Consider the following 288,358-nt stretch of genomic DNA (forward strand, 5'->3'; position numbering starts at 1 on the left):
GTTCAAGTGAGAAGCTTTGCAGTAGGCATTTTAACAGTATGGAAAGAACAGTAAGCACAGTAATTTTCCCAGGCAGGAGCACTCAAGAGGTTTTGCCCTGTGGTTACATCTTTATGAAGGCCACAGTTGTGGCTAGAAAGGGTTTCCAAAAGCAGTTGCGGTCACATTACCTTTGTCCCTCAGGATATTTTTGGCAGTACCTTCGGGGCATAGATATCTATTTAACTTGCTACAGTGAAGAAGCCTTCCCTTGGGTCCAACGGTTTCTAATTTTGAACAGGTGGACCCATTAAAGTGAATGTGGCTTACTTGGGGAAACATATCTTGTAACATGAGGTCAGCAATCTGTGACGGGTGCAACCAATTTGGAAGAAGTTATCAATTTCCTGGAATAGGAGGGGCAGTCCTTAAACTAAAGATCTGACTATGCAGGGAGACGGATGGGCTCTTAACAGCACAGAGTACAAATTCACCCACCAGAAAAGGCTTCTGAGACTTATGTGGCTGCCAAATGTATAACTGCTTCTAGGCTGGAGGCACTTGACAGTTCAGTCCTCCATATTTGAAGCATTCTGGCAGTGAGATCGGCTTCTGAGCATATTGCATTCCTTATTCATAAGGGAGAAGTGGAGAAACTGTTGTATGCCTTGCATTAATGTATTACTAATGACACTTTGGGGAAAGGAGCACCAAGCACTGAGCAGTTACGAATGGAACCCTGTAGAATGCATGGATTATATAAAGCTTGTAAGGCAAGGCATAATGTTCTGTGAGGTTTTGTTCAATAACCCTACATGTTTCTGTGTACAAAAGTTACCCACCTTTTTCTAGGTTTCCTGTCCCCTGTGATTACATAGAAATTCTCTTTTTAAAAAAAGAGACAAAAGTGAAATGTCCTAAAAATACAGGTCTAAATAAAGGCAAATAATCATGTAATTGTACCTGGAAAGCCTCAAGACCTCTGCAAAAGCCACAGGATTTTAATCTAACTTGGACAATTTTTTTGCACTGGTAAAGGGACAATTATGTACTTGTATGTCTCCTATTGTGGTGCTGGTTTTTTAAAAGGTATTTTCCCTGAAGAAAATTAAATTCCCAAAGGCAAGTCCCCTTGTTAAGCCAAAGACAGCTGCTGTTATACAGCAACCCAGGAGAATAAAACATAGCCAGCCAGTTCAAACATTATTATAAACCATGGTTTATGTATGTAATCCAGCACCCTATTTTGCTTCCTGGATACCTCTCAGAAGTCCATATACAGGGTATAAACTTTATAAAAGCAACAGGGCTTTCCTGCTGCTGTTTTCTGTGGTAACTGTGCATAAAGGTAAAGGGACCCCTGACCGTTAGGTCCAGTTGCAGACGACTATGGGGTTGCAGTGCTCATCTCGCTTTACTGGCCGAGGGAGCCGGCGTACAGCTTCCAGGTCATGTGGCCAGCATGACTAAGCCGCTTCTGGCAAACAAGAGCAGCACACAGAAATGCTGTTTACCTTCCTGCCGGAGTGGTACCTATTTATCTACTTGCACTTCATGCTTTCAAATTGCTAGGTTGGCAGGAGCTGGGACCAAGCAACGGGATCTCACCCCGTCATGGGGATTCAAACCGCCGACCTTCTGATCAGCAAGCCCTAGGCTCTGTGGTTTAACCCACAGCATCACTCGCATCCCATTAACTGTGCATAGAAATGCACATATTGTTGAAAATGGCGTGCAAAATGCATTTGATGGGGGCAATGAGCTTTGCAAAAATGTGTATAAAGGAGAAATTCAAAATAAAATGCTGCTGGATACTCACAAGTTTATTGTTTGTTTCATGTTCTTTAAATGCACAAACTGATGGGGGGCCACCAGGTGGCGCGTTGGAAGATGGCTGACAATAACATCTCTCTGACCCATACGAGGTAATTAAGGGGCTGCTATGGGAAGTATGCAGCCTTCCCACCCCCCCAGGAGGTGGGGGGGAACTGTCTTGCCAGCGGTGTTCATAATGCACCCCCTGATCCGAGAGATGGGGGTGCCAAACACTTGGCACGAGCCCTCGGTGAAGTCAGATCTTCCTGACGCCGATTCCAATTAGCGCGTGCTGGTTGCTTCAGCTCGGAATTATAATTGGAAACATACGATTGGAAATGAAGCTGAAGCACATACATCAAGTAAAGTTCGACATATAAGACTGCTGATTAATGGATTTCTGTGACCGGGAGTGACAGATGGATAAGTAAATCTTCTGATGAATTACCACTAGGAGACTGTATGTTTGGAACGAAGGGGGGGTGGAGGAAAAAAGTCTTTTTTTCTTTGCACGATGTGATATTAATAACCCTTCACCCCAGAAAGAAATAAGATTGTCGCGTTTTTACTAATCATAAGCAGGATTTTAAGAACTGTGTGGGATGGATTACAACAGGAGAGAAGATTGGTGAATGGTGAGAAAGAGGAAAAATTTTATGACGCAGTTAAAAAATGGCGTCTCGCCAAGACAGGCTTGCCGGAGAAAGGACAGGGGGAGGAGAATCAGGATCGTTCGAAAGAGAAGGAATGTTGGAATGCAAGTTTGACCTGACAGAGCCCCCTGATTTATTTGATTTATTTGGCTAGCCTGAGAAAAAATAAAGGACAGACCGAAGATTAATTTTGTTTATGGAAGCGTTGAACAGAGGCTGTCCCTGAGCGATATGGTCTTTGAAGAGTACAAAACCCACACAGAGACGCCAGTTTTCAATCTGCTTGTGAAAATCATCAGAGATCGCAAAGAAAGGAATATATGATAACAACAAGAAGAGAAAGAAAGTAATAAAGGACTATCCGGATCGAACTGGATAGAACTGTCTAATTAAAGCAGTAAAATAAGTGATGCCTGGAGTTATCCGGAATTTTGGACTCGTGCAGAGCTTGATGTATGTGTACCCTCAACAAAATTTAAAATTTGGCTGTATAATGTGGAACTAATGTGATTTGAATAATGTGATGTGATTGGCCTGTTAATAAAAATTATTTTTTAAAAAATAAATAAATGCACAAACTGATGTGGAAATGTAGAGAACTACACTGAACCTAGCAATGGGAAAATAAACTGAGAGAATACAAAAGTGACAGATTTGCACACCCCTACACCATGATCAGCGTAACTTCTGCAGCTCCCCACACCGTGTAGAACCCTAAAAGTGATTAGGGTTTTATTGCCATGCACAGTGACAGGCAGACTGCAGTGCCTGAATGTGGCAGCAGTGTTAAGTGCATGGTCCTGCAGCCCTCACCAGTGGACCCATCCTATTCATGTAAGTACAGTGGTACCTCAGGTAACATACACTTCAGGTTACATATGCTTCAGGTTATAGACTCCGCTAACCCAGAAATAGTACCTTGGGTTAAGAACTTTGCTTCAGGATGAGAACAGAAATCGTGCTCTGGTGGTGCGGAGGCAGCAGGAGGCCCCATTAGCTAAAGTGGTGCTTCAGGTTAAGAACGGACCTCCGGAAGAAATTAAGTACTTAACCCAAGGTACCACTGTAATGTAATCACCAAATCCTCTGGCAACAAATACACTTTGTTACAAATTCTTCATTTTGTCATTCCCAAATCTCCTTCCTTTCAGCTTCAGTAGATGCCCCTGTGTTCTAGTATCATGAGAGATTTTCTGCACATTCTGCACCCACCTCCACCCTTCTTTCTCGCTTTCCCTCCTAAACTAAAAAATATTGTCAAAACCCAATTAGGGGAGTGGTCCCAACTTAAATCTGCTCTTTGTCTTTATATGTTTCCGCAGATGCCTGGCTGCTACTTTTACATGAGCTGATACAATGTGGCCAGCAATGTGTTAAAACCTTTATGACAAATATTGCGACTTAATGCAGTAGTCCAGAATTTTATATTCCCTTAATCTAAGGATCTCCTTTTCTGCTTCTGTAATCCTGCATTAATCCTTTCACAGCTAAAAGAAACACACTATTGTACTGCAGAGATCAGTGTCAGGCTCAGTTGCATTTAACATCTTTATTAATGAACTGGAAGAAAGTGTAAGCAGCACATCAACAGCAGTTGGAGACCATAATAAATTAGTTTACCGCAAAACACTACTAAAGACAAATAATGCTATTAATATAAGAAGACCTAGAAGGTAACAAACAGAAATTTAACCTGGAAAACAGGCTGTTATGCAAATAGGGGGGCATTCAGAAGAAAAATACCAGTGCTGCATTCCAAATATTCTCTTTTTGAATAGCCAGAATCAATGAGAAAGAGAACAATAGGAACCGAAGTGCTGTACCTTCTTACCCAAGAGTAAGCCCCATTTAGTGCAGTGGGATTTCTCAGTAGTTAGCTGTAGAGCTCCATTGGAAAGACACTTTTGATGCCTGTTTACTCAAAATCCTGTTTACCATGTCATTTAATGGGACTTTCTGCCATGAACAGGTGGGATGTAGAGAAATGGTGGGAGGAAGCAACTGAAGAACCACCAAGCAAAGTGTTAGAGAATGGTGAGATGATGATGAGAGAGAAGAGGAGGAGCAGGAGGTGTCAGAAGCTGAAGAGGCAACTGGGCTTCGTGAGCTGGGAAAGTCTGTGGCAGAGATCAGTCCAGAATCAGTGGCAGAAGCTGATGCAAGAGAGTGGGGTAAAGGAGACCAGGAGGCAGAGATGAGTCAGGCTGATGAAGAGTCCTGCTGTGACAATCTCCCCTTTCCCTGTCTCCCAGAACCAGAGGAGGCATAAAGAGGGTGGAGGAAAGGTTGGCATCACACAGGTGCAGTCTCCATTTGCTTGGGGGGAAACCCTGGAGAGGTGGGGACTTTCAGTCTTGGCAAAGCATCCACAGGGCAAGACCTACCAAGAATGAGCTGCTGGGCTCATTACGCCTGACACTCTGTGCGGGGTTACCTCCAACTTGAAGGGTGTGATTTACTGCGTCCTCGATTTTGTCACTTACATTCTAGTAGGCGAGTAGCAGTCTGAAAAGCATTTCCACCTGGCCAAGATCAGGCCTAGGAGGAACTATTGACACATGTATGCTGAAATATAGGGAAAGATGACTATTGAGCACTGCATACCAGACCACTCATAATCTGTTTGCAATTGTGTAATAGAATAATGTACTGCACATCTGGATTTTGACTGTGTAATATCAGTTGCTCAATAGCAGCCAACCTTATAGAACTACAAGGGCCACTACTGCTGATGTTGTGCTTCCTTTTATTGCCCTGCCTTTAATTTATTTTTGTTGATGTCATCAGTGGCACTAATGGCAGCCACACTCTTCTTCTTTCCCTCCCACTCTCGCTTGCAGGTAGAAGTGCCTTTCATGCTCTGCTGCTAGCTCTTGGTTCCTGGAGCTCCTTAGCAGTATGGATGTACTGCCCTCACATTAAGTTTTTTATATACAGTACACAACATAGCAAGAAAATAGCATTCAGTTCACAGCATCAATGATAAAGCATCATAACACATGGAAAGAACAGCTGACTCCTGTAAAGTTAATGAAGCCAGTCACATTCAGGTATCCCACTTGGACAAATATTTACTTGGAATCATCCACCATTCTTTTCATGCTTGCATAGTGGTTGGATGACAATACCTGTAACTCTGTACCTAGATATCCGTATTGGCTCCACATTAAATCACTTAATTGTCTCACCTCTCTCTGTCTTGGACCATTTGTGTGCAGGGAGGAAAAAGAAGATCCATACTAAAATTTCTCCTGAGTTTCTTACTGGACAGCAATTTGTGTGACCATTCTAGGTGTCTCCTTGATAATTTTCGGTTGCTTTGTTTACTGAGGTATCATCAGCATCTTTGCTTTCTACATTTCGGTCACCATCTTTCTCTAGTGTGTATCACTCTTCGTAAGTGATTTGTGAGTTCTGAGTTTAAATAATAATACTTAAGGCTATTTATTTTCTAATACCCAATGGCACATATGGCTTACAACATTGCATTATATTTCTATTTCATTGTGTTGACATAATTAACATTTTAATAACATTTCAATCAGGACAATCTGTCAGCGAAACACACGCTGATTTAATTTCTGCTGAATTTCTCTTAGGCTTGCTAATGTGTCATACCAGCAGTAAAACTCTGTAGTAGATTACAGGATTGTGTTATGACTGTGCTGCGGCAGAAATGACTGCATCCTTCAACTTAAGTGCAATTCTGAAAGCCTAATACTGGGGGTGGTGGGGGTAGTATGTGGGTATATATGTACACCCACACCCACACCCACCCTGATCCTCAGAACTTTTGTGTGGGTGTAAGTCCAATTTACCTCAGTGGAGCTTGCTTCTGAGTAAAAATGCATAGGAAGGCAAGTCTTCTTGAAATCAATAGGGCTTTTTGCCACACAAAAAATATGGCTTAGGTCATGGACCTAAGTGGATAGTGCATGAATCATTATGGCAGAACTCATAGCTTCAACCCTATGGCTTCCACAGCGTGCTGCGGGGGGGGGGGGGTTGACCTTTATGAAGTAGCAGATACAATCATTATCTGATACCCAAAGAAATGTCTCTCCCAATACCAGCCTGGCCATGGAGGAAGCTTTCCTTGTTGTCCTCTCACCAGGTGAAGTGCCTAGTGTGGTGACGTGTGAAAGGACCTTATCTGGGATGTAGGGATGGGCATATATGTCAATTTTGGTTTCTATCAGTTTCTCATTTTTCCAGTCTGAAATTCAGCTCTCCACATTTCCACAAGGTCATCATGAAAATGGTCAACATTTTAGTAGCAATTTTTCCTAATGTGCAGATTTCTAGCACGAAATCTTTTCCTGAGATAATGCATTTCTATATGCTGTTTTAACTAAAACAGGGCTTTTTTTCCAGCTGTAACTCACAGGGATTAAGTTCTGGCACCTCTCAGGTGGGCTCCATTGCTATTATAAGAGAACAAGGAAGGTGTTCATGGTGAGTTCTGGCACCTCTTTTTCTAGAAAAATAGCACTGCACTAAAATAGCACTGCACTAAAATATACATTTTAATGCACAACTTTACCCTGGGTAAAGCATGGTGTACACATTAGGCATTTGAAAAAAACCAAAAAAACAAAAGGACAGTTACTTTGATTCACTTCTTTCCCAGGCACCAGATAACAGACAAGTTTTCCCACAGATATTTGTGACATGAAGCTGGAAAGGAGAAATAAATTGCCAAATTTCCCCTCTGAGTTTTACTCAGAGAATTAAAGCACGAGCCACCATCACTTATGAATGCAATCAAATGCACATTTACCTATGGGGAAGTAATCCCCAGTGAGCACATTATAACTTACTTCTAAGTAAACATAATACCGACACATCCTGTCAAATTAAATGTAATTCGAAAGGTGAGCTGACAAAAAGAATAAATATAACCAAAAGAGTAAAACAAGGATGCGTCCTGGCACCTCACCTATTCAATCTATTCTTAAATCACCTGGCTCACTATCTCAAGGACGTAAATGGGCATCCTTCATCATTAGGTCACCATAAAATAAAACTGCTTCGGTACACGGATGATACTACAATCCTCTCTCAGACACAGGTCAGTCTCAGAAGTCTTTTGAAATTGTTCTCTTCCTTTGGCAGATCAACTCCCTGGGAATTAACTACGGAAAATCCAAAATCATGATTTTTTCCTCAAAGCCGTCAAATTGCCAAATGGAGACTAGACAATTACCCCATTGATCAGGTCAAATACTTCAAATACTTAGGAATATTCTACCAGCCAAATTTAAATTGGACAACACATAGATGCCAAATGATCATTCAAGCAAAATGTACCTCTTCTGCTATTCTTCATTTTTTCTTTCGTAGAGGCAACCAGCTGGAATAAAAATCTTTAATGCCAAGGCTCTCTCTCAGTTATTGTATGGCATTCCAATTTGGATACAGCCATTTAATAGAGAAGTTGAACAAATTCAAGCCACTTTACTTTGCAAGATCCTTGGTGCCCCTAAATGCATAAGCTATCTAACCTTATGCGTTGAAAGCAGCCAGCGCCTGGTGGAAACCAACACGTGGCTCATTACAATCAAGGCCTGGCTGAAAATACATTACAGAACAACATCAAATTCCTTTTTCAACTTCTATGCTTGAAGACCGTACATCAGCTGGATGGTATTATACAGTAGAGCAATTCAGGACAAAATGCACAGTTTGGGTATTGCTCTGGAGAACCTCGAAGTATGTGATGAGGGCTACATACTCTAAACAATCAAGCAGCAGCTTTATGACCATGAAAAACAGCATCTGTCTCCTTACACTCCAAGACACTGTTCTCTGGAGGCCCTAGGCATAACTACATCTTAAGGATTTTGTACCAATTACCTAAGGGACCTACTACTTCCTTCCCAATGAAGAGCTTCTATGTTCACAAGACTAAATGCTTTTCCCTCTGCAGTGATTACAGGTAGATACTTGCAAATTTTTATCAAGCCCGCCTGTGTGCCTGGAAACACGGAGTGCCAGATTCACTGGACCATATTCTTTTAGACTGCCCTTTGCACAGCAGACTGTACAACAGATGCTGAGCAAGATGCTGGACCTGCGACCCACGGCTCCGAGAGAAAGCCAAATGAGGTTCCTCCTAGCGGACAGGGACAAGGACGTTACTACCTCAGTGGCTTCCTTTTTAATCTCCATCTCACTCGAAAGGGTTCTTAATGAATCATCCCTGGAATAGACAGGGTGAAGCAGAACAAATGAGTGCCTTGTGACCCTCGACAACCTTACTCCTGTCCCTTTGAAATTTGTTCCACAGATTTGAAATGTCTTAACTTGTAATGCCAATAAAGGTATTTTTTTTTTTTTTGGTATTGTATTGTATTGTAAGTAAATATTCCTGCTACATGGTGAGTCTTTTAAAAGAGGCCCCGTGGAACATGTGTACTCTGTATCCACTCTGTATTGCATTGCTTATTTCATTGCGTTAAGTGGGACGTTATAGGTGCTTCTTCTTCTTTCTTTCTTTTTGCTTTTGAAAGGGACATCTAATGTGTTGCTCCAAAGATGTTGGACCCCCATCATATAATCCATCAGCCTAAATGGTCAGTAAAATAAGGAGGACACCATATTGACTTATGGTTATCAATGTGTTCAACCCAGGAATTTATGAACAGCAGCATTGCTAATATTCTCACTAAGGACCGAATATCATCTTCTCTCTATTTTTTCTAGAATGTCCGCCCACCTTCAAAAGTTGCATTTTGGCCTTTTCTGCTATGCACACATAGTCCCGGAGTCAAACAAGCTTATAAAAATGAAAAGAAAACCTTATGTGGGCTCTTGTCATTACTGTTGAGTCTCTAGTGCTGGAGGAAAGACATTACATAAGCACACGATTAATATTAAGGAGTTTATATTCAAATATTCTTATTTTTCTCCAAATGTTAGGTGTCATTAGTCCCCTAGAGAATTATACTTTTAGAACTCATCCTGTCTCTATTATCATCATTGCTAGTGCAAACAAGAAAAGATGCTGGTTTGTACCATTAAAGCAATTCTACTAAAATAAACAAACCATTTTGCTTTTATATAATGGTTGAGGGTAATGAGATGTCTGGGGAAAAATAATACTGACAATGAATCATAGAATCTCAGAATTATGCAGTTGGAAGGGACTCAATGGGTCATCTAGTCCAACCCCCTGCGATGCAGGAATCCTTTGCCCGATGCTGGGCTTAAACCCGCAACCCTGATATTAAGAGTCTCGTGCTCTACCAACTGAAGTGCATCTTTCATTTGGTTAATTTTGTAGAAGATAGGGAGGGGGCTACATTTTATTTATTCTGATAAATATTTCCCTTTATTCATTCAGAAAACTAAAATGTATGGCCTTGCAATTATGGAAGTCAGAGGAAATTGTATTTGCCAGCGGATATTTTGATTCATTAAACATGTCCAGTAATTAATGATTACTCTCTGGAGGGCTAACCTTTGAATGCATTCATTATTCCTTTCTTCCCATCTTTGCCTTTAGCTGTCCTAGCTTTTAGGATTGGATGTCCTTCAACTTTGGCTCCTCTGTTGCTTTCTCCCAAGAGGCTTTTCTGTAGTCGTGCTTTGATTTTCTCCAGCTCTTTAAGTCATCTGGCATATAACCCATCTATCCTTCTCCTTTTGTTCATCTGGGAACTGATGGCTCTCTACCAAAGTGTTGAATTCTCCAGAGAACCTTGCAGCCGCTCCTCTGTAAATAACTACAGTGTACAATGGTTTGCAGGCTTTTTAAAAAAAAATTCTAGAATAAGCTTGCAGTGAATTTTGTAAAGCATCTATAGGGTTTCATGCCTTCCCTAGAGTAGAAAGGCTGTAGTTGTTCAGTTGTTGTTGTTGTGTGGCTTTTTTCTGTTTTTTAATAGTAGTGTCTGACTTTCCCCAGTTGACCTTTAAAATTTATGTCAGTTTAAATAATCAACTTACATGGACTTGCTTCCGCATTGCTCTAGCTATTCAAAAGCTTGTACATGCATGCAATTTTCAAACAGAACAGATACTTTTACCACAACAGATGTGGTTTTGTTGTTGAACATGCAATTAAAAGTCTCTATCAGACAACAAATTCACACACTATGTTTGTGTGTTTTAGAGGAGGAGGGAAAAATTGGGTGTACATTTTGCTTTGTTAGAACCCTATTTTCTTATTGAATTTAGAAACTAATGAAACTTCATTAGAACACTAATAGAAACTGTCCATCTCTATTCCTGTGTGCTGGAGCATCTTCCTTGATGGTGATGCTATTCCCACACTGGTAGAGCTTTAGAACCGCTTATAGTGGAAGTCTCTGTTGTATTTTTCTTTTCAGGCAGCATTTGTTTTGTTTTATTTCTTAGGCTCTTTACTGCCTTAACATTACTATGGACTTCTCTGGATTGCACATTTTCCCTGCAGGAAATGGACTAATCTTTTCCCCTCTCAAGGTCAAATTTCTGAAGACTAACGGTGCACATTCAGAAAGGCTTTAAATTTACAAAGCGCTGCGTAAACCGTAACTAATCCTTGCCATGCCCAAGGGAGACGAGTAAATTTTCTGGAGCAGATGGTACCCATTCCTCATAGAAATGTTGATTAATAAGGAACAGGGCTTTTTGTTTTTTCTTTTGCAGAAATACCTGTAACTAGATATTTCTAACTTACCCACTTCACACCCCAGATTCAATACATGCCTACTTCTGAGGGAAATGCTACTGTTGTGGGACAAGCCCTCTGATCAACTGGAGTGAAATCACAGTTGACTGAAGATGCTGAAAGCACAGTGGGAGGAAATCGAAGGCACGGATGCTCTGAACTGCTCTCATGGCACAAAAATGTGCTGACTGTCGAAAGAAGGAATTGCTTGGTGTTGCATATTTTTCTCTGTTTTTGTGTGTGTGTCCAAAGCCTGAATCGGGTGCCTCGGGGTCTGGGACTAGCCTGATGAACTACTGTGAACTTTCTGGGCAACCCTCTCCAGGCAAGAAGGGACAAGGGATGTACAGCATTACCTTGCACATGACTAGAAGGGACTATGAAGCCTTTGCCCAGCCACCTGCTCAAATGCACTTCAGGCTCCAACTTAAGCTCAGGTCCCTCAGGCTAGAGTTGGTTATAGCTGCATGTGAACATAAGAATAAAGGAAACCGTCTCATACTGGGTTGATTGTTTGCTCTGATTGACAGCAGAACTTCATGGTCTCTAGGTGAGGTCTTTCCAATCACCTGCTACTTTCCAATCACAACTCTCCATGGAGGCGCGGACCAATTCTGTGTCCAGGGCAGCTGCCTACCAGTTGCATCTTGTACGCAAGCTGAGACCCTACCTGCCCATGGACTGTCTTGCCAGAGTGGTGCATGCTCTGGTTATCTCCCGCTTTGACTACTGCATGGGGCTACTACATGGACTACTACATGGACTACTACTGCATGGGGCTACTACATGAACTACTACATGGGGCTACCTTTGAAGGTGACTTGGAAACTACAGCTAATCCAGAATGCTGACTGGGAGTGGCTGCCGAGACCATATAATACCAGTCCTGAAAGACCTACATTAGCTCCCAGTACGTTTCCGAGCACAATTCAAAGTGTTGGTGCTGACCTTTAAAGCCCTAAACGGCCTTGGCCCAGTATACCTGAAGGAGTGTCTCCACCCCCATCGTTCAACCTGGACACTGAGGTCCAGCGCCAAGGGCCTTCTGGCGGTTCCCTCACTGCGAGAAGTGAGGTTACAGGGAACCAGGCAGAGGGCCTTCTTGGTAGTGGTGCCCGCCCTGTGGAATGCCCTCCCACCAGATGTCAAGGAAATAAACAACTATCTGACTTTTAGAAGACATCTGAAGTTAGCCCTGTTTAGGGAAGTTTTTAATGTTTGATGTTTTATTGGGTTTTTATATCTTGTTGGAAGCTGCCCAGAGTGGCTGGGGAGGCCCAGCCAGATGGGCAGGGTATAAGTAATAAATAATAATAATAATAATAATAATAATAATAATAATAATTTGATGCTTTTAACTGAAGATGCCATATCTGGGACCATCTGGAGGCAAAGCCAGTGCTTCTGTCGCTGAGCAACAGCCTCTCCTCACATCTCTCCCCAGTGTTCGCCCCAATGTTATACTTTTTACTCTGAAGAAGAAAAAGAGTGTTGTCATTAGATAAACATATCAAACTGTTATGTACTAAGCTTGGATCCTAGAACAATTGGCAAGTAGGATCCTAGAATGCAACAACTGATTGGCCTGCTGTAGCAGCCCAATCAGGCTCCAGGAAGGAAGCAGAATCAGCCAATCAGGTGGGACTCATTGTGTAAAGAATGTATATAAAAGCCTGAGGTTTGGGGGGAAACCAATCACTGTTTTACAAGCTGCAATAAACAGCATGAAATCATTGCAGGACTCTGAGTATATTTCACAAACCTTGTCAGCTAGAATGTCTAAGTCAAGAGTGGGAGACCTCAGGACCAGGATCCAAATGAGGCCCCTTAGAAGTCTCTCTCGACCACACCTCTCATTAGACCTGTTTTGCCTTTCTCTCAAGTGCCTTTGCCTGGCTGGAATGTGCCATTGAATTCTGATGGATGCCTCTTGCTTGTCTGGATTGAGAATAGAAAGAGAGAACAGGTCACCATCTCGTAGAATCCTCACCTGCTTCCACTTACATGTTCCCAATGCCTCTGGTCTATCACTACCAGACTTCCCTTTTCTTAGCTGACTCAAAATGAGAACAATCATTTTGATTCTGGTTCACATGCTACAAATTGGGTTGTTCCAATATACTGGCAGAATGGCCCCATGCTCCCAGCTGAATGTTCATCCTTTCCTCCCTGGACTAGCATCCCAGGACTCAGAAAGAACAGAATCAAGGACTGGTAAGAGTCCCCTTTCTCTTGAAATAATTTATAGAATCATAGAATTGTAGTTGGAAAGGATCCTGAGGATCGTCTAGTCAAACTCTTCGTTTCCATTCTCAGCTTTACTGTAAAAATGCCCCACGCCCTCCTCCCCTTCCTCAGAGGTTGTATTGTATTGTGCTACTGTGCCTCAACCCCTTCAACTTCTTCTCCCTCCACTTGTGGGAAGCCAGTGCTTAATCATTTAATTGCTATTTTGTTATTCTTTCATTAAAAAATTCTCAATTTCTCGAAAAAGAAATGGCAGGGTTTGAAATTGCCTTGTAAAAAACACAAAGCCACAGTATGTCATCCCATGCACCCTGCCTTTTAAACCATCTTTACACTGAGATTTCTCTCTCCCCTTCCTATAAAATCAGATTATTATTTTTTCGAAAAGCAAACACCAAAGATGCCTTATATGAAATCAGTCCCCAAGATTTATATAGTTTATAAGTTATCTCATGCTGTGCTGTTATTGTTTGTTGGCCTATCAGAGATTAACAGTGCAACCCTACGCATGTCTAATCAGAAGCAAACATCATTGAGACTTTCTCCCAAGTAAATGTGCTGATTTGAATTACTAGGACAATTTAACACATATTTCAGTTCCTTACCATCCCTAAGCAACACAAGATGCAGAATTAATCATGCGACTTCCAATATTCCCTGGTAAGCGTAGGGAGCGTTACTGGAGTGGGGAGGCCCAACTTCCCCAAGTGTTGAACATCTTCCTTTTGCACTCCCCCTGTTATAAATCTGATCAACAAAACAAAGTACTAGGTGATCACTGTGAGGTCAGCATGACTTCCCTGTGGCTTGAATAGGGTGATTGGGCTAAATCAGCTCATCCAGTGTGGTCATTAAAAACCTGTTAATAAAAGATCTGGGAACCTGCACCACAGACCTCTTCACATAATGTTGTTAAGTGCATAGGCTGCCATGTTTTTGTGTATACAAAAATTACCATGAGCCTAGCTGAAGAGAGAGTGCTGATGAAAATAATTAAGCCCATGCCTTTGATATTATCACGTTGCTTCAGGGTATTCAAATTATCTATGAATGCAAAGTATGAACCTTATTCCTTGGTGAAAATAGATTTCCTTGTCCCCAAGCTGTTGTGAAAACATCAGGACATTCTTATTTGGTGCTTGTGCAAGATGGCATGTAATAAAATAGTTTTGATGGAAGTGGAGTCAGCTCAGCCAGTAGCAAAGTACAGATCCTCCCACTATCACCAGAGCAATGCATCAGTTTGGATTGAAATATGCACAGCATCACTGCTCTCCTGAGTAATTAGAAGTACACTGTAATTGCCTATTCTGCTTTTTACAGAGTTATCAACCTGGCTCCTTAATAGAAGCTGCATAAATAATATTTCAGAAATAGCCAAAAGTGGTTCTGTGGGAAGGACTGCATATTTTGAAGATAACATGTTATGTTAGAAATTCTTCAAAGGCAGAAATTCCATCTTTCAGGAGGGCAACAATGGACATTGGTGGAACTGGAAAATTAATTATTCTACATTCCTTAAATACTGACTATGCAAGTGTTTATCTTCTGGTTCAAGTCAACGAGACCACTTTCCTTAAAAAAAATAAAAATACCACTGACTCCTACTTATTCGTACACACACACACACACACACACACACACACACCATTTTATTTGTATTCCACCTTCCCATAGTTAAAATCATTCTAAAGGTGGCTTACAACATGAAAAAATACATAATTACAAACAAAACAAAGGTAGATAAATAAAACATCAAAAAGTATGCAACCAGATTGAAACAATTTCCACATAAATCATAAGATCTAAAATAAATAACTAAATAATAATAATAATAATAATAATACTATCAAGAGCAGCAACAACCTCTCCAACAAGCCTACCCCCCCAAACAATATCCCAGCCCATGAGTCTGTTCATCAGCCTCAGCTTTTGTAGCTGGAGTCAGTCAAGGCCCCTTCCTCCTAGCCAAATTGAAAAAGTCCTACAAGGAAGGAAGCAGATCTTTCAGCCAAGGGAGGAATCCAGTGTCACATGCTTCTGATCATTCCACCAGCACAAGCATTTCTGCTTGCCAGATGAAATGATTTTCCCAAGCACCCTTCCTCACTGGATTTAGGGAGGCATGGGAAGGAGAGAGGGAAAGAGAGAGGGGCACCACATTACACTAAAGGGAGCCCTTCTGCTACTTTTCACTGTTAGTTGAATCCACTGTTATTTGACTGTCTTAACAAGTTAGTTGAATCCAGGCCTAAATAGATTTGATAAGGACTAAACCCCATTGAGCACAGTGGGATTTCCTTCCAGGTTTCTATGCATAGGGACTGTCCTGTGAAAAGCAGTAAGTGCCTGCATGCTTTTTGTGGGCCTGGTTCAGGCACTTATTTGACCTAGTGTTTCAACTGTCATAAGGGACGCAGGTGGCGCTGTGGGTTAAAGCCTCAGCGCCTAGGGCTTGCCGATCGAAAGGTCGGCGGTTCGAATCCCTGCGGCGGGGTGCGCTCCCGCTGCTCGGTCCCAGCGCCTGCCAACCTAGCAGTTCGAAAGCACCTCCGGGTGCAAGTAGATAAATAGGGACCGCTTACCAGCGGGAAGGTAAACGGCGTTTCCGTGTGCGGCTCTGGCTCTGGCTCTGGCCAGAGCAGCGATGTCACGCTGGCCACGTGACCCGGAAGTGTCTCTGGACAGCGCTGGCCCCTGGCCTCTTAAGTGAGATGGGCGCACAACCCCAGAGTCTGTCAAGACTGGCCCGTACGGGCAGGGGTACCTTTACCTTTACCTTTACCTTCAACTGTCATGCATAAAGCATCTACACAACACAGTAGCCCTCTTCTTACTCATAGAAGGTGGCTGTCTGAACTTGGGAGCCTCCTGTACTCATGGAACTTCTCCACACATTTTAGACCCTGATTTCTCAGGGTTCCAAAACAAGAACAGAAAGCTCTCTGCTTCGGATAGTTGTCTTCAACAAGCTGGAAGGCACCAGAAAATAAGATCAGAGGGTGGGGAGGAGAAGCTATCATGCCTTTTCCCACTATCCCCATCATCTGCTTATTTTGCAGTATTTGTGATGTCTGAAGACAACTAATATGCAGGTATTTCATATGGAAGCCTTATAGATAGGATGGCTAAGTATCAGTGCCTGAAGTGTTGGTTATTCTTACCTTTTTAATGAAGTCTGCTACATCTGTTTTATCACAACACAGAATGCAGAGGGTGGTCCAGAGGGAATCCCCCCCCCCCCCAGTGCATGCACAACAGTTTTCCAGTAAATAGTTTCTGAGAAAAACCTAAAGAAAACTGCAGCAGATACAAGAATGATTTATAGAAGTTTCTCTTTCATGAAGGATGAGCAGGTAGTTCGGAGAGCCATATCCTTGACTCAGAAGGAAACATGATTTCTCTTGGAGCAGAAATGATAGGTACGTAATGCCAGTTCATCACAGGACAAGCTTGTAGAGCCTTACTAATGCTGGGCCACCAGGATTTCAGAAAGCTGTTTGTATAACTGTTTAGTTAATTCTACTGTTTAATACAAAGCTTTGATTTATAAGTTCTTACTTGACACTCAAGATGAGTGTCAGTCAGGAACCGTTGCAATCCATGTTATAAACACTTACCTTAATTTAAGCAGGACTCCAGAAAACCCACAAGAACTCTCTCTAGTTCAGTAAGGAGGAAGCTATTTTTAAAAACACTTAAACACCTGTGTTTAGGTGAGCACTCTATGACTACTCTGTATCCATAAATCCAAGCATTAAAAACCACTTCTGGGAGTGAATTGTTTCCGTTCCAACTTGCTGTCTTTAACTGTACACAAACAGACCTAAGAACTCTTTAGTATGCAGTGTATTGTACATTACTACTTCCCAACTCTCAGCAGTTGGCTTCAGTGAAGACAGCAACTTTAGAGTCATTTACAGCTCTCTCGGGGACTGTTTTTAATCATGCTAGGTTGGAGTAATTTTTCGGCAATATTTCTCTTAAGCCAGTTTATCAGATGCTACGGAGAGGTGCTGCATCACTATTAGGCAGGTCATATTGTGGCAAGTGATTCCTATGGTTGGGTAGATTAAATGCTCTTTATGCTCTGAGCATAGCCTTCAATGATGAGGCAAGTGTATGAATGCATACAGATGATCCAGCTCTTCCAGGGTGATCTCTTTCATCCTACTGGAGGCCAGAAATGATTCTTGGGATGAGGTACAGATCCTTGTTGTTTACCCTAATAGCTTATATTCATAAAATCATGTAATTGTAGAGTTGGGAGGGATCCCAAGAGTCATATAGTTCAACCCCCTGAAATTCAGGAATCAGAGCCAAAGAATCCCTGACAGATGACCACTCAATCTCTGTCTAAAAACCTCCAGCGAAGGAGAGCCCACCACTTCCTGAAGGAGTCCATTCCACTATCAAACAGCTCTTAACATCAGAAAGTTCTTCCTAATGTTTGGTTGGAATCTCCTTTCATGTACAGTCATACCTTGTTTTGCGACCGGGATCCATTCTGGAGCCCTGGCTGTTAGCCGAAAAGGATGCAGGGCAAAACGTTACGTCTGCACATGTGAGCGGAGCGGTTTGCACTTCTGTTCATGCGTGAAATGTGATTAAGCGCTTCTGTGCATGTGCGAGCGGCAAAACTGGAAGTAACCCGTTCTGGTACTTCCGGGTTTGCCAAAGTGGACACTAGATGAGGCGGATGTTCGTGGAGGTATTACTGTAATTTGAATCTATTGGTGCTACCCTCTGGAGTAGCAGAAAACAAGTTTGTTCATCTTCCTTGTGACAACCCTTCAGATATTTGAATATAGCTATCCAATCCTTTCTCAGTCTCCTCTTTTCTAGGTTAAATATACCCAATGTTCCAGCTTGTCAATATCCTTATTAAACTATGGTGTCTAGAACTGGACACAGTACTCTAGGTAGGGTCTGACAAAGCAAAACAGAGTAGTCCTATTACTTCCCTTAATACGTCTGTTAATACAGCCTAGAACTGGTGCAAAAAGAAGATATATATGAATGTATATAAGAATGCATATATTATCCAAGAATTGTTTGCATTTTTTACAGAAATTCAGGAAAAAACTGGCTTCTTTTTTAAAATAAGGAGGAAAATGGGAATTAGAAAAAAATATCTGTGGATAAGCTTGACATCAAGATTTTAAGAAACTTCCAACCATATAACTTTGGATATATGAAGTAGCAACACAGATCCTTGAAGACTGAGCTGCACTTTACTGTCTCTTTTCTAGCTGGTGAAATTGTTGATGACCATTGTGATTGTAAAACCTTTTTATTGTTCTTTAGCTGTTCCAGATTATGTGGAAAAAAAGCAAAAAGTAGGGGAAAACACAACCCATTTCCCCCAGCTTTAAGTTGCATTCATCATGTTGGCAGTCAGAAAGTAAAATTTGACGCAAATTCATCATTCCTTTGGAAGCTGTGAAGAGAGGAGAGGAGTTTTAACACTGGAAAACAGGAATCTCCAAGGCACGATTCTTAAATTATTAGGCAGGGTGCTTCCTGTGGCTTCTACAGATTTGGGCCATATAGGATTAATACAGAAAACAAATAAACCTACAGTGGCTTTTAGTTCCAGTAATCACGACCAATAAGACAAAGAACTTGGTTATCTGCAGAAATATTTGTGAATTCTAAAATGGGCAGCTACAGCAGGAATTTAAATTGAATTAGTTAACAAGCTATAAAACCATAGAGTGTGAAGATACTTAGGAGCTCATATTGTCCAACTTATTGCTCAACCCAGTGTCTGAAATGCAAAATACAGTATACACAACTGCAGTATCCCTGGCAATTGACTTTCCAGGCAGAAAGTTTCCCATGAGAAAGTATAGCTCTTAGAGTCAAAAGCAAGGTTTGTCATGCAGCACTTAGACATTGAAAACCTTCAGATGACACCAGTGGAGACTTTTAAAAGCCAGATTGATCATGTTGTGTGGTTTTCATTGCATGATAATTGTAAACTGCTTTGCTATTTTTTAAAATGAAAGTGTGGTATACTTTATTTATTTATTTATTTATTTATTACCACCATCTCTTGAGGACCAAGGTAAAATCTGCAAAGATAATGTAAGAGTTGTTGGTCATGTCTGTTGGTTGGGCTTTTTTGTTAGACATAAGCTATTTATCTCTGTCCTTCCAATGCCTCACCACACCTTTTCAGTTGGAGGCTGTTGATCATTCAGACAAAACAAAAACCTATATCCTTAGCTTCCTGTCTGTTTTCTTTTCTTCCTTTGCATAGATTTTTGTAATAGCATTTGTGCTACTCATCCTTCAAGTCAATGAAGGCTAGTTTCACTTGACACAATCTCCTAGTAACAAAATTCAATATATTTTCTTACATTTTATTATTAGTTTTTAATGATTTCTTCTGTTTATGGTTACTAGTAAAACATACACGGGTCACCAAAACATGTTTAACTAACTGCTGTGAAACATTTACTTTGCTTCAAGAGTTAGGAGCTTTTACAATAAATTACTTTCAGAAGGGTCAATAAATCATTTATAAGGCAATAAACAACCTTTAAAATATCAAATGAGTTTGTAGTGGTCATTGACTGGTGAGAGCTGCTTAGTGAGCCATCCATGGGAAAATAAAATAAATGTCAACTTATATGCTGCATAAATATCAATTTTATGTTAATTCAATAATCTTTATAATTACAGATCCAATCCTGTAAGCATAATAGGGAAAAAAATTGTATATAGAGCTTTTTGATGTTTAAATGACCTATAGCTACAGTATTCCTATTTCTGCTATATCTTTAATTTGCAAATTCATTAGGAGCAGAGTTGTTATTTACTAGCAAAGCCTGGCTGCCATTAAACTTTGCTTTTTCCTCCAATTCATGTGCTTGCTTGGGCACACCATATGGATGCCTTTTCTAGCTGATTGGAATACTTAAAGTGGGACTTGTCCATTGGCTGTTAAAAAGTCGTTGATGCCTCATTCAGAGAGGGTGTTATTTCAGCAGCAGCAGCAGCAGCAGCAGCAGCAGCAGCAGCAAAGGCGGCTGCAAGTTGTCTACTCATCCCTAACGACTTTGTCAAGTCCTCAAAATTGTCTCTGAACCTAGGTTGGTCAGGATGAAGGCATACTCTGTACATCTATTGGACTCTCAGAACCTTCTCTATAAAATGCCATGTCTGGAGCTTTTGTTTTTCAGTTATGAAACTACATTTTCTGTTGCAAATCTACATTTGATGATTGCTGGCCATTTGCTGCACAAAAAATATACTATGAATTAGAAATTTGATAGCGTTCTTCCATCATTTTTGCTATAAACACAGTGATGCACAGCCTTTGTGTAAGCAAATGAACATGATTTAGCTTTTCCGCTTCTAAGGGCAAAAAATCATCAAGCAAAAATTTAGAAAACAAAGCACCATTACGTGTGCTCATCTAAATGATAATAGAGCTGACTGGAACATGTCCTTCCTTTTTTTTTTTTAAAAAAAAAAAAAGGTTTGCCTCAAATTGGATGCCAATTTCTATGGAACTATAAATAAACTAATGGGAGATTTGAGAGGGAGAAACAAACTTCCGATTGTGTATTGCTTTCTCTCTCTTTTTTTAAGGAGCAATGAGTTTTATTTCACATTTTCCTCAAAGAATGAATGACTGGTAGTGCTCTTCAGGTCTTATGCATCAAAATAACGTAAACAGGTTGTGGAGGGCAGTTGGGATAAGTATGCTGCTCTGCCCCTGTCACCATTCCAATCACCCTGAAAAGGTGCCTGAAAAGGCCTAGCATGCTTTGGTCAACCCAAGTTTGTTCCCACACCACGGTCAGGTACTCATAGGCATGGAGGAGAGATTTAAGTCCATGTGTGTTTCAAGCTGAATATCGTAAACCCACACTTTTTGAAACAATAGGCAAACCAAGACCCACCAATGTGTGAAAGGTGGGCCCAGGCGTTGAGGGGCCTGCCCAACGTGCTTGCTTTTGGTTTGATCAAGCTCACAGGCTGTTTGTCTTTCTTCAGAGGTAACATGCAGTACTGCTGGAATGCAGAAGATGTGGTGCTCTAGATGCTGGTCCTCTAGACTCTACCTATGAGCCTTGGCCAGCGTGGCCAAAGGTCAGGAAAGATGAGATCTGTAGTCCAGCAACATCTGGAGGACCACAGGTCCCCATACACTGCTAAATTGTGAGGAGTGACCCCCCCAAAAAAACCCGATCACTTAGCAGTGCTTTTTTTCTGAGGGAACGCATACCCCTAAACATTTTGTGAATGTAAGTTTGGCCTCATTGAGGGGCAGTATTTCAATATGAGTAGGAAAATGCGAGTAACCCTAAACATTTTTGTTAGAAAAAAAGGACTGCTTAATTGTGATTGTGAGGTCTGGGTAGATTGTTCTCATTGGATATTGCTTGTATTCATCTATCCAACCATCCATCCATCCATCCATCCATCCATCCATTCTTTTCTCTTTTTTGTATTTTTATAAACCCAGTCCAGTAGCTCAAGGGAGTACACAAAAATCAATCTACTTCATTAGTGCTATAAAATGGAATCATAAACGTGCGTAATAAAAGCAGGCTAAAACTAATTAAAACAGAATTAACAATAGAAACATCCCCCTTTAACTAGCCAGTAAAATCAAGTCCAAACCAAAATGTCTACCTGCTCACTGGTGCTTACACAATTGCTTCCTTGCCTGTTGTTGTTGTTGTTGTTGTTGTTGTTGTTGTTGTTGTTGTTTCTATACAGTCCTTCATCTGAAGATAACACAGCAGTTCACAAGATGTGAGCTGCTCATATGTTTAGTAACTCCATAGCTGACAAGCAGCCCCTTGGTAGATCGCTTCTGTAATAGAGAACTTGGTGGCTTCTACACAAGCAACTCATCATACTTACCTGAACTGTGTCACTCAAGATTGCTGGTGAGAGAGGCTTACTGTCTGGTTTAAAAGATACTACATATAGAAAAGACCAAAAAATCATGGAAGAGACTATTCATCTCACCTGTATTTGTAGCTGAAAAGATTTCTGGGTCGTCTGCACTCAGTCCCAGAGCCTTAAAAAAAGAAGAAGAGTGCAACAAGCAGAGTCACAAAAAAGAAGAGCTTGTTTTTGGAAGTTTTGCATTTTCATCAGGTAATGTGCATATTGGCCAGGTAATGTGCACAATTATGCTATTGTATGCGCATTTTCCCAAGTGTCTTGGGAATCTTTTGTTTAAAATTATTTAACAATCTACTCTTCACGGTTCACAATCATTAAGCGAGGGACAACAGTAACAGAAAATAAGGCTGTGTTTCATTGAAATTCAACTCAAACTAAAAACAGACAGTATGGTAAGAGCATATTATGCATAACCCCTGGAGAACATGCAAACCTCTGCCGAGATATCAACATTCCCCAAGGTTTGCTGGAAATAATGCACAATCCCTGGAGAATGTACAACAACCTGTTAACATATACAGAACTGTCTAAGTACCAGCGGCAGGGGAAAAGATTCTAAGCTTTCTCCCGCCTCCACAGGACTCACAATGCTGGAAACTGAATTGTGGCTCATAATATTGTCACCTATATTAGGAATGGGCTAAATTGGTTTGTTTTGTATTTTCATATGAACCTTGCTCATTCTTAAAAACAAACAAACATGTGAACTGAAATATAGCTGTCATTTTCAATGTACATTATTCTGAATTTTGTTTTGCTGTTCTCCAACTGAAACACGCATGCAAAAGAGCATATAATATGGGAAGATGTGCATTAAAATTAATGGCAAATGGAAAAAAATGCCCTATATTGGGCAGTATGGGCATACAAAAATCTCTCTATAATTTTTGAGAATTTTTGATGAATGGGTGAAGTCCCTGAAGATGATGGAGGATGGAGCAAGCTTGTTTTCTCCTGCTCCAGAGGCTAGTATCCAAACCAAAGTGACAAGAAAAGAGATTTTGACTAAGAGCTGGAAGAACTTTCTGACAGGAAGAGCTGTTTGACAGTGGAATTGACTCCCTTGGAAAGGGGGTGGACTCTCCTTCCTTGGAGGTTTTTGAGAAGAGGCTGGATGGCCCCGTTTCAGGGACGTTTTAGCTAAGATTCCTGCATTACCGGGGCTTGGGTTATATGACCCTCAAGGTACCTTCCAACTCTACAATTCTATGATTATATGAAATGTGCGCTCAAATTCTGAAATACTGTATATATATAGCATTATCACTTTTAAATAAATGAATAATTGATGCAGAAACTTCTAACTGGAAACTGAGAAACCAAAACTGCAGATTCATTTTCCATCATCTCTATCAGGGATGTCCAACTGGTTGACCTCGATCGACAAATTGATCCCCGAGTGCTAGTGGTCAATCACGGTCGATTGCGGGCTCATTTTCCTCCAGGGTGGGGGGAGAACATCCACCCCACCCCCTTGCAAAAAAAAAAGGAAGGCGGAGTTAACACTGTGTGGTTTATTGTTGGTGAGCGACCCCTAGCATGATGTTTCATGGTACTTCCTCTTTTCTGTTACCAAAGGGTTGTTTGGTGATCCCTATTCACCTAACCAAGCTACAGTGCTCAAAGTGGTTTAACAATCATTCTCTCTTCCTAGGGAGCTCAGGGAATGTAACTGTGTGAGGGATAGAGGGCCCACTTAACATGTCTCTGGACCCTTAAAACACTATACTTCCCAGGAAGCCATGACTGCTTAAAGTCGTATGATACTTCTTAAAATGTATTGTGCAAAGGGGGCATTAGGAAAGTGTCTCTGTCAGACAGAGATGCATTCTTTCAGATACTTGGGACGCTAACTGCATGCTTGAAAAAGCATGTTTCTCATTCATGCTTTATACATTTCCTGGAGAAAACACCTATGTGTTACCACAGTAGCTTCGGCAAAATGATTACGGCTTGAGGCAGCCTGCAGTAAGCCACGGCTGGAGGGAAAGAGTAACATTTCTTCTCCCACCTCCTTGGGTGCACACAATAAAACAACTTTGTCAAGATTAAATGCTATGTACAGAAATGGGAATGAATAGAAATGAAATGTCACAAAAATAATTTTTTGCTAGGAGGAAGGTAATTTTCTTAGGAAAGCTTTGACAAATGCAAAATACTAGCTCCAGTAGTTCATAAACAGTGCAAATGTCTTTATCGCACAAGTTATACATTGTGTTAGTTGTAAAGTTCCATTTATAGATATATCTTTAATCAATTCTTCTTTTACTAGACTTAAGTATATGACTTCCCGGAACAGATGTTTAGCTCAGTAACACCTCTGATTCTCTGCAGCCTCTTGTGCACTAATATTTTAGATAGCAAGAAAAGAAATAAATGGCTCATATCTATTCAGTTGCCAACATTGCTTCAGTCTACTGCCATTGTCCCTGTATTTTAATTCTTTAAAATCCCCCAAGTTTTTTCTCTTCGTATATTGCCTGCATACTGGAATTTGCTGTATACTTCACAGCACTGTGAAGTAGGTGAAAAGGGAGGGATCTTAGGACCAATCAATAACTCTTTTGAAAAAAGTCCTACTCAGCCCATTGGGATAGGGGATTAACAAGAACCCACACCACATATCAGGAGAGAGGGAGGGTGCAACAAAGTGATGTGCACAAGGCCTTCCCTCACCTTCACTCCAGGAGCCCTTCTCCTGAGTCATATTTGTAGAATGGGAAAGAGTAGAGGGAAATGTGCCTTTGCAACAAGAGTGGAAACACGTTTTGAAAAGCACTATGTGGCTTTCTCTGCAGCTTCCTGTCAGATGTAGGTTCCATAAGTTCTTGGGAACAAGGCCACATTTCATTGCAATGCCTCACTTCCAAGGCATTCTGGGAAGTGTGGAATTGGTGTGAGGGTCTCTCCGTCCTTTTACCTCAGCTGCTCTCCCCCAAGGCATACAGTTTTGGCCAGTGATTTCAAATAGTTGCGCCTCAAGGCCCCCCAAACCCACTCCCCAGAATAAAGACATGATGACACAGTAATTAAGGTTAATGTTAATGAACATAATTTAGGCCACAACTTTATTGATTATAGAATGTGAGCGATATTGGCTTAGGCATTGGTAAACAAGACTATATCTGACTTCCGGCCCGCTTTGCTGGAAGTCTGCTAAGGGTAAACCCCAAAGGGGGAGCCCTGCCGACGTGAACCGACTCAAGCTTCCCCTGGGTTCCCTGGGGTCATGGCATAGCCCTAGCCCATCCGGGGGCTTCGGACAAGATCCAGACCCCTGGATTCCTTTAACGGAATACCGTACAGCATGGAGGGGCAGGTGATGGCCGCACCTCCCCTCTCCCACACACCGCTATTCTGGCAAAAGGGAATGAAATGGCATCGCACCAGGGTTTAAATTATCCCAGCCACGCCCTCAAGCCTCCTGATTGGGTGCTCGGTGCTGTGACATGGCCAGGACACCTCGCCATGACATGGGACATTGTCCCACCCATGCCGATGTGGGTGGAGGTGTGCCAGGGAAGCCAGAGCACAACACGCCCCCGCTGTGAGGCGGAAGCGACTTGCCTTATACAGATAAAAATACACAGGAAAGGAAAATGGGGTGAACAATATGTTATGATTGATTTAGCATTTTCCATAGTCACAACCTGTAGTTCAATTTGATTTAATTCAGAAATATTCTTCAAGTGGGTTTTCCCATCTGAAATCTTCACAAAAGCATTCATGGAAGCATTTGTGAATATTTCTCCTCCTCCTCCTCCTCCTCCAGGTTTCCAGTGCTTCCACATATTCCAAGTTTAGTAAGCTTATCCCTGACGGAATTTTATTTTTAAAAGGACCTCAGGAAATGGCAGCACATTATGGTTTCATATCTCTCTCCACTCCATGCTCCCCATGTCCTCGCTTTTAGAAAAAATAATAATTCTAATGACTTTTTCTCCAGGATATTAGAAAAGCTTCATCTGTACTTCCTTTCTTTTTGTAATTCCATTTGAAGCCAGAAGACTTGCATTCATTTTGTAATGTCTTGAAATCATTGGTGTACTCCATTGCTTATCTGGGGGTCCCTGCCATAGCTTAATTGCTTTATTGGTTTACAGTCCCAAAGGAGACAATTCCCAGTTGTTCAATCCCAAATTTGTGTTTGCATAGAGAGATTTAATTTAAACTCGTTTTAATTGTTATGCCTATGAAGAGCTCTGCATGTTGCAAGATAAAACTCGCCAGTGCGTAAATATATGCCCATTTTGAACACATTGCCAAAAATGAAAAACAAAAAACAAAAAACTGTGTGTTTTGATAATAACCTCAAAATACAGTCAGGAGCAGCAAGCCCATTTTGGAAAAAAAAATGCTATTGACTTATGGGGGTGAGAAATCACTTTTATTATTAATGCTGTAATTGCTAACATTTCTCTTTTGTTAACAATTTGCAGATATATTGTCCTGCTCAAGGGAAGTCATAGTACCACTCTGTTCTGCCTTGGTCAGACCACACCTAAAGTATTGTGCCCAATTCTGCACAACACAATTTAAGAAGGATATTGACAAACTAGATCATGTGCAGAGGAGGGCAACCAAGATGAACAAGGGACTGAAAACCAAGCCTTATAAGGAATGGTTGAGGGAGTTGGGTATGTTTTCCCTGGATAAGAGAAGACAGAGAGGAGATAACCATCTTCAAATAGCTAAAGTGCTCTTGGTCCAGCATATGAAACCAAAAGAGTAAACTAGAATATAAGCTTTAACCCACTGCATAGATTGCACAGCACCTTCAAATACAGCTACTGTGAAGGCCCTTGTGTTCTCATTCTTTTCCCAGAATTCTTTATCAACAGGATTTATCTGACAGCCTGTTATCTGATGTAAACCCATGCAAACAATAAGCAATGGTGGCATATATACAGCATCAATGGCACTGTAGAGCCGAGGATGGTAAACAATGCCTGATATTGAGCAGAATGTCTGAGAAACAGTCTAGAGATTTCCATGCAGTGTTATACCTGCTTTCACTTCTTTCTCTTAATAAAATAAAAGGAGAAATCATTTATTTGATAGGGTGTGTCAGCTTTATTTCCCCAGATGTGTAAATGGAGTAGTTCCACCTCCCTCAGTCTTGGTTCCCAGATTTGTAGGAGTTTCATGTGCAATGTTTTTGACTGGCACGCAAGGTAGCGCTATACTGTGTACCCATTAGAGAAAGCCATGTGTGTGCTTCAAATATTTGATTCATGAGAAACAGAACATGGGGCCTGGATCCAACGAATCTGTGGCAGGACACTGCTCATATCATGCTGCAGAAGGGGTAAGACTATTATTTCTGCTTCTCGTTTCCCCCTGCAGGTTCCTGCACTCTGAATCTACTTCTTTTGGACCACCATGAAAGGTGGCATGGGGGGCATCAGAGGGAAGGAGGACCTGGCAAAAATACCACTCCCCTTCTTGCCTTTAGGATGCTCCACTAGCTCAATGAACTTTGTACAAATGGAAAGAGCCCTTCTGTTAAGAGAAAGCAAGTCTAGATCCAAGCCTAAATCTTTTAAAAGTTGCCAAAATCTGCATATAAGAAAATAAGAAATGGAAGTAAAAATGTGAGCATAATTAGGGACCAGATAGAGGAGAAACATAAAACTCAAGTGTCCAATGTGAAAATACAAAGTGAAAAGCTGAGTGTGACTGTTAGCTTACATGCACAAATGTGACTTGTGCAGGTATCTCATATTGAATGAAAAGCTAATTTTAATCACAAGATCTTTATTCAAAAAGTAAGGAAAAAATATTGGTTGAAAAATAGAAACAGGAGTCAATACCATGCAACATTACTATCAAAACTCAAATAAGCATTTATTGTATCTCCTCTTGACGTGAATAGAGGAAGCAAAAAAATCATCAAGGCAAAGCCTCCCAGAACAGTCTACATCATTCATCCTTCCTGTGAACCGGAACATGGACAGAATATTAAGAAGAAGAACACTGTCATTAATAAACAACAAGGAAAATGCATGTTTTCCAAGGCCTTTAACGCTCCCTGTTGTGCCATCAGGATACAAAGGCCGATGGGATGAGATTACATCAGAATCTATCTATGGATGCAGTGTGGAAATCATAACAGTGAACATCTGGAGGTAACTTTTCACTGTGTAACTGCTAAAGCCCTTCGGGGTGCTTTGAAAATGCACCTGCTATTAGCTAGCAAAGTGTTGAAGTGGGATTCTGGTATCACTTAAACCAAACTAGCATTGAGCACAAGCCTGTATGAATACAATGGCAATAGTATGGTAGAAACCACTTTACAGAGACCAGCTTCCATGCTGTTTGTAAACTGTATAATTGTAATTCAGCACAAGCCAATGATGCCAAGAGTTTTAAACTCGGGAACATCAATCCATAAATAAGTCTTTGGCTGGTGTTTGTTTTTAGGCCTCAAAAAGGCGAATAGTAGCTGGTGTTATGGGCAAAGTGTGTTAATTCAATTATTAATTTTACTTAGGCTGAGATGTGGTCCATTCTGACTTTACCAAAGGACAAAACTGTGTTGTTGTTGTTGTTGGTCTATCATGGGTCACCTTGCCCACAAGTCCCTCATAAAATGTTTCTCTGAAACCCTTTAGGGAAGGGAAGACTTACTTCAATGAGATTATCTGAATGGAGAATGGCTGAACCACATCCATGACTGTTTCTGACTTCTGATTATCTCCTCCCAGTTCCAAGGAGGTTAACGGAGAAGAGGTCTACAATTGCATGCAGCACATACCATTTGCATCCTTTTATTAATGGATAGGCCATGTATTTCCAATTCAATAACCCATTCCAGTGACACAGGAGAAACACAATGGCCACAAAAACAAGAGTACCTCTCATAGTTAAAGTTTGGACATGTTTTCACCAAAGTTTAATAGGCCATTGATTGTAATGATGATTTCAAGTTTGTCACTGAAACCAATATGGTGTATGAAAGTTTAACTTTGGCTGAATTGTAGTGTAATATTTTATATTTTGAAACAAATGTTTGTTGTTTCACAGTCCTCTAATGAAAATCCTTAGGGTTTTAAATATATCAGATTGATCATTGTTTAACAAAAGTATTTTCAAGAGCACTTTTGGGAAGAGCATTTTAAAAGATGCCTACATTTTCAACATCAAGATAGTTTAGGAGTGATTAACATAGTACCCACTAGAAGTTGCTGGAATCTCTGACCATTGATCATACAAGTTGGGATTGATGGAAGTTGTAATCCAATAAGACTATGTTGGCTATCTCTGATGTAGCCAGTATTCCTGTGTATTTCACATTTGTTGCTTCTTTCAGCAGCAGGGAATATAATTTCCCATTGCAATGTTGTTCAGTGTGATGTAACAAATTTAGAAAAAGCTCTGAACAGTGCTATAGTATGTTTGTATTGAAGAAATCAATGTTTTTTGGTAGAAAAGGTAATGTTTTGCTTAAGTCAACCTAAGAGACTCAGTCTTTCTGAGGATCACTGGTGAATGCTACCTCCCTCTATTCCACTCACCCAAGGGCAGGAATGCTAATAAAAAAGAAATTCAAAGAAATACATTGCAGCCTGCAGTCTTGAACATTGACAAAAGTGTTGGCTTGGAAATGCTAATATGGCACCTGATATGTTGTACTCAGAGGTTCTGAAGTAAATATACAGTTGTTTAATCAAAGCTCCAAATGTGCTCTGATGCACACAGAGAACTCTCCTGCCAAGAGGAACATTCTCATTGACTTCCTATCCTTTCACATGCACAGAACTTTACCCTTCATCCCAGTGGATAGAACAGCTGATCTTTAAGGAATCACTTGGTAGGAAGCATTTTAAGTGTTGTGAATAAGTATAAGAAAAAAATATCTCATAGACCCTGGATAGGCAAACTAAGGCCTGGGGCCGGATTCGGCCTAATCACCTTCTAAATCCAGCCCATGGACGGTCGGGGAATGAGCGTGTTTTTACATGAGTAGAATGTGTCCTTTTATTTAAAATGCATCTCTGGGTTATTTGTGGGGCATAGGAATTCATTCATTCCCCCCCAAAAAAAATATAGTCTGACCCCTCTCCCACCACAAGGTCTGAGGGACAGTGGACCAGCCCCCTGCTGAAAAAGTTTGCTGACCCCTGTCATAGACCAAATGGTAACAATCATGCTGCGAATAATTGCTGCATTGGCTGCACACTTCTGTACTATTTCCCCAAACTTGCAGTAGTTTTATTACTGCAAAACATGGCACAATACCCATTATAGCCATTGCCACACTTCTTGGCCAGTGACACAGAGCCATCCAGTTCAGAACCACCAGGTTGGATTTTGGGAAAGTTTGTATCCATTTGGGAGGCTTGAGGAGGCCTTCTACAAGGTCTTGTTTACAGTCCATTGCAGTGTTCAAATGCTTGGAATACTTCTAACTTATTTGTGGGTAAGCTAAAAACCTCATGCAGATGAGTGAATTTTTATCTTTTTCAGGATAGGTATGGAACATTCCTAAAAAGCTGTCTGGAGACCAGAGATAGAACCATCCTATGGTGATGGGAAGCAACCACAACAGCCATAGTCTTGCTGTAGCGACTGCAAGAGGCCTCTGCCTCTTCCCCTCCTCTGGAAGTTATTTTATTTCCTCCCTCCCATTGCAGCCAATGGGAATTACTTGTGCCAGGAATGGAGTAGTTTGGGACCCATTAGTGGATGTGCCATTTCAGCTGTTCCCTGCATGCCTATTACCTCTAGGACATCTGCACCCACAGTACTTTCTATGGGCACATTGGGAAAGATGACATGTGTGTTGTCCTGCTGGTGGACCTTCCACTCCAATGACAGAGTGAGCCTTGCACCACTTCCAGTGACCCTTTAGCTGGACTTTGGGTGGCATTGGAATTGTTCCCTCCATAATACATTAAGCAGCAGGTGCTTGTTCGAAATGGACACAGGATATGTGCATGGATTGAGAGGTTCAGTTCCTGGCCTGAAGCCTCCAGGGTGAAATCAATCACCTTCAGAGGAGTTGTAGCAATGAATGGTTTCACTTTCTCCTTTGTTTCCTTTCCTTTTCCCTTTTCATTCTATTTCTCTTTCACAATCCCAATCCCAATGTTTGATATGTTTGTATTCTAACCATGAGCCTTGTTCTGTAGAATAATTTGAGGCTATTATCTCTTATTTTGATACTTCTTAAACTATTGATCATGACCCAGCACCATGACCCTCTCATCTCAGATGTGTCATTATGAGAAATTGGAAAAGCACAGAAACTCCATCAATGACACACAATATGGGAAGTACTGGTTATGAGAAAATTGGCATGCGACTTACTAGATAAATGTAGCAACTCTTCTGCCACCTGGGCCCCATCTATTTCTCCCTTCTCATTTTTATAAGTTATTTTCACTGAACTGCCATCACATCTGCAACAATCCTAATTTCTTGAAATGCATTCGTAATGGAAATTCTCCATGGCTAGAGGGGAAAGGAGTATATATGGCTAGAAAAAATTATTATCAAAACAAACCTTGTGGCTGCCATTAAGGATTGCTAGTCTAGGGATGGGATGACTCAGAATTCCTCCAAGCCTGTGGCTTGGGGACAAGCTGGATACTTTAAGAGGCAGGGAGAGGCTGTTGCTTTAAGTTTGTTTCCTTTTACTTCCTTGTAGCATGCAACACATAACAATGCATGACCCCCTATCTCCTCGCATCCTGCCTTGCCAGCCACTGTGGGGCTCTGATTCAGTTGTTCCACAAAATGTGCTTTGAGATGAAAGACAAGCAACCCAAGTCAGAATTTCCTTCTCTTGCCCTGCCACCAACCAGATTTCACAGTTACCTAAAGGTCAGGAGAGAAGGGATTCTGAACAACACCTTGACAGTTATCTTCTGTTCCTTGGTTGTTTGGCAGGAAAATGGAAACTGTGCAAACAAATGCTCTGGGTGGCACAAGAGATCGTCTAGAGAGAAAGGATTTTTATTGTCAGAAATGAACAAATGAAAGAGAGATGTGCATAAAAGTGTGTATAATTCACGTTTACCCAAGGAAGATATCCACAAGCTAAATTCATTATACAATTCACTTGGTCTGCACTTGTAAACAATGAATCAGATCTGCTACATGTCAGGAATTATGCATTTTTTCATCCATTTATTAGAAATTGTTTTCATTTAATTTTTTAAAAAACAAATGTACATGGAAATCTGATCTTGCTGCAAGGAACAGCATATCCTTCTACTCTGGTGACAGAAGGGAGACAAAAGGCATTGGATGCCAGTGCTTAGAAGAAAAGCTACGGAGGCATTCTCCAGGTAAGATGTGTGATTTTGGAGGTAGAAGAGGGGTTGCTCAAGGACTTGGATTGCCTTTACTCAAGGACTAAGGATCTTTTGGAAGGGGTGACACTCAAGGACTTGTTGAGTTTTGCAGGAAGACTAAATACCTCTTCCTTGCACTATGCTTTTAGGTATAAACCAAATCATATTTTAAGTGTACAACAAAAAATGCAAAGCATGGATGGGATAAACAGATATTTACAAACATGCCTGTAATTGAAGAACGCTCGCTGTGCAATGTATGAAATAGCCTTAACTGCTCACCATCTTGGGGGGTTCACTTGCCATTCCCTCAGCTGTGTGGCTTGCCCATTGCAGCCATTTGCTTGGCCAACAAATCCTTGCAGTCCAGCTGCTCTCTGCCAGACTGCGTGGATCTGCAGAGGGCCTAATAGAGGTGGGGAAGGAGGGCATGTTTAGGCAAGGCTTCAGCCATGGCAATTTCAGGCTTGAAGTCGGCCCTGGGCAAGATACCCTGTGCAGAGGACTCAACCTGGGTCGCTGCACCACCCTGACTTTTCCACCACTGCTGCCTCACTTTCTTTCTCCTGGATGCCTTGCTATTATCCCAGTTTCTCTGCTCTCTCCCCACCAACTTACCAGGAAGTAGGCTCAACGGGAAGCACTTTCAACTAAGAAGGGGAGCCCTGTCATGAAGTAGTGATTCTGTAAGCAAGTATCACTGGGTGGGGCCCCTCAGGCAAGTGGTAACAATTAGTCCCCAAAGTGGCTGCCAGCATTCCCCAGCCCCTATAAATCTTCGAGTTAACCTGCTAAGGAAGGAGAGAACACGCTGTGTATGAGACAGATGTTTGATGTTCTGTAGCTGGTGCCAGAGATGACACAAATAAATCCTGATAACCCGTTTGGTGCCTGCGTGTGAGTGATTAGTAGCTTGGAGGGAGGACTCAGAAAGTGACCCCCTCCATGACAGGCCATTCCCATTTGGTCATCACCCTGGGCAGTCTACTCCCTCTCGGCACCTACTATATCAGGTGGCAGTGGGAAGCAGGCAGAAGGATGGACAAGTCACCTTGTGGGCAACTTTTTTTGGGGGTGCTTTCCACTGGTGGATGTAGCAGAAGTAGATGTGGCTACAGAAATCTCCACCCTCCATCCAAACAAGCAAGCAAGAGATAGCATCAAGGACATATTCCAGCCAGGTAAAATCATTAGAAGACAGTGAAGGTGTCCAGTGAGGACTTCAGTCTGGGAAGGAGACATGGCCTGGGCAGAGTCCCAGGGCAAAACTGAGGATTGGAGGGTCCCATTTGGCCCCCTGGGGTCTGGATTCCCAACATTCAAACCTGCAGTCTGGTCCCAGTGGGCCATCTGGGCTTAAGGGCTTTTGTCTCTTTTGGCTCCTGGCTCAGACCTCCTGTTGTCCTACATGGAGGTGATTCATTTTTATTTCAATTTTCTGTTAGTCTGATTTCTCCAGCCTTTCCCCTTTATATTTACTGGGTACAAGAAAACACAGTGCAGAAATCAACCAACTCCTCCTTTTGTAGCAGAACGCTATGGCTGTGATAGAGGGTCTCTATATCAATGGCCCATAAACTCTTCATTGGCGAAGTCGGGGGATGCAAATCAAGAGCTAAGACACCCAAGGTCCTGCCCTTGCTAGTGTAACAAACAGCATTCAATTAGCTTTCCTGGTTTGCTATTGGCAGCCTATGTGTTTTGCCTTATTTTAAATCCTGGACTCCCTTTACAGCAGGCATATTACTGCCACGGATCATAGTCACTGCTTGCTGTTCTCCTGGAAGAATTATACTTAAGCAGTGGTTTCAAATAAGCCACTTTCTGACTTAGATGGATTTATTCTATCAAAGCTATCCATTCTTCATCAGGGGGAGCCTCTTTTATGTCCACAAATGCTGGCAGCAAAGAAGGTCTAGAACTGCATTAAAGCTATGGGGATGTGGGCAAAGACAGCAGGAGTTTTGACAAAGGCAGCAATTCAGTTGGTTTGCTGCGGTTGAATCAATCAATTAGGGAGCAGCACACTCTCTCATCACTCCATATTACGGGAGAAGAACCAAAGAGCCTAATTCTTTTGAGGCCAACCTTCCAGAGTTGGGGGTGGGGGTGCATTCCTTTGGTAGGTATGGATGAGCTTATCTCCATTTCATATTTTTCCAACTGTCAATCTTCCACATTTCCAGATCATTTTACATTAGAAAAAGCAGTCTTCATGGGGGGGGGGAGCTACCACAATTCTATTGTGAACTTCTCCTGATATGCATATTTTTGCATGCAATTACACACACACACACACACACACACACACACATATATATAATATTCTGATGCACACTTTATCTAGCTAGCAGATGAATTTTTGTACACGTTGCTTGACTGGAGTACCTACTGCATTGAAAATTCAAAGAAGTGTGAATTTTGAAGGCTGTCTATTGCTTTGGATTGCATAGTATTTCAGAAAATGCAAATTAGGTAGGTTCACCTTTAAATGAAAATCACAGGTGCTGGGTTGACCTAAGGTTGAAGGGGCCCAGCTCATGCATGTGATGTCATATGTGTGGCATGTGACATCACACATATCTCCCAATGCTGCACAGGGTGGTGCAGCCTTCTGCTAGATGTGGGAAGGCCCAATGGGGCCCAACACAGGCCACAGAATATTGAAGGGGGCCTTCTCCTTGGAAATTGGGGGGGGGGGCTCAGCCCCCACCCCCATGGTGCCTCTGATGCAAACTGAGACTACATTTGTCCACAAAGCACTATGTTCTCACTTTAAACTGTCATGACTTCCCCCAAATAATGCTGGAAGCTGCAGTTTGGGTTAGGGTACTGAGAGTTGTTAGGAGACTCCCATTCCCCTCCCAGAGCTACCATTCCCAGAGTGGTTTAAGAATCAATCCCACCTCCCTGGCATTATAGCTGTTTAAGGACAACTGAAGACCAAGAAAAGCAATGGAGGAGAGTGTGCAGGAGAGGCTGCAAAGGTGTGTGGTCTGGGGAGAGTCCCAGGAGCTCGACAAAGTCCTGAAGGGCTGCATCCAGCTTCTGAGCCTGAAACTCTCCATTCCTGCTCTATGTTATTGATCTCAGAACAATATTTCATCCCTAGCACTTCCTTATAATTATTTCCACCACCACTTGCCTTCCCCTAAATCTCTAAAGCAGCTGCTAGGTTTTCTTCCTCCAGTCATCTCCTGTGCCTTCAGCACTTACATCAGCAGAGCACATAAGTCTTCCCTTTTGCATATCACAGTTGAATTTCTGCATGTATTTCAACTGCTGAAGGCACAGTAGTCCCGTGATTTCTTGCTAAAATCCTGTAACTTTTTATACCTCAAATGTTCTGGGTTATTTTTGTTGCACTTTAGCTCCTCCAGACATCGATGGTGTGGCAGCATTGGGGAAGCATTGCAGAAGAAACAAAAGCAGATAAACCCACCACTTACGCACTATTGTTGTTTCAAGAACATGTTGCAAAATACACGTGCAATAAAATAGCACTCTACAGGGGCCACTAATCCCTGGAGAATTATTCTTGGAATGCATTCTACATTGGATTCATGTGTTGTTCAAGATTCCCAGGGGAAATTCCCACTTTCATGCCTGCTAAACAGTTTAAAGGAAACCCTCGGTGTGTCACTTTTAAGCTGGGGTCATGAATATTGTGTGTAGTAGGTAAGGGTGTGAACTGTGAGCTAGCAGGTCCTATTCACAAATAGCCAGTATGATACTTGTAGCTGAAGTGGGGTGGGGTGGGGGGGACAATAATGGGATATATTCTGGCATCTGTATCTATTTGAATGCGTAGTGTGCATACAAACACACACACACACACACACACACACACACACACAAATGGATCTCCTGTTATCTAGTTTGGGAGGAAGAAATTACTTCACACACTGATAGTCTGCTGGCCTTGTGCGCTCATAAGAAAAACTGAACAGCAGCCACTTACATCGTGCACACACTAAACGATAGTACTTGTATTTCTCCAGATAAGAGCCTGGAGAACAAGTGGCCTGAAACCATTTGCCCTACTGAGAGGATAGCCCAATTAAGATAATGGCCAAGGTGCCCTTGCTCTGTGCTGTTTTCAATTATACATGAATAAAAAAATGTTAAATCAATATGCCAATCTGCTCTTCCAGTACCCTCTAATAATAAAAAGGCTTTGAAGGAGCCCCAAAATGTCAGTAACATGGGAGATGCATAAAATGCACTAGGGCACAATCTTGCATCCTCAGAGAGTGATGGTTGAGGCTCTATCTGGCCCCAGGATCATTTACAATGTTATTAAGACCTGTAGGGTCAATTCAAAGGGCCTTAGGAATAAGACTGCTAATATATCTAGATGATATCTTAATAGCAGCTCCATCAGAGGAACCTCCATTAGTTCACATAAAGGCCACAATTCATTTATTAAAAGCCTTGGGCTTTGTAATAAAGGAGTGGAAAAATCAATCTTTTCACTTCAAAAATCAATAGCCTACTTACATTTTTTGGGGGGTGGGGGTGGGGAAAACACTCGGACCATGACAATAATGATACCTTGGGAAAAGAAAAGAGTTAATACCAAAAGGAGGCGGGGGAGGGGGAGAGAGAAGTGTCTTCCGAGGTAAAAGACTTTCAGGTGCATTATGTGGTTAGACATTTTTCTGTCATCTCATTCCCTTTTCAACTATTTCCAGATTGTATAAAGAGCTTGTAGCTGAGCTGGCCTTCAAACGCCACACCTGTGCATTTGAGGCAGAGTGGAGGTGGCAGATTAGATTTCAGGAAGTTTAAAATATTCTGTAGTTGCATGGAAAGTGACCTAACATAATTAAAGTGAGTTCAGCATATCATGCTTCTGGGGAGGGGTCATAGCTGATGGAGCAGAGTCATAGTTGTGGATGTAGACAGTCTCAATTCAATCCCCAGTATCTCCTGGACAGCTGCTGCCAGTCATTGCAGACTACAGATAAACCAATGATCCGACTCACTATGATTTTATTATTTTATTATTTATACCTCGCCCATCTGGCTGGGTTTCCCCAGTCACTCTGGATAGCTTCCAAAACATATAAAGACAAAACAAACCGTCAAACATAAAAAACTTCCCGATACAGCGCTGCCTCTTCTACACATGTTCCAGCTTGTCAATATCCTTCTTAAATTGGGGTACCCAGAACTGGACACAGTTCTCCAGGTGTGGTTTGACCAAGGCAGAATACAATGAAACTGTTTCTTCCCTTGGCTGGGACAATTGACGTCTGTTGATACGTTTGTAAGGTAAATCTGTTTTGTCATATTCAAGTGGTGTTATCTTTTTACTTAGAATGACGAAAGCTAATTCTGGTGTTTTGAGTAGGTGTTTATCACCTATCATATGCACAAATCTACTTTCATTTGTATATGATTTGATTTAATGTGTTTCTCTGGTAACTGCATCTTCCTGATCCTTTTAAGTAACTTGAAGGTAATGAAGTGAGGGAGCCACTAGGAGGTATTGGGTGACTTCCAGTTATACTACAGAGAAAACTGAGGAAATCAAATTGCAGAATTCTATGCATAGTCATTGTATAATTCAATAACATTGCAGCAATCATTGCAACAAAGGTTTACAATGCTATGAATTATCCCCTGCTTTCTGTTGGCATTGCTTCCTAAGAATAACTTAGTTCAGGGTTTGGGCAATCTTTATCTAAGCTTTCCATAATTTATAGCTTTGTGGACCAGTTATGTCATCCTACCTTTGTAAAAACTTTGTGAATTATATATTGGTTTCAAGAATAACTGTGATATGTGATTTTTTTTTTTAAGGTTTCCCGATAATGACATTGAAGGAAAACTACTAATCTGCTAAATATTTTGAAAAGTGCTTTAGTCTGTCCATTTATTTCTTTGTTCTCTATACATTCGGACACCTCTCAAGAGATCATTGACAAACATGGTGTGAAAGTTTCATTGACATTCAGACACCATTTTGAATAAATATGGTGGACCAAAATGAGACTTTGCTCATTTTTTTGGCATAGGTTTGGCTGCCTCTTGAGATAATGTTCCTAAATATGGCATGAGAGTTCTTGAGGTGGGAGTGTTTGGACAATGGATGCCATTTTTAACAAAGGTGGCAGACTGAAACATGGCTTTCACGTGACTTTGCTATGTATGGTTTTTGGCATAGTTTTGGCCAGCTCTTAAGCTATTTCTACGAAACTTGGCAGAAGGATTCCTGAGATGGGATGAGAGTCTACTTCAATGTTTTGTTGCCAGACACCATTCTGAATCCAGATGGTGGACCAAAATGACTTTAGATTGATTTCAAGCAAATTTTAAAATATAGTTCTCCTCAAAAAGTGAGTTCTTGTCAAAAAACAATTTCACTCAGCTATTTCACATTAAACGCCCTAAACTCAGACATTTGCTATTGTCATCACAAATTATTATTTGGGGAACATGCTTATAAACATCAGATCATAACTTAAGAAGTATTAAGAGAGTCATCTGCCTTTTTGTTCAAAACTGATCAAGCTTCAGCTTGAAAACTGAAGTTTTTGCCCGCAGATGTATCTACGCCAAATTATAACTGACATTAAATGCATATTTGCATTTAATTTTTTGAAAACCACAGTTTTCAAAGATCATTGACCAACAGACAAGATAATCATGGTGGGGGGTCATGTAAGATGTGGAGGGAGTAACTTAACCCTTTAAATTCCTGCTATGATCCTTAGGTGAATCCGTCTTCTGAAGCTAGTACTATCTTCGGGGGATAAATCTCCCATTGCAAATCTCTCCCGAATGCAAATAACACTTTTAGAAGTTTTCCTAAAGATCATAGCAGTTTGCAGTTATTTTTGTGAATCAAGAAGGAGGGTTGGGAGAAGAAATGAGGGGTGGCTTCTCTGTGTTACGACTTTCCATATTTGTGTGTTATTGGAACTGTAGAGTTTGTGCATGTGTGCCTGGATTTGAGAGAAGTATTTGTCAGCTAGCCAGCTGCATGTGTTGCTGCACTTAGCAGAGAAACACTCCCGGCAGCCAGCCATAAATTCCTTTCTTTATTTCCTTCTGACAAGATTACATGCAGAATAAACAAAGCGACCTGTCTCTCATGGCGCATTGCTCTAACTACTTTCTCTTTTCCCTCTCCCTCGAGACCAACAGAGCCAACGGCTCAGCCCCTTTCCATTTTCCCCTGTGACGTGGATCCCCCTCTCTCTGAAGCACCCCTTCCTCCCCAGACTCACTATCCTCTTCTCTGTCTTCTGAGGAGGACTCAGTACTGAGCAGTGGAGATTGTTCCCTGTATCCTCTAATTCTTTCCTCCCTCACTGCCTGCAGTTCCCTGACAGTATTGAGGTTTTGCATTCCTGTTTTCCTTTAGGTTTCAACAATGCTGTGTGTGAGTTTGTGTGTTTTTGACTGCTGTGAGAACATGATGTTAGACTAAATGAGTCTTTGTTCTGATCCAGCAGGATATTCTACCTTGGTGATTATAGCATGGGCTTTCTATACAAGGATACCTGTTGTGGAATCATCTTATTAAATACAAGCAGAGGTTTCTCGTTGTTAAGGCAGATGCACTCAGTGCAGTCCCAAGCCATTTACTCCTGCTGCTTGTAGTTTCTAGTTATGTCTCCTCTGTGAGAGGAGGCTGTGGTTTGTGAGGAGAAGTTGGTGGCCCCAATAGCTAAACTCCTTAGGCTGCACCACACTTTGATTGCTAGAATATTGCCTGTGCATTTTCCTTCACAGCAAACCAATTGGCAAGAACATCCTTGTCTTCATACCTTATAAAAACAAGCACACCATAGGATCTGGAGACTTAAAAATCCTCCTCTCTATGCTTCCAACAGTGGAGGTAGAACTTAAGAGATCAGGGTTGGTAGTCATGAATGTGTTATGAATGTGTCCAATCCCTTTTGCTATATCAGCATATTAACCACTGGACTTTAGGTATTCGGTAACTAGGGTGGCGCTGTGGGTTAAACCACAGAGCCTAGGACTTGCTGATCAGAAGGTTGGCGGTTCAAAGCCCCACGACGGGGTGGGCTCCCGTTGCTCGGTCCCTGCTTCTGCCAACCTAGCAGTTCGAAAGCTTGTCAAAGTGCAAGTAGATAAATAGGTACCGCTCCGGTGGGAAGGTAAACGGTGTTTCCGTGCACTGCTCTGGTTCGCCAGAAGCGGCTTAGTCATGCTGGCCACATGACCCGGAAGCTGTACGCCAGCTTCCTCGGCCAATAAAGCGAGATGAGCGCCGCAACCCCAGAGTCAGCCACAACTAGACCTAATGGTCAGGGGTCCCTTTACCTTTAACTCCTTTTTAAACAGACATCATGCAATGTAAACATTTCCCCCCAATACAGAAGTTGTTACCTTAAATTACCAAGTGCAAAAGTCTAATTATTTGATGCCATGACAGTATTTGTCTGAGATGCATGACCTTTTGCAGAAGTTACTTCACTTCATGAGCAGGTATTACTGAGCTTATGGTAATGTACCTGTGAACACTCTATACTGTCAAGATTGTTGTTGCTGGTGACTCTGGGATAAGAACTCAGGATTAGGCATTAGAAACCATTTAAGGATGTACTAATCCACTTTGCAAATTGGAAAGTCAACATCTTATTTCTGACGAAGAGGCAGGCCAACTGTATCTTCTATTTCCTTGTGATTTCTGCACATTTAAAGCATTAACAACAACCTCGTATATTATATATTATAAAAAGGCACTAAGGTACAATGTCATCAATAGAATGTTGTATCAAATGTAAGGAGTGGGAGTTTTCAGTTGAATGTGTTTTGGTAAAAAGTGTCAGGCTGCAGAATTCTGTATTATGTGTGCAAAAAAACAGAGAATGACATTATCACATGAACTTTATCACAGAATGAGCTGACTTTTATTTGTCTTCTCTGAGTTTTAGAAAAATGCACGGTGCATTTGTTAGGAATGCCAAAGCTATTACACAGATTGAAAAATATAACAAATCCTCAATAAAAAAAAGGTCAGTTGTATTTGCTTCAAGGCTAAGAATAGCCAATGGAAGATGTTTATATGTCTACCCTGAGTTCCAGAAACATTTAGCAGAGGACGTCATAAAGAGCCATTCAGCATTTCCTAATTTCTCGTTGGAGGATATTTTGGCAGTGACATTTGAAAACATGGAAACTGTTAGTAGAATTCCAGTAGCAGTAATGACTGATTTATCTCTATAAATGTGTCCTATTTTATGCTTAAGATTAGGATGCTAAGACCCAAAGCAGATGTAGGAGAATAAACAACCACAATGATAATACTATGCAAACAGATGATAAATGTAGTTTATGAATTCTTTCTTCTTCAGGACATTAAGACAACAAGAAAAATGGGGGAACGATGGTGAAAGGGACTTTTTATCCAGATTCAGAGGCAGAATAATTCTGACTACTAGATGGTGGACCAATCCCAAGGAATGGCAATAACTTTCTTGCTCTGCTGTTAATTTCTCTAAATATCCAGGAAAAAAACACCGGACAAGGACTTTTCATACTCCCAAACAGATACCATCATATGACTGACCAGAAAACTGACTGCTGAGCACTAAAGAGCTCTGGGAGTTATTATTTTAAAAAATAAAATACAAGAGTGTATTGGAGAATGTTTTTAAAAATGAAAAGTTTCATTTAACTTACCAGTATTTAAAACACTGGAGAGGGAAATCCTCTGCTGCTGTCATTTAATTTGAGTGGGTGGAGAGATTTCTCAGAACTACAGTGATACCTCAGGTTACATACGCTTCAGGTTAGAGATTCTGCTAACCCAGAAATAGTGCTTCAGGTTAAGAACTTTGCTTCAGGATGAGAACAGAAATCGTGCAGAGATGGCGCAGCAGCAGTGGGAGGCCCCATTAGCTAAAGTGGTGCTTCAGGTTAAGAACAGTTTCAGGTTAAGTACAGACCTCCGGAACGAATTAAGTACTTAACCTGAGGTACCACTGTATTCAGGTTTCTGGTCAGCCATTCAGGCTTCTGGAAAACCTCATGAAGGTAATTTTGGAGTAGCCTTCTCTAAGCAGGCATTCTTTGAAAGAAGGAGACAGAGAAACTAGCTGAAAGTGACTGTAAATAATGGCTAAAAGCAGAAAGAGACACCACTCAGAAACTCCATAATGATTTTTTTTTGGGTAGGAACAAGAGCAAGGCCATCCCCATACACAAATGTTTCTTCGATAGTCTCCTGATGACCTTTACACAGGGATTCACCCCCCCCAGACATTCCCCCACATGAATGGTTGAGGGTGGGGAAACAGGCAAAAATATTAGCACATCGCTAATTCTGACCAGGTTGCATAAGGTATGTCTTATGAATGCCCAAGACACAACTAAAATTGTCTTAGTTCAATGCCTGAAATTGTCATCTCCACCTGTAGTTGAAAACATTAGACTTTCAACACTGGACAAAAAGGAAGGAGGTACCATTTGTAATTGTCAGACTGGAAATAAAAGACACAGGACAAAAAGTATGGAATTAAACAAGGCCACTAGCTACTACTTAAGTAAAAAAAAAGCTAAAGGACCCCTGGATAGTTATATCCAGTCCAAGGTGACTATGGGGTTGTGGCACTCATCTCGCTTTCAGGCTGAGGGAGCCAGCGTTTGTCCTCAGCCAGCTTTCCAGGTCATGAGGCCAGCATGATTAAACCGCTTCTGGCACAACAGAACACCGTAACGGAAGCCAGAGCGCACGGGAATGCTGTTTACCTTCCCACCACAGCGGTACATATTTATCTACTTCCACTGGCGTGCTTTTGAACTGCTAGGTTGGCAGAAGCTGGGACAGAGCAACAGGAGCTCACTCCGTCGTGGGGATTCGAACCGCTGACCTTCTGACTGACAAGCCCAAGAGGCTCAGTGGTTTAGACCATAGTGTCCCAGCTGTGTCCCAGCTACTACTTAAGAACCTCAAAACTCAAGAACTTACCAACTTATAAACTTGGTAGGAGAAATGAGACCAACTGTGGGAAATATGCAAATCCTTCGTCAGGCTCCTAAGCCTGGGTAAGGAAAGTTAGCTGGTTCTAATTCCAGCTCGCTCCCCTGATATTCATTAAGAGGAGAAAGGTGGTTTTACCCACTCAAAGCCCCACAACTCTTAGGTGACTGACAGAGGTTAACCTCAATTGTGAGCCAATTGCGACGCCCTCAAAGCAAATTTCTGGAATCTCAATTCAGCTGAAAAGTGCCTCTGAGTAATTAGAATTTCTGTTAGCATCTTCCCTTGCCTGCACACACCTGCCAAGTGATCAAGACCAATCAAGTCAATCAAATCAGTCTCATCATGCAACACCCACTACTAACTGCTCCTTTCCAGCAGTACAGTATGGAGCAGGTGAACAAAAATTTCTCCTGCCAGCCAAACATAGCAAGAGAAGAAAATAATTATTCTCAGCCCCAACTATGGTGACCTGTTCTATTTACACTGCATACTAGGAGGGAAGGCTGTGTGCCATATCTTGTGAAGGAGGAGGAAGCCAGCAGGAAGTCCTTCTGTATTCTCTGCCTGCTTCTCCTGTGTCTTGATCCTAGCATCCTTTTCAAACTGGAAGTGGCTTATTGCCATTCTTCTGGTTCCTCCACAAAGGTGCTCTTGAGTAGAATCCTTTCAGAGATGGAACAGGAGCTAAGTTGCCCCAGGAAATGGACAAACAAGATGGCTATTCCTTTTCCAGTGAAGGCTATTATTTATTCTGTTTTGGAATATACACTGTGACACCGAAAATTTGGATCACATTATATTAATATAAAACATCTTATATTAAAAACAACAACAACCAAGCAACCATCTGTGGCGATCACACAGGGTCCCCGGACGTTTCACGGTCTATTGACCCTGTGCCACCACTGCGGTTGCTTCCTTCGCTGCCACCACCCCGTTTCTCACGGGACACACGGAGTCCAGACAGTTGTTAACATAAACCATTAATCAAGTTTATTTTTAAATGCAGGAACAAGCGTATGGTTACAGTTTATTTTTCTCGTGTCAGTTTCCTAATCTTAGTTCCTAACAACTCCAAACTGATTATTCCAACTATCTATCTGACTCAACCTAACAATTTCTCTCACTCTCTCACAATATAACTCGACCAACCCCCTGCCTATTCCACCCTCTTCCTTCTCCAACACCCAAGCCTCATCTCCCAACTGACTAACCTCAACTCCCAACTCCCAAACCTCAACTGACTTTCAAAACCTCCCACTCTATCTTTTACTTCCCCCTTGCATTCTCACTGGCCAATCACATCACACCCATTTTAACCCTTTCCTTGTCCCATCCTAGGAGGCAATCGCCACACCATCTAAACAGAATTTCAGCAAAAGTTAGCTCCCAGAAACAAGTAAAATAGAGATCTCCATGCTTCAACATCATCCTTCAAACTTGTTGATGCATGGATTCCCATAAACTGAGTCTATAGCAAAAGAGAAATGATGGCAGTGGTGGTGTGAGTGGTGTGTTTGTAAGACATGGAGGTACCATTTCATTATTCCTTCTAACATACCAAATGCTGGACATAGTATCTTGTTAACCTGAGGTCGTCTCTCAGATTTCAGTTTCAGTAGGATTTGAATGAGGTTATTGAAAGCAGTCATTCTTAAAAGAGAAGGGCATTCCAAAATTAATCAAAAGATATGCACTCATTCTGTGTTATCGACATGTTTTTTCAGATACATTCTAATTTTAATTTTAACAGGGCCATTTCTTATTAAATGAGTTCTGTTTGGCATTGTTATATCAAAAGCAATTTCACAGGTGTTTATGCATAATATAACTTTACTGATTGAACCAATGTTAATAGCAGGGTTTCAGAAGTCTTCTGGTTTCCCTCCCAACATTCTTACCTTACTGAAAGGGAAACATAATGAACTACTTTAATAATAAAACCTTAAAATGAGGTGAACACATTAAAATTGAATTACAATAAGTACATAGGATTCACAGCCAGTCAATGAGCAACAGATCTCCAAAGGGATGATCTTACTTTCCTCTCCTTGGATCTCTGTACCTTTTAACTAATAAGGCTATATGTTTAGCAATTCGTTGTATTAGTTTTGAAAAAAACCTGTACAGGCTCTATGGGTTTTCTGAGGCATGACCTATGAACAGCAGTGTCCTTATTGCCTGGTAATCTAACATTTTCTAGCTGACTGCCCATTGCTGCATCGCTGCCTCTTACTATACATTAACAAGGGAAACGTTGCTGATTTCCACATAGTATTTATCACTCCCTGTACCTCTTAAAGCTATGTGTCTATGGACCATAGCTCCAATATTTCAAGAAATCAGAAAACTAGCATACCTGATCACATATTACCCCAAAATGGTAAAACGCTAGATTAGCAGAACACGTTCTCCCTAGATATAATCGTTGTTGAAATTTCATCCCACAAACAGATGTAGCCTTATTGCATCACCTCTATCTAATCATAGGGCTGTGACCTGAAAGCAACATTTTGGACTCATGGAGCTAATGGCAGAAGCAACAGTTTACATCTGTTGGATCCAGACTTAGTCATGCTCAGAGCAGAACATTTGAAATCAATGGGATTTAAGTCAGTCAGGACTTACAGAGCAATCATAACCATGTCTACTTAGAAGTCCTATTGAATTCAATGGGACTTACTCTTGGGTATGCTAAGTTAGGATTGCAGTCCCATTGATTGAAGAAGAAGAAGAAGAAGAAGAAGAAGAAGAAGAAGAAGAGGAGGAGGAGGAGGAGGAGGAGTTCGGATTTGATATCCTGCTTTATCACTACCCGAAGGAGTCTCAAAGTGGCTTCCTCCCCCACAACAAACACTCTGTGAGGTGAGTGGGGCTAAGAGACTTCAGAGAAGTGTGACTAGCCCAAAGTCACCCAGCAGCTGCATGTGGAGGAGTGGGGACGCGAACCCAGTTCCCCAGATTGCAAATCTACCGCTCTTAACCACTACACTACACTACACTACACTACACTACACTACACTACACTACACTACACTACACTTTACTTTAAGCATGACTAAATCTGGATGCAACCCTATGTGGGCTTCTACAATAAGAAACACTGAGTTCTGAGACTGCTTCAGCTGTGAGATCTAAATTGCCCCAATAAAATTTGACTAGAAAGCCAGGAGAAGCAGCCTCTGAATTGGCTTCCAAAGATTGTCTTCAGTTGTCGGTGGTAAAGAAGGCTATGGATGCCCTTCATTTATTTCAACAGTGCACTGCCCTGCCATCTTGAGGGCAACCTCCACCCACAATTATTAGCATGGATTGGTTTTTAATATATTTATGCCCTCAAGAGGGGCTGTAAATAAGGGTTATAAGAATCTGGTGTCAGAGGCAGTTTTAGGGAAGTGCAGTTCGGCTGCAGGGGGAACCACAACAGTGATATGGTGCAAGAGGCACAAGAGGCAGGGGGTGTTGAATTTTAGTGTTGCACCTAGTGCCGCTGAAATTTGAGATCCCAAAGTCTGCGAATGCTGGTGTTAGTGTAGGAGCACAAATATGATTTGCAGCATCCACACACTGCCTATCTCTGTAAATTGTGCTGGAGAGTTTCAAGAACACTGGTGCTTTGGGGACACCAGACTGTGGCAGAAGAACAAATGAAGGAACCTCATGTGCCATCAGTGGTCTTCTTAGGTAGCTAGCAGATGGCTGGACAGCTACCTTCTTTTCAGTATACATTGTCAATGTATTCCCATTTCTGGTATCCAGTCTAGTCACCTCATTTCACCTGCAGAAGGTGAGGTCATATTGATAAGAAACAGTTGCCCATTTCTAGATGAGAGCATATCCCTGGGCAATGAAAGCTAGTCCACTAGGTCTTTTCAGGCATTGCCTCACCAACCTCACAGCTCCACCTGCTTGTATTCTGACTTACAGGCAATCCAGGGGATATCACTGCAAGTCAGCTTCTGCTTCCTTAGTGTCAGTGTCATCCCTATAGAACTCAGGAAGGAAGAGTACAGGGACAAAAATAAAAATAGTTGACTCTGCCTTTGATGGCTTCTGCCTCCATTGGCTGTTGTTATCCCTGCCTTCTGCCCTCTCGGTGCCAATGGGCACCAGCTAACACTGTCCCTGGGTACCATGTTTTGACCCACCAGACCCAGCCACTGCCAGGCTCCTCTGTTGAGAGTTGGGTGGGCAGGAGTAGCTCCCATCCATGCATACTTTGAGACAACGTAGTCATATCTGAATGGAATATTTTTACTCTCCTATTCCAAGCAATGGGGGAAACCTTTAGTTCACCATATCCCAGCAGTGCACTGCCCTCTCCTCTAGGAATAAGAAGTTGATAGTTTACACAGAAATGTTGATTCTCTTACCTTTTCTTTTCCAAATACTTTTTATTGCTTTTTTGTAACAACAACAAATAAAACAAATACTCTTACATTCAAAAATCTGTATGTCTTCTTATTTACCCTGTGCCTTATTGATTCTCTTACTTTGAAGGAAGATACACCTTTGTGGTATTTTGTTAGTGAGTTATGCCTGTAGAGGAGCTTTGTATTTATGAAGAAATACAAAGTTTTCATGTTTTATTCTATATTATGTATATATTATGTTTCTATAGTGTCAAAAATGTAGTAAGATTTCCATTCTCACTTGGCACTAGTAACGCCAACCATACATTTGCTTCATAATCTTTTATTTTTTGTCTCAAGGAAAATAGTCTGAGGCTATGTACACCATATACCTGTAAAACACATTTGAATCACATTATTTCCCTCAAATGATAATGGGCACTACAGACCCTCCAAGTGTCCCTATTTTCCAGGGACGTCCCTCATTTAGAGAAGCCATCCCGGTTTCTGATTTGATCCCGGAATATCCCACTTTTCCTTAGGATGTCCCTATGTTCATTGGAGAAATGTTGGAAGGTATGGTAGGATGTCCCTATTTTCACTGGAAATATGTTGGAGGGTATGGAGTTATCTGACCCCCGAGACATCTGAAGGCAATGCTGTATAGGGAAGGATTTTTGCTGTTGTTTTTTTAAAAAAATGTTTACTGTTTTATTAACTTTATATATATGTTGGAAGCTGCCTACAGTGGCTGGGGCAACCCAGTAAGATGTGTGGAGGTATAAATAGTAAAACTATCATTATGGAACGGGACATCCCTATTTTCATTGAAAAAATGTTGGAGGTATGGTACTGTAGTTTATCCATCACAGAGTTACAATTACAGCAACCCCTAACAAACGCTAAATGCCCAAAATTTGCTGCAGGGGACCACGTGCTTCAGAAGTGCTTTAACACTTAAAACATATGCCACCTTATTCAAAGTGATCCACCTTATATATGACAGCCAGTGTGGTGTAGTGGTTAAGAGCAGTGGACTCATAATCTGGTGAACCGGGTTTGCGTCTCCGCTCCTCCACATGCAGCTGCTGGGTGACCTTGGGCTAGCCACACTTCTCTGAAGTCTCTCAGCTTCACTCACCTCATAGTGTTTGTTGTGGGGGAGGAAGGGAAAGGAGAATGTTAGCTGCTTTGAGACTCCTTCGGGTAGTGATAAAGCGGGATATCAAATCCAAACTCTTCTTCTTCTTATATGCCACCTTATTCAAAGTGATCTAAACATTGGATTAGAAATGGTGGTTCTTTCTTCTGTGACCTTATCAAATCACACCTCACTTCATACTCCCAAATATCTTCAGGGTACCACTGTGCCTAAGTTTCCTTGTGCTTTTCTTTTATCTAGGCCCAAAGACACCTTAAAGATCACTGCACTGAGATCACCAAGGAGCATAAACTGGATTAACAGGTGACTCTACTAGGAGCTAAGCACTTTCCTATAATAAAATACAATTCCTTACTTTCATGAAATGATTATATACTTCTAAATCTTTGGCATTATGGTTATTTCTGAGCCTCCCTATGTATCAAAAGTTGTGACATTACTTTGCAGAAGATAATGGAGATTCAATTACTTTCATAGTTTATCATCCTGAAAAAGAACATGGCCACATAGTAAAATGGATATTTTCTTTATATGTAAATCCTGCTGAATTACTTAAAATACGTAAGAAAAGTCAGGTGACTGCTCTTTTCATCTTTAAACAGAATGCCACATAATTCTTTCTCTCCTCTCCCTCTCTCTCTCTCCCCACTCCCTCCCTCTCTTTTTCATATGCTAGATTAACCCCGGTTTAATTTGGGGGGGGGAGGTGCAAATTGCAATTTGTGTATCTTTGCACGCACTGATGTACAGCACTTTTCAAATCGCATGAAAAATGCAGCACCTGCAGTTTGCTTGATAGAAAATATTTACAGTAACTATCTCTGGGGTAGAGAAGGGGAGCATAATTACACTACTGCAGATTCTCATGCTTAGTTTAGAGAAAATGCATAATATGTTAATGGAAGGGTTTTAAGTGAAGCAGAGTGAAATAACACAAATAAAAACACTTCCGTCAACTAATACCAAATGTTAATCAAGGGCATGAGCCTGCATGGGTGAAGGAAGCACTTTTGAGTCCTTTTTATTTTAATGGGAGTGAATTAGGTGCACACTTAGAAGTCCCGCTAATTTCAGTTGGAGACTTCAGTGTATCAGTTTAGCAGGATCAGGCTCAACCCAAAAGTACATAATGCATTTCAAAATCCTAACCATATGGGTAGCTATATTTCTTTCCACCAAGCCTAGTTTATCTCACAAGAGCTATGAAGTCCAGACACGATCAAGACAAAGTTAAGTCCCACTAATTTTCACTGAGTAAGGAATGTTGCAATCCTCACCGCTTATATGGTATGGGAGGAAGCCCCATTGAAGTAAAAGAGAGTAAATATGCATAGAACTGGGCAATAAAGCTCTTCTACTGAAATCAAAAAGCTAAATCATATCCATCCTTTTATATTTGATTCCTATGTTTATTTTGTAATTTAGACAACACTTAATATCACAGCTACTGCTGGAACCAACCATCCTTCCATAATTTCCTTTTTCTCTTATAGGATAGAAGTCAAGGGCTAGCAGTGTAAGACACAGGGTGGAATTCAAAATTGATATGGGTACTAGCCATAATATGGCTATAAGCCATGATGGTTTTGCTCTGCCTTGGTGGTCAGAGACAGTAAATGCTTCTGAATAGCAGTTGCTAGAAACCAACTGGAAGGAATTTGAGGTGATGGCTTGATTGCTGTCTTCCAATAGGCATCTAAGTGGCCACTGTGAGAACAGGATATGGGAAGAGATGGGCCATGGTCTGATCTAGCAGAGTTTTCTTATGCGAATACAGTTATTCCATCAGCACAAACATTCTTGTTTGTAAGACAGAGCGATCTCCCCTGTCCTCATTGCCCCCACTCATTGTTACATGGAAAACCATATATAACCAAATCAGTGCAGTTTAGAATATTTTGGTCTGCCATCTTGATTCAAATTGGTGTCCAACCATGCCCAAACATAAACAAAAAATGGTCCCGGAATCATCATACCAAATTAGGTGGTGGTATCTTCAGAAGTGTCCAAATGTAAAGAGAACAGACAGGAAGACAAAACACATTCCAACATACATTGTAGAAGTTATTGTTATTGTACCTCCCCAAGCGACAAAAGCCCCAAATAGCCTGTTTGAAATCAGATTGGTATTTGCGGTCTTTTCAGCTGCTCACACAATACGTCCTTTTTAATGTAGATGCTACAAAGCTTATAAACAAAAACTCCTTCCAGCTTAAATTGTCCTTATGAAGGAATGAAAGTAAAAGCACAGATAAACATGATTATGAATGACACCCGTTTATTTGCTGTATTTATAACAGAAATCCCATTATGCAGACACTTTGATGGATGTGATAAAAGAGAAGTTTCCTGAATACAGGCCGAAGGATTGTTTGTAAATCTGAACATTCTAAAACGTTTCTCTGTGTCTGTAGCCATTGAAATGCCTTTAACTTCAGATGAAATGGGAAAGAATAGATTTGAATCCTTTCAATGTGGTTCCTATTGAAACCAGACAGGCACTTACAATTTTGATATTTTTCTACCACTTGAAAACATTCCTGTTATGCCAAGTGTTTTCAGAAAATTAATTTGTTTCAGTGCGGATCATTTGTTCTGTATTTTACAAATTTATAATTTTGCGATGCCTTAATTATCTTATTGTACACTATCATGATATTTATTATTTATAAAAAGCCAACTCACAGAAAGTAAATAAATCTGCTATATATTTTGGAAAGTGGTTTGCCTGCCTGTTTTCTTTGCATCTGGATACCTCTTAAGAGATCATAACCAAATTTTGCATGATGGTTCCTGAGCAGATTTTTGTCTTATGTTTGGATACAATTGGATGCCATTTTGACTCAAGATACACTCTTTCAAAACTGCACTTGTTTTATCCACTGATTTCAAAACGACATGGACTTTCACCCTAAAAAATCCTGAACAACGCTGGGTACAAGGCTGCTAGTACTTTTATAAAATAAATAAAATGAATCATGCCACCAATGGGAGCAACAAACCTAGAGTGAGCAAGCACACTTTGCGTTGTTTGAAGCGTTTACCCCGCTTGTCTGTCTAAAACATCTTAATCACATAACATTGGAAACAAACCCCTGAACACCCAAGGCATGCCTTGAAGACACCTGATGAGGTAACCGTATTGAATTGAAGGATGAATCATATTAGTTCATCCCTGGAAATAAAGCACTAGAAAGACACTCCGGAAATCATGCTCATGCTAACCTGAGTACCATATATATATGCAAAGAAGAAACATCACAGATCATAAAGCAGCAAGAGCCAAAGCCAAATTAAGCAGGAAAAACCCAGAACCATGCCATAGATGCCCTGTTCCCCTTGCTCTCCTATGGTAGTGGTTAGTTAGGTGTCTCAAGCAGGGTGGTGTTCCTCACCTGCCTTCTCAATGATGAACATCACTTCCGGTACCCAAAAGGAGGAGGCGTGCAGTGCGGAGAGCTCCATGCAGCATGGATTCAATAGCAGAAGCATTGGATTGGCTCCGCCACTGCACCCATGCCATGCTGATCTCCCTGGGCCTCACCCCTCCCACTCTTGGAAACTGGCAGCAACACTCAGCATTGGAACAATGCACTGTACGACCAATCACTATTGTTTTCTGGAGTCAATGTCCGACGGGCAATGTGGTGGGTTTGGTACTTTTGAGTGGAGGCAGCTAAGCATCTTCAAGCAGCAGTGTCAATGTCTCCAGCCCACAGATACACCGTGGCCTTTCTCAAAGGAAGGTCCAGTGAAGAGAGTTGCACCATTGATTAATGATGATGATGATGCTCAAAGCATCTTCAAGTAGTTTTTGTCTTCTTTCTTCTTTGGTGATCAGTCGTAGCCGAGTAAGATTATCTTCCATAAACATGGTTTTAACAATGTGTCCATATGTGTTTGTAGCAGAGGTGGGGGGGTTTGTAGGGTTTTGTTTTTGTTGTTCTGGTTTTTATTATATATTTTGTGTTTTTATCTTGTATTTTTATTCCATGCACAGCCCTAAGATCTACGGGTGAAGGGCTGTATACAAATTTAATAATAATAATTGCAGTGTCCAGCACTTCCCCTTCCACATTTCCTTCTCCAGAACAGAAAAGCCTGAGGGAGAGTGCTAATTTTGAGATAACACAAGACCTTCTCCCCAGCTTTGGAGCTGCAGAGGCAGTAGTGATCACTGCATTGCTTCTGAGTAAATCTCTGCCCTCTGCCCACACTGCACTTTTGATATCAAGATGGATACACTATGACCTTTGATGTTGATTTAAGTGCTCTGATAATCACATATGTTCCAATGCCACACCATTTCATGCTTTAAAAGTCAGGTTCAGTTGCTTGTAAAGGGCCCAGACACAATTTCATGACCAGTATAGGTGGTATAGAGCAGTGTTTCCCAACCTTTTTTGGGCAAAGGCACACTTGTTTCATGAAAAAAATCTCGAGGCACACCACCATTAGAAAATGTTTAAAAAATTAACTCTGTGCCTATATTGACTATATATAAAGTAACTCTCTTTAATAGGAATCAAATAAACACAAAGAAAGTATTTTATAATTACTTTATTATGAAATAGTAAGTAAACAGAAATATGAAAAATTATAAAATACTTTATTCAGTGCGCAACCTGGGCCTTTTTGGCTGAACACAAAGCTGATATTCTGGCTGGAATCGAAGAAAGACACACACGTAGCTCTTCGTCAACAGCTCTCAGTCTCTCTCTGTATTTAGTTTTTATAGCAATCATGCTTGAAAAGCTCAACTCACAGAGATATGTAGTGGAAAATGGGAGCAATGTCAAAATAGCTTTATTTGCCAGAAGGGGGAACTCCTTGGCAGTTTCCAACCAAAAACTGTCCAAAGGTAGATCAGCAAATCTTAGCTTGAAACCACGATTTTGTCTCAGTTCAGTTAGTTCCTCCTGCTCCTGTAAAGTCATGTCCTTTCCACCAACTGATGCTGAGCTATAAGGGTCCCTAACCCAGTCAAGGCATTCAGTGGAGACTGAAGAGAAATAAAATGACAACTTCCCCTCGAGAGTTTTTAAATGTTTACCTATTATCTCACACAGTGCAGCAGTGTGAACACCTTGCCATTGCTTGGTGAGTGTGAACATTTCAACATTGCCACTTTCCACGTGTTGATGCCAGAGTTGCACCTTTGAACGGAATCCATTTATTTTATCTGTACTTGTAAGCAGGTTTTCATTTCGGCCTTGCATTTGTGTGTTCAGTTCATTCAGATGATGAAATATATCTGCCAGGTATGCCAGCCTTGCACACCACTCATCACTTGCAAGCAGCTTTGCGTAATCTGACCTCTTATTTGTCAGAAACACTTTAAGTTCCTCCCGCAGCTCATACACACGAACCAAGACCTTGCCACGCGACAACCACCGGACCTCCGTATGAAACAGCAAGGTTTTATGCTTCGCTCCCATCTCCTCACACAAAGCTGCAAATATGCGACTTTTCACGGGTCGTGACTTTACAAAGTTTACCATGCGCACAACATCATCCAACACATGAACTAGGTCTGCTGGTAAAGTCTTGGCTACGAGGGCCTCACGGTGCAAAAAACAATGCGTAACAATCACATCTGGATTTCTTTCCTTCACTCTGCTTACAAAGCCTTTGGTGTGCCCGACCATGGCTGCAGCTCCATCGGTGCAGACACTTGTGCAGTTTTCCCACTTAAGTCCTCCTTGTTCAAGGTATTCTGATGTGACCCGAAAAATTTCTTCTCCTGTTGCTTTTTCTGGCAATGCCTTGCAGAAAAAGAAGTTTTCTCTAATTGCATCACCATCAACAAAACGCACATTGGCCAAGAGTTGAGCATGTCCACTGATATCAGTAGACTCGTCAAGTTGTAATGCAAATTTCTCACTGCTATGGATCTTTTCCAAAACCACACTTTCAATGTCTGCAGACATGTCATTAATACGTCTGGAAATTGTGTTGTTTGAGAGAGGGACTTTGGCTATTTCCTTAGCTGCTTCAGGTCCGAGCATCTCCTCTACAATAGCTTTGCAGGCGGGAAGTATTAATGTCTCTGCCACAGTGTGCGACTTTTTTGACTTGGCTATAAGTTCAGCAACGTGATAGCTAGCTTTAAGACCTCTTTCATTTACCTTTGAGGTTTGTCTCATGAAAGTTGCCTGTTTCTCCGTGTTTTCACGCAGGCGAACAAAATAGTCCGCATTCTTGTTTTGAAGCAAAGGGTGTTTCGTTTGGAGATGGCGTTTAAGTTTGCTTGGGACCATAGCACTGTTAGCTAGCTTTTCACCACACACCACGCACAGTGGAGTTGGTTGGTTTGCATCTCCGGTGAAAGTAAATCCAAATGAAATATAGCTTTCGTTATATTGCCTTGTGCCAGAGAATTTGCTTGAGCTAACCATCTTTGCTTTCTTTTCATGCCCACTCATACTTGGGCTCTCATCTGGCTCCAAATTTTGTTCAGAGTCCAGTTCTTTTCTTTTCAAAAACTTTTCCATCACTGCAGTATCCGGCCATCCAATTGCCACTGACAAACGGATACAGACCCCTTTTTTTTACAGCACAGCTCGCACAAATGTACACGGAACACCCTTTTCGAATTAAAACACACAGTCTCACGAGAGCAAGGAGCAGCGATTTTATATTTTACGAAAAGAAGCCGCTAGTCCTCATGGTGACAGGGTGGAAAATATTTAAAAGCAGAACCACCTTGAGGAAGGTGGAGCCATATCACATCCGGGCAGGAGGCCTAAATTGGTGGAACGCTCAGGCCCCGCTTATTCAAAGAGGACACCAGGCAACGTCTCAGGGTATTAAGAACCCTGAGCTAGATTAATGTCCCCAAACGTCATGGTTTGTGCCAACCTACTGACACTCCACAAAGCTTCTTAACCATGTTCGTATGAAAAAAAGATGGGGTGCTGCGGCTCTCCCAACCCACTAACTACCAGCACGCTTCAACACAATGCCGCGCGCGGCAAGAGCCCAGGCTTTCTGATCCAAGCCGCTTTCCGTAGCGCTTCTGGGCAAAGCCGAGCACATGCTACGAAGCGCCCACACGTGTAGGAAAAGTCCTGGCTCAGCCGCGAGTTGGCGCAGGCAGATGCCGTCCTGGAGGCAAAAGCCGTCACGTGGCGTAGAGACCGGCGCGTAGCCTTGCGTGGGTGGGGCGATAAAGCGGCCAATGGCGAAGGAGGATAACCTGTACCCGATGTGGCTGAGGGGATTTTCTTCCTCCCTCCTTTAAATTTGGAACGTACGGCGCGCGCTCCCTTCACGCCTAGGGGGATTCCCCCCTCCCCTTCCCGCTCTCTCTCTCTCCCTCCCTCCTTTTCTCCACCCACACGCCTCCCTTTACGGCGCGCGCTCCCTTCACGCCTAGGGGGATTCCCCCCTCCCCTTCCCGCTCTCTCTCTCTCCCTCCCTCCTTTTCTCCACCCACACGCCTCCCTTTACGGCTGCTCTGCGCGTGCGCGTTGCTGCGACGCTCTTCCAGTCTTTCCCTGCACCGTGGGAGGTAAGTGCTGGCTCCTGACGCGGGTGCGTGCGGCGCCCCCTCCCCCCCCCGACCGCCTTCCTCCCACGGCACACCAGGCAACGTCTCGCAGCACACTAGTGTGCCGCGGAACACCGGTTGGGAAACACTGGTATAGAGTTGGGCCAATATATTTACCCCTCATCAGCAGTCTGATCCAGATGAAGTTCCAAAGCAGTTTCCAAAACCAGTCCAATATTGACAGCAATGCACTAATTCTGTCTGGAATTCAAAAGCATGAATTCCTTTGGTTGTGTTACTCTTGTCCAGAGAGAGAGAGACGCACTTGGCAGGCAAAGGGGGCAAAAAGCATGGCAAGCCACCAGCAGATCATCTAATTGCATCTCCCTCTGCCCACGATGGTATCAGAATATATATTTTTTAATCAAAAGCATCCTTAGAGCACTGGGCACAGCTATTGCATCTTTATGTAATTTGTATTGAGTTTTGTTGAGATGTAAACCTCTTACGAGATTCTTGAAATATAAAGCAGCATATAAGTTTATTAATAAATAAATATTGCAAAAAAGAGGAAAAGAATAGAGGGATTCATTCTGTTGTCTCCTAAATTTGGGCAACAAGGATTCTAGAAAAACTAAATGGCTTGGCTGCTGGCTTACTACATACTATTAATAATAATAATAATAATAATAATAATAATGATAAACTTCTTTAAAAACCTGCCTCTTTCCTTGTTCTGAAATGTGTTGTTTTGGATACGGAGCATAATCACCCTCTTTTTCTTTTTTTAATGTCCTAGAAATAAAAACAGCTAGCAACCCTGAGGAAAGTCTGCTTCACCTAGGATTGAATGAGTTTGTTGATTATAAATGGGAATGTATCAATAAATAATCCTGCCTGAAACATTGTGCCTCCTGCTTTTCAACTGTATTTGGGTAAGTTATCTCAGAAACGCAGCAGGTGCAGAGAGACTTTCTCATTTCTAGTGCTGTCATCACAAGCAGCAAATTTTATGGTTTTTGACGATTGACAAATGATGTTTTTTTATGGGATTGACGCTAAATAAGAATTTAATTTAGTGGGGCTGCCTTGTTGACTAGTGCACAGAGAGCCCAGCTCAAGGCCTGAGCTTATTTAGGACATTGTAACACACACAGAGAGAGATGTTGTAGTTTTTAAATTTATTTTTAAATGTATGTATTGTTTTCCCACATGTGCATAGTGAATATTACTGCATAGTACATATTGGGACACGGGTGGCGCTGTGGGTTAAACCGCAGAGCCTAGGGCTTGCCAATCAGAAGGTCGGTGGTTCGAATCCCCATGACGGGGTGAGCTCCCGTTGCTCAGTCCCTGCTCCTGCCAACCTAGCAGTTCGAAAGTATGTCAAAGTGCAAGTAGATAAATAGGTATCGCTCCGGCGGGAAGGTAAATGGCGTTTCCGTATGCTGCTCTGGTTCGCCAGAAGTGGCTTAGTCATGCTGGCAACATGACCCGGAAGCTGTACACCGGCTCCCTCGGCCAATAAAGCGAGTTAAGTGCTGCAACCCCAGAGTCATCCGCAACTGGACCTAGCGGTCAGGGGTCCCTTTACCTTTACAGAGTGAATGGCTATAGGGCAGAGCTGGAGTGCTCCACAGAGAGATTTCTCAAGTAACTATGTCTACCCACAATTCTCCTCCATCTAACTGTTCCACTTTGCTCATGGTTCCCCACTTCTTGCAGTTCGACAGTAACAAAAGAGTGAAAGGAGATTAAATGTGGTGGAATGTGGGACAGAGTTAGAGTGAGTGGCAGGTGGAGAGAGTTGAGAATGACAGTCTGAGAGAATGAGAGGGAATGAGGTGGAAGAGACAATGGTTGCATAGAAGAAAAGTTAACTGTTTAGGAGGTTAGGATATTGCCTCTCGGTCATGTTGATTTTTGCTTAGCCGAAGGACAGGACAAAGTTGGAATGAGCAACTGTTCAGTACGTCCTGAGGTAGCTTAGGGATGCATTCCTGAGTCCCTCCTGTAGAAGCACCCACCACTGGTGAGGAAGAGGAGTGCGGGGGGAGTGTGCCACCCCCGGCAGCACGATACTGGCAGGGTGCCATCACGGCTGCCCCACCCCTAGGACACGCACCAGACCCTGCCTGCTCTTTGCCCCCCGGTGCCGGAGCATGAAGCTCCGCCACTGGCACCCACAAGCCGCAAGTTGCAATACCAGTGTGGGAGAGCCAACTGCATATCATCTGAAAACAGAGAAGAATGAAGCAATGGTTTGGTTCAGTACAATGGTATCAATGCAAAGAGGAAACAAGGCCACTAATTTGGAAGGAGGATTTATCAAGTATAAGTGTTTTTTAAGGCATCATAATCCTAATAACTGCAGATGATTTTGGCTTTTACTTTGTTCTTATTGCCACAGCTCTCACAGATTTCATGTTGAAAGGCTTTCAATAAAAACTATACAACTTAAACAAACATATCCTCAGCCTAAATGAAGGTTAAAACCCTGTAAAAAATTTACAATTAGTGAAATGTTTTCCAAAGTTTAACAGTCATAATGTAAGTCCACCTGAGCATATAGATGATGATGATGATAACGATAACAACAACAACAACAACAACAACAACAACAACAACAACAACAACAATAATATTTGTACCCTGCCCACCTGACCGGGTTGACAAAACAGTTCATTGGTATCTGTCCTGGTAGGAAAAGGTGCAAAAGCTACACTCAGCCTTGTAACATATTCGAAGTGAGATCCTCTTTAATAGCTGAGGAGATAAATGAAACACATTTTATCACTGGATTCCGTACTCTCTATAAAATTGCCAATAAACATCCCCTCTCAGACTGAAGGTTTCGATAAAAGTGGTAGTGGGTTATTCTCAAGCTGATGTTAATATTTCCCTTCTCAATTGGGTATTGGCTGTTAGGGAAGAGATAGTAGAAGATTTCCAGTGCTCTCCAGTGCTGTCACTCTTCTTTGCCCCAAACCAAGTGATATTGGAGGATTTTTCTACATCAATATCTTTTTAACACCTTCATACCTTGTGTCTGCTGTCCTTAGCATTCACATCATGGGATATATGTATATATTTAAAATGTTTGCAAATATTGAGTGTTTGTGCCTGTTTAAAGATAAAGGCATTATGCACAGTCAGTACTGTCTGCCTTGGAAATAATCTATCTCTAATATAAGAGAGAAATGATGCAGGAATGTGTAATTAGCCTCTTCAGCAGCAGTGTGTGTTGTTGGCATCCATCTGTCTCAAGAGACAATGGAGTGTGCCTTTGAGGGTGAAATTAAGCTGCTGGAGAATCACAGGGCCGGTTGTGGCTGTAGGGACCGGTAACTCGTAACTGCTGCCTCCCACATCACATTTTTGCTTCCTTATTAACAAGTCTGGGCAGTGTGGATGGAGGTTCTGGGCTGCCCAGATAACAAGACCTCCCTCTCATCCACACTGATGTGGTCTAAAGGGAAGCAGAGCAATACATTTGGCACCAGTTTGGCTACAGGAATTGATGGAATTTGACCTACAAGAACTGGTCCAATGGTAAAAAACTTTACATTTTACATGATGTATTTGTTTTCATATTTTAATATTCTATTCTGCCTTAGGAGAAAGGTGGTATATAAATGCAAAAATTATATGTTTTAAAAGGATGACAGAACATCATTTTGAAGCCTATTTACCATTGCCAAGGTTGCCTCCACATTGTAAGCTGTTTTGTCTCTAATTGCAATTACTTGGGTGGAAGGAAGGGTGAGATCTGGCTCATCCGAGGATACAGCTGTAGTTATCTGGCAATGATTTCTGCAACCATGATAGCACCTTTTGAAGGTGGCATGTTCAGAAGAATTGTCTCTAGGTCACTTGCACTGTACCTAGGCATGTGCCAAGTCATACATATCCTCCATATTGTTTGCTATTACTCAAGAGATAATATGGCTAAATTTTTGACTATGTGAGTGACTTGCAGCAATGTGGTGGGAAATCATATGGCCCATGTGAATTTCCAGATCCATTTGACATCAGATATTGAAATGTCATTATCTATTTTATTTAACCAGAAATTCAGAATCTATCTCTGCCTAAGCTGACAACTACTTCTGGCTAGCCTTCTCTGCTTTAAAAGTAGAAAGGAGTGAAGCTTTTTCTATCAATAAAATTATTGGGAAAAGCTTCAGTATATGACATTCTCCTTCTCATTCAGTTCTTAAAGCCCAGATTTCTGAAAGACTCCTTTAATCAACGCTAGCAAGAGGAACAAAGACTTCTGATTTTAAGAATCGTTAGTGAAGTGGGTATTGACATTTTAGTATTTTGATGTGAAATGTATCCATACTCCACCTTTGTTTTGCTATTTCATATGCTTTGATTTGCTTTTGCAGGCCTGCCTGATATTGTTTCCTCCCAAACTAAAAAGCATGAAGGTTTTTTGAAAAGGTCTTCCTGCTTCCCAAAGAAACCAGCTTTTTCAAGGTTTGCTTTTCCTTTTTTCCAGAATATGGCTTCAACTGTGTTTCAGGCCAGCTTTTGGATTAATAAACAGCAGTGCTGATGTCAAAGAGCAAACAAAATGAGTGATTCAACCAAGGCTCAATGGAAGTGGAGTAATTGAGATAGAGACTTGCTTCTCTCTGTCCTTCCTAATGTCAGGAAGCCTGATAAAACAAAACATCAAACATTAAAAACTTCCCTATAGAAGGCTACCTTCAGATGTCTTCTAAAAGTTGTATAGTTATTTATCTCCTTGACATGTGATGGGAGGGAGTTCCACAGGATGGGTGCCACTGCTGAGAAGGCCCTCTGCCTGGTTCCCTGTAAATGTTGGTGAGCCACTCCCAATGAGTGTAGACAGTGCTGATGGTTCAGGCTCTGTGTAAGACAGCTCCCTGTATTCCTGTGTCATTGGCTGTCCTTCTCCTTCTCAACTCAGCGAGCACCAAGCACCAACAACCTGAACTCTAACTCCAGCACCCCTCTCTGATGCCTGGACCTATCATGCCTACACTTCTATTGGCCCCTGTAGTCCAGCTGCAGCCAATCATACTGTCTAACTGAAAAATCCAAACCTGCACCCACCAGTAGAAATATGCATATCTTTTTACCTTTCTTTTGCATGTTGAGAATTCTAACACCAACCCTGTCAGTTAAGGCCCCAAGTGACAGTCAAACTAACTTTCACCAGACCAGACAGAAAACTTCCCACATCAAACACATTACTATGTACGTTGCAATACAAATGTCAGAATGCATTACACAATGCCCATTAAACCTTAATTCAAATAAACAGGTTTTCTTCACAATGTTATTTGTACATTTAACTCTGGAAGGTTGTAGATGCCACATATCAGAGAGAAACCAGTGTCTACAAGACTGGATCAGAAAGTCATGGGTTCAAACGTTGTCTCTGCCATGACCTCATTATGTGGCCTTAGGCAAGGTACCCTTCTCCATTCTCAGTTCCCCAGTCTGCAGTACGGAGATACAGTCTTACCTCATGCTACGGACGCTTCAGGTTATGTGCTTTGGGGTTGCTGACTGTGGAAAACCTGGAAGTACCGGAATAGGTTACTTCCGGGTTTCGCCGCTTGCACATGAGCAGAAGCACCAAATCGCGCTCGTGCCTGCGCAGGTGCGACGGTTGCAGTCGTGCCTCCATCATGGATTATGTCCGCAACCTGAGATTCCACTGTAATAATACTGACTTACCATATTGGGGTTGTTGCTGTTGTCAAACGCTTTTATAGACTGCTTCACGGCATAAGGCCTTTGAAGTGGTGTACAAGATAACAAGAGAATGAAACACAAAGTCTAAAAAATAACAAAACCATCCCTCCAGACTTCCCAAACCACAAAACAATGTCCTCAGATATGAAACCATAAGTGACTGGGTTACAGTGTGGAACGTGACTGTTGATGCTGCCATTGCTGCAACACTGGTAAGAGAACGCCTGAAGTCTTGCACCCATGTGGCTTGCTCTGAGGTTCTGGCTGCAACCTCTCAAGCAACTTGGTTGCTAACCATGATGTCACAGCAAACAACAAATGTGGAAGATTTTAGTGATTTTCTTCCCTCTGTGGGAGCTACGATGCTGCTAACAGTATGTAGGAGGAGGTTTGGTTGGAGAAAGAAGTGAAAAGGCTTCAGGGCTTCCAGTGCCAAAGAGCAGACCTAAGCAATGGTGATGTGGTGCAAGAGTTGGGGAGAGGAGTGAGGATGTCATATGCCAGAGACCAGAGTAGTTGAAAGACCTTCCCGTGAATGAGGTGATAATGAGACTTTCAAGATTTATTGTTGTTTGTGACAGATTAGCATAGAGGAAGTCAAAGAATTAGGAATATAAGCATAGGAATGAAGATTCTTTCCTTGGATGGAGTCCCTACTTCATTAGCAGTTTAAATGTTAACACTCTTTCCTGGATTGTTTGCATTTCTAATTAAGGGCACCTCAGCTGGCTGATGATTTTGTGTTAAACATCTATGTGTTGAACCTATGCAATCAAAAGTAAGCACCCCAAGTTCAACAGAGTTTATTTGTTTAATTCCAGGCATAGGATTGCAGTTACGCCACATGGCTGATCAGCGATGTGAACCCAGGTATCCTCAGCCAAGTTCTAACATGTTACCACTGCACCCTCCTTTGCCAGATCCCTATTCTATGCCTGTCAGCTGACAACATCTATTGCAGCTGTTCTTTGGAAGTATCTCTCTATACTATATCTGCACTAGTCTGTCATCACACTATTTTCATTGGCTTTTAAAGGTAAAGGTGGCGATGAGGAAGGATGGTGCAGGAAGAAAAAGGAAAGGACTCTTAAGAGAAGGCCTTGGTGGAGGGAAGAAGGGTCTTTCTCTGTGTGGCAGTTTTAGTCCTCTGATAACAAGTGGAACAGAAAGAAGAAATTATGGAAGGGACAGATGGAAGTGGATGGGTTTAGAGACATTTGCAGTGCTGTGGAGGAGCAATAGGGGGCATTGTTAAAAAGAAAGGGGTTATGTCAGGGTCCTTCCCTTCTCGATGTACTCAAACATCTTGATATTTCATTCTTCTGCTGCCTCACATGAGAGACATAAAGAATGTGGAACCATCAAATATTCCATAATAGTTTCACACAATGTCTTTAATTCCTGGTACCATATGTGGTCTTCAACATGAAGTTCCAGATTCAGTGTACAGTGATAGCCTGGGTTACATATGCTTCAGGTTACATACGCTTCAGGTTACAGACTCTGCTAACCCAGAAATAGTACCTCGGGTTAAGAACTTTCCTTCAGGATGAGAACAGAAATCTTGCTCCGGTGGCGTGGCAGCAGCAGGAGGCCCCGTTAGCTAAAGTGGTGCTTCAGGTTAAGAACAGTTTCAGGTTAAGAACGGACCTCAGGAACGAATTAAGTACTTAACCCGAGGTACCACTGTAGTTATTTAGAGCAGCTATTTCATTGATGAGCAACATCCATTAATTGAACTTGCTCTTGAACACACAGTACCATATGTCATCATGGTGCATACATGCAAAGGGGGCTACAAAAGAGGGAGGCATGGAAATGAGGGTGAAGATAAAAGTGGGAGTACAAAAGGGGCTGCAAAACATGAGGGGATGGTGGCTTTGTAATTGGGCAGAAGGTGATAGTGTTGTAATATGTGGGAGGACAAAGAGGATGCTATCGTGGGGGTGATGTATGAGCATGAGAGGGTTTCAGAAAAGTAAGGGGAGATATAGGGTGAAGGTGAAACTTGGTGTTGCAAAACAGAAGAGAAAAGTGGCTTCAGAAATAGGGTTGGGAAGATGGAAAGGGGGTTTAGTAGTTGCATAGTGTGTGAAAGGGTCAATGGGGGAGAAGGGATTGCTGTGTGTAGCAAGAAGGTGGCAGGGCTCCCTTAGTATGCGTATGTACATACAGCATCCTGAACCTTTGGATTCTCCTTGGGGATGGAGCTAGATGGCTGTCCTGATGAGTAGACATATCAGGATTTGGCACAAATGAGTGGTCTTAAATCCATCTACAGTGGTACCTTGGGTTAAGTACTTAATTCATTCCGGAGGTCCATTCTTAACCTCAAACTGTTCTTAACCTGAAGCACCACTTTAGCTACTGGGGCCTCCCACTGCAGCAGCGCTGCCGGAGCACGATTTCTGTTCTCATCCTGAAACAAAGTTCTGAACCTGAAGCACTATTTCTGGGTTAGCAGAGTCTGTAACCTGAAGCGTATGTAACCTGAAGCGTATGTAACCCGAGGTACCACTGTACTCAGAATAACCCTCCCACCTGTGGTTTGATGGTCTATTGAAGTAAATCGGGTTCAAATAACCCTGATCCCAGTCCTTACTGCGACCTATCATAACCCGAGTCTTAGTTTTGATACATCATTATTATCAAAAGTATTTATATCCCACCTTTTACCTAAAGAACTCAAGGTGGCACACATGGTTCTCCCCCCGTTTAAACTCCACAACAACCCTGTGAGATAGGTTGGTTTGATATTCAAATTCAAACCAAACGTGGAGCCATTATATTGTACTAGAAAAGGCATCTGCAACTCGTATGAGGTGTGTGTGAGAGAGTGATACTCATGTGTCCATCACAGCATTTCTCAGTCATCCTATCAGGTGCAGCAATTTCCTATGATTTGTTACTATTGGAACAAGTTTGCAGGCGTTCACTGCTGGCAGTGGAAACACCATTTCAGCAGGCATTTCAGCAGGCAGTGGAAACACCATTTCAGCAGGCATGGTGGCACGAAAGGGTTAAGAGCGTGCACTGAGTAAAAGAGAAGCTAGACCAAAAAGAAGGCAGGGACTCAAGAGAGGAGGAGGAGTCTTTCTTTCTAGATACCCCCGCTTTTTTCTTTTCTTTTTTTATTCCTACATGTGTAAAATGCCCACCTGTTCAACCACTACAGCCACCCTTGATCCTTCTGTTCCAGCTGGTTCGCACTAGGCTTCGATGCTCTTTGCATGCGGTTGTAGATGTAGGTATGCTTCCTGTAGCGATGGGGCCGGCTGCGGAGATCTATTGGCTGCCGGCTTTGTAAATTCCATTCAGTTTGGTCCAATCGCGGGAGGAGACAGCCTGGCACAGCCTGGACCGCTCGCTCGCTCTTCAATCTCGCTCTGCCTCGCCGATCAGTCTCGCTCTCCCTCTCGCTGTCGCTTGTCTCCCTGCAATAGGCAAGCGGAGCTCCCACTCCCAGATCCAACGCGCTTTCTTCTTCTTCTTCCGCTGCTGCTGCCGCCGCCGCCGCCGCCGCCGATTGCAATGCATTTGCCGCTTGAATGTAGGTCATTTACAACAGAAAGCGCCGGGTTCTTTCAAACCTAGTGCTGTTGTGGTTGCTGCCGGTTTGGGGTTGTTTGTTTGTTTGTTTGGTCGCTCTCCACCACCAAGATTTTCTGCTCTCTTTTTTTTTTGCGAGGGGCTGTTGCATTCCTCTGGACTAAAGGGGGGAAAAACAACCCAAAACAAAACCGTGTTGGATTTCACACGCACACCACGCGAGCTAGCGGGTGGGGGGAGGAAAAGAAGCTGGACCCCGGCGAAGCCTGCTGTGTGCTGCGATTCTGCTGGAAGTCGCCTGGGAAGAAACAGGCTGCCAACGACCCCTAAAACACAGAGGCAGCTTCCTCCGCCGAGGTAGGTACAAACCAGAGCTCTGTCCTTTTTGCCTTTTTCTTCCCAAATTCCCCCCCCCCCACCTCTTCGTTTGCAGCTGGTACTCCAGAGGGGGGACTGGTTTGCTGCAGTCGTCTCTGCACTGTTTTCGGGGGGGGGGGGAGCATTGCCACCCTCTTATTGGGAAAAAGAGAATACTTCCCGTTTCTCAGCACTGGAGATGATTTCCTTGTCTCATGTATGTAATGCATCTCTAGATCTCTTTGCCCAGGCAGCCTCCCATGTCCCTGGACCACCGCTCTTAAGTGATGGGGGGCACTTTGCTGCAGTCAGCTCTTTAGGAAGGCTCCGGGGCTCTGTGTGAGATGTTTACAAAGTAGCTCTGCCTTTACAGGCAAATAAACAGAAGAGTGTGGCGGAGAGGGAACGGGGGGGGGGCGGCGGCTCATATCTGCAGTACACAGAGAGAGATAGAGAGAGCATTGCTACAGTTTCAGCAAACGGGGGAAGGCAGAGCTTGGGAAAGGAAACAGCACCCCGGTGCCCTGTTCTTTGCAGCGGGGGGGGGGGGGGTGTTGAGAGAGGCACGCTAAGCTTTGATTTAACCTCTCTCTCTCCCCCCCTCCATGTCTTTCCCTAAGAAGGAACGATTTTGGAGGCTCTCTGGAGGCATTAAGCAAGTCCTTTTCTTTTTCTTCATCTGCCGGAGATTGCCTGTTGTTTTTTAAACCCACGTGATTGATTTCCAGGGTGGCATTTGGGTGGGTTCTTCTCTCTTCCCCCCCCCCGCCTCTATCGGCCCTCTTTATTATTTGTTTGTATGGTGGAGGTGGGGGTATAAAGAGGGTAACATAAATCGCTTATTGTACAAAGAAGCGGGATAGGACTCCCGGGGAGGGGTGGGGGTGGGAATGAAGAGAGCAGGATTGCAGGCACGGGAGGGGATTTGTCTGTCCAGAGATTTCTGCACCTTCCTGGAAACTGGCTTGGGGGGGGGGGAGAAGCGGACGCTGCTTCATCTCTTGCCTTGAATGGTTTATCAAAGCTGCCTACTCTTGACTTTCTAGTGGAAAGTTAAGAAGCCTAGGACTGATCCTCTCCCCCCACACCCACTTCTGCCTAAATGCCCAGAATCCAGGGGCTGCCTCTGCTCATTGCTGCCTCCCCCTCCTTCTCTGCACTGCAGCTGCTTTCATTTTCCGACCCCCCCCCTCCCCGCGCGTGCTTTTCACTCTGCAGGGCGCTGTGAATGATGCTCTGTCCCTTCTGCAGCCACCCATGAAGGGGGTCAGAAGAGCGGCCGCATAACTTGTTACCCTCTCCTCTCCCCCACACCTTTTGCTTAAGCGGTTTCCTTATCCTCACCCCCACACAACCCCCCCCCCTTTCCCAGCCTGCGTGGTGGGACCTCTGTGACGTGTTTAAGATTACAAGAAAGGAAGACCCTAATTGTGGGACGAGAAGCAGAGCTTTCCTCGCATCCACCCCCTGTCAAACCACTGCAGACACGTCCAAGTCCCTGATGCAGACAGGTCTCCTCCATCTGCTGTCCCTCTTTGGCACCAAAAGGGTTCAGCTACACACACACACACACACACACACACATCCACTTTCAGCCTGTCAGGCTAACCCATCGAGTTTCTCTAACCATGAGGGATGCCAGACAGTTTTGGACATCCTCTTGCTTTCCTCTCAGTGACCAACTTTGCCGCCTCTTGGTTTGCCAGACCCATTTTTGTGGGGTTTGTTTTTTCAGGTTAACTTGCCTATCCCATTGCTTCCACAAGTTTCCCAGCCATTTGCCAGGTGATCACGGCTGCCACTGCTGCAGCCAGCCCCCAAGGGTAAAGTGAAGTGAAGTCACCAACCATGCAGGCAACCCCCCACCATCTTGCAGCAACAGTTAGCGATCCTGTTTGATAGGATCTGTGCCTCAGGGTTGACAAGAACCAGGTACAAGAAAGGAAATCCTAGAGGTCAAGAATACCCACCTAGGGGGTATATTCTCTGCTTTGAGTATCCTGTAAGTAGCTACGGTAAGAGATGGAAGAAGGAAAGTGGATTTCCTAGTCTGGCCATCATGCTCCCTAGCTGGCTTTCCGGTTAGTGGAGATTTACAGGTTGTGGTTTCCTGGTTTCCATTTTGAGTTCAGAGAGGGATGCATTGGAAAGTGGCTGCATTCAGTGACTGGTTAATTATGATCCTTACAGTTCAAAGCTATGACAGTGAGTTATTTCAAGGGAAGGAGATGGTGGTGGTAGAAATAAAGCAAAGCTAATTGTCTCAGTAGAACATTTTCCATTCTGAAAACCAGCAAGACAACCATCTCTATCAGTCCTTTTGCTTTCCATACAGGATAAAGAGAAGAAGAATAATATAACTTTATTTCTTTTCTTCTTGCGCCTTTTTTCTTTTTTTGGTAGAAAGAAGCAGGTGTTGCTCTTGCGAGAAGATTCCACAAGGTGGTGGTGTGGACACTTCTTAATGATGTGTATTTTATTTATTTTTTGAAAGAGGTTTGGTCAATTGCTTGAATGGCTTTGCTTCCATGCACTTCTCTCTGTATCTTAAAAAGACTCATTGTGTGTCTGTTTTGCAAATGACAAAAGCAGGATTGTTGTACAAATCATGGGATATATTCAGCCGGGCCTACTCTCCTTTCCGTTCATAGTATCTTCTTGGGAAAGAGAAGGGCTTAATGAGATCTCGAAGTTATATCTATTTTTATATATATGAGAATTTCAATAAGGGCAGGAACTGGTTGTGTTTGCGATGAGATGTAGCAATGGTATTAAATGATATGCAATAGAATAAACTCTCTTCAATTCTTGGTTGTGTTCAATAAATCAAGTGTTCTGGATTAAACTGTAACAGGTCTGGTGATTCAGTAACCAGAGGCAAAGACTTGATGTGGCTATTGAATCCATTACACTAGCTGTCTTTGATTTTGCTGCCAAGTTCTTGCTTTGGTGTGTGTGCGTGTGTGTGTTGTGGAGAGCATTGTGGTCCCTGAGATGTAAACAATTTCTCTTCTTGAGATACATTATTTTATTTTATTTTTAATGGAGTAAAAGAAGCAAGGAGAGAAGATATACCCTTGCTGTAACTTTCACTGAGGGAAGAGGGGAAAGGTCTTCCTCTAAGCTAAAAAAATATTTTGAATCTGTATGTTTAAGGTGGGGCATATAGGACAATATAGAGATAGTGTGGCTTGAAAGGAAAGGGCAAAAGGGCGTAGCAATTTGGCAGCATTTTCATGTGGACATAACTTGGATTGCTACTTTCTTATCGTTTTTAGGAATCTCTGCAATATGGAGCTTAGTGCAAATTTGAAACTCAGATTTATGGAAGGCCAGAAGTATTTTTCTTACGTAATACAGAGAGATATTGAGACATAAATGGTTTCCTTGCTATTTTGGGAACAGGATATGGTTGATGGTATCATTCTGTTTTATTCACTGGATGGAAACCTTTCCTTCCTATTTGAATTTATTGGTTTATAGATTATTGTTTCCAGTGACAGAGTGGCCCTTGATCTGGTATAGGAGTGTATCTTACTGGTTTTAATCATGTAAAACTCTTCATATATAAAAGTGCTGTCTATAATTACCTATCAATAATTTACACAAGCATAAGCATTTTGGTGGTATACCAATGAAATTAAAAACCAAAGAAGTTATTTAATGTTAAAATTTATTCTGAAATGATTCAGTAAAAAAATGCCTTTCCTTTCTTCATAACTATGGGGAATAAATGCAAATGTAATTTCATTTGTTCCTTGGATCATAATTGCATTGGGTCTCTCATGCTGTTTCTTTCTAGTAGTTTCTCATTAATTCTATAATACTTCCAGGCCCTAATATAGTCTAGACATATGAGGAAAATGGCTGGTTTATTACCCTACAAATACAGTTACCTTTAAATCTATGTGTTGCATGCGTCAGAATATTTCATTTCCAGAGTGAATAGGAAATGTGTTGGCAAATAAGAATAATAATTAAACTAAACTAGTGCAAATAAAAACTGACTGCCATATATGATAGGTAAAATGAAAGTAATTCCTTTTGTACATTGCGTCTATTGTCATATCAGCAGAATTAACTATTATTATTGAATTTTGACTGTATTATGAACTAAAAAAACCCCAAACCAACTCCATGTGTCCCACTTCGCTGCACAAATGCTCTCTTGAATCTGTTCACTGAACTTCATGTTCTTTAACAGCCAGTTTGTCTCCAAAAGAACAATGATAAAAGGTTTGTCAAAAATGGCTGTCTTAATACGAGGATGCCAAGCTGAGGTTCATCAGTAGTCAGCGAGATGAAGCTGTGAATCACAAGGAAGAGGCACTTGCTTGCAGTCTCCAAATGGAAATGGCTTTAAAATGTCCGTTTCTTGCATGGGGGCAGGAAAGCGTGCACTGCTGTTTTTGATGGGCCCTCAGTACAGCTGCTACTTGTCTTTTAAAGGTGAGGGTCTGTTGTCTGAGGAGTTCGAATCACCCACTGTGTGGCACAGATCCACTTGTGTGGAACAGCAGCTGTGTTTAAACCTCATAGAAGGTGCTGTCATTCTGCCATTTTATGACCTTCTGTGTAGGGGGGAAAAAACAACAACAACAGAGTGACAGGAGGCTTTTGTGTGCCCAAGGTTCATTAGCAATGCATATGCCTAAGTACCTGGAAACCTAGGAAGGAAGAAAAAAGAAATGTTATAAAACCAGGCCAAATGCACAAAACTAGCACTAAGCCATTCAGAGCCACAGTGGGGCTTTCCGTCCAACCTGCATCTGTTCTTTGTCACCATGCAGCTCAGGTGTACTGAAGCGATGTTTGTAAAGCATTTATGTTATGAGCCATTTTGATCCCCACATCTGACAGGGTTATGTATTCAGCTCTCTCACCTTTTAATGGGCCTCGTTCTGTTTGCTTTAGTAGTCTCCTGATATGAATTCCAAGGGAGGGGGAAATGCTTGTTGTCTGATAGAAATGAGATTTCATTGGCACTATTCCTGGAAATAATGGGTAGTGAAAGCCCGCTCAGTAGATCCGAAGGTGAGGAAGAAAAGCAGGAGGTGGGGGTAGGAAATGAAAATTGTGTGTGCACAATGGAAAATTCCTAAATATAACAAGTTGCCATTTATCTTTTGGAATATTAGGAACAACCATCTTGGATGTTCACAGTTTTTAAGGGTTTTTTTGGGGGGGGGGAGTTCTTCTTATTCCATCCTATCTTCACAACTCATCAGCTTAGGCTAAAATATATGACTTGCACAAAACCATATGGTGAGTTTCATGACTTACACTTCTCTCTTTCAACCTCAACATTTTGTTCAGGGGACCACGTGAATTTGTGAGGGGAATGGTTGAGAATTTTTCTAAAAGAAAATTGGTACAATTTTTTTTTTTTTTTAAAAAAAGAAATATTCAAAAGTAAGAATGGAATGCAAATTTCCCCCTCTGCAATCAGGTTTGACAATTTCTTGTTCCTAAATCACATTTACATAAATTAAAAAGTAATTTAATTTGTGATTCCAAGACTCTGAAGTGGAAGAACAGCAGGGCAGCATAAAGAAAAGAGCTATCTTCAGAACGAAGGTTTTGCCAAAAGGCCCAATTTGGAAAACATAAAGTTTGGAGTTGTGGGTTATGACCCTTGATAATCAGCTTTATTTCACCTTATCTGATCTACCTGTTCCATAACAAAAAGCATATATTGGGGGTGGCAAACCTGTGGCCCTCGGTTAATGTTGCACTACAGTAGTGGTAAGAAACGTTTTAGCTTGAGGGCTGCACTGCTACATGAGTAACCTTGGGGATGACCTGCTGGTGGTGGGTGGGGCCAGCACTGAAGTGGATTGATTAACAGTTGTGATGTTTACCTTTGTGGAGAAAACCACATTCCAGCCATGCAAAAGCCAGAGGTTTCTACAAACACATTACTCTATCCATGAAAATAAGAGGCATTATCATTGTTCATGGACACATTCTAGCCAAGCAAAAGCACTTGAGGTCATGGAGCAGGGTCATTGAAGTGTGTTGCATGGGGAGAGGTGTTACCTTGAGGAGGGTGGGGTAGAGAAGCCTGAAGCATTGCATTCAGCTCCTGTGCCTTAGGTCACCTCCTCCATCACCCCAGCTCTACACCTACCACTACCATCATCCTTGCCCATTGGTCTTGCTCGCTGTGGCTAATAGGAACTGGAGTCTAATAATATTGGCAGTGGCATAGTGGTGGTGGAGGTGCGCAGGTTCAATGAAACATTGTTCTGAACCCATGTGGGCTCAAAGTGAGGACATGGAAGGACTTCACATGTAAGACTGGCATCCAATGTCCTTTTCGGACCTTAAGTTTGGGTTGCACACACTTAGAAACATCTGCATGATAATCAGTCTTTAAGAATGATACAAAATTGTCAATGAAAATGGAGATAGGGGCTATTTAGTAAATACTGAAAGCTTCTGATAAAGCCATGAGTCCTCACCAAACTTTGGATACACATGATATGTTTTTTTGTCTTTGTATGGATCTGAAAACGATTAAAGAACAGGAAGGAGATGGCCAGAATAAATGGAAAGATATAAGCAATGGACTTCTCCAAGTATTTATGCTGGGAGGAACTGATGCTGCTTAAATTACTAATAAATGATCTGGAGTCAGGACTGAGTAATAAGGTTATTAAGTTTATGGATGCCACCCAATTATTCAGGAGGGTGAAATCCAAAGCAGGCAGAAGAATTTCAGAAGCATTTCTCCAAAACACTGAAAGGGCAACAAAATGGCAAATGATATTCATTACAAATAAGAGCAGGTGATATCATTGCTCTTGCAGCAAAGTATTCTAAGTTAATGCATTTGCTGATGAAATTTGAATTGGCTGTGATTACCCAGGACTAAAAAGATCATGGAATGTGGTGGACTGTTCACTGCAAATGTCAGCTTGGTATGCCTCAAGTGTTTCAAATTATTAGGAAATGGCCTGAAAATAAAACAGCTGGTATCATGCCTTTATATAAATTGATGGTTCAGCCATATTTGGAATGCTGGTTTGTATGACTGATAATGGAAGGAAAGCATAGGTAGGTCAGGCCAAGATTTGTAACCAAAGGATCTACTGAAAAGAGGTGGGTAGGAAGGAGGAGCAGAATGCCAGCATCGGCAGTAGATGGACCAAGGGTGCTATCGGCAGGTGTGAAGGAGTGGAAGCAGGGTAGGAAGCATGAAGTCAGGCAAGGAGTCAGCAGAGCACGAGAAGTTCTAATTCCTTTTTGGCCAGCCAAATGACTGTATGCTGCCCTAGAAATATTTATATCCTGGCAAATTACATCCTCAAAAGTGGAATCAGGTTAGACCTTGCTGTCTGAGTGAAGCAACCATCTCAGACATCAGATGCTGGGTACATTGAGTGACCATGAGGTGTTGGGAGACAGCCTACCCTGTGCCCTCTAAGCTAGGCTGCTGCTCCCTGGAATGTGCCTCATCACCAATCTCAAAACAAGATTACATTTTCAGTCTGTTGGCATCTGTATGTGAAATGGGGGTGCCATCTTGTCCTTTACCTCAGGCGAAAAAGAAAAAAAAAATGTTTTGAAGGCTCTGGGTGGAATTATGCCAAGAGATAATGCCAATGCACCAGACCTTTTTCACGGATGAAGTCTCTAGCTGGAGAGTTGTGGTAGAATCCATAACATCCTTGAAAATGTTAGCCTTGAAAGGGGTCTAAATCCAGAACTATATCATTTTCCTTCCTGCTACATTTTTGAATAATATTGAACTCATTTTTAAATGCTTTGTTCTCCCCTTAACTGTTCATTGTTGAGATAACAACCTCTGAAGTCATTTCAACCTCTTGATTTGTTTACAGATTCAGGATGTGTATCAAAGACTAAACTGAGTTGAAAGACACCTCCAAATTCTTTTCATTTATTCCTATAATTGTAGGCCATGACAGCGCTGACAGAATCAGATATTTGCACTCTCTGTAAAGGATGGCTTCATCACACTGAACACATCTGTGCACTTTAACTGTAATGTGCTCACATTCCAACCCTGTCTTTAATGTACTTGGAGTGTGATTCATTTGAGTAATGTGGTGAGATTTCCAAGGTTCCTCTCTCCCACAGTATTTTGTGAATGCTCTTCTTCTTGATGGAGATGTTAAAACTTTTAAGAGAGCTAGGCTTTGAAAATTAATGTAACTCTTATTAGAAGCACATGATAGAAAATATCACAATGAGCTGATAAAAAGACTTGGCCCAGGAAAGAGAAAAATGCACTATCACTCATTATTAAAATAAGTTGGTTTTTTAAAGGCACCAATTTATTCATGGGCAGAATGGGACTATTTTGTTGGACTCATGTAAGAAGACCATATCTGAGAGTGACTGACAGAGTAAATGGAAAAATTCGAAATTTGTAATGACACTATTAAAGTCCTGAAAAGTATAAATCTATATATTATTTAAATTAAAAGCCTGAGTGAAGTATAAATTTATAATTGTTCATTACAGATTCTGTTATATCTTGTCCAATGTGGACTACACACTTACAGCACTGTGTTTGCCCCTGGTTATAGCTTCCACATCTGCTCAGGCAGGAGCCATAGATCATTGCATTCAGAAGGTTCCATCCCTGCTATCTCTGGTTAACAGGATTAAGTATAACAGGGCTAGAAAATATCCCCATTTTGAGACCCCAGATTGCAGGTCTTTCCCCCCAAAACAGCACTGAGCTGGACATGGGTGGCCCAAATGCTTGACTCAAGGTAGATTCATATGTCACATTCTGCCAGATTTTGATAACAGGCTATGGAGCTAACTAGTTGTATCCCTTGTTAAGTTTTCTTGTACTTCATTAGTGTATGATTACATGTAACAATTAGACCTAATATCTGCTTTACCAAAGATTTTTCACTGCCTTTTATTTGTTTCACCATTCAGAAATTATTTTGTTGTTAACTTTTCAGTGTGCTATGCACTCCTTAAGGCAATGAAGATTAAAGTGAAACCCATGGTGATGGGATAGTTTTGGTTCAGCTTATTTAGGTGAATAAATCCATTCCAGAAGAGTAGCCTTATTGGATTCCCATTGGTGCCCTTGTGCTCATGGATTCCCACAGCCCCCTGGGAAGTGGTGTTAAGGGGATACAGGAGGCACCTGCCCAAATCACCCTCCCCATCTCTTCTGTCATCATTTGTCTCCTTTGGATCAAAAACCCTGCTGTGAGTGCAAGGAACCAGTTGAGTTCTACCCTCTGTCTGTTGCCCCATGTTTTAATGGTATCTTTAAGACAATACAGTGGTACCTTGGTTCTCAAACTTAATCCGTTCCGGGAGTCCGTTCGACTCCTGAAACCCTTCAAAAGCCAAGGCGCGGCTTCCGATTGGCTGCAGAAGCTTCCTGCATTCAAGCGGAAGCCATGTCGGACATCCAGCTTCTAAAAAATATTCATAAATCGGAACACTTACTTCCAGGTTTGTGGCATTCAGGAGCCGATTTGTTCGTCAACTAAGCTGTTTGATAATCAAGGCACCGCTGTACCTTTTAATGTGATACAAACTTTCATGGGCACTTTGCAAAATTTATTTATTTATTATTATTAATTTATTGTATTTATATCCCACATTTTTCTCCAGGGACCTCAGGATGGTGTACATGGTTCTCCCCTTCCTTATTTACTCCCCCAAATAACCTTGTGATGTAGGTTACATTGAGAGACAGTGACTGGCCCAAGGCAAACCAGTGAGCTTCAAGGCCTGAGTGGGGATTTCACAAATGAAGCCTCCCAATGCCTGCCTGACATTGTATCTGCAGGGCCTCACATGCTTGCTTGGTGACGGACTGCTTTTGAACGAGGAGTGTACCTGTGTATAGATGGGACAATTCAGTAGACATTGTACAGCTAATGAGGTTTTGGGTATAATATTTGCTGCTGGTCTCCTTTAGATGAAAGGAAAATAAGTAGCTTGTACTATCCCTTGGAGTGCTGAATCAGTAGAACATGGTTTAAATTATGCACAGCTGGAGAGACAAGCTGCAGCACTGGAGGCTGTAAATTAGATAATGCAACCTCTCTGCAGAAGGTATGTAGCCCAAATTTGTGTGTGCTGTGTTTGTAGACATTCATAGGGCATGCATGAAATTGGAAGGTATTATGCAGTTCTGAAGTTCAGTAATCTCTGAATAAACTTGCACTTATTCTACCCTTGCATTGTTGCTTGTATGATATTAACCAGTCTGTATCATACCAGTTTTGGAATTGGTCCACCTTCCTTCCTTGTGTGGAAAACTGTATTCTGGTAACACTAAACTGATTCCTTCACCATTGGGTTTCTTATTAGCAATATCAGCAGTCATTGGAACCCAATAGTAAATGGTGGTTGGTAAGCAGCCCTGGTTTTCTGGTGGCATCTTGCTCACCTCCCATGAAGTGTTATTAAAGATGTTACACATAAAGCCATTTGGTGACCAGACAGTGGGCTCTGTTATTCCTTTTAGAATGTATATCAGCCTTGATCTCTTTCTTTCTCCTACCCCACTGGTACCATAAGTAAATATTATACAATAGACAGAATGTTGAGTTTTGAGCATGGAACCTCCTCATCTGTATCACTTTTTGTTGGCCAATTTTGAGCCTTCTCTTTTTGGAAGGTTTTAAAACAGGTATAGGAAGGAAATCTTATTTGTCAAAATAGCTTCCTGCAAAAGAAAAATACTGGCCATGAGCTGAACACACTTAGAATCCCAGTCTTTTGGAAGGGTTCAACACTTCTTATTCTGAAAATTCATACTTCAGTGCTTCCTACTGAATCCATGATGATCAGAGTGGAGCCTTTGAGGGTTGGATTAGGGTTCCCCTTCTATATGGAAAACACTGCTTTCATGAAAAGAGGCTCCCAAAAACTAGGAGTCCAAGCTATTATCTCTTACTCTAGATTCCTATTTCTGCTTGCTACAGAAATGTATCAGTTATCATTTTCTTGCTCTTGGGCCAAATAATCAGGGGATAAAATTAACACCTACTGTGTAAATATTTTTATCTGTAATCAGACCCATTACTGAAAGAGATAAATTTAAAAGTTGATGATTCATTGTGGTTTTCCTAACCAGTGTTCCATGTAATCTTATTGCATACTCAAGGGAAACAAATGATCATATCCAATGTATTATGCACTCTAGAAAGTTTCATATAGAATGATTGCTGAGTATGTAATATTCACCAGAACTGGTAGGGTTTCATGTGATAGATTTTTGAAAATATGTCTAGCGTATTGTTAGTTTCTGCCAGGACTACTGCATTCTTGTTCTCAGCAGTGCAATGGGGGAGGGAGATGCTTAGGAATTTTTAATATTTCATTTCTGGGGATGATACAGATCTCATCTCCCCTGTCATAAAAGTACCAATCAGCTATTACTGGCTGTCATTATTTTAATATCCTTTCCTCCCGATGCAGCGTAGCATTTTGCACTGAACTCTGCTGCTTGTTTAGAAAGGAGATAGCCATGAAACAGACTGGAATTGGAATTTCTCTACCGCTGCAATGTAATACAGACACACGGAATGACTGAGATTGCATTTGAAAGCACACTTCTAGTGCAACCCAAAGCGTGTTTCCTGAGAAATAAGCCCCACTGAGATCCAAATATGCGTGTACATGGTTTATTTTAGTCTGACTTTGGAGCAGTAGTGGTTGGTTTGGTGAGGCCTTGATGCTTAAACAACCTCTTATAACTAGTGTCACTGCATCTCACAGGAAAGGACCTGGTGAAGGGTAGGTCAGCATGGCGCAAAAGCACTGGCATGATTATCAGAAAGGAAGTTGTCAAAGCTGTTTCCCAATTCCTAATTTTTACATCTGTACATCACCTTTCTTCCATTATTATTATTTCTGAAGTTATTCTGGCTCTTGTGTGTTGCTGTAAGAGAGAAACAAAATAGTAAAGATATTTTAATAGTGCTCCTAGAACCATTGCAGCCACTTGAGGGCCAAGTGACTCCAGCAACTAGAAGTGCCTACACTGAGCTTCAGGCTGGTTCATCATCTATGGCCTTTTCTGAACAGGAATAGCCTGTCTACAGTTATCTATGGTCTGGTATCTTCCTGGATGGACTACTTTAATAGCCTTTATGCTCTTGAAGATGATCCAAAGGTGCAAAATGCAGTGACCAGGGTTTTGATGGAGCAATGAGCTTGTTGCATATAATTCCTGTTCTCTGTTACGTTGGTTGCCACTTATCTTCCAGGTTCAATTTAAGGTGCTAATGTTGACATTCAAAATCCACATATATGAGGGAATGCCTTCTCTCATATCAATTTGCTTCTCATTAAGGTCAACAGATGAGCCTCTCATGTTGGTCCCTACATTAAATGAGGTGTGTACTGTAGCTTTTACAGTAGTGGCTCCATCACATCACTGAGATGATTCTTTCCCCCACTTCATATTCATTTAGACACTAGGTTAAAAACCTCATTTTGTCTTCACACCCGAAGTCATGCTAAATGGTTACTCAGTTCAGTTCAAAGTTCTGCATGTGTGCTTCTTATAAGAAACAGCTATATGTGGACATGTGTAAACATTCATGATTACTCAGAAGTGGCTGAGCCACAGCAGTGTGTTGCAAACAGTTATTCTGAGCTTGCTGTGTTTAAATGTTATGCCTAATGTGAAATGGTTGGGAAATGCTTTGGTAGAGTCGGGATGGGGTCTATTAGAAATTGCCATAATGTATATGTTCTGCTACGACGTTGACAGGAGTGCCTGAGGGTTGAGAGATCAAATTTCTCCATCTGTTAACAAGATATTTTGTATGCCAAATAGTAGGCAAACACTTGATTAGATTTAAATGTCTAATGGATTCTGCTGTCTGGGCTGGAGCTGCATGACGTCCAGAAGCAAACAGACTGATGCAATCATTTCGGCACTTATGATTCAATACCTGATATGTGTCCTGAGATATCTCAATTTTGTCTGAGCAAGTCTGTCAAACCTTTATTTTTAAATACAGACACCTCCCTGATGATATTATGAAAACATTCCCATTCAAACAAAGTGTCTCATTGGATGTATTCATATATCCTTTTTAATGCATCTTCTTTCAGCATTGAAACACTATTTTTATTTATTTCAACAATCTGCATATCGCTTAATGACAGTCATCTCTAAATATTGTACAGGAGACCCAATACAATAAGACTAAGTTACAATCAGAATTCATTTAAAAATTCTACTGGAAAAAAGTATTCAGTAAGTGCTGGAAGTTCAATATAAGAAAAGGTTCTGGGTCAGGCCGGTAGCCCATCTAGTCCAGAATCCTGTTCTCACACTGGCCAACCAGATTCCCATGGGAAACCCAGAAAGAGGTTTCCAGCACAAGAGCACCATCCCCTTCTATTGTTTATACCAACTGGAATTCAGAGGCATTATTGCCTCTAGTCCTGGAAGGAGAGAATAGCCACCATGGCTAATAACCACCAGTAGTCCTCTCCTGCATGAATACATCTAATCCACTTTTAAAACCATCTTGATTGGTGGCCACCACTGCCTCCCCTGGGAACAAGCACCCCCATACCCTGAACCTGTTCATTCAGATGGAGTGCAACACCATTCAGAACAAGCAGCTGGCCAGTTTTCCTGACACAGGAACTACCATCCCACAATGCCTCCATCTTCTGAAGGTTTGACTTTTGTATTTATCATACTCTTTATTGCCATTGCCACCGTGATGATTTAAATGTATGATGAACCATTTTGTCACAGCAGTAAATAAATGTTAGGTGCCTGGGTGTTCACAGCTTTTCAGGAACATTTTCCTGGTTTTGTTCCAGATGCTCATAGCCATCCTGGGTTCATATACACCTGGCACCATGATGGTATGAGACAGTAACCAGTGAACTGGCCTATTCAGGGGTGGCCAGGGAGATACAAGGCTCAAATACATACAGCTCAGAACTGTCCTTTCCCCGCTGAACAGATGAGGGTGGTGGTATGCATTTACCTGAGACAAATATTCACTTACATATTTTATGAGAACAGAATGAATTACATTCTTTAAGGCTCAAGCACCTGTTTTTATTTTTTTATATGAATCATAGGAATTCTGTACTGCTTCCATTTTTCATTTTAATTAAAAGTGTGTCAATGCTACATTTTTAATAATGGGTTGCAAAACTGAACAATGGACTGATGAGATGGGAGTAGGGTGCTCATGGAATACATATTTATAAAATCTCAAGTGCTGTATTCATTTTATAGTGATTAAAGGATCTATGTAATGAAGATTCATAACTTTTTTATTTTTATCTAAACTATATTAGTGTGTGCAGATATTCTGCAATTCATCTAGCCTTTAGACACCACTTTTCTAATATTCTAGTGGAGTTCTTAAAATAGAAATGGAAAAAGTTAGTCACACATATTCTGCAAAAAACCTACTACATATCAATTCTAATTTCTCATATTGAAATGACAAGCAGTGGTATTCTCAGTTCAAAGTTGGTGTTAAATAGTCACTATAATTTTTATTTTGTTGTTGCTGACATTTGTCTGTCTCAAGAGACAATGGAGTGCACCTCCGGTAGTTAAGTCAAACCGCTGTTAGCAGCACCCAAGTGACCTCCTTGCAGCACAAGCCTAGGCAATGTGTGTGGAGGTCCTGGTTTGCCCAGACGACCAGGCCCCCCTCTTAGCCTCACTAATATGGTCCAAAGAAAAACATTACAATACATCTGGCACCAGCTTGGCACCATCCGACCGTCTTAGGGACTCCACTCCAGATTTGTGTAGGGTTCTTCCAAAGATATCCTGCAAGGCAGTGGACATTTTGGATCAGCATTTTCCTTCTCCTATATGGACTACCTTCCCAGTTTGATGAGCCCCATCTTCCCCTCACTTTCGTCTCTCCTACATACGGAAACCAACCTCTTGACTGTTGGACCCACTATTGGTCTCAAAATTATTCAGGTGAGATTTATTTGTAGATTGCAGGAAATATTCTTCTGGTGGTAGGAGGGGAGGTGATCTAAACACAAGAAAATCAAAACATTTCCTGGAGTAGATACTGGCTAGTTTTGCTTTGGACACCAGCATTTTGCCTCAAAACATTAAAACAAGAGTGAGAAACACTTAACGGTTCTTGTTTTGTGAGATCTTCTGAATCAGATAAAAAGATACTTACCAGTGGAATGTGGTCATTCACCAATAAGCCATTGTGCTGTGCTGATCACAACCTTTCATTCTGCAAGTGTGGGTCTAGATTTGTGTTTGACCTGGGAGGTGCATTTTTAACCCAGGTGTTGGGAAGAAATCAGGACAAATCTTTATTGACTCCAGCAGGCAGGTTAAGTGTTGGCATGACAGTAGGGCCAGGAGCAGTTCATCATTCTACTCACTCCTTGCTGGTGGAATGGGATCCACTGGGGTTGGATTGTGCCAAACCCATTCCATGGGAGTCGCCTAGTGTTGCACCCTGTTGTGGTGCAAGCCAATCTGGCAAGGTCTCACTAGGCAACCAGGGTGAGGGTTCCAGCCAAGCTTGGACCAATCCTTCCCACAGGCTCCTCACAACATCCCCCCTTCACTAAGCTGCTGCTGCCCAATGCCATTTCCACCCCTATACATACACAGCATTAATCCACCTAACCAAAGACCGCATGCTGCACATTGACTGTAACAATAAAGATTTGATCCAATTTCAACATGAACCTGCTTTGGAACTTCACCTTCCAGCAGAGCCACTGGTGAAACTAAAGGAAGTTTGAAAAAATATAGTTTCTGAGATGGGATGCTGTTAAAAGCAGGGAAAAGCTTTTCAAACCCAACTTGGCTGTGTTCAAGCCTCTGGATGTCCTTAAGAATTTCAGTTAAAGAAACATGGGCATGCATGAGCAAGCCTTATTACTGGAATGCCATTTGTTGAAATAACTCTGGTAGCATTCTGATTCAAAATTATTGTGCTGGCTCATCTTTCTGCAGTACTGGCATAATATCCTTGCGGCACTGGTACAGTGTTATACTTTGCAGCAGTAGTTCCGGTGCATTTGTTGGAACATCCTTTCTTAGACATTTATCTGCTTTTGCAGCCATTCTTAGGCTCAAACTGAAATCCCTTTGGGGATTCCTGTACCCTTTTGAAGTCAAAGATACAAATCTACACTTCTTCACCAAAGATGGTTTGATTTGTTTCCTTATCTATGTCATTTTACGGACGTGTTCACTCACTCACATACATAGAAACATATTGCATGTTAGCCACAGGAAAAGGGCTTGGATGATGTAGATTTTCTGGTTCCCTGTTTATAGCTAGCTTGCCATGGGCACAGTAGCAATCTCTATCCCATTCTGCAGGCTATACAACAGCTTTCTCAATGGTATCACCACAGTTATAGAAGCATAGCCATCAACTTTTCCCTTTTCTTGCGAGGAATCCTATTCAGAATAAAGGAATTTCCCTTTAAAAAAGGGAAAAGTTGACAGCTATGTATAGAAGTGCATTCTGATGGAAGGAAGTTTGGCTACATTCTTACTTGCTTTTAGGTGTCAAGTAAAAAATAGTGATATATAGTGTTGGGGTCAGGTTTCCAAAATTCACCTTGTAGGATGCCCTTGACATGAGCACTCCCTCCTTTAGGTTGTCCAAGTCACCGTTGTAAAGCAGAGGTACATGAACAGTAGCCTTTCTATTCTGCTTAATACTTCTATTGCCTATTCCCCATTCTGAACAAGAACTCTGAGTGAACAAGAACTCTGAGTTACCTTGATGGTAACACAGGAGTCCATAGTGGTGGTAAGTCTTCTGTTAAACAGTTTCTCACTAAAGTGTTTTCAGTTTGGATTTTGATCTACCTACAAAGTTAACTATGCCTAGAAACCATAATGTTAATATTCTGTCTTGGAGAGGAGGGATGCTTTTGACGGTTGATGCCCTCTGTGGAGCTATCTGTAGCTGTTGGTCTGGCAATGCTTCTTTGAGGTAACATATTAAAAAGTCAAAGAACTTTGCAAGGGGTTATTTGGCTCTATTGTTTGGATTTTATACACTGTCTATCTTACATATACCCTCAAAATCTTTATTTAAAAAAATCCAGTTTTGTGTTCACTTGGCTTACCATGGCAGTCTTCTAATTAGTCCCAGAGCAAGGCATGTTTATAGCCTCAGCACTGGTTCTGTGTTTCCATATACTGCCACAAATGGAATGACCCCTGATCTTGGCATATCATCTCCAACTCACAGATATCTCTGTGTGGAATTACTGTCTCATTGTAAGTTCTCAGTCTTACATTTTTGGTTATAACCCCCACATGTTTTTCTCTCATTTTCTCTCTCTCTCTCTTGAAGGACATTTTGAGAAACTACATCCGATATCACATTTGCCTTGGCTCAAGTATCCAACTTGTTTTGCACTCCAGTCCCATTTGTTTCTAAGGGAATTGTCTATTTCTCTGGTCTGTTGATACCAAGGTACAGATGGAGAATTATTCCTGTTGGTAGCCTGCTTTTGCTACAGTTTCATTTTCTGTATACATTGCAACACTTACCTATGGCTGGACACTTTCTATATCTGTGACTGCCTCCACGCTGTGTTCACTTATCTTTATGGACTCTAGATCCAGAGATGTGTGGTGGTCACATCCTGATATGTGCGCCCATTTCTTGTTCTTCTAAATTCCTTCCCTCTGGGAATGCTCCTTCTGCAAAAGCCTGACCTTGCCATGCTTGGGTGACTTTGGGCTTCCACCTGCACTTACTGCTTCAATTGAAATTCATTTCCTCCTAAATCTTGCATTCTGCTCTCTACTATAAAAGTAAATCATTCAAGTTGATTATCGTTTCTGAAGTCAGATCATGGTCTCCCAGGAGTTATATATTTTTAAAGTTTACAATCTGAAAGTCCCAACACTATCAAATACTTAATTAGTGACCTAGGGCCTCAAAGTTTCATGGCTGGCCCACCAGTTTAAGGTTCATAAAGAATTCTATTTGTTTCCCTTCATGTTGGGCCCTGAGGTGCCACTTAAATTTGTTTAGAACTACTGAAAATTAGTCTCTCTCTCTCTCTCTCTCTCTCTCTCTCTCTCTCTCCAGGAATATCTTTTTCACCCATTAAGAACATAAGAAGAGCCCTGCTGGATTAGGCCAGTGGCCAATCTAGCCCAGGATCCTGTTATCACAGTGGCCAACCAAATGCCTACGAGAAACTTGCTTTCTCTGGTTTTTATATAGATAATGAATTTCTCCCCCCCCCCCCCCCCCAGTATTCAGCCGCATTGCCAATGAGTTTCAGCTTTGCTGGGGCCTTGAGACATTCTATCTTTTTGCCACAGTTTCCCATCCCTTGTATTTCTTTTTCATTTTTTCTGGGAGCTGGTCACTGTAGATATAAAATGATTTATTAAGGAACTACATATATGCAAAAGGTTTATGCTCTTTGAACTGCTTTCCCATTCCCTATAGCCCTGTCCTTTCTTTTTTATCCAAACCTCTTAATCCAGCTAAGGTGGATGTCCCATTTACAATTGTGTAATCACTGGTTCTCAAACAGCTTGAAAATTGCCAATTGTCTTGATGGGTCATTAATGGGTCATATTATTTTTCTCCCTCTGGTAGCAATTTTAATACAGTGTGCTAGATACCATGTTTTTTAATTGTATTGTTAATGTTTCTTATATTTCTTATATTGCATTTTACTGTATTACAATTTGTATTCCATAGAATTCAAATTATATTAAATAAAACACTGCCAAAAGATTGCATGTGGAAGGGGGAGTTAGCAGAAATTATCCCCCAACCCACCCCTGAACAGGGGAACAACTCAGAGCTATGCTTTTATCTTAAACACTAGCTTAGCACCAAATCTTAAATCTCAAAGTCACGATTCATCTGCAGCGCGTTTCTCCGTGCTGAACCAACATTACACTTCCGGCTTATAAGGTCCTTGATCTGCCAGTCAAGCTATATTGATCCGAAGGAAAAATATGTGAAAAATCTAAGGTGCTTTCCCTTAAATTAGTTTTGTTGTGTATACCGTTGCTTTGAATTGCTATGGTATCGATTGATCTTCAGGTTGTTGAAACAACAATTGCGTGTGCTGAGAGGAGTCATGAGCTAATCCTGTCAACTTGCTTCTGATACTTGTTTAGCTATTACAGGTGATACTCCTTAATTCATCTGCAGTTTTGGGCTCTGCCACTTAAGTGCCTATCTTCCCAAATTAATCAAAAAAGGAAGAAACTGTGGCAGAAACCAGGTTCAGGTTAAGCACTGAGCAATCAACACCACAGATCTGTCCTACAGTGCTGGAAATTTCACTAAGAAACTTCTAAAAGAATGAAGGGTATCCATAACAGATTTGAAAGCTACTTTAATAATTTTATATTATCTGTCCCAGAATAGGAGAACCCCAGAGGATCTTTTATTAAATAATCTTACAATACTTGCTTGTAGATGTACGAACTTTCCTCTTTTTTGTTTTGTTAACTGTAGGAAAGTATAGTAACATACTAACTACATGTGGTATTTAGTTAAGTTTGGGATATGTTTATTTTATGGCAAAATTGACCCACTAATGATTAGTTGCTCTAGTTAAGTTTAAGTAAGGAGGACTTACAACTGTTTGGTTCCGACTTGTAATTCATGTAGATTGCCTGAAGATTTGTAAGCCAACAAATACTGGTGTGTGTTTGTGTGTTAGTTAGTGGTAATATTTTTAGCATTTGCTGTGATTAGGCTAATTGCATTTCTTTCAATATTCATCAACTATAAAAACTGAAGATAATGGCTTGTTATTGGATTAATCTGCAAGGTAATAGGGTCTTGGTTGTTAATTTATTCTTGCTAAATTATTGTTTTGAGTAACCTTTTATTTTGTCTTTACTATTGATCTGCTGTGTTATATTAGTTACGTTTTTATATTGCTTGCTAAAACAATATAATCAATCGTGTGGGGTAGGGAGCTGTCCAAAGTAGTGAAGCCTAGCTACATGGAAGGGATTTTTCTCGTTTTATTGCCATTGATGTGACTCCTCAAATAGGCCTCTGAAAGGACAGGCTAATATTTAGTGTCTTAAAAACAAAACAAAACAAAACCACAGCCCCATATTAGTATATCTGGGTTGTGTTTGGCTGTTTGTGTGGATCTCGAGGGCACTTGCAGAAACTAGCTCAACATCTTTAGACGTGGGAAGCTGGTTAGAATTTTTTTAACTTGGATCGTATAGGATTTTTATTCCTCAGAGATAACTGGGATAACTATATACAAATAAGAAAATAACATCGTGGCAAACTAGCTTTCAATAGTGGAGGTTTGGAAAGCTTAAGTCAAAGGCTCCTGCAATTTATTTTATTTATTTAACAGCTAAATACATAAAATAAATTACACTGACCCTGTTGTTGACTTAGATTACTTAAATCTTATCCCAATTTAATAACTGAGGAGAAAACCTAGTCCGTTTCCCCTTGTGCACACAGCTCTGTGTGCTTTGGATTGGGGCCTGTTGCCTTCAACACATAAGTGAGCCACTAAATGCTTCATATTTATAGCCTCAGTAAACTCCGACCCTAGTTTCCTTTGTTAGTTGGCAACCCAAGATTACAACACAGTTTCCTGGTTTGAATATAACTGTAATTTCAAGAAAGCAAGGCAGCAAAGTTGAAGCTGGCACATAAAAGGAAGGGGGAACAAGTGAGAGAGAGTATGTTTGCCTGATTCTCATGTTAATAAGCCATAATTTATTAAACTATGATTGATGTATGAACTGGCCCATTGGTTTGGTTAAGCATAGTGTGCTAATCAACTTCGCTGGTTTCCTTCAAAAATGTAAAATGGACAAGAAATCTCTTCTACTTTTTAGCATTTTGTACAATTCTTAGAATATGAGAATTCAACCTCACTTTGTCACTTGACATAGAAATTTTCTTTGTGCATACATATGCTTCTTATGTATCCTTATCATGTTGAGATTGTTGAGAAGAGAGCAATTGAAACTCATGCAGATTAAGTCTAAATAAGTACTGCAAATGGTCAGCAAAGGTCAATTTGGTTAAGTAGGGATGTGCAGATTAAATAAAAGTCAGAAAGCTTAAAAATTACAAGCTGATGATCAAGAAGAGTTCAGAAAAAGCAGAAATAATATAAAACAATGACAAAGTAAGTTTTCAGAGTGTCTCAAGTTATGTATGCCTAATGACTCTCTTCAGACAAACATTGCTTGAATAAACATAAGTTATAAACTACATATAACAATTTAATTTGTTACTGTCTATAGATCTGCTTTGGACTATGTGGCTTGAATAATCTACACTGGGAACCTTAAAGCACATAGGATATAAGAACCAAGAGCTTCAGGCATACTGTCTTCCGAGGATTAAAAAACAACCTGGAAGTTAGGAACAGAATATTATGTATGATTACAAGGAAATCATTTTGGCTTAGAAGCCATATGCCTGCATGCTTATAGCATGCATGCCTTACACAAAATGCTGTAGAGAAAGGAACCTGTTGAACTCAACTTCCACCAGCATCAACTAGCATGGGCAATGGCAGGAATGGTGGGAGGACTACAGGTTCTCCCTAAACCTTAATAGTGTCCAGGTATTCTGAGAGAAAGGAAGAGTGAAATGAAATTAAAAAGCATGGTCATGATTGAGTCCTTGATAAATAACATTTGGAGGCATCTTGACCTTCATAGAAAGTTTTTTAAAATGGAGAAAAAGGTAGTGTGGGCATATTAATTTAAGATGGCGTGTTGTCATTTCTTTTACTGAAGGGCAATCTCTACCTCTTTCTGTTTCCGACAGGGGAAAAATGTGTTAACATCTAAAATGGCATCATGCTACCTCACACAGATAGAATTTGAAGGCTTCTAAAGCTGCAACGCTGTTGGTAAGCATTTTGATAGTAGTCCTCCCTAAAACCCAGTTAACATTTTAATCATTTTCACTTATTCAGGAGTCAAAGCAGATGAGACATAACTGAATATTCTACCTCTTTGATTTGGTAAAAAGCACCTCTGGATGGTGTTGAGAGTGGCAGGATCATGGTACAGAGATGTTAGGGGATTTCTGATTTTTTGGGTGTGTGTAAATAATCATGCATACTATATATCTGGCAACATTTCCCTTTGGTTATTTACACTTACTCTGTAATATAATAAAAGAAACTTTACTCAAAATCCTCTACTCGGCTCTGAACTTTTTATATCAGAGATTATGTGTCTTTGATTCTTTCTCATATGGTTTTTGGAAGGCACTATTTTCATGACTATAGTATCTGGTCATAGATGCTGCAGTGCAACACCATTGAACTGGACATTTCATGGAAGTAGTGTAGGAGTTGTAGATTAAACCACTATATAATTCAGGGCGTTGATCTCATTGTGGACTAGTTCCTTCTCTGAAGTTTTTAGGTTGTTTTATCTAAAGGATGAAAAAGGTCAAGATTTTGTGTCCTCCCCCTTATTTTCTCCTCCTCTGTTCCAATGGTTTTGTTGTTGTTATCATTTTCTTGTTTTTATGATACTGTGCAATAAAATAAAATTGAGGTAGTCCTATTCCTTGTTTCGCTAAGCTCAAACAAACAAAAAATAATGCCCATGAGAACATTTGGTATTAGTGTATTATTATGGTGGCTGTGAGTAAAGCTTTTGATTTTGATAGGTCTATATATTGGTGACACAGATGGGGGTGATATGTTCTGAGACATAGCTGCTATTATTGCTAGTGACAGGGCTTCCATTAATAGATGCAGTGGCTCAGAGGCTGTGAGCGTGAAATGAACTGATCTAAGCAGAAAAGAGAGCAAAACAAGCTGAATTGTGCATTTAAAAATTTACGGTGGGTCAGTGAGACCAGGATACAACTGTGAACTTCTTTTTTTAAGAAAGAAGCAGCAGCAATAATAAATGAGGGCATCAGGGCAAATTACAACTATTAATTGAATGCTGTTGCTTAGACATAGAATATATTTGGTTGTGGTTCCTTAAATTATAAATTAATGGCTGCCAAAGAGAACCTGCCCTATCAAGAGTGTGTAGTCTCATGAATTACTTGTAAGCTATGTAAGATAATAATCTTTTTCAATGCAAAGATGAGGCTGGGTGGGCTTATAAAAACTAGAATTATGGAGTGCTGGTATAATGTATAAATGGGGAAATCTGTGAGTCAAATCTCATCTTACCCACAAGCTCACTAGGTGGTCTTAAGACAAGGCATTATTATACTTTTTTTTTCATTTGCACCCTGTGATCATAAGATTGGTCTATCTTGGGGTGTGATTATAAGTATTACTCTCATGGCTCTCACCATGCTTGACTATTGGCTCTGGTACCTGGGTGATGAAAGTTGTAGTTTGGCAACATCTGGAGTTTCCCCCAGTTGGTATATGAAGCAGTTTGAAATATTTATCGGTGCTTTTAAGACTATTGGGTTGTCCTTTATGGTGACATTGCCTTGGTGGAAATCACTTCCACAAGCTGCTTTTTGGTGGCTCCCACTTCCAGATCTCTGTTCCAGAGGAACCCTGCCCCCCACTCTCAGAAAACGCTTTCCATGAGGTGATGGGAGGCTTAAGTCAATGTGGGAATTGGGAAAAATGGTGGTGTGATTTGAATGAATGAAAGCATTGTCTGCTAAGGTAAAGCCACATTACACATAATGATATTTTGTTTGCTTGTTGTTTTTTTAGGAGATGATGGGTTGGGGAAGGTTGGATCCAAACATGTTCTTCCACTCATGGAACAGCTATTTCCATCAGCAACAGTACACTCTCATAAACAGCAAATCCCTTTTGTGGGCGGAGGGTCTCACTCCATCCAAGTATGGATCCATCCAAGTATCCTCTCTAAACTCTAGAAATTTAATTCAAATTTCTCTGGTGGTCTATGCATCCAGACTTCTAATATCTCCATAGTTTAGTGTATCTCTGTTACTCAGAGACTTTACATTAGCCCTATTTCATTTGGAGCACATAGCAATAGTGACAGAAAATTCTAATCACTAAAGACAGTGTTATGAAACTGGTTGGTGATGGTGACTTGCAATGAATCCATTATAGGCAAATATTAAGTTTCTGTATATAGAGACCTGCATTTGCTAGATAAATGTGGCTGCCTCTTTCAGTGTCCAAAGGAATTCTAAGGCAAATGCATGAAGGCAAATGCCTTGATGCATGGAAGCAGCCTTTCATATGTGGATTCGCTTTCTACTCTGGATTGGCTTTCTAGACTTGGTTCTATGCATTGAAATGAAAATAGAAGAAAGGCTAAACACCTATATCTACCATCCAGTGTTCACAATAAGTCATAGCAGATGGGTCCTGCAGAAATGGTTTATGCAACTTTGGAAGTACTGATCACTGTTCTTTTGGCGTGAAGTTGGCTTAAATTAAGGTATATCCTCAAACAGGTTATCTAAGTTGACCTTAATGTTGTTGGAAATCACTCATGTTAGGGATGGAGGGAAAATGTGGAATATAGACATGTTTTAATGGTACCGATCAAACTGTGACAAATACTTAAGAATTAAAACTTTGCACGCTGTGACTTCCCCACCCGCAACATTGTTAAATGTTCATAACAACTCATTTATCTTCACTGAGGGCGATGATGTTTGGTGGTGGTGGGGATAATGTGAGTAATTTTAAAATTGTTCAGTTTACTTAGAGAAGTTCATAAACATTGATTTGTCACATCATGTATGACAAAATGTTTTTTGATCTCCAAACTTTGAGTGCTGCTGGAACAAAGCAGTGCAATAAAATGATTTTAACTGATGAGACATAACTGCATCAGTCTATTTCCATGCCAAATGTAAGCAATCCACCTCAATTATGCTAATTGGTGCCCTAAAAGAAAATGTTACAGCTGTTTGGTAAATCAGGAAGGTAGAGAGTTTCTTTTTCAGCAGAAAACATTCCACAGTGTTCTTGCAATATAACAGTCAAACTGTTTGTATTTACATTTTTTAAAAAATAAATCATATAATTTGGCATCTCATTCTCATCATCAAAGTTGCCTATGTTTGCATAGGTTGTGCATATTTTCAGATCCTGGTGAATCTGAAGGTCTATATTTGGTCTGTTTGAAGAATTCTGCTTCATCAGTTTTGCCTCATTTGTCCAAAACAAATGGACAGGTTGCAGTAGTAAGAAGACGACGGGAATTGTGACCAGTACTATATCTCTTAATAAAGATCTTCATGTTGTTGTTTTTGGAATTTATGTCTAACACAGGCTTTCAGACTGCTCAGGCATATCTCTACCCTCTTAATAATTTTAAATAAGTAAATGCAACACACCAATAAAATATTTATTTATATGAAAAGCACCCTCTCTATTCAGTTTTGCAATATTGATTAAAAACCTTTGGTCCCCAGCCCGCCTTTCCATCAGTGAAGGAATTGCCAGAAGTATGCCATTCCCTCTGGGAAATGCTAAATTCTAGATGGGTCCTAGAACAGTACTATCCCTGAGATTATATGGTTTCATTCCCCTCCCTCTTGTCTAAGAAGCATCAGGAATGGGAATGTGTAGGTTTTATTATCAAATGTTGTAATACATTCCTTACAGCTAACAGACATTACTGAATTTTCATTTAATGCATTTAAGTCAAATCAAATACCACATATAGGTTGTTTCTGCCATGAAATACAGTGCTAGCAATGAGATGTACAATTGAAGATAGCAAGGGAAAGCCACTCCACATGCCATCAAGTGCAGTGCAGAGTCTGGAAAGCCTATTTTACTGGATATCAAAACCTATTTTACTGGCCTATTTTACTGGATATCAAAACATTTCATTTGGGAATTAATTAACACTGGAAACACATTGTGGCAAACTCTTTAGGCAAATCTGAGCCTGGCTTGAGTTCATGCTGTCCGAAGAACACCGCCGTTAGTTGGATATCCTGCTGCTGGCAACCTATAAACACATGTGGTCACTTTCATGATCCAAATGTCTGTAGGAATTAGTTGCACTCCTAGGGGCCCTAGTAGCAAACTTGTCAGTTCTCCTGAATACAGTGTTGATGGCAGAAATAATTGTCCTCCAGCTTGACTGTGGGAAAGCATAGAGGGAAATGACCCTAACAAATGGTGATTCAGCCATTTTGTGACCAGTAACATGCTGGGATTCCAGAAATTATTGGAGCAATAACAGCTAACGAGAAGAAGACTTTCCAAGCTTTGAGGAACCTGATTAAAAATTGCACAACCGATTCTCACCCCCACCCCCATGCTGCAAAGCACACGACAGCATAGCAACTGAGAAGTAGGGAGGCAGGAGCCAAATGGGACCACCTCCCCATTGCAGGCATTTCTGTACAAATGCCACATCCTGGCTGGTCTCTTAGTTATGAAGCAGGATCTGTATGATGATGAACACAGAACACATGCTTAGCAGGCCCAGAAACCTACCAACCAGCCAACCAACCTGGAGCTAAGCCCAAATTTCTCTGAGGTTATTTTTCCTGAGAATGTTTCTGATATTTTGCTTTTTCTCACTCTCCCCGAAAGGCCACTTTGCTGAATATACAGCAACATTTTTTGTGGTGATCACAATTTCATCCCCACCCCCAATACCCCAGAAGAACACCAGGCATTGTGGCTTATGGAAAATGAGTGCCAGCATGTCAAAACATTTGCAGCAGCCAAGAAACCAAACCAAACCAAAAACAAAAAACAATGGAGGGTGGGGGACAACTAAGCCGTTCCACTGTCGGTGTTAATTTTGACCTTATTTACTGTGAGAAACTGTTGAAGAATTTATCCACACACCTCAGGACAATTGGCTGAAATGGTGCCCCAATTTCTCTGCCCAAAATAGGCTTCAAAATGTTGCAGGGTCTTCTACCATACTATTTTCCAAATGTACCTTTGCTAACTGATTAATATACTGGGGCTGTCTGTTTATGATTGCCAAGTATAATTACTTTCTCTGTCACCAATTTGTTTTGATTGTGCCATAAAAGAGCATTCTCTTGGCATTTAGAGTATGATAATTCAGGGAAAACCAATCAGAACAACCAGCACTTATCTCTGTGACTATATTGCCTTTGCATAACTTATCAGCATTCTAGCTGAGCGATGCATAACAACCGTGTTTTCTGTCCTGAATCAGACAAATTGTTCTTAGCTAGAGGTACCTAGCACAACACCTTCCCTTGGAACGTGGTTAACACTTATGTCCACACAGCACCCTATGTGCTGGTTTTGCAACCACTGCTGGACAGAGATAGCTTGCTCACTGTGATCCTTATGCAATGTGCTCTATGGGACTTCCCTTGAAGTTGATCTGGAATCTGCAACTGATGAAGAATGCTTCAGCGAGGTTGCTGAGATGTCCACATATTTTACCTGTGCTGAGGTAATTGAATTGGTTGCCAACCAGCTACCTAGTCAGGTTTACAGTACTCTTGTTAACATAAAAACCCTGAACAACTCGGGACCAGGTTACCTAAAATAATTCCTGCATAGACCTTTAATATCACTTAGATCATCTGGGGGAAATTCTACTCATGGCACTGGACCCTTCATAATATCACAGAGCATTGATCTGAAAACAGGCATTTTCTGCAGTTGCCCCTCTTCTGTGGAATACCCATCCCTCTGCCATACACAAAGTAACAGTCATGTCAGCTGCGTTCCATTGCTGACAGAGGGGGAGAGTGTGGAGAGACTGGTGGAGGTAATAAGGCAGGAATGCAGAAGGGGGAGGAGGAGCCAATTTGCAGTAGAAGCCAGAGAACAAGGAGAGTGCCGACAACAAGGAGAAGGGAAGGGGGAGTTCAAAGGAGAAGATGCAGACTGACAGCTGTAGCTCAGACTCAGAGGGAGCCCTACCGGAAATTGCCCATCCCCAGGTGTGTAGGCTTGCAAAGATTAATGAAAGGTGTGAACAGGAAAGGAAATGTAAGTGGAGCTTTAAAAGTGGGAGGAGGAAGGGGCGTACCTCAGACTCAGCAACAGCAAACTTGGAAGCTGACGCTGAGTGACTGAGCTCCAGAGTGATTTGTGTGTTTTGAGCAATTAAACCTGAGTTAATTGCTGCCAGCATTGTCTTGCTTTGGTGGGAAAGACCCAACCATAACAAATCATCAGTTGCTGCAGATGTGTTGTGAAGACTTATCTCTGCCCAAGCTTTCCTTGACCCGTATTATCAGACCTGTTTTATGTGAATCCCCTAATACCTGTTTTATTATTTTACATGGTTTTATGTTGCTGCTTTATTGGTTTCAGACTGCATTTCTTATTGATACTTCTTAACATAAATGCACTCCACTTAGATTTTTGAAATATTAAGCAATTTATAAATGCCTTTAAAGATGCTAGAAATACTTGGGACTATGGTAACCTGGGTTCAAGTTCCTACTCAGCCATGATGCGTATTGAATTATTTTGAGCTAGTTATTATCTCTCTGTTGAAGCTATTTCATAAGAATGTTATATGTTTAAAATGGGACAAACACAAATCATTTGCCCTTAGGGGAAACATGATATGCAAATATGATGAATTAAAAAGAGTAAGAGCTCCTCCAGACAAACTGTTTGTTCAGCACTCATCCTGACTTGCTTGCACAATAAATTTGGTCTTTATTAAACATTCAGATTCATTTACAGGGTAGTTATATGACAATGAATATTCATTCTGCACCCATCCTGGTTGGGATCCCATTAATTATTTCTTCATCCCACACTTTTAAATTCATTTCCCCATCACTTTCCAAACCACAAAAAGTTGCACTGGTTAACAGCCACTTAATCCACTTCAATTGAAAAAAATCTAAAGCTACAGTATGCCACTGAATCCTTCCTGAAAAATAGGAATGGTCTGGAGGCACCCTAAGTGAATAAAATTCAGAAATGTGCACACAGAGCTCCTGTGCTAAACTACCCATTTACATAGGCACCTATGTGCAAAGATTCCATTGCATAAGCATAGCTGCCCTAAACAACAAAGAGAATAGGAAAATATGCACCCATTAGAATTCTGTGTGTACGCTTGACCTCTTTGTATCAGAGCCGTATTGTGCCACTCATGCTCCTATGAGTCATGTACTTTGTTCATACCAGCTTTGGAGATTAATGTAAGTGTTATTTTTGTCCACTGCCTAGTTTCAGCCAACTGCTACGGGCTATTGGATTTAGTGACACTGAGCAATGAAGAAAATAAATATTATTGCCTAGAGCACTGTGTTACAGGGCATGCCAAGAAAAAAAAAAGTTATAAGGTTTTGTTAGATTATAAAGAATCCTAAAGGATGCTGGGAAGGGGCCAGAAACCTAAAGCACTAAATAGTATAGAAAAACGATGCCAGATCATTTCATTTTTTCTTTTTTTTAACCCACCACTTAAAATGTCCTAGTTCAGGAAGGCAGAGCGTCTGATTTTCCTCGTGAATGCATTCTGCCAGGCGTCTATTGTGGCTAGGGATGGATGGACCTCTCACTTTCAGTTCTCTGTTATCTTTTTTTTCAGTTGTGAATTCAGTTCTCCAGATTTCCACAGCAATTTGGGTTTATGATTATGATTATTTTTTAAAATGTAATGAAAATTCATCAGCATTTTAGTGTAGATTTCTCCTAATAAACACAAATTTGTATGCAGTTTTGACTAAAGTACATATTTTTGCAAGTAATTTCCCCTGATATAATGCATTATTGGTATGTTATCTTTCACTAATATATTTCTTTTTGTGCACACTTCCCCATAATATATGTGTTTTTGTAAACATCGCTTTGTTGGAGAACTGCATTGCAAAATTCAGATAGGTGTGAATTTCAAAAACGATTTCAGAAAGGGATAATTCAGTAGATTTGTCTAGTAAAGAAAATGCCACAGTCTACTGCATCTGGTCCAGCTGACTCCTTCTGAATTAGGTCCTGGAACATAATAAAACTTGAAAACAATGACACATGAAAACCAAGTAAGATGCCTAAACATGCTCAGTGTTTTATTTATATAATCAGTTGATCTCTCAGGAAATATTCATCCAGGTCTAACCTTGTGCCATCACAACAAATATATATTTTATTAGTACTTATGAACATTTAAAACTCTTTACAATCACAAAATCTATTATAAAAAATAAGTCTTTTACCAAATCACTTTGGACTGAACCTGGGACCTTCAGCTTTTCATTACTAAGGAGGGTGGTTGGCTGCAGAAGTTCTGTTAACTGGACTTCTACCAAAAGCTGTCTGTAGGATCCTTATTGTAGGAACGGTTTGTCTGGATAGCACTTGTTGAAAGTTTCAACAAATGGGAGCACATGTGTGTGTACATGTGCATAGGCACATGTGCTCGTGTTTTTTTGTGGGGAAAGAGAATATTTTCCTCCTGAATATTATTTTTGTTTTCTGACTCCTTCTTCTTCTGGAACAAAGATGCTGAATTGAGTTAAAATTCTGAAAGCTCATTGATGTGCAAAGATGTAATTAAGCACTGGAAGACATTTTTAAATTTTATGTGTTTGGCTGGATGATAGGGGCTGTCAAGCAAATCATTTTAACAGGTTTAGCTCTGTTATTACAGAAAAGCACTGAGACAGCATGTTTTCTTACTAGGGACTTGCCATGAATAATAAAATTCTGTCTTACTTCCCTTATTATCTGTTTTCCTTTCCTGTAGGGGGAATAAGACAGGATTCTAAGCCTCTGCTCATCTAATTAAATTGCATTTCTACTGTATTTTCCATTTTGTAGTGAAATATATCATACAGAAAAGACCCATTCTCATTTTGGCACCACTTCTGAAATACTGGATTTCATTCTGTAATTGATCATTTTTAGTCTTTCATCCATTCTAGATTGAAAAGGATAAAGAACCGGATCTTCTGTCACTGAAATGACAATGCCTTAATCTCCTTTCTGCTTGCTATTTGAATAGTAACCTGGGAGCTGCCTTACTGGGAAAACTATGAGTCCATTTAACTTCCTATTCTTACTCAGACTGATTGTAGAAAAGTATATGGGTATACAGAAGAGTAATAATAACTCATTCCTACCAGCCAGTTCCTGTAGTCTAAGCTTTAAGTACATTGCTATCAAGGAGATCTACACCTAATTCACAAATGACCCCATACTTGTGTGAGCTTCAGACTTTCCTAAGTAATCATTATGTGTGCTTGGAATGTACAGATCTTGAATGCAGTCTCAGAAAAGTCTGAGAGAAGGGTAAAGTGAATAAGTCAGCCTGTTTTGCTCACACAAAATCCAGTGTCAACGTCATTATCCCACGGGGTTTTGGATGGAGGCAAACTGTTTTGTATAGCATCCAAAAGTATGATAAGGGTGGTATTAACTTGGCTTGACACTGGAATGCAATACACACACACATTAGCTCATGGATCAAATGGGAATTGAGATGTGTGTGTGTGTGTGTGTGTGTGTGTGTGCGCGCACGCGCATGTGTGTGTAAATAAAAGTAAATAGCAAAGACAAACCAACCAACCAGACATTCTTAAATGAAAAATTGTAGCAGAAGTGTTAAATGAGAAGAGGACTATGCCTTGTCTGATCAGGACTCATGAGTACTGGGTCTGCCAATAGCATTTAGTGGAAGTCCCCTACCCTTATTTCCAAAGGGAATGTTGTTTTGGACTTTGAAAGTTGAGAGGTTATAGCTGTGTAAAGGACTGTGTGCATGGACAGAATCCATACAGGGGCCTTCTTGTATGGTAGACGTTACTACCTTGATTCTGCCCATAGCAGTTAAAGCACAACTGTTCACATCATTGAGCATCCCTGCTCCAATTCTTATAGTTGTGCACTGTATCCCCCCAATATCAGGACAAGTAACTCTGGGACAAATTCCACATGTTGTGTGTCCTGCTTTCTCCCAACCATCTATTCCTTTCCTTGTCCACAGCTGTTGCCCTGTGAAAAGGGAGAGGCAGACACAGGAAGCCACTGGCTCTCTGTAAGACCTCCCATTGGCAAACACAGCCTTAGAGGAAGCAAACAAAGCAAAGCTAATCTGTGTGTCATGCAAAGTCTTTGGTGAGGTTGGGGAAGGGAGATTGTTGTTGCTGTCGTTCTGCCATTTATGCATGGTAATCTAGGAAAACATGTTCTCCTGAACAAACTCAGAAGGTATAACTATCATTTAAAACAAGGCTGTGAAAAGCTCTGGAGTAGCTTAGAAATGTTTTCCCCTACTGTTAAGTAAATACAAGCAATAGAGCTGCTAGCATAATTGCAAAAGGTCAAAATTTTCATGACCTATCACAGGTGACTCTAAGGCCCTGTTCTAAAAAACAACAGATGGTAATGAAACTCTGCCTGGGATGCACTACTTCAGGCTGCAGGAAGAGCTCACATCATTAAGTAGGAAAGACTTGGAGCGGTAGAGCTCTTGCTTTGCATTCAAAAGATGTCAGGTTCAGCCACTGGTATCTCCAGGTAGGACTGTCAAAGACTCCAGTCTGAATCCCTATATTCAGGGTCAGTGTATTTGTGTACCACATTTTCTACAAATACATCTGTGCCCAAAGCATTTTACAGGATAGACAACTGAAATGCCATAACTGTGATTTGAATACAATGCAATGCAACATAAATCCATCATTTAATTCAAAACAGTGGCAAATGTTTAAATGAACATAAAACATACCAGTTGGTCAATTAGCCAATAATATTACAGTGGTACCTCAGGTTAAGAAATTAATTCGTTCTGGAGGTCTGTTCTTAACCTGAAACTGTTCTTAACCTGAAGCACCACTTTAGCTAATGGGGCCTCCCACTGCCACTGCGCCGCCAGCACACAATTTCTGTTCTCATCCTGAAGCAAAGTTCTTAACCCGAGGTACTATTTCTGGGTTAGCAAAGTCTGTAACCTGAAGTGTCTGTAACCCGAGGTACCACTGTATTATAATACCCACAGTATCCAATGCATTCCAGTGGTTCATTATGAGACCTAAGAGATCTCACTCATATGAAACTCAAGGAAAAAGACGAAAAGATAAAGCAAAATAACCACTAGGTTCTTCAGGCAGCCCACCACTACAGTAAATACCATTCTCTCACCTGGGCCTCAAATTTTGGTCCTAAAGGTGCACACTCATCCTTGTGGCAACTCCCCTATTGGCTGACTCTAGAAAGCAGAGCACCAAGAGAGGCAAGATGTCCCCATTAAAGGTTATTGTTCTAAAGAGAGCATAAAAGCCTTTGCATACTGACAGAGCCATTGACTGCTGGTTTAGACAATACTGAGCTAGAGATACTCTGGCCAAATTCTGTGCGACTGCCATAAAACTTAGGGAACAAGTTGTGCTACCAAAATGATTAAGGTTTTAAATAATAATTTTAGGTTATATTTTAGTGATCAAGATTTAATATATTTTTTTAACTGCCGCTATATCTGAATTGTCTCTGTTATACCCAATTGCAATTCAATGTATTCCTGTTGTGTTTTATGATTTTCCTGATATTGTAAGTGACCTGGAACTGGTCTGTGACTGTAATAATAAAATTCTATTCTATACTGAGCTAAAGAGACCAGTGACATAATTCAGTATCTGTGAATCCTAAGAACCCTACTCCACAATCTTCCACACAAAAGGAAGCCTTAAGATATACAGTGGTACCTCGCAAGACAAAATTAATTCGTTCTGCGAGTTTTTTCGTCTTGCGATTTTTTCGTCTTGCGAAGCACGGACTTTGGAAAAGCTTCAAAAATCACCAAAGTCTTCAAAAACCTCAAAAAAGGCTACCACACCGCGTGCTATGAGTTGCTCCTCGAAGTCAAGTCGCAACTGCACCCCCTGAATGCACGGTTTTGAGAAAAAGGAAACAAACTTGCAAGCCAAAGGAAACAAACTTGCAAGACGTTTTCATCTTGCAAAGCAAGCCCATAGGGAAATTCGTCTTGTGAACTCAAAAAACGAAAAACTCTTTCGTCTTGCAGGTTTTTCGTCTTACGAGGCATTCGTCTTGCGAGGTACCACTGTATAAACAAATAATGCCAATAATCTTGTGTGTGTGCTTGTGTGCATACGTGTTTACTGTTAGAGGAAGTCAAGTACCTCCCAGCAGATGGGAAAATTTGCTCCAATGTGCTCAGTGATCTCTTAGAGTTTAGTTTCAATGAATTTCTGTATGAGAATGTGGTTAATACAGTTTAGCTTTAGCTGGAGTCGGGGTGCTGTCCCTAGTGGAGTGGAATCACTCGTGTTTGCTTTTCCTTTGACTGAAAATGTTTATCATATTACGTTTTTGTGTATTCCATGATGCAACAATCATACAGTTCAGCCGACATTTTCCTTTAGGTTAGCTTGATACGAGTCTAAATGCTACGGAAACTTCCTGTCACTGTCCTGACATTTAACAGTGTAAGCAAAGTCCTACATTAAAATTAGGCCACTTCCTCAGGGCAAATGTGGGGGAGGGAATTATCTAGATAGAGAGTGCTGAGTGCTCACTTCTTTAAAGAACCCTGGCATGGATTTGTTGAATATTTTGGACCTTATGTGGAAAATTGCATCTTAATGAGGAACTTGAAAGGACACTTCTGTGTTGAGTACATTTTATAGCTAAAATAATGTAGCTATGACAACATGTTCCTTGACAATGGAAAAATTAACACATTTCACGTTTGCTTTAGTTATTTATTTTTTTGTAGATTTTCTTTCAGCTGTCTCATTCCGAGGTCTTGCGGTAGGGTTATACATAAAAATGTGCAGAGAAGTAGGCAGGGATAGAAATAATCAGGGAAGGTCTGTGGCTCAGTGATAGAGCACATGCTTAGATTTGGAAAAGACCCCTGTTTGGAATACTGGGGAGCTGATTCCGATCAATGGAGACTATACAGAGCAAGATGAACCAGAATAAGGCTGCTTCTGCCTATGTCCCTGTCAGGGAACTGCCATCAGCTCAGAGACAAGAGATGGAAGGGCAGTTGTGTTATAGAGAGCCTCCGAAAATCTTGCGAAGCAGTTCCTCTTCCGGCGAGGAGGAAAGCCCTACCTCCAGTGGAGAAGAAGCGCAGGGGCAAGGAGATGCTAGGGAGAGCCTTAACACTGAGCCTGAGCAAGCCGGAGAGGCGGGAAGCACGCCCTTGCCAGCGCCCATTCTGTGCAGTAGTTTTCGGCACAGGGAGGGTCGGAAAAGGCTGGGGGTGACAGGACTTTTATGCTGGGGGAGGTACACAAACCGACCACTCCCAGATTCTGCTAGCGATTGAGACAGACATGAACTTACTACTCTCTTCACTGTAAATAGTTTGCACCAAGAATAAAGCCTGTAAATGTCAGGTCAGAGTCCTGCCTGGTTACTCTCGAGCAACCACCATAGCCACTGAGAGTCCCAATTAAAATGTTAGGCAAATAGCTAAGCCTAACAAGTATAAACAAGTCATCTCAAACTGTTCTGAAAGATACTCAGATTTGAGCTTGACTCTGCATGGGGCAAGAGGTGCAGTGCATTTTCACACATGTGACTAAACCACCTTTGACCTCTTTCACTACTATTGTATGCATGTGAATGATGTTAAGAGAACTTTTTTTCAACACCACAGCTACATTTTAGTCAGCTACAGTTCTGCATTTGCTTGAAACAAGCCAGGGAAAGGGGGAGAAATGCATAAAAAGACCCTAAATTACAACCCAGTGTGCTGAAGTAGATACTCATTGGACTTCAAATATTGGACTACAGCATCCTGGAGTCAAATCTGTGCTAGTCACACTCAGCATAATGCTTCTGGGTTAAAATGGGAAGGAGACACAATATATACTGCTCTGAGCCCCTTTGAAGCAGTGATGTAAATAAATGGTCAATGCACAAAATAGTAATCAAAGCTAGTCCCCTCTGTTCAATGCCACTGAAATCTTCTCTAAGTTAAAATTTATTTTTTCACATACACAGACAGCAGATGGTTCTGCAGCTAGTTATATAGCTGCTGAGAAATGAAATGTGCAGTGTCACTGCCCAGTGGAGATAGCAGCTACTGTTTAATGGTGTGCTACTCAAGCATTTCTCATTAGCTATATGTCCCACTGGACTGATGGGCATTGGAGTATTCCTATATTCTTAAATGGCAGCATGATGTTAATCTAGCAGAAATGGATGAAGGTGATGAAATGGCAGGGGAACAAATTGAAGATTTATTTTAAAATATTGTCAGCAGCAGAGTGTATGTTAATTCTCCCTCTCCCTTCTTTGTTTATTGCACAGGTTGATTCATCATGCTGGAGTTAACTGGAAGGAGCCACCGTGCCAACGTAGCAGAGTAAATGTTGAACATCTTGCCACTTCTGATTCTTGGATTGTGATATCAGCACTGAAAGAGAAGCAGACCCAAGGGATGGGCTTTAAGCAAAAGAACTCCCTTGCTTTTTGTGCCACGGGGATCTGTCTATGGTCATTCTGCTGAGACACATACAACACTTATTTTGGGGGCTTCTTTCTGCCTTGGCAAGATTGTTTTTGCCCCTTATTTTATTTTCCTTGGCCAACTCCTCCCTCCCCCTCCCCCCACTTGCACACTCCCCTCCCTCCTCACTTTTCTGCCCTTTCCCGACTAATTTGATTCTCCATCTGGGTGTGGAAGACAGAGGCCTGCGAATGTTGATGTAAATCATGTCAAGGCCAATGGGACTCTTATGGCTGCCTTTGATCTTTACTCCTGTTTGTGTCATGTTGAATTCTAATTTCCTCTTCTGGATAACTGCTCTAGCGATACGGTTTACGCTTATCGATGGACAAGCACAATACCCAGTCGTAACCACGAATTATGGCAAAATACGTGGTGTAAGAACACCTTTGCCCAATGAAATACTTGGTCCTGTGGAGCAATACTTGGGAGTCCCTTATGCTTCTCCTCCAACTGGGGAAAGACGATTCCAGCCCCCGGAGCCTCCTTCCTCCTGGACCGGCACACGGAATGCCACACAATTTGCTGCTGTCTGCCCACAGTATCTGGATGAGAGATCACTGCTCAACGACATGCTGCCTGTTTGGTTTACTGCCAACTTGGATACTGTGATGACGTATGTTCAAGATCAAAATGAAGACTGCCTGTATCTGAATATTTATGTGCCCACTGAGGATGGTAAGTACATTATTCAGCCATAAGCTGGCCAACTAGCCTGCCTACTACAAATAAGTGAGACTAGGGTACTCGACTGTAGAACATGCTATAGTCACCTTTCAGCTTTCTCCTTGACTCTTGTTAGACAAAAATGTTATAAAACACAGTAGCTTGTTTATATTAATGCTGATGTGTGTGTCGGCTGTGCATATTTTGCTATCAGAATGCAATTCTATTTTCAGATGTATATCAATCCCCACCACAATGGTTGTTCATGGAGGAAAAGTCAATAAATAATAATAATAAGAAGAAGAAGAACATTAAACCCATTGAAATAGGAAATGAGTTGCTTTGATTATTAGTGTACTATATAGGCCCTCTGAAGAGAAAATAGGTATAGTGTATTTTATTCTGTAGAAGACTTCTGAAATGTCATTGTTTATGTAGGAACTAGTTATACTTCACATTTCTTCGAACTTGTTTGATGAAGGTGTTTGCAGTCTAAAGACCTCATCATTTTTAGATGATTCACCATTTTAATAATGCTGTATGTATATCTTTCATTCTGGCAATTAAAAATGGGTTAGTCAACAGCTATGGCACAGCAATGAGGAGTCACCATCATTTCTGCCCCACCCCCCACCTTCTGGAACATCCTTCTCTAATAATTTCTCTATTGATACCTTTTATTGCAAATCTTAATGACATACTTTTCCTGTAACAGGGACAATCTTTTAAACAACATTTTTCTGTAACATACTAACAATGTACTTTGAAAAAGACACCATCGGAGGTATTGATTTCTGGCTTGCAGGCCATGCTTTATTCGAAAAATAACTTGCTGGTTCTACTTCACAGAATAATGGAGAATTGTACTACGTAACGATGTTGGTAAACACTCCAAAGCAGACCATTTCTGTTAATGTCTAATTTTAATAACTGTATGATTTGTCCCCAGTCTTGTAACCTGTGCCAATGTAGGTATGGAAGACTGAATGCCATTAAGTGCTTCATTTTCAATAGCTAAACACTTATATATGTATTTGAGTATTCAAACTGTTGTAATTCCCTTGCTTTGACTGCTGCTTGGATCTGAGTACGTATTGTTGCTGGCTTAATCATTTTTCACTTCAGACATGGAAATGTAGAAAGTGTAGTAGATGGAATATAATATAGGACACTTAAGCCACCACAAATCATTCTCCCCCACATCAAGGGTGGAGATCCTACAGCTCTAATGGACTTCAGAATAACGTCCTTCAAGCTGCCACCTGCTTCTTCTGTCACACTGCAGCACAGCAAAAACATTTGTATCAAACTGAGATCCTCCTCTCACTTTACCTCGGAAAAAGTCAGTGCATTGATCTCCCACAGGTCATCTTGCTCGGCAATGTTTCCCCTGTGCTGGCAGTAATCTAGGATCCTGGGGTTTTCATGAGTTATGGGGAGCTCTGAGGTAAGGTATGAAACAGCCTTAGTTTAAATGACCTAGCCAAATTGCAGCTAGCTTGGTAAGAAAAACAGCAGGGAAGACTTCAGTGCAGTTTCTCTGTTCCTCTGGTTCAGAGAGAAGGCTGCAGCATAGACTTTCTGTCTCCTTTCTTTTCTTTTGCATGTTAAAACAAAGGAGATCTCACCTAGCTGTTCTTGAACATGTAGGAATTCAAATAAGTGCCAGGGTTTCTCCTTTTACTTCATTATGCAAAAAAGCTCCATGACATGGTGTACACAATGCAGGGTGCTACACTGTAGGGAGCAGTGGTCCTCTACTAATGACATTGGACTCCTACTCCCATCAACCACAGCCATCACAGCCAATGTTCAAAGAAGATGGAAATTGTAGCCCAATAATATCTGGAACGCCAAAGGTTCTCTGCTGGTGACCTGTGGAGCTCCCTGTGTGCATTTGAATGCTCATCAGAAGCACTCTTTGTAAAGCAACTCCTGGTTGATACTTCATCCTGAAGTTTCCCCCCTATGAACTCTGTGCACAGCTTTAGACCAAATTTCTTATTATTATTTGGAATGGGAAACTTTCGTATCGTTAGTGGCATATGATTTTGGAAAATATGATCTAGGACAATGCTCAATCACAACTAATCTGGAAAGCTCCTGTTTGTAGGTAACTAGAAGGAAATATTTAAAAGTGTGAGTATTGTGTGTGGGTGGGGGAGGGGATTCAATGCAAATTTTAAAAGGGATACATATCTTTTTCCTATGTTGTCCTTGCAGGAAATCTGATGGCAGATTGATTCAGTTCCTTCTTGGTAACTTGAAATCTCTGAGCTAAGCCCTTTGTAAAGTAATTAGCATGACAGTTTTGTTCCAAAGAGCAGCAAACTAATTCAAGTAACAACAGCTTGGGCATGTAACAAAAGTGTTTTAACACCAGCTGTTGTTGTTTTTCCTGAACATGTATGCCTGGGGGAAAAATATTCCTTCCAAAGCTTGCTTCATGCACTTTTAATTAAGAGGTGACCCCACAGAAATTATTGTCTCTCCCACCTTCTTCTTCCTCTTGCCATGAACAATCACTGAAATTTTTGAAAGGTTGTACTTACTCAAGAAACCAACAGAGGGCTCTTCAAGACTTTGAGATACAGGTGATCCGTGATGGGAGCTTGAGAGCTTTCCAAATCATTGGTTTCCTAGTTCTGGGAATTCCTTCTTTGTAGCAGGCAACAGCTTTTTGTTTTGTTAAGTATGGTGGAGGCAATTGGAGGTGTGCAAAAGTATTCAGAGTAGGGCAGCTGGATGTTTGATTCAGGCATATTTTAAACTAATGACTCGTCTTTAATTTATCAGGTGATATCCAGCATTAATTGTACTCAGAGTAGACTTGTTGAAACCAAGTTCATAGCTTTTAACGGGTTGACTCCGAGTTGGATAGCACCCATTCTCTCTCTTTTTGGCGTGCAGAAGGGACCATGCAGTAAGGGCACAATTTGGGGAGCAGCTTTAAGGACAGAAATTGTGGGGAAATGACAGAAGTCATTGTACAATGACAAAAGTAATTGTGTTTACTACAAATGGGTAAAAGGGGAGCGGGTGGCACTGTGGTGTAAACCACTGAGCCTTGAGCTTGCACACTGATTGCCAGACCATCCGTGGGCCGGATTGAGAAGGTGATTAGGCCGCATCCGGCCCCCAGGCCTTAGTTTGCCTACCCATGTGGTTTGCCGATCAGAAGGTTGGCGGTTTGAATCCCCGCAACGGGGTGAGCTCCTGCTGTTCGGTTCCAGCCAAGCTAGCAGTTCGAAAGCACATCAAAGTGCAAGTAGATAAATAGGTGGCGGGAAGGAAAATGGTGTTTCCATGTGCTGCTCTGGTTTTGCCAGAAGCGGCTTAGTCATGCTGGCCACATGACCCGGAATCACTGCAGACAAACGTTGGCTCCCTTGGCCATTAAAGCAAGATGAGCACCGCAACCCCAGAGTTGTTCGCCACTAAGGTCAGGGGTCCTTTACCTTTACCTTTTACAAATGGGTAATGTGCCCCATCGCCTGCCAACCTAGCAGTTCGAAAGCACCTCCGGGTGCAAGTAGATAAATAGGGACCGCTTACCAGCGGGAAGGTAAACGGCATTCCATGTGCTGTGCTGGCTCACCAGATGCAGTTTGTCACGCTGGCCACGTGACCCGGAAGTGTCTGCGGACAGCGCTGGCTCCCTGCCTCTAGAGTGAGATGAGCGCACAACCCTAGAGTCTGGCAAGACTGGCCTGTACGGGCAGGGGTACCTTTACCTTTTTTTAATGTGCCCCATCATCCATAAAGGTGTGGGAGAGGAGGGGGATATGACATGAAACAGCTTTTCTGCTCTGCAGGTTTCTCTGTTTCCTAGTCTTACACCATACTCAGTCTGGAGCTGTGTATCTTTGTTTTTTGTTTGTTTGTTTTACTTTTTTATATTTATAAAATAATGAGATGGTAAACTGTGCTTAATTTATGGGCAATAGCGTTCTGTGTGGCATGACATCCTTCTTGGTCTTTTTCTCTCCATCTGATCTTTTAAAATATATCGGGCAAAATTGGTATTGTGCATTGAATAAGCTTTGACTGTAAAATTCAGCTGGAGTGGCTTGAGAGGGATTATTCGGAGTCAGGAGAACACTACGTATAGGAGGAGAGATACCTAAAATAAGTTGAAGGATCCAAGATTTCTCACTTACTTTCTGGTCAGATACCATGACACTATGGTCAGGACTTTGGCCTGCTGTTATACAAAATGAAGAAAAGAGAGAACTGCTGGGGGAGGAAACAAGAGGACAAGTGCAACTTTTCCACTCCCAACAGCAGCTCAATATACCATTCTCGTAGATTACTGGTGATATCAGGCAATACTGCTGCTTTGGGACAGATTGTAAGTAATTCCTCGCAGATCTCTAGCCCAATGGTTGCCATTAATTTGATTTGAACTGATTTTATAATGAATTGATTTTAGAATGCTGTATTATTTTACTGTTGTTAGCCGCTCTGAGCCCGGCTTCAGCTGGGGAGGGCGGGATATAAATAAAATATTATTATTATTATTATTATTAAGTGAATATAGAAGCACTGGTGTGATCACCTCTCCTTTATCTATTCTATTCTATTCTCTTCCTCATCTCTTTCCTTGTTGTTATGCAAAATACTTTGTTGTATTTTACGGTTAATTGAAAATAGAAAAAGACCCTGCAGTCCTACTTTTGTGACTCTGGAAGCTAAGGACAAATTGACACTATTGAAGAAGACAATGACCTCCTTTTGCCTCCACAATATGCATCTGTCTATAGACCACATGTTTGGATGTTTGGCATATTGACCCAATGAGAAATCTGCTTCTTTCAACTGAGAAAATACAACTACGCATTGATAGTTATTGTATTTTCTGTCCAGTTATTCTACATGGAAGGATGCTGTCACCTTTTCATCTGCCCTTTGGATTTGGCTGCCAGAATTTTTGACCCTGTGAGACTCCTTTTTTTCCTCAGGGTGGACAGTTCTCTCTTTCCCATAATAGCCTTCTTGCTTTGGAGAGTTGCCTGAGCTTCTGTTTATAGTGTGGTGTCCTCTATATGTCACAGCAGAGTAGATTCGCCCTCCCAGATGTAATCTGCTTTATCATTTTCACCTCAGCTGACTCTGGATTTAGTGTTTCTGTACACTGCACTCTGGCAACAAAACGCTTAGTCATTTGAGCCCTGGCCCAGGCCTTCAGATGAATTATTTAACAATAGCCTCAACCTTACTTAACAATCTGTAGTGTGAAATTTCTGTAACCTAAATTGCAAAGCATAGAATAAAGGGGGTCAATAATAATAGGAATTATTAACTCATCCAGGATCACCCGACAGTGTGTTCAGATGAGTGAAAACAACTGCTTGAGGCATGGGCCTGGAGAAAAGTAGCTATTATTTTATTGTCATCCTGCTCTTTCCCTAAGGAGTTTAAACAGGTGGTCGTTGTGCTCCTCTGCCCATTTAATCCTCATGTAAGGTAAGGCTAGTGGAGAAATAGTGACCTAGTTTGAGCCAGATTAGAAACCATGTGCATTGCTCTGGCTTTCATGCTTTTTAAAATATAAGGTGCTTTTTATTCTACTTTTAAACAAACCAAAGTTAGATCTGAGGGATGGCTATTATTATTTTTTCATTTTTGTTAATTTAGTCAATGGATTTATCCATAGTTTTAACTTGATAGGTCTCCCAATGCCCAAATGCCACAAGTTCAACCTTTAGTCACCCACCGTGGATGGTTGCTTCATTGTCAAGAGAATCATCTTCATTTTATTTGGAGGGCTCCTATATTACTAGGTGCTCTGCAATAGCATTTTAGAAGCTAATTCCCTGGCCACAGGTTCATCATCTTACCCCAGTCACTACAATGTGGGAAAAGCCATAGCTCAGTGGTAGAGCACTGTATGCCTTGTATACAGATGGTCCCAGGTTCGGTCTCAGGTCTGAAACCCTGCAGAGCTACTGCCAGTCAGAATAGGCATTACTTGAGCTAGAAGGACTAATGCTATGACTCAGTATAAGGCAGATTCCTATATTCTTAACTGGAAGTTTAAGGCAGTAGGTGAAAAAGCCCCAGAGGAAACAGGAACAACAACAATGTCCCAAAATCTACAAGATCTTTAAAGTGCATATAAAAGAAAATGCAATGTTTTAAACAGCGTATGGGGGGGGGGGGAGAGAGAGAGAATAAAGGTAAGAGGAATGTTGGCTATTCAGAGAAGGGAGTTCCAAATCAGAGGAAGAACCCAAAATGAATCTCCAAAGATGCCAAGAAAAAGAAGATCTAGGCAAGAAGATTAGTTGAGCAAATCATGCATAATATTTCTCATCTTTCTCTTGTCTTGTATCGGCCGTTTCATTTCAGTCTTACGGGGATGCCTCTGCTGTATACAGCTTCTTCCTTCAGTCTCTGAACCTGTACCAAATTGGACTCCACTAAAATAAAATATAATTTAATTCCCGGCAATAGTGCTCCATACTAGCATAGAAACTCTGCACCTGCCATTATAGAGATAAGGCATGTGAGAAGGTTCTCTCAGGGATGGAGTATAATTCAGCTGTCTTGCTGAATTTGTAATAAAAAGAGGAAATGTTTTACTTATTCTTACCACATGGCTATTTTATGATGCATCCCTTTCTCTTAGGGATCAATGATACATACATATAGTTTGTGCAACATTTTTAAAAAAACTAAAAGCTGCAGAACCAGCTGGGGAAGGGGCTGCTCATTTCCCCCCCTCTTTCTCCTCCTTGCCATTTTTAACCTCTTCCTTGGGAGCAAAGCTGCAAATTCTACTGTCTTTTCCTTAATTTAAGAATTGATTTGGAGTGAGAAACAGTTCAGGAGAAAGGTGTTAAGCAGCTACTGACCCGCTCAACATTGCAGCTGACCACAGTTCCATGGAACCACACATAACATGTAATCTGGCTGCCAGCAGCAGTGGACTTTTACCTTACTTTGGCACTATCAGAAACCCTGAACAACACAGCACAGTGCATTTTAAAAGATGAATGTCTCCCTTTTTTCCATGTCTCCAGTCTGCTCAGTGACTGATGAGACGCTGATGGAGGGGAGGGCTATAGCCTTGATACTCCATGATCTGACACTTGTAGAAGACTGTTCTATCCTTCCAGACAACACAGATGAGAGTAACTAAGTCAATTGTGGGATACCACAGCTATCAGCTGGATGCTCTACCCAATAGAATCTTAAGAATACTGCTGCTCTATCCCTCCTGGTCATTGCAAAACTTATCTGTAAGATTAATTAAAATGAGCTTCAGTTCAGTTCCTTTACTACAAGGTTTTAGGAGTTAAAACACTGTATGGGGAATTTAGAGATGTCAGTTATAAGTCTGCCTTAGGTGAGCTTTTGCCATTTATTCCTTTTTAGCTCCTAGACTCTCTAGGATTAATGCTTTCAATGCAATTGAAGAGATTCGTTTATAACCACGCTCAGTTTTGCTTCTTCTTTTTAAAAGGGCTCTCAGTAAGAAACAAATCACTCTGGATATGACGACAGAGGCTAGTTTTGCAGCAACATCTAATTTTGAGGGACTCAGCAAAATCCAAAAAGCAGTGTTATTAAACCTAGGACTAGTGTTTCATTGAAACATGTAAGGGAAAGAGTGAAAAGGACGGAGTGAGACTTGGTATTGCATTTTCCCACTTGCTTGTATCTGAATAATGAAAAAAGAAATCGGCATAATAATGCAACTAATTTTTTTTTTTTAAAAAACAGCTCAGATAATACAAACTACTGGGTACCTTTTTTTTATTTTCTAAAGGAAGGTGCATGCAGCTCCATGAAAAGCTCTGTACTGTTCTCATCAGGTAGGACTTGTGCTATCAGGAGTAGATAGAGCACAACATAATTACATTTCTCAATTACTTCTGCCCATCAGGTACAAATTTCAAAATTGCTTCCCAGCCAACAAAATATCTACTCATAATAATCACATACAGAATTCTGATTTCCCCACTCCCAATCCTAAATATAATGTTGCTTTAGATAGGGGAGGGGGATTCCCCCCTTATGCTAAAAATTATTAAACGGTAGAATTTTGATTATTTGGAGTATTGAAGGGAAGATTGCAGGCTGGTGGGAAAATACAGGCTAAGCTTTGATTCCAAGCCAGGGCCTCACCTGGGATAGAGGCATCAATATGAAGAAGCTGTTGATGGCCCATCTGAGAGCCTGGGCAGACTGAGGTTGCCAGAGGTGATGGGGTGTGGGTTTGTAGCGGCAGAAAAAAGAGGGTCTTTTAGGAAAGTGTACTGGGAAGAAGGATTGGGGGGGGGGAAAGACTGGAATTCATGTTGAGCAGACTGACAGAAGACTGGCTGGGAAAGATGCCTGTAATCTTGCTACCACTCAGCAGAGAGTGGGGGGTGGCACCCAACTTCTGTAACCACATTAAAAATATGCAACAGGTTAAGGAACCATAGCACAACTGAAACTAACCAACTTTCCATTTTGTCACAAACTGTGATAATTATGTGAAGAGTTTTGGAATGACTGAATGTTCTATTCCTTGAGAGATTTCTTCCTCAAGTGACTCTGGTTGGATGCAGATAAGTTTTGCTAATGGGCAACTTACAACATTAGAAACAAATTGACATACACTGCATGTTTACAGGTGACCCAGTTTCCATATGGTGGCATGTCTGTTGCACCAAATTTATTTGTTTTTCAGTATTATTATTTTATGCTAAAACTTTTGGCCAGGTACTGTTCTCTGACATAGTAGAAATCTCTTGATGAGCCAGGAAGTCAGTGAGTTTTCTTGAGCATCTAATTGTATGCTTCGATTGTCTAGAAGAAATCTAGATGAGGATCTCCCCCCCACAACAGTTTGGAGTTCTCTTTCTGGGAAGATCCACTCACATGATTGCTGTTTAGCTGTTTTCCCCATGGTTATTTGTGTCTGTTTTCCGCATCCAAACAATGGAATTGTTTGCTGCGCACTACCATAGAGAATGATGGAAGGTGAAGCTGTTTTGGTCTCTATGCCTAATTAATACCTTTTTATTCTGCATTATTCCACTAGGTGCTGCGCTGTAGTGGCATCTAGTGTCACCATGCAGGCATTTATCAATATAAGAATGGTAGCCCAAAATGGGGACATCCCATATGTTACCATCTGAAAAGAAAGTACACTGATAAATAGAACTTGCAGTGTCTATTCAAGTAACCAACCTGATTATATAACCCATATTGATTGTATGAACTTATTCTTAGAATCCATTTTATATAGATAGAACTATAAACTAAATGGCATGTGCCAGCTGTGCATTTCAAGCATGAGCTTGAGACTTCATAATATGAGCATATAAGACACTGGAACAAGGTATATGTTGATTGGATGAGAGTTAGCCAATTTAATCCTACGTTGGTGATTTTCAAATGAGAGAGATTCAATGTCCTACCTAGCAACATAGCTTCTTCTCTGTCAGGTTTCTTCTAATGCCCCTATAAATCTCATATGCAAAGTAGCTCTGGTTACTTCTCCTGTCTGGATGGTATGGCAAACCGATCTGGATAGCAGCCATTCCATTCTTTTAGTTTATATAACATCAAAGGATTTTCCACTTTGATAATACATTAATATTCTTTTAAATATTGGTATTTATACTGGGGCTACTATGGAAGAGACAGTTCTTGCTTTTTTGTTCATTCTTGCCAAATTATTATTATTATTATTTTCTTAAGTACTGCTTAATGCCAAAATAGGTTTATGCCATTTAGAAATTATAAAAACCAATTGCAGAGACATTAAAATAATAGCCCCACCCCTTTCATATGGAGCTACAGAATTGGCAGTTACTTCCAAAGTGAATTAAGGTCTCTTATCATAGCTATCCTAATACTTGTAACTCTAACCCTCTCTCTTTTGTCAGTAAATCCTGGATGGACTGCTAAAAATATGATTAACATGGAAAGGCCAGTACTTTGAAATCTTTAAACTAGTGTGGCGCCCAAATCATGCCAAAGGTAAATTGCTTTGCATTTGAGTCTGTGGAATCAGATTAAATACATTACACTATATCATATGACTCCAGGCTGGCAGAAATAAACAATGTTGTTATGGAGACAGACCATGAAATTAGGTTTGAAGGAGAAGTCTAAAAGTGAGGGACTCTGTGAGCTAAAAATTAATATTGGCCATTCCTATTCAAATGCAGGTCTTTTGTGAGCTCCCTGGCTGAAGAAATGAACAACATCACTCAATAAAATGAATGTTAAGCTCGGAGACCCATACAAATAATGTTATTATAGTTTCCTTTTTCAAAATCATATAGCCCTCCTTTGTTTTTGAATACTGCATCAGCTTTCAGCTGTTTGCTTTGCCTTAAAAACAAACTGTGGAACAGCTAATTGATTGTTGCTGATCATTTCCCGACTAGCTACATTAGTCAATACTCTTTTTTTCTTAGCCAGTTCTGGAGCCACCACAGCTGAGGAAAAGCTGAGGTTAAGATGGCATGATAGGTGTGAGGCGAGCTGCTCTGGGAGCCGTAGATCAGGATGGCTTCTGGGCAGTTGCCCTGACCTGTTCTGACAATTCCTCTGTGGATTCCAGGGATCACCTGCTACCTGCCTCTGTTTCTCTCCAGTGGAGGCTGGTCCACCTGCCCCATAAACCTCCGTCTGCCCTCAGCCAGCCCACCTGCCTGCCTTCTTTCTTACAAACTGCCCAGAGGTGGCACTGTTTATCCTCTTTAGAAGTTGCCCTTCTAAAACCCAGGAGGCAAAAGAATGGAGACAAAAGTAGAATTAGTTAGCTCTACCAGTTAGTTGCTGGTTCACCTACTGTTGGTCTCCTTGCCCTCCACCTTACGTGTTCCAATGGGCACTAGCTACTATTAGGCAGTTCTCAAATTCTGAAAGCTTTTATCAGAAGCTTGTAATATGATGTGGGTTCTTGGTGGTTTTTCCTTCTTTTTTAATAAGCATCAAATCCCACGAGGCGCACCCAAACTGTTCAATGTGCCTAAGTAGCTCTCTCAATTCCAGCTTCAGCAAAGAAGGTAGGAAGCAAATAGGAGAGAATCTGTGAAGGAACACAGTGCATGTGAAATTATTCTAACCATCAGCCCCCATTAATAAAAGTGCCTGAAACGTAATGAGAATATGAGGCTGTACATCTTGCTACCTTTCTGCCATTTCACCCAGAATTGCATAGTTTTGCCCATTTCTCCTTCAGATATTCAGTTGTGCATGTTACATTTCATGTTGGAATAACTGATTATTTGTGTGCCTTATTTGCACCTAAAATCAAAAACGCTACACTGTGGAATTGTAGATTTGGGGGAGAAGACTGTCAATGATCGCTAGCCATTATGACTAGTTTTCACCTCCACTGTTGGAGGAAGGGTATCTCTGAATGCTAGGTGCTGGGTACCAAAGGTGAGGAGTTGCATAGTTTTGCCCATTTCTCCTTCAGATATTCAGTTGTGCATGTTACATTTCATGTTGGAATAACCGATTATTTGTGTGCCTTATTTGCACCTAAAATCAAAAACGCTACACTGTGGAATTGTAGATTTGGGGGAGAAGACTGTCAATGATCGCTAGCCATTATGACTAGTTTTCACCTCCACTGTTGGAGGAAGGGTATCTCTGAATGCTAGGTGCTGGGTACCAAAGGTGAGTACGCCATTGTGCTTAGGTCCTGCTTTGAGGCTTCCCATAAGCATCTGGTTGGCTACTGTGAAAGCAGGATGCTTGACAAGATGAGCAATTAGTCTTCTCCAGCAGGGCTTAATGAGAATGTAAGAGTCTGATTGTTCCAACCAAATTCTGTGAACCGAATACTGTATTATCCAGTCTTGCCTTATTATCCTGTTTTCATTTTAAGAACAATCACATTCTTACATCCTCTTGTCAATAAAGGTATCACAGAAATGTACTTCGAAAAGAAACCAAACAATTAAGTCTAGGTCACAGCTTCCATTAGCACCTGTCTATTTTTAACTGCTTCCAATCAATTCTTCATTTGCTTCAGAGGGGAAGAAAAGACTAGTCTGATGGTCCCAGTATCTTCTTGATTTAGATTACGCATCAATAAAACACATAGGGAGCCATCCGGCAAAAGTTATTTGTGACTCAAGTCCAATTTAAATCAATAGAACCTGTTAGTCAAGAGTGAAGCTAGATTGTGTATTTGCTTTTTGCACATGTGTTTATGTGTTGTTAAAATGGTAGCCATAGGGCTGTGATCCAGATGGGGACCGTGATATCGATAGAGCTGATTGTTATTTTTTAATCCTCCCCCCTGCTTGTTATTCTGGAGGAAAAAAAAACACTTTCCCTGAAGCTATTTGTACTATAGCATGGTGGGAAAGAATTGAACTCTGCTCATTCTGTAGTTTCATTGTGGGTTGGTTGGGACACTCTTCACACATACAGCTTCTATTTAGAATACAAAGAAATGTGTAAATACACAACTGACATAACTTGCTGTTTGGCTCTCGGTCTTATGCAGTGATCATAAATTCCTCATACATTCCAAGGATATTAATAGCAGATAGTGTGTACAACACAAAAGAAAAGACTGAGTTTCTGATTCCTGTTAAATATTGCAATAACTTTAGTTAACGTTACCTTTACCAACCTGGTATCTCCCATATTTTTTGTACTACAATGCCCATCAGCTTCTGCCAGCATTGAGGACTGATATGAGGTGTAGTCTCAAACACCTAGTGCTCAAGTAGCCAATGTGGTGTCCTCCAGATGTTGTTGGACTCCAACTTCCATCAGCTCCAGACATCAGAGACAATGGCCAAGGATGATGGGAGTTGTAGTCCAACAAATTCTGTAGGGCACCACATTGGCTACCCCTAATCTCAAGGGCACCAGGTTGGTTAAAAACAACCATAATTTGAATATGCCCCATTTGAAGAAGTACTTTTGTTTGTCCTGAATCTTCTAGTGTTCAACTTTGCTAGATAACCAAGAGTTCTAGCAGAGGCAGATATAGGACAGTGCAACCAGTTGCAGCACACTGCCAAGCCTAGGGAGTGCTGCAAGGCATCACAATTATGACGTAGTTAACTGAGCAGAACGGGAGGTGGCAAGGAGTTCCAAACTTTGGCCCCTCACAGGGTGCTGCTGAAATTTAAAAAACCAAAGTCCACCCCTGGTTTTAGGGTTATGCGTAGAGATTAGAGCCATATATTTTAGTTAGTATGACTAATTTGATATCGCTCAGTATTTCCCTTGTTCCCATGCTCATCTTCAGATAGTTCCTTTCTTGTGTTTGTGGCTTATTTGCTAAACAATGCTCACCATGCACAATTGCGCCATGTATTGATCAATAAGCTTGATTGTGGGAAAAAATGTAGGTGTGCATTAACCTGTTTCAGAAATTTAATGTGAACGCAATGAACCTGTATTGACTAGTGGCAGTGACATTGAACTAGCACCCTGCTCTCACTGATATAACATGTTTATTATACAGTATCAAAAAGACCCCTGCATGTATATGCATAACTCTTCTCTGTAAGTTTGGGAACTGTGCATTTCCAGTATTTTTTCTGTGTGCAAAAAAAGAGCCCAACATGCATAAAGTTGTACTTCTGGACCTTTTGTCAGACAGTACAGCGAGAGCAGTACTTTGGGAACTATGTGGTTACTGGAATGAAAAGGACTCTTGAAACCTCTCTTGGGATTTCAGAGTGAGTGGCCAATTCCAATTCAACTTGACATAAAATTTTAATGAGGTACCTAGCTGCAAAATGATTTCAATATTTTAAAAGTGAACAGGATTCTGAAAATGCCATTGTCTTGCTCATCTGCAGCATGACCTTGGCTTTGGAGAATGGATTTACTAGTGTTTTATTTTTCATTCTGTATTTTTCTTTCCCTCCTGTACCAGAAACTTTAATTTAATACTGTATCTCAAAAAGCATTGCAAATCAACTCTCATTTAATAGGAAGTCGATTTAAAATGTGCCATGTGCTCATTTTATACAGATGATGCTTGATTTAAGCATATCTTATTCTCCTTAATTTGGTGAGCTACCAGCAGTTTGGCTTTTCTTCTTTCTGGGTTTTTTGCTGACATATTTTTCCCTGTCAGCTTTTTTCGATTTTCAGCAAGGTTTGTTTCCCTTCTACTGCTTTACCCCTGAGTAGAAAGCAGCACTGATGCATTCATGTTCTTGACATTTCCTTTACTCTTCCTGAGATGTCTTTATAATGATATATTTTAAGAGCCTCTTAGCTGCCTTTCACATTTGGATTTAAATACATTTTCTTCCTTGCCCATTTCTGTGCATACATTATTTGCTTTTGTCTCACATACTTTTAATGATACCATCATCTTCACATTGAGCAAATTCAGATTAGCTCAATTAGACCACTGGCAACCTGGAGCTTTCCCAGGGCTGCCATATGTCCGGATTGCCTTTAAAAAAGCTCAACCATTTTGGGGTGTCCTGGTTTCTACTTTTTGAAATATGGCAACCCTTTCCTGACCTTGCCACTGCCCCACCCTGCTGAGTACAGCACTACCACCACTGGGAGGGCATCGCTGCCTCTCTGCTCTCCCTTCTGCAGGCTGATGTAAAAAACGTGACATCTCATATCTACACTCTTTCTTAATCTTTCTCAGCTTCATTTTCCACCTCTAACATAACAGCAGCACTTCTCGAAGCTTCCGGTCCAAAAGTGTGGAATTGTTGAAATCATTTTATAGAAAGGCAGGGATTGGGTCTGCCAACGTTGTTGGACTCCAACACCCATTGGACACAACAGCATGGTCCATTGTTGTGGATGATGAGAGTTATAACCCAACAGCATCTAGAGGAACACAAGTCCCCTATTCCTGCAGCAGAGGAACAGGTCATATTTTAAAATCTGGCACACATGTGTTAAGGTCGCCGTTTGTGTGTCAGTTCATGAATCCTACTTTTGATGTACAAGGGTGTTGGCTTAAGTGTGAAGTCTGACCATTTTATTTTGTTAATTAATTGCATTTTAATCTCGATTTACATAATTTGCACAATTGTTAGAGCAGGAAATGCTCTTTGGGGACATATAATGTTGGTACATCTGATCTTTATGCCATCAGTGCCAAGGAGATTACAAATGTAGCTGTCAAACTAAGCCACTGCATTTCAGTGTTTTTCCAGCTCCTCTAATACCTCTTCATATTTCCTTTGGTCAAACATGCTCAGCTTCTTTGATATTATTGCATGCCACCCCAATATCTGAGTGGTGCAAGATTCCAGATGTTCCAGGTGCTTACCCAGATTTGTGTTTCCTTTGGAGTGACATACACCGGAGAATGTGGTGTCTTTATGGTATATGGTTTATTTACACATATACAACCTGAGCCTATGATGGATAGGTTCACAGCACTACCACCCCAAGAGGCCCTTGCTTTCTCCATAGCTGCAGCCTTGAATTCAAAAAAGAGATCAGGCATCAATCTGATCCTCTCACTTCCCAGCCTGTTGCTTCCTAGTCTCCAGTTTTTCTTCCTCTTTCTAGCTTCGAGCTCCCACCACTCAACCCAACTCTCTCCTCTTTCAACTCTGGCCTTTTTCTTTCTAACTACCAGTGAGTTTGACCTTTATGTGAATATTCCTTGGTCCTTTGTGTCAAAAGATTTAGAAGTCAAAGTTCCATGCAGAAGAAATGAAAGCGTTCAGCAATAATGCTGAGGATGATCTGACAGGCAGGCCACATCTTGCTAAACACACACACACACACACACACACACACACACACACCTGGATCCCCTCCCCCATATACACTGGTATAATGGAGACAGATGACAGGCATATTTTTCTCTAACGAGAAAACACAGAGGCATAAATGAAATCTACAATTATTCATAACATTTCCTGACCACCCCAAGCCTGCATTGTTGTGCACTGCTGTTCTGTGCTGCTGTTTTGTGATTTTATTTTTATTTTGTTGTTGTTGGCATCTGTATGTCTCAAGAGACAATGGTGTGCACCTCCAGGGGGTTAAGCCAAACCTCTGCATTAGTGGGGTGCAAGACTTGACAGTGTGTATGGAGGTTCTGGGTGGTCTACATGACAAGACCTCCTTCTTGGTCTCGCTAATGTGTTCCAAAGAAAAGCAGAGCAATACATTTGACATCAGCTTGGCTGCAGAAATTGCTGGAAGGAGGCATACAATGCACCATCCAACGGTCATAGCAACTCCACTCCAGATTTGCATAGGGTTTACTCCTTAGCCGTTTCTTCTCCTAGAACTGTCCTGCAAGCCATCAGAATTTTCCTAGAAGGGCTACCTTCCCAGGTTGACGAGCCCCATCTACCCTTTACTTCCCTTTTTAGTCCATGCAGAAACTACCTTCCTGATTGTTGGACCCACTATTGGTGTCATCCACTCAATTTGCTGGAGTGTGTCTTCACTTGTAGGGGAACTCTCTAACTCACAGAGGATTTGAGACCTATCAGATACCCTCACCTGATTTAGCTGGCCAGTTGAAGCTGTTTCTTGGGGTGTGGCCACTGTCATATGCTGACAGCTTCTAGGAGTCACAGGTGAGAGCTGAGTGTAGGGCGTGGATCAAAGGTGGACAAAGCACCCCAGAAGGAGCATGATGTATCCCCCTCCCCTAATACTCCATATACCCCAGTGGACTTCTAAGCGCAAGTAATACATACATAATAAGTTTGTCAGGGAAATATTAGAAAATTCATGAATTATTCTGATTTAGGAATCTGCAATGTCAGGAGATGGCAGAAGACTGGAAAGTGGCTACTGGGCTTCTCATTTGTTCATAGCATAGCTAGGTTCTCCATTCCTGTCAGATGGCATCTCCATGGTAGGTGGTAGCTATTTTCTGGGGATTCAGCAGCCTTTTCCAAACTCATGACCTCCAGAATTTTTTGGGGGATGACAACTCCCATTAGGAATCATCACCTGGTTGCTAGAAACATTGGATTCCTGTTTTTCTATCTATTGCCACAGATCCTATTCTACAAATAAGGATATAGCATTTGAAGCCAGGAGGTATTATGATCCTGATCCTGCTTGTTTGTATGATAAACAAAATGTGTGCACCCATTTAAATTATCATATCCCAATTTAATCTTTACCATGTAGCAAATGCTTTGGATGAATACGCTTCTGCTTCTGTTGACTGAATTTCTATATTTGGATTTACTAACTATCCTTTAAGATCCAAGGTTTAAATTTGCATGCATATTACTAGTTTATAGGCCTCAGGAAAAAAAGGAGCAGTCAACTCAGATATGTTTTCATATTACTTGATTATCACCATCTGGGAAATTACTCAAATCAAATACTTTTGACAACATTGCAGATTAAACTTCAGCCCTGTCATCTTTATTGCATGAACACTTAAGCTTTATTGCACATTCATAAAATTTTGTTGTTTTTCTTCCATATTTAAAAGGCGAAAGCAACTGTCTTGTCTTGGTTAAAACAGTCTATTATATGATTATATATTTATTTGTTTTTTTCCCTGCTCCAGAAGTGTAAGAACTGCCTGATAGACTAGTGAATATAAATTTGTAAAACATCGATTTCCAGATCAGCTTGTGTCTGTTCTCCTTGCTTGCTCTCTCTTATTATTTTTTTATTACTATTACTATTCCTTTATAAATCTAATAAATAAATGAATGAAATAACTTCATTTATTCCCCATATTCTTAGTACTTTTCAGGACATACATCCTTTTTGCATATCTTTAATTTACTGACAGTGCAACCCTATACATAGACCTATTCAGAAATTAGCCCCATTGAGTTCAGTGGAATTTACTCCCAGATAACTGTGTTTAGGATTGTAGTCTGATTGTCTTTTTGCAAATACTAAGAAATAGTCTAAAAGCACATAGGCCAATAATGCTGGGACAGGAGATGCTATACTTGACATTCAACCATGTCAATTCTGACTTGCATTCTGCAGTGATGCTGTTCTGGGAATTCTGCATCATGTTATGCCCTTGAACCTTTTGTTCATTTCCTATCTACTTGCTGTTAAGCTTCACTATCACCACATGCTGGCTTCTGCTGATCCTGGCTACCTATAAATACTTCCAGATCACATTCTAGCTCTTGCTCAAACAAAAGGCAAACTCTGAGTCAGTGACTCTTGATCTCCACTCCTGTAATTTCTCCCTGCTGTTCGCCTCTTATCCCGCCTGAGCCTGATTGCTTGCTTTTGTTTCAATTCTTTAATAGCCACTGAGACATCTTTGCTGCAACTATATTGCCTCTTTCACTTTGGCACCGTTGTTATTTGTTTCCTCTTCATCTGATAACTTATCACCTTGGTCTAAACCACTGAGCCTCCTGGGCTTGCCAATTGCAAAGTCGGCAGTTTGAATCCACGTGACAGGGTGAGCTCCCGTTGCCCTGTCCCAGCTCCTGCCAACCTAGCAGTCCCAAAGCATATGAGTTCGAGTAGATAAACAGGTACTGCTGCGGCAGGAAGGTAAATGGCATTTCCGTGTGCCCTGGCGTCCTGTTGCACCAGAAGTGGTTTAGTCATGCTGGCCACATGCTGTCTGTGGACAAACATCAGCTCTCGCGGCCTGAAAGTAGAGATGAGCGCTGTACCTCATAGTCAAGTTGACTGTACTTAACCATCCAGGGGTCCTTTACCTTTTACTTTACCTGTTATAAATATTTTGTATTCCAAGTGGCTCAAGTGTCAACAGTTCTGAGAAGTGCCTTTCATTTACTCACAGCCTGGTGAGCCCATCAAAGCCCTTGGCTGATTTGTGGTATGGTGTGGCAGCTACCTTGGCCAAGAAGGATGGACAACCCTCCCATGAAATCTCAGGGGCCCTTCCCTTTTATGTGATCTAGCTTGATCTCAGGGTGGGGGAGGATCTCCCTTTAAAAAGACTGGCCACCATCTCTCCCAGTCTCCTACAGCAGGAATATATTTGTAATTGGACATGTAATCAGTTCCAGCTGTATTTTTTCAGTCATAAAATAGTCAATTGTTTATTGGAACTAAACCCTTTTTAAAAGCTTTTAATACTGGTTAACACTTGTACTTTTACACTTAAATAAGGGAATTGAAAAGAACACTGATAGTTTTGATGGTTGCAAGAAGAGTTCCATCCATGGCCTACAATTAATATCAGAGTTCATGGTAGTAAAAAGCAAGGACTTTGCCTCTAGGTTTGGGCAGAAATGTGTAGCTATAAATGAGAACTCCTTGCATTGCCTTAGCTTGTATGGTAGATTAAACTAAATACTTCCGTCAAAAGAGCTGTCAATGTGACATGTTTTAATGAGTTCTAAATGCACTTAAAGCATTTTAAATCAGAGGAGCAGTTACCATAGCAGCCACTGTGTCACATGAGAATTAAGAAACCTGTTAAGACTTTCTTTTGCTAATTTGAGATGAGGAACATTAACACACACAAAAGGCAATATTCTTGGTTTGTCATTTCCACAGTCTCTTCACTTTGTAAGATATTGGGGTATGAATATTTGCTTCATTATTTCAACACTATGTTCTGTTTGATTAACAATTTATGTGTAATGCTTTTAAAAATATAGCAATGTAAATTGATTGTCTAAATTTAGCTTCACCAGAAGAACAAAAAGACAAAACAAAAAAGAGTAGCCTGGGAGGAAAGCTTCCCTAGCATTCCTCACATATAACCACAATTGATGAATCCATTAGTTATTTGGATTTCTTAACATCCCTCTGTAGCTGGCTCAGAGGAATTAGCATAAAAAAATTATAAAGCGTGCCCAAAAGATATAAAATATATTTCTACTTTCCCTTTGCTCATTAGATTTATTTTTTAACGTTTTCCTTCCACTCCACTCTCCTTAATAGACCACATACTTTTCTGTTTCTCTTGACCTTATGAGTGCTTTTTATTCTGTGGTTCCTGTTTTTCTTTGACTCATTTCTGAAACTCACACCTCACTCTCACTTTCATTCATATGTCTGCACTTTCTGTGTATCCTTGCCACAGGGGCTTCGAGTTTTAAACCTGAAGCTGCCCTCTCTCTTAATATTCTTCCAATATCTGTTCTTCCCACTCCTCTTCCCAGTTCTCATTCACATAGTCACTGCCTCAGTTTCATCAAAACAGTCCTTTTCTCTAGTAAGTCTTAGCTCAAATAGTTTCAGCAGCTTGAAAAAGTGCCTGATTGCAAGTTGGAGTGGGAACTCAAGCTTTGAAATCATTGCTGCCCCATCAAGAGTGAGGGCAATGCTCCCCTTACTCTGAAGAAGAAGAGTTGGATTTGATATCCCACTTTATCACTACCCTAAGGAGTCTCAAGGGATGCGGGTGGCACTGTGGGTTAAACCACAGAGTCTAGGACTTGCCGATCAGAAGGTCAGTGGTTCGAATCCCCGCAACGGGGTGAGCTCCCATTGCTCAGTCCCTGCTTCTGCCAACCTAGCAGTTCGAAAGCACGTCAAAGTGCAAGTAGATAAATAGGTACCACTCCAGCGGGAAGGTAAACAGTGTTTCCGTGCGCTGCTCTGGTTCGCCAGAAGTGGCTTAGTCATGCTGGCCACATGACCTGGAAGCTGTACATCTGCTCCCTCGGCCAATAAAGCAAGATAAGCGCCACAACCCCAGAGTTGGCCACAACTGGACCTAATGGTCAGGGGTCCCTTTACCTTTAAGGAGTCTCAAAGTGGCTAACAATCTCCTTCCCCTTCCTCCCCCACAACAAACACTCTGTGAGGTGAGTGAAGCTGAGAGACTTCATAGAAGTGTGACTAGTCCAAGGTCACCCAGCAGGTGCATGTGGAGGAGCAGGGAATCGAACCCGGTTCACCAGATTACGACTCCACTGCTCTTACAGCTCACTGAATTGGCTTTGTGGCATATGATTGGCTTTGTAATGCCACTGAATGTCTATAGTTAGGAAGGAGAGGTAGGCGAAGCCAGAGTGCTGTTGTTTAAATGGTACTGAAGCAGTTGAATAAGCTGTGAATTTCAGCAAAATGTGTGTGTGTGTGTGTGTGTGTGTGTGTGTGTGTGTGTGAGAGAGAGAGAGAGAGAGAGAGAGAGAGAGATTATGGACCTTTCAGCTTCCCCCATCCCGTCCCCAGTACTAATTTAATGCTGAAAATATTCACTGGTGAATATTTGGCAGAGTACTCCTCTCTTATCTACCTGACAGATAACAAACTGTTTGTCAACACTGTATGGATTAATACTTTCTGCTCAATAACTGGAGCCTTGATTTCCATTTCACAGCAATGCAATTCTGCTAGGAACATTGGCAGGTGATACGCAACTGAGGTTTTAGTGATAGATATGCACACATATTCACCTTTATTTACCATAGAATCATAGAATCATGGAATCATAGAGTTGGAAGAGACCACAAGGGCCATCGAGTGCAACCCCCTGCCAAGCAGGAAACGCCATCAGAGCACTCCTGACATATGGTTGTCAAGCCTCTGCTTAAAGATCTCCAAAGAAGGAGACTCCACCACACTCCTTGGCAGCAAATTCCACTGTCAAACAGCTCTTACTGTCAGGAAGTTATTCCTAATGTTTAGGTGGAATCTTCTTTCTTGTAGTTTGGAGCCATTGCTCCGTGTCCGCTTCTCTGGAGCAGCAGAAAACAACCTTTCTCCCTCCTCCCTCCTCTATGTGACATCCTTTTATATATTTGAACATGGCTATCATATCACCCCTTAACCTCCTCTTCTCCAGGCTAAACATGCCCAGCTCCCTTAGCCGTTCCTCATAAGGCATCGTTTGCCCTCCTCTGGACACGTTCCAGTTTGTCAGTGTCCTTCTTGAACTGTGGTGCCCAGAACTGGACACAGTACTCCAGGTGAGGTCTGACCAGAGCAGAATACAGTGGCACTATTACTTCCCTTGATCTAGATGCTATACTCCTATTGATGCAGCCCAGAACTGCATTGGCTTTTTTAGCTGCCGTGTCACACTGTTGGCTCATGTCAAGTTTGTGGTCAACCAAGACTCCTAGATCCTTTTCACATGTACTGCTCTCAAGCCAGGTGTCACCCATCTTGTATTTGTGCCTCTCTCTTTTTTTGCCCAAGTGCAATACTTTACATTTCTCCCTGTTAAAATTCATTTTGTTTGTTTTGGCCCAGTTCTCTAATCTGTCAAGTTCATTTTGAAGTGTGATCCTGTCCTCTGGGGTGTTAGCCACCCCTCCCAGTTTGGTATCATCTGCAAATTTGATCAGGATGCCCTTGAGTCCATCATCCAAGTCGTTGATAAAGATGTTGAATAAGACCGGGCCCAAGACAGAACCCTGTGGCACCCCACTAGTCACTCTTCTCCAGGATGAAAAGGAACCATTGATGAGCACCCTTTGGGTTCAGTCAGTCAGCCAGTTACAAATCCACTGAGTGGTAGCATAGTCAAGTCCGCATTTTACCAGCTTCTTTACAAGAATATCATGGGGCACCTTGTCAAATGCCTTGCTGAAATCAAGGTAGGCTATATCCACTGCGTTCCCTTCATCCACCAGGCTTGTAATTCTGTCAAAAAACGAGATCAGGTTAGTCTGACATGACTTATTTTTCAGAAATCCATGCTGACTATTGGTGATCACAGCATTCCTTTCTAGGTGCTCACAGACTGTTTGCTTAATGATCTGTTCCAGAATCTTCCCTGGTATTGATGTCAGACTGACTGGGCAGTAATTATTTGGGTCCTCTCTTTGCCCCTTTTTGAAAATAGGGACAACATTTGCCCTCCTCCAGTCTGCCGCGACTTCGCCTGTTCTCCAGGAATTCTCAAAGATGACTTCCAGTGGTTCTGAGATCACATCTGCCAGCTCCTTTAATACTCTTGGATGCAGTTCATCTGGCCCTGGAGACTTGAATACATCTAAACTAGCCAAGTATTCTTGTACTATCTCCTTAGTTGTTTTGGGCTGTGTTTCCTCTGCTGAATCATTTGCTCCAAATTCTTCAGGTCGGGCATTGTTTTCTTTATCGGAGAAGACTGAGGCAAAGAAGGCATTGAGGAGTTCAGCCCTTTCTGTGTCCCTTGTTTGCATTTTACCATCTTCTCCTCTGAGTGACCCCACTGTTTCTTTGTTCTTCCTTTTGCTACGAACATACCCATAAAAGCCTTTTTTGTTGCTTTTAACCTCTCTAGCAAGCCTGAGTTCATTCTGTGCTTTAGCTTTTCTGACTTTGTGTCTACACGTGCTGGCTATTTGTTTGAATTCCTCTTTGGTGGTTTCCCCCCTTTTCCATTTTTTGTACACATCCTTTTTTAATCTTAACTCAGTTAAAAATTCTTTAGATAGCCACCCTGGCTTCTTTAGGCACCTTCCATGTTTCCGTCTCATTGGTATTGCCTGAAGTTGTGCTTTTACTATCTCCCTCTTAACAAACTCCCAGCCATCATGAACTCCCTTTCCTTTTAGTATTACTGTCCATGGGATCTCACCCAGCACTTCCCTAAGTTTTATGAAGTCGGCTTTCTTAAAGTCAAGAAATTGAGTCCTAGTATGCTTGGCTGCTCCTTTCTGCTGTATAGTAAACTTCAGAAGAGCATGATCACTCGTGCCTAATGATCCATCCACTTCTACCCCACTAACCAGGTCATCGACATTGGTTAGGACCAGATCTAAAATGGCTGTTCCTCTTGTTGCTTCTCCCACTTTCTGGACAACGAAGTTGTCTGCAAGGCCAGTGAGGAATCTGTTTGACCTTATGCTCTTGGCTGAGTTTGACACCCAACAAATATCCGGGTAATTGAAGTCCCCCATTACTACTATCTCTCTTCCTTTTGCATGCTTGGCCATCTGTTCCAGGAAGGCATCATCTATGTCCTCCGTTTGGCTTGGGGATCTATAGTAAACTCCCACAATGAGGTCACTGTTATTCTTCTCTCCCTTAATTTTGACCCAAATGCTCTCACTTTGGCTTTGAGGTTCTAAATCTTGGATCTCTTCACAGGTATACACAACCCTGACATATAACACCACTCCTCCTCCTTTCTTGTCTGGTCTGTTTCTCTGAAATAGATTGTATCCCTCCATTATTACATTCCAATCGTGGGACTTATCCCACCAGGTTTCAGTGATGCCTATTATGTCATATTTAGTTTGCTGTACCAAGAGCTCAAGCTCATCTTGTTTATTTCCCATGCTTTGCGCATTAGTGTACAGACATTGAAGCCCATTAATCATTCCCCCGTGTCTCTTATTTAAGGATTTTTCCCTCCCACCACTAGGTCTGTGTGCTGTTTGCTCCATTTGGTCTATGACATTTGGATGATCATCTTCATCAGTTGATAGACTCCTACCTTCAGGAGCACTGTCTCCCTCCCCCACATTAGTCAGTTTAAAGCCCTCCTGATGAGGTTTCTGAGATTTTTGGCAAAAACATTCCTCCCAACCGTTGTGAGGTGCAGCCCATCGCTTTGCAGAAGTCCATCTTCAAGAAACTGCAGTCCGTGATCTAAGAATCCAAACCGTTCCTGTTTACACCATTTGCGAAGCCAGCTGTTCACTTCCACTATTTTCCCCTCTCTCCCTGGGCCACGTCATTCAACTGGGAGGACAGATGAGATGACAATTTGTGCATTTAATTGCTTCAATTTCCTGCCCAGAGCCTCGTAGTCTCTTTTGATCTTCTGGAGGCTATTGCTTGCAGTGTCATTGGTTCCCACATGAACCAAGAGGAAGGGGTATTTGTCAGTGGGTTTTATGATTCCTTGTAGTCGTTCAGTTACATCTTGGATCTTAGCCCTGGGGAGACAGCACACTTCCCGAGACATCTTCATACCAATAGTTTTCATACCAGTCTTCATACCAATACTTTGCAGTGCATTTTCACTGAAAAACCTGTTGGCTCTTAATTTACTGCATGCTAGAAGTTAGCTTGTATTTAGGAGTCACAGAATTCCATATAAAGCATTATATGGGAAGCATTATCAACTCTGTGCCTATTTTGCCCATGGGAAAATAAATCAAGAAAGGGAGGTTAAGTGAGTCTAAACATTTTACAGTCTCATGCTGAATGGACAGCAGGGTTAGCTACACATCCTGCATCTCTTGACTTCCAATCCCTTGTGCAGCTACTACACAGATGGCTTCCTTCTGTATGTTTTTATTTTTACATGAAATAAGAAAAGAAAAAAAGGAAAAGGAAGAAACCATCCATGCTCAGATAGTCTACTACTTTCATATTGTTCCTTGATCAAGAATCATAACCTCTAAATAGACATTGAAGTATGGATGCTGTGAGTTGCCTTCAAGGCTGCTTGGACAGAGTTCTACTCTCACAATGACACACACACACACATACACATACACATACACATACACACACACACACAGAGAGAGAGAGAGAGAGAGAGAGAGAGAGAGAGAGAGATTTTCAGCAGGAGCTCACTGGAGCTCAGGTTGACATTCTAAGAAAACAAGGGAGAAGTTCATGGTGAGCTCCAGATCATCTTTTTCTAGAAAAATAGCTCTGTCTCCCTCTCCCTCTCCCCCATACACTTGAATATATTTTCAAATGGAGAGGTTATCTGATATGAGGCCGCCACATTGGCAATGGTTTTGGCAGATAGTACAGATAAGAAAAGGAAGGTCTTGGAAATGTAAATGAAAGAAACAATAGTCATGGGGGGGGGGAACAGATAGGGAGAAATCAAGAAGTAGCAATGGATGATACTGGGAAGTTTTCAGAGACAACTTGGGTGCAGATGGAGAAACATGAGTGGATCATGTTTCGTACTTAATTTCCACAAAGCAGCTTGTGTGGGAAAGATAGGCAAGCTGGGTTTTGCATACCCATCCCATGCAGTTTCTTTTTTTCAGTGTCATACTAACCATACAAAAACACAACCATGATTTAGTCATCCCTTTATCCCAGCTGTGGCTACCAAGTAAAATGAGTCCCATAGTTGCCCCAATGTATAGTCTGAAGGCACAGGAGGCCACCACCTTGCTGAAGCTAAGCAGATGAGATCTGGTCAGTGCCTGGTTGAGAGACCACCTGGGATCTACATCTATATCATCTATATTCTATGGTGGAAGAAAGGCAGGGTAATAAATGTAACAAAATGTATAAATAGTGCCTCTGGCACAGGGTAAGCCAGAGCTGGAGTATGCTGGGCACCTAATGAGAAATGTGGAGAGTATTTGGATTAAAATAACATAAAATATTTTATTGGATTTGTTTTGATTGTATACTACTCTTTGCTGGTGTTATAAGCTTTCTTGGAGGGTCCCCTAATGGAGCCCAAAGGCACAGCATAAATGCTATAAATAAGTTTTGCTATGCCCAACTTGAGATGTTGATGAGATATCCCGGAGAAGGTATCAGAAAGGCAGCGGATGTCAGATTAGGGTTAGAAAATGTATATTGGGAGAGGCCTCGGCACAAAAATGGCAGTGGAGCTGTGAGAACAAATGTGATCACATAGGAAGGAGTGCGTAGAGACCACAGAGTAGAAGACCAAAGACTGAGCCCTGTGAGACTGCTATAGGGAGATGGAGAAATGACAGCTGAGAAAGAAGGAAGAAGACGAAGAAAAATGCACTTTGATGTAAGGCATTTGCACAGAGCAAGGAATTATTGATAGCTTAGGTATATTTCTTTTCTTCTGATCCTAGCTGTGCCTTTCCTTTAAATGCAAGCCCCATTTATACCACATGCAGTGCAAGCAAGCAGGCAAGCACTTCCAGAATTTTAACAAGTGGATATAAATTAATATTGTCACACCAGTGGAAGAAAAAAATTGGAATGGAGAGCACTTGCAGCTTAGACTGATCATACAAATATTGATGGAACATAAAACCAAAAGAATGTGTTTAGTTTTACAGCCACGGTGGTACAAATATTTTTTATTGCAGGCAGATAGTATTAATTTGCATGGGGAAGGAAAGATGGGATAAATGCAGTAAATCAATGAATTGGCTTTAAAAAGATATCCATTTTCCTCCAAACAATTTGCAGCGCTTCCCATTTTCTTTTGATCACACATTTCTACTTAACTTCATAACTCCCCTCTCTATTATTCCTTCTTGCAAAACCCCATCTCTACTGTGCCGCAAGCATTAATTCCTGATTTCACTTGTCCTTTAAGTTACCTAGCTCAGTGCATAGAACATTTCATGGTCATCTAGAGTGGCTATGTTCTCTTTTAAAAATATTATTGATAGCATCTTATTATGTCACATACAGTTGAATTACTCTCAATTGCTTGAGCAATGATGGCCACCTTTGAGAATCTGCTTAAGTTGAAGGCGATGTCAAGGAGGCAGAAACATTGTTCTTCATTCTGAGGCACTTATGAAGTAGCATTTAGTTATATATCTGTTCAGCTGAAGAAAGGTGTGGCTAGAATAAAATACTATGCCCATCTCAGCAGTGCTTATAGCAGGGTTCAGGCACAATTATGCAGCACGTCTGATGTATATAGTCCAAGCGTGCTGGTATTCTAAGTCCAACAAGGTTCTAAGCCATCTATTGGGCTGATGGAGATGATTATGAAGTCAGGGTGCGCCATGCATTTTGCATAGCTGGTTTCCTAACATTTGGCACAGGCCAGCCATAGACAATAGGCTCCTGCTTTTCTAGATTCATCAGGGCACATTTTGAGGGCTAAAGAATGAAACTGGACTTTCTGCAAGTCATTTTAATGTCAGGACCCTGCAATTGCTCTAAAGGCTTGCATTACCTTCCTTCATGCATTTCCTTCTGTAGCAAAATTTTGTGAACCATCTTCTAATGCTTGTCCCATCTTATGATTTAAAGCGAATCATGAATAGAATATTAGTGGGCATCCTGACCATAGTTAAAAATGAAAAGGGAAGGGAATGGATATTCATGTTAGACAGATGAAGGAAAGTAATGGAGTACCTGCTTCCCATATTTTCAATATGATTCATTGCAACTGCATTGGGTTCTTACAGAACTGCTAGACGTTTGATTAAGACACAACATCCTTTTGGTACTTAATGAGTGTGCATTTATTTTGACTGACAACTTATGCATTGATTATTTAATTCATTCTAATGACATTAAAAAACCCCCAAAAACTTTAAAATCTGCCATTTTCTGCTTCTTTTGCACCAGTAGTTCCACTGAGAAAAATAGAACTGTGAAATGGGGTGGGGGGGGTGGGACTTGATTCAGGAATGAATTCCCTAGGGAACGTTCATTATTCCATCTTTCCAGTGAAATTGCTTTATGCCATTCTGTGACGATAACAAATGAATATGCAATATTGGAGTGCTGGTGTATATGAATACACAAGTAGCCAATCCCTCTGGTGCTCTTGCTATTTTTAAGGTATACTTTAATACTTCTGAATAAATTCCTTTGTTTTAATGTTCCAAACATCATGACAGATTGTAGCAGAACTTTTCCAAGGTGCCATGCCCAAGCAATTAGCAATGGTCTCTACAGAGAGTCTCCACAGCATGGCGGCAGTTCACACAAACCTGCAATCCCCCTGGTAGCTCCGCATACTTCTGAGAATCTTTAGTAGGAAACTGTCAGCTATTGTGACCTTGCTGAATTTGCTTTTTTTTATTCTTGGGTAGTTGTGTCTATTTTTGACTCCATTTGGGGTACTTTGGAAAAATATGTGTCTCAGAGTGCATTCTTGGCATTAGTAATAATCAGCTGATGCATATGCTAAAAGACTACATATGGAAACCTTGCCTAATGTAACACCTTATTTGCAAGGGTTGTGTCGAACTGATTACAAGACACACGGGCCTTGTGGAAGTGAATTTCTATAGGATTTGTGGGATTCCTTCTTTGATATGGACAACACACTCTTACTGCCTGACTGGCCAATTTTGATCCTACCAATGTATTTGATTCTTCTTTCCAATTTAGACCTTTATAATATAGAATCCCCCCCCCCCTTTTAGTTTATTCCTAATTGTTATATTCCTAATTGTTATACTGGCCTAGACTGTGTACATAGCCATATTTTTAGAAGGCACATCTACACACCTTTTCATCTTATTAAAAGTATGCCTTACACAGTGGGAAAGGCCATCTTCAAGTGGGTCTGGGAAAGCTATTGTTCATACTTGAACAAGTTACATCATTGGAATCATACATAATGTTCAGCTCAATGATAAAGTCAATTCAAATTGAGAAAAATACCCTTAAAATACCCTTAAAGTGGTGGTTCCAAAACATTTCTATTCCTTGATTTAATTTCATTTCCCTCCATCTTTCTTCCAAGGAAATTGGTGTATATGATTCCATTTTTTATAAAATTCTCATATCAATCTTGTGATGTAGGTTAGGCTGAGAGTAACCCCAGTGTTGCTGAGAAAGTGGTGAGATCCTTCTGAGCTGACAGTGGGATGAGGATTGGAGGCACTGAATCACAATGGCTCTGATCCTACCTCCAGGGTCATTTTCACATAATAGCACTGGGTGATTGTCTTTTAGTCACCTGGCTAAAAGCTGTGCTGTGCAGTGCCACAGTGTACTATCTTAACCCCAGTGCTGTTCAACATCTATAGGAAGTAATGGGAGCATTCATTATCATATCTGTGGCATGGTTTCATCTGTGCAATGATGATATCCAGTTCTACTTCTGTAACCTCTGAATCAGGAGAGGCAATGCAAACCCTTGCCTGGTGGTTGAACTCTGTGGTGGGCTAGATGAGAGCCAATAAACCAACTCTGAATTTTGGCAACATGAAAGCACTGTGGGGAACATTTCCCAAATCCAGATAATTGGTGAATTGCCTAATTTGGATGGGGCAAAAGAAGAGGTTTGTAGTCTGTGGGCTCCTGGGTCCATCGTTATCATTAGAAGCCCAGGTGACCTCAATGGCTAGGAGTTCCTTCTACCAGCTTGGGCTGCTAAGACAGCTACAGTCATCTCAGGACCAGGATAGCATGACCACTGTTGCCCATGTGTTTGGTAACCTTCAGGCTCTATGTGCTCTATAGGGCTGGCCTTGAGATTGGTCTAGAAGCTGTAGCTGGTATAAAATGTAACAACTCAACTACCCATTGGAGTGGAATATTGCAAAAATGTTACGCCACTGATAAGTTTAAGGTGCTGGTTTGGGGACCCAACCGATCACTGTAGACGAGGGCCTTCTGTGTGGATACCAGCTTATCAGGAGGTCTGTGCCACACAAAGTAGGAATTGGCCATTTAGTGTGGAACCTACCCTTTGGAGTTCCCCCTTCCTGAACATTAGACAGGAGTTGTCTCTGTGGTCTTTTTTGTGCCTACTGAAGATTTGTCATCCAATAAGCCTTTTAAGTTGAGATCTTTCCCAGTCTGTATCTGTAGTGGAGTGATTTTTGAGTGGTTTTCAATATGTCATTTTTGTATTATCACCTGTTGCTTGCCACCATGAGCTCCTTTGGGAGGAAGAACAGGGTACAAGTTAAATAAACATACAAACAAATATTCAGAACATTGGCCCATTCATCTCACTATTGCTTACACTGATTGGCAGTGGCTCTTAAGGGTTTCAGTTGGTAGTCTCTCCCAGCCTAACTTGGAGATTTCAAGTCCCTTCTGCATGTAAATCAGACAATCTTCCAGTGAACCACAGCTGTAGTCTTGTTAGAACTCTACAACTAACAACATAAATTTTGGTAAAAGAGTGTTTTTGTACATCTATTCTTCTCAGTAACACAACAATTTGCAATTTGAGATTCACTAAGAATGTAATTAAACTATGTTCTCAGAATGACCAACTGGACTTGTTGACAACAACCTAAGTATGCTATTCCTTTAACTCACTGACAAACTGCGATGTGTGCATTGCATTGCGACGGGTTACATCACTGGTCATGACATGATGTAACCCAACGCAGCATGATGTAAGCGTCGTGATACATTGGAGATTTAAAGAAACAGCAACGTTTCATATTTAAAATTTAGCTTGGGGAATTTCCTTCTGGCCTGTCTTTTTGACCTTAATGATGATCTTTTAAAATATATGCATTATTTGATTGTGTTATTAAAGGAATAATAAACAGTGAAGCGTAGGAAAAATATGGTACAAAATGGTGATAAGTTTGAATGTTCCTGACTTCTACGTGTATCCTAATGGTTAGCTGACTATAAGGGCAAAAATTGGGGTGTCCTGTATTAAACTGATAACTGCTTGTAGCATACTCTGGTCTGGATAGTGGCAATTATTCTTTAGGAATGGCCCAGGCTTGCAGTAGGGTGTTGGATTGTGGCAGGTTTTTATCTTAATGTGGTTTGAATTATTCACCATGCAGTTAAATATAAGTGATTGCAACTTGGTGGTGAAAAAGTACCATAAGCATGTTATTCTATGCTTCCTTCGTACATTGAATCCAATAGGACTACTGTGTATGAGATCAGACTGGAAGTGACACATCTCATCCTTTTGATCCTTGGTATGTCTATTCTGATATATTAAAAGTGACCTGAACTCATTTAGATAAGATCTTTCACTTCTTAATTAACTTTGGAGTAGCCTCTTGAGTCTAGACTTTTAGCTGAGCTACTTTTGCCCTTCTTCTTTATTCTGGGTTATACAGTTTTTCTGTCTTCCTGCTATGGCCTGTTTAAATATTCTCCATGCTGTGTCTAGAATGATTTTTCACTGCAGATTGTGTTTATGGAAGAGAGACTCAAAATAAGATAAGTGGAATCCACAGGGAGAAATTGGAGCAGTTAACATAAAAACTAATCAGATCATGACAAGAGGATTATGGACAGAAGAGTGTGTTTTAAATAGTAAAGGAGAAACCTGCAATATTGGCTTGTAGACTGGATGTTGAGCATAATGAACTGAGCACAACAGTGAAATTGTAAACCTAGGAGCCTGAGCAAAGAGGGAATACCTAAGATTTTCAAACTGATGAAAATTAATTACCCTCGGGTATAAGTAAATGGAAGATTTTCTTTCTTTGCGGTCTAAAAAGACACATTACTGTGAAGTTTTGTGGTACAATTATTTAATACTTCCCATTTCTGGACCTTGCTTTGCAAAGGATTGCACAGATTAATATTACTATGAACTAGTCTTTACAGCAGCCTTTGTTAGTTTGGTGCCCTCCAAATGTTTTGAACTACAACTCCTCACTAGTCCCAGCCGGCACAGCCCCAGTTAAAACAATGTACAGTGTACCCTGCCAAATCCATCAGTCATTTTCATGAGCAAAGCTACTGGAAAAAAGTGCTGAAGTAGTTACTGCTAGACTCATCAATAGCAGATTACTGTGGACCACAGGGGATCCTGACACAAGGTGGAAAACCCTGGGGTGATGTAAGTGAAAATATTAAAGAGGAGGAGGTTGAGGTAATGAAAATAAGACACTCAAAAGAACCTGGAAACAAAGGCAGGAAGAAAGTTAAGGGAACACATAAGAACAAAGAACCATTCTGAACTTTGCTGAAGTGTAGTGAGAAAAAGGAGATCAAAACCAAAGGATTGAGATATGTATTAAATTATGGGAGAATAGGGAAATGAATAGTGGCTGACAACTAGCAGTTAGTTAGGGATAGACAAGTCTGCCTATTCCAGGTCAATAGAACTCTTTCGGATGTGTCTGTTCTGTCTTCTTTCTCTATTAAACTGTAGTTTCAATAAAGCCACATGAAAATTCACATTCAAATCATATTTTCTAACATATATTTCGCTCAAAACGTGCATTTTGAAATGTATTTTGATAGCTTTCTGGAGGAGAATTGCATCAGGGTTCAGGATCCGTGGAAGCCAACAGTGCTATCTGAACCATGTCTACTTAGAAGTGAGTCCTGCTGAAATCAATGGGGCTTACACGCATGGGAATAATGTTAGGATTATAGCTAGAATTCTGCTCAGGATATTTGTCCAGAAGGTATGCATCAGATCAGTTCATACTAGAGGCCAAATCAAATTCTGAGGGACTAAAAATGGGATGATGTTTATGAAGAAGAAAGCCAAATTATATTTTGATCATATTACAGATTTTTGCATACAGAAAAGTCAATGTACGTAGCTTGGGGTGGGGTATCAAAGTACACTTAAGTAAGTGGGAACACAAAAACAGAAACTTTGTCTACCAATACTGTATGGAAAGAAAAATGACAAAAGCTCAGTTGTGATGGGCTTCAAGGGCCGGCCAGTACTTTGCCCACACTTTGCCATTTCAGTAGGACCCAATCCACACTACTATGTGCCAGCCAGGAATGCATTTTTAAACAAAAAATATATTCAGTAGGTTCCAAACCATAATGATGTTAGCCACCTGCATAATGTCAGCTGGTAATGGAGCCCAAAGGGCTGGAGCTGCGGCAGTAAAAGTCTGGTTTCTGGTACAAACTGAGCATACCTCTAGGGCATGTGGTATTCTCAACAGCCCCATCTGAGCAGCGCAGTTGCCAGACAGGGATACAGGTTCCTCCAGTAATCTGAGTTAACACCAAAACACAAATGGGAAGTAGAACTGCACAAAGTAGCCCTTGCCTGTGGTATCTGTGCATAGAATGGAAACATCTGAAAAGCATAGAGCAGCTTGGGCATGTGCAGCCTTCCATGCAACCTGGAATCCCAATTACTCAGGTGTCCAGATGACATACAAGGTTGAACATGTGAAGGCTTCACCCCATTTTAGCCATTCACATTCTATGAATAGACACTAGGGGCTGGTTGCGGCCTTGCTGCCTACTTGCAAGTTGGTAGTAACCATGAGCAGTATCCCTGGATATGGTTAAAAGTCTTCATATGAATACAGGTCATCATACTGTAAAAGAAATGCAACAGAGAGACTGGAAATGTTTCTTGTGGTGTGTATATAAGCTGCACAGGGAGAACCATGTTGTGTTAAAAGTCAGGTGAAGTGACATCTAATCTCTTAATCTACATTTACCGTATTTATTGCCTTTGTTGGTGTGATTTACCAGGGAACATCCTTCCACAGTCAGAAAAGCAGACAGGTCCCGGGGTCAAATGCAGCCTTCCAGGATTCTCTATGTGGCCCTTGGGACTTTCCCCAGGTGACACGCCTTCTCAGCTCTGCTTTGTGCCTCAAGTGTTTCTGCCTGGCTGAAATGTTTCCTTGAGCTCGGATAATGTCTCTTCGTTGCTTGGATGTAGAGAGGTATATGAGAGCATGTATAGAAACTAGCCTAGTGTATAAAGGTAAAAATTGCATTTATCGCCCATTTTTTGTCTCTGGCCTCCATATGCCATTGGCTTATGGCTCTGGGAAAATTATTCAGTTGGGAGGATGACCCCTTCCTCTGAAAAATATTGTCTGTTCCTAATGTATTGTAAACTGAACATCCTTTGGATTTGTGGCCCTGATGTTTTACCTCATTAGCTTTCACGATACCATCTGGTTCAACCCATGTCAACACAACTTTTTTGGCTGGTCTCTCTCTCTCTCTCTCTCTCTCTCTCTCTCTCTCTGCATATCCCACTAAATGAGAAAACTCAACATGGCAAAATTATAAGCAACAGAAGGGGGAGCCTTATAAAGAATGAATAATGTCACTCATAGTTTAGAGAAATGTCACACCAAGCTTATATGAATCAATTTTCCCCACATGCACAGAACACCATCTGTGCAAGGGATTGTACATACTGTACTACTCTCTTCACCTGCGGCTCCCCTCATAGTCAGTCAAGACTGGAAATGGGTTTTCCCCAAAGATCTTAGCCCTATGAGAGTTCCTACATGTTATGTCTCTGTGTATCCAGATCCATGGGAAATTCTTGATTCTAAATAAGAGCTGTAACTGTTTCTCACTTCTGTTTTTGCTCTCATGGTAAGTAAAATTTTGTCTATAACTATGGCAGGTATTATGTGCCTGGAACTGAATGTGTAATCCACACATAGGCCTGAATCTTTCACACTCAGATGATTCTCAGTTTGAAATTAGATGTTTTAAGTTCATTGTTGCTTATGGTGGAAATGTGTATTCAGTGAAACAAATATCCTGACTTCTCTGTGTTGCGTAATATTTTCCATGTGTGTTATCTGTGTTAATTATTTTGTTTGTATTAATAATAATTACATTAAATTCATTTCAAATACCACAGTGATTTTTGTCAGAAGACGAGCTACGTTTGGCATGTCCAAGATGTTGGGTATGCCCAGTAGGATTTTTGACTTTTCCACTCTGAACAGCAACAGACCCAAATTTCTATTTGTCATGTCACAAAAGTGTATACCTCTCCTTGGTGTACAGAATAGTTGTGTAGTTCTTTGGATCCAAACCATAATGACTTGGGAACAGAGACAATGGCACAACTTAGGCAGGCATCTGAAACAGAATTTCATATTCATTTTTCACCACTTATCCCCAATCTTTTAAAATCTTTGCTAATTAAAAAGTCTTATTTGATGAATATTGTACTATGATAGTGCACTGAAAATTGGACTGTCAACTGAATTACAAAGAATTCATGTATACGGAATGTATTTTTTTCTTATCAATTTTGAATGCAAAATAAGCAATCATTTTAAATAAAATTAATTGCATTGTCACAACATTTGATTTTTTCCTACCAGTTTTTTTCTGATTTGTTGTCTTTAGCATTTATGTTAGTGTGCAATTTGCATCCTTTTTTTCAGATTCAAATTTTGACTTTTTGTGTTACTTTTTTTTCTTTTTTCCACTTTTTGGATAGTTTTTTTCCTTTAAATTTTTGGGAACCTGCTGTTTTTGAATTCTCTTTTTTCCCTTTATTCTCCTGCTCACTCTGATCCCAGGAGCCAACACAAAGAAAAGCGCAGATGATATAACCAGTAATGATCGTGGGGAAGACGAAGGTATTTTTTGTTTTTGTTTTCCCAAAAACTGAAACGTGATATGCATGAACATTAACTTTCCCCCTCCTTTATTTAATCACACACATTTCAGTGTGCTGCTTTATTTTCTTCTTATCTGGAATCAACTTTCCTTTCCACCTGTTTTTTTCTTCTTCCAAAAATAAGACACAAATTAGCATTTAGATGACTGCAATTCCCCTTTGAGATAAGTGTACAGGTTATCTGTAAATATGTGTGAAGTGAGTAACATAAATATTATTTACAACCAAAAATGCTTCCTTATTCCCAGTCCGAATTTTTGTCTAGGAAAAGGGGGAAAATTATGGAATTGAAACCTTGCATGTGTATCTTTTCCTTTATCCTTTTTAGTAAATTCACTTTCACCTTATCTCCCTCTTTCTCTTCCCCATATAGTGGATGCAATTACTTTGTCTCCAGTTTCAGTCCCCACTCCCCTGATATTTCAAAGGAAACTGTTTAATTTCTTTTACTCTTTAAAGCTTTCTTCCTTTGCATGTATCCAGGACAACATTAACACTACCATTTACTCCCATATTGCTCCCAGAAATATGGTTTGTGTGTTTATATATTATATATAGCACACTAGTGATGCCCATCCTTTTGGGATGTCCATCACTTCCATGTTATTGTAAACATGCACGGAAGCATAATCATGTGGGTATATGTTTTATATATTTATATATATATAAAGTCTGTGAAGTGTCATGGATACAACTACTTAGGTTGTAGCAACTGCGTTATTCTGGTAGGTGTAAAGGAAGCCTAACTGTGGTGGGGACTTTAAATTTTTTTGGGGGGGGTGGTTGCAGGATTCATTTAAACCCCTGTGGATTATTGGGTGCTTGTTATGCAATGCAAGATTTTTAAAACTTTCCCCATAAGGATGTAGGCAAGTACCTTAATAATATGACATGACGATGTTTCTCTTTCTCTGTTTAATAATAAGCACATACACTATAACAATACACTATCAGCATTTGGTTATATTCAGATTAATCACAAACTCTTACGAATTTCAGAGAAAATCTTAATTCACTCCTAAACCTCTTTATTGTTCCACATTTAATAACAGCTGTAATAACAGACCACTATGCTTTGAACCCTTTTCAGGCAAAAATTACACTTAGCTTGTTTCTTAGTGTTACACATCCTGACAAAGGTTTGCATAAACAGATGAATTATCTGAGTCTGCCACTTTCATGCATTCTGGATTTCAACCTCACATCCTTGGTGTCTGGTCTTTTCTTAGCCTTATTTCACTTCTTTTCTGTGTTTTGAAATTTGACACTACTTCAACTAGCATGGTAACATTTGCCCTTTCTGTTCCCTTCAGAAATCTTTATAGTGATGGTGCGGTCACCTCTTAATCTCCTTCTTTCTCGAGAGTTTACAATTATGGTGGCTTTTCTGACCTTTTCAAGTGCAGCTGCTGAGATCTCTGCTTCCTTGTTATTGCAACTGTTCACCTTCTTTTCCATTGCTCTGCTGCTGTAATAATGCCTTTCCAAATAAAGTAATTAGACATTTAGTTCATACACAGCAAATAGATTCTGTCATGCAAGGGCTGAGCTCAGAAATTAGTTTTTCTGTAAAGTACGTCTACCCTCCCTCCCTCCCTCCCTCCCTAAGTTTGATTATTTGATTTCTATACCACTTAATATATTAAGTAACATTTTCTGTTCCTCTTATGGGGGCAGATCTGAAGGAGGCTGCCAGTTGCTGCCCCCTATGCTAGAGTCTATATCTTCCATTTATGCTAGGTAAAGGAAGGTATTATATTCCATACTGGTATCTTGAACAGCACTACAAATGTGATTCTTAGCAGAAAATATATGTTTTATTTATCTTGCCAAGGATACGTGAAAATATACTTCTTTGCAAGTCTGTTGGTTGTTAGCTAGCGCATACCTACCATAGGGGAAGACCTTCGTAATATGCTGCCCTGTGCGAGGCCATTTGATGCCATCTCCACAGCCCTCACAGGGCTGGCTTGAGCTGGGCTTTGAGAAGGAGGTGTGAGGCTCTGACAGGTTCCTAGAGCCCTCCTTCACTGCATGCCTGGTGCAACCACACCACAAACACTGCCCTAAATCCACTTCTGCTTACCATGTGTTCTAGAACCAATACAGATACATTGGCGAGTCAATATTTTTCTCCATCAACCTCTGGATTCAAATCAAGAAAATGTGGGAGTATAAAACACCACATATTGGTTTCATAACGAGAGGTAGATTGTGGACTAAAGGGAAATACTATTTCCCATTAACATAGAACTATTAATTGCCCGGCAATTTATTAAATAGAATATGCAACTATCAGACCAACTAGTTTAGGAGAGGGTGGTTGAATGGTACTGTGGCCCTACGCCCTACCTCCAAATCAAGTCACTTATAGCTATATCCCCCACTTTTATACATACCTTTGGTTGGCTAAATGGGAGACTCTTCTAATGGGTGAGCAAAATTGGCTGCTCCCAAGATACTACCATTTTGCTTCTGTTTTGCAAATCACAGTTCAGCCCCACAGATGCCTCTAAAAGTGGTTTCAGTGGCAGGGAGGCTTCTTACAATAATGGGAGGGAAAGGTTACTTATTTTTGCATCTTTCTCCTCCTCCTTTTTCTGTGAAACATTTTGGTCTTTTTAAGTATTTTTGAAGGAAGCAATGGTATGGCAAATTGGAAATGTCATTCCTAGCGGTCCTCCGTTGATTCAATTTAATTAGTTTAGACAAAGCAGAATGCAGATATGAAACTCTTTTTGTCTCCTTAATATCTGTCAAGATATTTTGCCCGAAGATTTTCCCCACCCACTTCACATCTTACTGTGAATGATAATTTTTGGTGGTGATAGTTTGTTGAATATGCTTCAAGAACTGCAACATTATCAGTTTCGGAAATTGAGGAAGACAGAAAGACATGGGACGGTGCTGCTATTTATGTTAATAAACCTATTAAAAGTTTGCTATTTTAAAATAATGTTTATGTTATAAACCACCTCATAATGACACTTTCTGTACATTACTTACTTCAACTTATGTATTTTACATGTGAGATTCCTACATAAACTTGAGGCCTAGTATTGTGTGATACATATTCCAAAAGCAACACAGCTCTGTTTCGAGTTGTGATCCAGGTGAGACTCAGCAGGTATAGCTCTCTGCCTCCACCACCATTCCAATTGTGCAATGAGAGATGCTGTCACCTGTGGTACTTTTGGCCCTTTCCGAGCCCTATCTCCTTTTTTATTCTGGTCCTAACTGAAGATAAGCAGACTAGTAGATATGGAAAAATAGATGAAGTGAGAAAATATGCAAAAATTATTAACACTTTGCGGGGGCGGGGATAAGCAACAGTTTTCCTTTAATACTTGTATTACTTTCTTGTGTTTTCCTTACTTGTGTTCTTTTTAGACATACATGATCAGAACAGCAAGAAGCCAGTGATGGTCTACATCCATGGTGGATCATATATGGAAGGTACAGGGAATATTGTTGACGGCAGCATACTGGCCAGCTATGGAAATGTCATTGTTGTAACCATCAACTACAGGCTAGGGGTTCTAGGTAAGTTCCCCCCTTTTTTCTTTCTTAAATCAATGAGCTAATAACTAATTCAGAGCCACTTCTGATTTATTTCTCTTAAAGCATTTAATGGTTGATACTTTCTATATGTTGGTTCATGCTGGAAAATCCCAGTGGGTGTAATGGAAAGATACCCTCCTCCATGCAGTGCTTTCAGAATCTCTGCTTCTAATTTGATGAATGCATTTTATAATGAACTATGCCTATTAGTCTCTTCCATCTTCTGGGAAAGAGCACTGAGGCAAAGCTTTGTATAATCAATTCGATTTCCTGTTAGTCAACTCTTGCCACATTGGTTATTGCTTGTGTGGCTGCATGAGGTTTTTCAGATAACATATATTAGATTGGAGAAACTGAATTATATTGGTAGGCGATGTTTTTTTCTTGAATGTAACCACTTCTGCTGTTGCCTAAATCACTGGCTGGGTCATGATGGTATGAATTAAAGGCAGCCAAGATATGTTTTCTTTGTGAATCAGTGACTTCCTTGCCTTGGGCTGAAAACTCTTACAAACACACTCTTATAACAACCTTCCTTGCCAATAATGAGCTGGTAACAACAAACAATGAAACTACATTTGAATATAAAATATTAAATTTGTCAACATATTAGCAGATACATGTGGATTTGGTTTTGTAATGATTTGCTGGGTGGTGAGGAATGCAAACTGTGGCTACTATTCGTTTCAAAATCTCATGCTATATAAAGAATGAGTCACCTGAAGGTCGCCATTATTTTCTCACTGGCACTTGACTGAATTATGCCTGCTTTTAAGCTTCCTCATGAAAGTTAAAGGCTTCTGGTTGTTAAATGTGGTGAAACATAGACCAGAAAATTAGTTTGCCTTATATTACTTAGCTAATAAAATAGCTATGTTTTTTATTTTAAAAAACTACCGTTAATTGTTGTCTCAATAATATATTTTTATTCCCCTGCTTTTGCAAAAACAACAACAACAAAACCATCAAGCAGGAGTGCTTTTTTAGCGTTCTGTATCGCATCTTCATTTCCTTAAATGAACCATTATTAAAGCACGGTGATTTTGTCTATCAGTAAATAAGGCACTCAACATGGAGTTGGCCATGAAAGTAGTTGGGAATGCAACTGGCGGAAGGGGCTGTGGCCAAATTGCTGACAAGAGCTAAGCATTCAAAAGCAGTAGGCCTCTTTTGTTTGGCATGCACTAGTTGATAGTTTGTTTTCAGGCTCAGTTCAAGGTGCTGGTTTTAACCTTTAAGCCCTACATGGCTTGGGACCTGGTTATTTTAAGGACCACTGTATTTTCCTCACATCTGAGCCATTGCTCCAGAACCCTTGATCCTATGAAGGATGGTGGGTAGATACTAGGATTAGAGCCTTTTCTGTTGTGGCACCCACTTTGCAGAATATCCACCTGAGATTCATCATACTCCAACACTTTAATGTTGTACATAGTTAGTTGAAACATGGCTATTTATTAAAGTGTTTGGCTAAGTGCCCTTTTGGTTTACTTCATTGAATTCCCACTTTGATCCTTACTTTTTACAAATGATTTTATCATTTCTCTAGTCTGTTACATTAATGTTGGTTCATTGTGATTCTAGTTGTGGTTTTAGGAGTCTTGCATATGTTATGAAATATTGGTTTTTTTTTAAAAAAAGCAGCTTTGAGTGGGATACAAGTTTTTTTCAAAAATAATATTAAATACATTAAATATATTTCATCCCCTATCCAATACCTACCTCTCAGAAGAATAACAGTGAAATTTTAACTATAGCCACTGAGAAGTAAGTATTGAATCCAAAGGGTTTATTCCCAGGTAAGGGGGTTAGGATCATGGTCTCGATGTGCTGGTTCTCTCATATGATATTGTGATGAAAATAGAAAAGAATAAGAATAAATGGTTCAGCTGATGCATTAATGTTGAAGGCTGTAAGGAGGAAAAACAAACTGGCATTTGTGAACCACGCTCATAGTTCCCACTTCTGTACTTTGTTTGGTTGCCTGCGGTTAGTTCTTAAGCAGTGTCTGTTGGGCTAGGCTGGCAGTGGCGATGATCTCTCTTCACACTTGCAGCTTAGTCTGACCAGTTGAGAACACCTGGGCAGTTCAGGGTTATTAGTCTGCAATCTGGCTGTACCACAATTATGCATCTTGGTCAGTCTCCACCTTTTGGCTCTCTGGCTGCCCAGCTCCTGTATGTGCCTCCTCCATTCCCCTCCTCTGCACTGCTGACATATCCAAGCATATGAGTCAGTTAAGCGCATCATTGAGGGAGGGAGGCAGCTCACCCTTGCTTTAACCTGCCTCCACTTCTTGGAAGTGATGGGTGACACATAACAGCAATTTTAAATGCCACGACCCACCTCCATGCAAAATATCCTTCTGCTACCAAGTCTGTCCTCTGTCCCTGTCCCTTCTCCCACTCAGAGGCATGAGAAAACGTAGGCTCCTTGCCGATTTTCCTGTTCATGTTCCTGATTAATAAACTGGCATCTCCTGTGCATGTTGGACATTAAAAATACCTTATGGTTGGGTTATTCTTGTTTGACAATGTCGCAGTTAATGCTAGCTGCCTTGAGCACTTCTTCGGATGTGGGAAGCAATATGCTAATTTCTTAACAAATAATAAAAAAATGTGTTTCCTTTAATACTATCAATCACGGATGTCAGAGTAACTTGTAGGTTCAGTTTCTAGCGTGGGTAGTCATTCCACAATTGTAGTGCAAACAATTATCCTAGACTCTGCCTTCAGTCTAATTTTATAATTTTCTTTGCAGGATGAATTGTTGGGGAGATAGATGTGCAGACATCTGTGCAAGCTAGCCAGGGGTTGAATAGTGGAGAATGCATATATATATATATATATATATATATATATATATATATAACTCATAGGAGACCACCTGTTTCCAAATGTGCATTCTGTTAAAAGCAGTGCCTAGCATCCATATTTTGATATTCCTTCAGATGGTCTTCCAGTTTATACCTGCTGTTCCTAGATTTCTGTAGTTATTCTAAGCATGGGGCAGAAACTCAAAGTTGTTGAGCTTTTTGCCGCTTTCCCAAAATTTCCCAGGACATATGGCAACCCTACTCTATGACTGCAGTCCTAAATGCACATATTTAATAGGGTTTACAGACAAAATGTAATTATGCAATCTAATAGTATATTACTAGTCCCAATAATACATTTCAGTATCTAATTGTACAATACACAAATATTTACAAATTTAACAGTTGCTTATTTTAATATTTCTTCTTCTTCACTTAGAACATTTAATATCAATGATGAAGCATGTGAACTATAACAATTTAAGTTTTGCTCTAAAGCCATCAGGCAAAGACGGGCAAGGGGGGTGTCACATGCAAACACTTCACTAAAATACAGCAGTTATGATTCATTTAAATTAAAAGTCTTAAAACATGTTGAATTTCTGTTATAAGCCACCTGCTAACTGAAAACAAAATTGTTGTTAAAAGCAACACATTAGGCTGTTTGCGGTTTTTTGTGTTCAGGAATGATTTTCCCTATCCCCACCCGTTTGTGACGTTTAAAATGTCATACCCATCTCTGCTCAGCAAGACTCCACCCTCCTCTTAGTCTAGAGATTATTTAATTATATCTATTCACCTGATCCATGTTCAAGCGGTTAATAAAACTCAGCAAGAAAAGATGCCTCATATATGCCTTTATTCCCAGAGAAAGCTAACTAAGCCAGTCTCAAGATTTTGCAACATTTCACTTGCACACTGAGCCTTTCTGTAGATCTGAAATTCTGATACAACTATGGAGCCTTAAATGCACCGAGAGGGCTGTATAAGGATCTGTTGAGTATATTGGCTGAGTCATACACTGAACTACACTAGAGTGACATGCATATATAACTGATACCCAGGCTGTTTGTAAAGCTTTGTTCAGATATAGGGGAAGTACTGAAGAAGGCAAAGACTGAATTGATGGCCTTTCTTTCCTTCTATACTATGAATAAAACAATCACCACTAGCTAGGTTCCATACTTTCACAAATAACAAAGCATGCACCAGAATAAGGCTGTGGGTAGTTATAGAGGTGGACTTGAAATGAGGGATGGAAGAGAAATGAGGTTTGGTTCACATTTTAATGCAAACCTGCTTAATTTGCACTTCCTGAAACAACACTTAAACTGAAACACAGCTATCTTGAGAAATGCACACTGTTTGTGGTGTATCTCCAACTAAAATGCATATATTGGGGATAAAAAGTGCATATGCACGCGACATACAAAGAATCATTATATTAGAGGGAACTGCTTGCAAAAAAAACATGTATATTAGGCAGAATTACATACAAAACTTAAGAAAAATATAAGCATATTTTCAGGATGTACCTTAGGCACAAGCTGCTAATATCCAATTCAAGTTATACTACCTGTTGTTGCATGTACTACACAGTCCCATTTAATTTATTGCTCTCTTGGATTTTGATAATAAAATTTGCTAGTTAAATTTGCTCCTTAGGAAAAAATGCAGTGCTTTCATGGGCAGAGGAATGGATTAACTAGAGACTAGCAGAGAAAGCTGAGATAAAAAGGTATTTTGATACAAATGGTTTCTTTGAAAGGTTGGGAGACATTGGTTCTTCCTCCTCCTCCCCCGCCCCCAAATTGCAGCTGCAAGTGAAAGGATTATATATACAACTGATTATTAAAGTCTTCTCAGATAAACCTTCTTTAAAGTGCCAATAAGCCCGATAAAGAATATCAGCAATTTAGTATGAAATGCTGCTCAAAGCAGCTGTACTTATCACTTCCCAAAAGGCAATGGATTAAATGTTGAAAAACTTATATATATTCAGACCTGAAAACCACCAGAAGTACACCCAAACAGCTTGGATTATATTCCAGCAGCTAATTATGGACAGCTCAAGTGGGGACCATAACCATGTGTAGATACCGGTATGTTCAGATAATCAAAGTCTCCAAAGGTGGGCACTTGGAGAAGAAATTTGTCTCACACCTTCTGAGCTTCATGCATCCATGTTTTCTGAGTGCTATGTGCATAGACCAGGCTTCCTCAGCCTCAGCCCTCCAGATGTTTTTTGCCTACAACTCCCATGATCCCTAGCTAGCAGGACCAGTGGTCAGGGATGCTGGGAATTGTAGTCTCAAAACATCTGGAGGGCCGAGGTTGAGGAAGCCTGGCATAGACTTTCTAGGCACAAATTGTATCTCTTTCTTGGGAGGGTACAGATCAGTCTGTTGGATATGGGCTCAATGCAGACAAGGCTGAAATGCACAGAAGTCAGGCTGGTCCAACTGGTTGCAATCTGGCTACCTCAAGCCGAGTGTTCATTTGTACCACTTCAATCTGTGGAATAGGCACTTGCTCATTCAAATGTTCATTCTGCACCTTTAAGGCATTGCTCTTTTAGTCTGGCAGCACCTGAAATGCCCCACCCATTGACATTAGGCAGGTGTACTGTACTGTATTCTTTTCAGCGTCTGATGAAAATGTCTCTACTTTGGTAAACTTAACCAGACATATACAGCTGACATATATTTTAATCTGATTATAAGTGTTAATAGTGTCACCTCAACATTCTATGCATCTGGATAGGCTTGTCTAAACAGAAATGTTTTTAGCAGGTGCTGAAAAGAGTACAGGGAATGCACCTGCTTGATCTCAATGGGCAGGGAGTTCCAAAGTGAAGGCGCTGCCACATTAAACAACTGAGTTATTACAAATGTGGAACATGTATTATGTAGCACCTGTAGTAGTGCCAAATCCACTGATCATCGTGGCTGGTTGGGCACATGTGGAGTAAGATGCTCTTGTAAGTACAGTGGTACCTCGGGTTACATACACTTCAGGTTACATACGCTTCAGGTTACAGACTCTGCTAACCCAGAAATAGTACCTCGGGTTAAGAACTTTGTTTCAGGATGAGAACAGAAATCGTACTCCGGCGGCACAGTGGCAGCAGGAGGCCCCATTAGCTAAAGTGGTGCTTCAGGTTAAGAACAGTTTCAGGTTAAGAACAGATCTCAGGAACGAATTAAGTACATAACCCGAGGTACCACTGTAAAGTGGTCTCAAGTTGTTAGGGTTTTATATACTAATAGTGTTGTAAGCAAGTACTTGCTCTTTCTCACGCACAGCCAAAAACCGCAAGACAGCAAGTGAAAAAGCAGTATTTATTTCTTTTCTGTGCTGAAAGGACCAGCAGGGCTTTCTTTGTCCCAAATCAAGTGGCCACTGGACAAAGCATTCCAAACAGTTTTATACATTTGGCACAAATTCCATTAAGTTACAATTTCCAATCCAATTGCTATCAAATCCAAATACTGAGTTTCCCTCACCCCATTTCCATGATTGGTCCAAATTACCAACAGTGTGAGCATGCATACTATCATCTTTAACAGAGAGCGCCGTGTGATTGGTCAATACCACACAAAGGGAGCGTCGTGAGATTGGTCACCTTTACCAAATTCTTTGGGCATGCTCAGTACACCAGGATTTTATTTCGTAATTCCACTACAAGGGTAACACCTTAAACTTGGTGCAGAAACAGATTGATGACTAGTGCAGAGGCGTTATGTGCTGACAAGGCCTCACTGCTGTCAGCAATTATGCTGCAACATCAAGAACTCTTTGTTGGAGTCTCTTCGCTGGCTGCTACACGCTCTCCCCCAAGTTGATGATAATAAAACAGTAACAACAAAACAAACAGGAGTATACAATATTCAACTGTAGGGTATCTAACCTTAAGAAACAGGGGAAATGTGCATTTCATATGAAGAGAAGAGAAGAGAAGAGAAGAGTTAGGATTTGATATCCTGCTTTATCACTACCCAAAGGAGTCTCAAAGCGGCTAACAATCTCCTTTCCCTTCCTCCCCCACAACAAACACTCTGTGAGGTGAGTGGGGCTGAGAGACTTCAAAGAACTGTGACTGGCCCAAGGTCACCCAGCAGCTGCATGTGGAGGAGCTGGGAATCAAACCCGGTTCACCAGATTACGAGTCCACTGCTCTGAACCACTACACCACACTGGCTCTCACATTTCCTATTTCCTTCTGGGAGATGAATTTAAAATTGGAGCAATGCATGCAGTTTTTAAAAGCACAGGAGGACATTTCTGGGTTGGAAGTGAAAGTGGACTTGCTCCTGCTTCTGAGAATATTCTGGTCTGCTTTTCAGTATCTTTCAAAAATGTAATCTTGCAGAAAAGAACAACTTTATAAATTATCCAGTTGTCAATTTTCCTTTCACAGTTATCTAAGCTTGAGATGACCAGAAGGCAGCTGTGTGACAGGCACTTAGAATGTATTGACCATATTGCTCTCTGTGTATGTCTTTCCTTCTTGCTTTCTGTTACTGTCCTTTTCTTTTTGGTAGAAGATATAATATCTGATAAAAGTATACATTTATAATTCAAGGGGGAGGGGGAGGAATTGTTCCAGCAGGATTTTGAAAGGCAAGGCAGAGCACAAAAATATTGTGCATGCCATGAGGCATATAAAGTAGATTGCTTGTTGGAAGTGACAAGTAGCTCATAGCAAATTTCATGTAAGCATATTTCCAGCTACAGTTTTTAAAGCTTATGTGGCAGCTGTCAGTTTCTTATTAAAGTTTTTATTTTAATCAGATGTTGCTGGGGGGCGGTGCTGGGAATTTTCACTTAGTTGCATTGTGGCATAAAAGCCCAATTCACCACAATGTACTACGCATATTCTGCTCATAAACTGGGACTTATAGCTGTCAATGGGCAAAGCCTCCCCAATTCTCAGTTTGGAATAGGATCAACTAAAATGATTTATTCCTCACTCCTGAAAACTACCCCCTCCCCCCCCAAAAAAGGTAATACTCAGAAAATAAATGGTATTATTTCGGTGCCGATTATGAAGTTTGAGCCCTATCATGCTCTCAGTGACACCATCAAAAGCATAATAGAGCCTGAATGCTTGCATAATAAGAGTTGATTGAAACTGTTGGATTCACACTAGATTTCATTCAACTGTCAAAGGAAGTGGAAAGGTTTAAAGAAAAAAAATCATTTCCATGACAAAAGCCTGGCAGAGAAATATGCAAACCAGCAAGATTTTCTGTGCACTTTTTATTGACATCACTGCAACCAGGGAAGATCCATCTTTGTAGCGGTGTCCTGCTTTCTCCAGGGAGACTCCACTGTTACCTCATCTGATGTTACATTGGTACCGAGCAAAAGACCTTCCTCCATACCACCATTCCTCCCAATACTTCTGAGTTTCCATGTGCTGCTTTTAGGCATTGTCACTGTTTCATTGGATGATTTCTAAAATCATTTTTGTGTATGAGTGTTTCCATGTGCTGCTCTGGTTCGCCAGAAGTGGCTTAGTCATGCTGGCCACATGACCCGGAAGCCATATGCCGGCTGGCCACATGACCCGGAAGCCATATGCTGGCTCCCTTGGCCAATAAAGTGAGATGAGCGCCGCAACCCCAGAGTCAGTCACGACTGGACCTAATGGTCAGAGGTCCCTTTACCTTTACCTATTTGAAGAAAAGCCTAAATGCTCAAAAGTCTGGACCAAAGCTTCCTCAGTGATTTCCCTGGCTTCATAGTATGACTGCCTCCATAAGGTTTTCATATGGTTTGAGGATGCTGCCAGTGTAATCGTTAGATTGCTGGTCTAATACTGAAGAAACCAGGGTTCAAATCTGCAATCAGCCATGAAGCTAACTGAGTGACCAATTATCTGTCAGTCTACAGGGGTGTGATAGGGTTAAAAACAGAAGGCGGAGGAAGTAATTATAAGGAAAACAGGGTATAAAGGCCATAATCAATCAATCAATCAATCAATCAATCAATCAATCAATCAATCCTCCTTGAAAGCTACTAGTTTGTATAACAGTATGTTTGTGCCAGAATTCAGCTTTTGAATATCTTTTCTGCAAATGCTCTTATCAGTGACAAGGTCAAAGAATGGAACCCAAAGCATGGATCAGATTGTTCTGTTCTGGAGCAAAGCTTGTATTTTGTGTTTTTTAATCTGGTATTTTCATGCTGTGAACTGCCCGGAGATCTATGGATGGAGGGCAGAATACAAGTTTTGATTACAACAAGAACAGCAGCAGCAACAACAACACCACCACAAACTCCATATTTCATGCTTCCAAAAGCTGTGCTTAATGCTACCATTGTCTTTTTGAGGGAAAATCAGTGGAATGGACCCCGTTCCAGTGCCATGATCCAATCCTACTGAAGATCATCCGTCCCTCCCTCCAGTTGTTTCCAGTCCCCTGAACCCGATACTCGCAATAATAAAAGGCTGGATTGGAGCCCTTCTGGCTGCTTTCCTTTCAAAATAAATGTGGCAGCATTGAGCACACTTTTAGAAAATGTGATTAATGAAGTGTGTAGTTTGGCCATTAAGGTCCGGTGGGTTGATCATATAATCGGGAATCAATCAGTGTGCATGCAACATCTAAATGAAACTCAATGTTAAATGGTGTTAGTATGTGAGTCGAATGTGTCACCAGAGGGCTAAAGAGCTAGCATAGTTTACGGAAGTTGTATGCGGCATGCTTAATCAAAGCAATCACCTCTAGAATCTTACCTGATAAAGTTAAAACACTTTAGCCCTACTTGTTTTGTTTCCCCCTCTGCCCTTGATCATGCTCTTGTAGTGGGTAAAGTGAAAGCTGTTCTGTGGTTCTAACATCAACAGACATTAAGGCATAAGGAGAACGACTCTACTGAGAGAAGCCTTGATTAATTCTATTTATTAGTGGCATGTGCCATTGATAAAACAGTGTAATTTAAACAGGCAGGCTCAGCAGGAAGTTACTATGCTCCTGGGTATAATCGCCAAATTTAAGATCTAATCAGCCTTCTGGCTGGCAAGTTGTAGTTTTCTCAAGTGAGTTTTCTCTCCAGACGAAATTGCAAGGTCAGCTTCTGCTACAGAGATATTCAAGCAATGATGCACTGACGAATGTATGATATTCTGTATATTAAGCAATTTCCCCTTGATTCAGTGAACATATAGTGATGACCTTTCTGCTATTAAAATGGGGGGGGGGCAATCCTTGTAAATTATATTTTTTCCAGATCTGCTAAGGCTAAGGAAATTCACAATCAGAAGCTTTTTTCTGTTGTGTTTATCACTTGCTGGGTCAGCAACCACAGCTGCAAATTGAATATATGTTTAAAAGTGCATTTGAATTCACATCTGCATATGACTGCTGTCTATCTTCATTGCATTGCTTTCAATATACTATGCATTCTGATTCACATTCTGGTACAAATGGCCATCATGAGTCATTCACACCCTTTTGCGCTATTTAATCTACTACTACAGGATGTTCTATTCTTCTGCCTTTTCCTTCTGCTCCGTAAATTTACTTAAAAAATGATCTGTATCATACAGAAAGCTATTTTGTACCAAAATAGCTCTTCATAATTCTACAAAATATATATTTAGTCAAATTATCGTATATTGAATATTCAGAATGGATCCAGTGAAATCCATTTATATAAGTCTAGTTTTTTCAATGGGCCTTCTTTGAGTATGATTTAGTTGGATATGACCCATAGGACCTGGAGTAAATAATCCAAACTTATTTCAACATATCTTCAGTAAAGACTTTTTATATGTCCTGGTATAAGTCTATAAATTGTTTCTCCTGAGCATATTTTGAAACACATGGAGAAAAATACATGGCGGTCTTGATTTTTCTACTCCCTATTTTGTAAAAGCATTCTCCCAAAAGCTTTTGTATGAGATCAGTGAATGTTATATGGAGTTCCAAATATTTCAGAATTGTTACACTTATCTACAATCAAGCCCATCTGGCCCATCACCTCCTGGCAAAGAGAAGGGGAAGAAATGGAGGCAGTGAGAGATTTTACTTTCTTGGGCTCCATGATCACTGCAGATGGTGACAGCAGTCACGAAATTAAAAGATACCTGCTCCTTGGGAGAAAGGCGATGGCAAACCTAGACAGTATCTTAAAAAGCAGAGACATCACCTTGCCAACAAAGGTTTGTATAGTTAAAGCCATGGTTTTCCCAGTAGTGAGGTATGGAAGTGAGAGCTGGACCATAAAGAAGGCTGATCGCCGAAGAATTGATGCTTTTGAATTATGGTGGTGGAGGAGACTTTTGAGAGTCCCATGGACTGCAAGAAGATCAAACACATCCATTCTTAAGGAAATCAGCCCTGAGTGCTCACTGGAAGGACAGATCATGAAGCTGAGGCTCCAGTACTTTGGCCACCTCATGAGAAGAGAAGACTCCCTGGAAAAGACCCTGATGTTGGGAAAGATGGAGGACACAAGGAGAAGGGGACGACAGAGGACAAGATGGTTGGACAGTGTTCTTGAAGCTACAAACATGAGTCTGACCAAACTGTGGGAGGCAGTGGAAGACAGCAGTGCCTGGCGTGCTCTGGTCCATGGGGTCACGAAGAGTCGGACACGACTAAACGACTAAACAACAACAACAACACAATCAAGTAAATTCTACTCACTGTAGACTCATTGAAATTAATATGCCTAAATTAGTTATATCCTTTAGTTTCAATGGGTCTGCTCTATCTTACATTGACTAAACATTCCAATTCGCCTTAGACTGATTCTGCATCTATACCTCATACAAGGGTTCTTGCTTGATACACTTTCTTTCAAGTATAAGCTGGCTGTTTAGAAGACCACAACAGAAAAGGCAAGATATTGTAATCATTGTTATTGATAATCCATAGTTATTTAAAACATAGCAGAATGTAAAAATGGGCATCTTGTTTCGTTTATGTCCAAGCCAAACACCTGATTAACTATCTCTTGCTGATTCTCAAAACCAACTGCTATTGATCCTTACCACCTATGATGTCCCCTCAATATATTCTCCCAAGAGACAATTATATAGCTTCTTTGTTCCCCTGAAAGTAAAGATGTAACAAACAGGATTAATGGAATCAATATTTCCAAACAAGCCAAATGAGACAATTGAAACATTAGATCTTAGACGACATTAGATCAGGACAATTTACCACAACTGTTCAAAACAAATGAAAGGTGAGACCGTGTGAAAGCACTTCTCATCTTCTCACATTTGCAAATGTTGCTGGTAAAAGGAAATTAGCTTAGCTAGCACGTGTTGATATTTCCAGGTTTTAGTTTTTATTTTTAAACCGTGTAATGCCATAAATGTTTCAAATATGGTTTCACAGGCTGGAACCCCATACCTAATATCTCCATGTGAGTAGCAGGAACCTGTGGTATGTTGTTAAGTCAGTGGTTTAACAATAATTTTCTTTTCCCATGGAACTCTGGGAGTTTTAGCTTGTAAGGGGAATAAGGGGTATTCTAAGGTTGCCAAGTTTCTTGAGGGGAAGCTATGACTGTTTGAAGTGGTACACTACCGCTTGAAATGTATAGCGCCTTAAATGGGTTTAAAATGTGGAGTGGACCTATTCAAGGTGCTCGTCGTTCAAGGTGATTCTCTTGCTGTGTTACTGTCCCCTACCACTTTGTTAAATAAATCCTGATTTGGATCCAGAGGCAGATGAGCACTTGTGCTATGGGTTCTTCAGTTGTAGCTGCATCTGCTGTGTATGCAGGAGGTTCCAGGTTCAGTTTTCAGCATACCTTTCCTCTAACCCTGGAGAGCTGCTGTCACTCAGTGAAAACAGCAATGAGCTCGATGGACCAACAGTCTGGCTCAGCATAAGGCAACTTCCTGTATTCCTATACCACCCCACTACATCACCTGTGCCTCCACAAAACTACTCTTAAGGGATGGCGGATTCTCTAGAACAGCATGTGATAGGGCACTGGGAGATGATAGGTGATACAGGACAGGGAAACTATGAGGCTGCCTTGAATGAACAGCATATTTCTGTTCATGCAAGAAATCTCTGGATCCAAGTTCATGTTTGTTGTATAATCCATGTGAAAAAGGAGAAAACCGGATAGGCAGCTTGCTTCCTGTGGATGCCCAGGACCATGACAGCCACTTCAGCACAGTGCTTTCCCACACTGTGAATAGGAACATGTATGTGAATTTTGTAACCACATAGGTGGAGAAGGTCACGAGGGCTTTTACTGCAGAATGAGAAGAAGTGTAGTTCTGGATGCATGTAAGTTTAAAATCAGGGAACAAATACATTCTGAAAAAGCCTTGTTACTGCATTAGCACTAAATTACATTGGGCCATTATTGCTTTTTTGTGGAGAGCATCATCCAAATGTAATTTATGTGATAGATAAGGTGATTCTCTTTGAAGTAAAAAAGTGTAGCCACAGAAATTGACAGGGTGTAACTATGCATTTAGTTTTCCATGCCTACTGTCTCTTCAGTGTGAGTGCTTTTCTTTGCTTCATATGTAGAACACTAACCTGGTGTTAAAGAAGGCAGTGAATCCCCTCATCATGGACAGCTCCTTATATGTGTTAGATATCAGTGTGTGAACAGGAGCCTCCAGATGGGAGTGACATGCACACGTTTAATGATCTGATATTCTTCACCAATCAAGGTACGACTGAACATTCTATTACTGGACAGCATCAAGCAAATAAGAATACTTCAATGAAGGTAATTTTAGGACTTTAGCAGAGTGGCAGTCCCTCCCACCCCTAAAAATGCATAACGCAAATTGTAATGTTGACAGTTTTCACATTAGCATTGTTATTTGTTGTACCTGATCTCCCCCACAAAGAAAAACATATTCAAACCTAATTTGAATCTTTGCAAAGCATCAATCTGATGTGCATTTTCTCCCAGTAGGGTTTGTCGGTACATAGAAGCACTGTCCAATAATTTTTAGACACATCAGTTTGTGAAGTATTTGTTTTCTTTAATTGGCTGCTGTCAGGAACAAGCCAGCAGTAAATCACATGAAGTACGTGGTGTTATCTCTTTATTAGAAAGGGGAGGGGGACAGGATCTGCACAGGAGTGCCATGCCTAATGAGCATAGCAACTCTTCTTCAGTAGGTCTTGGCCCCATGAAGCAGTTGTGGAGACTGAAGGTCTCTGTCTTCTCGCAGCTGCCTAAGCCCCCCTCCTCTCCAGGGTTTTCCCCCAAACAATCTGAGAATGTGCCTGCATGCCTGTCAATGCTCCATCCTTTTTGTGCTTCTCTTGGTTCTGGGAGACCAGGAGGGAAGGGAGCTTGTCACAGGAGTAGGATGCCTCTTCATCATCTTGCTTCATCTCTGCTTCTTGGCCTCCTTCATCCTACTCTCCTGCTGCAGCTTCTCGCTCTCGTTCTGGACCGCTCTCTGCCACAGGCTCCTCCCACTCACTAAGCCTTCTTACCTCTTCAGCTTCTGGCACCTTCTCCCATTCTTCTCCCTCTGACCACTCAATGTCACACCACCACCAATCCCCTGGCTTTGAGCCTTCTTCCCTTGCAGGTTCCCCAGCTGGTTCCTCCTACCATTCCTCTTCCTCTGTGTCCAACCAGTCCAGGACAGCTGCTTCAGTTTTGCTTTGTTTTAGAATAGTCTCTCCTCAGTTTCAGATTTTTCTGGGTTCTCCAGGGGAGGGTTGAGGCAGGGCACAATATGGCAACTGTGGTTCTCTCAGGGGTGTCTGAAAGTATATTTTCCAAGCCCCTGAACTTCTTCTCCCAGCCGTAATACTCTGGTTATGAACTTAATTTGTTCTGGAGGTCCGTTCTTAAACTGAAACCATTATTAAACTGAGGTAGCACTTTAGCTGGTGGCGCCTCCCGCTGCCACCATGCCGCTGCTGCACGATTTCTGTTCTCATCCTGGGGCAAAGTTCTTAACCCGAGGTACTACTTCCGGGTTAGCAGAGTCTGTAACTCGAAGTGTTTGTAACCTGAGGTGTTTGTAACCCGAGGTACCACTGTACTTTATTGCATTTGCATCACTGTATGTTGGGGCATTTGGTAATGAACATTGTATGCACAGACACCAGACATTCCTTGAGCACCGCTCTGACATGGCTGGATGTGAATGATACCCAAAGAAATTGTATCAGTGTAATTGCTTATGACAGCAGGGGAGTGAGCACAGAAAAGGAAGCAAATGTGACTTTTGTTGCTGGAAAAAATATCCAAAGAACAGGTGAAAGGAAAGACAGGCAGAAAAACAAAACAAAACCCAGGGTTGTAGTATTCTCCTGATGGTGATGATAATAATGGCTTGTTTTTGTATGAATTTCTGTTTAGGGTGATATCCAAGTAAGTCATACAGAGTAGACCCATTGAAATCAACAGACTTAAGAAACTTAAATTTTGTATGAATTTTCAATGGATCTACTGTTCAGTATGACAAAACATTAACTATTGCCCACAGTGCTTTATTTCACAAGAACTATAGAACTATTTACTTATTTAATTACTGACAGATTAATTTAAAGTTAACACAATGTTTCATGCAGCAGCACCTTGTTTCAATTTAGCAATGCTTGAGTAAGCACTGTAGCTAAGTACAGCATGCCTGCTTTGTTTCTGTCTGCCTTTTATTTCACCTGCCCTGTGGGTAGCTAAATACTACAATTTTAAGAGTTGATCATTTGTGAATAAATGTGGCCTGACACTGAGGTGGCACAGAAAAGACCTCTTAACTGGAGTTAAAAATAAGCTAGAGTTGTGATGGACAAAGTGGCCCACCAAACAAAAGAGCCTGGTATTGCTGTTTTACAACAATCCACTACGTTAAGGATCGCCACACCAAATAATCGAGGGCAGAAATTGCATATCTGTAAATTTCATGCCTAAATCCTAAAACAGCTGGAATCTTTAGCTCTTCTTCCTGCATCTTCACTGTCTGCTCTTTGGTTGAAGTTGGCATTCCAGTTCTTTAGCCGACATTGAGAGTTAAAAACATTTGCTTGTCATATTGTTTTGGTCAAATGAAAAATAATTGGATTTGAATGTACTGAACCCAAAATGTGCTCTTTTCAATCAATAAACAGTTAATTGATGCAGAGAATTGTCTCATTAAATCTTTGTATAATGTGCATTTTACAATCACTCACACTCAGTAGGAATAATTTTGTAAAATTCAATACCAAATCTTATTACCAATCACAATAGCCTTCTGCAAATATTTACCAGTGGGGCAGTGTGCACCAAAAAACAAACAAACACCAGGAGAGGACTGCATATCATGTTGTTCTTACATGTAAAATTTATGGTCAGAAACTGGAGTCTCATGGGCTACCAATAAACTATCATTTGTCTGTTACCTTAGAGCAGATGAAGAAGCTCTTTAACTCTGGGGAATATCTCCATAATTGGCTTCAAGAAGGAGGAAAGATTGCTGGCAATATGTCCAGAACAGTATACTGGTATGGTATGTGCTTTCACTTTCAGCCAGCTACTGGTAGGAGCAAGTGAGCAAAAGAGACGATAGAAGGGACTTGGTGCCTCTCATTGCTATCTGCCCTAAACAGACACACTTGCCATTGTAGTTTCTCACAAGTAACCTAAGTCTGGGTTTTCCAGTAAATTAATCAATTTCTACCTGATTGCTAATGATAAAGGGTTTTTTTTAAAATTAAACCTTTTAAGAAGTTTTTAAATAATTAGACATCACTATTATCTTGAAGACAGAGGCAAGAGTAATAACAGAATGGTTGCAAAAAATGAAGCAAATAACCATTTCAAACCTTCTGGAAAAGTCTAGGTGGTTAAACCAAAATAATTTTGTAAATTAAGTTTTGGATAATAAAGTCCAACAAATGAAATTCTAATTACAATTGGTGCAGAATAAGTTGCAGAATAAGTATGCAGGATTTTCCATCTCCATAGGAGTTTTTCATTAAACCAAGTGTAAAATACCATATGTCAAAATGTAAAATAAAAATTATGCACATGGGGCACAATTTATAGTCCCTTATTCTATGGCACATAAAGTTCCTTATTACAAGCAAGGATTTATCTGTATTAAATTAGTAAATTTCCATGATGGGAAATTTTCGTATTAAAATGCTGTTTAGATATTTAAGAGATTTGATACTTTTCCATTTGCCTTTTGATGTGGGAATTCTTTAATATCTATCTGCACTTACTGCATAGTACTATTTGTAGAAAATAACTTATTGGGAGTAAATCATCTCAAACAAACCCACCACAGGAAAGATGCATCCTGGTTACTGGGGGCGGGGGGAAAGGAAGGGCAAACAATGGAAACTTCAAGGAGTATTAGAAAATGCCACAGAATCAGAAAAAGTGCACTGAAGGGGAGAGGAAACAGCAGGCCTTTAGTATCCAAAGGATTCCTATTTCTTGGTGTCCAAACAACTCATTTATCAACTACAACTCTCACTTCCCTAAAAAAACACTTACAGGTGGGAGCAACCAGGCTGGCTAATTGCTTAGAAGGTTACCTGCACATTTTGCTTCATAACTTTCTTAATAGGAGAACTAGAAACCTATTTTTCTCCATCAGTGTAGAATCGACTAATCTCCTTCAGACCTGGTTACAAATGATATGAAAAGTTTCCCCAAGCCATAAAAGTATTTTGATGATCAATGTGTAAATCTAGTATAATTTCACTTGCTACTTGCATATTCTTCTAGAACTCAATAGTTCTATAGGTCAAATTTATTCACAATAGCATTTAGGTGAAATGCCCCAACACAACATTAGACTTGTTTTATTTGCATACCAGAGAGCATGTGTTACAGTGCAAGCTTTGCAAGACAAGGAAAAAGTTGACATCAAACCCAGAGGGAACAATTTATACAGCCTATTACAGGAGCTGTACCTCAAACTGAAGCACAAGGAGGAGACCTGACAACACTAATCGGCTTGAGAGTAGAAGACACTGCCTCAGTGACAGGCTTTTGACCTTTAACAAAAATCAATCTCTGTGATTATGAAAGACACTAAGCCTACTATAACAAACCCAAGTGCATGAGTAGCCTTTGCTAAAAGAGTAAGTGGTACCCTTCTCTCAAAAGAGAGTCTCCAAAACTAATGGAGAAAGGTAACCGTACTATGAGAGATTTCTCAGCTGCCGAATAAGAAATATCATGTTGCTTGTAAACGTTTGGAGATAAGGGAATAAGTTCCACTTTGACAGGAAATCATTCTTGCTAAATGAATTTCTACTATTTAATTGTTCGTAATCTCAAGAGCATGAGGCTGGGTAGAGGGAGTGTAAGAAATGTATGGAGGCTATAGCCGAACTACATTGAAACTAGCCATCAGTGATAACAGCATTTGGAATGAGGCCTGCTGTTTCAGCACAGGAAACATGATGGATTTGTGGCTTTCAAGCAATCAGACACATTCTGCCACAGACCTTTGAAATATACATCATTTCATGAACCTCCATCTCCAAATTCCCCAATCAGTAGGAAGTTTGGGGGGCAACTATTTAGTCCACTTTCTTCCTCTGGTGACTTTCACAATATGACACTGTGTTTGCTCGATCACACTTCCCAAAGGGTATTTTCTGTAATTATGAAGAATTTTAAAGAAAAATAAATAGATGAAACTTCTCATTGTTATTAGGAAAAGAGAAATGAATAAATTTAAATAGGCTATACCTGAGTAAGTTATACATGAAGTAGATCCATTATAATCAGTGGACTTAGTCATGACTAATGTTATGTATTGAAGTTCTCACCCTAGCCACCAGGAGTATTGTGTATATAGTTTTCACTCAGGTCCACGTCAGTTACTTTAGGCGGGAAACCCTGGGTTGTTGTTGCTACAATGTTGACAGCCGGCTGCCTATAAAAGCAGGCAGCTGAGCTGTTTGCGGTTCAGTTCTGGTCCAGCTTACAAATAAAGAGCTGCTTTGGAGAAATCGCTGTGTCGTCTGCTATGTCTACCCACTATTTACTAACACTATTTAATTTATTTGTAAGCTGGAACAGAACTGAACCGCAAACAGCTCAGCAGCCAGCTGTCAACACTGTAGCAACAACAACCCAGGGTTTCCCATCTAAAGTAACTGACGTGGACCTGAGTGACAACTATATACACAATACTTCTGGTGGTCAGGGTGAGAACTTCAATACATAACACCTAACATAAATACATGGATATCAATGAATGAGCTGCAGCATCATACTAGTGGGGAATACACTCCCCTCCTTCCTACGGCCCCCTGTCTATTCCACAGAATCCCATCGAACCTTCCATAGCAGATGGGGGGGTTCAGGGAAAGGGGAGCAAAGGTAAATACCATTCAAACAAGTGGACATTTATAACAAAAGTAGGGTGCCACAACTGGGTGGGGGGGAATGCAACATGTGACTTTTCTACACCATTTCACTTGAAAGCTTTAAGGGTGTTTTCTTTTTAAAATATTAATTCCAAATTTAAAATGTTTTTAATAAAAAAACTTTCTTACATTCCACATTTATCAGTTAATTTCCTGTCATTTAATTCATGTATTTTAAGAGCTTTATAGTCGTTTTATAGTGGCTTACAACAGCACAGCGAAATTGTTTTTCAAAAACGGTTTCGGTTTGTTTTGCATAATGGAACTTTATAAAAGAGGGGATTTTCTAAAATCTCTCATCATAGGAAGTCAAGTTGTTATCCTTCCCTTTATCCTTTATAATGCCGTAGCATGCTGATTTGTTGGGTTAGATAGTAGTAACAAGAAATGTAAATGAGACAAATAAGTTGCATGGAATTTATCCCATATCACTGGTATCCCATCTCTTCTTTCCATAATGAAATGGCCTCATTCTGTCAATTGCAGCTTTTCTCACCCACTGACAGATCACACTCTACATTCTATTAAAGGTTTTTTTTTTTTAAGGCTCTTGCATATGTTTTCAAAAATGTTGCATTGGGGTTTGACGTTTTCCAGTTTTTAACTCAGAAATTATACCTCATATAGGAAAATAATTTAAGTGGAAATTATTCAGCTTGTGATCTGGTTCTGAATTTACTTTCCTATACTGTATGTTTCCATTCCTTCATCCCAACTCTTTTGTACATAGGCACTGTAATATATATTTATAAATTTAGATTGACACAATATTGCCCGCCCAATGCAGTTTTTGATGACAGTGTGTATTCCACAGTGTTGTTGTACAATGGGTCCAACTCTACCTTTTTTGAGATGTGCTTTCACTGAACTTTTTATTTTATTTTGTATATTTTACAATTTGATCCTATACATATTTTCTTTGCAGCTATTCTCTCTATATTCAATTATGCTTATATGCCAATTAATGGTGCATCAGACTGCAAGATCAGATTACAAGAAATTTATATTTGTGGGATTACATTAACCACATGGATGTGTTTAAATTAATGATGGTGATATCATTTAATATTCTAGCAAATACTCAAATATCATCTTGCAGAACCTCTTGCCTAGACATGAAATTTCACAGTTTTAAACATAATAACATATTCTGAACTAGAGCTGCAGCCCAATTAGTCTATTAATCTACTGGTTGAATTTGAATATGGACAAATAACATTTCTGAACCAAGAAACGTATTTTATTTGTTTTATCTAAAATTAAACTCCAGTTTTGCTAATATGTAGATTACTATGTTTCGCTTTACATCTGTTCTGAGTTGCCCAGGGGACAATCAGGGTTGGAGACAGTCCCAAGTAATAATTACTAGATTTAAAAGTGTGTAATAAATATATTTGTCCTGGAAGCTCTGAGTGCATCCTGCAATCTGTTTTGTAAGTAGTGTGGCTAATCCAGTTATGTCTGCTTATCTCCTATACTCCATCTTTAAAATGTTTTAAATGGTTGACTAGGACAGCAACATCACACCCAGCTTTTGTTTAATGGATTATTGAAGTTAGAGGAAGCAAATGGTGCCAGCAATGTCATAAGTAAAAACCTTGTTATGTGCCTGGCTCTCCTGACATACTTTTAAACAGCCCCCTGCATTTAACTTGCAATATATCTCTTTTTTTAAAAAAAAAAAATATAGGCTTTTGTTAATAGTTTCTTTTATCGACACCATCAAATTAATTTGAATTGACCTACTTTACTCCCTACAATACGTAATAGCACCTACACATATCTCTAAGTACTTTAATTGAGTTTCTTATCTGATTTTTTTCCCCCTATGGCTTTCGCAAAAGGATTTGGGTTAGATTGTTGCATCTCTTGCCTTAGAGCACGAAGCACTGTATTGTTGCTCAGTTTCCAAGTGCCATTGTATGCAAGGATGGGAAGAAAGAGTCATTATCTCAAAAAGTACGCTGCAAGGCGGCAAGGGAGAGATTAATCTTGATTGGTTTCTCCCCACATGCCCAACACAAAATTAATTGCCACCAATTGTTCTGGTGAGCAACCTTTTTGATATATGAACTACATCAGGTCCAAAGTATTAGCAGCACTACTGTTGTTTCCACTGCTGTCTGATTGTAGCTCTCAGTGCCTTAGGGTGGTTTTCCTACTACTTTATCAGGGTAGGCAGCAGATAACAGCACATTGCTGCAAAAATATGTGGGGCTAGACCTGGCTGCAGTTGTAGGCCTCTAAAAGCTCTACAGCTTCTCTGTAGGCATGCCACATTTTTACCTCCTTTTTTTTTTTTTTTTGGCTCCTGTGCCACTCGAAGCATCCATGTCATAGGCTAGTTACCAGTGCTCTAAATAGGTCTCAGTATGAGTCATCTCCAAAAATAACACTGTAAAATGGGCTAGTCACTCACTCTCACTCCAACCTAACTTCCAGAGTTGTTGTGAGGATAAAAGGGAGAGGAGTAGAAATATGTATGCCGTCCTGAGCTCCTTGGAAGAAAGGTCGGCTATAAATGCAATAAAATAAATAAGTGAATAAAGTCAATATAGATTGAACTGTTTTACCATCATATAATTTCACCTCCAGGACTGCTGAGGGTACCTTCTGCCCTTCCATGAATTTGGGAGGATGAGTGGACTTCCCTGAAACTGGGAAGTAAATTTCCACTTATCTTTAGATAGAAGCCCAATTCTGAACCAGGTAGCCAAGCATCTGACATAACAGGGTTCTTCTTATTTTATTATTTATACCCAGCCCAACTGGCTGAGTTTCCCCAGCCACTCTGGGCAGCTCCCAACAGAGGACAAAAAACAGAATAAAACTTCAAACATTAAAAACTTCCCTAAACAGGACCACCTTCAGATGTCTTCTAAAAGTCAGATAGTTGTATATTTCCTTGACATCTGATGGGAGGGTGTTCCACAGGGCGGGTGCCACTACTGAGAAAGCCCTCTGCCTGGTTCCCTGTAACTCTGAAGGGAGGGAACCACCAGAAGGCTCTCGGTGCTGGACCTCAGTCTCTGGGCTGAACGATGTGAGTGGAGACGCTCCTTCAGGTATACTGGGCCGAGGCTGTTTAGGGCTTTAAAGGTCAGCACCAACACTTTGAATTGCGCTCAGAAATGTATTGGAAACCAATGTAGGTCTTTCAGGACCCGTGTTATATGGTCTCGGCAGCCACACCCAGTCACCAGTCTGGCTGCTGCATTCTGCATTAGTTGTAGTTTCTGGGTCACCTTCAAAAGTAGCCCCACGTAGAGCACATTGCAGTAATCCAAGCAGGAGATACCTAGAGCATGCACCACTCTGGCGAGACCATCTGTGGGCAGGTAGGGTCTCAGCCTGCGTACCAGATGGAGCTGTTAGACAGCTGTGCTGGACACAGAATTGACCTGCACCTCCATGGACAGCTGTGAGTCCATGTACTGATTTATGCTAGCAAATTGCAAACATGAACTCACAAGAGGCATTCTCAGGAGAATTTAGGAATAACATTGCTACATTCTTAACTCTAAGTCACAATGTGATTGAATAAGACAGGCAATGGGGCAAGTAGCTGAAAGCTAGTTTCAGCACATTCCATGAGAATGGAGAAAAGCTGCACTGGAGATTGGCTAAATTTAATTCCAGACCTTAAATTTCATTTTATACAGTTTAATAATGGTTTGTCTCAGTTTAATTCAGTTTACTGTCATAGGAGGTAATCCATACAATTACACTGAGTTACAATTTTCTCCAATGAGCCTATGCGGGGTGGGGGGGATCTACCCTGCTAAAAATTAAAGGACATTTTTCAGCTGTATTTGGTTAAAAATATATAAAGTAATATAGAAAGCCAGACAGGAGAAACAAAGGCAATGTGTGACTTTAATAGAGGAGAAGCGATTAAAACGATCTCACTGTCAGTTTATCTTGAGACTGCATACCAACATCCATTCTGTAATGCATTGTTACTGCATAATATTAGATCTTCTCCCAAAGGCATTAATTTTCATGCAGTAAGATCTTGCCTTTAATCCATGTTCCTATAAATGATTTTATGTCCCCTACTTTTGCTTATGACTCAGCCATCCTTGCTGCTATTCCCCCCCTTAGTTTTATTAATAGAACCAAATTGTATTCTTAATATATCATTACATAAAACCATGCCTAGCACAAAAAAACAACAACAATGGTGATGTTTGGCCAAGCTAAATGATTTTGAAATAGAAAATAAAGCTTAAATCCAACACTTTCCACACATCTGTAGTAGTACAGTTGCTGTTTTTGCCAGTGTGTTTAAGAATGAACTTGTAGCTCATTGTCTGCAGGTTTGGTCACATGTAGAGAGTGAGTGTAGGGTTTTTCTTTCCCCACAAAATTTAGGTTGTGCTCAAATTGAGAAAGGTTCTGTATGTGCAGTCACAGATGTTGTCATGTTCCTCTAGCCAGTAAACCCTGGAAACTTGAACATAGGGATAGCTCCCCCCCCCAAAAAAAAAGTGGTTCATGTATTGTGGGAATACAGGAGCATATAAGAGGGAAAATGTCTCTGCCTGAGCTATGGCAAACCTACTTATTGTGATGAAATTTTGTCAGGAGCTAATGATTGCTGTCATTGGCAGTACTTTGACTCAGTACCACAGTTCTCATCTACCATACCACAGCTTGCACTGGACAGAGGGAAATGGCCCAAGACAATGTCTCCCACACTGCTCGCACCATGCCCCACCCCTCCACACAGAAACCGAAATGATGTTTGTACACATGCCAGACAAATGAAAATATTGAGGATCCATTCTGGATCTTTCACAACAGTTGGGGTTGGTTTTATTTGTGTGTGGTTTTTTTTGCAGTTAGAAGAAAAATGTATAATACTCTAAAACACTAGCTAAATACCAATGACATTATGTGACAGTATGACAAACAATCAGAAAAAAGCAACTATACCACTACAAATTGTGCAGAAGCACTCTTGGGCATGGTTTAAGTTTTTTAAAATAGAAAAGATAATGGTGGCTAAAGGTTTACTATATGCTTGTGAAACATGGACCACTTATAAACGCCATCTCCAACTCCTCGAAAGATTCCATCAACAGTGTCTCCGAAAATTTTTACACATTACTTGGAAAAGACAGGCAAACTAATATCAGTGTACTGGAAGAAGCAAAGATCACCAGTGTCGAAGTAATGATTCTTCAACATCAACTTTGATGGACTGGTCATGTTGTGTGGATGCCTGATGATCGTCTTCCAAAGCAACTACTCTATTCAAAACTTAAAAATGGAAAGCGTAATGCTGGTGGTCAACAAAAGAGGTTTAAAGACTGTTTCAATGCAAATCTAAAAAAATGTAGTACAGTGGTACCTCTGGTTACATACTTAATCTGTTCCGGAGGTCCGTTCTTAACCTGAAACTGTTCTTAACCTGAAGCACCACTTTAGCTAATGGGGCCTCCTGCTGCTGCCATGCCGCCGCCGCACGATTTCTGTTCTCATCCTGAAGCAAAGTTCTTAACACAAGGTATTATTTCTGGGTTAGTGGAGTCTGTAACCTGAAGCATATGTAACCCGAGGTACCACTGTATAAACACCGACAACTGGGAAACACTGGCCTGCAAGCACTCCAGTTGGAGAACAGCCTTTACCAAAGGTGTGATGGGCTTTGAAGACAAACTCAGGACACAAGGGAGAAACGTGCTAAGAGGAAGGCACACTTGGCAAATCCACACTGTGATCAACTCCTGCCTAGAAACCAATGTCCCCACTGTAGAAGGACGTGTGGATCCAGAATTGGCCTCCACAGTCACCTATGGACTCAATGTTAAAACCGTGTTTATGGAACACAATCTTACTTGGCTACGAGTGATCACCAAAGAAGAAGAAGAAGAAGACGACTGCGCAAGGCTCCTGCCCTCCTCAAATTCACAGCACTTTAACTCTTAAAAAAGGAAAAACACACTTTTTCTTTTCTTTTTTTTCAAAATACCGTCTCCACAGAAGTAAGAACACAGAAATCTAATTTAGCACATAAAAGTAGCTAGTTGAATTTACATGGGTTTTGCCAAAATTGCAATGGTTTTTTTTTTTTTGGGGGGGGGGGCAAAGTGTGGGATTCTCACTCAGTCTTTCATTGGATACTGGTCAGATTTAGGTCCAGAGATGGATGGAACATTGAACTTTTTGAAATGTGTTTTCTCTTTTTGTTGCTGTCCATTTAAGTCTATAATCTTATGAATCTTAATTTCAGAGTAATCACTATTAGATTTAGCAGGACTGACTCTCAATTAAGTGTGCAGACTTTCTGCACATAGTACATACGAGCAAATAAATATCTATTTATTATAAAACTTACTAATCTGGGCAGGTATGTCAGTACCGTCATACCTCGGGTTGTGAATGGCACGTTCGCAACCCGCAGCGCTGCATCTGCACATGCGTATGATGCGATTTGGTACTTCTGCGCATGCGCGTGACATCATTTTGCGCTTCTGCACATGCGCAAGTGCCAAAACCCAGAAGTAACCCGTTCCGGTACTTCCAGGTTCGGTGCGGTCCACAACCCAAAAACATGCAACCTGCAGTGTTTGCAGTGTGGAGAGATATAAATCTATGTTCTTCTGTGCAGTTTAGAGAGGAAGATAATATTACATTTACACAGAGGTTGTATAGATTCAAAGCAACTTTAAGTGCTAGGGAGAGGAATGAAGTATCACTTGCTGGCTTCACAGTTACCTCTGTCTGCAGTGGAGACGGGCAGGGGACCGAAGAATACAGTACTGAGATTATTTATGGTAGGCTCTGAAAGGATTAGATGCCTTTGCCCTTAAAGTGTGGGTAAAACTACAAGCCACATTCATTTTGAAAGATCCTACATTTTGATCCTGGTCCATATTAGGGACATGTGCTGAAAATATGGCTATTTTCCCGACAAGGTTGTAGTAAAAAGCACCTATGAGGCAAATAGCAGCTGGGGAGGGGTGATTTTGGTCAGTGGGAAACAGTCATTGGGCCCTGATCTGTATTGGAAGTGCAGAGCCATCAACTCAAGGTCTCCTGGAAGCCATTCCTTAAAAATGAAAGTAGCTGCATTGAGCACATTTTCATTTTCTTTCTTTCTTTTTTAAAGCACCATTAATGTTGCATGTAGTCTGGTCCTAGCTTGCACTTTTTTGCTGCTGTTCCTCCTGTAAATGATACTGCTTCTTCTGTTGTTGGCTTAGCTTCAAATTCTCATTGAGGTTCTGGTTTGGAATGTTTGTTCTTATTCAGGATTTCATTCATAATTTGAACGGGCATGGGCTTTTGCAGCATAACAAGATTGCTGTCTTCAGTTCTTTGCAAGTGTGAATTCTATTAATTTTATTGAGTTCAACTCAGAAGTAGGTTTGTACAGAATTGGAGCATTCGATTCTGGTGGTCAGTAATTATCAGTAATACTGCAAAGGCTAATGGTTCATTATTTCAAACATGCTCCTTTCCCTTGTGATGAGTTCGGTATGCTAAAGTAAATACATGAGACACAAATGACATGAGGGTAGACATATCCAGATGTTTGTATTGCGCTAAGTACCCAGCTGGAGCAAGGATGTGGTTGAATGGGGGCTTGTCAGGAAGATTTGCAGCCAGGGACTGTGGAGCGTTTGCTCCAGATGGACACTGTGCAATCCAAACATCCAAATTTGTGCTATTTGTGTTTCATGTATTTACTTTTGCTTACTGCTGCCACAAGGGAAAGAAGCATTTTGATCTCTGGGCTAAAATGGGAATGACACACCACAAAGTCATGGAGTTCCCATGAAGCAACATTTGCAGCCAGGACTTGTAGGACTTCATCAAGTGAAACTTCAGCAGAAAATGATGGTAGCCCTCTGCTGCCTACTGCCGTCTCCTCCCTATAAGGAAGAGATTTTTGAGGAAAGGGGAAGGGGTTACAGGCAGTGGCGTAGTGTGGGGGGTGCAGGGGGGCCCGAACGCACCGGGCGCAACATCTGGGGGTTAGGGTTAGGGGGCGCAAATCCACGGGTTAGGGGGCGCAACTTACTTGCCTTGCCCTGGGTGCTGACAGCCCACGCTACGCCACTGGTTACAGGGAAGAGTGGAATGTAGATTGGCCTGCTCAAGTTTGTCACCAGGAAGAACGAAAAATGAGTGCTGTGCCAAAACCTGTTTCAAAACCTGTGCCAAAACCTGATTCCTCATCCAAAATATATGCTATTTCTCAGGGCACTTTAGAATTTTAGTGGGGTTGAGCTTACCTTACCACTGGGTTTTTTTAAAAAAATATTTCTTTGTCAAATCTTCTAGTGTTCTGCAGTCCTCCCAACTGCCTGTGCTTCCTGATCTGGAAGAGACCCATGTGGGAAGTTACCTCATGTTGATAGCTTTTAACTGAAGCATGGGAAACCAGGGGAGGGGCAGCCGGCCAAATACTTGAGATTATGATATACTATTTTGTTTTCAAAGCCAGCCCCACTTTAGCCTTTTTTAATGCACTAATTACTTTCTGTCTTCTTTTATAAAAGTGTTTCTACACCACCCTATCATAAAATATCAGGATGGCATGCATCTGTAAAAACACAAAACACCATTAGTGCCATTACAGTGACTGGTTAATCAATTAAACATCTGTAAACTAAGGCCTGTCTGCATAAAAAGATCTTCAAGAGATGCCTGTAGTCAAAAGGGAGGATGGCTGTCAAGTCCCTTCTAAAAGAGTGTTCCACGGCTTGGGACCAGTGACCCAGCATGCCAACATCTAGTGAAGACCCTGTCAGACCTAAGTTTTTAGTATGTTAAAAATAAAAAAGATAACTACAATTACCCAAAAGCCCAGATGAGAATGTCATGAGTTTTTCAGGAAATGCTGACACTCAAGAAGGGTACAGAGTGCAGATTATGAGAAGGATTATTTGAAGAATGAAAGAAAGGACACCCCAGACATGCTTTGGGTACCTTGAACATAGGAACCAACTCCTAGGTTCAAGGAGCTTTCAACATTTTGATCAAAACCAAATTGGGTAAATTTATACAAAATGGCAACAGAATCTCTTTACTTAACTCCTCTTGCAAAAATAAAAATAATAACTGAATGGACTCAGTAACCCAATTACAAAAATATTTGGTAACTAGTCATGAAATGGTATGAGAGTAAAGGAAATCCCATAAAATCCTGTGTCAGGGAACTGACATCGGAGCGAGAGGTGGAGGCAAGGCTCCAAAGCGATGCAAGAGAGGGGAGCAGCAGGGGGGAAGGAATTCAGCATAACACCGGTAGAGAAGGGAGGGAGATGGAGGATTCAGAGAGAGGTCTCCAAGACCCTTCACCCGAGACTAGTGGGGAGAGTACGGACACGCCTCTGCCTTCCCCTTACTTGCGCAGACGAGTTCCGCGCAGGGAAAGTAGGAGGAGACTTGGCATAAAACAGCTCTTATGCTGGAAGAGGTTCAAGAAACGCCCACTGACGGATTCTGCAAGTGACTGACCGGCCACGGAGTGTGGACTGTCAGCCAAAGCATGGTTGGCCAGACAATCTAACTAAAACTGAAGGCAACTTACGCACAAGTAACCCCTTACAACTATTACATCCTGCATCCGTTGAGACCCCAGAAATTCTCAATATGCATATTGGTACAAAAAGAGTAATTGTCATAGACAAAAAAAACTTGCTGTGATTCATATCTATGATGTGATAGTAGTATGCACAGAGAACATGTCTCAGTATGTGACACACATATTTTCAGGCAAACTAATTAACTAAATTATTATTTTCAGAAATTATCTAGACTATTGACAATGTAAGGTGCATTATCTCTTAATGTTGGTTTCATATTGCTTCTGCATTTTTTACTGTTTTACAAATGAAATAAAAATAAGAAACGTGCTTATCTCAAAGAAAAAATAGGCAGTTTCTGAAGATGGATTTTTTTTTATTCTTGCATTTCAGAAGCAGCTCTCATTGTAGTTATTCATATTGTATAACTGATGGGCTACATTTTTTGTAATATCTTTTATTTAGAGTTAATCTTAAACACTCAGAAACATAAGGTAGTGCAGGACACGCCTTTATTCTGATAAAATGCAGCATATTATTTATTACATTTCCATCCTTCTCTCTCCGCAATGAGCTAAGAACATCATACACAGGGCTGTCATAATTCCCTCTAATACAAAAATGGGATGTTCTAATGGAGATCAGTTTGGCAATGAATTGAGGCTTCCCCTCCTCAAAAAAGGTAGTTGTTTCTTCATACAGAAATATATATGTTTGCAAGACTTTTGTAAAAATAAAAATAAAAATCCTGGGTAGCTCTGTTATCCTGGATAGCTCAGATGGTTAGAGCACGGTGCTGATAATGCTAAGGTTACAGGTTCAATCCCTGTATGGGACAACTGCATATTCCTGCATTGCAGGAAGTTGGACTAGATCAGGCATGGCCAAACTTGGTCTTCCAGATGTTTTGGGACTACAATCCCCATCATCCCTGACCACTGTTCCTGTTAGCTAGGGATGATGGTAGTTGTAGTCCCAAAACATCTGGAGGGCCAAGCTTGGCCATGCCTGGACTAGATGATTCTCAGGGTACTTTCCAACTCTACAACTCTATGATTCTTTGAAATGACATAGACTGATAGGGACGTGGTCTGTGAGCTTCCAGGAGCTATTGGTTACTGACAGCCATTAAAACATTGAAAGTTCAGGGTGTCAGTTGGAAATAAAGGGAAGGGGAAAGGAATTGGGCTGCCTTCCTTGGAGGAGAGGATTAAGGTTGGATAGGTTGCATCATTAGGTTAACAGCCTCCCATCCTCATCCTATATTGAAAGAATTCATGGGGGATGAAATGAAAAGGACATTTTTTTCATTTGCCAACTCTCTAGAAGCCTCTCTTGCTCTCTAAAAATAAACACTCAGGTTCAGGGCTAGCCTTTAAAGCTGTATAGAACAGCAGTGGAAGCTTCCAGAAGGGGTGGGAAAGTAAAAAAAAAAGAAGGGCAGGGGGCTTTCTTCCTTCCAGTTTGTTGAAACCTTTTCCCAGTCTGAGAGTCCCCAACAGTATGTGGTTGATCCATTTCCAGGTTCTATTGTGCCTCAGTCAGTAATACTCCTGTCAGGGATTGGTGGAACCATGTAATGTGTTCATGACAACTCTGGAAAGTAGGTTAAACTGGCAAGAGGTCACCCAGTGGGATTTACCCCTGAGCAGGGGTGAAACATGGCTCTCTCCAGTACATGTCTCATGCTATCTACAGCAACAGATGTGGTCTCCTCTCTTTCTCCTGAGAACCATTTAAAAGTCTCTCCATTGTGAAGAATCAAAGTTCCCAGATTTCAAAGGATGCAAGGGTGGAGATGGAAGGAATATGCTGAATCTACTTTATCTTCACAAATTATCTAAAATTATGTATAGCAGATGGGTTTTTAGCTATCTAGACAGTTGCCACTTCATATTTTCAGTTCCTTTAAATACATATTATGAGACTGGATGTGTGTTGTTTTCTAATTCTGCCTATGCCTCTACTGAAATGCTTCCTCCGGTAACAATGGCATTACAACAAATGCCAGCCTTAATGAGTCCAGACTATTCCTTATCTCCTGATGTGATGGAATATGCTGGTGAATTCTATAGTAGTAATAATTTTATCTTTGTCAAGAGTTCTGAACTTCCTGCTAATGGCCTTTCTGAAACATCATAGATCTCTGAGATCCCATAATGACTTCAGAACATAATCAACACTGTCAGCTGGAGCCACTGCTCTTTTCAGTTTCAGTACAATATGCTATTTCACCCTGAAACACAGCTGATAAGAAACACACCAGCATCTGTTTTGCTCATATATGTTGTTTTTGCAAAAACGACATAATTGCTAAATGGCAGAAAGGGGAACCTGCATGATTTTACTAGCATAGCTAGCTTTGCAAATCCAAATCCTCAGGCTCATTTTCCTAATGTTATCTTTAAATTTTTTTTTTTAAAAAAATATTTCAATGATTTGAGAAGCCCAGAGGCAGGAAAAATCTCAAAAATGCCTGCTTTGTTATTGTGATGCAGTTTGATCTCTGCTGAAAGAAGCAAATTTTGCAAAGACATTTTCAGCTATAAAGAATTGCTTAAACAGACATGTCTTGCTTGAGTAACTAAACTCAAGTTGTGGGTGGAAGGAGAGAAATGTAGTCTCCTTTATGGGAGATGTAGTCTAGTAGCAAATTGAAACTTTTTTTATTGTTTGAATCAGGAAATGTAGTAACAATTATCCCAAAATCCTTATGACTGTTTGCTGGCTTTTGATGCCAGCTACTGGCATCTGAAACCAGCTACTTGGTTTCAAGATATAATAGACTGGGCCTTTGCTCAGTGATAAAGCATCTGCTTTACTTTCAGAGGTCATAATCCTCACTGCACGCACATGCTCATATATTGAGCATAGAAATCGGACTCCAGCTACAAAAGCAGAGGCTGCTGAAGAGGCCAGAGACCATCTTGGTTGTGGGTTCTGGAAGACCTGCTCCTGCTGGCCTTTTCCCACCTGACCTGGGAGGGTGGGTTACTGACTGACCCCATCTATAAAAGCTGAGGCTGCTGAACAGACTCTTGGCCTGGGGTGTTCTTTAGTGGGCAGTTGTTGTGGGGGTGTTGTTGCTATTACAGCCATACTTCATATTACGTTTGCTTCAAGTTGCACATTTTCAGGTTGCGTCCCATGGCGACCCGGAAGTACCGGAAAGGGTTACTTCCGGGTTTCGCCGCTTGCGCATGCGCAGACACACAAAATGGTGTCACGCACATGTGCAGAAGTGGCGAATCGTGACATGCGGGTTGCATTCTTTTCAGGTTGCAAATGGGCCTCCAGAATGGATCCCATTCACAACCAGAGATAGCACTATGTTTATATTATTTTTTATCATTTTGTGATTTATGTGCAAATTGTTCAGTTTTTTTGTGTACTTTTTGATGTCTTATTTATTTTAAATGACTATATTTGATTTTTTTTTGTTTCCTATTGTAAGCCAATCCTTGAGCATGGATTTAACTATGAAAAGGTGGCATACAAATAAAAAGTTATATTCTCACATACGTTTAAAAACAAAAGCCTATCAGTGAACTCTTAAGATTGAAGAAGGGAATCTCAACTTTGCTCATTTTTGGAACAATGGAACAAATGGGGATATTTCTTTAATACAGTGGTACCTTGGGTTAATACGCTTCAGGTTACAGATGCTTCAGGTTACAGACTCCACTAACCCAGAAATATTACCTTGGGTTAAGAACTTTGCTTCAGGATGAGAACAGAAATCATGCAGCGGTGGCGCAGTGGCAGCAGCAGGCCCCATTAGCTAAAGTGGTGCTTCAGGTTAAGAACAGTTTCAGGTTAAGAACGGACCTCCAAAACGGATTAAGTTCTTAACCTGAGGTACCACTGTACCTAGTTTTTCCATAAGTAATAACTGTAGTGGGATATAGTCAACAACAGGACATAAGAAATTGATTCGACTTTATCACAATATGCTAGGATGGTTATTTCAACACCTTGTTTTGTGTGAATCTGAACCCATTTTGATTTATTAAAACTTGATACCTGGCTTGCAGGTGTTTAGCATACCAATGTTTCTTCATGCCAGCTACCAGCAGATACACTGTAGCTGCTGCAGAAAGCCAGTGTCGAGAAGTGGCTTTACAAGCACCTTGGATTGCCACTGATTAAGTTTATTAATCACAATATACTGAGGACTGTATTCACTTAATCACACACTATGCTGAAAATAGTGTTGGAAAAATGTGCAGTGATTACTTGATGAGAATTCTTAAAACTCTCAGGGAAAACCATAATTAAGGCAATTAATACCTAGTGATTAGTACCCATTCTAACTCACAAACTTTGTGTACTGGAATAATCAGATAAAGAGTTTTACCATCTGGATGTACTTAACATAAATACATTATACTCTTGCAACAGAAAGGTTCTGCATCAGAACTGCTTTCTGTGGAAAAGTACAGGAAGCTCTTCAATAAACACATGAAATTTCTCTTTTTATTGGGAAAAAAACAAAATGTACTGTTACCTACATAGCTCAAATAATCCTGCTTTACAAGGAATTATGAATCCAAACAGCACTCTATACCTTTAGACTTTTTTTGCCACCCTTGCTCAGGAAATGTCTCTCTCTACACAATCCTAAACTACGCCTCTGTGTTCAGGGAATGATCACAGTGGCCCTTTCCAATTCTGTCCTCCTACATGTTCGGAAGAACTAAATGTTCTCCCCATGAGCAAGCTTTTAAAATTACTTTTTAAAGATGTACAGTGGTACCTCGGGTTACATACGCTTCAGGTTACATACGCTTCAGGTTACACACTCCGCTAACCTAGAAATAGTGCTTCAGGTTAAGAACTTTGCTTCAGGATAAGAACAGAAATAGGGCTCCAGCGGCACGGCAGCAGCAGGAGGCCTCATTAGCTAAAGTGGTGCTTCAGGTTAAGAACAGTTTCAGGTTAAGAAGGGACCTCCGGAACGAATTAAGTACTTAACCTGAGGTACCACTGTATGTGCTTATCAATGGAACTCTTCATTTTATTGTAAGCTGCTTGAGTATTCCACTTCAAATCTGGAATCCAAATCTAAACATCTGTCTGTCCGTCTGATCTCAAATGGCTTCAACACAAAAATTATCTGCACAACTCACTCACTTCAGTAGCAATTGATGAGACAAATCAGTTAGTAGATAGTGTCCAATCTAACCTGATGCTACAGTACTGCCTTGTGTAATTATCATCTGAACTTATCCCCAATACTTATTTGTATGAAGTTTATTATACTTTTAGAACAAATGATAGTGATAGGAAAAGGTAATTTAACAGCCCTTTAAAAATAATTAGAAATACTCATTCAAAATATTCCAGGAAGACAAACTGATTAAGTGGAGAGTCTTGCAGAAATGAAAACCGAAGCACAATATTTATACCTTATTATTATTCATAGGGGATTTGTGATGTCAGGAAACCCATCCTAATATCTTCTACAGGCAATGTGCAGGAAGGAATGCAAAATGATAGTGGTCCGTCCCCCCAAAAATTAGGGTAAGGAAAGGTTTCTCCCCATTAAAGGGCAAAAGAGAGAAAAATAGCTACTTTTAAAAGCATAAAAAAATCTGCAAGTCTAATTGTTGCAGCTGTGAATGATATTGAATTCTACTCCAAATGAAACTTGAGCTGAATTTCCAGGTTGCCATTGGAGCAGCTAAATTTCTAGACTAGACACTGGCTGATTTTTAGTGGATTTTAATATTCAGCATGGAAATAATTTGAAAGACAAGAGTCAGCACATTCCCAAAAGTCCATAGGCTATGCTAGGCTTTTTCACACATGCACGGAGACAGGCATGCATCCTAGGTTATTTGGAAGCTTAGAGTACATTGCTTTCAAAATCTACTGCAGCAATCTGGAACAGAACACAGAGGTTCACTTATTCCAGTGCCCTACATTTCCCAAGCTAATCTTGAATTTCAAGCATACCCTTTTCAACTGGTGGGAGTTCCATTTGTGGAACACTCTCTCGACGGAGGCTTGACTAGCACAGTCATTATCTAGCATTCATCATCAGCTTCATAAAATAAAATAAAATTCCTCTTCCTGCAGGCTTTCTGAGCCTGCTAGATGTTTTATGTGGGCTGACAGTTCAATTTTATTGAATTGTATTCTTAAACCATTTTGTGGATGTATGTGATGTTTTAACTTTTTAACCCAACCTGGGATCATACTGAAGGGTGGGATATAAATTCTTGTAATAAATATATACAAAAAACAATGACTTCTAGAATATTTGTGTACCCCAAATCACTTAAGCCCTTGTCCATGTGATTAAACCATGTTAGGGTTTGGGGGAGGGAATTGTTGACAAGGTTTTATTAAACAAGGAGGGAGAAAGAGGGAAGAAGCAATAGGAATAATTCAGATAACCCCTGTATACAATGTAATTAAATCTCTAATCAGATAAAAACTAAAAACAAGAGGGAATGGAATCCAATTAACCAATTTTCCAACAGTGAGCAATTAAATTGGTGCTGAGCTGACTGTGGTCCTAGGCTGTGAGGCAGCTTTAGGCATCGCAGGCTCTGTGACTTTGTGGAGCTGCCTCTGGGTGAATGCTGAGTGAGGACAAAAGACTCCACTGTCTTCCCTGGATGGTGCTTTTTATTCACTCACCCTGTGGTGTCTGCAGCCTTTTCCCTTCCTCAAATCTTCCGCTCTTCATCAGAATGTCACTCACGCACAACAACAACAAGCATCCTCCTCAGAATGTCAAGGCATCTTTTTGGGAGAATTCACCCCGTGAGGTTACATAAAATTGCAATGGGTTTATCGGTTACTACTGCTATATGTGCAGTTATCCATGTATAGATCTTTTCATGATCTGTAACCTGGATTAAGTTGGATTCTGATATGTGTAGAAATCAGATAGGAATACACATAGACAAAAGCCCCCTTCAGGTGTTATAATCAGTTAGATGAAGAGAGTGGGGCAATGCCCAATCCCCCCCCCCCTTTCAGCATTCCTGCATTTGGAAGCAAGCCTACTCTATGCATGTCACTCCCCACTCCACCTCATGATTTAAAATACAGCCCTGGTCATCAGCCATTCTCCTCACTTCTCTATTGAGCAATATTCAGAATAATTTAAATACCTCTGCACAGTGCTTTCCCCCCTAGAAAAATAGGTGCCGGTACTCACCATGAAGTTGTTACAGTACAGTAACTGCCACACTTTATAACAACAACAAAAAAGAGGTGCTAGTACTGCGTACCCTTGAGTACCCCCTTTAAAAAAACCCACCCACTGCTTCTGCAGCTTGTAGTCCAGGGGGAAATAAAGTGTGTATAGCAGTTGTCTCTCTTCAGACTTCTTCATGTGTAGGGGTGGGGGCAGCAGGCATCGCCCTGTTTACTTCTTCTACATTATTATGATCACTTGGAAAATAATGGGTGATAGCTATCTTCACATGTCTGAAGGGCAGTCAAATGGATGATGGGGCAAGCTTGTCTTCTGCTACTTGAGGTGGTAAGACAAGAAAGGAGATTCTGACTAAATTTTAGGAAGAACTTTCTGATGGTAAGAGTTGCTTGATGATGGAACAGACTACCTTGGATTGTGGTGAAAAACTTTGTTAGAAGTTTTTGAACAGTGGTTGGTTTCTTACAACTGTCTTAACATGGCTGCATAAAGCATGAATGCATGTTCTTTTGTATATTTGGTTGCTCCTTGCATGATTAAGTACCCTGGAAAAACTGCATTTTGCTTTTTTAATTCTATTTTGAAGTACTCACCAGTTTTCAAATCAGTTCCTCCTCTATTGAGCGATATTTAGAATAATTCAAATCCTTCTGTAGCTTGTAACACAGGTTTCAAAAGTATAAAACAGCTCACACAAAGCAACATAAGATTGGGTGGAGATTTAAAGGCAGGATATTATTTTGCTTTTCCACAGAAAGCATTAAGCTCAAAATGATTCCTCTTTCAGTCAGGCTAATGTACATCACTGTAAATAGATTTTGATATGATACCTGTCAGCTGCAGGTAGAGTAGCAAGAAATTGCTGTCTGAAAGCCTGGATAGCAATCACTAGTGACCAATGCTCTTGTTAGGTATAGGGCAACTATTCCTGTGACTTGAATTGGTTTTAACTATTCTAAATGTTGAATATTAGATTGTCGTAACATGCCATGGGAACTGCTGGTGAAGGGTAGGAAGATAGGAAGCTTATAACAACAGTTGAGACCATTGGCCTATGTTGCTCAGCATTTTCTACACTTACTGGAAGCAGGTCTCCAGGGTTTCAGGCAGAACTCTCTCCCAGTCCTACCTGGAGAGGCTGGAGATTGAACCTGAGACCTTCTGCATGCAAAGCAGATGGTCTATCACTGAGGTACAGGCCTTCCCTGCAGTTTGTGGGTAGTAGATTTATGAGTAATAAAGTTGATAATAGCTAGAATGACCAGTGCTCTCATTGACCAATGCTGGATCAACCAGTGCTATTATTAGATACAGAGGAATTTCCTATGTTCCTACAAGGTGGCCATCTTCTGTTTCTGACAGCAAAGGATGGGGTGTAAATTAAGGACTGATCGTGCTACAATGGTGCTTTAAATATATGCAGTGTTAAACATGGAATATTTCAATATATAACATATAAACCTGTGGGCTATGAATCATTTACCTTGTCTTCATGCTCGCATAAAGAATGGTATACTTCTAAGGTATTCTTTAATGAAGTGCCATGTTCATAAAAGCTGAGGAAGGATCTTAAATGGTTATATATTTTATATGCTACATCTGTCAAAAATATTTTTAACAGAGCACCCAGAATTAGAAAAGAAGGGGAGGTGTTAAAGAGAAAGTCTGTGAACCATTTACTTTAATTGGAAGCCATTTATGTAGTAACTTCTCAGAGGGGCTTGCATGCAATTCCTATTAATCATCATCACAAGAAGTCCCCGGAGTATGCAATGGGAGAAAAAAGAGAGCTAGTAACAGGGTCTCCTTTAAGGTTTATTTTTGGCTGCTGGGATTTTCATCAAAGTCATTGTTAAGGCTAGCGATCAGTCAACGTCAGGCTGAGATGGTGCCGATGACTAGGCTCAGATAGCTCCTTGTCAAGGAGGCAAATGTTTAGGATGGTACCTTTTGAATTAAGCAATTCAGTCAGGTACTCACAATAGACCTGATAAACTTCATGTACAGCTCATGGAAATGACCATAATGCCAAGAGACAGACAGAAAAGGCTGAACTTTGATGCACTGTCACACACATTTCCATAGATGACATATGGAACTCTGATAAAAGAGTTTCATGTTCCTAAAGTTGCACTTTTTAGAAAAAAAGTTTTAATATTTAACTACTAACATGAGTTTGACCAAACTGCAGGAGGCAGTGGAAGATAGGAGTGCCTGGCATGCTCTGGTCCATGGGGTCACGAAGAATCAGATATGACTAAACGACTAAACAACAACAAATTTAACTTATTTATATGATGTGTTTACCTATTTTATCTCTGCTGTGATATTTGTGTAGAGTTTCAATGTCTCTGCTCTGATGGTGAACCGATTGTTGTGGTCCATATACTGCAGGGAACAGATGAATCCAGATGTATTTTTGAAGTCTCTGGGGTGACCTCCTGCAGTTCAGGCCAGCAGCCTTGTCAAGGGCCTGGTACATTTGGAATGAGAGCATTACTCAGGTCATAGATACAATTTCTCCCAAACAACCACGGACTAACCACAAAGCCTCTTCAGCACCTTGGTATGCAGAGGAGCTGAAGGCAATACAACAGCTAGTTTAATGCCTAAAGTCAAGAGGCAGAAATCTCAGGATGTGGTTGACTGAACACAGTTAATAATCCACCATATATCTTATTCTCATGCATTGGTACCCGCGTAAATTTGCCGTACAGCACTGCTGAGGGCATTGTCTCAAAGTGGGCTCTGGAGAAAGCGGGCTCTGTTGTATATTGTTTTAAATGTTTGTTTTGCTATTGGGATTGTAGTTCCATTTGTGTTTCATAAGCTGGTCTCTGACCGTAATAAATTTCATGTTCATATCTTATTCTGTGGTTATGGTGGTGGCAATGAGGGAACAGGCGCAATGGACAGTAGAGATTTGTTCAAGATGTAGAACCAGGTAGGATATTGTTTTCTCACATATTTTGTCATTAAAATCTGTGTCCTGTTAATACTTCAAGAGAAATAGTGTGTCTCAGGGAACTCTAGCATTGGTTAGCCCATGTTCTATATGATTTTGAAAGCAGTAGTGTCAAATTAGATGCTCAATTTTATGTGGTTACAAGTTTACAGCCCAGTCGTTCACTGTTCTGTTACTGCAGCAAAGTCAGGGTTGTGGCTGTGGGGCTTCAGACATAGTTGCAAAGGAACATCTTGCTGAAGTGATGTGAGCAGCCATATCCCTCCATATACTGCTTTGTTATCTTTTTTGCGGACTGGAAGAGCATCCATAGCAGCCTTGCAGATAAACCACAGGGATAAACAAAACAGCCAGTTTACAGTTTAAGCTTGTGAGATTGTTTACTTGTCATGTTCCTTGTGAGATTGTTCTCTATTAGTTTGACTCCTTTTCTTTAGGTGAAATAATAAGTGTGTGAGCACTAGAGGTAGTAATCTTCACACCATACTTTCCCTCTTGGGAGGCCATAATAGAATATTGAGAACTTATCAATTAAACCCAGTGTGGAACACAAAACTTTCAAATGTACAATGCAATGAAAAATACAAATGCATTAGTATGGACTGCTCCTTTAAACCTGAATATTCTATTGATGAATACACACTAAACATTCAAAGCACACCTCCCCCAAATAATTCTGGGAACTGTAGCTTACTATTCACAGAACCTACAGCTTCTGGCACTCTTAACAGTTTCCAGCATTCTTCTGAAGGTGTGTGTGCTTTAAATGTATGTTTTATGCACAGCCTTGAGCTACATTCATATGCCTAAGTACTGCAAATATAAACTTGGTCCTACAATATAAACCTACAACAAGTTGATGCATGCAATTGTATCCTGCTCTCCCTCCCCCCCCAAAAAAAAATTCAGATATTTCATTTCACTTTCCATTTAGAAGCAACATTAAGATCTTCTGAGAAAATCCTTTAGTCTTTATCTTTCAAGATTATACTATACTAAAAAAAGAGGGCCTTCTCTGTGGTAGCCTCATTGCCTCAGAACTCTATCCTAATGTTCCTTTAACCTCCTCCCTGTTATCTTTTCAGGAATAGCAGAAAACTACTCTTTTTTTAGATAGCCTTGCCTTGCTCTTTTTATTGTGCAAGTTCTGCTGCTGTTTGTCGAGACAGTTTATTGAGTTCATCTGTCTGTTTTATTGGGCATTGTTTTTTATTGTTTTATCTTGTATACCTCTATGAAATTTTATGGATAGCAGTATACAAAAATCAAATAAATAATAAACAATAACTGAAAGTTATGTTCCATCTACAGAGAGGATGTTATATTCACGCTGCTGTAACTGTTAGTTACTGGGCAGAATCCATGGGAGTACAGCAAAAGAGCATTCAGCCTCACTTCATTGGAAATTCTTCTTTGTAGCTGCAAACAGAGTTACTTAAAATTCTGTCACTGAACTTTCAGCAAAAGCAGGATTGTGTTTATTCATGGAAACAAAGTATGGAAAATCAGAATTTCAAAAAATGATATGTCTGTTTTATTCTTGGGCTCCTTGAGCAGAATCTCAAAGATCTGCAGGTCTTGAATTTCAGAGGACCAAGAACCATAATTCTTAGGAAAATAGAAAGCTGGTCAATTCCTAGTCATATCATTAGTCAGCCTAGCTCTGCCATAGTAGCTGTCCAGAGTTTCAGACAGAGTCTTTCCCAAGTTGGGGATAAAAGGTAAAGGTAAAAGGTAAAAGGTAAAGGACCCCTGGATGGTTAAGTCCAGTCAAAGGTGACTATGGGGTTGCAGCGCTCATCTTGCTTTCAAGCCGAGGGAGCCGGCGTTTGTCCACAGACAGCCTTCCGGGTCATGTTGGCCAGCAGGACTAAACCACTTCTGGCACAACGGGACACTGTGACAGAAACCAGAGCACATGGAAACACTGTTTATCTTCCTGCCGCAGTGGTACCTGTTTATCTACTTGCACTGGCATGCTTTCAAACTGCTAGGTTGGCAGCAGCTGGGACACAGCAATGGGAGCTCACCCCGTCATGGGGATTCAAACCACTGACCTTCTGATTGGCAAGCCCAAGAGGCTCAGTGGTTTAGACCACAGTGCCACCCACATCCCTCAAGTTAGGGATACCAGTGACTGAGCCCAGGGCCTTTAAACTAAAAAGAATGTGTTTTCTGCAGCTGAACAAAGTCTCTTCTTGCAGCTTTGCAGAAAGATTTTGTTATTGATAACCATTCAGGACTATTATTCAATAGCTAGAGATTGATGCTACCTTTAGATGTTAAAGAATTATTTAGAGAGTGTTGGTTGGTTGTTGTTTTTAAAAGTGAAACTGAATAATAGTAGTTGATTTCTGATAACGTCACTGCAATAAAAATAGCTGATAGAAGGTCCTGATAGCCCTCGCTTTATTTTTCATTTTAAGCATCAGTGCTGTCAGTTGGCAGTTATTAAAGTGATAGCATTGCCTTGCTTGGCCAATTAAGGTGCTTTTCTCAAAAGTAACCTGTGATTTGGCAATATGATTAAATTTACATAATTCTTTCATTCAAAATGTCCCATCTCATAAGTAGGGTTGCCATAATCTGGATTTTCCTGGACATGTATGGGATTCAAAGGACAAAAATAGCATCCGGGGGGGGGGGGGATTTTTAAAAAATTGCAACATGTCCAGAAGCCTTTTTGTTTGGGGTGAAGACAGCATGTGTGCACAAGAACTGCCATTCTGGGATCACAGAAAACTGTGCTCTGGAAGCGGAAGTGTTGCTTCCTTTGCTGCTGGAGAGCAAGGCCATTGCTAGCCAAGCACATACAGGATGCGGGGTGGCAGGGGTGGGGTTATGGTGTGTGTGTGCAGTGGAGCACTTACAGAGAGGTAGGATGTGTGCCCGCCCCTGTCTCCTTGGTCCCTTGCCCCACACTTGCCTCTCCAGGTGCATAATGCTGAGGTCCTTGAACCCTGATGCCTGCTTCATGGTGAGGTAAGTGCAGGCTGAATCTCTGCCACTGCAAGTGCTGTGAGGGCTGCCACAGAGGGGGTGAGGGGCTTCCCTGCAGTAGCGTAGTTAGGAAGGTCATGGAAGGAGGACTCAAAGCTCCATCACTACCAGTCTGGTGTAGTGGTTAGGAGCAGTGGACTTGTAATCTGGTGAACTGGGTTCGCATCTCCACTCCTCCACATGCAGCTGCTGGGTGACCTTGGGCTAGTCACACTTCTCTGAAGTCTCTCAGCCTCACTCACCTCACAGAGTGTTTGTTTGGGGGAGGAAGGGAAAGGAGGTTGTTAGCCGCTTTGAGACTCCTTAGGGTAGTGATAAAGTGAGATATCAAATCCAAACTCTTCTTCGTGGAGGGTTGACTGGCTGACCACCAGTCATTTCACCTGAGGACAATTGCTATTCCTCCTCCACCAGACTAAAGCCCCTCAGGTGGCAGCTTGCACCTTTACTGCCCAGCCTGCTCTGGTGAGTAAGGGAAGGGTGGTGAGGGGCAGGAGCCGCTCCTCACCTCAGCCCACCAGGCACAGCGAAGGGACCTGCCTCACGTTCCCCACAAACACAGAGAGAGCCCTTCAGGCAGCTTCTCTGATTTTCCTCTGCTATCTCGGTATTCAGTGCTGAGGATATCCCAGAAAATTCCTTACTGCAGCATTAAGAAGTCAGAGCAGAACACCATCCTGTTGGTTTTGTTGTTGTTTGGTCAGGAGTGGATGCAGTCTTTTCTTTATTCAAAGGATTTACACCACTTCTTTAGATGATTACTTCCCAAAACAGCTAGCAAAGTCTAAACAAACAAATTTAAATCTGAACAACCCCAATAAAGCTAACATTTAACAAGATGCAGAAGTAAAAACATATGGATGAACTGAATTGCACATGAAACTAGATCTAAAAGGCTTTGTCAAATAAATACATCCATCTGGTACCAATAACCAATAATCTGCTGGTGTCAGGCAAGTCTCGCTTTGGGAACGCCATGTCAAGACTGTGGGAACATCCAAAACCCCTCACGGCACCTTCTCAAAATCAGAGAGACTTTGAGAAGGTGGCAGGGAAGGTGATCAGGGAAGGTTTTTGCACAGAAGGGTCAAGGCTTGGGTGGCTTAAGGTGGTTCTGGGGATTGTGCAAAGAATACATAAGTATCCCTTTCCTTACCTGGGCATGCTAACTCATGAGAGAGAGAGAGAGAGAGAGAGAGAGAGAGAGTTACCCCTATGCCATATTTTCAGCAACTTTGGGGTTTGTTTAAAAAAAGGCTTTCGGGGTGTCCTGGTTTTTACTTTTTGAAATTTGGCAACACTATCATAATAAAAGTTAAAGTATCCAGTCTCTCCTAGCATTTGCAGGACTTGCTCCTTGTGGCTAATACGCTATCTTCCTGAATATTCATTTTGGGTTTTTTAAAAGTAAATAGAGTATGTACAAACAGTTCATTATAATACACTTGAGAAATCTAATTAATCACCTAAGATGCTCCTTCCAGGGACACCTTTTAATTCCTTTTTCTTCCTGCTAGAGTGCTAGACTGGAGCTAATGAAACTGGGTGGCCATTATCCAAAGAATAAAAATGGGAAAATTCAAAATGGTGCAGACTAGTATTTGTAAAAAGCGTCCCAATGCAACTCCAGTAGTCCCCAGGATAATAATCTTCTTTCAAAAACAGATCTGTTCTCCAGGCATGAAAAGTCTATCTATTGGCCATGCTGACTGGGGCTTATGGGAATTGAAGTCCAGCAAGCTCTGGAGAGCCACAGGTTCCCCATAGGAAAGTCTGTCTATTGGCCATGCTGACTGGGGCTTATGGGAATTGAAGTCCAGCAAGCTCTGGAGAGCCACAGGTTCCCTGTTCCTGCATTAACTCCCCACTCTGCCCTCCTGTCGCTGGGAAGGTTTAAAGGTGACTTGCTTCTGACTTCACTCACCACTGGCATGAATATACCCAGAAGGGAATATGGACTTTTGACTGAAAACAGTTCCCATTCCTGCAGTAAAGCAAATCTAATCTGTGTGTCAGAAAGATACGATGGACGAGGGCAAGGGGACAGGTGGAGAAAATGGAAAGAAAGGGTGAAGATGAGAATTGAAGACAGAGAAGCAAAGACAGGAAATGGACATACAGGACGAGATTTTTTAAATAATAATAATAATAATAATAATTTATTATTTGTACCCCGCCCATCTGGCTGGGTTTCCCCAGCCACTCTGGGCGGCTTCCATAAAAACCAAAAATACACTAAAATATCACAGATTAAAAACTTCCCTGAACAGGGCTGCCTTAAGATGTCTTCTGAATGTCAGGTAGTTATTTATTGCTTTGACATCTGATGGGAGGGCGTTCCACAGGGCAGGCGCCACGACCGAGAAGGCCCTCTGCCTGGTTCCCTGTAGCTTTGCTTCTCGCAATGAGGGAACTGCCAGAAGGCCCTCGGCACTGGACCTCAGCGTCCGGGCAGAACGATGGAGGTGGAGACGCTCCTTCAGGTATACTGGGCCGAGGCCGTTTAGGGCTTTAAAGGTCAACACCAGCACTTTGAATTGTGCTCGGAAACGTACTGGGAGCCAATGTAGGTCTTTCAAGACCGGTGTTATGTGGTCTCGGCGGCCGCCCCCAGTCACCAGTCTAGCTGCCGCATTCTGGATTAGTTGTAGTTTCTGAGTCACCTTCAAAGGTAGCCCCACGTAGAGCGCATTGCAGTAGTCCAAGCGGGAGATAACTAGAGCATGCACCACTCTGGCGAGACAGTCCGCAGGCAGGTAGGGTCTCAGCCTGCGTACCAGGTGGAGTTGGTAGACAGCTGCCCTGGATACAGAATTGACCTGCGCCTCCATGGACAGCTGTGAGTCCAAAATGACTCCCAGGCTGCGCACCTGGTCCTTCAGGGGCACAGTTACCCCATTCAGGACCAGGGAGTCCTCCACACCAGCCCGCCCCCTGTCCCCCAAAAACAGTACTTCTGTCTTGTCAGGATTCAACCTCAATCCATTAGCCGCCATCCATCCTCCAACCGCCTCCAGGCACTCACACAGGACCTTCACCGCCTTCACTGGTTCTGATTTGAAAGAGAGGTAGAGCTGGGTATCATCTGCATATTGATGAACACCCAGTCCAAACCCCCTGATGATCTCTCCCAGCGGCTTCATATAGATGTTAAAAAGCATGGGGGAGAGGACGGAACCCTGAGGCACCCCACAAGTGAGGGCCCAGGGGTCTGAACACTCATTCCCCACCACCACTTTCTGAACACGGCCCAGGAGGAAGGAGCGAAACCACTGTATAACAGTGCCCCCAGCTCCCAGCCCCTCTAGACGGTCCAGAAGGATGTTATGGTCGATTGTATCAAAGGCCGCTGAGAGATCCAGCAGAACTAGGAAACAACTCTCACCTTTGTCCCTAGCTCGCCGGAGGTCATCAACCAGCGCGACCAAGGCAGTTTCAGTCCCATGATGAGGCCTGAATCCCGATTGGAAGGGATCCAAGTGATGCCAAGTGGAAAGATGGCATAAGCTATATAAGTGGTATATGTAGCATAACCAAAGTGTTAAAACACCATTAAGCTTTGTTGAAACCCTTTTCAATTACACCAGTACAATAACTGAGCCACCTTGCAAACTTCTTTTTATAAGAGGACAGCCCATAAATAATGTAAATAAAAGATCAAGAGGTACCCAAGCCTGGGTTTTGGCATACTGTGTCCACTTTACATAAGACGTTTTGATAAGTACAGCAATATAATTTTCCTTTTCTACACTTTTCCTTTTCTATGACTATTTTAATAAGCATAACGCAAGTAAGAAGACAAGTCTGGTTGTCTTTCAGCATGGGAAGGCAACATATTTTGTCAGTTTGTCACAGTGTGGGTCTAGCTCTGTAGGAAAGTTAAAAACCAACACCTGCTATGTCTAATTTGCCTGATTTTTCAATACCAACAATTTTTGCTAACTTCTCCACTGAGAACTAAAACTGGTATCTGACTGCAAGCTGTGAATGCAAGGAATTGCGAAAAATAAATGTCATTTTCCTTGCAGGCCAGATGCAGTCAGACGATTTGAGGTGGGGGCTCTGAGCTACCATGGCCTTTTGCAGAACGTTTATAGACCCATTCCCATTCTTTATGATCTCCTGCAAACACATACCCCTCCCAGTCCCTTTTTGTAGGGTATAATATTTGCTAAGTAAAATAGTGGAATCAACTAAGGATCTTCTGAAAGGAGACTGTGAAAGTTATTTACCAAAAAAAATCAAAAAATCCCAATGTATGGATAAACAAAACAATCATTTTTTGGTTCCTTCCATTTTCCCCCATTATTATGTTCCGTTCTCCCTGTTTTCACAATTTTCAAAATAGTTAACATGAAAATTTGTATGTACCTAATATGCACATTTCATATTCAATTTTATCCAATATACCACATTTTGTACATTAATTTCACTCTAAGGATTTTTTTGGTACACACTTTGTACTAATGTATCGTGTGTTTTTATTTGCACTTTTTGAAAGGAGACCAACATTGCTAAAATTGAACAAGTATAAAATTCAAAGGATAGCTGTGTTTCGGTTTGTATATTGCTCCAGAATGTATAAATTGAATTGTTTCCCCATTCCAACTCACAAGGAAATGTCTGTGAGGATATGTGATGATTTTTTATTTTGTAGCTCCCACAAGGTCAGAATTTATCATTTTGGGGTGTGCCCAATAGGACTTGTAAGAGGGCAAGTGGTATTAGTAGGGAAAAAGAGCATGATCCTCAGGAAAGACTAGAGTTGGGAAAATGTCACCTGTCCAACAAGGACCCTTTGTGGGACACTGATGAGGGAAAGGATCATTGGTGGGTTGAGATTTGACTCCCCCCTGCTCTCCCCTAAATGTTTTGCTTCTCTCAAACACTTGGTGTTTCCCTAGTCAGCTTGGTTTTGTTTATCGAGGGAGAGACACAGTTGTGCATTGTTTGGACAGTTAAGACTACAGAACGTCTCAGTAGCTTAGGGACTCCCTTATCTACCTCAGGATGCCTTCCTAGCAGCACAAAACAACTCATGAGAACCTTCCTCAAATCACTCTTATTTGCCTTGTAATTTAGGGTATAAAAAGAGCTGATTCAGGCCTCTGGTGCATTAGAATCCTCACTTTCTTCATGTTTCTCTGTCATTTTTCTCCTCAGGTCTTAAATATACAGTACTGTCTTTTTTTGTGAGACTTTTGTTCATTGAGGAGGAAAAAAATGTTTAACAGATTGCAACAGATTTAGGCAGGTCTGGGCAGCAGGTGTGAAGAGACATAGAACTAATACAAAACTGAAACAAATATAGCAGTGACTTAAAAGAACATTAACCTCTTTCCTTCCTCCTGGTGTTTGCTGCTGATAGATTTCACACCAGGATGTCTTAGGTCTTTGATGTGCACTATTGAGTATCACCCTTTTGTAAGATGCATGTCCCAGACTTCATCCTCATAAAATACTTGTATTATTAGAAAACCATAAGACTTTTGTTTTGTTTTCAGTAATTAAAGAAATACCTTAAGTATGGTTGATCTGTTTACTCTTGATTAGATCAGCAACCTCACCATTTTTTGTCAGTATCCTTCTTATTTTATGCTATATTTATTTCCTTAGGGCTACTTTAATGAGGGAAAAGTAATACTGTAGTCCTCTTTCTGGCAAGATATAATTTTTAGGGCAGTCTTTCCCAACCAGTTGTCTTGTGGATGTGAAACTCCCATCATCCCTGAACATTGGCCATGTTGTCAGGGGAGCTGAAGTGAATCCAGCACAGTTGGACCAGGAAGGGATGGAGGAGAGAGGGAGAGATATTAGGTTTGATTAACACTTTAGAAGCTAACTGATTTGCGCTTCCAAACTGAAACACATCTCTTCCTCTAAATTCATATGTCTCTGTATTTGCAGATGCAGTTCTCCAAACAAATGATGTGTACAAAATGGATATATTAGGAAAGAGTGTGCATAAAAACACATACATTGGAGAACATAACATAAAAATGCATTATATATTGGGGGGGGGGTTGTAAATATGGAAAATTGCTAGGCACAGCTGCATACAAAGATGCTTGTTCTACCCCACTTCCTGCCATGCCCTACTTTTCAATATTAACTTTTCGGTTTTGAATTTTATTCTGCCTCAGGAACTGAAGTGAAGGTATCAGAATATATACCTTGCCATTATTGCTTGTGAGGAGCAAAGATATTGCACTGAAAACATAGGATTTTAATACAGGTTTCTCAATAGGAACAACATGGGAACAAAATGGACAACATTCCCCCAAGTTCTAGCCAAAGGTACCACCCATCCCTAATACATTGTTGGACTTTGGCTCCCATCACTCCCAGGTGGCGTGACCAATAATCAGGGATGATGGGAATTGCAGTCCAACAATATATTTAGCTACTTCTTATCCAGAAAGTATGTTTGAAGCTACACTGATCATTTATTGGAACACTTCCATAATTTCAATGGCCATTTGGCCTCAGAAGTAAGTAATGTAATAACAGAATGAGGAAGGAATTGAGGAGACATTTCTCTAGTAATGTTCACCATTATTTTTCTTGTGGATGCATGCCTATACCTGGGTTATCTCCCTGAGTTGTCGTTTGCTTTCGGTCAATTGGTTTTTGTTTTCCCTTGAATTACTCACTTTCTTGACATGCATGTTTAATAAAGTTAATATAGTTAACATTAAAAAAAGAAAGAAATTGATGCCACACCATCATTTGGACCAAATGATGGTGGTTTTTCCCCCCTTCCTTATTTGACTTTAGTCAGCATTTCAGCTTGTTTCCTTGAGCCATCTGAGGCTATCTTATTAGAACCTATCACTTTCATTCTGTTCACTTCCTGCTGTTCATGTTGGTGGATCAGAGGTGTTTTTTCAGTTGAATTGGAGCATAGAAATCTCTTCAGGAGCCATCTCACAGGCCTGGGAGAAATCAGAAGTCATCATGCTTAGGCCTGTGCTACACAGAAGGATCAGTTTCCTGACTCTCACACACACCATTCAAAACACATTGTAGTAATTACAAGTAGAGAACTAAACCAAACAAGGTGTTTTGTGCATAGAGAAGATTGTGACAGATAGCCCAAGAAAGTGAACTGAGCCATTTATCACAGAGAGAGGATGACTGATAAAGGACACATTCCTGCCCTTGGATGCAAAAAGAGGAAAGTGTAGGTAAATAGCTGCATCCACAGTCTCAGCAGTGATTCCATCCCACTTCAGGGGCAAAGCACCCTTTGCCAGGGGATATTCACACCAGCATCAGTTGGGTACTGATTGCTGGGAGCTGCCCTGCCCTCTCATCCTTGTAGCACATTTAGCCCTAGATCAAGGCTTCCCAAACTGTGGTCCATGGACCTCCGATGGTTGGTGAGCATCGTATGGTTGTTCCACAAATAGGGCACATGCAGTTTGAATTTTACAGAATTCTATGGAATTCCAAATGCAAATACAATAAAATACAATATGAGAAATCAAAGAAGTGATCAAAATATAATTAAATATCATACAGCACCTAGCATAGCATGTTACCATTGCTACAGCAGGCGGGGGTGGGGGGACAACACCATTAAGTGCTCTGCAAGACCCTCAGCGTTTTTCAAGTGGGTGAGGGCAGGGAGTTGGGGAATCCTTAGAACATGGGAAATTGCAAGGGTGAATGTGCTAAGCTCCATCCCATCCAAAATGGGGAGTCACCTGTACTTAGAAAAGTTCCTGAGTAATATAAAACTCCAGTACACAAAGTTCCCACCCTCAGAAGCTCCAAGTGATGGAGAGGAGCTTAGCTCACTCATCCCAGCTGTTCCCTACATGATGCTGTCCATGTGCTTGTGTGCATGTGGAGTGACTGTGGTGCCTTAAGAGGGCTGTTGTAATGGTACACTGTTTGTTTCCTTTGCAATGGTTCTGAAACTTAAACAGCAACACTAGTTTAAGATTTTTCAGAAACTTCTATTTAATATATTTATTGCTGTTCCAATTTGAACTATTTGGTATTAGTAATAAAAAGAGTGAATTTGGAACACCAAGTAGCCTTCAGCTACTATGTAGTTTGGGGTACATGATTTGTTTGGCGGAAATGAAGGAGAAAACACACACACAATGTGTGTTTTTCATACTCAAAAAGCAGAAGCATAAGAGTGATATCTGCAACGGAATTTCTGCCAGACTGAAAATGGATTTGATATGGAGTCAGCCCTTGAGCTATAGTGTGAAGAAAAACAATAGGTTCTTCCGCCATGATGTAATTCTAGATAATTTTGTTTTGGAAATGGATAGTAGGGATTGTTACAGTTCTTTGTTCCTGAAATAAATCATTTTGAAAGAATGAGGATTAAAATGCATGCAAAAAATGTTCCAGAATTATAGGTTTCAACTTTCAAAAAAATATGTTTTCTTCTTAGACAAAGGCTACACTGCCAACAGCCTTTAGTTACCCTTTTCCCAGGAATTTTCACAGATTATACCATGAACTGGAGTTTGCATTACTAAGTGAGATAAAATGAAACTATAGATTTGATAATTTATTGCTTGCACAGTGAAAAAGCAGGCCTATTGACACCAGATGGCACCCACAGGCAGCTGTTGAAAGCTAAACGTCAGGAAATGTCAAAACCAGTTGAGCTTGGTACCTCCCAGCCTGATACTACCAATGTGACATAGAAGGGTACCATGGTCAATGATGCCATATCGCCATGTGAAGTCCAGGAGAACCAAGATTGTTGTATACACCCATATCTTTTGAAGCACATCAGCCAGTGACTCGAGCAAGCAAAAGTGGCTTCAGTCTCAAAACCAGGCTGGACACCAGACAAAAATTGAACTAATTTAATCAGGAAATGCTGGGCTTGAGGTTTTATTGCATGCTCAAACTTCTTACCCATGATTAGAATATTCAAAATGGGCTGGAGTTGTTTAATTTGAGGGTTCAAACAAAAATTGCTTTACTAAGAGAATACTCCAGCCTGCTTCAACACAGTTATAAAAATATCCTCCCTCAGTGAAGCATTAATTACTTTGACTGCCCAACAGACTAGCTTCCATCTGACTGCTCAAATGAGCCAGAAGGAGCAAAGGTTGAATATGCAAATGATAGGTCTCACATTTCCAAGATTTCTCTGTATCCTCAGGCTTCACAAACTGAAAGGTATCCATGGAAACCTGCTAAGAGGGAGCTGTAGATACATCCAGCACTGACTCTGTATACAAGTAGTTCAAATCAGAATAAATATAATTGATTTTATCCACAAAACCTTTTGCAGACTGATCACACTGGCCTTCTTCTAACTTCCCTCAAGGGCTAAACTATAGAAGTCCCCTCACCTTTTGGAAAAGTTTATCTGGATGACACTGCAGAGATTTGATGGTGGCAAGGCATAAGACTTATTTGCCATTAACAGTGCCTCAGAATATGTTCTAAGATGGGCTCTAGCCCATGTTTGACTGGATGTGCCATGAGATTTTCTGCACAGACAATCACTCTAGCCATTTCATCACAAATAGTTCAGCAGTAAACTGTGGTGCCAACTGGGCTGCACTAATAAAGAAAGAACAGCTGTGAACTTGTGCTTGGATTCATCACCTGACTGCAAACATCATCAGAACCACTAGTCACAGTAAAGAAAACTCATTAGAAAGCTATCTGGAGCCACCAGATTGCATATACCAATTTAAAAGGTCCCTACAGAATTCTGAGTCAAACTTTAACCAGGTAATGAACAATCCATAGCAAGAGAATTCCATCAAATTCCCTCATCCATAGCTCATCTTCCTGCCCGGTGCAGAACACATAGTTGAAAACAGGGCTGAACAAAAATGGTACGAGCCTCAAATTCACTATAACGTTAGCATAAAGTAAAATTGGGAAGGGCCATTTGTATATTTTTGAGCAAAGAAGGAAGGGTATCCCAGAGGTTCAAGGGTGCCTAGTCTTTATTGTTGCAGCATGTGTTATTCTTTTTCTTCCTCTCGCTCTCTCTTTTTAAAAAAAATTCCTTTAACTCTGCCACCTATCGTACTGACAGTGGCACACCTGCCAGAACCCGCTAGTTCTTCCAGCACCCATGTTGTTCTGGTGGCTACTGAGAGGACTGCTGCCACTATTGCCACAGGCAGGGGGGGGGGGGAAGCAATGTACCAACAGAAAATGGTAATCCCTTTGAACCTGAGGTCACTTTCATCAAGTCAGACTGTGGCAGGGGGCTGTTATATGGTCTTCCAGGGTACGGTAGCAGTGCTGGATTTACATATAAGTTAAACAAGCTATAGCTTAGGGTCCCACTCTCTTGGGCCCCCCAAAAGAATTTAAAGGAAAAAACTGGATGTACATTTCCAAAATATAAGATAAAAAGCAAATAAAATAAAACCTACATAGAGCAAGTGTTTTGTGTTGTGTAGGCTCCTATGATGTAAGTAATGGGCCTCGCCTGCTATCCTGCTCCCTAAAATATCAGTGGTTTGCTCATTTCTATATATCGGGTGCCTACATTCTGCATGTGCAAATGGCTTTAGGTCCATAAATTACCATATAGCATATATTCAACACAAAAAACAGCAACAATTTGTTGTTGACAAAGGGCAGCTGGACATATAAAGGGCCCTATTACCTTCAGTAGCTTAGGGCCTCTTCAAACCTAAATCTGGCCCTGTATGGTAGGCAGGACTAGTTAACGCCTTGGGGTCCATGGGGTCATTTGTGACCCGGAGAAATGCACCCCACAACCTATCATACTACTATAGCTGCAACTAAATTTCTCCTCCAGTAGGGGAAAGGAACTCTGTGAGCGCCAGGGAAAGCTTCTGCTCTGCAGGCGCATGTGGACTTGCACACACTAAGTTGGTGAGCCCCGCAGTACAGTTATGGAACCCCTGTGTTATTTCGAGACCACAGTAAATATTAACTTGATAGCTTAGTTTGCTGATCAATGCCAGAAGTACAACTCAACCCTCTAAAAGCAAACTGAGATGGTGAGTGCTGGGGAAAACCCTGAGGTTGCAGAAATTATTATTATTTAAATACAAATGTTTTAAAACAGAAACATAAAGGGGAAAGGCACACTCAAATCAGACCAATGAAGATTAAACACATTCTGTGGCTACAGAAAATTGAGTGTCTGTTAGAAAAGAAGGGGCTGTATTCAGGGTTTGACATGAACCCTGAACAAAAGCATTTCTGTTAGGAAGTGAGCATGCACTGCGATATTTTGTTGTAGGTCCCACTTATTTCTTAATGAATGCTTAAAAGATATGAAATAGCAAATAAAACATTGTCCAACAGAATGGTTTTCTTTTTAAAAAAGGAAATCATCCATAGTATGTTGCAGTCTCTAAGTATTTATAAATCTTCACATTTCTTAATACAAGTAGGAGGCCTTCCAGTTCTGTATGTTTAAGTTTGAAAAGAGAATCCTTGTCGTGACTCTAAAATGGTTTTTGGCCAATATTATGATCTAGTATTCAAAGCATGAAAGGATACATATTCTAATCAAGAGGAGAAATATTTGTTCATTCATTTGATGTCAGGTGAGACTGACTGCTTTTGCCTTGATGATTAGTTTTTAAATTAAGAAAACTTGCTCTTGCAGTTAATGAGGATCAGCAGAGAACTATGGAAGACGAAAAAGAGAAACCTTAATTTCTTAAACATGAGATAGTCATTGATGGTGATCTCTGTCACCTTTCAGTGTATTTGATAGGAATTGAAAATCACAAGATTAAAAATTAAGGGATCGAAGCCTGCTCCCAGTGCTAATTATAACACTATGCTAAAGTTATCTTGGGTCAATCTCTCCCAGTGCAGACATTGTTCCCATCTCTCACATGGTTTCTGGGTTCTCAGAATACATTGTTGTAACAGATTTGGCAGCCAGATTGGATCAGCTCCTCCCTTACTTGAAATGGATTCATGTAACAAAGAGAAGCTCCTTTATACAAAGAACCTTTCATTTTTTGAATTAATAAAGGTTGGATTCATCTGATCTGTTAATGATAGGTTTGGGTTGTAAAAATAAATTTAAAAATAAAATGCAAAACTTTATCACACGAAGGTTGACTCTCAATATGTATTCACAAAACCCTGGTTTCAATATCATCCTTGCAGTTGTTTTCTGTCTGTTTTCTCTGCATGCACACATGTGAAGGCAGTATGCAACAATGGGAGGGAGAAGTGCTCATATGAAATGGAACAGAGTGAATCCATTCTCTGATGAGAAAAGACTATCCATCATAGCACACATATAGTTGTACCTCAGGTTACAGATGCTTCAGGTTACAGACTCCGTTAACCCAGAAATAGCACCTCGGGTTAAGAACTTTGCTTCAGGGTGAGAACAGAAATCATGCAGTGGCAGTGCAGCGGCAGCAGGAGGCCCCATTACCTAAAGTAGTACCTCAGGTTAAGAACAGTTTCAGGTTAAGAATGGACCTCCAGAATGAATTAAGTTCTTAACCTGAGGCACCACTGTACTGGAAATCTCAAGGCCTTTGCATGTGTTTAGATATATATATATCTAAGGAAAATATCATGGTCAAAGTCCAGCAAATTAAAAAATAGGCTTAAGTGCATTTAAGTTTGTTGCCGGTGCCAGTCTTCTCGCTACCATATTTTAATTCTCAAGACAATATCTACAACTTATCGAGGTTTTGTATTTCTGTTTATTAAAACATTTGAGTACTGAGTGCAGCCACTTAAGGTTACTACCAAGAAAGTTTGTAAAAACAGCTTTTGTTGGTACAGCTCATTTTTTGGCATATTTAATGTGGGGGGAGAAGGAGAAATGGCTGCTTTTGAGGGGAAATAGTGCTCACTTGCCTGCTTTATAACTCACCTACAAAAGTTGCAAGCTACCTGAACATGTGCAGAAGGTTCTCATTAGATATTTTACACTTTCATCATTTAAATTGTGCTACTGGATAAATCTTATTAAGTCTGTTTTAATTACCAGGTCAGTGTCCATAATTCAGCTATTTCTTTGTGTTTCAGTATGTGAAAGTATTGCATGTATTACATGCAGACACTTACTTAAGAAAAGCAACTGATGAAGTCTTGATATATTGTTGTTGTTGTTTTTGTTTTACAGCTGGTATACCTCAGTTTTAATATATTTAATGCTGAAAAAATGGGGAGAGCTCTTTTCTTCTATTTTTTTCTGGTTGCGCTTGAGAAGTGGGAATGTTGGGCAAGTAGGGTGGTCTTACAGAGGACAATCTTCTGTTTGAAGCTGTCCTCTATTTGAAAGGCTGCCTGGTCCAAATCCAGTTTAAAGATAATGCGTCATAAGAAGGGAAAGCAGGGACCTTGAATTTATCCACTCACAGTAACTGCATGGACAGCACAATAAGCAGGCACACAGCTCACCTGACCATACTCTTTGCCACCGTAGTGAGACGCCCTCCCCTAATTTACATCTATATATGACCATTTGCATATGCATTTTTTCTTGCAAATCTGCATTCCTCTTTTGTCCTCTTGTTTTGCGATGCATTTCTCTCTTTTTTTGGCACTGTGCAATTGGCCATCCTATGGGCAAAGGAAGGGACGCAGGTGGCGCTGTGGGTTAAAGCCTCAGCGCCTAGGATTTGCCGATCGCATGGTCGGCGGTTCGAATCCCTGCGGCGGGGTGCGCTCCCGCTGCTCGGTCCCAGCGCCTGCCAACCTAGCAGTTCGAAAGCACCTCCGGGTGCAAGTAGATAAATAGGGACCGCTTACCAGCGGGAAGGTAAACGGCATTTCCGTGTGCGGCTCTGGCTTGCCAGAGCAGCGATGTCACGCTGGCCACGTGACCCGGAAGTGTCTCCGGACAGCGCTGGCCCCTGGCCTCTTAAGTGAGATGGGCGCACAACCCCAGAGTCTGTCAAGACTGGCCCGTACGGGCAGGGGTACTTTTACCTTTACCTTTATGGGCAAAGGACACATTGGAGGCAGTATGTAGATGGTGCGTTATAGAATAATGACAGCAGACAAGGTTGGTCCAAGCCGTTCCTCAAACTGAAGCACCCTGCTTCAGGTGGCTTGATGTAAAGAGGAGGAAATCTTTGCAACGGACCAGCTCAAACAAAATGTCAGCCAACAGTGACAGCAGGATTAGCAGGGATGACAATTGTTGCTAGGTTAATACCATATGACATTAGATTAATGGCACTGCTTGTAGGAATCTGGAGATTGGATTTCTCTGCTAAAATTTAGAAAATAAAATAAAATAAAGCTTTGAATCTCATTACAGAGGTCTGCCTCTTTTATTAATATTGCTGTTAACGACTAGAATGAGATTGCTAAGAGATAATCTTCAAAATAATTGGCATACATAGATTCTTACAAAATAAATAAATTAGGATTTTAACTAAATCCCATAGTTTTGGGGTCCTTGATCATGATTCCAAATGCAAGCAGCTTTGCTCTCCAGTATCCTGAGAAACAAGAATACCTCCTCACTAGACCCCAAAACCCTATAAGTAGCTATTGGCAGACAATGTGTTCTTGCTGATCATTTGCAAATGCTAATGGAAAACCCCTTTCAATGTAGAACTATGCTGTGTTTATAAATCTCTCAAGTGGGAGCTTGATATATTATGGATCTTTGTACAAGTGCAACATTCTTAAATAATTTGCTGAGATAAGGTCTGTGCAGTTAAAATCAAGCTTAAAGATGGGAGGCTCAAAACGGCAAATTTGGACATTGTGAGCTGTGCAGAATTGCTCCAGTCAATGTGATCTAATGTAATGTTTCAGGTGTGCTGATTTCAGCGGAACAAAGCAAATCATACACACTCAGGTAATTGATGGCATTCTGAGTTGCAAGACCACCTGCAAACATGGCACATTTCGTTTCTAAAATCTGATAACCAGATAAAAGAGGCCACGGAGGAGAGGGGGGAAGCAGTATAACATTTTGTACTTATCTTGATGCCAACAGCAAAATAGCTAATATTCACTTTTCTCATAAAATCTGTTGTACTATATTGCATTTTGTGCATTATTTCATAATTATGTATATGAATTCTTATTGTTGTCATGCATTACTGCCATTATGCTTGCTTTGTCAATTGACAATTTATTTGTTATCAATTTATTTCTGTACCTATGTGGCAACAAACTTGGATTTGCAGCCACATTTACTTAATATTCTACAGTGACCTGCAGCCAGTCTTGGCATATGGATTAACATACAAGTATGATACACTCACTATTCACAAACATTTGCTAGCCTCACCTCCTTCACACACTACATGTTAAGTATGCACTGAAAACCATGAGTACACCTAAGAAAATGTAGTGTACAATGTCAGGGAACTGCCATCAGCTCAGAGCTGAGAGGTGGAAGGGCAGTTGTGTTATAGGGAACCTCTGAAAATCTTGCGAAGGAGTTCCTCGTCTGGCGAAGAGGGAAGCCCCACCTCCAGTGGAGAGGAAGTGGTGGGAGCAGGGGATGCTAGGGAGAGCCTCAACATCGAGCCTGAGCAAACCAGAGGGGAGGGAAGTACCCCTTTGCCAGCACCCATGCTGCGCAGTAGGTTTAGGCGCAGGGAAGGGAGGAGAAGGTTGGGGGTCACGCGACTGTTATGCTGGAGGAGGTATAAGGACCGCCCACTCCCAGGTTCTGCTAGCGAGTGAGCCAGACATGAACTTGCGACGCTCTTCACTGTAAATAGTTTGCACTAATAATAAAGCCTAGGAAAGACAGGTCGGAGTCTTGCCTGTTTGCTTTCGAGCAACCACACCAGCACCTGACACACAAACTAGCAGAAAGACATTTTTTTATACTGAGATAAAAGGAATTTGGATTACCTCAGCCCCCACCCTATACAATCTAGGGGCAGCAGGAAATCCCATTATTATCTTGACTTCCAGGCTTCTATGGGGCATTTTAAAATGCTACTGACCTTTAATCAGATTTAGCAGAAATCTGTATTACCGTACTTTTTATTATTACTATTGGAGGTTATGAAAAAAGAAGAGATGATAATTCCCATATCTATGCAATCCTCTGCACCTGGGAGGGGATCACTGTGTTCTCAAAGTTTGTGTTAAATATATTTAACTACATCTGTGGCCTTTCAAAAACTTGAAGAAAGAAGGAAATATGTGTTGTGAATATGTGCATGGCCTATAGCAAATTCTGTGACTGGTGAGCTAAAATTATCCCCCCCCCCTTTCTTTTTCTTTTTTTGCCTTATAGGTTTTCTAAGCACTGGAGACCAAGCTGCAAAAGGCAATTATGGATTGCTTGACCAAATCCAAGCTTTACGATGGATTGAAGAAAATATTGGATCGTTTGGAGGAGACCCAAAAAGAGTTACTATTTTTGGATCTGGGGCAGGAGCCTCCTGTGTCAGTCTGTTGACATTGTCTCACTATTCAGAAGGTAACAATTCACCTAGCTAAATCCCAGAAATTTTAAAAGGGATAATTTAATGTGAGTTGCAAAGGTCATTTGGAGCCTCAGATAATATCCCAGTATTCCATTCTTTTTTTTTGGGGGGGGGGGAGGGAGATAACTAGATTATTTTCATGTGGCATTCAACCCAAGGAGCCGATCAGGGAGAGCAAACATTTTGCAGAAAATACAAGCATACTTCCAGAAGCATAAATAGTATTTTGTCATGTAAAAAGTTACCCTGCTAAATCAGTTTTTATGTAAAAATATAACAGGGGTGCTTTTTTTAGGGGGTGGCACTGTTAAAGCGTGTATTATTTTTGTTACGTTTGGATAAAACGGGGGGTGGGCTGCTAAATGGGAAAAAATAGTGGTGTAATTGATTTCCACAGAAACACACAGAGCGCGAACAAGACTGAGTGTATGGGGGGGGGGCTCATTTAATTTCACAGCACACAGGTGTTGTAGTGACAATAAAGGTTTATTGTTATTATTATTATTATTATTATTATTATTATTAATGCCAAGTGTATCCACATCCCCTCGCTGATAAAGATCTAGCTTGCTATGTAACTAGCTAGCTTTCCCTCTTATTTGAGAAGTCAATACATACTTTGCGAATCACAGTCAAACACAATTCATTGCTAATTATGTTACAATTTGATGGGTAGTTGTTGTTTGAAAAAAGATTGATCACATTCTGATATTTTTTTCCTGGAGCAATTATTTCTGGAGCATTCCCAAAACAAGGCGTCATGCCTGTATTGTTGGTTTTTTTAAGAGCATATAGTTTTCTCACCTGAAATTCACCTGGGAAAGACTTTTTTATCCAGCTGCTAGGCTATGCTCAAGTGAAGCAGAGCAGCTTTAGGCCAGCTTTGAGTTGCTTCACATCACTGGAGCATAGCAAAAAAAAAAAAAAAAAAGTCACACTGGGCCATTGAATCTGACCCCAAATTCCCAGTCTTTTAGGGGAGGGGAATGCAGATACATTCTAAGTTATTGATCTGGCCAGTGTTTAAATGAAGAGATGTCCATTCAAAAAAATGAGGATTATGTTTTCAGAATTAAACTCTTGGAATTCATACCTATTACATTGATTTTAGCCTCACATTTCTTCTTCTTCAAATTGCATGATGTATAGCTTCTGTGAGACGGAAGAAAACGTATGATTTTCCTCTGACCTTTCTGCTGGTGAAGCACTTATTTGTGCAAGTCATTCACAGAAAATGAAAATGATTGCTGGCGGCTGTCATTCCTGTAAAGTCCTTGGGCACCATTCAGTTCAGGGAAGTAACTGATACATAGAGATGCCAGCAAAGCTCACATAGGCACAGGTTCAGGCCCAGACAGATATGAGCTCTCAAAGAGAGGCAGCAGCAGGACTCCTGGCTTACTCCTATTGGCACCATGTGCCACATACAGAATGAGAGCCTCACATAGCCACTGGGCCCTCTCCAATCTACACAAACCCAACAAAATGACCTGTTCTAGTCTCAAGAAGGAGCCAACAGAGTAGGCATGAGTGATCATAGTTAACAACTACTGGGACCAGGTTGAAATCTTGCATGCCTTGACATCCACAACCCTGCTTCCTCACTGACAAGTGGAATGCCTTAAAGGATCAGGCCTCTTGCCTGGAACCCAGCAGTCTATCATGTCTCTGGGAATTTGTAGCAAGCATGCTGCCTGTGTCAGTGCATTGCCTCTGTGGAGGCAAGTCCATACCATTGGCACCTTACTGGAACTGTGCCACTCTAGACCTGACACAGGGGTTTCAGCCATTTCATTCTCAGATGTCTCTGACATCTGAGCCTTGGGTGCCCCCAAGCTTCAGGGGTGATGCGCAGAGAGGGTCCTTCCTTTGCTGACACCACAAGTCCCCCAGGCTCTGAAATTGCTGGAATCCAGGGTCATGACACCAAGAGAGCAGGGAGACTTGAACCCACATAGAACCATTAGATGGGGAAAGTCCACCTCTTGCCAAAAGATTCTTGGGAGAAGAAGGTTGTCTATGGGGAGGATTCAACTTCAACAGAGGTTTTCATGGATGTGGTTCAACGTTTCCCTTTTTTAAAGGGAAATTCCCTTATTCCGAATAGGATTCCTCGCAAGAAAAGGGAAAGGCTGACAGCTATGCTCCTTATGCCTCTGTTTCATCCAATGGATGGATGTATCCCTGTTAAATTGAAATCAGGATTGCAAACAGACTGTACCTGCAATTAGGGGTGGGGTGAAATCCTGCCCCTGCAGAAGGACACTCTGCAGAGGGTAGACACCCACACCCTAGCAGTTCTAGCAGGTTTTACCTCAGATGCTTTGCAGGGCTGGAAGAGATTTTCTTAGCAGCCCCAAATAAGTCATTTGACAGCCAGAGTTGGGAGAATGTAAAATGCAAGAGCAGGACTGAAAAAGGCGAAGCCGGAACAACTGCTCTTCAAGTAGGATTGGAAAAGGAATTCATTCAGCATCATTGAAGATAGCCGAACTGAGCATGACCAGTGGATGTGTTGCCCGCCCCCCGCCCAAGGCATGGGCTTTTGCTGGAAAATATGCAACAGACTGAGGCTGTGACCCAGTCACTTAGGAACAAGTTGAAATTGTCAGTGGCAATCAGCTAGGAATCATCTTAATGACAGCTCTGATGTTATACCTATTGATATAATTTTAGACAATAAACAGAAGAATTAGTATTCATTCCCCACTATTTTAAATTATTAATTTAGGCTTACTACATTTGATATTATAGTAGCATGTCACTATATTAGAAATACCCCCAGCTGATGCTGTTCTCCTCCTCCTCCTAATTACAGAACTATTTTTTGACGTTCCTGTAAGAGATTGGTTTTTTTTTTTTAAAAAAAAACCAAACCCCAAAATCACACACAGCCACCAAACTAGTTTAAATTTTAATTTGCATTTTGGTATGTTCTTTGTGCTTCTGTATGCATTGAGATACGTGTACAGTGAAAGGAGCAAACTGTAACGTTTTGCTACATGGATATGATGCAGGCTATTCTCCAGATTGTGGCTCTCATCCATATGAAAATATGTGTATGTTTACTACAATGTACTGAATATTTATGGATATTTGTGAAGCATTTCATCCCTAGACATTTGCACTGGAGTCATTGTATTCATATGTATGAATATTAAGTACTAGGAATAATTTAGCTAGCCATAGATTAGTGACAGAGGGGGAAGAGCTAAATTAAGAGCAATAATTTCTTGTGGTTTTTTCTTCTTCATGGAATGGAAATGGAATGAAACTTGCTCTTCACTAGAATGTACTTCCTGTAAGTGATGCACAAAAGGTTCTTTTGCTTGGTGGTCAATGCTGCTTGTTCATGTATTTTAATTTTTAACTTCTGCACCTGCAGGTCTGTTCCAAAAGGCAATCATACAAAGTGGAACAGCCCTGTCCAGCTGGGCAGTGAACTACCAGCCTGCCAAGTACACTGCAATTTTGGCAGAAAAAGTAGGCTGCAACACGCTGGACACTACAGACTTAGTTGAATGCTTTCGGAATAAGAACTACAAAGAACTCATTCAGCAAACTATCACACCAGCTACATACCACATTGCCTTTGGGCCTGTGATTGATGGGGATGTAATTCCAGATGATCCTCAGATCCTGATGGAGCAGGGAGAATTTCTCAACTATGACATAATGCTAGGCGTCAACCAAGGGGAAGGCTTAAAATTTGTAGATGGAATTGTAGATAATGAAGAGGGCGTTTCTCCAAACGATTTTGATTTCTCCGTATCCAATTTTGTGGACAATTTGTATGGCTATCCAGAAGGGAAAGACACACTACGAGAGACCATTAAGTTCATGTACACAGACTGGGCAGATAAGGAGAATCCCGAAACGCGAAGAAAGACCCTGGTGGCTTTGTTTACTGACCACCAGTGGGTTGCTCCAGCTGTCGCCACAGCTGACCTGCATGCCCAATATGGCTCCCCAACGTACTTCTATGCATTTTATCACCACTGCCAGAGTGAAATGAAACCCAGCTGGGCTGACTCAGCACACGGCGATGAAGTCCCTTATGTCTTCGGTATTCCTATGATTGGCCCTACGGAACTGTTCAACTGCAACTTTTCAAAGAACGATGTCATGCTCAGTGCGGTAGTTATGACGTACTGGACAAACTTCGCCAAAACTGGGTAGGTTTTGTCACTTCCTGGCTTTCCCCCTGTGCTATCTTTCCTAAATTCTAGCTATGAGTATTGGGTCTAATTAAGTACTGCAGCTTTTGGCAGCTGCTGTTTCACAGAGTGCTTCTTTGCAAGAGAATTATAGCAATATTTTCAGAATGCTGGCAGGCAAGGCTAAATTAAAGGGCTTTGGAGGTGTTGCCTGTACACACAAAAGCACAGGGAGGCAGTGGGATGATCTTTTAGGCAGTGCAAAAAAGAAGAGTCCAAAAAACAAACATTTGCGTATACAGTAATTAGGGTATTCTGATTTTATATGGGAAAGTGCGAATTTAGAACTATTATACTGTAAAATGTCCTGTGATCTTCAAATGCTGGTGGTATATAAATTTAATAAATAATAATAATAACAACAACAACTAGTTACTATAATTTAAATAGAAATATAGTACATCTCACCAAAATGTGGCTGACCTGTGTGTTTGTTCAGCCTATATCCGGGTGCTGTCTGTTGATATGCAACTTCTAGGCCCCTACTCTCCCATTATAATCAAAGTGGATTTGGATTTGGACAGCCCCTCACATAGAGGACACCTGCAAATAGAGGACAGCCCTCTGCAAAGTAGGACACACAGCCACCCTAGCCACACAGACATCCTTCTCTGATCCTGAAAACTCTCTCTGGTATAGCGTTCTTGTACATTTTTATTGTGCTGTGCAGATGGTTTTTGCCAGTAGTGAGAACTTGTCCAGTGCCAGGTTTGAAGGGACCCTGAGCAAGCTATGCACTCCATGTGCACTCCCAAAGCAACCTTACCAGGGATCAGCTGCAGCATGGAAAGGATCAGTAGCCCAGCTTGGGTAGCCTGGTAGTCCTTCTTTCAAGTGCTGAGAGAGAAGGACCAGACCAAGCAAGTGCAGCCACCACAATCAATTCCCCCAAAATGACTCTGTGACCCAGTGTAGTACACTCTGTAAACTAGTCCCAAGGGCACTAAGGTAATGAGGATGACAGTGTTTTTAGTCACTTGACTCAGCACTTTTCTTCTTAGCGTCAGGTTCTAGTTTTTTTAAAAAAATAAAGGAATGCCATGGCTGGCCTTTCAGTGCCCTGGCAAATTCCTGGCCATGACATGCTTCAACTCCAGGCCTGCCACTGTCTCCCTGTCTTGCGAGAGAGAAAAAAGTCTTCTTTATTCACTGTGCAGAATTATAAATGAGATTCAGAAAGACAGAGTCACTCACCATACAGAGGCACTTGCTGATATAAAGGACTCTAAAACAGCTTTAATCGTCATTCCTTTTAAGGAAGCTGTAGGTAAACCATAGCTCTTTGGTGGGGAAATGGTAGTTTTAAAGTGGATTCTCAGTAATTCTGTTGTGAGTAAACAAAGCACAAGTGTGTGTGTGTGTTTGTAGTGTAGATATGCCCTTCTCTTTTGAGCCAATGGGCATATTTGGAATTTTCAGAAAGCGTTGTGAAGATGTGGCATAACACAAAGTATCTGCTGTGGAGCATGGCATAGCACAAAACAGCTTTTTGTGGGGATGTGTCATAGCACAAAGTAGCACAAAGTAGCTGTTACATCTAAAAGAACAGAAAAAGACAGGAAACCAAAATGGTGTGGGAATGCCTCTCCCCTCAACCAAGAGAGAAAAGTCACCCACATTAGCCAACTCATGAGGAAAACCTCTTTGCACCTCTTCTCTATTCAGAAAGGAGGGTGGGTGTCCAGTCCTGGCATGCAATGAAATGTGGGCATGTTTAAGAGGGTGTGTTCAGTATAATAATAATAATAATAATAATAATAATAATAATAATAATATCCCTCCCTCCCCAGCCAAAGCCGGGCTCAGAAAGGAGGGTGGGTGTCCAGTCCTGGCATGCAATGAAATGTGGGCATGTTTAAGAGAGTGTGTTCAGTGTAATAATAATAATAATAATAATAATAATAATTTTTTATTTATATCCTGCCCTCCCCAGCCGAAGCCGGGCTCAGAGCGGCTAACAACAGTAAAAGTAACACAGTTTACATAAAATCACAATCAATTAATAGAAATACATTCTAAAATCAATTCAGAATCAAATCAATTCAGAATCAAATTAATGGCAACCATTTTGCTAGAGTTCTATGAGGATTACCAAAGGAGGGGGTCACACTGTGCCTTGGCCAAAGGCCTGGTGGAACAGCTCTGTCTTTCAGGCCCTGCAGAAAGACGTCAAGTCCCACAGGGCCCTAGTCTCTTGTGACAGAGGAGAGGCCAAGCCATGAACAGAACAGAAAGGGCAAACAAGCTCTCATACGTTGTGGCTTTTTGCAGGATACTTGCTGAGACATTTCACAGGCACCATAGGAATGCTGGGCACATTGCGTCCCTCAGGCACTGCACTAATGCCCCCAGTACAAACTCTGTGCTGTGCAAAGCTTCCTAGATAATCCACCTTTGCTTCATAAGTAATGATTGTTTAGTTTCCTAAAAAAAAAACAACCCCTTTTTTTTGGCTGTTGGAAACAGTTCTTTCTCTCCATTGCCTTCTCTCACTACCTGGTGTGAAAAATGATGCATTGCAGTTTCACATAAAAACAATGCTGTTATTAAGGCATGAATGTTCTTGAAAGCCATAGTCCTCAGGTTAAGGTTATAAAATACACTGAAGGAAAAGGAAAGTATGGTATAGATCAAACAAGCCCATTGTGCCTCCTCCACAGAATTACCTAGCTGCCTTTCAAAAGATATCAAGGGAACACGGGGAAAAGAGATCTCTCGAAAGAACAGTGTTTCCTTTCCTCATCCAATGAATTATATTAATGTGTAGCCCCTTAAGACAAAGAAGAAACTTCTTGTATATGTTTTGCAAAGGCAAATAAGGAAACATAACAGTGAAGGTGGACGTAAAATGCTCATTAATAAAGCTGAGGAAGTACTATTTCTTAAGGAACGTTGCAACGTTTTCCCCTCCAAAAAGCAAGCAGAGTTTGTTGTTCTGATTATTGCTTTTGAAATTTGCTTTCTCTCTCCCCCCCCTCCTCTTTTTTCTTGCCTCGGTATTGAATTAAAATAAATGTCCTTGTGGCACACTAAAGGCCCATAAATCTTTCCAATGAACATTTAATGGCAGAACTGGGCTTTTAGAACTGCAGCTTGACTGCAGTGCAGAGAACAGTATGCAGCAATATCGGAGAATTCAAAGAAATGTGTAGCATCCTCCTGACACATTTCAGGAGTAAGCAGATCTTTTAGTACTTAAGAAAGCCAGGATCACATTGTGTGATGTCTTTTCTGCAGTCACTACCCCCCCCCAAACCCAAGCAATTAATTGTATAAATCAAAGAAACTGGGAGCAAATACATCCTTCTCTGAATTGTGAGTGGACTGCCACTGCTTTCTCTGGAATTGCATAGGGGAGCCCCAAATCCTAAACTAAATTGTCACCTCTTGAAAGCCATGATAAGAACACCCCCTCTGCAGGCCACACAGGAGAGACCAAAACTGTCCAACCCAGAAGAGGTCTTCTCAATCAAGGCTTTTGAATGGAATTTGCATCATGATAGAGCCCCGCATAAAGGGAGTGTGGTGTCAAAGTCTGAATGGGGCAAACAATGCTCTTTCAGATTTCCTTTCCGATTGATATTTGCCATGGTCGATGCTTGGTGCAATGACATTATCCTTTCTGAAGATTAGAATGTAATTAAATTGCTGCTCATAACTTTGACTGCAGATAAGCATTGCTGTATGTCATCCGTGTACACTATGGCGGTGAGATCAAGTAGGGAATGAGTGAACTGTTCAACCAATGATGAACATTTGTTCATCTGGACTTCCAGTTTCTCTTCTTCTCCTTCTAGCCACACACACACACACACACACACACACACAACTGCTTCAGAGGGAAGGGGGGAGCCTTGTTGTGTGAGCCAATGCCTGTTCATGCTACAATTGGATCTCACCCTATTTTTACCCATATCTGTTCAGTCCAATGGGGCCATTCCCATGGAATTGCATGGAGGAATTAAACTTAAAGGTTTCTTCGAAAGTGGGAAATGTCTCTGCGCTGGAAAGGCTAAACAGGTCAGGAGACAAGAGACTTGAGTGTTCTTGTTTTTTTTAATAAAATAAAATTAATTTTAAATAGAGATTGTACACAACAAACATAACAATTTACCAGTATTTATTTTTATATTAAAAAAGGTTCTCTCAAACCTTCTGAACTCCCTCCTTCCTTTCATGCGTTCCGTTTCTAAATTTTATTCCTGCATCCAATGTTTATGTTATTTTACAAGTGTCATTGTATTCCTGCCAATGATTTCAACTGTTTACAGTGGTCTCTCAGATATTCCAGTCTTTCGCAAATATTTGGTCTTCCTGCTTTCTGATCCTTCCCCTCAGTCTTGCCATTTTGGCATATTCCATCAGCTTGATCTGCCACAGTACTTTTTCTTCTTTCCATCTCTGGGCTAAGAGCATCTTTGCTGCTGCCGTTGCATACATAAACAGTCCTTTACTTTCTTTTGGTAGTTCCACACTTATAATTCCTAACATAAAAGCCTCTGTTTTTTAAACAAAGGTTATCTTAAACATTTTTTTTTCCAATTCATTATATATCATTTCCCAGAATGTTATTAAAACCCCACATGGCCACCACATATGATAAAAGGTACCTTCTTTCCTTTTACATTTCCAGCACACATTTTTGCTATTTTACTAGGTGTCAAATACCAACGGTACATCATTTTCATATAATTTTCTTTCAGCGAACAGCAAGCTGTAAATTTCAAATCCTCTTTCCATAGCTTTTCCTATGATGAAAACTGTGTATTATAATCAAAATCTCTTGCCCAGTGTATTATTACAGATTTACTTTCTCCATCTTTAGTAAACCATTCTAAAACTAATTGATACATTTTCAAAAGTAATTTCACATTATTTTGCAACAGATCTTTTTCAAACCTTGATATCTCTTTACCAAAACCCTTCTATTTATCCAATTTGAAGATATCATTTAATTGATTATACTGTAACCAGTATTTTAATAGCTCTCTGGTGTCTTCGACCTTTTTCAATTTTAATTGATCTTCCACTTCTGTTAGCAGCTCTTTATAGGTTGCCCAATCACCTCTCATATTTAGTTTTTTAACAGATATTGCTTAAACTGGGTTCCTCTCTTCCCAACAATAATGATGTATTATTGTTAATAAACAGTGCTTGTAGAATCAAACATATAGGTGTTTGAAATATATAGAGAACAATTCCCAGGATGTCACAACCTTCTGTATCTGCTTATTATTTATATTACTATTATTATTATTCCTGCAGGGTGTTAACAAGTTAGGCTTCAGCATTTATCTAAGGATTACAAAAGCTCCCTCATGATCCCATCTGTCAGTATTACTCATAATTTCAAGCAGTTTTGCACAGGCCGCCTGCTCAAGAGCTAATTTCAGCAGGGTGTACATAAAATTGTACACTCTCCCGGGTCTGGATTTATACCATACTTCCTAAAGACAGCAAAAATCTTTAGGAAGGGCCATTAATCATTTTACCATGCACCCAACTGTTAATATGATTACTAGGTCGAAATGAGACTGACTATAACAAATATTCCCTATTTGGATTTGCTCTAAATTGACAATAAGCTTTTGGAACTGTGTGACCTTGAAATCCCACCTGCTCTGTTGAAAAGTGAAGTATTTTCAGTTTTGCTAACCCTTTAGTACTCATAATAATATCATAGTCATTGGAGAAAATCAGAAAATATGGAATCAATAAGAGAGAATGAATAGAATCTAAAGATGGTGTTCTGCAATTGCACTGTATATTTTGTGTTCTTTTCTTTTTTTACTAAAAACCAAACTACCCGTATTTTAAAAAATACATCTTCTTACAAAAATGATGGTCACAGTTCTACACCATTCACAAGCAAAGATGAAGATATGCAAAACTCCAGTTTAACTTGTCTTACTGAACACACTGCAGTCCAGTTCCTTAAAAGAGATTTTCCCAACCACTTGGCCTTCAGATTTTTCAGACTGTGAGGAACGCAAGAGCCTTGGTGAATGCTTGCCATGTTGCAACATTTCTGGCAAAGCAGTAACACTCTGGGTAGAGGTTAAACTAGATTCTTATAAAGAGTAATGCAGCACCCTGCACTGATAACACTAAATGTAGAATTGAAGGAGGGGATAGTGTGCCACTTCTGAAAAAACCCAGCCTATACCCCATGGTAATTAACAACTGCTGCCTTGTCACAAATACTCTCTTTGGGGGCAAGGTACATGAGAGGCAGATACAAGTGGAAACACCACTGCAGGTACCTCCTAAAGAAGACTGAATATCTAGACCAGTGTTTCCCAAACTTGGGTCTCCAGCTGTTTTTGGACTACAATTCCCATCATCCCTGACCCCTAGCTAACGCTTATCTAGACCCATTCCAATCTGGGTTCATAACTAGTTTGGGGACTGAAACTGCCATAGTCACCTCTGTCAGGAGAGGGGTGTGTGAATGCAAACCTGTTAGTCTTACTATACAGCTTTTAATACCATCCTCTTAGACCCCTCTACGGGAGATAAGTATTTGGGGTACTGTTTTGCAGTGGTTCCAATCTTCTCTCCAGAAATGGTTCCAGAAGGTAGCATTGGATAAGTGCTTCTTGGCCCCCTGGAACACTTCAACTATTGGTTGCTGCAGGGCACTATATTGTTTTCAGACCAATTTTAATATCTAGATTATGTTGTTGGGAGTCATTATTAGGAGTTTTGGAGCCAGATGTCATAAGTATGACGATGTCCTGAGCATGCCCAGCCCAAAAAGGACAAATGGTTGATAGTTTATATTCTTTATTGAGAAACCACACACATTACGGTATCTCAGAACATGAACATGACTAAGTAGATGGCATCTCTTCCCCAGGCTTGTGCTCTCGGCTGGACTGCTGGAGCAATGGCATGGCCATGCTTCCACCCTCATTTGATGCAGGCACACAAACAACCTGCAATTTCTTGTATTGCTGTGCCTGTCTCTCCAAGCCCATCCTGGTTCTGGAGTACAACGAGGAAGGTAATGGAGCAGATTCTACTGCCCCACTCTCAGACACTGTCTCTTCCTCTGCTTCTTCCTCTGCTCTTAGTTCAATCTGCCCTTCCTCTGGTCCCAGCTCCAGCCCCACATCCTGCACCTCCTCCCTCATATCCAACTGCACAGACTCTTCTCCTTCCTGCAGCCCTGGCTCCAGCTTCACAGTAGGCACAAAACTCCATATATCACTCTCCCTTTCCCCTGGATCAGCTTCCAGCCCCACAGCCTCAGCCACACACACCAGCAAGTCCTGCCAGCTGATGATATCCAACTCAATTTCTCTGTAACATCTGAATTGGGAATGGGTCTGAATGCAATAATGGGCTAGGTGAGGGCTAATCAACTGTCTGAATCCTAGCGGGTGAGTGCTTCCTGGATCTCAGAAGTCAGTATGTTGCGTGCCCGGGATGGGATCACACTCTCCCTGAAGGAGGAAATTCATAGCAAGCTTTGATCTGACTGCACACCAAGTGGAGGGCTATGTGCTTGCATTTCTCAGGGTCAGATAATGAGTGATAGCACCAATCAACTTTTGACCATCACTACTGCTAGTACAGCCCTTTTAGGGGTGTCAGATAAGAACAGCATACCGGTTGAATCGAGTGCATATTTCCATATACAGAATATGTGTGCAGAAGTCTGTTCCTGTATATGTGTCTCTTTAGCTGTACTGGAAGTTGTGCTCCTGGTATTGAAAGGATCCCTTCCTCATCATAGTTCCTGTTGCCCCCCCCCCCTATAGTATATTTAGCTTTCTCTGGTGTGCTGTCTCTAACATAGTGGTCATTGTCTGCTATGAGACTGAAATATGGTCACTTTCTCTCAAGCAGAGTCTTGAAAACTTAATGAGCTTGCAACCTGGAATGTTTAAGCAAGTATTCCAAAGGGGACTCAATATATATTTGTACTGTTTATGTTTGTAAGAAATAACTGGTGTAGCTGACTAGCCTCCCAGTAAAATCAGGAATACCTAGTCCCTCATGTTGTACACACACACACACAATCTGACATGTTTTCAATTCCTAAATAAGGAAGCAACTGTTGGGATACTGCCAGGGAGACAAAGGCCATCATGACCCCACATCGATTCCGGACAATCCATCAATCTCCTGTAGACACGCAGTATCATTCAATTAGCGACACGAGCTCCAGAAATAGCTTGCCACATTCTAGAGCTGATGCACGCTCTATCAGCAGATAATGCACAGCGAAAGATGCACACAGGAGAGCAGTATTTACAATTTTATTCAGCGTTGGTCAGAACAAAGAAAACAAGACTGCCTGCGTTGATGTCTCAGGCACAGAGAGAAAACGAAAGCATAGACACAACATAAACTTCCTGTGAACAGGAAATACGCAGACTCTGTGACTCACAAAACCTGCTCCCTTTTAAGGTGGAACAGAAATATCCTAACAGCAACATCCAGAATCTTACTTTACAATTAATACTTAGTGCATCATTTGGAGGTTCTGCACTATTCCTCTAACTGGCACAGACCTCAGACCTCCTATGCTTACAAACTGCACACTGTTTGATGGGCCCACTACAAGAACTAGGTTCTGAGGAGAGGGCAGTGCTGCAAAACCACTAAGTGTCAAAAGATATGACAGCAAAAGGCATTTTGTGTTCCAGCCTGTAACTGGAGCTAGCATATGAAATGTGACGAAGGGTAGTGGCTGTTGAAAGCGGGAAAACATTAGGAATCAAAAGCAGCTATTTACTGATGCGGTATTTCCAGTTCCGCCAGCTTTATTCTTCAGTGTGCTCACAGAAATGAGACTGAAATGCTTGCGTGCAATCCTCTCCAAACAGTACTGTTTAAAATGCCATTAAGTGAGCAGAGAAGGCACTGTATAAATGTTTGCGGCATACACTTTGATGTGCTACCCTCATCACTACATCTCAGATGGCTTTGTACATGATGGGTTAACTCCTTTTGCTTCTGTTTGGAAGCAAATTGGTAATTGCAAGCTTTCTCATAGGAGGGCATACCACTACTCTTCTTTCCAAGAGTTTTATTCCCACTTGTACCATTGGCAAGTGCATGCACACACATTATCATCATATACCTCATTGGTAGAGCATCTGCATAGCATGCAAAAGGTCTCAGAGCTGGAAAATATCCCAGGTGTGAAACTGGGCAGCCATTAACAGTCAGTGAATATAATACTGAGCTAGATGCTCCAGTCATCTGACTCAGTATAACTTGACAGCTTCCCATGTGTCTGTAGTGGAGAACTGCTTGAGAAGTCTCCCACCGACACACACAGCCAAAAGTACAAAGGCATTCACTTTAGATCTGGATGCACCGGAAACAAGCATAGGAAATGATAAAAGAATCAGCTCAAACACAGAAGATATACCCCATTTGCCTATTTGTTTGGATGGTCCGAGAGGGGCTGTTGCCCAGTGATAGAGTATAGTCATACCTTCGGGTTGCGAACGTGATCAGTGTGGAAGGCACGTTTGCAACCCACAGCGCTGTGTCTGCGCACACGCGTGATGCAATCTGGTGCTTCTGCGCATGTGCAAGCACCGAAACCTGGAAATAACCTGTTTTGGTACTTCTGGGTTTGGCCCGGTCTGCAACCTGAAAACTCGCAACCCAAGGTATGACTGTACTTGCTTTGTATGGAGGTGGCCCCAGGTATAATCCCTGAGTACTCTAGTTAGAGTTGGAAAAGACCTCTGTCCATGGTGCTGGAAAGTTGCTTCAAGTTTAGTGTAGACAGTACTGTGCTAGCTTAACAAACTTAGTCTGACTTAGTAAAGGGCAGCTTCTAGTATGCAGCAGGTCATGTAGTACAAACTTCACAGCATTCTGCAAAAACAGGGATTAAACATTAAAGGAAGCCTTTGCATACTAATGCACAGTTCCATGGCAATCAACAAAAGCTGTAGTGAGAGCAGGCAGTTAATTTTAAAGAAATGTTGTACATGTACTGAATCTTGCTGACATTTTGAACCAGAGAAGAATTTTTTTTTTTGGGGGGGGGGATAGCATTTGACTTCTAATGCAGCCAAGGATTACTAGCTGCAAAAGCTCACATTCCGAGCTAAGTGATATCAAACTTTTGTAACGTTTCTATATTACAGAAACATACCCCCCCCCCTTACCAGAAGGCTACATTTTCCTGTTACTCTCCCAAGATTGCTTGAATATTTTCCCACATGGATGATACTGAACTATAACCACTGCAAGCTATTTAATTTGATGCATTTCTTAAGACGGCATCCCTTACGTGGGGGTATACTTGTCAGAAAAAGTAAAAATTGAGGATGGTACTTGAGGATGGCACTTCGCCCCATCCTGTACCTTAGGAGCACATTTTATCTCTCCATTTCATTTCAAATTTCAGGTGGAATAAGAATCAACAAATTCCAGCTTCTTAGGTCTTAGCTTCTGCAGAATATGAGCATCAAAATGAATTAAAACAGGTTTTGACAATATTATCATTTGAGAGGTGGGATTGGTATTGTAGTACATAGATTAATGGTTTAAACAACCAGCATACCTTTCAAGATGCAAAATGCGTTGTCGTCATCATTTTTGGACTCTAGTGGATATTGGCATCTCATGTTTTGACATGAGTTCCTGGTCAAGTACCATATTGTCAAAATCATAGTTATTTAGGTCTACAGCTGGTTCTGTGCAGCTCCTGATCTAGCAAGTCTACTTTGAAGTGAAGTGAAGTCTACCTTAGCTGAATTGGGATCATATTATCCCACTGCTTACTCTTCAGGATTTACCAGATCTTCCCTTCCCTTCCCTTCCCTTCCCTTCCCTTCCCTTCCCTTCCCTTCCCTTCCCTTCCCTTCCCTTCCCTTCCCTTCCCTTCCCTTCCCTTCCCTTCCCTTCCCTTCCCTTCCCTTCCCTTCCCTTCCCTTCCCTTCCCTTCCCTATTTGTAAAACAACTAATACTGTGGCATTCTTTACAAACAAAATTAATAAGTTTTGCCGAAGATGTTGAAGTCCTGCAGAATGGCAACAATAGTGTTTTAAACATGGATATTGCAACATAAGGTTTGCTAATAATATTAAAAATAATAATGCAGTATCAAATTATTTCCTTAGAACTAAGCACACAATACGCAAAATTCATAAATTATATAAGCTAATGTTCTCCCCACATTGGGCTATTCAGAAGTTTTAATGCTGCATTGAATGGCAAGAGAATTTCCCTTTCGTTAAAAATAGTAATAATGAAAAGCTAATTCTGTCAAAGGAACAGAAGGATATTATTAAGCTTAAATAATACTTTTGCCTGCTGTAATAACCAGCAGCTCTGTTTGAACAATGAAGGAACCTTTGGAGCATTTAATTGTGCTTATGGATATTTTGAATATATTTTGAAAAGTTGTAGCATTCTGCGAAAAGCAATACTGTAATGCTCGTTTCTAAAATAAATGAATGTAACATGTTTGGAAATAAAAATGAGAAACCTTGGTGTAATGCATTCTGCACTCTGGAGCAATATTGAAAAAGCACTAATTCGTCAAACAGAACCTGAGGAAAAAATGTAGCTTGTAACAAAAGATAGAATGCTGAGCTCAGCCATTGCAGTGCAACAAAGATATTCACATATTTGTCTTATTTCGGGGAAAGAATACATAACTGCTGTTGAAGCATGAAGCAAGGCTCCGTATCTCATAAATATTATTCCCCCACCATTTCTGTTTTGAAAGCAATGTGAGTCCTTTGTTGCAGTGTCTAATAAGGATGCCTAATAATCAGAGTAATGATAATCACTCTGATGCAACAAGACGATCTCTCGGTGTGGAAACAGATTTCCACCCATGGACCTTTCCTTCTGTATGCATAAAAAGGCTACTGGCAAGAAATGGGCATTGATTGCCCATGGGTGAGCAGGCAGTGCTTTCCCTTCCCCCTGGTGCAACTGATGATCAAAGCTGACAGCAATGGCTATCTGGGTGAAACAGAGATTGCTCACTGCAGCATGCCTTCCTGTGTTTGTAGTTCCTTGATATGCACTGGCCATGTGCAGCAAAACACTGGGAACCTGCTGCATTCTCCCAGCTGTCTTTGTCACTGATTAGGCTGTTAGCAGAACTTGCAAGAGCCCATGTGGTGTAGTGGTTAAAGTACTGGACTAAGACCTGGCAGACCAGGGTTCAAATCCCCACTCTGTCACGAAGCTCAATGGGTGACCTTGGGCCAATCACAGCATCTCAGCCTAACCTACCTCACAGGGATGTTGTGGGAATTAAATGTATACCACCTTGAGCTTCTTAGAGAGAAAAAAGTACAATATGAATGCATAAATAAATAAATGCTCGCTTAGATTTTCTTCACTATTTCAATTACCCACATTTCTGTAATGCTGTTTGTTCATGGTTATGGATGAGTCCCTTCCAACTCATCCAGAACATTATTCAGACTTTTCTAGTGTCCACACTTAATATTTAACAACAGGGAAAAAAGCTGTAGGGACTTTTTAAGCATATAACTTGAACACTCAAAAACCACAATTTCCTGGCACTCACTTGCCCTCCATGCCACCTTCTCCTATTACTATGTAGGTATGTGGGGAGTAAAAAATGGCAGAAGTCTCCTTTGGAGGAAAGGATGTAGTTCAGGCCCTAGGTTTAATCCCTGGTATCTCCAGGTAGGGCTGAGAAAGACTCCTGCTGGAGAACCAGTGGTATCCAGTATTTGCAATATGAGCCACAGGGACCAGTGGTCTGGCCCACAATAAGGCAGCTTCTTATATTGTGGAAAGAAAAATCTTCATGGGGTCTCCCCTTGGTTGCACATGCCTCACAGAAGGTAGTTTTCCTTCTGAAATTCTTAGTCAAGTTTCATAACTCCTAGCAAGGAATGATGTTCTGCATGTAATTTTCAGCTGATAATGCATTTGAAGGGAGTGATCTCTGCTGTTTCACCCTCTCCACATTTTCCCATGGTAACACCTATTACTTGTGGGAGGTGGTCATGTTTTTGGAGGATAAGGGAGAAACAGAAGCATGGGGTTGGATCTGATTTGAAAAGGAGGAACCTGTTCAGGCTGGCGGGGGCAGTACTTTCTGCATAGTTCTAGTTAGAAGTGCATTGGGAAGGGAATTCAGTACAAAGGCTTAGGAGTAAAACAAATCAGATCACAATTTTGCTATCCCGTTTGCGAGAAGTGAAATCAGAAGAGCACCTATATAAGCCAATTTGCCATTTTATAGTGTTTGTCCAAATCACCCCTTTTGAAGAAACAGTCTGATCTAAACATAATACAGAAAACTAGCTCTGATTATATATATGAACTTGAAGAACCAAAACCTGGCATCAATATCCTGAAATAAACATTGTTAAAGCTTGTAGTAGTATATCCGAGCATGTAATTATTTTCCAGGTTTGGGACTGCTTTGTAATTGTTAAGTTGTGGGTGAACATATCAGACGACACAGCGATTCTTCAAACAGCTCTTGTTTATTCACAGGCCAGAACAGAACTGAACTGAAGGGTTCAGTAAGCCGGTTTATATAGAGCTCCAGTACAATGTAGCTGTAACAATTTTCTAAAACTATCCAATCACTGAACGTCACTTTTGATCTCTTATTTGCATAACTATCTACAGTATCCCCCTGCTGGCCCAGGGTGAGAACTTCAGTACATAACAGTAATATTGTTTTGTTTGTATATTTACAGGGATCCGAACCAACCTGTTCCCCAGGATACAAAGTTTATCCACACGAAACCCAATCGTTTTGAAGAAGTAGCCTGGTCTAAATATAATCCAAAGGACCAACTTTATTTACACATTGGCTTGAAACCCAGAGTCCGGGATCACTACCGAGCAACGAAAGTTGCTTTCTGGCTAGAACTTGTTCCACATTTACACAACCTGAATGAAATATTCCAGTATGTCTCCACAACAACAAAGGTGCCGCCTCCTGATATGACATCATTCCCTTACGTCACTAGGCGTTCTCCTGGCGGGAAGTTCACCACCAAGCGCCCACTGATGACACCGAGCAACAATCCGAAGCATTCGAAAGACACACAGAAAACGTCTCCAGATGATGCAAGTGTTCTGATAGAAAACAAGAGAGATTATTCCACAGAGCTGAGTGTTACCATTGCCGTAGGGGCATCTCTGTTATTCCTCAACATATTAGCATTTGCCGCGTTGTACTATAAAAAAGACAAGCGACGTCATGAGACGCACAGACGCCCCAGTCCACAGCGGAACACCACCAACGATATCGCCCACATACAGAATGAAGAGATAATGTCATTGCAGATGAAGCAGCTGGAGCACGATCACGAGTGTGAGTCACTACAGGCACACGACACCCTGAGACTCACCTGTCCACCTGATTATACCCTCACTCTTAGAAGATCTCCAGATGACATTCCACTCATGACGCCCAACACCATAACCATGATTCCAAACACATTAACAGGAATGCAGCCTTTGCATACTTTCAACACTTTCAGCGGAGGACAAAACAGTACTAATTTGCCCCATGGACATTCCACCACTAGGGTATAGCTCTGTTATTCGCCCCACCCCATGCCACCCGGAAGATTAAAAATAAGGAAAAAAAGGGGGGAAAGCAAAGAAAATAAATCATACTCTCCATCAAGCAACTTGCCTAAACAAAACAAAAAGATATAGAGAAAGAGAGAAAGGCAGACACAATTTTCTTACAGATCCTTTTCATAGGAACTCTGATATTCTATTAAAAAAAAAAGATCACCTTCTCAAACCCTGTGAAATGTGAAATGTGTACATTGCTATTAGGATACTGCTTTAATATCTCAACCACTCTGATTGAAAGTTAAGAGTTGAGGCCTGAAGAGAATGACTTAGAAAGGATATGTATTGAGTGTAACAAACAGAAGCAGAAACTTCTGGAAACACAGAGCCAGTGACTGTACAGTTTTTTAATAAATAAAATTTTAAAAAAATGTTCTATATGTGCCATACCATGAATGGCCCTTGTTATACAAAAGACATCACCATGGGCTTTTACCCATCATAAGAAGCTGTAATCCAGAATGGGGAAATAAGATTTTATTATTAAAAAAAAATAGGACTGACTATGCAGTAAATACGTATAGTTCTGTGCAAAGAGATGACTTGCCAGCCTGAACTATATTTAAGAAACTTTGTAAAAAAAAAATGTACATAGCTGTGAGTTTTAAAAAGAAGAAGCTTTTATTGGTGTTTTCAGTTTGAAAAGAGCTTTTAGAAAGATTGTGCTTTCAGTTGTGATCTATGTGTATAAACATTAATCATACCACCTCTGTTTCCTCCCAGACCAAAAGGAGGGTTTTCTTCTTAATTACTAGTGGTAAACCAACACATGAGGGTTTCTTTTTTTCTCCCTAATGTTTCATTTCTAGGAGAACATGATGTCATGCCGAGGATACAGACGACTGTGTGGCCTGCCAGATTTTCTTTTACAGGTTACACACATGCATGTTAAGGCGTTCATAGATAGGAAACAGTTGGGTTTGTTTTCCTAAAAATATATAAATATATAAATATATAAATCCTTTTTTTCCTTTCCTTTCCTATTTTTGTGTTAGCCTTCATATACCGCAACACAGAGAAACAGATTTGAAGAATTACAAAAAAGCTTGTTAAAATTGAGCTATGAGTCCATATTTTTTGTTTTGTTTTTATTTCTTTTGGGTATCCGCTATGCCATGAATCGTTGCTTTCCAAATTGTGAGTGCCCTGATGCATATTAAGAAGGCCTGCCTCTCTGGCCAGTCTTTTTCTGAGGAAGATTAGTTCTGCCTGCACCAGCTGTCTGCAGAAGAGGTTGATCTGAGAAGCAACTGCTCTGCTATTTTGAACAAGGGAAACACATGAAGTGGAAGATGGGAAAGAAATAGTTTCTATTTACTGTTCGTTTAATAAAGTATGAGGGAAGATCTGGACGGAACAGTCTATAAAGAGCTTTTGTCCCAGTAGTAATTTGTAACCAAGCCCACAGTCTTTTGTTGCACCACAGAAAGGATGGATGGCCTGGAGAGCTAGAAGAAAACCATATCAAATGTACAATAGGTGAGTCGCCTTGAAGAAGCTAGATCATTTTACTGTGCAAAAGCATCAAACCTTTTTCTTAATTCCTCGCTCTATTTCCGTTAACAGGGGAGTTTGGTATGAAAGGCAGCTGTTCCAACAAGATACTTGGCACCTCTGTATAAAGTTTTTAAAAAATATCAACTGTTATAAAGGTAGAATTGAGTTATTAATAAGTGAAGAATGGTTTATATTTTGTCTTTAGAAAACTGAAGTTAAAGTTGGTAACCAAAGATATTTGAACAGAGTTGCTCTGCACATGATCATATCTTTCCCAGGATGTATATTGTATTTTTTATTTCCCTGTGTTAAAAAGGGCACAACGCTGTATTATCATCCCCAGATAATCATATCTGACACAAGATGCCTTCTGCCTTTAGACTAGACAGCTTGCAACATACTAACTTACAGCTACTTTGACATCTTCTCATCTAGCTGTGTTATAGGCGCAGCTCCATACTGTTTCTGGCAAAGAAAGCAGGTCCTGACATTGAGAATCGCAAAAAGTGGATTGGCAATCCAGCAAATTGACTACTGTGGCCCATACTGAAGTCTTGTTGGAAATTGAAAACTTGTATATGCTTTCTGCTTCTTGGTGAGGGTTTACATGAGCTTAGAGCTCGGTTTGTCACGCAGTATTAAATGGGGATGCAGGAAAAAAACAATTGCCTTCCATGATCTTTACTGTAATCTTAATTAAAGCTGGGCCTATTCTATGCCATTCTCACAATTGACGCATTGCCTCCACTAAGACACAACAGTTCTTCACGACTTGTGGGATTAAAGAGAAAGGGATGTGATGGCATCTTAGTTGGGTATGTTTGTTATGTGAATTATGGTATTTGTTTAGTATTTCCAGTTGTCTTCTGCTAGCAACATGTACAGTACTGTGTCAGGCTTGTGACATTTGGGTAAAACCGTCTCTGTAAGTGAATGATTTTAGCTTTTAAAAACAATGACAATGACGTCACTTTAATAATCTAATACGTCTGGACAGATGTATGATTTATAAATGGAAATTTTTAGGCTCTTCATAGGATTCTATAATAATAACAACAAAGTATACTTTAAAAAAAAACTATAAAAGGAAAGAAAAAAGAACTTTCCCAGGCTTTTCTTCTTGACCTTAAGAGGCACGCAGGGTTTCTTTTTATTATTGTTTCTGCATTTTTCTTTTCTTTTTTGGTTCTGCCTTAAGTAAGGATAGAAGATATATATGGCTGGACACATATGTATAAACTTTTCAGCAGCATTTTTAATAATAAAATATCACAGTATTTTCTAATGCTTTGTGCAAAGAATTATGTGTTTATCCTTTTTGTAAAGAAAACAATCATTTTAAAAACCTGACACCTGTACTTAAGCTCTCCGGTCTCCATAGAGGCTTGTCATGTATGGCAGCGGGTTCAACTGGTATGTTGGATTTGGGTTCATATTATAATTAGCATTGCTGTAAGCCTATTGCCAAGGGAAATCCATGCCTGATGATGAAGTACCAAACAGCAAGTACTATTGCATATGAATTCCATCACTTTTCTGAAGCTGTTGTTGGTGCCAAATGGAAATGAAATGCTTGAACAGCAACATGTGCCCAAATTTTCATAATTAGCAATCAGTCCAATGAGGGTGGAGTGATGTCTTGTCTAGTTTTGTTTCTGAAGTTGACCCGTACAGTCTGCAACTCAAGTTTAAGAACATATGAAGGTGCCTTATATTGTATTAGACTGTTGGTATCTAGCTCAATATCATTTAAACTACATCTCAATAGCATCTCCAGAGTTTCAGGCTGGGGTCTTTCCCTAGCCCATTAGCAGCCCATATGACAGTGTCATTGGGACGTTCCAAACAGACCATGTCATTGGTGCTTACCTGAGGGGGGGCAAGAGGGGGGAGTTGGGTGCTGCCCCACACAGCACTGAGCTCCCTGCACCTTGCCCTGCCCCATCTCCTACTGGTAAGCACCAGTGAAATGCTGTGTTCAGAAGCTAGGAGAGCAGTGATGCCCTACCTACGCCACCACACAGCCTGCCACAGTCCTGGCCCTATCTGGAAATGCCACAGATTTAACCTGAGAACATCTGCATGGGCTTTGGTGAGACTCAAACTGGGTATCCTGCAGATAGGGATGTGGGATAAATTCAATTCAATTCAGATGTTAAGGCAATCTTAGCTAATTAGATCTTTTCAAAACCATACAGAAACTGAAACACAGCCTTCCTTCAAAATCCACATTTCTCTGGTTTTTGCAATGCAGCTTTCTAAGCAAGCATCGTGTGTTTTTAAAGTCATATTCTAGCACAAAGTGCATCTAATGACATATATCAGTGAAAATCGCTTACAAAATGCATTATATCAGGGGATATGTGCATATTAGGCAAAAATGCATACAAAAATGTATGCATTAGGAGACATTTTCATGAAAACTTTAAACCAAAGGGGATCACAAAGTGTTATGAAAATATGGATAACTGAATTTAATACTGGAAAGATGAGAAACAGAGATAAAGAGGAAACGTTATATTAGACCACGTCTTCTTGCAGATCAGGAATTAGCTGTCTGTCGCCTGTATTACTAGGCTAAAAGGCTAGACTTTCAATTAAAGCTCACTATTTCTCTAAAATATTGAAACAGCTATTATTGATAACTACAGCATATGGAAACCTTGAATGCAGCCCTAAGAATTGCAGCCTTCCTGGTGTGACCAGGAAGTGTGTCCAGTCCCAACAAACATGTTGAGAACAAATACTTAGATCACTTCTTTTGGCCTACAGTTAGCACCGTCAAGCATAGATTTCAAGTGCAGGGAAGCATTCATGCAAGCCAAATGCAAGACCTGGGAATATATTCACTATGACAAAAGCTCAAAAGATAGTGGTTCAGGTTGAGAGAAAAGATAAAATGGGAGAAGCTTGTCTCTCCGGGTAAATAAGTTCCAGTTGATTTATTTTAATGTATTGTCCCCTTCTCCCTCAAGGCTCAAGATGGTAAAAACAATGTGTGTTTGTGTGTGATTTTCATTTTACAGATACAGTGGTACTTCGGGTTAAAAACTTAATTCGTTCTGGAGGTCCGTTCTTAACCTGAAATTGATTTTAACTGAGGTACTACTTTAGCTAATGGGGCCTCCCACTGCCGCCACACCGCCGCCACACGATTTCTGTTCTCATCCTGAAGCAAAGTTCTTAACCCGAGGTGCTATTTCTGGGTTAGCGGAGTCTGTAACCTGAAGCGTCTGTAACCCAAGGTACCGTATAGCTTTTTATTTAAAGCATTTAATATTTGAAATTATTTTAAAGATTTATGCATTTTCTTAAAATACCTTCATCAAATTTGGTTTCAGTGCAATTTACATACCAGATTCCAGTCCGTACTTCAACTTTTGCAAACAAAAGAATGTAAGAAAAGTCCAACTGGATCAGGCCAATGGTCCACCTACTCCAGCATTTTGTTCTCACAGTGGCCAACCAGATGCTTACATGAAACCCACCAATAGGACCTTAACACAACAATGCTGTTCCCCCCAATTGTGATTCCTAGCAACTGACATACAGAGGTATGCTCCCTCTGAGAATGGAGGTAGAACACAGCCATTGTGGTCAGATGGCAACTTCTATCCACAGAAGGCTTTCGATTCAACAGAAAGATTCCTTTGGTAGATGAGGACACAATTGCTTTTGCTGATTCCTTGTTCTCCCAACTTCCTCCCTGCTGCATAATCCATGATATATCTGTGATCAGAAGGTGCACTTCCGTTTGCCAAAGGGGAAGCCTTGATCCATCCCCAAATAAGTGCTCTTTGGAACAAAAGTAGATTTTCTTGGAGGATCTGCTTCTGTGTTTGCATATAGAACAGGTACACTTATGCACTCCTGTGGGAAGAAAATAGATATTTACATAAAAGCAGATATTGTGAAGTTGTTCTGGAGGTTGCTCTTTGAATTATTGGGGGCTTTGCTTCATCCTGAGCAGGGACTAGTACATTCATGTGAGAAGGCTACTTTTTAAATTTTCTTTTTGGATACAGATCCCCCCTTTTTTAAAAACTATAAATCTCAAAGAAATAAATACTTTTTCCTGCACAAAATCCATTATTAACATTCCAAATTTCTTGTATCTTGCCAACAGGCTACTTGAGCAGAATCTAAGGCATAAGAGAACTGCGGAGTAATTATGAGTGGAACTGAAGGAATCTACTCACCCCTATAATTATAATCTACTCATCCCTAGAATTATAAAAGAGTCCAGATTGTCTAAACTTCAGCTATTTAAATGTTAGCCATTTAACCATTGATACAACTGTATGTGCTGAATGTTTAATCACACATTTGCATATCTGAACATTTGTGATGCTCCCCAGATCATTTCTGTGAAAAGAGGTTATACTGTATAGCCATAATTTTGTTCACAAAATCTACTAAGGGATTGGGGGGGGGGGAATTATTTGGTTTGCATTTTGATGCAAACTGACCTAATTTTCCAGTCCTGGATGTACATGCAGGTAGGAATGCACTTCTTTGAATTTTGTGACACCATTTCAATTAGGGGAAAAAAATGCACACAAGGATGTGTATTTTATGAGGGAAATGCATTTGAGGTATGCATTGAAAAGTATACAAAATGTGCATTTTAAAGGAATAATGTGTATCAAGTATGCATTAGAGCATGGGTAGGCAAACTAAGGCCCAGGGGCCAGATCCAGCCCAATCGCCTTTTAAATCTGGCCTGTGGACAGTCTGGGAATCAGCATGTTTTTACATGAGTAGAATGTGCTCTTTTGTTTAAAATGCATCTCTGTGTTATTTGTGGGGCATAGGAATTCATTCTCCCCCCCCCTTCAAAATATAGTCCGGCCCCCCACAAAGTCTGAGGGACAGTGGACCTGCCCCCTGCATTAGAGGGAAAAGTTGAAATGTGAATTTTTCACCTTTTAAAAAAATCTACAGAAGGGTATAGAAGAGAAACGACCTATCATTAAGTGCATGCAAAGTGGTCATGAAACAGAAACATCTCTACTTCCATTCTAATAATATGTGTCCATCCCTTCGACTCCAATTAAAATCTTGCACACACGACTTCAGAAAATGTCCACATCCAAACTGAAGAATCTGGTCTGTGATGGGAACTTAAGTCTTTGGAATCAGCTGCCTGAATGTTCAGTCAGGTGGCACAGTTCATATTGTAGCCCGAGTGGTACCTTTGGGGAACACAGCTCTATCTGCAAGAGTTTTTGCAGAAATCAGTTATGGGAGTAGGGATGCTAAAGTTCTGGGGCCTGGTTCTATATCAAGATTTCCCCAGTCATACTTCTGTAATTATGCACTAATGTGTGAAAGACTACTGTTAACTGGTACATCATGGATACAGTCAGCCACAGTGTGTCTAATTGTGTGACAGCATTTTGCTTAGCCTGTAACATCAAGGGAATTGCAGCTGATTATATTTGTAGTCAGCTAGTTAATGTGTAGTCATCCATATATATTTTTCTGTATACAAAGTGAATATCTCGCTGTTCATGCAGATTAAATAAGACAGTAGAGGCAAGTACATGGGAACACAGCAGCAACGGTTCTTTGGATATCACCCAGAAGTCCACCTGCCAGACACGGATCCTTTCTAAAAAGCCAACCATAAACAAAATATTTTTAACTCCTTATGCAAGCTTCAAGTAATAATTCAAGGTCTGAATTATGCTGCTTTGTAGTATAGAGATATGTGTCCCCTTTCTTTTATATTTTTAACTGACCATTATAGCTCTAAATAGGTAGCTCTTTTGGTCTGTTAGAATAAAGTGCACATGGACCACATGCTACAAACATTTTAACGCATTCTGTTCTTTTCAGAAATTATCAGACTGAGTTCAAACTTGTGCTGCTAACAGTGTTCTAACAAGAGCCCTTAAGTCATACAAAATGTATCTAAAGGGCTAAGTGCCACTTGTGGTTTTTTGTTTTATGCCATCGAGTATTGTACATAGCAAATTATTTTTGACAAATTTACAGAAAGAGTGCATATGAACTGGATAACATTATAGAGGACATCTTACAATTTCGGAAGTTTCAGTCTGGGTACATTTAGATCATATATATATATATATATATATATATATATATATATATATATATATATGAGAGACTTATTCAAGGTCTGCTATAACTAAATTATGATTGGTAGCATGAAGATAAAATATTATTGGTGATAGCTCTGTGGATTAATTCTCATGCTCAGGATCTAATCCATCACCTTTGAAGAAGGAGAGAGATTTCTTTAGAAAGAACTAAAATTACACCTTTTAAAGTTGTTTCTCATATCAAAAGGAAATGCATCAGACCTCGCTACTTTTCACCAATTCTCTTGAGCATGACATACTCAGTGATGTTCACTGACCATGTGCAAAGACATTCTGATTGCTGTGTGGGATGTGACTAGGTTAGTTGACTCACATTATTTTATTAGCTGGAGTTCTCTGGTATCTCTAATGTAATCCTGTTTGCCCCTGCAAAGGTTCTCCATTTTGCTTTTCTCACTTGATCTGGGATTATTTGCTTGTCACCTACCACTGACAATGATTATGGCACATCCACAAGACTCCACTGGTTTATAGTGTGTGGTAGAAGAATTTGGCCTAATTCAGTCACACTGACCTCAAGCAGAGAGTTTCAGAAATTTGAATTAGGGAGGGAGAGGGGAGGAACACAAGATGGAAGGGTTTAATGCAAAGGGTATAGCTCCAAGCAGCCCCATGCAGAGTGGAGGACAGCCAGACACACTTGCCCCGGGCTTCAGAGGGCTAGGTTGGCTGGGGTGCCCTTCCAGGGGCCTGTTGGACTTAAGTGGTTATGACAAGAACTTTATCCTAACAAGACTCCCATCCCAGGCCTCAGACAAACTATGCAGAAGCCTGGGTGGTCATAGTAATGCTACCATCTCCTAGAGGTGGGATCTATGCTTTTAAGGAAGATGTTCAGAAGGTTTTATGTCCACAGATGAGTGTTCCAAGAGTTATTTGGTCTTTATTTTCTCCTGCTACTCTTTTCCTCTGTTCTTACAACAGCCAGACTAGCAGAAATTAGGGCCCAGACCAATGGCACAGAAGATGCTGAAATGCATTCCTCTTCTCCAGAGCTGCAATCTGGAAAGTCGAAGTAATCACTCCTAGTCACTGAGTACATTTTTCATCTTCTGCTGCATTTCTTGGCTCTGTCTAGTCTCTCAGCATGACAGGTTTTGAGTGACTGAGGTCTGCCATACAGTGGATATTCATCTGTGGAGGTTTCATGTCCTTCATGTCTAGTTCCTCTATTTTCACCCTTTATCTTTTTCTCCCCAAGGGCAGCAGTGACAGGCATTGATCTACCTGACTTTTCTCCTTTTATCCTGCCAACTACCAAAACTTATTAGCTATAATCTCTGCCCCGTTCAGTGTTTGCTGTCTTTGGTGAGTGCAGGTGTATTTAACCCCCAGATGCCCCTACACACTCCCTAGCATCTAGCCTACTCAACCTTATCTCCTTATCTTATGCTTTTGACCATTTGATCTGTGTTACTTCTTGCTGAATGTCTCCAATATTTAGTGGATTCAGTCCTGGATAAAACAAGAGCTGGTGCTGCTGACGCTGCTCATCAACACAAGGTGAACTGGACATCTATTTGTCCTAGACAGTATTAGTAGAAATCAATTGCTTCATACTGGTAGTCATGATAGTGCCAGTGCAACTCCTGGAGAAGGTAATATTGTTCAGCTTCTAAACCTTAAGTTTCAATATCAGAAATATCTGTGTTTAGGGTGTAGGCTATGTGTAGGCTGATTTTGGTTGGTATTGCCACCATCCTCATTATGGTGATATGTAGTAGTCATGTGGTCAAATTCAAATATCCCTGCTAAATGTTGTGGACATTTGAAAAATATGCGAAGGCCATTATTTTTTGGTTCGTCTCGGGTGTCACAATGGGTTGGCCCCGGTTTTGTGTCAACATCAAATGAGCCTCACCTACTTTGGGGGCAACCAGTGACACTCCCAACAGATTTACATGGGACTTCTGATATAAATGATCATGGAAGGATAAGAAGTTGAAGGTTTCAAAAAGGTAGGTATGAGGAATGCCTGAGATAATTTTGCATGTCTTATCAAAATTCATTCATCCTACCTTGAACTTCTCTTCATGATTTGCCTGAGCAGATGCAACCGTCTTTGCATCCATGGAAGTGAAACGTAGGAGTGTACAGAATGCCTTTCCCACCCTAACTTCTGATAAAGTCCACACATTATCAACATTTTAATGGGCTCCTTTGAGATTTCTCTGATCTTTCCACCTGAAGAGGAATCTCTACATTCACTACAAATTTTGCTTTAAGACTCATGTCCATGGCAATCCTAGATCAAAGAAATAATAAATCAAACATCTACATAAGGAAGAAAAGTGTGTGTGGTGTACTACTGCAAACTGCTGCATAAGCACTTAAGAGTTAAGGGTCCTGTAGAATAACTTCTGTGGCAGTCTGGTGTCTCAAGCTGTGACCTTCTGTTGTCATTAAGTCTTAAGTTTAAAAGTAGTACTGAGTGTTGTTGTGTGATCAAGCCTTCATTGTCCTTGACATTCTTTTTCATTCCTGCCGAATACTTGGAAAACCTCAGAGAGGAGAATTATAAATGTTTGACAGAAGATTTCTAAAAACCCATATGCATATTTTGCAGGCCTTTTCTCACAACTTGTGAGCATAGGAGCCAACTCCTGGGGGTCGAGCTCCCTTCACCCCGCCTAAAATATTTGAGAGTGCTGGGCCCCCCAAAGTTGATGGGCATTGCCATTCAAATGGTGTGTGTGCGCCATGTCATGTGATTGATTATGCAGTGTGGGACTTACCCGCCCCCCCATATTTTACTCAAGTTGGCACCCCTGCTTATGAGTTTCTCCACTTTCAAAGCAAAATCCCACTTACCTTTAAAAAGGGAGATAATCTTATCAATATCAAAAAGCAGGGCCCAAGCATAGGAGAAAAGACATATATCCGGATATCTGAGGTGGGAGGGAGACCAAGTTACAATCCCATTTCGGGGGTGAGGCATTGAGTCTAAATTATAAACCATGTGTGATGAAATTTATAGAAATATATTTGTATTTATGTAGCTATTGTCCAGATCTTGCGAATGGGGTCATTCAGAAGCAGCGTTAGATCAAAACAAGCATTATGAACATTGAATTCCTGGCCCAGGCCTGTCTCTAGAGCAGAAAGAGGATGTTCATGCATTCAGCTTTAACTTTTAAGTTTCAGAAGCAGATATTTGTGCTTTTTTATATGGCTTGCTGGTCAGATGCATGGCATTTTAGTAGTAGTAGTAGTAGTAAGAACTACCTGTCCCATAGATCCATGTTCAGAGACAGAAGGAAGGGACAGCTGATAGAAGATACAAAGAAACACAATAATTAGGGGCATTGATTTCAGGTACAATAAGAACCACTGCTGCTAATTAGATTACGAGCCCAAAATATATGACACCAAATGTTTAGTTCACACACATACCCCACTGTACTGTCACATCTAGCTATATATAATGTTGTGAAATGTTGAATCTGAAAAAAATAATCTCAACCTACTTTGGAATTACTTATCTTATACAATAGGAGAGAAAAAGAAAGAAAGAAAGAAAGAAAGAAAGAAAGAAAGAAGCAATCTTATATGCAGAATGCATAGCCCTATGCAGTCGTTTTGCAGAAGCTGAAAGAAATTTCAGTAAACAAGTCCTAACAAACAAACAAACACCTATTCAGGTTAGGACAAGAAAGGTTAAGCCACCCATTTGGGCTACCACATGCAAATTTGCAAGTAAAAAAAATAGTATTAAAACAACAACAAGAACTGACAAAAATTGACACCACAATAATTGACAAACACATTGTGGCAATGGAACCTAGGAAAGAATTTCCCATTGTAGCACTTCACAGGGTAACTATATGGATAGGCTTTTGTGTTCTTGGAATCCATTTGTGTTAGGGTTCCAGAAGGTATGGAAAGCCCATGAACACTGGGGCCAGGGTTGAAGACCTGTGCAACCTCAGGGTCCTCCTCTTAAAATATGAAGTGATGCATCACGGAGAACTTTGTTTGGCACTGCATGAAACAGACACTGAAAATATGATGAAAACCTGTCAAGGGGATAGGATCAAAGGGTACAGAGAAGCATTATATCTGAATTGCTTAGAACTTATTAATGTGGTTCTGAATTTACAAGGAGCAAAGGGATGTAATTAAGGAGTAAGCTTTTTTCTACACATGATGCACCTCCATATGACACTTGCCTAAAGGGTGTTATTCTTTCAGTCTTATCCCCAATGCTATGAACACATTCCAACTGCATGCACCAGTTCTGTCAAATGTGGCCTCATCTGGTTTTTTGATAGGTGGAGGGAAGAACCTACGTGGCGCTGTTGTTGTTGATTTGCTCTGCTGTGTTCTTTTCTTATATTTTCTGCTGTTGTTTTGGTGGTTTTGCTTTCATATACATAGCACCTTGTGCTACTTTTGGAAACAAGTGATGCAAATGTTTTAAATGTTTTAATTGTAACATAAATCAGACAGAATATAGATGCTGAAGTATCTCCTGAAGCTGGATAATCCTGAAAGGGGGTGGGGATGAGGGGTGGGGGCAGCAACAAGGATACTGTAGTAAATCAAAGTGATTTCTATAGAGACAGAAAATTCATTTCCGTATCATGGCTGTGATTCAGCAAGGACAGGAAAAAAACAGAATGTAACTCAATCAAACGTGAAGATGAACCTGTATTTTCCTCCATCCCAATTAAATTAGAAGTTTGAGGACTGTGCAGAGGCATATCTGGTGTATGTGAAATTATAGAATGTGACCAATGAAGTTTTTGACTGTTTGATTTTTAAATCCATCATTCAAACCTCAGTTGCATTTGAGATGGATGTTTTTGCTTGCACTGTTGATGGTTTGACTTCCAAGAGCAATGGAGTAGAATCACCACCTTTCTGGCCTTCAGTCTGCATTTATTGCTATGGGGAGGGAACATAGTTAAATGCCAAATCACTTGGTTTGATGCTTAATATATTAAAATGGCTCTCCAAAATGCAGCTCCCTTTGCAATGCTACAGCTGATTGGAGTAGGCAGCAGTACTGGGCCAGACCTGACTCAATATAAGGCAGTGTTTAGGTGAGAAGAAAGATGGCAAAAGGAAGGCTTCAGTGCTTTCAGCTCTTTGCTCTGGAGCAACAGGTGAAGTCATACTGGTTTTGTGCTCAGGTCATGCTTGCCATAGATATCTGTTTATTATGGGAACAGGATTCTGGACCATTGGCCTGACCCAGCAGACTCTACTTTATTTTATTATGTTCTGTTTTCTGGAGGGGGACAAATTATTTTGTTGTTAGTTGGATTGGAGGGGCGTGTGTGTGTTGGAATCTAATGGAAGATCCCATTGTTCAAGTAGCTGGGCCAGGGCCACAAGGGCCCAAGTATGGGTTGTTAGTATAAGAAAGGAAGCTGCTGTGTGTCAGAAGGGAAATTGTTGGTCCCCCTCCCTCACTTGGCTGGTAGTGAGACAGACAATAGTGTGTGATAGAGCTGGGCTTGGAAGCAAGCAGAAGCCTGAGAGTGATAGCCAGGATAGATTCCTGCTTGAATTCAAGGCTATGACTATGGTAGAAGCAAAGCCTTCTGGGGTGTTAATGCTGAGAGCTCCCACATCATAGGCTCAGGTTGTATATATGCATAGATAAATCATATATTAGAAAGCCACCATAGTCTCCACTGTCCTTCATTCCAAGGAAACCAAACCCTGGGTAAATATCTGGAACTTCTGGAATCTCATACCACATGGAGATTGAGGTGATGTGCAACAATATTATCAGCTATTACATTCCCTTCTCTACAGGATAAAGCCCTAACCATTAGGAGAGTTCACTTCCTGTCTTTCATAACAAGGAAGAGTTTAGGTGAACTGATATTCTTCAGAGAGAGGAGGGAGAACCTTAGCAAGTCCAAGGAAGCCCCTTTGTACACTGCTTCTCTTCCCTTTGCCAAAGAAGAAAAATACACAGAACAAACTTTCTCCCAAGAGAACTACCAGGACATGGTACAAAACCTGACAAGACACATTGGCTGTCTTCTTTCCCCCCACTAAAACAGGTGAGTTGCTTCCAAACTCGTATTCGATTTAAAAAAGGTAAGGTGTGTACATAGTGGATAGTTGACATCAGTCACACCGTTGTAGTACTGTATAGTATAACCAGAAGTACCACAAATCAAGAGAGCATAATAAAGTAGTGCTATCTTGCTCTTCCTTGGAAATACCAGTAGTTACACTCTTTGATCAGACGTATTAAAGTGTGCCGACTTAAATGTCAGAGCTCCAGCACAGTGCCATAGAGAGAGTTGTTCAAAGGCAAGAAATGGCACTCAGGTTCTAACACAGATTGATTCCCCCCTCAATGACCTAGAAAACCTATTCCCTGCTTCTTCTTCATCCCCCTTCCTCTCCATCTTTTGTTAGTAATTAGGCAAAGGAGCTGGCATTTTTGTTTCACCTCCTCTAAGCTCTAGCCATAGAAAGAGCTGTAAAGTTCAAATTATGGTGTCCTCTCTAAGGAAAGGTATAGCATGAAATCTTTAGTGCCTCTGCATCAGGAGAACTTTCATTTAAAGGGCAGCCAGTCAGAACAAGGAGACTGGTGGGTTTTGAAATTCTCTAAAGGGTGAATCTTTAGTAGGAGGACAGTGCCTCCATTAACTATATGACGGTTGTGTCATCCCCAGATTTTTTTTTGAAAAAAGAAACAGACCAATGAAGGTCAGTCTTCTAGGATTGTGGCTGGAATCCAGAAGGTTCTCTTGTATGAGGAGAAGGAGCTTCCACTTCCACAAAGTTTTCCCTCCCAATTTCCACTGATTCTCTTCCCCTTGTGCCACATCCTATACTAGTCTGGAGGATCCCACCTCCCCAAGCCTCAGGACTGGCTTTTCAATGGGAGGCAAGAAAGCTTGTTGTACAAGCCAGGAATGCCAACTTGGTTCCGTGACTGTGGATGCCCAGGGTCCTGTGTGCCAAGCAGCATGCATGGCCCTGGCACCAAAAATTGTGGGTGCCCAGCCCATTCGTGGAGAATTTTGTGGGGGCTCAGGCACCCAGGGCCCCAGGGAGTTGGAACCTATGGCACAAGCAGAATTCTGCTCATGCTTTTATTCTGGATTCAGCCCTCCATGGTAGAGGAGGAGAGCAAGAAGATAAACACTCAACAAAACATCTGTTTGCTAAAATGCATTTGTACACACACAAATCTGGAAGGTAGAAAGCTGTACCCTGCCATGCTGCATTTGGAAGTTTCTGTTGTTGTCAAATGTTTAGGATTTGCCAGGAGAAATATTGTTTACCCTTGAAACATTGGTTTATCACAGAATCAAAGTAATATCTAGGCCAGTTTATGCAAGCAAATTGCATAATAGGGAAAAAAAATAGTTTTGAGACTTTGAAAAGATGAACAGTTGCCGTTTCCATCTACAGCAAAATGCAAAGCAGGCTTGTAGGTTTCTGGTCTGTCAAAATTAGGAATTGTGGTGGGAGCTTTAAAAGATAGTAAAATTACTCAAGAGTGGTGGTTCTCTTATCCATAGAATGAAGCTAATTTCACTTAATGTGAAAATCCAAATGGATTTTGAAATTATTATTCAGGCGAAGGGAAGCGAAAACAATTCTGGTGGTAAAGTCTGCATAATTTCTTTGGTGAAAGGGATCATTGCCATATATTCCTAAACCAACCCATTATTCATTACAACATAAAAACACAGGGTGGTATTTAGCTATGGCTTACTCAATTTCAGTGGACCTACTCTGAGTAAAACTTAGTTTGAATAGAGCCCACAGTAATTATGATATTTCATACCATGTTATCAAGTTGGCATGAACAGTGTAGAAAAATCACTTTAATACCTTTTGAGATTACTGAGCTAATTTATAATTGAAAGAGAAGTTGTGAAGCTTCTAGACTACAGTCTCTCTACCCACATATCAAGTTTCCAATCTGAATGGCCCTCCCTTTTACTTGTAGGAGCACCACTCCCTATATATACTGGCCCAGACCTTGCTGTTTCCATCACCAGGGCCTTCTTGTGGTCCCACTGATGGCTATGACTCGAAACAGAGCCTTCTCTGTTGTGGTGTCTCATTTATGCAATTCCCTCTTCTCAGAGGTGCCGCAAGTCAGTCAGTCTCATTATTGAAGTTTCATCTCCAAGGCTCCTGGGTGATATCGATATTTATATTTTGGTGGAAGCATCTCTACTGCTTTGGCCATCTCTTGATTTTATCTAATATTCATTTGCAAATTGTTTTATAGCGAGCATTTTAATTATTCAGCTATTGAATTCCAAATGGCCCTGCCATCCTAACTGGTTGAAGGGTAGAATATAAAGGAATGAAATAAATACATAAATTTGTGAATGAAAAATTTTGCCCTCAAGGGCAAAAAGTGTGATTAATGTCATGTGTAATTTAATGCTGCCCATGGAAAGTTTCCTGAAACTTTATGTTATTTCCCATAGACTTGCAGAGTGTGTGGTCTGGAGAGAAAGAGTGGCTAAGTAGAGTCCTGAAGGCCAAATGATGAGGTCTGGAGAATTGTGTTTGGCTTCCAGTCCACACCCCTGTGATAAAGGGTTGTTAGAGCCAGTGTGGTGTAGTGGTTAAGAGCGGTAGTCTCGTAATCTGGGTAACCGGGTTCGCATCTCCGCTCCTCCACATGCAGCTGCTGGGTAACCTTGGGCCAGTCACACTTCTTTGAAGTCTCTCAGCCTCACTCACCTCACAGAGTGTTTGTTGTGGGGGAGGAAGGGAAAGGAGAATGTTAGCCGTTTTGAGACTCCTTAAAGGGAGTGAAAGGCGGGATATCAAATCCAAACTATTATTATTATTATTATTATTATTATTATTATTATTATTATTATTTTGCCAGTGCCGTTCTGGAGTCTTTCTAAGCATGGGGTTGAGTGTTCCTTTGCTATATTATTCCTTTGCTGTTGTTTGGGAGGCTAGGCCTGAGAGTGCTTTGGATCAGGAATAATGCCAAGTAGGTGATGAGGCGAAATGGCTGATGTTCTCACAGCTGAAGGAAGACGTAGACTGTGAAAGGCTATAGATCTGCAGAGGAAAGCACACTTGGCATTCTATGGAGCTAGGGGATGAGTGGGTGGGTGTAAATAAATGTTTAATATATTTTCACTTCTCTTCTTTTTTAGCAAGCAAAGCCATCAGCAATATTTTATTTCATTAGGCGTTCACACATCTCATTGTTATGATAATTTCATTTTTTCCTGAGAACAAAGTAGCTGATCAATCCTAGAGAGAGAGAGAGAGAGAGAGAGAGAGAGAGAGAGAGATCATACTTCCAGTACCGCTGAAAGGTCAAAGCAGAATTGTAAGAGGCTATATTGGGAGCCACTGTGCTCTCAAAAGAGTGCAATGATATTACGGATCTGCAGACAAGTACTATACATCTAAATTGAGCCCTAAGCAGGAGATTGATTGCTCCAATGACAGCTGGCTAAAAAAAGAAGCTGTGATTTGAAAAGTGAAATATAGGAAGATTTATCTCATACTTATGCATCTCCAGCTAAAGAGAGATATACGGCATGACAAGATCCTATAACCGTCTGTAACTGGCCATGCAGAATTAGAATTAAAGTGCATTGGAGAAAGGGAGGGAGAGAGAAGCTTCCCTGAATTAATGATCATTGGAGAGGCTCAGTAGGACCTCATTTCTCTTTTTACCTATATTGCCCATTTATGTAAAATACCTTATGAATTTTACTTGGTATTAAGGACTATCATTCCAAAGAAGGCTGTTTATTCTGGCAGCACACACACACACACACACACACACACAAAAAAAATATTATAGACAGTGTCTGATTTTAAAGAAATACAGCAAGGTTTCTTTTATAATTGGCCAATCTTTTTTTAAAAAACACCTTTGAATAATGGATGAAGCTATATAATATGCCAGAAATAATTAAGGACCTATCCTAGTCATTTGAGGTATTAGTTCAATGTCAGTCACTGAATACGCACACACACACATACATTGGTTTAAACAGCCCTGTCTTTCTTGCCCTGTGGAATGCAGCTGTTAAGAACTGAAACCAAACAACAACAACAACAACAACAACAACAACAACAGGAGGAGGAGGAGGAGGAATGCCAATATTTTCAGCAGTCCTCAGCATGTTTGCTCAGGAGTAAGTCCAGCTGTGTTCAATGGGGCCTGCTCCCAGATAAGTGTGAATTTATAGCTGCAGCCTCAGTTTGTATAATAATTCAAGAGGAGCCAACATGTATCTTCCTGCAGACACATGTAACTACTGGCTGCTCTCTTCCTCCTGAAATTAGGCCTGAAAGAAGAAGTCTATTGTAGCCAGTACCATAGTTTACAATCTGTGGTTACTTGCGGTGTGCGTTGTGTGTGTGTGTGTGATACCCACAAAAGTTTCTTTGGTGTGTAAATGTTGTAAATGATGGTTGATGACCTCTGTAAAAATGAGGTTTATTTCCAGGCTCAGAATCAAAAGATATGGTTTGTGAGAACCATTTGGAGAGGTCCTTGTGGATGCTGCCATCTGTGTGTGGGTGGCAACCAAAAATCATTGGACATAATCATATACATGATTATGCCTATGCCTATGATCCCAAGTGGTGTGTTTGTTATGATGCAAGGCCAGGCCTCGTGTGGGGATTATACAGAAGGCTAGGCCATACCCATGCTTGTTTCTAAAAAAAATGTTTAGGGGTACTCTCATTTTGACTCAAGAAAATCACAATTTTTATAGTTCAAATTGGGAAAAATAAATACAATAAATGGACAAAAGTACAAAGATTCACAAAATGTTAAGGGGTATGTGCACCCTCCCAGGAAAAAAAGCACTGGCCATACCATATAAAAGACTCTGGCTGTGCTATAATCAGTAGAGATTGACAGGCAGAGCAGGTGGGGCTGCATTGCCAGCCTGACTTCAGAGCACCATGCAACACTGCTGGTTATGAGAGGCAGAGGAGCGTCAGGGAGCTCAGCATGGTGCATGCGCAGTGGCAGAGTCAGTCAAATGCTGCTGATCCTGTACCTGCACCATGCCGAGCTCCTCACTGCCACATCTTCCCATCTCAGTAGCCATAAGTGATATATGGCACTGGGAAAGGTCTGAAGGCCTGTGTGTTTGGCTGAAATCACAGTCTTCCCCATGCTCCAGGTTCCTGCTTATGAGAGGATAGTAATCATGTTCAAAGCGGGAAGGTTATGGTGTTCCCCTGTCATGTTCCCCTGAACATCACCTTCAGGTGCAGAATTTGTGAATGCTTGAATGCTGATTTCCAGAAAGTCAGACTTCACTTCTCTATATAGAGCCTCATTTCATATTATAAGAGAAGTAGAATGTATTTTGTAAACCTACCAGTAAGTACAGGGCAGTAAATAATAATAATAATAATAATAATAATAATAATAATGATAATGATGATGATGATGATGATGCAGTTCCCTTCAAAGTCTCTCAGTCCCTCCCTCCCTCCCGCTTCCTCCTTCTCTCACATTACTTTACTTTTCATAAAGTTTTCAGCACTGACGGACAGCCATCACACTCTTTTTTTAAAAAATAATATTTATTACTTTTAAATCTTACAAAAAAGAAAGAAGAGAAAGAAAACAAAAAAGAGAAAACAATACAATACAATATATAAACAATACAAAACACAACTTTAACACATTAAACTAAACACAATAAACAAAACAAAACAAAACAAAAACAATTTAAAAGTATACATCATACCTTTTCCATACTCTATCTTTCATTCCCTTGTTTCATCGACCTCCTCTCACCTCCCTCTTTGTATTCCACTTCCATTAATTGTTTCAGCAATTCCTTTCCATCTTTCTCTATTTTCTATCATATAAATGTCTTAACAGATTTTTAATCTTATTTCCATTAAAACTAGTATACTTATTTAAGCTTAACTCCTTATAACATTTCTACTAAGGCCATAAAATTTCATTCCAACATTTTTCTATCACTCATTAATTTTACAATATTTCTATATATAGACTTTAAATTTTCCAATCTCCTTCCACCATCTCCTCTCCCCGGTCTCGGACTCTGCAAGTCACTTCCATCAACTCCATACAGTCCATCAACCTGGAGATCTTATATCCGAGGCTCTTAACTCTTTTCCAAGTCCCTTCTGCAGGTCTTCTTCATATTCTTTGATGCTATAGAGCAGATCTTGGGGAAACTTCGACCTAACAATACTTTTGTTCCTTCTCGACAGGTCAGCCAAATTTCCATAGTTAAAGCTAAAATCCATGAAGTATTTCAGGACGTGTTTCAAGGTTCCTCCAAATCCAAAGGCCCCCAGAACTCCAGTCTCCTCCTGACCCAAGTCCATGTCCCAAAAGTCAGTTAATCCCTGCATGGAGGGATCTTTCCAGCTTTCCTTCTCCAGTCCTCAAAATCTGACTTTTTCTAGATTCAATCATAAAAGGCCTCAACTTATAGTCCTCAATTTGCCCCTGTAAGGCTAAGGCTCCCACTTGTATTACTTTAGGTTCGACAACAACAACTTTCTCCCTCTCCTTCTCCACATTTCGTTCTGCTAAAGTAGATTCCTGTAGCAAATCCTGAATAATTTCTGTATTGGTGCTCACTTTTTGTCCCAAGTTATCAATTTTAGTAGCCATAACATCCGTCTTCTTGTGAAGCTGTTCCAACGAATAGCTTATCTTGCATAATGCAATCACTAAGGCTTCTCCTGTCGACATTCTTAAATGGTCCAAGGTCAATCCTTGATTCTCACAGTTCTTATCCTGCAGCTGGAGATTCCCCAGCTCCACTCTTGTAACAGTTTCAAAAGCTCCCTCTAGAGGGAAACAGTCTCCACTTGTATCAATCCTTTCAAGCACAGTTCCAAAAGTAAAGTTAGTTTCAATTTTCAGTTACTTTTCCTCCTTTTTAAACACAGAAGAGGGCAATGGAAACAATATATTTCTCTTATTTAACTAACTGTCAACATACATTTTATTCACAGTCAATGAACTCTCCCAAAACGTCAATCTACTGGCAGCCCGTTTCCAGGTTCAGAGCAGTGGTAATTTAATTTTTATCACTCTCTCCTGCAGGCTTACACGATCCAAAATTTCCCCCCTCTTCTCCTGCTTCCAAGGGGTGTTTAATGATTTTAATCAATGGAAGTTTAATCCTTTACATAAGGCTTTCCAAGACCTTAGCTTGCAGCTTCTTTGCTTCAGTCTATTTACAAAAGGGGAAGGTGGACTTCCTATTTGAAACCTTCCCATTTCGGTACCAAATTAAGACGTTTGTAAATCCAATTTTCCATTCTACTCACGGGTAGTTGTTTAGAGTCAAATTGTGCACAGGAAAAAGTCAGCACTAGCCATCACACTCTTGATCAGAGTTGTCCAAACTTTTTTTAAAGAGGGCTAGATTTGATGAAGTGAACATGCATGAGGGCTGACCAAAGTTGAGCTTTTTTTAGGACTGAGGTTGTTGAACTTTTTTAAAGGATTTTTACCCCAGGAAGTAAACTGCCACAAGGGCCGGATTAAACTAACTGGTGGACCGGATTAGGCCCCCAGGCTAGACTTTGGACTGCCTTCTCTTGACATGCACATACAGCAGCGACTGCAACTGTTGAATGGACAATGTGTTCTGATTCCTTGTATACCCTCTCCTGAAAAGTAGACCACCAAGCCAGATGGATAGGACTTCATGAGTCTAAAACTTTTTGAAATTAAATTAAAATTCTGCTAATCAGGGCAATGGTTGGTGGAGCAGCAGCTAAATGGCAGTGTTAACTTATCCACAGAGTCATCTTTGTAAATTCAAGTAAGAAGAATCAGTTACTATTTTCACCACATTGTTCCTGGAAGATCAATTTATATATATATTAATTTGTTCTCAGTGGCAATATTTATTTTCTATTGTTTAATCTCTCAAGTTCCCCCCTCCAACACACACACACACACATTTTTTTCCCATTCTGCTTCTAATTAACATTTCACATCTCTTAATTTATTTCCTGGATTTCAGTAATTTAGTCCCATGAAGACTTCAAAGGGGGGGGGAGGAGAAGAAGAAAAAACCAGTGCACATTTTGAGCAGATTGCTTAATTGCTTAAGTAGTTAATTTGATATTACACAGAAGCTCATACATAGCGAGCGGTCTTTAACCTTTTAAAATTCCATCTGAAGATATCTGAAGATTAGAGCTCAGAAGTATTGAAAATCTTTTAATACCCAATTGTTTGTTGGGCTGTTATGAGATGCATTAAAAGAAAGAGGTAACTCATGTATTTATGTACTTTAGTTCCAGCTTTGTGTACTGCTAATGTGCGACAGCTCCCTAAAGGCAGTGTCTTTTCATCTAATACACTCTGAAATCATAGCTATCTATCAGCATCTTAGTTTGACAAAAGAAGAACTACTCTGCATGGCTCTTTGGAGGCAATTCATAAGCATAGCAGCACCCATTTCGTACCTTGGGGGAAGAACCTTGTCAGATGTTTAATCTAATCTGTATAACAAATTACAGGTTGCATTTTCTTTATGTTTTTCTTGCTTTCTTTCAAGCCTTTTCTCTTCATAACTTCACAGAGGCATTGGGATAAAAGTCTTCTAAAAAATTCCCACTTCCTACACAACCAAAGGAAAGACACTCTGTTTTCCTTTGTATCTGCCCAACCTTGGGCACCTCCAATGGGTCCTTTAATAGAAGAGGAATATTCTCATCGCTGGATGACAAGAAGCCCCAGACCAAATTTTCTCTTTTATCCTGACAACAACCTTACTAGATTGGGCTGAGGTCATCCAGTGAGCTTCATGGCTTGAGCTGGGATTTTAACCCTAGTCTTTCCCTTCCTAGTTCCGCTCACCACTGCAGCAGTTATCACAACAAATTATCACAGCGAGCAAAATACAAGCAAACCCACCCACCCACCCCCATTTATGCACGTTCAATGTGTGTTTACATGCATCACTCAGAACCCAGAAGTGATCCAGAAATGTCATAAAGACATCACTGAAATGTCACTAAAAGGGCGGAATGGGGTGTTTGCAGGGTTGAAGGGGAGGAGGAAGGGTGGAGATCAGCAGTGGTTTGAGGAAGGTCAAAGTGCAGAGACAGATGAACAGAAAAGTTGGGAGATGTTGGGAGAAGAGAGGGGAGCCAGCTGACACGTTATCACTGGAGAGTATTTCAGACACTCCTTCTCCTAGAACTCGTCGTTCATTGAGGGTGCAAAAGCAAAGGACTCAGAGACTATTAGGCCCTGGCAGCCACCGTAAGGGGAAGTGCTGTTGCTAAAAAGGGAGGAGCGAGGAGTGAAGAGCTCAGCTGGAACAACACAGTTATGGGAGAGTGACCGGATTTCTTTGTCTCTTACCATGATGTTTGAATAAACTCATTAATAAGAACTCTCTTTGTTTTTTCCTGCTTTGCGCTGCCACCGGGGGAGGGATAGCATTCCCCAAGCCTGACAGCAGACTTTTAAGTGGGTTTCAGTTATACATGATTTCACTGACATGTGCAGTGCCTTGGAATGTAACCCCCATGTAAAGGGAGGAGGATGTCTGTACAAAAACTCAAGACAAGTCAGCTTCAAATCATTGTTGGTTTGCTAATATTGTTTCAGTTAACAGATGCTAATCAAACAGCAACTTCTCACAATTGGGTTTGCAAGAACAGCAATATTTTGCAGACTTGAGGGAGGCAGTTTAGGTTCTTAGAGCCCAATGCTCTAATGACTAAGGTGAGTTCACCCCTATTGTGTGTGTGTGTTTATCTGCCAAATGAGGATAAATCTTCATGTATCAGACCAAGGAACCCCCAAGGGATTGCTCAGGTGGTACAACATAAGACTCTTAATCTCAGGTTCCTGGGTTCGAACCCCATGTTGGGTGAAAGATTTCTGAATTGCAAGGAATTGAACTAGCTGATCCTTGTGGTCCCTGCCAACTCTACAATACTATGATTCCATGAAGTGGCTTTAGTCCATGAAAATGTAAGCCACAAGAAATCTGTCAAAACTTAAAGATGCTACAAGACTTGGTTCTTTACGTTATACCTGTGTTTCATTCAGATTTTGTAGGTAATTTCTGCCATGCCATATACTTTTAAATAATAGATACGATGGTGCAAAATGCAGCCAATGGCATGAAGATGCATGCCAAGATTGATGTCAACATAAATGGACCAATTGGTTCCTTACTAGAGCAATAAACACAAATAGATAGAATGTTGTCTACTACTGAAGCTATGTGAAAAACAGACAATTCTCCTGATGCATCAGGATCCCCCAAATTGCTTCAAAATGCCAATTTCCCAAGAGGCATTCATTTACCAGGTGTTCAGTTGGCCTTTTTTATGAAATAAACTTTACAATATAATAATAATAAACCTTTATTGTCACTATATTGTCACTATACCACCTGTGTGCAGTGAAATTAAACGAGCTCCCCCCATACACTTGTTCACTCTCTGTGTGCTTGTCAGAAGTCAATTACACCACTATTTTTTTCCATTCAGCAGCCCAACAGCCCATGGATAAAAACTGTTCTTTAACTTGTTGATGTGGCTGACTATACTTCTGTCCAGTAGTGATGTATGGAAGTGAGAGCTGGACCATAAAGAAGGCTGATCGCCGAAGAATTGATGCTTTTGAATTATGGTGCTGGAGGAGACTCTTGAGAGTCCCATGGACTGCAAGAAGATCAAACCTCTCCATTCTGAAGGAAATCAGCCCTGAGTGCTCACTGGAAGGACAGATTGTGAAGCTGAGGCTCCAGTACTTTGGCCACCTCATGAGAAGAGAAGACTCCCTGGAAAAGACCCTGATGTTGGGAAAGATGGAGGGCACAAGGAGAAGGGGGCGACAGAGGACGAGATGGTTGGATAGTGTTTTCGAGGTTACCAGCATGAGTCTGACCAAGCTGCGGGGGGCAGTGGAGGACAGGAGTGCCTGGCGTTCCCTGGTCCATGGGGTCACGAAGAGTCGGACACGACTAAACGACTAAACAACAACATACTTCTGTATTTCCTGCCCGAAGGTAGGAGATTAAAGAAGTGCTGGCCAGGGTGTGAGTCATCCCTAAGAATTTTCCTTCCTCTCCTCCGGCAGCAGTCTCCCACGATGTCATCTAGTGAACTCCGGGGACAGCCCATGATGTCATGTGCTGTACTCACCACCCTCTGTAGGGACTTCCTGTCCGTGGCTGTCAAACTAGCGTACCACACTGTAATACAGTATGAGAGGACACTTTCTATTGTGGATTGGTAGAAGGAGATCATCAATTTTTGTTTGACATTGTTCTTTCGCAAGACCCTGAGGAAATGGAGCCTCTGTTGGGCCTTCCTAACCACCTGGGTTAGCACAAGACTCTATAGTGCTCTTGAGATAAACAGGGTATGCTTTTCATACTGTGTTGTTCAGAATACTGAATCAATTAGCCTTTTATTGTTCTTATTTTATAAGATGCATGGATTCACTTTGAGTTTGTAGTTTTACGGGAAGAGTGGCTGGGTTGTAGCTCATGGACTATGGGTGACTCCTGGGTGAGAATCTGCTAGACTTATCACAGTGTTTGGTAATTGTAGAAATGGGATGCTAGGCTGGATGGGCTTTGGGGTTGATCCAGTAGGGTTCTTGTAATGTTCTCATGGTATACTCCACCATATCTGAAGGCAGCAGGCTAGTGTAGGGGGTACAAGACTAGCAGCATGGCACATTGTACAATAGCAGGTAATGGCCATAGGGCTGTTGCCACCTCACCCAGAATCTGCCACCTGAGGTGGTTGCTTCATTCTATCTAATAGTCACTTCACATGTAGATTTTTCCAAGTTTATTGTGTGCGAATCTGGAGAAATTTCTTCTTCTTCTTCGTGTGGGTGACCTATATCAATGCTTCTAGTCAATTTCCAACATACAAAATAAAAGAATCCAGTTGAAATTCAATAAATACTATCACAGAAGAACACCAGCAACCCACCTTTCTATTATACAAAACTATATATAAAAAGTGTCCCCGTCCAAAATAAGTGAAATAGTAACCACAACAAGCAACATTAGAAATCCTCAGCAGGAAGAAGATGTTGACTCTAACACCAATGGTACCATTGTTAAAAGTAATGAAACTGCTAAAATGTATTAAAAAGCTTGGAGAAATATATTTGCCTGATGCTGAAAAGATTGTACAGAGGGTGCCGACAAGCGTCTCTGGAAGAATAAGTCTATTTCTGGCTATATATTTCTCTCCCTTCTCCTCTCAAGTACAAATGCTCTCCTGCTTCTCTTTTTGGTGAAACCATCATACAACATCCTATCTGCACCAGTATCAACTCTAACTGTGTTTAGAATGCTAGAAACCTTAGGTCTTTACCAGGCCAAAAAATCAAAGCTGAATTTCTTAAATGCATCAGGTTCAATAAAGTTTCTTCTTCCTCCTCTATTATTTTAGCTAGGTTGTGCTCTTAATTTTTAAGGTATGGGCCATTATAGGTGTGTAGTTCAACACAGGGTTTCTCCACCTTGCAAAGGGCATGGCTCAGCTGTATAGCAGTAATTGGTGAATTATATTAAAGAAGGGGTTTTCCAGCCAAATCTGGTAGTGCTTTGGCCAAAGTTATATTTTCCTTTCATTATTGCCATTCTCCCATTTAATTTACTTCTGGAATTTATTAATTTTATGTAAATGTTTGATCTCTCAATCTTTTCCAATTTTACCCACTTTAAAGATCACGTGGAAAGATGCAAACATACATTCAAACCAGCCTGTGAGCAGACTTTATGCAAAAGAGAGAGAGGCTTATGTAAATATTAGCTGATGGGTTCCAAAGGACAGGCCTTTGAAATCCTAGGGGTTTGAGGAGGGGGAGACTAGAAAATTAAGCAGCACTTGGCTAAATGTAAATATATTTCCCCCTTCCTGTGTATGGCTTTTTCAGTAATTACTTTTATGACCTTTCGGCAGCATCACACAAAAGCAAGGCCCACTTCTTAGTGCAACAAAACTGCCTTTTTTCAAAATGTTGTCATAAAAATTTCACAGCATCTTTCTCCCTCCCTCCCTCACCCTCTCTCTCTCTCTTCCAATGAATGAATTGCTTGGATTGCTTCCCATTTCAACATGACTCATGTTTTCTAATAACTTCCATGGCTTAAAAGGAATAAAGAAATAGGCTGGATCATCCCTAAGGTTTATTGTGCTGGAGCTCCAGAGACTAATTTGAGCCGAAGAGCAGAAGGGATTGGCCTTGGGATGTATTGCTCGTTTCTGGAACATGGTAAGAAATAATGAAGTACTTTGGAGATTGTGCAGAGTGCCTTTTATCTCTGACAAAGCACCCATAGCTCCTCTCTCTTTATCTGTAATAAGGGATATGGGCCTCCTTCCAGGACCAAGGTGCTAAATTCCAGTGTGCTAGTCCCGTGGGTTTCCATGAGGCAAGGTCCGAGTCCAGTCCGAGGTCGAGGGTGCAATATAGAGGCTGTCCGTCAAAGCTGAAGCTGGGTCCAAGGCAGAGAGTCGGGTGAGGTCAAGAGATCCGGCAGGAAAGGGTGCAGGCAGGAACTGGCTACCAACAACGTTGCTCCCACAACTTGGGACTGGGGCTGGCTGGCTTTTATCTGCCCCAAGGCATAGGGCAGCCCCAGTCCACAGGGGACTCTCCTTTCCTGGCCTGGAGGCGAGCACTCCGCCTCTCTGCCCTGAGCCTCTGCAGCTCAGGAGAGGCTGGAGGGTTACCGGACCGTGAGGCAACCTCAGCCTCCCCTGACAGGGCTGAGAGTGGAGCACCTGCAGGCAATGGGTCCTCCATCACCTCAGGAGCCAGAGCAGACTCAGCTGGTGCCTGCACCTGAGGATCCAGTGCTGAGAACCCTTCAGGCTCAAGCTCCAGCCCCGGCTCAGCTGGTTCTGGAGGATGGGAATCCTGTGCAGGCTGGGATTCCTCAGGTTCAGCTTCCGAGTCCGAATCCCAGGCCATCACATCCAGCCAGGTTTCACCCCTGTCATCTCATACTACAAATAACAATGCACTCAGGTCCCACTACCCAATCGTGAAGAATTAGTAACTGAACATTACTATATGCACATTAGATTCATGTTGACTGTACTGGCTACCAATTAGTTTCCAGGCCTAATTCAAAGTGCTATAAAGCATTAAACAGCCCAGGACCATAATACCTTAAGGACCACCTCTCTCCATAGACCCTGCAATCATCATCTGAGGTCGTTCTTAATATGCCTGCACTGTGAGATGTCTGGAGGGCAGCAACACAAGAACAGGCCTTTTCTGTGGAGGCTCCTCATTTGAGAAATGCTCTTCCCAGGGAGGCCTGCCTGGTGCCTTCATTACATATCTTTGTGCACCAGGCAAAACACTACTCTTCTCCTAGGCCTTTAGCTAATTTAACAATAAACAGCCTTTTAAGTTGGGATGGGGTATTGTTGTTGTTTGTTAGTTTGGTATGTATTTTTGTGTTTTTATACTGTAAACTGCCCCTTGATCCTTGGACGATATAAAAATTTAATTAATAATAATAATAATAATAATAATAATAATAATAGACATCCAAACAGCTGGATGGACCTGCATGAGGTACTGTAAACAGATAAGCAGCCTTTAAAAAGCCTTACTTTTTTGCTGGTCCACGGCAGCCATTTTATCAGAAACTATGGTGGGAGGAAGCAAGAGATTGGACAAATAAGAGAGCATTTTTCCCCTTCCTTGTCTGCCCTTTTGCAAGATACCAGAGGGGTTTCCTGGGGTTTCCCAGGGCTTTTAGTCATTTTTTTTTTGGGGGGGGGGAAGGGGAGGTCACATTAGAAACAATTAGAAATTTCCCCAGAGTCAATGGAAATCACTGACTCGTTATATGGACGCTTGCATAACAAATGATTTCCAACATTTGCATTGTGGATGGATAATGAGCTCTGTGTTTACAAGAAAATAGCACTAATAACTATATACCCCCCAGTTGCTTTATTTGCTTGTTTCCATTTCTTTAATTCTTTAATTTCTTTAATTTAATCTGCTTTCATTCCGTTGCATTTATTTACTGGCAATTTATCACGATGCACTAGATGCTGCTATAAATTGCATATTATATCATCTCAGTATTGCCAGTTAACAATTTTCATATTGCCTTTACTCTACTGTTATTTCATTGCCTTTTTCATGCCCATTTCATCTTCATCTTCATTTTCTTTTTTTCTTTTTTAAATTCTTTTTTTATTAATTTTTCATTAATAACAATCCAATGGAGGCCACATTAATACAATGCCAAATCACAATACAATCAAAAGAGCCAATTAAACAATTCCGAATTAAACATTTTTGGATGACTTCCCTGGTTCTGGCTACCAGGAGTTGATGTTATTGCTTGATCCTGCACCAATTTTCTTAATTAATCCAAGGTCCACAATTCCGATCTTAATCCTTTGTTCTAGCAGCCGCTGTGTTTAATAAATCCAAATCCATTAACTTGTATAGGGGATTTATATCCTGTAGCTGTGTGGAATATTTGTTTACCTTCTTCACTTCCTTCATGTTGTAACCAGTCAATTTTTCTTCAGCATTGCCCCTCCTTCGAAAGCTCTTTACTAGGTGTGTCACAAGTCCATTTTGCCTATCTGAAACTGAAAGCAGAAAGAAGTCCAGCTGCAACTTCTGGCTTACTTTCAGTGCTCATCTCCTTGTTTCTTCTAATGAGCTGGTGTCTCACCAAAACCATCATAAATCAGAACCAGAGCTCTCTACAAATAATCACAGTATTCCACACAGTCTATTCTTTCAAGCACTCCGTAAAGAAAATTATAAGTCCTTCTTGCATTCCTTATATAGTTGTAATCCGTTAGTAATTTCCTTCCATTAATAATTGATTCTTTTTCAGTGAAGGCTTGCCAATTCATAGCAAAAATAATGTATAAAGAGAACAAAGGCTCCCTCACTTACGTAGCATTTCAATTACGATGACGAGGGTCCTCTCCAGATCAAAACCTTGGCACTCAGTGGCTGATTCATTTCACAGGTTATCTTTCTCCTTCTTCCAAAACATGTCTGTTTCTGATGTCCATATTCAGATACATCTTAAAAGAAACAGAGATACCTCTGTTCATGGCAACCACATTGGGAGTTTCCAATACATGCAGTGCTATGCCCTCTGCGTCTCTGCCCTCGTATTCCATTGGAGCGAGAAGCAGTTATGATCCATGAGAGAAAGCTCCCCCCAACCCAGGGGTAGGGGGCTTGCAAGGATAATTACTCCCAAATTAACTGCATGGATGGCATCCACTACCATGGGATCAGCAGTTTGCCATGGTGACTGCACCGGAAGTCCCCATTTCATCTTCATTTTCTCTAATTTGTGTCCTCCTTTTCCCCAACTTTTAATATCTGATCCTGCTATCATTATTTGGCAGGAATTGGTAACAAATAATCCCGGCCAAAAATGCAAATAGATGAGAGAGAGAGAGAGAGAGAGAGAGAGAGAGAGAGGAGGAGGAGGAGGAGGAGGAGGAGGAGAACAAGAAGAAGAAGAAGAAGAAGAAGAAGAAGAAGAAGAAGAAGAAGAAGAAGAAGAAGAAGACGACGACGACAAATATGTTTGGCCATAGATGATGATCTGGCACCTAGTTGGAAAGAAAGCACAGGTACTAGATTACAAATCTATTTGTTGCTGGGGGGAAGGGGAATAACCTGTTGTGTACACCTACAGTGACGGGAGTGAGTGTCATGATGTGGTTCTGTGAAAACAGGAGGATATTAGGATTTCAGGGAAAACAGAGATTCCAGCCAAAAAACTAAGAGACTCTCCCAATTCAGATGTCCACACCTAGCTCAGGGACACGGGAATAGGTGAATCTGTAGGGTTAAGTGATTTAAGGGTCAGGGCCTGTTGCCTTTTCTGTGCATGGAGACCCCTTCACATGGATAGCACATGATGTGGTCCTTCTTATAAGCAAGGATCAGACTACATCCGAGACACAGAAGCAGATGTAGTGCTTCTTCCTCTTTTGGCTGAAAAAGCTGCTTGAAATGCTGGAGGAGAGGAAACTTCACCGCTTTGGCGGCCATTGCAGACATACACTTGAAACATTGTGAAGTGAAATCTGTTTCAGAGGGGATTTCCATCTGCTCTTGGCTCCCTTTATCTCTCTTGAATGGCTACACAATTTAAATAAGACAAGTCCAACATTTCTAGGTGGACCAGTGGGGATATTTAGCAATTCCAAAAACTGGTTGTATGAAGCATATCTAGCTGTTTCAAGATGAGTTTCAGAGTGTTCTGCCCAGCATCTCTCTTTCAAAATCTTGGTCACAGTGATTTTGGATTTACCATATTTAATAAGCATGACTCCACGCTTTCAGACCAATTCCCAGCTCATAGTTTTACATTTCACACTGTGTAAACAAGCAAAGCAACATGATCCACTCTTTCCTCTATTTTTTTCTATTGATCTCCAAGGATGATCACAACTCACAACTATAGTTGTTTTCATTATATACGCCCTAAGCATCCCTTTGATCTCCATGTCAAACAAAAGTGGATCTTCCATAGTTCAGTATTTACAATACGTGTCATTTGAAGTTAACATATTCTTATGAGTTTGGGGTGGGGGAAAGCTGTATGCCAGAACCCTTCTAACCCCTGGATCCAACAGGTGTTAAGCCAGGCTGACTTCCTAATGAGAAGATCACCTGTGTGATGGGTCATTAAAGGGAACAAAGGGTGTAGATCTGTGTGAGATTGCAAATGTGTAGGGTCCCCTCCCCCAACTTGTGGATAGTTATGTAGAAGGGCAAGGCCAGAATTGAGACCAGGGAGTTTGAAGTGATGTGAGTGGCAAGCAAAGCAGGAAACTGGGAACTGTGAGAGGCAGAGCAATGATTAATTTCTGTTTGAATCCAAGGCTGTGGCTATGGGGGAAGCAAGGCCCTCTTGGGGAGTTAATACTGTGAACCCCTCCATCATAGGCTAAGGTTACATATATATCTGTAAACAAACCATATATCATAAAGATACCACTATGCCTCATTCTGAAGGAAAAAATGAACTCCTGGCAAGGCTGGATCTCCTGAAATCTCACACTGCTCAAATATTGGGGTGGCATGCAACAATATCTTATAATCTCAACCTTCTGGCTTGCCCTTGTGGGCTTGCAGTTTGGGAGACCAGTTCTTTCCTTTGTGATGAAGGTAATTTCAGAAGACCTGGAGCACGTTGGAAGAGCCCACACTGTGGCTCATTCCTACACCAGTTTTATACTGCCTAGAAACTGAAGCAATGCTGGTATGATACACATGCCCCATGGGCTTCGTACTTTTCAGCTTGGGAAGGAACCCTTAGATTATAAATGATGTGGACAACCTTAGATGTCAGTCTAATTTCAGATACTCCAACAACGACAATGCCTCCCATAGATCTGGCAGTTGTGCTGGAGGTGAGGGGTTTTCCTGGGCTTGGGATAATTAATAATAATAATAATAATAATAATAATAATAATAATAATAATTTATTTATACCCCACCTGTCTGGCCGGGCCTCCCCAGCCACTCTGGGCAGCTTCCAACACGATATTAAAAACACAATAAAACACCGAACATTAAAAACTTCCCTAAACAGGGCTGCCTTCAGATATCTTCTAAAAGTCAGATAGTTGTTGATTTCCTTGACATCTGGTGGGAGGGAGTTCCACAGGGCAGGCACGACTACCAAGAAGGCCCTCTGCCTGGTTCCCTTGAGGCTGGACCTCAGTGTCTGGAGTTAACGCTTTTCGACTTTCCCCAGAGCCAGGAAGTAGATCACAGCTTGCCTGCTTATTTGACCAATGGCAGGTGGACTATGGCACTGCTCCCCTCCCCCAGGGCAGATCAGGCTTCATTCTGGTCCACCCCATGGGTTTTTAATCCCGGGGCCTAGTCCACCACCTAGTCCAGTTTTGAAAAAAAATTGTACATGTTTCATTTGTTGTGTAATAATGCTTACCAATGTAACATAGAGTTAAAGTCGTAGTGATTAATTTATTTTCCAAATAAACACACAAAACCAATAGCACATTCTTAAATAGCAGTAACTAATAAAGGGAAAGGTTATATATATATATATATATTAAAAATGTATGGTTTATTGTGAAAAGTATTTTTATCTACTTTAAAGATTAAAGAAAACCCAAATCATTGGAAAGATGAATAATACTTCCCTGCCTCCCTGCTCTCCGTCAGTCATTTTTAGTCAAGAGATTGAGCTCCAGTGTATGTGTGCATTTGTGTTCTTATTTACCTGGAAGCATCAAAAGCACATGCAACAAGGTCATTATGGAAGGTGGTGGTGGGGAGACTTGCAATTATTTCCCACGACTGTCATTAATTCCTAAGCAGAGCAGTCTTCCTTGAGATAAGCAAAGAGCAGCCTTTCAAAAATAGAATACTGGTGCTTCTTGTGTAATATCAAAGGATACGGGTGAGTGGGTAGTTCTGGATGTGAAAACATCAGATCCCAGGTGTCAATCAACATTTCCACGCAGACAAGCTTTGACAGTGTTACGGCTGTGGAAATAAGGAGGTCTGAAACCTAGTGGCAAATACTGAAGTAGATTTTCTTGATGCAGAACTGGATAACAATATGCTGCCAAAAAAGCAGACACATGCCTTTCAAAAAGGTAGGGTAGTCTATGGAATTCCTTCTCTGCCCTCCACCCCCAAATTAAAGTACGAATAGCTCTCTCTCATAAATGTTGATATCATGAGCCACGATTATACCATCTGTGAGTGTTTAGGGCAGTAAGGTGGGGACCTGTAGCCCTCCAGAATTTCTTAGACTACAACTCTCACCATCCCTGATCACTTGTCATACTGATCGGGGCTAATGGGACTATGAGTCCTCCACCCCAGTTTAGAGGGGGGTGTCTCTCTGTCAGCAAGCAAAACCATTACTATGCTTGAAGAGCTACTTGGCACATTTTGTTTACCCTGGAAGTATGGCACATGGGAAATGTCAATGTTTGGATTTTCTGAGGTGCTGTACACATGATGACTCTGTCCCAATACAGCTGTGAAAGTCCACCTAAATACTACAGTATTCTTTATGGATATTTTCATCCCAATTCAGGCTGTGTAACTGTGTGCAAGAATAAAGTGGGGCACATTGTTGCTATCGAGGCTGGCCCAAGACATTTTGCTGCCTGAGGCAGAGGATGAGGTAGCCTCCCGCTCCCTTCTATGTACAGAAGCCAATGGAAGACCGTCTTCTCCACACCACCAATAAGTAGCAAGTTTGCTGAAACTGTAGCTGCTTACAGGAGCAGAGCAACACAGACACCAAGCTTTGTACAGAAATGTATTTGTAGAAAGATGGGGCATATACATAAACTATGGACTCAGCTACACTCGTCAATTATATTGTTATAACTGTGTTATAAACATGTAGAGCAGTGATCCGTCGCCAATGGGGTTTTTCCATTAAGAGCATATTGTTTCTATAGTCCAGGGGTAGTCAACCTTTTTATACCTACCGCCCACTAATGCATCTTTCTTAATGGCAAAATTTCCTTACCGCCCAGCAGTACTCAATGGAAGGAGGATTCAGCTTGTACCATAATACCCCCTACCACCCACCTAGAGTCTTGAAATGCCCACTAGTGGGTGGTAGGAACCAGGTTGGCAACCCCTGCTATAGTGTTTTTAAAATCTGTATAGATCCAGCCTATGCCTACTGTGACTATGTCTGCTGGAATGCTTTGCTTGGTGAAGGTCCTTTCCCAGTGATACTATGATGACGCATTGGGAGAGCAGGCAACTAGATAAGACAGCTGGCCATCCATTTCACCAGCACAGGTCATCAAGAAGCAGCACTACAGATGTGCACTGATTTAGGATAATAAGAATGGCTGTGGGTTGGGGTGGGTAGAAGGAGGGGCTGGGAGGGGCTGGTGCAGCTGTTCTCACCTCCCCCAGTGTATACTCCCTGATGTGTCCACCTAGCTCTAATGATAGGACAGCCCTTCTTCCTCCAGAGCTTTGCCTAAAGCAAAATGGGAAGGCTGTTTTGGTTCAGTTCTAAGGCGGACAGATCCAGATTGCTAGGAGTGAAAGGGTTGACCCCTTTCCCCAGCACAATTTTTTCCCCACTGAAGAGTGGCTGCCCTTCTATTTTCTCTGCAAACGAAAAGTTAGATAATTGCATGCCTCCTGTGCAATTTTCCCGTAAATAGGCAAATACCAGCTTTCAGGAGGGGCACAATTTTTATTGGGGGCAATGCCATTGTCCTGACCTGAATCAGGGGGCCCTCATGGCAGTTACTTCTTAAAAAGTGAAGAGGTAGAAGATCCGATCACAAATTTATGCCCTTTCTCACAGGGAAGGCAATGAATGCAGGGAACAGGGTTAAATACAGTGCTACCTTGGTTTTCAAACATCTCCATTGATGAACATTTTGGAACTCGAACGCTGTAAACCCAGAAGTAAATGCTGCTGTTTTCAAACACGCCTCAAAAGTCGATTGACTTCCGCTGAGAGTATATGTTATTTTTCTCAATTTTCTCTATTAAATTTGCATACCACCCTTTGCACCTTGGTTTTCAAACGTTTCAAAACTCGAACTTTTCAAAACGTTTCAAAACTTCCAGAACAGATTATGTTCAAAAACCAACTATAGGAGTACCACTATAGTCCTTAATGCCTCAGATTATGGATTTGTACTGAAATTGTGACAAATCAATCCTAGGTTTGTTTGTTTGTTTGTTTTTTAAATAATAATAATAATAATAATGATAATAATAATAATAAATTTTATTTGTATCCCGCTCTCCCCAGCCAAAGCCAGGCTCAGAGCAGCTAACATTATATAAGTAAGACAATATGCATAATACAATATACAATATGCAAATAAAATAACATTCAACATTCATTAAAATAATATAGATTATTAAATATCAGCATTTCAAAATTAAACAGAAACCCACTCAACAATTACAATAAGTAATTTCTAAACTCCAATCAATAAAACAACAGCAAACCACAGTGCACAACATAATACAATACAAAATAAGAAGCAGAGACTGGAGGGTGGGGCAAGGCAGGTGGAAAGAGGCCTTGCCTGATGGAGTCTCCCCCCTCACAGTTCTTCCTCCAGGCACAGCTTCCTTATGAAGAATCCCAGGACCAGGGGGTGGGGCAAGGCAGGTGGAAGGAGGCCTTGCCTGATGGAGTCTCCCCCCTCACAGTTCTTCCTCCAGGCACAGCTTCCTTATGAGGAAGAATCTGTGGTCCAGAAACAGAATCTGTGGTCCAGAAACAGGGACATCAACAGTGCAATCCATGTCTACTTAGAAGTCCTAGTCATACTGATTTAAATAGGGTTTCATTCTCTGATAAGTGTGTTTATGATGGCAGCCTAAATCTGCAATACTACTCCTACATACTATGGAATAAACCCTACTGGGATTTACTTATTAGTAGACGCTGTGGGTAAAAACCTCAGTGCCTAGGACTTGCCGATCGTATGGTCGGCGGTTCAAATCCCCGCGGAGGGGTGAGCTCCCATCTTTCGGTCCCAGCTCCTGCCCACCTAGCAGTTCGAAAGCACCCCTAAGTGCAAGTAGATAAATAGGTACCGCTTTATAGCAGGAAGGTAAACGGCGTTTCTGTGTGCTGCGCTGGTGCTGGCTCGCCAGAGCAGCTTCGTCACGCTGGCCACATGACCCGGAAGTGTCTTCGGACAGTGCTGGCTCTCGTCCTCTTAAGTGAGATGAGCGCACAACCCTAGAGTCGGACACGACTGGCCATACGGGCAGGGGTACCTTTACCTTTACTTTACCTTAGGCATGGATAGTGCTGTAAGTGTGCTCCATGTATTCATTTTCTGTCATTTTTGGATTTATGGTCAGGGGACTGATTTGTGTGTTGCTTTTTTTAAAAAGAAGAGTATCAACAACCCTTTATGCAATGCTGGCTTGCATGGAAGATAGTATTTCTTCTGGGGAAACTATGTCAGGAAATTCTTACCAAATGTAATGGTGAACTTCCTGTGTAATCTCTTTATTGTTAAAGTCCTCAGGATGGCTCTAAGCTTCTTTCTATAGAATAGTCATCCTTCTCTGTTAAATTATGTAAGCAATTCCTGTTCACAGTCTATAGAACTTCGCTGACTTTATCCCAGGTAGAACTGTGAAAGAATTGCCTAGAAAGGGAAGCTTTTATAACTATTGTACTAGATCTTCCATAAAGCAAGGATAACCTCTCAAGAACTACCTCCTCCTACTGTTCCTTTCTACTTTGCCAACACCTGAAAATTACAGCGATTTACAGCCATTTTTCAGTGCACCTGTTTAGCTATATTTTGGACGATTTCTTAGAGTTGACATTCTCATTCTGTGTTTTAATCTTTCATATTCTAAAGACTATTCATCATAATTGACACATTTATCCCAATCCAGCTAGGGGGTGTGATGCTAACGGTACTTTTCCATAATGGAATCTACCAGCCAAGGCGTTTCTCATGCAGCCGCAGTGAGAGTCTCTGATCAGTGCCATACAGCTAATACAGAGAGAAGTCTTGGTTCATTATTAACTTTCCTCTCCCCTACCTAAAATCTGATCCTCTCTGTTCAGGGTTTCTAATCAAAGATATGTTAATTTTGCCATAGTTCATGTAGGTTTGACTGGTGCCAACAGTTGTCCTAGAGGATTGTCTGAATATGAGTTCACCAGTTATTGCTGGAATACAGTTCCCATCACCACAGACCAATGGCCTTCCTGTCTGGGGCTGATGGGAGCTGGAGTCCAGCAAGATCCGGAGAGTACTGCACTGACTATACTCATTCTAGTCGATAGACTTTAAAATGCTAGTTTGCATCAATGCCTTTCCCACTCCCACCCCAAGGACTGTACAAATACAACTCCAAAATATATAATTTATTAACCTTTCTACAATCCTTTCTTTTATAGCAAATGATTAGAATAATCATAATTAGTGAAGTGCAAAGCATCCCAAAATAATTTGAATAATCAATGTCTTGAAATTTGCAGCAGCCCATGAAATATATGAATAATTCAAACTTCACGCCTTGTCTCAAACTCTTCAGATTTAGATAAGATAATGGCACTCTGCTACACATAATCATCACTTCTGAAATTAGAAGTGCTCTTTGCTTTAAGTGAGTGGGTCATTGTGCTATGTTGCTCGAATCAGTAGTTTCACTGCAAAACAGGAAGCTGTTTCAGAAGGTGCTGATGCTGAGTTATAAATAGGAAGGTGTCACTTTTGTCCCATCCTGGATACTAATGCTGATAAATAAATTGCTCTTCTAGTGATAAACTTGAAAATCAGCTGTGTGGAAAATGATTTATATTTGCATAATTCAATAGTCTAAAAGCCGTTTTCTTTTATAGATGATCTGTGCTGAGAGCCAGATATGATTCACCTCCTTTTTATATTCATTGAGCCAATACAGTCCCTATACAACAAAGCACCATAATATCAGTTTAATTTTACATAAGCATCGATAGGGTTTTAATACAGCATTGACAACATTCTGTGCATTCTCTGTTAACTGAAGTGGTTCCAGCTTGGGACTGCATTAACTGGATGAATTCAGTGATGCTTCCTTAAGAGGTATCATCTATAGCATTGTAACTAGTGGTCTAATCAGGACTACACACATTTAGCAGTACAAATCTAAAAGGATTTTTTTAAAGAAAAAAAAATCAATGTTGAAGAAAATCATAAAACCTAAAAGCAAAGCATTTCAATCTATGCAAAACGATTTACAAAATAGAAGACAGGCTCAAGGATTGCTACAAATAAATAATATATTATTACATAATTGATTGGAGCAACTGAGCAGACAAATATAAGTACCCCCATCCCCTTCTCTGAAGCCCTTAGGAAAACTCCAGCATGTTGTACATTAGGGGGGGGGAAACATTCCTTTCTTTGTTCTCCCTCTGGCTGGCTTGCTTGCTTACCACTTAGCCTAGTAAGTGAGATGTAAGGGAAGTGTACTTGTTAAGTGGGTAGGAGGCAGTGGGGACTCAAGGGGATGAACTTGGATGGGCTTGAAAATAAGTGATTCTTTCTGGGGGGTTTGGGTGTAGTTTGGCTTATTGCTAAGCATGGCTTATGGAAGCTGGCACAGTAATGCCTGACACTTCGCTAATGATAAGACCTCTGACAAGAGAAATCTGTCCTTTTACCAGCATTCTGGAAGGGGAAAGGAAAAGGGGTGGCAGAGAGACAGAGCGAGAGACAGAAGGGGTGGCTCTCATCACTTTTGGCTCCACCCACCAGCAACATGTAGCTCCTTAGAGATTAGTTCCAAGGCAATGTGGCTCTTAACTGAAAAGATTTCCCCTCTACTTGCCTACATCCATATGAATCTTCCCAAGCACTGAGGTCAGCATCATGGACCTTTCTCACTCATTGGCAATGAAGTTCTCCAAGATTAGCAGACACCACAGAGGAGCTCTTCTCACTGGTTGCTCCTAATCTGTGGAAATCCCTTCCAAGGGGTGCACAGTTGATCCCATCCGTTTTGGACTTCAAAAGAGTGTTGAAGACAAATCTCTTCTGAATACCATTCAAATGAATCACCTTAAGCAGTAGGCTACTGGATTATTGGCTTTTAGACTTTTAATTCTCTTGGCTTGAACTGTTTTCTTTAAAAAATAAATAACTTTAAAAAAAATGATTTTAAGTCATGTTGTATTATTGAAATTGTTGTGTTGTGTTTCATATTTGTTGTAAGCTGCATTGAGAGGACTATGTCCTGGACCTAAATAGTCTAAGGCAGGGGTCTGTAAACTTTTTCAGCAGGGGTCCGGTCCACTGTCCCTCAGACCTTGTGGGGGGCCGGACTATATTTTGAAAAAAAAAATGAACAAATTCCTGTGCCCCACAAATAACCCAGAGATGCATTTTTAATAGAAGCACACCTTCCACTCATGTAAAAACATGCTGATTCATGGACTGTCTGTGGGCCGGATTTAGAAGGAGATTTGGCCAGATCTAGCCCCCGGGCCTTAGTTTGCCTATCCATGGTCTAAGGTGGCCTAAATATTGTTTAAAAAAAATAAAGAAGAAGAAAGATTTTTTTACAACACTTTTCTTTTGGTTCAGCATTTTTACAAAATGCTGCAGCCTCCTCAGGTGCTTGCACTTCCTGAACTAATAAAAAGCTCCACAAGAGGACTTGCCTCCGGATATCTTCTCTTAATTTAAAGAAGTTACCTGAGATCTGTGTGCTCACTGGTTTTGTTTTTAAGGAAATTTCTCCCTTTTAACTTCTTGGAAAAGTATATTTCTCTGCATTTATTTCTTTAAAAGTAAAAGAAGACTTCACTATTTTTTAAATGCTAATTTCCAGCTGCTAGGAATGTAGCAAATGAGCCTGTACTTCCCAAGCTTGAAGAGAAGTTCAGAAGGAAACATGGTCATGAGGGAGGGCTGTAAAATGAAGACAATTGAAGGGGTGGTTTGTAAAAAGAAGATGTACCTCCAGACTCTTAGCCACCTCTTAAGAAAGGTAAGCATCCCCCCCCACAAAAATCCCCTTTACACCCACTCATAAGAACTTCATAGACATTGTCTCTTCTCAGATATTTTAAAAGCGATTTCTTTTTGTGTTAACTGATGGGTAATGGAAAGGGGGGGAAATGCAGAAGAAATATTAGACAGCACTATCTGATGCAAATAACCACAGTCAATGCTTTGATTATTGAAGGGCATTACATTAGTTCTTCCATTCAATGGTTTAAGTATTAGGCACAAAATTGGAGTCAGTCATTAGTGATGAATAGGCACCAAATGACTTGAACAGGGCTAACAAAAAAGACAATTTAGAGTTTGGAAGAGAAATAATATCTGCAATCATTCCTACAGATGCAGATTTCATATTAGCATTACTGAACAATTTAAGGAAAAACTACCGTATGTATGCCCAACAGGTCAAAACATCTTATAGTCAAGTGTATTTAAGGGACGATCTTTGTGTATTTTAAAAGCTATTTCTACCAGCAAACCCCTTTCATGTTTGCTGAGCTCTGACATTTGAATGTTGCATTATTGGGTAGATTTATTATTTTAATCAAAGAAAGAAAGCATTGATCAATAAATGGAACCTTTTTGCATTAATAATAATTGATCCCATATAACAAAACGTGGATCTTCCTAGCTCTCCTAATGCTAACATTTTCTTTTGATGCATAGCAAAAAGCAAATTAAGTAATTTTGCTGCAGTTAAAATGAAGATTAAAATGGATTGGTGTATTAGGGTGTTTTGTTTGGGGTTTTTAAAAAGCCTATCTACAGTATCATTTTTGCCTATTTAAAGAACAGGGTAATGTTCTATCAGAATTGTTTGACTTTGTCCTCATTGTAGCATAGTTGAATACTACTTTAATAATAATAATAATAATAATAATAATAATAATAATAATTTATTATTTATACCCCGCCCATTTGACTGAGTTTCCCCAGCCACTCTGGGTGGCTCCCAATCAAGTGTATTAAAAACAATACATCATTAAATACATCAAGTGTATTAAAAACAATACATCATTAAATATTAAAAGCTTCCCTAAACAGGGCTGCCTTCAGATGTCTTTTAAAAATAGGATAGCTGCTTATTTCCTTTACATCTGATGGGAGGGCGTTCCACAGAGTGGGCGCCATTACTGAGAAGACCCTCTGTCTGGTTCCCTGTAACCTCACTTCTTGCAATGAGGGAACTGCCAGAAGGACCTTGGCGCTGGACCTCAGTGTCTGGGCTGAATGGGGGTGGAGACATACCTTCAGTGTCATGGTACTGCCAGAGAATGCAGGGAAGGAGCAGGAACAGGCAGAGGGAGGTGGGCAGGAAGTGGCGATTGAGGAAAGAGGGGAAAGCCAGGAGGCAGGAACACTCTCAGATGTTGAACCAGAGCCTCAGCACCACACAGGAAGTTCTGGCACAGATAGTGAGACAATGCCTATTCCGTCTGCCAGGGAAAGGAGAGAGTTAAAGAGGAGCAGGGAGAAGCATCACATGAAACTTCCCTGCCTTTTCTGTTGGAGGAGAAGCCGATGTAGGCCACTCCCAGAATCTGAACCGGAGGATTCAGATGCATGATTGTAATGCGCTGTCTGTACATATGTAAAATAAAAACTGTATATATATCTCTGAGAGAGCAGAGGTACTTATTGTGAAGAGCATTCACAAGACATCACATTCAGGTACACAGGACTGAGGCCATCTAGGGCTTTAAATGTCAGCACCAACACTTTGAATTGTGCTCGGAAATGTACTGGGAGCCAATGTAGATCTCTCAGGACCAGTGTTATATGGTCCCAGCAGCCACTCCCAGTCACCAGTCTAGCTACCGCATTCTGGATTAATTGCAGCTTCGAAGGTGGCCCCACGTGGAGCACATTGCAGTAGTCCAAGCGGGAGATAACCAGAGCACCACTCTGGCAAGACTGTCCGCGGGCAGATAGGGTCTCAGCATGTGTACTAGATGGAGCTGGTAGACAGCCGCCCTGGACACCGTTCTAAGTTGTTATTCAGAGTAGACCCACTTAAATTGATGGACCCAACTTAGGTTAATTTATTTCACTGGATCTACTCTGAGTAAAACTTAACTGAACCTCAGCTATTGAAATCTGCCTTATACCAAGTCCTTATATATTGGTCCATCGAGTTCAGTGTTATCTCTGCTAACTGGCAGTGGCTTGGCAGGATTTCAGACCAGGTACTCTCCCAGCCATACCTGGGATACTTCTGCATGCAAAGGAGATGCTCAGTCAGTGAGCTATGACCCCATCCCCAGGGAAACATCATGGTAAATATGAGATATTGTTAAGTTTATTAGCAGTTAGTAAAATATCTTTGGGTGTGCGCATTAAAAAAATAGCATATCAAACATTTGCAGGAAAACAGAGCAGCACAGTGTACTAGGCTGGTGAAACAGAACCAAGATTAGTAATTGGGGCAATCTAGCGACTATGTAGAGCCAGCAAAGTAAATTCAGCAAAAAATACTACAAATCACCAGCTTCATGCGGGGAGGGGGGGGGAATTTCCTAAAGGGGGATGACATGAGATCAAAGGAAACATTATTTGATTTGGTGGTGAAATATGACATTAGAGACATATAGTAAGGCAGCAGGGGCTACATTTTCATTATGTCTGCTTACTTGATGCCCACACAATAGTACTTTAGTTGAGTTCAACTATAGTTCATGCAGCACTGTAAAAATCACAGGGAAGAAAATCCAATCATCACAAAAGAGGAAGACTGTTAGCAGATCTGTCATTAGATATGTGAATGATGGCACAATATCCATTCGTAAACTTGAAGCACTCAGAAGCTTTTCAGTTTTTATTTCATCTTGAGTTTAAGCATTGAGTTTAAGACTCCCAGATGTGGAAGGCATTAGGACAGGTGTGGGGAACCTTTCGTCCTCCACAAGCTTCATGGGCTTTGTGAAGGAGACACCAGGGGAACATTTAGGGGACTAGCTTAGTCCCCCTGGTCTACTCACCACACACCACTGGTTTGTGCATTGTTTTGGAAAGTGCAAGAAAGATAGTTCCAACTTTCAATGTGAAGTGAATTTGATTTCCTCAGCCATCCATATCTGTCACTGATACTTTTGTCCTGATAGTGTTAAAACATACAGGAGCACTGTTAATGCAACCAGTGTGTATTCATGTTCTTTAATTAAAAAGATAATATTTATGCTACTGGAACCAATTGTATCAAGTTAATTTACAGTGAAGTTTGTAGCTGTGTTTGTACTGGATCAAGTGAACTATGAAATAACTTTTTAAGGTTATAGTACATCAGGGGTTTTTTTTATACATACCATCACAGCAGTTTAACCATCCATTGAGATCTGCTCCAGAACAATTTCTATTGCTGTGAGACTCTGCTTCTTTATTATGTAGCTGGATACAAACCGTGTGTGTACCTAATGCAGACAAAATACTGAGCAGTAGATAAATAGATATTTCACATGCCAACATTTCAGTAATGCTGGGCATGTTTCATGATCTGACGTAAGGTGAAAGTGGTGGAGGTGAGGCAGCAAATGGGGTGAAGTAGTAGATGGCCTGATTTACCTGCAGAAAGTTTCAGCTTTGATTCTTGGCATCTTTCATTAAAGCCCCTTGGGTTGATGGTCTGAGAAAGATGCCTGGCCCCACAGAGAGCTGTTCCTAGAGCAACCACCCTCCTCCCACACCTAAAGCCAAAATAACCAAATAAAAACAACAAACCAACGTAACAGAGCTGAAATATAATAAAGAAAGTCTCTAGAAGAATAAATGAACTCTCCAAGCAGAAGAGGGGGGATGGGGAGGAATGATCAAGGTGAGTGGGAGGGGTAGTTGACTGAAGGAAAGTTCAGGAACGCGGGTCAGATGGCAGAACGTAAGGCTAGAAATAAGAGCGGAATAAGAGGAAGGCAGGGAGGGAAGGAAGTTCCAAGGCAACAAGGCAATAGACACTACTCAGAAGGTAAGCAACTTGCGGCACCACGAGACAGTCCAGCAACGTCCTGTTCAGCAGCGCAAAGCAAGTGCCCCCAATCACATCACGCTGCCACTTTTATAGGCCCTGGGAATCACGCTGCTCGCTCTGATTGGCCAAAACAGCCTGGCATGATCACAGGGCCTAACGGTTAAGGCTTGGGCCACACCTAGCTACTACCCACCCTGCAGGGGTGTCCCAGGGGCCCAAGCGCAACCAGGACCCTCGTTATGGAGAATCCCACTTACCACACATTACAATATAAGGGGCCTCTCTCCCCCCACAATACCTTTAAGCACAGAGCCTAAAATTGCCTATCTGCACTACTGAAGTGCATTGATTGACCAATGAACTGGTTTATTATAAAGCAGCTTCATATATGCTCAATTAAATAAAATCTAGAACTGGGTGGAATCCAAACACTTCTTTACCAGAACTGTGGAGCAGGAATGCTGAGCTTTCAAACACCACAGGTCTTTCTTATATGCAGTTCAAGTAACTTGCAAAACACCAAATGTGAGCGAAATCTTCAACTGGGTATTTGTATTGCTGCATTCAGGACTACTTCTGCGTTTTCTTGCTGGGCAGCTTTGCTGCATTATTGTGAGATGTGGATAATGAACAGGATGCCAGGAAAAGGGGCAGCGAAAGCAGTCAAAGACACAAGGAAATGCCATGTATCTATCTCACCAATATTCCCTAGTATTCCACATAAAAACCTTTGGGTAGATTCCTTACACTTTTCCTTGCCAAAATGGGTTCCAGATAAGCAACAATCTGGAAACCTAGCCTGTATCTTACCATAGCCTGACTGCTATTTTGGCACTTGTTAGTTAGGTGGTTAATGAAATTGGCTTGGCAGTAGCCCTGCGTTGGATGCATTTCAGACATGGGAAAGCATCATCTGATATTCTGAATTGGTGGTAGCAAATCAAACAGGCATCACTGGCATGGGGGCAGCTTGCTCATTCCTGATCTCTCCTTGGTACATTAGAATATGGATGAGCTGGATTACCGATACTTTGTAGGGGATTGATATAAAACATGGACATAGTTCAGTCAATGCATGCAAGATCTTGCCTTTGGGAAGGATATCAGACTAGATTATATCTGGAACTCTTTCAATCATGTGTTTCTCAGACATTTCAGGGAATCCAAAACAAGAAAACAAGTGAAATGAGATAGCATGGGGAGCGGCTGTCCTTGAGATAATTTATCTTGAATCAATATGTGTTACATAAGATAAAATCTATAAAACATAGTTTTCTTTATCATACTCTGGCTTTTGGAAGATAAAAGAGAAAAGATGTAGCTGATGTTAGTCTTACTCAGAGTAGATCCATTGAGATTAATGAACTGAATAGCACTAATGTTGCATACATTCTACAATGTAAAACAATAATCCATATTTGGGGGGGAAACACCAGTGCTAAAGCAAGTAAGATGGATTTACAAAAGGCTAGACGGATTATAATTATTATTAATAATTATATTATATTATTGTAGCTTAAGGATGATGGAATAAAACTGTTTTTACCTGAAATCTAAACATAATTAAGGAAAGGATCTATGGAAGAAGGCTCCATAGATCATTCAAGAGTCCCACAGTTTAAAATATGTAACTCCCATCATCACTCCAGCTTTTTTACTTGACCTATAGTCAAATTATGTGGCACTGGGGCAAGGAGTGATGGACAGATATTTTCAGATGCCTGGTAGATCAACTGGCAAGGGGAAGAAGGTATGGTTTGTTTGCTTTAATATGTTTGGAAAATCTCTCTCTTTATTTGGTAGTGGTGCCCGCCCTGTGGAATGCCCTCCCATCAGATGTCAAAGAAATAAACAACTATCTGACTTTTAGAAGACTTCTGAAGGCAGCCCTGTTTAGGGAAGCTTTTAATATTTGATTAATCATTGTATTTTAATATTTTGTTGGAAGCCACCCCGAGAGGCTGGGGAAACCCAGCCAGATGGGCGGGGTATAAATAATAAATTAATATTAATTTTAAAAATACTCGGTGTATTTCAAAGCATACAGTTTAACTGGAGAGTCATTATGCCAAGGGTATTTACTATGCCACATAGTCAAGATTTGTCTTTGAAGCTGATAAGGGCAAGAATTTCCCCGAAGGAAATTTAAAAATGACTCAGTTTCTTTCAACGAGGCAGCATGAGCAGAGAAATATAGGTCAAGGGAGAAGGCTGGAGATAGTTTGGAACTATTCCCAAGGTTGTCTGACAACAGCTAACCCTTCTGGTTTCCTGCACTTGGCTTGATCCTCAAGGGCTTTGGCTTTGACTGCAACCCTAAAACAGTAATGTTCAGCCTTCTTCAATGGGTCAGCAGAAAGTCTGTGCACTGCTTAGGTCTTGCTTCAGTGAGACACAAGCCTGGCATTTTCACTGTGAAGAGCAGGGAAGGGAAGTGCTGTTCCTAGATCTTCCAACTCAGAGCTGGTTTCTGTTATATTCCAGGTGCAATCTCCGCAGTCTTTCTCGCAAGTGTACCTCATAAAGCACAATGAAATTTGTTTCCAGGATAACCTCAAACCAAACATCACAGCACTAAACATGCATATGAATGGGTGCCAAGAGTTTATGGGGACACTAATAGGTTTAGTTCTGATATGTCCATCTTTCAATACAGAACATAGATAGATTCTTTCAGCATGAAAACCTTTACACATCTTCACTAAAATGTCCTTTTCTCCAGGAACCCACTAATGCAAATTAGCATAATATATTTTACCCTGATCCTCTGATCTGTGTTAATGCTGCATTAAAACATTCCACTTCTGTGCTTGTTTCCTCAGACATGAACAAACAAAAAAGGAAAAGCAGAAAAGGTGTTTCAATAACCATCAGTAGAGGATGCCTGAAGGTGTTCAATCTAGCAAGGAAACCTAACCTAATTGCCTACATAGGGGCCGGGGAGTAGCACCTGATTCCTTTTGTGGTGGTGGTTATTGTTGTTGTTGTTGTTGTTGTTGTTATTTATTATAGCCTGCCATTCTGGTCTTGTTGGTCTTCCTGCATTTTCTTTCTTTGGCCAGCAGTCTAAGTTGGCAAAGAGGTTGACCATCCCTGGGTTTGGGATTCAGGAGGCTCCACTGTGATGGGAGACTATTAAGGGAAGTTATGAAAGTGGGGAAGGGTCATCTGTATTAGGATTCTCAAGTGGAAAGGATGGTAATGTGAGTCAGAGAACAGCAGAGACTCACAAGTATGCAATGGGAACCAATCTATGAACCTGAGAAAATGGGGACCAGTAAACAAGTCCTAGTATTAAGTAGGAATACTGCAGGATCAGGGATGTGATGGCCTTTCAGATGTTGGATTCTCTTGCAACCAGCATAGCCATATGCTATGATGTAGAAATGTGGTGAGCTGAACTTAAGATTGGGGGGGGGGGATGGAAACCGGGGAATTGACAAATTTGTCCATCCCCAGTTCAAGCAGACTGAAGAAGAACAAGAAGAAGAAGAAGAGGAGTTTGGATTTGATATCCCGCCTTTCACTCCCCTTCAGGAGTCTCAAAGCGGCTAACATTCTCCTTTCCCTTCCTCCCCCACAACAAACACTCTGTGAGGTGAGTGGGGCTGAGAGACTTCAGAGAAGTGTGACTGACCCAAGGTCACCCAGCAGCTGCATGTGGAGGAGCGGAGACGCGAACCCGGTTCCCCAGATTACGAGACTACCGCTCTTAACCACTACACCACACTGGCTCTCAGCAGGCTTCTGATTTCCATTCTTTGATGAATCCTTCTAGCAACAAATTGTTACGTTGCATGTAAAATTTTAAGATAATACAAGGGATAAACATATGCAGGAAGACTGCAGGAAGGAAACAATTGGACATGCCACATATTAGACCACAAAGTGTCTATAGAGATCACAAAGATTACGGCAGGTAGGAAAAAACAATTCCAAAAGGCCTTATTTCACTCCTGCAGTTGCTTTTCTGCTTTCTTTTCATTCCCTGATAATATCACGTCCAGCTGCCTGTGGCTCCTGTTTGTTAATCATATCGGGAACTGCCTCAGAGGCAAAAATGAGTGTTAAGAAAGAGGGAAATAACACAGAGCAGTTTCCCTTTCTGTCTTCCACCCCCTCTGAGCTGTCCTCTTGGTGAAGCTTCGACTGGGGAAAGTTTCATTTCTTTCAGAGTATGTACATCAGATAAAATTCAGTCCCTGGCAATAATGTCTGCTACCGCTTCGTTCTAAAGCCTCAGAAGAAGAAAATCTCAGTTATCTGAATGAACAGAGCTTTTGTTGTTTCTGCTTTTAAATTTGATACCTTGACTTCATGCACAGACAAGAAAAGCATGTTCCCAAGGCAGAAAGCTACTCCCCCCCCCCACCTCTCAATGAAACAAAGCAAGGCAAGGGGCAAGACACAAATGTTATGAACACTATTCAGGCTGATTTTCCCTTCTGATCCTTATCACATCACAATAAAGGTTAAGCTTTTCATCTCTTCCTGAGCTATTTATGTTGTACTTTTAAAGATCCAAATAGATACGTTCTATCCATATTTCATTCAGAACAAATTCCCCCTTGCTTTTCAGAAACTCTTCCCTCTGTGTGTATGTGTGTGTGTGTGTTTATATTCATATCTTGTACAGAAAATCCCTTAATCTTTTTTCAAGGGCATCCTAGGACAGCACTACAGATGAGCCAAAAGCTAGTTTTTTTCAAGGCAGCTGATGACTATTTGAAATTTTAAAAAAACACAACAACTACATATACACATATTTGCATATGCATATACAAATATTTGTGTTTGCTGTGTGCTTCTAAGAAATGTATGTGGAGAGAGATCTATAAGCTCCTATTTTAAACAAAAAGATAAAGCTGTGGATGAATGGTGAACTTTTGCTGCATAAACACTATACATTTGAAGTACCAGCAAACTTTAGTTTTTCCCGTTCATGCTCTAATTCATTGCCCAGAGTAAGTGCAAAGGATCTTGGGGCATAAAGGCATCACATCACAAATTCTACTTCATTAGTTGTTAGTGGAGGAAAGGGGAGGACATGATTCAGACTGCTGTTTCTGGTGGAAACCCGTCTCTTATAATGTGTAATCCAGAAGCAAGGAGTATAGTCCCCATCAGATGTTGCTGGACATCCCTGGCTATTTGCCATGTTTTGGGAGGCAGATGGGAGAAGGAGTCCATCAACATTTAGACAGCACCACATTGACTAGTTGCCATGTAGCCTATTCTCAGCATGGCTGTCCTCTTTCTTCCTCCGTGTAGTTATGGTTTGGGAGAAGCAGGATGACCTTACAAATTATTGTGTGATGTGCAGATAAGACAATAATGGTTGAGTAGGATAGTGATCATGAATCCATTAAGTCAAGGTGAGAATGGTGGAGAATCCCCTTCTCTGGTATTATAAAATACGGCTTTTCTATGGTGCTTGCTATGCAGAAGTGCCAATACAATTCTTTCTGATTTCTGTTAGGCAAATGCTTCCAAATCAGTGCAGATATTTTTATCAGCTCAGCCAACTGTCAGCTAAATAAAGTACATTATGTAATGTGATGTTAGAACACTGAAGGCAGCCAGCAGCTACATTGCTTCTGGAATTCACAGCAGATGCACAAGAGCAAAATACTGCACTTGGAATCAAGATGAAATAAGTAGAAAGGCCATTTTAATGTACTGCTCCACAAGCAATATTGACTGTATACTAAGGACAAGGGACAGGGGATCTGAGAGCCAAACACAGCACCCAAAAGCTTTCCATCTTTCCCTTTTATAACTCTGTACCCCAAGGATGCCACCACCATGCACACATTTAGAGCTGAGCAAATGTGGCTCTCCCAAACCTGATGCATGATGTATAGATGGTGTATTTGGGGAGGGGCAATTCAATGATTGTGGGAGGTGAGCAACATTTGTCCCCAAAAATTTGTGCTCGGCCCTTCCCCCCCCCCCCCCCATTGTGGGCAGTGTTGATCCCCCCCCCCCATTTTTTTTTATATAATGTTCTTCTTGTAGTGCAACAGATACCAGTAGCAGCAATGCTCTTGGTACTGACAGCAAACAGTGCTTTGTGGTGAACTGCATGCAACAGTAGGGAGAATGCAAAGAGTTAATAGCTGTAGGAAGGGCCACCCAGAAGCAGAAGTGGGGAGTCGGGGATCCTGGCTGTTATTTCTGTTCTGGATAAATGCCTGCTTGATTATAGAGGTGTGTATTAAAATAAATGAACATTAGTCTGCTGTTATTAGAAGCTAGGTGACTTTTTGTGGGCTTCTCTTGGTTCTCAGCAGCTGCCACCTTCTACCTCACAAGCTGCAGAGGGCCATGGCTCTGTGGTAAAGTATGCAAAAGGTCTCAGGTTCATTTCCTGGCTTCTCTAGGTAGGGTCAGAAGAGGCTTCTGCCTGCAATCCTAGAGAGCTGCTGCCAGTCAGAATAGACAATACTAATGGTCTGAGTATTTACTAACTGGTAAATAGCAACCTCTGTCCAGAGTGGGACATGGGTGGCGCTGTGGTCTAAACCACAGAGCTGAGGGCTTGCCAATCAGAAGGTCGGTGGTTTGAATCCCCGCGATAGGGTGAGCTCCCATTGCTTGGTCCCTGCTCCTGCCAACCTAGCAGTTTGAAAGCACGTCAAAGTGCAAGTAGATAAATAGGAACCGTTCTGGCAGGAAGGTAAACAGCATTTCTGTGCGCTGCTCTGGTTCACCAGAAGCGGCTTAGTCTTGCTGGCCACATGACCCGGAAGCTATATGCCAGCTCCCTTGGCCATTAAAGTGAGATGAGCGCCACATCCCCAGAGTCGTCCCCTCAGGGGCCCTTTACCTTTATGTCCAGAGTGTTAGCTATTTTTTTGAGTTATTTAGAGTGATGGCAGTGGTTTCACCCTCAAACTTCAGTGATGAAGCAGACTGCACACACAAGACCTGAAGACGAACCTTTACTTGTCAGGATGGCAACAATTGAGCAATTTGTATTATTCATATATACCGTGTTGGCCCGAATATAAGCCGCACCTGAATATAAGCTGCACCTTTAAAATTGGGGGGAGGGGGAGAGAAAAAGAAAAAAAATACCTGAATATAAGCCGCTTCCTTCCTCGCTGCTCCTGTATACTGGGGGGGGGGCCTACTGTGTTGCTGGCGGCCTTTCCCCTTCCTCTCTCCCTTCCCGGCCTTGGGGGAGAGGACGGGGAACTACACCTGGGGCAGGTGCAGCTTTGCCGTGCTCCTGGCACTGATTTCCCTGCCCTCCTGGCTGCATACCGTAAGGTCGTGAATATAAGCTGTGCTTTAAATTTTCATGGTTGGAATTTGGGGGGGGGGGAATGTAGCTTCTATTCGGGCCAATACGGTATTAAGTCCAATGCAATGTGTGTCTCTCCCTTGAGCCCAAGAGAGGGTTTATTCCTTTTTCTTTCAAAACTTCTTCATAGCAGTGCATAAGTTTAATCGCTTGCCTGCCCTCACAAACTCATCTGGACAGTGTCTGCTTGAAGTCTTAATGCTCCCATATTCTCTGTCAACAAAACAATGGCAAAACAACCAGCCAACTTCCAATCCCCCCCCCACTCTCTAAGAGACACACACTTTTAAAAAACAAATTAGCAAGGCAATGATTCAGCGTTTCTGTGACCTTGATTGGAGTCACCTGCTTTGCAGCTGCTGCATATGTTTTCTTTTTCCCCAGTACAATTTATTCTTTGTAAAATATGTTTTCTAGCAAATGGAGTGCAAATGCTAACACAGAGTGACATTTTGTTGTCATCGATGTAACACCTTTGACAGATGCCTGTCAAGAGCTAAGGTGGCTCCCACTTGGCCCAACTATCATGCATCTTAGCCACTTATTCCAAAGCTCTGTGACACAGTCCAGCTACTCTTAAAACACTCTTTCCCTTCAGTCTGAGCAGCAAGAGTTGTTTCAGCAGAGCTTCCTTTTCCTCAAACCCTCCATTGTCTTCCCTTCCGTCCCGGAGTTCCCTGATTTTTGCTTGAGCGAACGCATCATCTCTAGTAAGCCCTGCTAGTTCTCGTTTCCCAACCAACGCTCCCCCCCCCACACCGGTCCTCGGGAAACAGAGCAGAGCTCTCGTCTTATTATGCACCTCAGCGGCACTCGTGCACAAGCAAAGAAACACACAGGGTAGGGAACAGCTGAGGTGCATAAATTCAAGGGCTCTGCCAAAGCTTCTGTTGCTGTTTGTACTGGGAAAGAGGATTTAAGCAGTCCCTTGCATGGAAGTGAGTCAGCGGGCCAAGCCAATGTTGCAGGCTCTTCAGCTTTTGCATCACTGAAACTATGGCAGTGGTTAGAAACAAGGTACAGGCAGAGTAAATGAGAATTTAACAGGCATCAGCAAACTTTTTTCAGCAGGGGGCTGGTCCACTGTCCCTCAGACGTTGGGGGGGGGGAACTATATTTTTTGGGGGGAGGGAATGAACAAATTCCTATGCCCCACAAATAACCCAGAGATGCATTTCAAATACAAGCACGCATTCTATTTATGTAAAAACATGCTGGTTCCTCGACTGTCCACGGGCCGGATTTAGAAGGCAATTGGAAAAGAAGAGAGACAAGCCTTGGGCCTTAGTTTGCCTACCCATGATTTACAACCTGAAACAGCTATGATCATTGCAGCCTGATTCGATATAACAATGATTTGGAAATCAGACCAACCAGTTAACATTTTGCAATGGTATAAAATAGTGTGGGATACATGTCAACAAAAGTCACTTATTACAAAAGAGATTTTGAAGGCTGTGCACCAAATTCTATTAAAAATGAGCCTGCTTGAGATTTTAAATTCCAATAGTTAACAAAGTTCAAGCTTATATTTTTCTCTCTCGCTTACACAAACTTCTTATAAATAAAATAACCAACAATACCTAATAAGTATATTTCATAATGTTCTTGAGACCTTAATTGACTATTTGTATTGGAGTTTATGACATGATGCTTACATTTCTCATTTTATATGGATAAATGAAATATTTTGGTTTCTGAATGATATTTTTGGCAACAAAGTAAGAGTAGTTATAAAGGTAAAGGTAAAGGTACCCCTGCCTGTACGGGCCAGTCTTGACAGACTCTGGGGTTGTGCGCCCATCTCACTTAAGAGGCCAGGGGCCAGCGCTGTCCGGAGACACTTCCGGGTCACGTGGCTAGCGTGACATCGCTGCTCTGGCCCGAGCCAGAGCCAGAGCCAGAGCCGCACACGGAAACGTCGTTTACCTTCCCGCTGGTAAGCGGTCCCTATTTATCTACTTGCACCCGGAGGTGCTTTCGAACTGCTAGGTTGGCAGGCGCTGGGATCGAGCAGCGGGAGCGCACCCCGCCGCAGGGATTCGAACCGCCGACCTTTTGATCGGCAAGCCCTAGGCGCTGAGGCTTTAACCCACAGCGCCACCTGCGTCCCTAGAGTAGTTATAGTTGGATATATATATCTGTGGATATATTAGGGTTTAGGTCTGCTTGGCTCATTCTGTGATGCCCTTTTAGTATTAATCCTTCACATTCTGGTACATTGTAAATGGCATGAAGTCCTTCCTGTGAAATATCTTCAAGATTCCCAGACATTTAAGTGGGGACTTTTGATGAATTTGATAAAAATCTCATCTACCACAGAAGAATTAAACACACTTTATTGAAAGCACTGTAAAAAATATGACAGAAGTAATTAAATTATTGTTAAGATTCTGTAGTATATTTGTAACATGCAAATTATTTCATTTGGCTATTTCTAGAACTATAACCCAAATTTACCTCTTCCCCAGCCTACATAACAACAGCAATCACAGTCATATTAGCCTTACAATGAGATAGTGGCTATATATATATATATATATATATATATATATATATATATATATATGGTGAAGAGTACAAATACTTTATTTAGTTCTTGAAGCTATATTGGATGAAAAGAAGAGAGACAAGCCTGTTAGTTCAATGTGACCTTCTGTGCTGAGTGCTGGGATACTGTAGAATGGCGCATTTGAACTAGTCGAGATATACAGACACAAATTACTCCATTTTGTGAGCAGCACTTTCCTTGCAGCATTGCCTGCCAGAGGCTAGAACCTGATTAGCATTATCTTTTGGTGGACAAGTTAAATGCTGAGGCTGGCAATTTGGCCCTTCTGAATTACAGAGAAATTCCAACAGCAAAAAATCTGCAAGATCGTTTGCAGTTAAGAGAAATCCATTGGCATGTCAGAACAAGCCTTACAGTCTTCTAGCCCACAGTCTAAAAGTGCTTAAAAACAGAGATAAATGCTTTGCGATTTCCATTATGTGCTGGCTTTATAGAGGTTAAATATAGTGAAGAAAAAGTGCTTGTGTAGATCCATGTTCTTCAACAATAGTTTAAAGGCTTTTCCAGATAAAGCATTCCTAGCAGCCTTCAAATGTTCCCCATATAATCCATTATGTTATTCAGAGATACGCTCACCTGAATTCAAAGTCAGAAAAGAATCTGCTGCACAGTTTGAACTGCAGGAGTAGCAGCTTATAACACACATATTTCATCTTCTAAGAATGTTGGAGTTTCTGGATTCTGTAGGACAGAATTTTGTATTCTTGCTATTGCTTGCTTGCCACCAAAGGCCATTTCAGGCAGAATCAGCTCCAGCTTGGGTCCAATGCTGGTATATGATAGCTAACAGACTGGCTTAGGTCCAGCTCAGTCCCATCCTCTTCTAGCATCAAAACACCCTGTTTCAGGGAGCAGTTCTTCCAGGACTCACATCTAAGATGGTCTGTAAAATCATAAAACTGCAGAGTTGGAAAAGGCCACAAGAGCCATCTTGCAGGAAAGGTCCTAGAAGGCAGGAATCTTTCACCCAACATGGATCTTGAGCCTACGACCCTGAGATTAAGGGGCCTTATGCTCTACCAGTTGAGCTATCTGTATGATTCATAGATCCATAGATCATGAACCACAGATCATGCAAAACTTACTATTGTTATGAGTTTGAGGGTGCCTAAATTCCTGGACCCAGTAAGTGTTAAAATTTAATCAAGCCTCCTGAATTTCAGCAAGGGTTAAAATATAAGGCAGGCTAGCTTCCTCTTGGGGACGCAGGTGGCGCTGTGGGTTAAAGCCTCAGCGCCTAGGACTTGCTGATTGAAAGGTCGGCGGTTCGAATCCCTGCGGCGGGGTGCGCTCCCGCTGCTCGGTCCCAGCGCCTGCCAACCTAGCAGTTCAAAAGCACCTCCGGGTGCAAGTAGATAAATAGGGACCGCTTACCAGCGGGAAGGTAAACAGCGTTTCCGTGTGCAGCTCTGGCTCGCCAGATGCAGCTTTGTCACTCTGGCCACGTGACCCGGAAGTGTCTCCGGACAGCGCTGGCCCCTGGCTTCTTAAGTGAGATGGGCGCACAACCCCAGAGTCTGTCAAGACTGGCCCGTACGGGCAGGGGTACCTTTACCTTTACCTAGCTTCCTCTTGAGGTAATTGCCTGGGTAATGGACCATTAAGATAACAAAGGGAAGGCAAGAAGACATTATGAAAGCAGTGGAGAAGAGGCTCTGTGCCATAGGGCAAATAGGTGGGGCTCCTCTTCTCTCTCTTAGATTGCTAGTAGGACAAAACAGGAATATTGAGGTTAGAGTTGGCTGTGATGTGACTGAAAGGAAGAACATGTAGGTTGGAAAGGTAGAGAAAAGGCCATAGCTGATGTCTGCTTTGAATCAAAGGCTGCCTCTATGAGAGAAGCAGGACCTTATAGGGGTGTTAATGTGGTGAACTCCTCCAACACAGGCTGAGGTTGTATATATGTTTAAATAAACCATATATCATAAAGACACAATAGTCTCCATTGTGCCTCATTTCCAAAAGGAAACACAGACCCTAAGTGAGTGACTGGAACTCCTGCAATCTCACACCACTTGGAGATTGGTGTGGTGGGCAACCATATTAAGGAGAAGAGGCAAATGCAGTCCTTTGATAGTGACATAGCAATATCCATTGCCTTAAATAGGGAATGTATGTACAGTACAAAGCCACTTCATCAATGCCTGTTTTCTCTTTAAGGCGAACATAGATAACACCCCTCCCCCCCCCAGTGTTTCAATCTTCTGCTTAATTTAATGAAGAAGTGTTAGCTCTAACCTTTTGACACAGAATTTCCAGTTATACCTGCATGGATTTGAATGTTAGTGAATGTTACAGAATACCTTTATATCCCTGTTTTTAATGTCTGTTTTAACCTTTTAAACCACATTAACCTTTGCATTATTATTGGTGGTGTGAAACTGTACTACATTTTGGTATTCATAAATTTCTTTCCTGCTCTCACCAGGTTTAATGGCAGTCATGGGTTACCACTACCATAAAATACTTTAAAAGCTGTCCTCACCAATTGTAGTGATTTACTCATCCTAAATCTCAAGCCATGCTGACAAGCTGATGCTCATTAATGTGCTTGTGTATTTTGTCATCCTAATTTGACATGTTGGATTTTATTGACAATGTGCATGTGTGTGCGTTATGTATATATTCCTCACCAGGAAGCAATGTGATTACCAGTCTGCAGATTTCAATTGCCAGCAGCAACAAACATTCCCCCCCCCACAATTTTCATAAAAGAAAAGTGTTTAGATCTAAGCATTTAGTTGCTTCTCCATCAGAGAGCCTTGAGACATTTTGTTTGGGTATTGTTAGGATAGCTGGTAATAATTTGACAGTTACAAAATATAAATCCTTCCTTTTTGGGGAAAGGATGTGATAAACAATGCAACTTCAGGAAAACAAGACGGAATGCATTGTGTTCTAGATACACACTTTGACAGGCTCTGCTTAAAATGAATACAACTCAAGATAATTGGCAGAACTAAACAACACAAAGAGACTGATGTGGGTTAAAAATGGCCACAACGTTTCTGGATTAGAGTTTATTAGAGTTGGATGTGACATAGTGCAAGGATACAATCTTCTAGCAGCCAGCCTGCTGACCGATGTCTCCTTTGAGCCTGCATACTGGGACAACCTTAAAGATTTGGCCTGATTTTTAGAGCCATCATTCTAGGAATTGTTCCTTTGCTCCCCACCCCAGCAAAATGTGTGTGGAAGCCAGTTCTAGCCCCCCAAAGCATATGGGGCTAAGGCTATAGTGCCATTCCTTTATGGGAATTCAACAGTGGTCTATGGATCCTGCCCTGTTCTTTTCTTGAGCCACAGCCAAAATTGTGGTAGTCTGAAGTTCTATTACTGTTCACATACAACCACTGCTACTGGTGTATTGAAAACCTCACAGCAGAATGCCAATCATACTCCATCCAGGGTGGGGATGTTGGTGATGGCAATGCCAAAGCCACAGTCTACACCTGGATTTATAACACTGGTCAACAACAAATTTGTTGTCTGTGTTTTTTCAGTTGATTTAGGACAAATCTGATGTGCTGAATCCAAAAATCACATTGGTTTTGCTCAGTCAGGTCAAGTTTTTGAGCTATGGCCACATGTTGTTTTTTTACGTTTTTGTTCACATGTACGCTTGTGTGGAGCATTTTAGAAGAAGTTGGTGGGGGTAAAATGCCATGTCGAATAATTGTTTTGATTGGAAATGATTATTTAATGACAAGAAGTATTCAGGTCCGATAGTTCTAGGTGATTATGTCGAAAACGGATCAGTTTGAAGACATAAAATCTCAAAATCTTCCCTAAATTGGTGCAGCAAAGCATAAAGTTGGGTGATCAAAACTAAGTTAATGGGGCAGCCGCCTCACGAAGTATCCTGACCTTCAATCAGCACGTCATCCTGTAGCTCATTGTGATGAAATTCCAGTGCCTATCTTTGGAGAACTTCCTGACATTAGTGACGAAGATGCCTCCAGTGTTGAAGGATATGAAGAAGAAGTGGTTCTTGAAGATGATGCTCCACACCCATTTTCCCAAAAAGCGTGTTCTCCTTCATGGAGAGCACGTGTTGCGGTGGGGTCTGCTGAGCCACCCCTCTGTTACCAGGCAGGGTCTCTAAAGATGGCCTGGGGCAGTGATTGGTTCACTGGGTTGCTGGGGTAAAAGTTATGTTGCAATTTTGGTGGGAGGGGTAAAATGTTTAAATACTCTGCACGCAGCCTGGAGCTTTCTCTTTGCTGCGTGCAACGGATCACCCGCCCACCCGCCCTTGAGTAAGGGGTTGTTGCATTGACCTTGCTATGCCTGTCATGGGGTCGTCTGCTGTTGGGGCAGGGGCCTGATAGGAATTTTGTCCATCTGGCTGATTGGCTGGGCCATTTGGTTTTTGCCTACTGCGTAGCAAATCGTCACAACTTGTAAGGTTGCGGTTAGGCATTGGTTATAAATTGGTGGAGGAGGGGTTAGGATAGGCTGGGCCTGCCCCTCCATGGTTGCTGCAGAAAGGGAATTCTGTTAAAGGAATCCTGGGGCTTGCCATCTTTTCGTCCAATCCCTGGAATGGGACTAGGGCCGCAAGCCTTTGGGGAGCATGCGGATGAGAATTGAGGGTCTGTGACTCAGCTCCATTTCTCCCCGACTTGCTTTCCCCCGCACTGTCTTTCGGTGGTGCCCGGAAGTCAGTTCTGTCCCCAGGCGGGGGGACAGATAATCTTAACCAATGCCTAAACAACCACTGACGGTTTTGTATTTAAATAAAGTTGTGGCCAAAATTATGCCAAAAACCTTAAACAAAAATTAAGTGTGCGTTGTGAGTTATTTGGGGGGTGGCTTGGGGACCTCAACACGCAAGGAGTTGAATGATCTAGTTCACGACCTCAGCTTGTCAAAGGACTCTGCCGAACTGTTGGCATCCAGATTGGAGGAAAAAAACCTCCTCTCTGACAGTGCTCACATCAGCTTTTTCCGCAACAGGCATCAAGAGTACCTCCGTTTTTTCTTGGAAGAGAAGGACTTGGTGTACTGTGCAGATATTGCTCAGCTTCTGCTCAAGATTGGAGTGCCACAGTAGGAACCCAAAGATTGGAGACTGTTCATTGACAGCAGCAAGCGATCACTGAAATGTGTTCTGCTACACAACGGCAACCAGTTTGCCTCTATACCCCTGGCTCACTCGAGTACACTGAAGGAGAACTATGAAGCGGTGAAGTATGTGCTGGAGAAAATTGGTTATGATCAGCATAAGTGGTTTATTTGTGTTGACCTGAAGATGGTGAACTTTTTGTTGGGACAACAGTCTGGCTTCACCAAGTACCCATGTTTTCTGTGCATGTGGGATAGTAGGGACCGTGCTCAGCATTACACGAAGAAGGACTGGCCTGTGCGGGAGGAATTGGTGCCTTGCAAAGAAAGGAACGTCATCAACGACCCTCTGGTGGACAGAGACAGAATACTCTTCCCACCGCTGCACATCAAGCTCGGCTTAATCAAGCAGTTCACCAAGGCTCTGGACAAGGATGGTGACTGCTTCACTTACTTGTGCCAGGCTTTTCCAGGATTGACCGTGGAGAAGTTGAAAGCTGGAATCTTTGACGGTTCTCAGATCTGTCAGCTCATCAGAGATCCAGAGTTCGGAAACTCAATGAACAAAGTGGAACTGGAAGCGTGGAAGGCATTTGTTCTGGTAGTGAAGAACTTTCTTGGCAACAATAAGGCCAGAAACTACACAGAACTTGTCAACAACATGCTGACTGCTTTCAGAAACCTGGGCTGCAACATGAGCGTCAAGATGCAGTACCTATTTTCACATATAGACCGGTTTCTTGAGAACCTGGGTTCAATGAGTGACGAGCAGGGGGAGAGATTCCATCAGGACATGAAAGAGATGGAGACCAGGTATCAGGGGCACTGGGACGCAGTCATGATGGCTGACTACTGTTGGACTCTGAAGAGAGACCTCCCTGCCACTGAGCATTCCTCGAGTTCCAAGAAACGGAAGTTCAAGCCCTGAAGTTTGAAAAATGGTGAAGCAACATGCAATTTACGTGTACTTACCATCATTCAGTTTACAGTAAACCTGACCTGATGGAGAGAAACGGATGCCATTTCCTGATTCAGCAGTGCAAAAATACCCTAAATCAGTTGTAGAAATCTAGACAACATTCAAAAAGTAAAAAATTGTTGCCCAGTGTAATCCAGGAGTGAACCAAAGGGGGCATGTTCTCTCTCAGGTCCTCCCTCAACTCTAAGAGCTGATGCGATCCTGGGGTGAAACCAGCTAAGGCCAGGACATAACTAGCTGAAGTCAGTTTGCTGGGCTTCTCCATGCTGAGAGATTGGCTCCCTCTCTGAACTGTCATATGGGAGGCACAAAGGGGGCACCTTGCTTATAACAGGGGAACCATGATGTCTGGATTTATACTATGCATGTTTTAACTATTATCCCCCTCCTTAAAAAAAGAAGAAAACCCTCTCAGCATCACCACCAGGGTTGCCATTTAGATGACTCTTAACAGTTCCAGACCTTTCTTAGATATGCTGAACTTGGAATCATCACAGTGCAGAAGGGGCACGTGGAGGTTTTACTGAGCTTTTCTTGTGGCTGTGAAATTATTTCTTATTCACATTTTCTGGGAATGGAGTATACTGAGAATCCTGCTAGAGGAGTATCCTTTGTGATAAATATGCCCTTTTCTGTCAAAGAGGCAAAGACTGTTTTCACCTCCACACCACCCCACTTCGTCTCCATGAACCAGTAACCTTTTAGTATGACCAAGTCACCAATGAATTATATACATTGGGACTTCATTTGAATCTTTTAAGATGCTCTGGTTCTGACCTTTTCATGCAAGATAAGTCAAATGTGGTGACATTATCACATTGCATATTTTATTCTTTTTATATTCATCATTTGTCAGAACTCTATAGGGGGGAAATGATCGCAATGCCATTTTTACCTTCAAATGCAATAAAACATCATTGCATAAGGCTTTGCAGGTAATTTATTGTGCTCCAGCAAAGCATATTTCTACAGAAAAGAGACTCTGATAATGTGGGTTATTCATTCCCATTGGCTTCTTTTTTTATTGTCCCTTCTAATGATATTATCATTAAACACAAACGAGCCCTTCCTGCTGAATTCATTTGGATCAAATAGTAATGTTACAAATTTGTGGGGAAGGAAGAAGGTTGTATGCAAGATCCTTCTAAACACAGAATCCAGCAAGTGTTAAAATATGAGCCAAGCTAGCTTCCTATATTGAGGTAGTAGGCCATTAAAGAAAAGAAAGGAAATGGGTTCTGTGTGAGACACAAATGTGTGGGGCCCCCTCAAGTCAACTCCCTCACAGTCTTGGAATCCTGGACACTGTAATTTACCCCTCACGGAGTTACAATTCCCAGAAACCCTTAGCAAACAACAGTGACCAGAATTCTTTAAGGGAGAAAATATTACAAAAGCTGGGTGCCTGCCCCTCTCTCTGCCTAGCGGTGGCAAGAATCCGTGGGGTCCCAGGCACTCACACAGCGTCTGTGCTCCTTTGGAGAATTGAAGACACAGTGGAGACTGTTGTGACTTTAAGAAATATGGTTTATTCACCTATTTACTCCCAGAGGGAGTCCAGATCTTGCAGCATAGCCCTTTTCAGAGGTGCTGGTACCCCACAGCAGTGCAGGCAACCTTCTGCCTGCCTGCCCACCCAAGGTGGATCTCAGCTCTTCTTCCTGCTTCTCCCTGCCAGCAACCCTTGCCCACCCAACCCAGAGCAGTTACCCTGGCAACCTTCCAAATCCCCAATCTCTGGTCACACCTGGGACAAGGGGGAAGGAGTTCTCTTGTATTGTTAACGTCCCTCAATCATTCTTTTGATAGCCGTAGCTCAGCTTGTTCTGTGTAAACTAGCCCAGGAATTACTTTGCAGGTTGCATTCTCCCTTCATATCACAAATAACCAAAATCCTAGCATTTATTAATCTCTAGAGTTTAGGGGGGGGTGTCCCCCACTTAAATCTTTAACACCATGCTTTGAATGTGCTTTACAGGTATAGTGTGCAGGCAGCCAGGCCAGCTGGTGAATGTAACTCTACAGCCCTCTGCATCTGGGCCTTGGGATTCCTCCTAGCCACAATCGTTACCTGCCGTGCTCCACACCCTCCTTGGGTTTGTTTGTTTGGCTGCCATATGCTACTGAACTGTGATAATATCTATTGCTTTCCTGGTGTGTGTGTGTGTAAACCTCTGTTGTGTGGTTACTTTTCAAAAGTTACTGTGCTGCACTCCCTTTTGTCTCCATCCACCACTTGGGTGTGGTCCTCAGAAGATTGTCCATGAGAGAATGTGGTCCTCAGCTTGAGAAAGGTTCTCCTGGTACATGTAATGATGGTGATGTATATTAGATTAGGGCTGTATAATACTGAGCCACCAGTTATTTTTGAATCTGCAATTATATAAATGGAATCTTCTTGCTGGAATATAATTTATCTGGCACTTCGGGAACACAAAGTGGAATCTGATGTATAAAGGTAAAGGTAAAGGTACCCCTGCCCATACGGGCCAGTCTTGACAGACTCTGGGGTTGTGCGCCCATCTCACTTAAGAGGCCAGGGGCCAGCGCTGTCTGGAGACACTTCCGGGTCACGTGGCCAGCGTGACATCGCTGCTCTGGCGAGCCGGAGCCGCACACGGAAACGCCGTTTACCTTCCGGCTGGTAAGCGGTCCCTATTTATCTACTTGCACCCGGAGGTGCTTTCGAACTGCTAGGTTGGCAGGCGCTGGGACCGAGCAGCGGGAGCGCACCCCGCCGCAGGGATTCGAACCGCCGACCTTTCGATCGGCAAGCCCTAGGCGCTGAGGCTTTAACCCACAGTGCCACCTGCGTCACAATCTGATGTATACCTGTTTTGAAATACATTTTAAAAGACCTACGCATCAAGCAAACAAGCTATTTCTCTGAGCCTTGTAATTCACAGAGTATCAGGACTTTTGCTTTTTATTATTATCAAAAGTGGGCTGCAGCTATAAATAAGATAAGTCATCCTTGACACTTGGCATTCTATTTAGGCTTGTGTGGGCTGTGGCATTTCTCTCTGTGACTCAGAACTTTGCTATTTGTCAGCAGAATGCCTGTCGATGGAGTTAACATTTATTTCAGTGGCATGGAAGCCTGAAAATGTGCACTGATCTTTGGGTGGAGGGGCTGGTGGGTTTATTTTAAGGATCCTGTGCCAGCTTAAAAAAAATATTTTTTACAGGTGTTTTTTGGATGAACTAGGTAAAAAGGCTAAGAGCAAAATCTACGGAGAGGTTTTTTTTTGCAAGTTCCTTTATGCATACCCTGGTTTTGAAATAGCAAATAGAAAGATGTCCTTAAGGGCAGAAGGAACATGAAGATTTCCCTGGAATCTCAGCTATTCAGGGTTCCAGATCCTGAGGAAGTATTCTGGGTCCCCTTCCTACAGCCATCCATGAAGTACATTTGGGCTGGTGACCTTTATTCAGTTCCTTTTGGGCATCCATCTGGGGAGAGAGCATATGCCAGGAGTGGGTGAAGTGAGAAGCAGAAGTAGGTTGAGTGACACATGTTGCTTGTCTCCATCCAGGCAAGCAAGAGACATTAGCAGAGTTCAAGGATATGTTCTAGCCAGGCAAAAGCACCCAGTGAGGTGCTACAAGGTAGGGCTGGTGAGGGGTTTGGCCTGGGGAGAGTTCCAAGGGTCTTGGCCAGGCTTAGCTATTCATCTGAACACAAGATTTTGCAAGGCATCTCCTTAAACCTGGTGCTGATTCTGAAGTGTGCATTCCTATCCAGGTACATGACATATTACACACATAAGTAGAGCTGGACTGGAACCATAGTATTTAGGGGTCTGTAGTTTGCATTTCTGTGGCTTCCCCTGTGCTCAAACTGGGGGGAAAGCTCTTGTGACACCTAAGCCATCTTTCATCAAGCACACAGTCATTCCTTCCAAGTGCCCCAGAAAAAAATGAGATACCACGTTTCTTCATGTGAGATTGCAGTGGCCATTTTGGGTGCCATGATCTTGCTTGCTCTTGGTCTGCACTCTCACCCCCACCCAAAAAAAAAAAAAAACCACACCACTTTTTTCAGGGTGAGAGCAAGCCACAGGTAATGTGACTTGCCTAGGAGCATGTCCCAGCAGACACACATACTGATTTTGGGTCTCCAAAAGTTGGATGGTATGCAAAGTTGTGTACATAGAGTCTACTATTATGACATGAACTCCCCCCTCCCCCCTTCCTGCTGAAGATATGAAGGCAGTGATGTTGCTGTGCGATTCATCTGTAGTTAAGATAGGAAATTATGCCAACAATCCTAGGAGTTCAATGGGGCTTCTCATTGTAGGCGTTACTGTGGAAATATGTTTTCCATTATTGTGTTTATTCTTCCCATAGTATTTCCAACCATCCCATGCTGCCAGAACATTTTTAGGAGCTTCTTGCAAATGTCTTTGTGAGCTGTTCTGGGGAGGAGGAAAAAACCCAGGCCATTTAACAAAGTGTTCTTCTATTAAAGCGTTAAACAGTTGATTTAGGAAGGAGGAAATGGGAGGGGGAGAAAACCTCTTCTACATTAGAGCTTCGAAGTGTGTTCTGATGAAGATGATTCTCATTTGCAGCTGCCCTCCTTGGTGAAAAGAGCTGGCAAACAAGGCAAAGGCTCCTTGCCAGGAAAGAACAAGGAAAGGGGAGGGGAAGTGGGGCAAGATTATTTGCAGGTGTCCCTGTAGCGATTCCCGCTTGATTACATCTTAAACACTATCTGTGAAAATGGCACAGGCTTGTTCTTTCTCGGTGAGCTCCTGCTATTTTTGAAGCTGGGGAAGACGTTCACTCATGTCCACACACTCCACTAATTAGGAAAGGAGAGCATGAAGCAGGCAAAGTTATTAGCCAGGGGGAGAGGAGGGGACGGCACACAGACTGCAGTGTCCTTTTGTCATAGTTTATGACTCAGAGGGCATGTGCTACAATAGCAAGATTTCCATTTTGCTTCAGTCTCGTTGTTCACTGTTTCTTCACTTGCATACTGGCCAAGCTGTGGTTTATGCCTTTTATCCGTTGGGAGATCTCCTATGTCTTTAGCAACTGCTTGGTAGTTGGAGATTCAACAGGGCAAGCTTTTCACAGCAGTTAGAATTAGTGGTGGTTGGGTGGGATTACTGGTGGGATTTTTGCTTAGCTTTCTTTAAATAATGTAATATTAGATAACACTGAGTAAACAATTAAATAAATTTTAAAACCAAAATATTCTCTCTCTCTCTCTCTCTCTCTCTCTCTCACACACACACACACACACACACACACAGAGAGAGAGAGTGGTACCTCAGGTTACAAACACTTCGGGTTACAAACTCCACTAACCTAGAAGTAGTACCTTGGGTTAAGAACTTTGCCCCAGGATGAGAACAGAAATCGCGCGCCAGCGGCACAAGACCCCATTACTGAAAGCACACCTCAGTTTAAGAACGGTTTTGGGTTAAGAACAGACATCTGGAATGAATTAAGTTCATAACCCAAGGTACCACTGTGTGTGTGTGTGTATATATATATATATATATATATATATATATATAGTCAGCACCCACACACTTCAGAACTCCCTCAGGTGTCTTCACTGTACACTTTTTGGTGCCTGGTAAAAAATATTTTTGTTTAGGCTTACCCATCCAGCTATGCAGAATGTTGACATGTGTTTTAAGCTGGGTTTTGCTTATTTTTTCATTTTAATTATTTGTAATGCTTTAAATCATTGTTTCTAACTGTTTTCACAGATATTTTTATCGTTTTCTAAGTGTAGAGGGTTTTTTTACAATCAAGTGCTATGTAAATGTTCTGCAATTAATAAATATCCTTCCATATTCATGAATCAATATTATTTTGGTAATATACACTTAGCATATGGAGAACCTATTATGTTTTTCAATACCCATATCATACCTGTCTTTTCACATAGTAAATCAACAGGAGCTATCCACATCTGATTTCCCCTTTTCTTTGTCTTCCATCACACGGTTGAACCAATTCTTTGAGTCTATGTGTTTCTAGTTTTCCCAAACTTTTACTAGCCATTTTTAAATGAGAGGTGGTAGTTTGCCCTAATATTGAAATAGAAGATGCTTCTTCTACTTACTTATATATACACTAAATAAGGCAATCAGTATCTAATAGTGTTTACTCTGAAGGAAGCCTCATTGACATCAATGGGACTTCATCCCAAATAAATGAGTGTAGGGTTATGACCCCTCCTTTAATACATGGGGTGGATATTTTGCTGAAAGCTGCCATCTTACATCAGTATGATGAAAATATGCTCCACTAGATCAGAGGTTGCCAATTCGGGGTGTGGGTGTGTGTCTTTGGGCACACATAGAATTCTACAAATATTGAAGGCACCAGACACACTTCATCCCCTCCCTAAAGTATAAATGACCACCTACCCACTCACATATGTTTAGCAGGATGCGGGCAGCACTGTGGACTAAACCACTGAGCCTCTTGGGCTTGCCAATTGGAAAGTCAGTGGTTCAAATCCACATGGCGGTGGTTAGCTCCCGTTGCTCTGTCCTAGCTTCTGCCAACCCAGCAGTTCGAAAGCACAACATTGCAAGTAGATAAATAGGTACCACTGTGACAGGAAGGTAAACAGCATTTCTGTGCACTCTGGCTTCTGTCACGGTGTCCTGTTGTGCCAGAAGCGGTATAGTCATGCTGGCCACATGACTTGGAAAGCTGTATGTGGACAAAACCTCAGCCTGAAGCAAGATGAGCACCACACTCCATAGTCGCCTTTGACTGGACTTAACCGTCCGGGGTCCTTAACCATTACATTTTACATATATATATAACATGTTTATATACATATATGTAGCTCATAACATATACACATATGCACACACATGCATGTGGGCCTCCAGGCCTCTCTATCTGTCTACATCCCATCTCCAAATATTTGTGCCCTCCTTGAATGTTTTGGCTTGGCTCAAATTTGTCCTTGAATTCTGATAAGGCCTCTTGCTTCTGGAATGGAGGATAGACAGCTTTGTAAGACTGCTGTGGAGATTACCCTGCAGTAGAAAGGTAAAATTTTGGGAAAGATTGAGAGCACAAGGACAAGATGGTTGGACAGTGTTCTCGAAGCTACTAACATGAGTTTGACCAAACTGCGGGAGGCAGTGGAAGACAGGAGGGCCTGGCGTGCTCTGGTCCATAGGGTCACGAAGCATCGGACACGACTAAACAACTAAATAACAACAACTAGAAAGGTAAAATGAACATTCAGTGGGGCTTACTCCTAAGTGTGTATAGGATTGCACCCTAAATCTCAGAGATGAGTGACAGTTCAGCGGTACTTCCCTACTCCCATCTTCCCATTTGAAGCCCAGCCAATTAAAGTGTCTAGTGGTGGGTAGCTTATTAGGCAGTCTTTAGGCATGAGAGTGATGTGTCACAAAGGAGATCCAACAGGGGGTATGCTGTGATTCAGAGGTGATGAACTAAAACGGCAGTAATGGTAGAATGGCTGACTTCTTCCCTTAATCATAGGGCTTATCTGGAAACTTCAATCCAGATGTTATGAAGTGGAAGAAACTGTGCTTTATTTCTGACTTCAGAGTCTCTTGGTGGGGTTCCTTACAACTATGGACAGCAGAAAGAAAGCAGTTTAAATCTAAATTGTAACATCTATGCAGCCCTGCGTGGCACCCTGTCAGAAAACTCAGAATGAAGCCATAAAGCGAGTGATCCCTAATCTGGAAGAATCTGCCAGGTGAGGTACTTGTCAATATTTTTCTCTCTGGGAATTGGTCTTGTACTCTTGGAGCACAGTAGGAGGTGAGCAGTTGCAGAAAGTGGAGCAACTGACAGTCGTTTATCCAAAGCTCAGAATATGACAGAGGAATTTCTCAGAAGGGTAGAAATCAAGCTGAAAGGGATTTCTTTTAATTATTATTATCCAGAATTTGAGATCAGAATTTGGACTTCTATGGCTTTATGCTTGTCATTTTTGTCATTTGTGCAGTCACTCCCCAAACCCACCATTATCAAATGGATAATACCACTGCATGTCTGCTGAAAAATAGAGTGCCATTGCATGTCCAATGTGACAGATTAGCTTAATAGGATTGCAAAATTTAAAAAAAACAAGTTTATTGATTTAACATCCAGAAAAACTTTCTGACAGTAAGAGCTGTTCAACAATGGAATGGTCTCCTTAGAGAGGTTGTGAACTCTCCTTCCTTGGAGATTTTTAAGCAGAGATTGGATGGCCATCTGTCATGGATGCTTTATTTGAAATTCCTGCATTGCAGAGTGTCGGACTAGATGACCCTTGGGTGCATTGCAACTCTATGATTTATTTAACTGTATGTTTTTTATCTGCTCTCATTCTAAATTGTTTGGAAGTCACACACACCTTTACCAGTATCAAATATATCAACAAGGATGGTTTTAGCAGATTATTTAATATTTAATGGTTATCTGTTGGTGACCAGCCATAATCCACAGGTGTAGGGAAAGTATTTTATCTCAGCAATGGACACCTTAATGTACAGAAAAGTATTTTGGATTTATTGGGTTAGATCTAGAGATCCAGTTTTGGAAGAAGGTAAACAGAAAATTACTTTCCTCCTCCCCTCTGCCCCCTCAAAGGTTTCCCTAGTTAAAATTAATGGACCTAAGTTTGTCATGTCGATTAATTTAATGAGTCTGCTGTGAACAGAAGAAACATTGGGTGCAACCCCGTGTGTGTGTGTGTGTGTGTGTGTGTGTGTTGGGGTGCAATTCAACCTGCTCTTAATTTGAGCTTTGCATATACTGAGTTTCATTCTTTTTATCAGAAAATGCACAAGTCTACCTTTAACTGTGCCTTGGCCTCCGCCCTTTTGATGTGTGATGTCAGCTGGATTGTTTG

General features: G+C 41.2%; 1 protein-coding gene across 6 annotated transcripts; it reads left to right on the forward strand.

Moving 5' to 3' along the window:
• Positions 1 to 65,440: 65,440 nt before the first annotated feature.
• Positions 65,441 to 222,280, forward strand: NLGN4X (neuroligin 4 X-linked). Of its 6 annotated transcripts, none has more exons than XM_079972602.1 (8): positions 65,441 to 66,196; positions 87,970 to 88,054; positions 102,335 to 103,211; positions 138,824 to 138,883; positions 142,315 to 142,467; positions 200,511 to 200,696; positions 204,089 to 204,878; positions 218,604 to 222,280. In XM_079972602.1, exons 3-8 carry the CDS (start codon positions 102,740 to 102,742, stop codon positions 219,448 to 219,450), a joined length of 2,508 nt encoding a protein of 835 aa, XP_079828728.1. In that variant the 5' UTR covers positions 65,441 to 66,196; positions 87,970 to 88,054; positions 102,335 to 102,739; the 3' UTR covers positions 219,451 to 222,280. The 6 variants fall into 6 exon arrangements, with proteins under 6 accessions (XP_079828728.1, XP_079828727.1, XP_079828730.1 ...); XM_079972603.1 differs by lacking the exon at positions 65,441 to 66,196 and adding an exon at positions 66,396 to 66,413; XM_079972601.1 differs by lacking the exon at positions 87,970 to 88,054.
• The last annotated feature ends 66,078 nt before the right edge of the window (positions 222,281 to 288,358 follow it).

The sequence above is a fragment of the Podarcis cretensis genome, assembly GCF_951804945.1.
Source record: "Podarcis cretensis genome assembly, chromosome: 4".
Classification (NCBI taxonomy): Eukaryota; Metazoa; Chordata; class Lepidosauria; order Squamata; family Lacertidae; genus Podarcis; species Podarcis cretensis.

What these genes read in the sequence shown, in the direction of transcription:
- NLGN4X (XM_079972602.1), top strand. Translation starts at nt 102,740, where the DNA reads ATGTCAAGGCCAATGGGACTCTTATGGCTGCCTTTGATCTTTACTCCT. An exon ending in TGATCGTGGGGAAGACGAAG is followed by an intron (nt 138,884 to 142,314) that starts GTATTTTTTGTT and finishes TGTTCTTTTTAG; the next exon opens with ACATACATGATCAGAACAGC. An exon ending in CTACAGGCTAGGGGTTCTAG is followed by an intron (nt 142,468 to 200,510) that starts GTAAGTTCCCCC and finishes TTTGCCTTATAG; the next exon opens with GTTTTCTAAGCACTGGAGAC.